Source organism: Camelus ferus, chromosome 3 (genome assembly GCF_009834535.1).
Source record: "Camelus ferus isolate YT-003-E chromosome 3, BCGSAC_Cfer_1.0, whole genome shotgun sequence".
NCBI classification, from domain to species: domain Eukaryota; kingdom Metazoa; phylum Chordata; class Mammalia; order Artiodactyla; family Camelidae; genus Camelus; species Camelus ferus.
Genome location: NC_045698.1, coordinates 32,179,645 through 32,468,002, shown reverse-complemented (window position 1 = coordinate 32,468,002; position 288,358 = coordinate 32,179,645). Strand labels below are relative to the sequence as shown.

The window sequence follows — 288,358 nt, the reverse complement described above, 5'->3', positions numbered from 1 at the left end:
GAATACTGTGACTGATCCATCTTGTATAGGTGTTCACTTTCTTCATAGAAGAATTACTTTTTTTTTCAAATGTTACATTCAGGCCTAGATAAGTCACCCAGCTCAACCAAGCATTTCAAAACCACCTGGTATCCTGAAATGTTCCTGTGACCAGGCTTCCAAAATTCTGTAGGGCAAAAATCTAACAAAGAGAAGTCATGCGCAAAGGTCACCACTCCCAAGCGCATCTTTGGCAGGAGGAAGCTCTGGGCTGACGCTGAAAAGTGTTTCTAAAGTACAAGATATCGTTCTCTTTCATGCAAAATTTCCAAATCTGATTTGCCTTTCAGATTTATTGCAACCTTTCAAGGAGTGGTTTTGGCAACAGTTCGGGGGTGATAACAGTCAAAAAGCTGTGGAAATGATTTAACGGTCCAGGTCTTTGAAGTGCCTATTAAAGGTATTTAACTAACTTTATATTTTTCCCTACATTTTCCCCAAAACGTGTATGCATGGAAGTTTTCCAAATTGCTTTTCTTTAAAGCACAGTGGCCATCATTTTTATGTTAGAGGGAGGAAATTTATTACTTTACAGGTTCTTTGCTTCCATGTGTTTTACTTCAGAACTCACCAGTTACTCTTTTTCATCTTTTGCTAGCAAATTAAAAGACTTTGTTTTCTTAATTTATTTTTTGATACATTATGAAGGTGAACCTTCCCTCCCCCTATAAATCTTCTAGTTACTGCGATTCAGCAGTAGACCATAAGAGTCCAACTCAGGGAGCTGGGGAGTAAGAGAGGGAGAGAAAACTAACATTTTAATTCTTTATCTGATGCTAAGTACTGAATGAGACCCTTTATGTCATCTAGATTTGTTGATGGCAGAACAAATCTAGGAGGCAGATTGTCAGGGTTTGAATCCAAGCTCTGCCACTCCCTAGCTCTGTAATCTCGTGCAAGTTACTTCACCCGTCTACCTCGGTCCCCTCATCGGTAAAGTGGGAATTAGAAGAGTTTCTGCTTCAGGAAATTGTTGTGGAGATAAAGGGAGTTAATACACAGAAAGCGCTCATGAGAGCCTCCATACTGAGCTTACATGTCTGACAACTCAATATTTAGATTTCAAAACTCAAATGCCATCTCCTTAGTGACGATTTTCCCATCAACCCACAGGATGTCCTCAAGAGTCACTCATTCCTACCACATTCTTTGGTTCCCTATAACCCTTATCACTGTATGGAATTATTTTTATTCTTATTTTCATTTGGTTGCTTGTTTATTGCCTCCACTAAAGTGTACAAAACACCAGAGCAGAGATCACTCTGATTATATTCATTGCTGAATTTCCAGACCCAGGTACAATCTCTGACACATAATTGTTTTCTGTTAGAATTTGTGAAGTGCACTGTTGAATGTTAAGAACTCTGACAAGGGTAAGCCCGGAGCTCTCTTGAGGGGGTACATAGGAGAGGCAGTTGACTCAGTCCTTCACGGCATCGTGGACCGTTTCCAAGGGGATCTGACATCCTTAAGGGGCTGTCCATCCTCAGGGACAGAGGCAGGGGCAGGGCACTTCAGGGAAGCAAAAGTAGTACCCCAGGGAGACTATGTATTTAATCCTCACAGTAACAAAGATGAGCATTCTTACCCCCATTTTCTGAGATGAGAAAAAGAAGTGGAGAGAGAGCTGCAGAAACACGCCCGGAGTCCCAGAGTTACTAAGTGTCAGAGCCAGGATTAAATCATTCCACCGCACTTAGCTGCAAAGGATATTACTAGAAGGGCCTTGAAACCAAACATGGTATCTAATGACTGAAATTATTTTTCAGGGACCTAATTCACTCAGAAACGCTGCTGTGATGTTCTTCCTGTGCTGTAAGGAATGTAACAACTTTTTATATATCCACTCCTCCCTTCTGATAAAGGGGACCTTCCCTGGTTCCACTTCACTGTCTGCTCTGTGATCTAACTTTATGTCTGGTTGCCTTAGCACAAACACGGGTCATACATCCACACTGCATGGAAAATAGAAGAGCAGTTTTCTACACTCAGAGGATCCACACAAAGAAAAACCCCCAGCAGTCCTTCAGAGGAGAGCCACTTTGCATGAAGATGGGGTTGTTTCATTAGTGCCTGCAGCACCGCGCTGGCCAAGCTGGTGGCGACTGGGCTGGCAGCGAGCTAGGGCTGGGAACATCTTCATCTCTGCACCCTCTCTCCTGCCTAGTGGGCTACACAGCTCACCATCCTTCAGAAATACTGGAAAGGAGCTTTCTCCTAATAGACGTAACACTGTCTTTTCTCAGGATGCAGTGGGAAGGGCAAAGATGGAAAAGAAAATTAAAGCAAAGTCATTCTTGGAGAATCATGCTCCCTGTTTAGTCCCATCCTTGTTACTGGGGCTGTATTTTTAAGTGGCTGCAAATTCCTTGGGCCTCCTCCCATTGAGAGAAGGGGGTCTTCATTTCTTCCCTGTGAATCCGGATGGGCTGTGACTGCTCTTACAGGTCACTATGTGACTTGCAAGGCTAGGTCAGAAAGGGCCATGCAGCTTCTGCCTGGGTCTCATGGCACACTTGCTCTTGGGGTGTTCTCTCTAGGAATCCAGCCCCCTTGCTGAGAGAAGTGCAAGCTACCTGAGAAGGCCACGTGTAGGGCCTTCGGGTTGATACCCAGCTGAACGCAGCCTTAAGTCATCCCAGCTTGAGTCCCTGGCATGGGAGAGAAGCAGCCTTCAAATGGTTCCAGTCCCCCCATTATGAAAGTCACCCTCAGTCCTTTGCATCATCATGTCACTGTGGATGGAGCAGAGACACGCTATCTCCACTCACTATGCCCTGTCTGAATTACTGACCAACACAGTATGTGAGCATATAAAAAATTACTATTTTTGCTACTAAGTTGGGGTAGCTTGCTACACGGCTAGAGTAGCCGAAGCATTCGCTAAGTTATAAGGATCCTCCAAGGGAGGGTAGAACTTCTTAGGTAGAGCTTCTTCTTAGAAGTTTAAGGACTTCTTAATTGGGCTCAGTTAACAACCATTCCAACCCCCTTCTCTGTTGTTTTCTTCTCCAAGAGACTGGAGAGTATAATTCTCAAATTCCAAGTCCATCTTTACAGTTGGAGGTGGCCATGTGACACGGCTTTGGCCAATAAGATGTAGAAAACAATTCCTGGATAAAGTTTCCCTTCCCTTAAAAAGGCTTAATGGGGGAAAATCCCTTATTTCTCCTCTTCCTCCTACCTGGAATGTGGATGTGTAACTTGGAAGTGCAGCAGCCATCCTGAGACCATGAGGATGAAAGTCATATACTGTGGTAGAGCATAAAGAGAGAAGCAGTCTGGCTCTTTGATGACTTCCTGGAGCAGCTGCACTCACCCTGTACTGCCTTCCTCCAAAATTATTGTTACATAAGAAAATCAACTTCTTTAAAGCCATATAAGCCAGATATTATGTAACTCATTGGTGAATGTATCCTTGAATGATTCAACTATGCATAGTATTTTATGTTTCATTACATATACCTAATGTATGATATTTATATATTTAAACTAAAAAGGAAGGACATATATTTGCACCTAAAAAAAAGGAGTATTTTTTAAAATTGCATTCTAAAGCCCAGACACAAGACTTATATTGAGGGAGAATATTTGATGAACATTTAAGCTCCTTTTCCGGGACCAGCAATATTGGCACTACCAGCAAGCTCATCCCCAGCAAGGTCATTTCTAGTATGATAAAATAGAAATAACTAAATATTTTATGGACTTAAATTCCATAAAACTGATATCCCTAAATTAAATTCCATAAAATTCCATAAAATATGATTGTCTTCTTTGTGCATATCTTGATTTCCTATTACAATCATAGATAACATTTCTGTCAGTTTTGTATGTTATTTTTAAGACCTTATTTTTTAGAGCAGTTTTAGGGTCACATCAAAATTGAGAAGATACAGAGATTTTCTGTATATCCCCTGCCCCCATACATGCATAGCCTCCCCATTGTCAACATTCACCACACGAGTGATACATTTCTCATTTTTCTTTTAAACAAAGAGAAAACATCAATTTTCCTAATTCACTTTGTACTAAAATGTTCAGCTTTGTTTGAATCAGTTGTATTCCTCTTAAGCCTTCACTACAGACAATTTTTATATCAGTATTTACATTTATACACACTCATATGCACTTCTGAATTATCATTTCTTTCATCCAACATAATTATAACCACTACAACAGAGCAATGTGATGACTTACATATAGTGATTAATATTAGGAAAAATATGTCTAAAAAGAAAATCTCCAGCATCCTAAAACCTGCTAATTGCCATCTCTTTTGCTTCATAAAATAGTAAATGCATATAATCACTGGTTATTTTTGTGTGACAGTTATTAATCTTGTAATATAATAAACAAGCTGAAAAGGGAAGCATAAAACAATAATTCCAAAGACCAAAGAGAAGAATAATTACATATGAATGAGGAAAAAAAAATCAAAGAACAAAGAGCATTTTGAATCTCTTCCCTCTCCCTCGAGTGCCATTTCAGGTTGTAATTTATTTTAAAAGTACTGTGCTTCAAATGCATTCACTCTCTCAAAGGCATTTGTCTCATAATTCTCTAAAATCTGCAAGTAGATCTCGTAGTGTACTCATTCAGGCTTATATTAGGTAGCTTGAATTATATATTGTGGGACAAAGTGATCTTCACAAGTCAGGAACGCTATAAATCCTCTCTGCACTGAATATTCTTTATTATAAAACTTTTCTGGAAAAGCTGCCCCTAAAAATCTTAACAGCCTTATGGGCACCTCCTCTTCCTTGTTACATTGTGTGTTCTTCAAGACTGACACCAAACTTTGTTCATCTTTGTTCCCCCGGTATCTACTCTGCTTAGCTCATTAATTCACACATATTAGGCTTCAGGAACCTACTCTGTGTTAGGCACTGTGCTACATAATGAACAAAGTTTACCTGATCTTCGACCTTTGGAATCTGCATTTTGATCAAGGAGATATACATAAAAATATAATTACATGAGTAAGCACTTGATTACAGATTTGATGAAGGCAACACAGGAAGAATGCAAGATAGAATGAGGATGTATTAACCTACTCTGGGGTGAAAGGGGGCTGAGATAGAAAAGGTAACTTTTAATTTGAGGGCTAAGGACAAATATTTCAAGTAGAGGGAAAAGCATGTGTATAGGCTCTCAGTTGGGTAGATGATACTTATTAAATATTTGGTTATTCTGATAGTGATGGAGACTGAGAGTGCTCCTTAGCTGTGTGCCCTTCAGAATTCAATTCTAACCCATTTTAAAAATCTAACCCCAAGCTTCAACCCACTCTACACCAATCTTCCAGGCTCTTCTGGCCTACTTACAACAACACAATGCAAAGTACAGCTTTTATATCAGTATATTATTTTCAACCATTTGTGAATATCTCCATCAATCTTCAGATTTTATGTTCTTTGAGCACAGGAACCATGGCTTAAAATCTTCCATGTCCCAGTCTCAGGTCTAACACTTTGTTGAACAATGTATATTTGCAAATTGGGTCTTTGATTGATTTTGGGGGCTGCATTTGTTTATATTTGTAGTTTTCAATTATACTAGTTTGAAATTATCTCTGGAAGTTATGTAAATAGTAAAGTTTAATGTCTGAAACTGTATGTAGTTTCCAAAGATGAGTTGTGAAACTATTTCATGTATATGGGAAAACCGAAAATATCGTCATGGAACAAAAACTCAGCTTAGAAACTGGGACAAAAAGAGCTAAGTCATTTCCAACTGATCTCAGTGAACAATGGGCCACAGGTTTGTTCAGAGACCCCTGAGGGAGCGTTGGCAACCCTAATGGCAATAAAACACACATAAAGAACTCCAATTGTGTGTGTGAAGATAAAGAAGTTAATACTTCTCTGTTATTTACTATAAAAAGAGTTTGAATATTAGGGCGAAAGCAAAGATGTTTTTTGTCTCTGGCTAAAATAAGCCATGGGAATCTATAGCTACATCATTTTCACCTGATTGATTTAAACTTAGTTCTTTTCCTTGATAAAAGTCTATCACAGTGAAATCTCTCCCCAGTATGAATAACTGCATATTCTCAAGATAAGGAATAAGAATAAGATGGTCAGGAAAGAGCAGGGACCAGACAACTGAAACAACCTATGCATACACTTGATTCTTTCCTCAGAGGAGATTAAATTCACAATAATCATCATTGTCATAAGAATATGCTTCCATTAACTGAGCAACTACTACGTGCAGTATCTTTTGCTAAACCAGAGAGATACCTCAAGACACGTTGGCTCTGTTCTCACAGAATGTACAGTCCTCTCTGTTAAAGTAATAAAACTTCCGCATAGCACAGGTCCAGGAGAGGTCATTTTCCATAGACTCCAATACGAATGATGTCACCTCAAGCTTTGCGGCTCACTGGCCCTAGATGAGACATGGTCAGAAAAATGACAAATAATTGTATACCATATGCTAAGAGCCAGGGAATACTAGCCAAGTCTGTGGCATACAGTAGGAGCTCAAAAATCATCTGTGGAACGAACTGTGAAATTGGAGTTGTCAGAGAGACAGGACATCATGGGCTGGTAAGGTGAGGAGAGGCCTCAGAGACAATGCGCTTCTGTGTTGTGCAACCAGGAGCCCTCTGGGCCGCAATCATGCGGTGAGAGTTGTTTGACTAAGACTGAGGTACGGGAGCCTGTGGCCAGAAGACTGAGAAACTCTGTGCACTCTTATCCAGGAGAACTTTCTGCTATGATGTCACTTTCTTCCTGTTCCTTCTCAGAATGAAGCATTTCCACTGACTTTATTAATTTGAAGGAGTCATTGATCCTAACCCAGAGGTCAGTAAATAGACTTGGAAATCTAGATAACCTACAATCGACAGATGCTAAAAACAAAACAGTGGCCACTGGAGAATATCCATTCCTAACAGCACACTTCAGTGCTCAAGCTCTGAAATAGCTGGTATATATGTGTATTTTTTTCCCTACAAATAGTACTCGGCCTTTTGTGAAACTAGGACACCCCAGCAGTGGGTTCAGAAGGCACCACACAAGCAAAACCTTGACCTTTTCCCCCTCGCTTGCCCAGAAGAGTTTCCACAGCCACCATCAGACTTCACCTTGTGCAGCCACTTTATTTTTTTTCCTTCAATTTTCTCTCCCAGTGGGCTGCCCTTGGCTGCCCGCCAGCCTGCGCTGAGAGGCCAGCGTGCCGACTTGGTGCTACTGCACATTTGTTCCTGTGCAGAGTCGTCTACAGAAGATGCTTTTCAGTTTGCTTACATAAAGGCATTCTCTCCCACAACTAGGCTGTAGGTGTGTTTAAACCAGTGCAGACTTGCTGTAGCTGCTCCTGACTGAAATATTTCCCAAATTATATGAGCTTGGGTATCGTATATCACACGATCTCCCCGTTGATGCCTTTGCCTCCCTAACTAACTGAACTAAATAGATTTATTTCTAATAAAATCTTTACTTTGATCTAATGTGTCATGGGCCTGAAAAAAATCAGTCTCTACTCACAAATATATCATTTTTTTTACCCAATATCAATACATCAACATCCAAAATATTGGGAGTGAAGAGAAGGAGGAAACATATTTTTTGCATCAGTTTAAATGGCAGATAATCTGGTTCTTTAAAATAAGAAAATGGGGGGAGGGGATAGCTCAGTGGTAGAGCTCACTGGTTCCAACCCCCAATACCTCCATTAACAAATAACTAAATAAATAAACCTAATTGCCCACCTCTCCGAATTAAAACAAAAAATCCAAACAACTATCTCTTGTAATAGCAGACAATAATAATAATAACTATTAAAATTATAGCTATAATAACTAACCTGCCTGGTTACTTGTTGTTAGTTGCTTGGCCATATTTCCATGATCACTTAGTTATGTTGAAATGATTTTTAAAATGAATATTTAAGAGCTTATCATTGAATTAGTTAGTTTGGCTTCCTCTCTGAAGTACGCATTGGGGCATCACCTGAGGTAGCTAGTTTTGTTTGTCTATGATGATAATGTCAATAAAATAATGATCATCTACACGAAGGAAGTAGGTTTCCCCTGTCAATCAGCTGCTGCAGGCTGTGACAGCCCATTGAGTGCTAAGGCTACTCAAGTCCACCCCAGGTGCCACACAGCTGGAAGCAGGGGGGGTTGACATCCCAGTGAGGGGAACAGCTAAGGAGGCTCCTTCCCCGAGATGACTTGTACCTTGGCTCAGATGGAAATGAAAAGGCCTGGTTTTGAAAGAAGAAAAACTTGACTATATCTTGCTTTTTTATTCTTTTACTTCCAAGTTTATATATGATTCATTTTTGTTTATACATGTCCTTGGGTCACTGTGGATAGCTCTGACAATGTAGTGAGCAGGGGAAGTGCATAAGTTGTGTCCAGTGTAACACCTGCCCTCTCCAGTCGTGGACTTTGATATTCCTGAAAGGTACTTCCACTTGCATCCACATCTTTATCTGACCATTCCCCTGGCCCTGGAGATGGAGACGGGGACTGGGGAGGAAGCGGGAACTCTGCCCAGAATTTATACTTCTGAGAGTTGTTCCACAACCGGGGTGCATCTGGTTGTGAGGCCATACTTCACGAGGTCCCCAAATGTGGACTGTGTGAGGTCTTGGCTATCAGGGGACCTTTTCACTAATTTGGTCTAAGGGTCATTACTTGGCCCAAAGTTAACTGTGCAATGAAGAGTTCCTCTATACCTCCTCTCCTTAACCGAACCAAAGTGAAGCCCGTGGTGTTCCTGACCAAATGCCAAGACAGGAGAAAAAGCCATTGTGTCATTTCTTATGGTCTTTTTAGGCATGTGCTAGGAATGCTGCAAGTCAACTCCTCCATCGTATGTTCTAATTAAAAGTCCCCCAGTTACTTAGAGGCTGTGTTAAATTTCTCCATCAGTGAGCTCCTTGGACTTTTGCAAGCAACCTAAATGGAGGATTCCTGTAGCACGTGGCTCTCAAAATTCTATCCCAGAGCTGAGTGAATTTTCACTAGGAAACCAAATGAGATGCTCATTCTTCCATGTATAAACAACGTTTGATTTTGAATCCCAAGTGAATACATTTGAATATAAGGAAAAAAGCCAATTAGGATGAGTAGGGAAGGAAAAGCCTAGTACTTGGGGAGAGGGCTGGGGGTTGCAGAGTGGGTAAACCTGTCAGGATTGTTCTTTAAAAGGGATTTATGTGCAGCAAAAATCTGCGCTTTGGACTGATTTCAAATCTATACTTAGTCATCGTGAGATCAGGACAGTAACTCTGCTAAAAAAAAAAACAAAACAAACAAACAAAAAAAACTAATGCTCAGGTAGACACCAAATAGTCAGCTGAAGGAAGAAAGGGTGGGGCAATGAAAGTGATCTTTAAGGTCCCTTCTTTGACTCAGGAGAGGGAAGCCAAATTGTACCAGTGAAAACTTGGGATATAAAATTGGGACCAGTAAAAATTTAAAGAGCCTTCTTAGCTAAGCCAGAAAGAAAACCCACAGTTCTCTGAAACCAAGGCTAGTATCACATGGTCTAGAGGTAGCCAGCTCAGATCAACGACTCCTCTCTCAGTCCAGAGATTGAGAGGGAAAGGAGGGCCTGGAAGGAGCTAAGAGCCATAGTACAGTTCCTGCTGCCTTTAGGCCGAGACGCCACCCACCTCCTTTCTTGGTGATGCCCAGCTCAGCCTCTGCAGTTGTGCAGCTGGAAGAGGAGTGGTCCCAGTGCTAAGAGGGACCCAAAACCCTGGGGAGCAGGGGTTCCCAGGGTAGGGAACAGAACTTCCTCCATGAGATCCTGGATTATCTGGTCAAATTTGGATAGATTAAAAAAAAAATCTGATTCACATACCTAACATCCACTTTCTTAGAAATTTAGTGTGGGAAATGGGAAGAGGGTACAAGGTTTAACAGGAAGAGAGTGACACAGGTATGATATTTTAAAGTACCTCCAAATTTGAGTTCTTGCATCAGTAAGCAAATCTCACTTTAATATCTATGTTCAATCCACCATTAAACTTTAGCTATAAGGCTGAAGCTGTGAAGGAGGAAGATAAGATCCAGAGGGATGGAAAAGAAGCCTGTCCTTGCTATCTTGGGAGATAGCAGAGAGAAGGTGCTGATATCTCTTTTCTAGGTTTAACCTCAGAATTAATTTGCAGGGGGAGGTGCCTAGAGGGCTAGTAGCATCCAACAGAAGGCTGAGTCATGGGGATGCTCCACAGGAAGCTAACGAAACCAAGAGAGAGAGCAGTCAGTGCCTGAGCTGGGATTCCAGCAGGGCAAGCAGGGTACAAAAAGTCATCACCATGGAGACGAGAGAAAAGCACGAGGATATCACATGGATCTCTGGACGGTTCCTTCCCGGATGCAGTGAGGATGCAGTTAATTTCACCTGCCCTTCGTATATCTGATGCCATCTTGGAGTGCTGTGGGAGAAGGGGGGTAGGAATCTGAAAGATTATTTTTATCTAAAGAGGCCAAGCATTACCTAAAGGGAATGCTTACTTTGCAATGAACTGAAGTTACCAGGTGAGCTCTTTAGGTTCTTTTTCCGAGGGGGGAGTCATGAGGACGATCAAAACAACTTTTAAAAAGAAAAGAATATATATTTTCTCTGTATATCTGTGATGAGTGTGGGAAAACGTACAACGTTAAATTTTATAGACTGTTATAGCCTGCTGACCAATATAAGAGAGATGTAATTATCATCCTTGTTCCACACACAGGATACTAGGACCTGCGGAAATAAAGTCACTTGCCCAGAGTTACATAATCGGTAAGTGGAAGCGGCAGGATTTTAGTGCAGGTTATTCTAAGGTCAGATCTCATACTCAGGGCTACCAGCTATATTGTCTCCCTTGAAGTATACTGGGGGATACCCAGAGCTATTCCCTAGCTAAGCCATGCATTATTATTGAGTGATCTGTGAAGTAGAGGCTTTTGAAGAGAGAGTTCCCAAGTGTCCTCTGTGTTGAGTTAGGTCACTGCCTGTAAGTTGTATGGACTCTGCCTTTTGAGAGAATATTAATGGTTAAGAACACTTGCCCTGAGTAAACTAATTTTAGGGCACAGATAAATAAAGAGGAAAATCAAGAGAGTGACCTTGTAGAATGTGCTGAAGGCTTTTTTCTCTTTAACTCTAGGATTGATTTCAAATAACTTGGAAAGGCTGTTTTCGCGGGACTGTAATTGTCAAAGCCATTTCAAGAGTTCCAGAAGGACCTTTGGGTCATCACCTTCAGATGTGACTGAGAGTGATTCTGGGTTACCTGGCTGGTTAAGGATTTAGCTAAGAAACATCAAGAAGGGAACAGGGGATGCTGGAGACTCGGCCCAGCCTGGCAGTAAGAGTGGCTACTGATCAGGAGCCAAGAACAGTAAACAGGATGGGTTTAACCAGCTCCCTCTCATCAGAACTGTGGGAAGGCTCCAGGAGTCAGGGTCATTGAGTCACACTGCTGAGAGAAGTTGGCTCTGAGAGAAGACTAGTCCCCTGAGAAACCACTAAAAGCAGGGCTGCCACTGCCACAGAGATGCGTTGAGAGGCTCCTCTGGAAATTGTGGGAGGAAAAACTACTGAGAGCATAGAAGGGAGATAACCACTTCTGCGAGGAAGCACAGAGCGTGACCGAGAGGGGGCCTATCTGTCCTCTCAGTCAGCATTTCTTGGAGGGAGACCAGCAATGGGACTGAGGGAGGAGCAGAAAGCAGCTCCATTACTTAACTTGCTATTCAAAACACCAGTACAGGTTGTGATATTAAAGTATGACTCAGTCAGAAGACAGAGTAATCATTTACTTATAAGGGCCCCTGGGTGGAGCCCCAGAAATTCTAGGATTAGTTGGAACCATTCATAGAAAGAGCAGTTAAAATCCAACCACCTGACACTCCGAGGGGAATGCAGCCTGGAAAAGAAGATTATAGATAATCACATTTTAAGAAAGGCTGCACTGTTGCAGCAACTTGTCTCTGACCATCAATACACCCGCAGAACTCTGCGTGGAGATGAGTGCGGGCAGCACATTGACAGGCAGGGAAATGACAGCACAGGGCATGGTGTGAATCAGGCCGTGAATCAGCTACAGAGCTAAGAATAGACCCCAGTGTCATTTAGCAACGGACAGCAATCTCTGACAGCATCCTAAAGACCGTTAGGGTTTTCCCAGCTTTACATAAATTTACATTTCTGAGGAACTGTAGTTTAATACACTGACTAGAATTTCATAGGTCCCATTGGTTTCCCAGATTAAGGAAAGAATGAAGATGTTTGAAATCAGTCTTGAGATTATAACTCAAACATTGTGTGAATCGCCATGGAGAGGAAGGTCAGGAAGCAGCCTAGCTGAAGAAATTTTATTAAAACACAAAGAAAAGATATAAATATTTTCATTTTGACCTTTGAAAAGTTATAAATACTAAATTTTGAAAACATTCTTGAGGGGGCAGGGGAAATACCAATCTTATTATAAAATATTTAGAAATGTATTTTTCCATACAAAAAAAAAAAAAAAACAAGAATCTTACAGCTGAAAAGAACCATAGAATTTATCTCATCCAACAACTTATCTCATATATGAATCCCCTCTGCCTCTCCCCCAAGTCATGCATGGACTACGTGTCTCTAAACCCAATGAACATTACTGAGTCTTCACTTTTCAGATGCATTTGACATTGTTGACTTCTTACCACTTCTTAAAATACTCTTTTCTCTTAATTTCTGGTAAAGAATAGGTTTCCCCCTACATCTCTGACTGCTGCTGTTCAGATTTCCTAGCAAGTTTATCCTCTTCTGCTCAGATTAAATAGTGGAGCTTCTCAAGCCTTGTCCCCTTCCCTTGTCACTCCATAGATGGTATCATTTGTTCCCACTGCTAGGATTGCAGTATATATGATTTGATTCACAAATGTTATCTTTGGTCTGGATCACTCCTCTGAGTACCAGATGAGTGTATATGAATCCCTGCTTTGTATCTCTTCTTTGTTCCTTTAAAGGCACCTTGAAACCAAGGTGTCTGCATCCAAACTCATGATCTTCTTTCCCCATCCCCACCCTCAAACTTCATCTAAGAGTCTCTGCATCCAAATCACAAGCACCTCAGAGTCACCGTGTGGTGAAGTTGTGGTATATTTATACAATGGAATACTACTCGGCCATAAAAAAGAAATAATGTCATTTGCAGCAACATGGATGGACCTAAAGATTATCACACTAAGTGAAGCAAGACAGAAAGAGAAAGAAAAATTCCATATGATATCATTCATGTGTGGAATTTTTTTTAAATGACACAAAAGAACTTTTTTAGAAAACAGAATCTGACTCACAGACATAGAAAACAAACTTATGGTTACCAGGTGGGAAAAAGGGTAGGGAGGAGTAAGTTGAGAGTTTGAGATTTGCAGATTCTAACTACCATATATAAAATAGGAAAACAACAAGGTCTTACTGTTTACCACAGGGAACTATATTCAATATCTTGTAATAACCTACAATGAAAAAGATTATATATGTATAACTGAATCATTATGCTGTACACCAGAAACTAATGCAACATTGTAAATTGACAACACTTCAATTAAAAAATTAAAAAATTAAATAAATTCCACTTTTTATGCTCTAGCAATGAAATGAGAGCATTATTGAAGAGCCAAATGTTTTGGCAAAACTAAAATGTGCATATTTTGGTTTATCTGAGTTTTATATTATGAAAATGGAGGATTTCGATTCACTGCCATAGAGACTGGTGTTTAGTATAGATCAGCATATCAGTCCTCAATGAATATTTGTTAGAAGGAGGAATGCGTAATTTAAGATAGAATGGCTTCTTATCATTGGTATATCTGAGGAGTTGATCTGAGAACCTAAGGACCATCTTCTCTTGATGAGTTTCATTTATAAATAATATTTAGACAATTATTGAGAAATAGCCATAACTTAATTCATATGCAAACTGATCCTCTGTTATTACTTCCAGAGAATTTCATTTCTCAAGTTAAAAAAAGAATAACATCAAAGACATATTCAACTTCTGTCTTTAAAACTCCTTTGCACCAAAAATTATCCTAACCTCTATGGGTTTACTCCCTTACATTGTGAATTTATTCTCAACAGAGATTGGAATTTGGCCAGAACCAGAAAGTATATCTTTAGGATTAAGACATTCAGATGGGCTTTTATGGGATCAATCCTTTGCATTTCTAAAACAATTCAAAGAATCATATACTTAGAAAATATTAAAGCCCCCCCCCCCAATTTAGTTTTGCTGGCTCCACCCTCTCCTTCAGCTGACTCTCAAATTGAAACCCTTTCCTTACCTCTACTTTCCAGTGTATGAAATCTCATGCCAGGGTCTAGAATACAGCTCAAGTGGTAGAGTCCAGGCTTAGCATGCACAAGATCCTGGGTTCAATCCCCTGTACTTCCCCTACAAATAAATAAACAAACCTAATTAACCCCCCCAAAAAAATTTTTTTTAGTATTAAAAAAAAAAAAAAAAAAAGCTCATGCCAGGAAAGAATTATTAGAAAGAAATATAAGAAAATAAAGAAATACCATCTTTCTGTGTTTACTGGTTTTATTTAAATTAAAGTAAGGCTGTTGTCCATTTACAAAATGTATGATATTCCTGAATGAGAAAATTGTGTGTGTGTTTAGGGGTGGGGCTGAAAGAAAGATTTTCAAAAAGGTGCTGACCTGAGATAACACAATTTATCCTGTGTGCTGAACATTGACTTCTTCACAAAAAGATAAACTTTACTTACCTTAACTTTAAATCTATACTATTTTTGAAAATATAATTGCTGTATTATCTTTTGTTTTTTCATAACTTCCAGAAATCACATGCATTAATATTTTCATGGACAATTTTTTTTTTCTTAAATCTCATTCAACACATTTGAAATGCTAAGAATATAAGAAGTCTAGATTTAGACTGAACAAAGATTACTGCTGAGGACAGTCAAAGCCGCATCTACCATATTCACTGATGTCTGTTTTAAAAAAAAAAGCCTTTTACGCTCCAGCTTGAACTGTGGTCATCGTGGTCCTAATCATAGTGCTTATAATCAAGCCTTTTTTCCTCTCTCTAATTTTCTCTTTCCTTCAGGAAAGCGCCCTCACTTCAAGTCAGGTTCGTTCCACAATCTCATATTTCAGATGCCTTGGCTGGAGAGGACGTGTCATGTTGTGTTGGAGCTGAAGAGGCGGTGCTCCCCAGTCAGCGGTTTCCCGCGTGCTAATCCTCGCCCCAGCTACCTGATTTGGTCCTCGGGATTGTGGCCACTGCGATGGTCAGTCACACAGCTGCTCTATTCAGCCTCATCATCTCCCTATTCTTAGAGATTATTGCATCATGGCCACCAAGACATAAAGAGTGAGAAAGGGGATCAAAAATCATCAAAATCATGTACCCTGAAAGAAATATTGTGACCGGAATTTTTCATCTAATTGACATGGTGTAAAAGATGATTTCTACCAAATACCTGGCGAGCCAATGCATATAATTATCAAGAAATCAGAAGTTGAATGTTGTTGTGGTGGTGGTGGTGGTTTGCTGTTTGCTCTGGTTTTATTCATAATAAATACCAACCTCACCTTTTTATTGTGAGGCCATTTCTCTAACCCTCAATAAATCTATTATTTATTTAACCCTCATGCTAAGAAAGCAAGGGCTTCAGAAACAATCAGTGTCACTCTACTCATAATACGCCCAACACACTTTTTCACTCTGAGGCTGACATTGATTTAATCATTTTGTGAAAATTATTTAGCACCTGCCAATTGATTTCTGCAGTAATGGGAACCATCTGACATTTTGCTATGCTTATCAAATTGCAAAGAAATATAATGAGAATTCACTTATTAGAATCATCTTTATTATATTTATGAAATATTTGTTAATCACTTTAATGTTGTGACAGTGTCAGGAGTAATTACTGCAAACATCTTACTGAACTGAGCTTGTAACAATCCATTTTTATTATATAATATATGAAACAGTATTTTCTGTCAAAGAATGGTAAAGTCTTTTGAAATGAGTTTCTATAAAGAATTTGCTTTTTATCTCCTTATCTTGATGAAAAGAAATTTCAGAACTAGGTAGAAGTATTTGCTAAATCTTTCTCCTTAGTAATAAAATAATACCTATAAAGACAATTTTCAAACAAAATCAAAATTTCATCTCTGTATCTTAACTTCTCAGGTGTGCACTTAATCATAAATGCAAATGATGATAAGACTTGGAAATCCCTTTCTTATAAAGAATATTTAAATAAAATGAATCTCAATTAATATTCCCCTTGAAGTCCAGCTCCATGTTCCAAAGAAGCTGGTACAAGTAGAAAATTTATAGACATACTGAATCTGCAACTCAAATGTTTTCTTTTCTTTCTTTTCTTTTAACAGATTTAAAATAAGCGACATTCTTTTAAGTGCATGTCATTTGAGGACTTGAGGGTATGAATGGCACATAATCCCAGCTATGAACTTCTTAGGGATGTAGAGAAGGCAGAGAACTAACTAGGTCTGACCACGTTCCCAATGATGACATTCCTGTGTCTTAGTAGAAAAGAACAAATGAGATCTTCCTGAGGATAAGGTTTTAGAATTAATAAAATTGAGCAATCAAAGGCCAGTCAACACCTGTGGGGATGGCAAAGGTCCACACTGGGAGAATATGTATGTAGAATGAGGTAGCTGTGTTTAAATTTTATGTTCTTGTACAAGGTGGGCCATCCTCTATGCTTCCTAAAGTTGGCCAAATTCACATTTGAAATTTGCTAACCTCTCTTTCCATGTCTTTTCACTACTAATGATAATTCTGCTGTGGAATGCCCAGTGCTGTTGTGTTCATTTACATCATTTCCTGTGCCTTGGCATACAACAAGACATTTCCCGCTTCCCTTTTGTAGTGAGGTGGTGAGGCTGAGTTTTGACCAATGGGATGTGAGTGGAGGTGGCGCACACCATGTCCTTTGGCAGATCATGGATGCCACTTCTGAGAAGGTGAAACAGTAAGATGGAAGCAGCCTGGATCTTTCTGTCACCACATGGCCAAAAGGTGTCTCAAAGGTCACCTGATCCACACTGGTATCTTGTGAGTGAGAAGTGATCCTTGTGTAAAACCACTGAGTTTCAGGATGGATATGATACCATAGCAGATCCTGTCCTAACCTGACTAACATACTTACTTTCTTCTCTCTTTATTGGCTAAATTTGACAAGTAACATTGTGCAAATGTAAGGTGTATGTATATCGCAATTTGGTTCCCAGCTTACCTTCAGTTTTCAACTTCCTTCTCTACAAACTCATGTTTTTATTGATAAAGTCTAAGGAGTCACCTCTTCCAAGAGGTATTTGCATTTCAATAAGACATTCGGAAGACGCAAAACACCATGAAGCCCTAAAAAAGAAAAAAAAAATTGTTTCTAATAGAAAAAATTTGAGCACTATGACAGAAAGCAAGAGAAACTCATTTATGGAAAGACAGCTTCTGAGAATTTCTCTAGCTGAATCATTTACTCCAGTAGTACTGAGGCTGTCTTTTTAAAAGTCATATTCGTTCTCTATGTTTCTATAGTTGCTTTCTCTTAGTCAGTAAAGTGCTATTTTAGCAGGGAACAATACAAGAAGAAAGAATATCTTTTTTTGTTTAACCATTTTTGACAGTTGTAATTCTATCAAAAAGGATTATAAAGTGATTTATTCTAACAGGTGCATGCAGCAAATAACTTAGCTTCTTTAAATAGTTCATATCAAAATCATTTAGATAATAGGCATTGTGTGAGTTCACTATTGTGCTGAGACTCCTTTTGTGCTTCTATGACACATAAGTTCTTTTTTTCCCATTTTTCAAAATTGAAGTATAGTCAGTTTAAAATGTTGTGCCAATTTTGGGTGTACAGCATAATATTTCAGTCATGCAGATACATACATATATTTGTTTTCATATTTTTTTATTATAGGTTACAATAAGATGTTGAATATTAGTTCCCTGTGCATTACAGTGTAAAATTGTTGTTTGTCTATTTTATATGTAGTAGTTAGTAATCTGCAAATTTCAAACTCCCAGTTTATCTCTTCCCACTCCCTTTTCCCCTGGTAACCATGTTTGTTTTCTATGCCTGTGGGTCTGTTTCTGTTTTGTAGATGAGTTCATTTGTGTCTTTTTTTTAAGATTCCACATATGAGTGATATTATATTGTATTTTTCGTCCTCTTTCTGGCTTACTTCACGTAGAATGATGATCTCCAGTTCCATCCATGCTGGTGCAAATGGCATTATTTTATTCTTTTTGCATGTCTGATTAATATTCCATTGTATAAATATACCACAACTTCTTTATTTAGTTCTCTGTTGATGGAAATTTAGGTTGTTTCCATGTCTTGGCTGTTGTAAATAGTGCTGCTATGAACATTGGGGTGTGTGCACCTTTTTGAATTAGAGTTCCCTCTAGATATATGCCTAAGAATGGGGTTGCTGGATCATATGATAAGTCTATTTTTAGTTTTTTGAGGAATCTCCATAATGTTTTCCATAATGGCGGCACCAAACTACATTCCCATCAACAATATATGAGGGTACCCTTTTCTCCACACCCTCTCCATTGACAAGTAAGTTCTTACAAACAAAATTTCAGACAGCAGATCAGTTTTTGAGTTGTTTTCTCCATAGCTCCATCCACTTCAACTGCATCCACAAATTTCTGTCTGTTTATTTTGCCATTGGGGACTGTAAGAAATATTGACTCTGAAAGTGTGGCAATTTGGGAAGAGCATGGGTTTTGGCATCAGACTGTGGCTGAAATATCATTCTGTCATTTGCTAGCCATATAAGTTTCATGAAGTCAATTTAATTAAAGAGTTGCAATTTTCTTGTATGTTAAAATAAGGGAGAAAAAATTAGCCCATAAGTATTGTTAGATTTGTGTATAGATACTATTTGTAAAGCCACTAGCACGGTGCCTGATAGATAATGGAAATTCAATGTACAAGAATCCATTTGAGGATTATTTTCTATTGATATATAATTAATGTTAAAAATGCACAGATTTTAAGATTGTTATAATCTATACATCCATGACACAATCAGCCAAAACAAAATTTAGAGCATTTCTATCACACCAGGATATCCCTTCAAGCCTCTTTGCAGTCAATCTCATCCTACTACCTCCAATCTCCCTCCTGCTACTAAGGCAACCACTTTCTGATCTCTCTCATCATATATTTACCTAATTTTGGACTTCATATTAGTTGAATCACAGACTATGCACTCTTCTGTACCTGGAATCCTTTGCTTAATTTAATGCTTTTTGAAATGTAGTCATATTGTTGCATAGAGTAGGCAGTCCTTTTCGTTGCTGTATAATATTCCACTGTATGACTATATGACCTTTTTTTATCTTCTCACATGTTAACGGACATTTGAGTTTTTGTGGACTTATGTTTTCATTTCTCTTTAGTGACTACCTAGAAGTAAAACTACTGGGTCATAGGGTAGATGCATATTTAACTTTAAAATAGATTATCAAACAGCACTCTAAAATGGTTGGACCATTTTATACTCCTACTAGCAAAGTATGAGAGTTTCAGCTACCCTACAGCCTAGTCAATATTTAGTATTATCAGTCTTTTTGATTACAGCCATTCCGATGGATGTGAAATGGTATCTCAGGGCAGTTTTAGTTTGCATTTCCTTGATAACTGATAATAGTAGACACCTTCTCCTGTGCTTATTGGTCTATTGTATATTTCACTTTGTGAAGTATGTATATTGCTATCCTCTTACTGGGTTGTTCATATTTTGTTGTTGATGTCATATATTCCAGATACAAGTATTGCAAAAAATCTGTGATTTGTATATTTTCTTCATAGTGACTTTTGATGAGCACATTTAGTTTTGATGAAATCCAGCACATCTTTTTTTTCTTCCATAGTTATTGCTTTTAGTGTTCTGTTCAAGAAATCTCTACCTACCCAAAGTTTTCCTCTACATGCTTTGTGGTGCTGTGGTCCATCTTCAAGTTAACTTCCGGGTGTGGAGTAAGACAAAGATCAAGTTGTGTTGTTTTTGTTTTTTTTTTTTCCATGCAAATAAGGATGATAATGGTTTAATTCTGGGTTTACAAAGTTAGGTCTCATTTTTTGTGTTTCAATCCCAGATACAATAAGGCACACCACATTGTCTTCAGAGTCCCTAAGGTAATGCTGAAAGATTTTAACAATTTTTGAACCAAGTTTAATTGTATGAGAAAAATCTCTTCTCAGAAATGTTACAAAATAACCACATTTAAGCAAAATTGTCAAGTAAGTGATGATTTCCATGAAATTGCATCAACTTCCTCTTTCTCCCTCAATTTGGTTTTCCGTCTTCAACCTTTAGAGCCTTCCTCTCCAACAAGCACCAGGGCACTCTTGCCCTGTGTGGTCAGCTGTGTGGATTACATCTCCACAGGCAGGTCCTTATTTCAGATGTTTCACACAGTGTGTCCCTTTCTCTCCTGGCTCTTCCCTGTAGTAGACGACAGTAGATCTATCTGATAACTAACAGAAGCAAATGTGTTGGTGTTTATTAACCCACTCACCTCGCTTATCTCCAGCTAAACCAAACACTTAGAATGGGAATTTAATGGTAGAAATTTCACACACTGTCTAAGTTGATGGGAAGATAAATTTGGGGTCAGTCAGCTTTGTGATAGTCCCCCAAACCCTCTTTTTTTGTGGGGGGTACCCATTATTTCAGTTTGTCTCCACCTGGTGGTGGTGTTCTAACACAGAATAACGTCTACTTTCATCTATACATTCACTAAAAAAGTACTTACTCCACATTTGATCAGAATGATACTAGTTTGATTATGTATTAGATCATTACAGTCACTTCTCTAAAGGCCACAGCCTTACAAAATGAAATAGCTGTTCCTTTGGCTGAGTCTGTAAAGTTTAAAGTGAATGCAAGGACTGCTAATTATCTCCTGATTGCTTCTTATGTGGTGAATGTGAATACATAGAAAATCAGTCTGGATAATTTTGTACCTGGGCCAAAGGAGGAATTTCTGAGGTTAGTGAACTTCAAAAAGTCTGTGTGATGGGATGACTTTCTCTGAAATGTTCTCATTTAGTGTCTATGTAATGTTGATTCACCACATTATTCATAATCCTACATAAATTTGGTGCTGCTCAAAGTCACTAAAATCAACAATTCAATGCCAATGTTAATATTTTAGTATTTAATATACTCCTTGCTAAATTTCCAATTTCATCTTTCATTTTAGTTCACCAATGATTTTATAATTTAGTGACTTTTTTTTTTTTTTTTGCTGAGAACATTTTCTTCATAAGCCTACACTTTTCAAATTCTTTCTTTTCATGTACCTTTCCTATTGCATTTTTGTTACTCAAAAGACTAATCAGGCAACCATTTCTTATCAACAGCCTCTTTTCCCATTATGGAAGATTTGAATGAATGCATCCATTGATTTCTTTCTGAGGGAAGACACTTTCCCTTGGACATTGCCTCCTGCAGCATTCGGAGGAAATTTTTTATAAATAAAATTCTACCACTAATTCCCTGTCCAGACCTTTGTGGAGCTATGTTTGCATTAAGGGAAGAACAGGAGCAAGAAGAGCAGCCTCAGCATTTTCAGTCATTTGGATAAAACCCTGTTCTAACCTTTAAAGTAGCAAGGGTTCCTCTTCGGCAGTTGTCACATGTCCTTTCCTTGCCTGGTGTTCTGATCATGTTCTGCCTGTAGGTCTACTCCACCCCTTTGAGTATCCAGCTGCTCTGGAATTTTACCACGTTCTTGCTACCAAGAAGGAAAATGACCTGATAAATTGATCTATATTCTAATTGGATTTGGGTCTTTGTTATTACTCTTCAAATCAAGATGTTTACCTATTTCAAACTCCCTCTCACTTTAAAGGTGATCCATCAGAGTAGCGACTTCTAAACTCGGAGTCTCACAGTGAGCTTTTAGTCACAGGGAACTCTATGGGAAAGATATGTAAAAATGAGGTGGAGTGGGGTGAAGATTTTTTTTTCAAGCAAACCTAAAATCGCATAGACTACTCCACCTACACAAAGCTAGAAGCACCTAATGTCTATCAAAATGAACCGAGTTTGCATCACACTCTACTACGAGCACATTAATAAGTAATGCAGCTGATCATGTTAATACTACCAATGATGATGATGATGGAAGCTTAGAGTTATTAACCACTTACTTTCTGTCACACACTGTTCTGAGTGCTTTTAAAATATTCTTTCTTTTACTTCACAACAGATATATGAATTAGATAATATAATTATCACATTTTTTTAAAAAAATAAACTGAGGCACAGGATAGTTAAGTAAGTTGTCTAAGGTCACAGGTAATAATGAACATATTTTGTTGTCATTGTCCACTTTCTGCAGGCACTGATGTTAGTACTTTCCAAGCGTCATGTCTTTTGCTCTCACAAATCCCATCAGGGAAGCCTTAGAGAGATTAAATCATTTGTCCAGCATCACATGTAAGTAGAAAAGACTGAAACCAGACAACTGCTCAGTCTGGTACTGAAGTTTGTCTTCCTAATTACTATGCTGTTTCACAATAACGTATAAAATGATTGCAGGTGATTTTGCTGATATAGGGACAGGAAACAGCAGTTTCATCTTGAGCTCACAGAGGAATATGTTATGGGGCTGATGTAGGAAGCACAGTCTTTCCTTCCATTTCTCAACACGAATAGGCTTTGTGGAACCCATTGCAATATGTTCCCCAAACGTCAGCTGCCCCAGGGAGTGGTTTGCTTTGGGGTAAGACAGCGATAATACAAGAACAGAGGAGCTAGAGAGGAGAAGGACCAGAGTCGAGGAAAATGGTGCCTCCATGGCCACAGCTCTGTCCAGCTGCCTGACCTTTGAACTTCCCCAGCCTAACAAGACAAAGACACGCTAGGACAAGGCAGAATGAAATTCAGCTAGGGTTACGGCCGAGAACTTAGCCAGGTGAGGTCAATAAAAACAGTCTCTCGAAGAATTGGACAGTAAGGAAATTTATCCATCAAAGCTGGAGCCTGTTACATGTTATGGAACATTTTCTCTCATAATTATATCTATTTTTTCCCACTTTTTCAAAACGCAAGCCTCTGACTTTGTAACAAAAATCGCAATATTATCTTTCCTCCATGTTTTAGGGTACAATTATTTCCAGATTTTCTACTCAATAAACCTGTTAAAAAAAAAACCTCATTTTTCATTATGTTCTTGTATTCTGATTTTGACACATTTTACATTTTCTTACCTGAGGTGATACATTATTGCAAAGAACTGTCAGGTTTTTGTTTTCTTTCTTTGCTTGTTTGCGGTAGGAGCAAATTACTTTTATTCCTTTGAGCAACCTTTCTAGAAATTATGGCATCTGTTTGTTTGGTTTTTTTTAATTCTTATTTTTAGAGTCACATAGTGACTTCTTCTATGTTGGCCTCTGTTCATCCAAGCCATGCACAGTGGAGCAGTTATTTGATGGCTCTTTTGGTTGAATCTCTTTAACTTGAAATATATAAAACATGAAGCAAACGTTCTCATGTGTTAAAAACTGAAGCATTGGAAAATTACTAACACGGAAACCACATTTCATCCTGATAATTTACCTATGTGTTACTGTCTTTGTGGCTTAAAGAAGGGAAGCAGGTAACAGTCAGGAAGGGCTCAGATTTGATCAGAAGAATTTTCCTTCACTCACTATTCTAACACCTTTAAGCTTCTGACTTCCCACCTGTAAAATTCAGACAATCATGCTTACATTGCAGATGGGCTGCATTAGAGATGTGGGTAATGTAGGTAAAGTGTCATTTTGTTGATGCTTAATAATTGTATTTAACAATGTAGTAATACTACAAATTCTTTGTTTTGTATACTCATCCATGGCTGCCCCATTGCTACATTAAAAAAATTTGTTTTAGAAGGGAACCCAAACTCTAGGCAAGACTTTTAAAGTTATACTTTCTTACAGTCGTCCCCCCTTATCTGCAGAGGAGATGCTCTAAGACCCCCAGTGGATGCCTGAAACCACAGATATTATCAAATCCTAAATACAATGTGTTCTTTCCTATATATACATACCTATGAGAAAGTTTAATTTATAAATCAGGCACAGTAAGGGAATATCCAGATTACCAGCATCACTATTCTTGTGTTTTGGGACCATTAATAAGTAAAATTAGGCTTCCTCGAATGCAGACACTGCGGTACCGCAACAGTGGATCTGTTAACTGAGATGGCAGGTAAGTGACTAATGGGGGAGAATTGTCCCTGGACAAAGGGACAATACTCATGTTCTGGGCAGGACAGAGCAGAAGGGCACCAGATTTCAGCACTCTACCCAGAACAGTTGGTGATTTAAAACTTATGAATTATTTATTTCTGGAATGTTCCGTGTAATATTTTCAGACCATGGTTGACCATGGGTAACTGAACCCACAGAAAGCAAAGCCATGGATGCGGGGCCAGGACTACTGTTTTGGGGACTAGACCGTGTATTCATTTCCTAAGACTACCATAACAAAACACAAACTGGGTGCCTTCCAACAATAGAAATGTATTGTGGTCTATTGGAGAATATAGTGTTTCTCAGTTCTGGAGGCTAGAAGTCTGAGCTCAAGGCTGTGTTTCCTCTGAAACCTGTAGGGGAGACTACTTCCGTGCCTCTTCCCAGCCTCTGGTGGGTACCAGCCACCTTTGGTGCTCCTTGGCTTGCGACGGCAACACTTCCGTCTCTGCCTCTGAGGTCACATGGCTTTCTCCCCTGGGTTAAGGTCCCATCCTACTCCAGTATGACCTTATCTTAAATAATTACATCTGCAACAACCTTATTTCCAAGAAAGTTCACTTTTGAGGTACTGGAGGTTATGACTCACCATATCTTTTGAGGAAATACAATTCAACGCTTAATAGACAGTAATAGACCTATTATATAGAATATTTAAGTTTTATGATACCTGACTCTTACTTTAAGAATGCTTCTTCACAAAGAGTAAGGAGTCATAATATCCATGTCCCTTTGTCCAATTCCTTCTGGGAAAACTTTCCTCCCCTAAGTGGCCTTTTCCCCCCCAAAGTTCTGATTCCAACTTAAATCAAAATCACTTTACGACTTTGTAATCTGTTGCCACTTCCTTTCTAATACAATGGCCTCTTGCTACTTGATTTTCTTGTGAGGTGTATAGAATCACTTGACCCTTTCTGAGTACGATCAGTTCATCACAGTCAGTGCTATTTCTTTGAGCTCATAACACAACTGTAAAAATCATGCTCACTGGTCAGGTGAGCCTCTTAGGTATGAAGTCTCTTTAGTAATTGTCTTCCATTTTCCACATCCCAATCAAACTGTGACCTCTTTGAGATGCTACTTTTTATTTTTTTAAGTAACAGTTATAATATGAATTTTATGAGGTGCTATAATCAAAATTATGTAATAAGAAGTTCAAAAACATACTTTTCAAATATTACTTACAGCCATTTTTGTAGTAATATTTAACATCTTCATTTTATTTCCATCTCCAGCTATCTTCCTTTTTCTCCTTCCCTTTACAACAAAACTCCTTGGAGAGTTGTCTATACTTAATATCTGCAGCTTCTCATGCCCTCCACTCTTCTGAACCCACCTTGGGTTTATTCCCATCGAATGACCTTATCCCGTCTCATGGCCTTAAATATCTACATGCTACTTCATGAGCCTGAGTTGTTCACCATCTAGTCTGACATTGTCACTCAAATGTCCACAGGCATCTCAAACTTAACACATGCAAAACTGAATTACTGAATTTAACACCACTCTCAGGCGTGGGACTGGGGAGGGGACCCTGTCTCTGCTGTAATTTTCCCTAGTTTAGTTAAATAGAAACTCTTACTCTAACACAATCAGCTCCAAACCTTGGGGTGGTTCTTGGCCCCTAGATTTCTCACCCACTCCATATAAAGATTGTCTGACTATCTTGTTGGCTCCGACTGCAACATATATTCAGATGTTGACCACTTCACCAGCATCATAGCTGAACTCAGTCATTGGGACAGCCTCTCATCTAGTCTCCCTACTTTTCCCCTTGCACACGAAAGTATAGTTTAAAGACAACCAAGTGATCCTATTGAGACATAAGTCAAGCCGTGTCATCTTGCTGCTCAAAAAATTCCAGTTACTTTCCATTCCTTTTAGTGTAAAAGCCCAAATTCTTACAATGACCTATAAGGCCATATAAAATCAATTACAAAGGTAATTGTTTCCTCATTGCCCCTCTAATCTCATCTAGTCACTCCATCTTGTCCTCTGCACAACATCCACACTGATCTCCTCGCTATTTCTGGAACACTTCAGATACAATCCTATCTCAGGGCCTTTGCATTTTCTACTGCTTTTGCCTAGGCTTCTGTTTGTCAAGATATCAGCTATTTCCCAGGTATAGCTCTGCCTGCTTGCTTCAGGTGCTTACTAAAATGTGATGATCTTGGTTAATTTTACCCTGGCACCCTATCTAAAAATTTGCACACACTCTCCAACATTTCAGACCTCCAACTTTACTTTATTTATACTTCCTCTCAGCAATGATCACTGTGATATACTATATATTTTATTTATTTACCTTACATATGTCTGTCTTTATCAGCTAGAATATAAGCTCCAAGATAACAAGGAATGTTTTTAGTTCATTACTGTATCCCAGTTCCAAAAAGAATGGCTGGGACATAATAGTGTTAAAAAATTGTTTCGAATGATCTGTTTTATTAACCAACATATCCCCAGAATTTAGAATAGAGCCTGACACATAGTAGATGCCCAGTAAGTATTTTTGAATGAATAAATGAATGTCCTAAAATACCTATTGCATTATCTCGTACTTGGTAATGATTTGATAAATAGTCCTTGAATTATTAAAGGTTTTCAAAAATAATTTTTGATTTTATTTAATTAAATGATAATTATTTCCTTAAAAATTATCTGAATATTAAAAAAATTATTCTAGGTGGTTTTCCTCTCTATTATTTTGATTTGTCTCCAAATTTAAAATGATGGTATTTCTTTTTTCTAATGAACACATACCTTTAGAATTTAATTATCAAGGAAATTGTTATAAAAACTAGAAGTTGTATTAAAATCACTTAGAGATAGCAAAGTTGTTATGTGACACTAAAAGAAAGAAAAGCTACTTTAGCTAAAAAAAAACATTGGTGGTTTTAGGACCACCATCTAAAACAAAATAAATGAGAGTTCTATCCGAATAATGTCCTGAAATAACATCTTGATCTCTTTAGCAACATTCGCTTCATCATTTCTAGACTTTTTTTCAGTGTGATGGTATTTCAGACCCAAATATACTGCAGCTGATTTAAAGACATATAATGACAAAAACTAAGATTAAATTAATAAAATAAGTAATCATGTGTTTTCTTCCTTAATTAAAAATCCTATTTATATAGAGTAGTGAGTGTCTCAGGACACTCATATTCCATTTTATTGTACTTCTTATTATAGGAATCATAAAAAGTGAAATAAGCAATAAATGGATTTGTCGCACCCTATACAAAACATGAACGCACAATTTATCCCACTGCTGAAATGCCTATTCTGGAAATATACTGCTCTAAGCATTTACCAAAACAAATCCACTCACTCTGCTAAAATAAATTTATCTGCAGATGATATGTAGATAAAATACACATAATCAGTGATTAATAGTTGCTACTGAATGTCTATCTTGAGAATTTAGTGCCATTACTGATTTTTATTTAACCTCAGTGTTCTACTGATCTTATTTTACAAATCTTTTTCACAGGAAAAGGAGGAAAAGAACAAAAGCATTCTATAATCTAGTCAGAGAGCTATCTGTTTTAGTGTGTTTTATATGCAAAACTGTAAACAGCGATGACCTAGAAAAGGGGAAAATGCACTCTAAACGTGAAACGAAGCATGTGCAAAAGAAGCCGGATGAGTTTCTTAAGTCACAGACATTTTTTTCAATTACAGTGTTAATACCAGGTCATTGTTTAAAAACCCAAAAGAACAATACAGAATTATAAATAGAAAAAATTAAAAATTTCCTCAATCCCTGCAACCATCCCCATCTCTGCCATTCAACTTCCTTCTCTAGAGTTAACTATTGTATACAGTTTCCGTATACCCTCCTAGAACATATATATATATATAAAATATATACCCTTTTAGAAGCTTCTAGAACTTTTTCTATATATATATCTTATATATTTCTTAATAAATGATTTTGTGCTATTTTATATGAAAGCTAGTCCCAAGCAATTCTTAAGCCAAAAGAAGAAAATATTTGGACAGTTCTCAGAAGCCACGTCAGGTCAAATAATTAAGCAACTTATATGTTATATCCATCACTTTTAAAAGAAGCCTGCAGTAAATTAGGAGCAATCTTATCTACCAGAATTAAATTGTCAAAAAAATAACTTCTTTACATAAACAAAATTTATCAGAGTCTACATGCTGAAGAATTACACAGAATAAGTTAATGCCACAAGAATCCATTCTAAGTGCTCATTACTTCACTATCCACAGAGGGCATGGCTTGGCAATGCACCTTTGGAACACACTAGGAACTCTCATTGCCCTGACAGTATGGGGACATCATGAGTGAAAAAAAGACACATGTCACTTGCCAAGTGAAGTATCCACATAATGTTCTTGGATACATGTATGATGGAATAAACAAAAAGAATGTTAAGGTAGTTGGTATGGATTTTCAGAATCAGACTTGTTTTACAGACTGATAATTTGACTTAATAAGTAAGAGGATACAGGTGATCATCCCCAATTGTTAATTTTATTCAGTAGTGATAGCCTCATTCCTCTATGTCCTCTAATGCTACCTGCCCCATGTATGACATTATCTTTTAATTTGAAAAAATGGCACATAGCGGTAGGGGTGGGACTTCCCACTTTAAGGTTACATGTAGAAACTCCCTCACTAATTATGTTCTAACATCAGAGACCGTGTGAAAATAAATTCTACTTTCTTTGGACAGTACCTCACTCACCTTGTTTGGAGACCACTTTTCATGGTAACCACGAGGTTTTCCTTGCATGATCAATGCTCTGTGCATCGTTTAATGGTCACTGAACCATCTACAGTGAGACTCCCACTGGGCTTTCCTGGTATTGGCAAAGATAGTGCTTGACATGGTAGCAGTTGGGCAGTCTCCCAGAGTTGACTGGGGCCCTTTGCATTTCTTCATTGATCATTCCTCTATGATATAAAGTTCAGACTTTTGGCACGAAAATATGTAGGTTCATTTATTTCAAAGCTATAGGTTCTGATGTACTTTTCACAAGTTTATTTTGAGACTCACAGTGAGCAATTCCTCAGCAGTTTTACAATATCAACCATGCCCTGAGGGCAGGGCATATAGAAAAATCTTGGCTGATTCCTGAATGGTCATAGGAAGTCCAGGAGGAAAGTAGAAGCTTGGGAAGTAAAGATTGAAGTTATCCTATTGGAACAAAGAAAGTATGATGGCTAAGGCTGACTTCACATGTAAAGTTTGTTAATCAATGAACAATGACTGCCATAACTTTCTTACAATTATTGTGTGGCATGGATACAGCCTGAATTTAAGGATGGCGATGATGATGGAATTTGGGCTCTAGCTCTTATGTCTATCAGAAAAAAAAATATTGACTTCTTAGGACAAGAATTTAACTTTGAAAGAAGAATTTAATAATACTACAGGAAATAGAAGTTCTCCTCCAGTTTTTCCTCCCATTCGTCCTCCACAGACCTTCCAGTATTTTTCTTCATCTGCTCATCCATTAGATTTCTGAGCCCCTGGTGAGTAGTAGTCCTCTTCTAGAGCCTGAATAATTATCACAGATGCTTAGACAGTGTTCTCAGAAGACAGGGCTGCTATTAAAGGTACTGCCTTGTTAATTGAATAGCCCAGATCATAGAACAACTACAACAACGAACACAAAGCTCTGCCTGAGCTCCTGTATTTGCTTATTGAACAAACTTCCTTTGGAGTTCTTTGTAATTCAAATGTAAGCCAGGATCCTAAAGGAAGAAGTAAAAGAAAAAGACAAGTTCTAACGTCTCAGAAGACTACATATGCTGTTAAATAAAAATGTTGTTGTCACACCAAGTAATGAAAGCACAGCGGTAATGAATGACAGTGGTTCATCCTTCTCTGGATCTTTCCCTTGATATTTAAATCCTTCCTATTTTTAAGCAAACAAGCAAACCAATTTTTTTTAAAAAAAATCTCATTGATCTCTTTTCTCCTTAAGCTAGAATCCTCCTTTTTCACAGACTTTCCCGGATGCTGTCTGTATTACAATGTTTCTGTTTCCTCCCCACCCTTATTACTCTCACCGGAACAGCTCTTTGTAAAAGCTCCAGAATTCAACTGACATCTTCGGACCTCATATTAGTTGGCTTCTCAGTATTTATTTATACTGTGAACCATTCCTTCCTTTTCAAAATTCTCTTTTCAAAATATTCTTCTTTTGGCTTCCTTGACACACTGTTTTCTTCCTGTATCTCTGGTTACTAAAAGTCTTCTTTGCAATATTATCCTACAGAAGCTAAGTGTTGAAGAATCTGATACCTTAGCTTGTTTCATAGACACCCATGGCTTCATTACCTTCCACGGGTCTGGGAGTCTGTCTCCGCATAGACCTACATTTTTAGCTTCGAATCAGCACATGCAGCTCTCTGCCTGACACCTCCATGTGATTGTCGAAGGCTTTTCCTAAGTATTCCTCAAATTCGCTCACTGTTGGCCTCCACCGCTAACACTCAGCTGTGTGCTGCCCACTTCTCTCCCCAGGACTACGACACTGCATTCCTAACCGGTTTCCACATTTACAGTTGCTCCCTCTAAGCCCAGCCTCCAAATTGCAGCTTGAATAATCTTTCCAAAAAAGCAAACCTGATGGCATCAGTCATCCTCCCCACTTCTCCAACCCCGCAACACATATTAACAACCCTTTCCAAGGTCTCAGGGCTCTTAACAAAAAGCCCAAACATTTCCAGGGCCTGGTTACCTCCCCAAGCTCGTCTCAATTCATTCTCTTTCTGAATAGCTACACCCCGCCAATGGTACCCTCTCAGTTCCTCGAATGCTCCGTCTTTCTTTCCACCACCAGGCATTTGAGCAGGCTGCATCCTCTGTCGGCAATCCTCTCCCGTCGCACCATTCCCTTGGCAAACTCTGATTTCTTTACAGGCTACTTCTTCATGGAAGCACTTGACCTCTGCTGTGTAACAAATTATCATGAACCTAGAGGTTTAAAACAACACAAACTTATTATCTCATGGATCCCATGGGTCAGGAATCTCAGCTTAGGTTAGCTGAATCCTTTGCATAGGGTTTCTTCAGACTAAAATCAAGGTGTTGATATGTACAGATGCAAGATCCTATTCCAAGACTGTGTGTGTTATTGGCAGAATTAAAATTAACTTCCTTGTCGTTGTGAGGCTGAGCTGCACTTTTTCCTGCTGGCTATCATCGATAAGTGAATGGATGAGCACATCATGGTCTGTCTATACAGTTGAATGCAATTTAGCAATAAAAGCAGTGAACTATCAGTACACACAATAGTATGAGCGAAACTCAAACTAACCATTCTCAGAGGAAAAAAGCCAGACAAATAAAGAATACATGCTACATAATTTTATTTATATAGACATCTAGAAAACGTAGTCTATCATGGCAGAAAGCAGATTCATGGTTTGGGGATGGAGTGGGTAGAAATGGGAAGGGGAGTTACAGATGGACAAGAGGAAACGTTTGTAGTATTGATGGGTTCTTGATGAAACTGTAAGCTTTAAATATGTGCAGTTTATTATGTGTCAGTGATTCCTCAATAAAGCTATAAAAAAGAACCATCATCATCACCACCATCTGCAGATGTCTTTTATGCCTTAAATCACTTTGCTTTTTCTCACTTGATCTTGGTCAGGAAGCTAAGTCTTCTCGAATGTCTTTCGAGATGTGGTCTTGGGGGTACTCAAGGTTACCAGATGAACAACCTTCATATGAAATCCCAATCAGAGCACTAGCAAGTATGAACCTGAGGACAATGTGGAGAACTGATGAACATGTTTGAAACACGTCTGATAAATTTTCATCCTTAACAAAGAGATCTTTTCATACAGAGCTATCAATCAAATGACACTGTGAACCAAAAACAGAGTATGCTACAAAGCCTTGCTGAAAGTAGCAATGAAATCAAATTCAATTTCCAAAATTGATTTATTGACCAATAAATCAGTTCACACTAAGCTCAGAGCTTTCCAAGTATATACCCAAGAAATGAATTTTAATTGAAATCAAAGTTATTATGTTTTCTGAAACCACTGAGAAGAGCAGAACTAGAAATGCTAAAATGTTACCACGATACTGAACTTGAACTTGAGTTTATTTGGCTCAAGTGGGTCGACTTCCTGTCCCTAACCTTGCTCTCCCTTGTCACGGGTGAAACAACTCCCCGTGGTTTGTGGACATCTCAGCACAGTTCCCATTGGGTGATATCTAGGTAGAGAAAAATGAATATAATTCCCCAACGTGCATGAAATAATTCCCTAATAGCTACAACCGATTAAATCTGAGTTAAAGCCATACTGGGTTTCCAATAACCATAATTAGTAGAGTGTAGTTTCACCTCCCAAATCTGAAGAAAAATACCTGTGTTGAAAAAAACTCTAGTTACTGTCAACCACGTAAATGAAAGTACTTGAATACCACAGCATGTACACAATTAGCTAATAAACTTCAACTCAATAATTATCTGAAATTAGGAAGGCATAGAAGAAAGGAACGTGCTACATACCAACCCCACGTTTTCCCCTGAGAGCATTGCTCTCCAGTGGTGACAGTCACAACATGTTGGGAAAATGTTATTGGACCTTGTAGAGTTAACAACGTAGTGTAGCTTTCAGCCGAGAGGTGAGCTTTAAAGCAGAGCCATAAGAATATTGTGGTAATTGTGCTCAACACCAGGGAAAAGAAGTAAAACAGCGAGATGTTGAAAATAATACGTTTTAATGGAAAGAAACATAAAACAAACTTCACAATGGTGCCCTTTTAATGGGTTCACAATAGCTGTTAATGTTGAAAAGGTAAGTGGACTGTTTATAGCATATTCAGAGTTGAAGGTAAATGTTAAGAAGGGCTATTTGGGGCTAATAGAAAGTATGGTACTAAATCTAAAGCAGAGGCTGCTTAAAATCTTGCCATTTTCCAAATTTAGTCTATGACCTAGAAAACTCTAACAGCTCGAAGCCTGTGAGCAGCCTTAACCAGATCAAGGAATCAGCCACACATTTGGACTTTACAATCAGGATAATGCATTTTGCACAAGTTAAAGACATCAAAAGTTGGAAACAAAGAATTATTAAAACATAGAATGAACTGAATCATAAAAATCATAGAAGTTTAAAGCTGGGAAGACCTTTACAGGTAATATAATACAACTCTCTTTTCATACAAATACAGGCAACCAGGCTCAGGGGATTACACACCATGCTCAAAAGCACGCAGCAGAAAACCTTTACAATTGTGACTTTTTACAAATGATTTAAATGCCTGGAACACAGGAGACCATAAATAAATATTTGCTGAATGAATATATAAATAAGGGCTTTAGCCTTTTATTAAACATTTAATTATGCATAGCCATATAGCTGACAAGTAATGTCAGTCGGCATATTTTTTGAATGCATAATACCACTGAATTACTAATTTCATAGCACAGTATTTGTAACCATTATGACCAAGATTAGGGTCTCTGAGTCTGAGAGCAGCCACCTACTACCTGTAAGATCACCAAGGGAAATATGCCCTGAGGATAAGGGGTTCTTTGGATCCCAGCTCCATGGTAGTCTCCCTATGCAGCCTGCTGGACTGTGCCCAAGTCTCGAGCATCCTTCTGTCCTTAGTGGCCTGTCGTACGCCCTCTATTCTGGGTCTTCATCTTGGTTCCCACCAGGGAAATGAGAGAAACCAGAGCAGGATTCACAAAGCAGGGGCTACGACAAGAGCATGTCAGACAGGCAATGAAAATACAAGGAGAAAAATGTGGAAACGTTCCAGAGTGCATAGGACTGATAACTATTTGTGAGTAAATTGATAAGTCTGGTTTTTCTAAAAAGTGGTAAGTCAGAACAACACTGATATGATACTTTAAAGTTCTTAACACACTGTTGACGTGGCCTAGAAAACATGATGTGTTAGTTTGCTAGGGTTACTGCCAATGGGTGACTTAGCAGAAATTTATTGTCTCACAGCTCTGGAGGCTGGAAGTCGGAACTCAAGGTGTCGGTTTCTTCTGAGGTTTGTGTTTCAGGCCTCTCTCCAGCCTTAGATGACCATCTTCTCCTTTTGTCTCTTCATATAGTCTTCTCTCTGTGTCTATCCCTGTGACCAAATTTCCCCTTTTTATTTAAGGGCATCGGTCATTTGCATTAAGGGCCCATACAAAAAGGCCCACACGTTTTAATTTGATTACATCTGCAACAACTCTGTCTCAAAATGAGGTCATATTTGTGGTACTGGGGGTTTAGACTCCAACATATCATTTTTTAGGGACATGATTCAACCCATAACACATGGATTACACAAAAAGTAAGAGTTAGTTTTTCACTTTGTTCATTTGAAAGGTATAAATGAAACTTTCAAGTGGTCGTAGCACCTTTATTTTTGGAACTAGATATTACATTGAGTGATCGGTTTGAGTAGGGAGGTTGTGCCTCCTGAAAGCTTGCTCATCTCTAACTTGCCATTGACTTTGTGTCTGTACTCAAGACAGTGGCTTTATCTAGCCCATGAAAAATCAATCTTCAGATAGACAATGGCAAGAAAGTCTTGTGTTAATTTTCTGCCTTCACGAGACCTTTGATTTACATAATGGCTAAGAAGCATCTTCTATTGTTAACATTTTCATTTAAGAGTAAATGACAGTTTTTTTTGTAATGGTGAGTATCTTGCTCAGCAAAAAAAAAAAAAAAAAAAAAAAAAGATTTCCAACATTTTAAAGAGTGACCAGAAATTGGAGAAAGTTGTAGCACATTTATTTGCTAAAATATTTATGAAGAATTATAAACAGGGTACCACAGTGGCTAAGAGATGGCTTTGGAATCTGATGTATCCAGGTTAAAAAAATCTGTCATTTGCTAATTATCAGACCTTGAACAATTATCCAGCCTCACTATTCCTCATTTTACCGGTCATTATATTTATATTATTATGTATTTTTATTGATAATATTAACATCATATGCATACGGTGAGAATTAAATTAGAAAATGTACATAAAATGCTTATAATAAACAACAAACTCAGATTAAGCCCTTGATATACGATAGCTTTTATTATTAAATAAAGGATGAGAGCTGGGAAACTAAATTACTATATAAATATGAGCCCAACATTATACTATTAATAAAGAACTATAATATAAAACTTTAAATTTTTTTGTATTTTATTAAGTATAGTTAGTTTATAATGTGTCAGTTTCTGATGTACAGCATAATGTTTCAGCCATACATGTACATACATATATTCGTTTTCATATTCTTTTTCATTATAGGTTACCACAAGATATTGAATATAGCTCCCTGTGCTATGCAGTAGAAACTTGTTTATAGATTCAAAACTTATGGCGTCACTCAAAAGGAAAACAGTTTGGAACTTTCATTTCGCATTTCCTTCTGAATTACAGTAACTTTTTCAAACAACACATACATCCTTTTTACTTAGATTATCAATTTGAAGCCAGTCACTGTATGAACTTTTAAAGCAAAACTTCTCTGTATTCTGTTTTTATTGGTCATTTTCTGTCATAAACATAGTAATTATAAAATCATATATTGCTGGGAATTTATCTTAAAGATAATTTTGTCCAACCCTTTCAATTTACTGATGAGAAAACTGATTTGCAGAGAAGTTAAGTGGTTTTCTTAACATTACATATTTAGTTCATAACCAGCCCAGGCTTTTTGATTCCCAGTCCAAGAGCCATTGAAGGGCAGTAACTCTACAAAATAATACCAACATGTATTATATTGAGCCACATAGTATATAGTGTTGAACTCCAATTTTTTTTGTTTACTTAATTCTACCAAAGAAGAGGATTTCATTGCATTTACCTATTGAAAATTAAGTACAACACTATCACCTGGTATCATTTAATGTGTTCCCATATAGCAAGAGCTTATACATCCCTACCTTTTTGGTACATAAACAAGTATAAATAATCCTATCCAGTTAAAATTTAAAATTAAACCATCTTTTATTAATCTACCCTTGATTTATTAAACACTCCTTTATTTGTTTAAAAAGTAAAGATATTTCTAAACTGACAGTATAACACAATGAAATTAAGTTGACGGTACAGCCCTTGGCTGAATTTACAGGATTGATCAACATGACAAGCTCACTAAAAGGTAAGAGACAAGACAAGGCTGGTTTTTAAGGTAATTGGATCTGTCCACATCAACTCCTCTTGGAGACAGCAAACCCACAATTCTTTGCATTATTTGTTTGTTTTTTCACTGATAAAGAGATTAAAAAGAAACTGATGTAATTTCTATCGACAAGATTTCTAATAACTATCACATCTCTGCTTTCCCAAGGGTTTAAGAATAACAGAAGAACTAAACGAAAATTTAAGTAGCGGTGCCAGTTTTGAGAAGAACTTGTCTGTCTATTTTGCAGAGAAGGGCGTAGGTGAGAACAGTCTGGTTCTTGTCAAAGACATGCTCCTGAAGATAGGTAAAGTGTGGGCATTCCAGACACTCTTCCCAGAGCTGGAGGAATTGCAGAGAGCAGATTATAACAACGGGAGAAGTCAGCGGACACTAATAGTAGGAGCAGGAGAGAGTCAGAGAAAGGACTTTAATGGAGAGACAGTGTAAGTTTATGCCAAAGGCGCCCTGGGGTCATGTCACAGCATTAACTATGGGCTTACCATTGTGAAATGGGTATGTAGGCAAACATGGTAGGGGAAGCAAACAAACAAACAGAATCTCTATGTCGAATTGAGGAAACATCTTGTATTTGTAAAACAAGGGCTTGAATTGGATCGTAGCATCACTAACCTATTTTGTTTGTTTCCTTATGTTTAGAGTTTGCCATTTGTCATATTTTATCTGTAGATGTGTCCACAGTGAGTGGGAAGACTCAGCCTAGTTTACAAAACAATAGAAATAGAAGTTGGTTCTAGTTGTATGCATTTTACCTTTAAAGAAAATATAGCCAAATGCATATTGGTCTTTAAATTTAAGATCTTCCTAGGTAACTTTCTCATTACTTTGGTCTGGTTGCCCAGAAGGCCTGCTGGAGCTGTCCTTCTGAGACACTATTCCATGTTTCTTGGGCATGTTTTTCTCTCATTATGGTTTATTTTCTTATTTTGTTGGAGAAAATCTTCTAATAGCTACCCATGAGAAAGGGTCTTAAAATTTATTTAATTTTATACCTGACTGATAATTTAGCTGAGTTTAGAATCTTAGTTTGGAATTCATTGCATTGTCTTGCAAAATTCTAATTTTTTTTTTTTTTTGCCCCATTATATTCTAGCTTCTAGAGTTGCTGCTGAAAAGTCTGTTACCGTTTTGATTCTTTATCCTTTCTAAGGGGCATTTCTTTTTTAAGATTTTAACATTTTTTTAAAACTCCCAAATGTCATCATACCATGAGTTGGTGTGGGTCTGTTCGCACTTATGATACTGGGCTCGTTCAAACTGAAGCCTCATGCCTTTCAAATAAGAAGTATTTATCATCATCATCATCATCATTAGCATCACTATTAAATTTTCCTTATTCTTTTCTATTTTGGAACTCCTATTATTTGGGTGTTGAGTATCTCATATTGATTTATCTTGTATTGATCAAATTTTATTTTCAATCTCTGTTTTTGGTTTTACTTTTTGAAATTTATATTCAACGTTATATTCACCTTGTTTATAACAGGTATCATAATTTTATTTTTCAAAAGTTCTTTTTTATTGTTAGTTGCTTATTTTTCATAGTCCTCTATTATTCAATAGATATAATACTTTCTCTTGTCTCCAAGGAAACTGGTCAGAGTTCTGATGTTTCCTTATATTCCCATCATTTCTTCTGTTTCCTTCAAATTCCTCTTCCTCTCTGTGGTTGTTTTCATCTCTGTCTTTCAAGGAGGGGCTTTCCTAAAATTAATGAAACACTAATTTGCAATCTTTTGTGCTTCGGAAAAACTTTACAACTGGTAGACTTTGCCATACAGGGCTTGGGTAGAGATCTGGTCATTTTATCAGAGGATTCTTCCAAATATCAGTAGCATTGTATGTGTGTATACATATATATACATACATATATATTTTATATATATATATATTTTATATTTTATAAATATATATATATATATTTCCCCCTCCTTTATATTATTTGTTTTCTGCCAAGAAGAATCTCCAGTCCTCTGACTGGAATGTGCCTAGTGCACAGTATTCTTGACACTGAATGGTACAAAGCTACTGAAGTTTTATTTCAGTTCATAGAACTTCAGTTAATTCTCCTCTTTTCAGGATGGTGCCTCTTCCTTTCAATGTCTCAGGTTCCCCTGGTCCTGAGCATCCCTAGTTCCATTTTTCTGCAGAATCCCAAGAATCCTACTAAAGGGTGTTGTTTTGTTTTGTTTTTCCTTTTGTAGCAAACGGACCTGCAGAGATTTAACTGACATAAAAAACACAGGATTGTCACTAGAGTAGTTGGTTGTAACACGTGACAAAATTGACATTCTGTGTGGTTGGACTGATGCCTGGCTAGGTGGCAGGCGTGGGACCCTCACTGAGCTCAAAGCAAACTGCGCAGCGATGTCTCCGCGTTTCGCCGCGCGCCTCCCTCTGCCTTCAGCCGCACGTGCAGCAACACGTTGCGCAGCTTTTTCCTGAGTCTGTGATGGGGGCAGGCTGGCTTCTCTTTGTCATCTCCTTGCACCGTATGTTTTCCTTCACTACCTACGTGGGTTTAATACAACTGATACGGTTTAATATAGAATGTGGGTCTTTAGCAAGACAGGAGCCTAAGATCAAGATTTGAAATGATGGAATGAGGAGAGAGAGAGCATTACATGGAGAGAAATAGCACGACTAGAGTCGAGCAGCCAACAAGAATAGGGGTTCTATGTATGTGCGGAGTGTAGGAGGCAGATTCCACAGGACAACCAAAATGATGAAAAAGGAAGAGTTCCTTTGAGGGACAGTGGTTCAGTGGGAGCCAGTTAATGGGGGCCTTGAAAGCTGAGTTTCAGAATTTAAAATAGGTTCAAAGGGCAGGAGGGAGCCATTAATGTCTCTGATTTGGGGTGAACGTTTCATGTGACTGGGTAAGGAGACAGGAAGGAAGGTGTCTTTTCCATAAACCAGTGGAGAAGTGGGGAGGGCTACAGTGGAACTGGGAAATCCCAAATGAACTGGATAAGAAAGGTGAGACAATGATACTAGGAGACGTTCTTAGGAACTCCAGATCCCAGTTGTGACAGACCAGCCATCACCCTGTTCTTGTAATGTCCCTTTAAAATGAAGAGTAATATTGAAGGATCCAAGGTTTGCCTTTATGATTCTGGAATATATGCATGAAAAGTAAAGTGTTATTTAATTTTTCAAATATAACTCTGAACAAGCATCTAGGGATGATCTGAAAGATGGACAGAAAATTATACACTTATGATAATAGATTTATAAACACTCATGCCATAGGCCACCAGAAGAGAGACTGCCTCATGGATTCAGAGGAGAAACTTTTATAACTTAGGGTCATCTTTCCATATGCAAAAGAAGTTCCCAAATGCATCCTATGTGCCTGAAATAGAAGTGATACTGAAATAATTTCATTAAAAAAGTTAAGTCTGGGATGGCCAAGTTCATTTTTAAAATGCTATCGGATGTAAGAGGTTGGTTACTAGGATAGTTTGAGACATATAGCTTGACGTAGTTTGAGTTATTATTCAGTAATGTTTATTTGATTATGAATAAAATTAAATTGATAATACTCACAGACTTATACTGGTTTTACAACAACAAAACAGATTTGAGGTTAGGCATATTCAACTACAAAACAAACTGAACAATTATAGAGAAGAATTTTTCTTGGGTTTTGTGCATTTGGAGAAGTTCAGCCAAAAGTTCAGGGATAAAGATGTGTGCTTCTTAAATACATTTTTGCTCTGGCCAAACAGATGCTTTTCTCCTGAAATTAGATGGCCATTGAGACAGACACGGTGTAACCACCAAGTTATCATTTGGTGGGAACGTTCAGATCAACAACTCCATCCCCAGGGCCCATAAACGTCAGTTATTTATGGACCTGAGTGCAGGTGCTCAATATTTTCTCATCTGAAGGCAGCTACCTCAGCAATTTAGTGTCTCTGGCCCCCACAGCAGGACATTGATTAGTCTGAGCCTGAAAAATAAAATGCTGTCTACGGAATAATCAGTTCTGTTTTTTATTGGTAGCTGCTGCTCTCCTGGCTTCGTGTGGAGAAGAAAGTCATCTCACAGGCTGTACTTCCTGCTTGAGCCAGGTCATGCTCTCTTCCCTGCCCCCAGAAAGAACTAGAAAGAGTCCAGGGTAGACCCTGCTGCCTCCAGGGCAGTCTTTACTGACCTCAGCTGCAGTGTCACCAGGAGTTTCATAGACGGGAGGACCCTGGGGGTAAGCCACGATGCCAGCCAGTTCTGAGAGGACGTGTCGGGTAGAGAAGTCAGGTATCAATATGGCCCCAACTTCCTCTCCAGCCAAACTCTCCTTTGTTACATTAAAATGCATCCAGTTCACTTTTTACATCACCCTCAAAACTTTTCTTCCTGGGACTTAACAAAAAAAAAGATCAATATAATCATTTTATTTTTTAAAGCTTATCATGGGTGTCACTTTTTAGATGAAAATTCAAAATTATTATCAGGGGCTAAAAAGACCCACATGATTCAACTGCTGACCTCCCCCTGGGGCAACCTCACCCTCCATCACTCCCCAGGTTAGTCTGTCTGCTCTGGCCCGAACACAGGAGCTGCTGCTCTCTCACCGTAAGATGCCCCCACCCCAGTTTCCACCTGGCTAATTCTGACTCATTTTCATATGTCAGTCCATGCCATTTCCCAGGAGGATGTTTTTACTGCCAAGATTCTGCTAATATATCCTCTGGTACACTCTGTATTTTTCTTCCGTGGCGTTTATCAAAATTGTCGTGATACAGTGATTTGGTATATATTTCTTTGTTTACTGTTTATCTCTCCTACCTGATGTAAGCCCCATAAAAGCAGGAACAATATCTGCTCTGTCACACTGTACCCCCAAAGCTCAGCACAGTGCTTCTTACATAATCAAAGCTCACAAAGTATTTGGTGAGGGTAGGGTGCCCCCAAATCCATACATCACCTATCAGTTCCCCCCAAATAGCAATGTTGTTAACATCCAAACATCTTCTTCAGCCTAAGAACTCAGCTCCCTGGACCTTATTCCCAATGGCTATTACAAAAATAAGAAAATCTAGACTGGACACCATTTAATGGCATTCTTCCAGCGTGCAGAATTTATATGAGAAATTAAAGCAGCATTATTTTGTAATCATTTCACTGGGAAGTTGAGCCGTTGCTTTTTGTATTGTTTCATTTTTCTTTGGGCAAACATCCGGATGTGAGAACATCCCCATTTTTGGCAGATTTTTCTGTGCAATATATAATTATGAAGTTTGTCAGGTCAGCTCAGCCAACTCTGTGTTCAGCCAGAATGACAGGAACTGATTCTAACTATCTTCTGGTTGTTTATAGCCACATAACAAACCACCCAAAACTTAGTGGCTTAAAGCAATGATCATTCATTTTGGTAAAAAAAATCTGCAATCTTGGAAGGCCTGTCTGTGGACCACTCACCTTTCATCCTCACAGCATGAGCTGGGGCGGCCTGTCCAGGGTTGGCAGGTCCACCTCTGTGATGGCTCATTTGCATGGAGGCAGTTTCAGCTGGGAGCTGCGCTTTGGCTGTCAGCCAGGGGCCTGCAGTTCTCTCCTTGGGCCTCTCCGTGGGACTGCCTGGGCTTCTTCACATAAGGGGGCTCAACCTCAGGTGTGGATGCAGGAGACAGAAAGTGGAAGCTGCCGATCTCTTACAGCATCGGCCTGGGAAGTGGCACAGCGTTACTTCTGCTGTGTTCTGTTGTTCGGGTGCTGAAGGCCGAATGTCTGTGTCTCCCAACACTACATGTTGAAACTTGATCCCCAGTGTGATGGTATTTGGGCCTTTGGAGATGATTAGGTCATAAAGGCAGAGCCTTTACGAATGAGATTAATGCCCTTCTAAAAGAGACTCCGGAGAGCTCTCTTACTCTTTCTGCCATGTGAGCACACAGCCAAAAGATGGCAGCCTGTGAACCAGAAGAGGCTTTTACCAGACTTGGTCTTGAACTCTCCTGTATCCAGAATTGTGAGAAATAAAATTCTGTTGTTTAAGCCCCCAGCCTATAGCATTTTTGCTATAGCAGCCCAAGGGAACTAAGTTATCAAGGCAGCTGCAGCAGCCCCTGGATGCAGATAACCTGGTGCAGCCCCGTCCTTGGCTCTGGAAGGAAGCCGCTGAGTAAGCCACACCTGTGTTGGTCTCTTAGGCATTTAAAGAAGCAGCAGAAACACAACCATTACTTGCTGCTGGTATTGCTTTTACCTTATTTCCCACTCTCTTTACTTGTTTAGGGCTTTGAAAAGTCTTTTGAAGTAGCTGCGAAAAGAGTGTTGTCAACAATTTGAAAATAGTTCATGAATCTATTCAGTTCATCACTTCATCACCTCCAGGTCTCACTTTAAAAATTATCAATTAAGACAAACTTATTCTGCATTTTTACTCTACCCAACCTTTTGTCCCAAATAATATGTATTTCAGTTAGGCTTTAAGGAAAGGGGTCCAAAAAACTTTCTTAAATGTGAGGATTTACAAAGTTTGTAGCAGGACTAAAGTCCTTCCTTTAAAAGTCAGCTGTGACAGCATTTCAGTATCAGAAGCAGGATGCAAAGGATGAGTCATTTCTGTTGAGATTAAAAAAGGCAACTGAGTCTCCATGAGGCTGTAAGGGAGGCTTCTTAAAGCAGGTGAGGTTTTGATTAAACCTTGCAAGATGGCAAAGATTGAGGCGTTATGAAAGAGGAGGGAGGGCAGAAGTTATTCTAAGCATGGAGGATGTCTTGAGATAAAAAATAAATTTTAGCCTGAGCAAAAAGTTCCCCCTCGGAGAGGTAGGCAAGCGAGTCTGGAGTAGATTGGGGTCAGACCTTTGAGGACCTTGGATAGCAGCCCAGGACATCAGCATCATGACTGTGCCAACAGGAAGAAGCAGCAGCCCTGGTGGGCTCAGCAGCAGATGAGATGGAGGCTGGAGAAGGGAACTAATGACTGTTGGAGGCAGAGGCTACAGCAGCATGAGGTGGGCAGCTCTTCAGTGGAAGGCGGATGCGGACCAGAATTAGGAAGGGATCAGCAGCCCAGGCTGACAGCCTCATGGAAGTGGCTAACGAAATGGAGTAGAGAGGAAAAGAGGGTGAAAGACTTTTGTGTACACAGTTGAGGACCACTGAGCTGGCAGATGTTGAGTCTAAACAGTACCTATGACCTCGACCTTCAGATTACCTTTGTCAATTAGTAGAAGGTTTTTGAATAGGGAAGCAGCAACCTAAGAGTGGTCCTTTAAGATTAATCACATGGATTGGCCAGCGAGTGACATACATATTCTGAACAAGTGAGATCCATCGTCACAAACTGCATTGTGACCACCATCCAGCAAAGATGTTGAATGTACTTTTATATCTGGGTTTAGTATGGGAGATGTGGGGGTGTCTTCACAACAATTTGATGAAATGAGTGGAATCTATATTATTATTCCCTTTTGGCCAGGGAAGAAAATGTGAAATTAACAGCGTAAGTAGCTTGTCTAGAGTAATAATTCAAATTAGTGTCAGAGCAGGATTTAGTTCTCAATCTCTTTTCATTAAGCTGTGACTGTGGTTAGATATCATCTAGGGCCCATCAGTTTAAGGGGTGTCTCACAGGATGCTGGTGGAGCCACAGCCCTGGGTCAGAGGGACCCACCTTTCAGTTCTTCCATGCCGTGGAGCCCACAGTTGCCACTTTACTTGCAGAGATCTGAAACTTCCAGTAAAGACCAGAGGTTGCACCCACAGCCAAGTCCGTCCACCTGTCATAATAATTAAACTCTAAAATAAAAGCCTTTTGTGGAGAGTGGCCCCAGAAGCTCATAATTATAGCTGAAAAAAAGATCTTATAAACATGTAATTTCTCACACATGGTGGCCCCTTCATTTTATAGAAAAGAAAACTAGTCCAGAGAGGTCGAGTGACTTGTCTAAGACTACACAGCTACTCACTGGTGGATCCAGGACTAGAATCTAGGTCTTCTGTTTTAAGTTATAGTTTCAACAATGAGCCTTTAAAATTTTGGTTTATTCTGTTAAAAAGTTTGAAAAGCCAGAAAAGGAACCCAGAATCATTCTTTATTGATACCTTACATTTCCCTCAGTCTAATATCCTTCTATGTGGCTGCAAGATCTAATACAAACAAAGAAAGTTATCATTTTCTGACTGATTTGCTTGAATCGGTCCTGTAGAAGAAAAGCTAGTTGAACAGAGCAACTTCTCCCTGATCTGACCTGACCTGACCTTCCTTAGGGTACTCTTGAAAGTCCTTGAGGTCAAATCATGGCATTTTATATTTCCCTATTACTTTGATGTTGAGTTTATAGGAAATACTCAATAAACACAAACTGATTGAGGAGGAGACAACCACTCTGCATAACCCAGTGCTAGAAAGCTGTTATATAGAAGAGCCCAGCCTGGTCCAAAGGCCAGCTTCCCAAACTTCCCAAAGCTATGAGCTGCAAGCTGACAACAGAGGCGCAAACACAGGGGCAGTTAACCATCTCTCCTAATAACTGTGTGGCTGGATGAATAATCTTTTGCATGGAGAATGAAGATGTATTATGAAGACACAAAGCCTGGGAGTTTTCAAGAACTTCCAAATTTATCTTAAATCATTGTAATAGCCTGAGATAGAGCAGTAGTGATGACCCTTTCACCCTCATCACAGGATAGTGACCGGACATAAAATTCATCTCCAAGTCTGCTATGAGAGACAGCATTCACTCCCAGTTGAGTTTGAATGGTGCTGGAAGAAGAGGAGTCACTCAAGGACCACCACCAAGGAAGCAGTCCTGATATCATACTTCTGGCCCCGTGAGGACAGTCAGAGCTTGGAAGGGATGGTGAAGGGAGGAGAGAGAAGCAGGGCAGTTGGCGTGCCGTGTTCATTCTGCCTGCTTCTGCTCTGATTCTCTGGTCAAAGTTCCAGGTAAATCAAAGTGCTCTAGACTTGGAGTCATAAAACCTGGCTTTGCTGCCACTGGCCAGCTTCAACTTTTGGGAAAGAACTTAACCTTTCTGCCTGTCAGGAGCTTCATCAATAAAACGGGCATAATATCTATCTCAGACGTTAGTTGTAAGGATTAAATGACCTAATGTGTAAAGAAGGCTTATTCAGGGAGCAGCAGTATAGGAAAACGTAAACCTTTTATCTCTAATCGTCACTGCAACCCTTTGAGGATGGGCTCACTTTGGAGATAAAGTAACTGATGTTTAGAACTAGCAAGTGCAGCATCTCAGATTCAAACCCACATCTCCCGGACGCCTACATCCATGTCCTCAACCGATGTATAATATTGTCTCCTTGACATTTGATACATTGTTTAGAAACCTTCATTCTTCTCCCAAAGGAAAAATATTTATTCCCATGATTCTCAGCATTCAACATAATCTCTTTCATGGTAAAAATTAAATCACATTTATGAATATCCCACCATATACATTTGCCTAATATGCTTTGACATTCTAAGTTTTCCTTTCTTCCCCTTCTCTTTTTTTCTCTGTCTACCTCTCTTTCCTCATCCACTACTTTTATGCACTGAGCTCTTAAACTGTCATTGTATCTATGAATTTCTGCAGAATACAGGGACATTGTGGCTCCAGCAAAGAAAGTAATCCCAAAATATGGAAGAACTCTCATCCTACAGTAGGGATGGTGATTTTGCAGTTCATTTTCAAGCCACATCCATACATCCAGGATGGTGCTTTAACTCACACAAAAAATTGTATCTTGGAAAAGTCCTCTAGTTTTTAGAAAATGGAGATATTCCCCAATACTCTGTCTCCTTCGAAGTTTTCCTAAGGCTAGTCCCAAAGTATCCTTCTAATTTAATGTAAGATAACCTTTTATACTAATCCTGATTCACTTTGTTTCTCCAGTGGAAATCTTTTGTTCTGCATCCTTGTGTCTCCATTTTTTTTGACTCCCCTAACGAGCTAAGATTTATGATCGCATAACCTTGCATAGCCTATTGAAGATGGAGGTGTGTTTGGCATCCTCTCTCTCGGTGCTCCTACCCCCCTTTCGTTTCTCAGGCCTCCATGGGGGCACTTTCACCACTGGTAAGAACGTCAGGAAGGTCTCCATTCAAGGGGCTCCTGGAACACTTCAGCAAACACAAATCAGATTTTCAACAACAGCTGAATTACGTCTTCCCAATGCTCAGTCACTGACATATACCAGAGGCAAGTTTATAATAGCTTTTGGGTCCCATACCTCATAGAGGAAAGATTCATTTCAGCACACTACGTCCTTTTTGAAATCCATGGTAAAAAACCTACTGTTTTGAAATCCTATCTTAAGAAAATTGCCCATTTGCACTTCAGCTTACAAGAAAGATTGTTAACAAATGTTGATTTATAATAAAATACATACAGACAATAAATTTTAAGTATAATAAATGAATTAGCTACCAGAAAATATTTTTTGTGAATGCTTTTCAAGAGGGAAGAGAACAAATATAAGATACATATAACTTCCCAGAAATGTAAGTTTCAGACGGGGAAACCCCACATCTTGTCCAGATGCCTCACTTTACAAATGAGCAAATGAGATCCTGAGAAGGTAACTGATGTGACCAAAGCTACCTAGCCACTGAGTGACACTTCTTATTCAAGTGTGCAAGTCCGTCTGGGATGAAAAACAACCACCAGGCTTTACTCTTTGGTTACGATTTGCAAAGTGGTTACTCTGGAAATACAGCCCTTGCTTGTATGATTGCAAGTTTCCTTACACCTAACCAATCCTGGGTACCAAAGTGGTCACTTCAATGCTGTTTATCCAAAGTTCAGTGGCTCACTACTCTCCTCAGATCATGCTTGCAAATCTTACACTGTTGGAGCTTGAGGTCTCCAGGTGTTATTCATAAGTTCATCCACCAGCACCATTTTCCTTTTGTCAACTGCTGGATGACCCTCGGAGTCAATTCCAGGGGTCCTTGCCCCGCCATTGTTCTCTGTTCTCTCCATGAGAACACTGGTGTCTATGCCAAGGATGGTTCCACGTTAAGTGTGAGAATGACTTTCTCCTCTCTGAGTCACCTCAAGGGTCTGGTATATCCATCACTCTTCTGCGTTCCTTTCACATGGCAGACTATATTGCTGTGTCTATAACAATGGTTTATATGATTCAGTCCTATGGCTATCCCGGAATTTCAATTTCAAGAAAGAAAATCAGAGTGAACTATTTTGAATAGAATGCCCACCCCAGGTCCAATCGGCCATGGCTGGGATTATATAATACAAGTGTGTCTGCAGGGCATTTGCCTCTAGGGAATAGGAGTAAATCTCAGAGAAGGGGAAATGGCCAGTGAGAACAGATGTCCAGTGGGTTCACTATAAAACCCCTTGTTTGAATCAGATCCGATGATGCCCACCCCAGTTCTCTTCCTCCTTTTCTATACCAATACTTTCCACTGTGTGAATCAAAAAATGTGAGCGCATATATGTATAACACCTATATTACCAACTTATCAGACATTCTTGAATACTTCTGAGTCCCAGAAGTGAGCTGACCTTGGGCTCAAGCTTACAAAAATTAGCCTCTCAATATTTAAAATAATAGCTAAATAGTTCACCCAGAAAATCGCATCCAATATAGTAACTCGGATATAGGACTAACTGGCTGACTCAGCTCTCCTGCTTATTAGAGAAAATAGCCACCACTAATACAGATTGCTTGGAAGATAGTGAAAATTATCCTATTGCCACAGAGTGCCCCACTCTACAAAATCTAGCCTGAGATTCTTAGTCTTTGAACCATACATTTGAGCCACAGCTTCTCCTTGAATCCAAATACTTCAAAGATCCAAGGATAATTTTTAAACACCAGAGTGTAATTACCCACAAATTAATTCTGGTTTGTTTACTGGGAGAACATAATAACTTGTTTTCACAGTGCCCGAGAAGAGGAAATCTTTTCTTTTCTCTCAAAATTCAGACCTCTGTGATAACTGCATATTTCACTTGTTTATTTGAGGCAGACCGTTTCCAGTCTCCGCAGCCCAGAAGGTGTGCATGGGGCCTTGTAGTTTCAGAACAGCATTTTTGCCGGGGGTGCTGGGCTCTGGCTTTCAGCGTAGATGATGCAGGCCAGGTCGCCTCTCCAGGAGGAGAACAATTTGGAGAGAAATTCATCTCATTTATTGTAAACCATGAAAATGCAATTATGTAATTTGCAATTAAAATGAGACTCTCAGTCTTTAAATTTAAATCGCTGAATCACTTAGCTTGGGGCTTACATACTGCCTTATATATTTTGTATTTCCTGTGATTATGTCTCCTCTTCCCAGTGATGGCAGAGACCACGCATTAAACTTTTCCAATCTTGCACAGCTATTTTTGTGGCACCTTATACAGAGTAACATCTAGTGCCTATTGACTTAATCTGGGCACAAAGCTCCTACATTTTAATTGCATTTTTTAGATTAAATTGAGTCTCCCAACCAAACACGGAAGGGCATAAACACAATGCTATTTACCGTTATTTTGTGGAAGTCTATTTCGAATTTTGAAAGATCTTGATACAATGCTAAGCCTCCAGCTTTCTACTAAATTTCAAATATTTTAAGTAAAATAGAAGACAAAATTATACCAGGCCCCACGTGAAAGGTGCAGTCAGCAATCTTCAGCTGTGTCGCCAGCTTCACCTGAATCTGTCCCTTCCTCTGAAGCAATTTTCCCTAACCGGAACAATCTTCTAAGAGGGTAAGTGGAATCTCCAGCTGAGAGATACTGATCGGGATTCTTCTGGTACATTCTAGTAAGGTAAACACTTGGTAGAGACTGTGTCACTGAGAGTCATCTGCTCGGGAACATCCTTTCTTGGGTCTTTAACCATCAGAGAGCACCCTGGACCAGGCCACGGTCTAAGGAGCCGGAAGGAAGAACAAGTGCCTTCCCCCTGCTACATCGTTTACGTTCTTGGACGTTACTGAGGATGCATCTACCTACTCAACTTCTTCCTTTTTTTTTTTTTTTTCTGAGCAGGAGAATGAGAACTAGGGAAGAGTTCAGAGCTCTTCTGCTAAGCAGCGGTGGGAAGGATGAGAGGGCCATGGCTACCAGGGCATATTTTGCACTGAATGTACCCCTGATACTTGAGGTGGATGTCAGTACAGATAATTGCTCATTATTTGGGTCATCCTCCAGCCTAGGTCATTTAACAGAGACCTCTGAAATTTGCTGTGTCTTTTCATCCACTACTAATGCTTCCCCAAGATAACTATTTCTTTGTCCTTTCCTTATTATAGAATACTTTAAAAACATGTTTGTAAAGAAATCTTCTGTTCAAGCACCAGTAAGCTTCCCATCTTTTCGATGTATGTTCATTAATTAAAATAATTGAAAGAAATATGGAAACAAACTAGGTGCCAGTCTACAAATGAATGGATTTTTTTAATGTGGTATTTGTACGTGATGAAATATTAATTAGCTATGGAAAAGAAGGAATTCCTCCGTTTGCAACCACACGGATGAACCTAAAGAATGTCATGCTAAGTGAAATAAGCCAGACACAGAAAGGCAAATTCTGCTTAATGTCCCTAGGATGTAGAATCTAAAAAAGATGAACTCAGAGAAGCAGAGTAAAATGGTGGTTTCTGGGCCTGAGGGTTAGGGAAATGGGAAGATACTGGTCAAAGGGTACAAACTGTTAGATATAAGATTAATTAGTTCTGGGGAATCTAATGTACAGCATCGTGACTATAGTTAATAATCCTGAATTTTGTACTTGACATTTGCTGAGAGTAGATTTTAAGTGTTCTTATCACACTCAAAGGTAACTATATGAAAGGCTGGATGTCTTAATTAGCTTGATTGTGGTCACCATTTCACAATGTATATGTATATCAAAACATCATGCTGTATGCCTTAAATACACACAATTTTTACTTGTCAGTTAGTGTTTACTCTAGAGCTTTACCCTTAATATTTAGGAAATAAACATTTAAGTACTTATAAAATGTTAAATTAATAATGATATACACATACATGCTTGACTAAGACTAAGAAAAATTAAAACTAATAAAACACCTTCAATATTCAGAATTCAAATGCACGCTCTCTCAAAAGCCCCCTCTTACCGTCACAGCGCACCATTGCACAAGGTTCCCATCATGAGCCAAATAAAGTTTTTTTCTAGGATTTTGTACCATTTTTAATAGAGCAGAAAGTTAGAGATAAGATTTATTTTCAGAAAACTGAAATATTGCTTTGCAGCAAGCAGACACCCTGAGAACCTTGCTCCTAAGTCGTTCACATGAACATCATTGCTGGGGCTTCTATCAATAGAAAAGCCAGCATAGAATTTTTAGCACAAAGAAAGTAGTTACTCAAGAAATCACTTATGTATAATAATTACTCAGACCTTTTAAGAAGTATTAAAACAGCCATGTTCTTAGCAGGAAAAAGAAACAATGATTCAAGAAAAGTAATCTGAAGTCTCTATTTGTACTTGCAAAATTAGGGAATTTAGAGTTATTCAGGGGAAAGGGGGACCGTGCTTCCTTGTTTGTATCTTTAAATTTGTCTTCAGCTTGTAGACTGTGGAAACATTTTAAATTCCATTCTACAGATGGTGCCAGGGCCAAGGGCAAGGCGACCAGACTAGATGGAGCAGCCAGCAGAGCAGGACAGATCAAGCAGACCACCCCCACATCCCAGCCGACACGTCCGGTAGAGTGGAGGGCATCCTCCCATTCACTCACGCATTCATTCATTCATTCACTTCTTCCCAGGCATCACTGAGCACCCACCGAAACCAGAGACACTGCTAGGTCCTAGGTATACACTGAAAAGTACAAAGACCACCACCTACCCTAGTAGAGCCTGGAGTGTAGCGAGGCCAGCCAGCAATAAAGAAGTAAATTATCAACTGTATTTAAAAACCATAATCAGTTCTGACCATGAGAAAGATTCTACTTAGGAGATTAGGCAGAGGGGTTTAACTCTGGGGAGTGCAGCCAGAGAACGTTTTGCTGAGAAAGTTAGAGTTAAGCTGTTACCAGAAAACTGAAGGAGTCGGTCACGTGGTTGGTGGTGGCTGGGAGCGCTGCAGGCAGAGGGAGGCAATAAAGCCCTGAGTTGGAGAAGAGCTTGGTGTCTGTGAAGCTGAAGGAAGCCAGCGTGTTGGGGCAGGGAGTCTGAGGGCCTGACGCCGAGACGAGCTCAGAGAGGCAGAGGAGAGACAGATGATATAAGATTTAAGTCATGCAAGGAGCTTTGATTTTTTTTTTTTTCATTAAGTGAAATGAGAAGTTACTGAAGGATTTAAGCAAGAGGGAATCATGATTCCATTTATACTTTCAAAGGTAATTGAGGCTGTTTTGCTGAGAACAGAAAGAGGGCAAGAGTGGATGCAGGAAGACCTGTTGAAAGCTGTGCCACCATCAAGGTCTGTAGGAGGCGGGGAGGTGGTCTGGGCAAGGGGGTGCCAGTGAGGCTGGAGAGAGATGGATGGATGTGAGCTGTGCATGGAAGCGAGAAGCAGCAAGACTCAGTGACAGAGTCACAGTGGCGGGTAACAGAGGAAGGACTAAAGGATGCCGCTTAGGTCTCTGATTTTATGGTGACACCATTTTTGCCCAGGTGGGGTGAACTCTGTCAGGAATGGGCAGGAGATTTTGAGGGGAGCTCAAACATCGCTATGCTTTTTTAAGTTTAAATAGTCCTTTTAAAAAACTGAATAAACAGAAAACAGCCAAAATGTATGCAAAATTCCTCTCTCTCTTTTTCTCTCATTCACTTTCTTTATTTCATACACAATTACCTGTGAAAAACTACAGATTTAAAATAATTTAAAACCCGTTCTTCAGTTGGTAGCAGATACCAAATGCATCCATAATCCCCAGCATAAAGGTTTGCAAACTTTCTCAGCTCCTGGTGCCCCAGTATAATTTTTTTTCATGGCAACAACAAGGCCAAAAGAATGATCTAATAATTTTAAAGTACTTTAGTCCAAACAAATTAACAAATATTTTTGTTCCAGCAACTTAGTAGCAATTTAAATGCACACACACATACACACACATAAACTGGGAGAAAATCTTGGTTTTATTTCCATCCTTAAATGACCACAGTTACATCCTACTGGATTGGATGCATGTGCCTCTTGGGCACCGCACTTCTTCTCAAATCTTGGAGTCAGATTGGACATTGCAACCTCTATTTCCTCTTTTACACTGATTTCTGCATGCTACGTGCTTTTTACCACTACAGCTTCAGAAAACTCAGCTTCTCAGATAAGACATCATTAAGAGGCATGTAGTACAATTTAATGTTGAAACTGTGAATGTCCTTCAGTTAGTAAGTTGCCTCTGTTTGACAGATATGAAGTCTTCCTTTAAAACCTGAAATATCCTGCTGTGACCCTGTGAGTTCCCGGGGGGTACCCAGAGCCCTTCAGCAAATAGTCTGAGAAATGTGGCTTTCATGAGTGGCAAGAAATTTTATGTAAACCTTAACCTGTGTTCTCAGATCAGACCATATTCAGGGCAGGCATTAGCAACACCCAGATTTTTCCACAGATTATTATAAAATAGCCATGTAAATAAATGCATTATTTAATCAGTATTCTTTGAGTTTTATGTAAATAAAATTTTCTCAAAACTGACTTTTACTCATATGTCTGCTGGAACTTAAAAAAAAAGTGAACCAATCTATTTGGAAGCTTTCTAAAACACTGCTCTAAAGTATTTCTGAAATACTTTCTAAATACTTCTCTAAAATACTTCGTGAAATACCCTCTACTTTCTTAAAGACAGGCTACCAGTTATAAATTAAGCTAGTCTGACTCAGTGTTACCAATGCAGACAGCCACCACCTTTGTCCTGCCTGTCATTTCTCTTCCTATCCTTTCTCCCTGGAACTGCCCCTCCCCTTCAGTCACAGGGAGAAGACCTGCAGGCTATGCGGCCTCCTCTTTGGAGTCAGAGTCTCTTCACAAACACAATGTGTTATAGGAGGAGGGGATAGCCCCGTGGTAGAGCTCTGCTCAGCATGCATGTGGTCCTGGGTTCAATCCCCAGTACCTCCATTAAAAAAAAGTAAATAAGAATAAATAAACCTGAATACCTCCCCTCCCCACCCCAAAAGTGTTATGGCCTCAAAAGGCACATAATTGAGCTTACTGAAGAATAAAATAATACATTAGAACCAATGAGGCCACCACAAGGGCTGAAATAATAAAGCACTAGTTATAAAGCAGAGGATTTATGAGAGCTATGTCAGGTTAGAGAAAATTTTCTCATAGTTTGGAGTGTATTCTGAAGATGTGATATCACCAGTATGTGAACTATGGAGAAACAAGGCCTTTCCTGATATTTAAAATATGATGTTAAGTCGATGGGTTGGGGGATTGGGGGGCAGAAGTGAAGAATCCACTGGCACTCACCCATTCTTATCACTCCATTTCATTGTTCATTTGTTTTTGCTTCCAAATTTCATTTGAAGAAAGAGTTCAAGAAGCTCCCACCTCCCAAATGTGAATCACTGCCGAAAAATGATGTCAACGTAGAATCATGTCTTCAGTGATACACAGTGGATTCCAAAAGCCAAACTAATGGCAAGAGGCAATGTTGCATAGTTTTGTGCCTCCAAGAAGGCAAACATTCACAACATGTAGTGATGCTTTGGGTGGCCTTCTTACACGTATTATGTAGCTGGTGCGTGTGGAAAAGACATTATAACGCTGACCGTTTCCACAGTAACGTGGCTTTCTGACAGATCAGTTGACAACACTGCCTTTGTTGGATGCCTAAGAGTGGTTAACTTAGAGCAAGAACATCAACCATGCTCTTGAACTTAGTGTCACAATGAGTTGTTACTACTGTGTTTTAAAATCTACCCATGACAGTTAATTTTATATGTCAACTTGGCTAGGCGAAGGTACATGGTTGTTTGGCCAAACACTACTTTAGGTGTTGCTGTGAATATTTTTGGATCTGATTAACATTTAAATCAATAGATTTTGAGTAAGGAGGGTTACCCTCCATAATGTGAATGGGCCCCATCCAATCAACTGAAGGCCTTAAGAGCGAAGACTGGCCTCTTGGAAGAGAAAGTAATACTGCCTTTGGATGCAATACCACAACACCAACTCTTCCCTGGGTCACCAGCCTGCCAGCCTACCTTGCAGATTTTGGACTTGCCAGCCCCCACAATTAGATGAGCCAATTCCTTAAGATAGGTCGATGATAGATAGATAGATAGATAGATAGATAGATAGATAGATAGATAGATAGATAGATAGTAGATAGATAGATAGAGAGGTAGGTAACTATAAAGATATATTTCCTATCGGTTCTGTCTCTCTGGAGGGCCCTAACTTATACACCACCAAATTGCTGATAGCTGCTTCCAATCTAGCTTCTCCCTCTGGTTAAGTGTGGATCTTCCTTTCCAAACATAGAAGCTAGATGACAAGTCTTTAAAACTTGACCTTTAGCAGTCCTTGCTCTTGAGTTAACTTCATTGCAAAATAACACAGTATTTAAAGTAAATCAAAACAAATCAAAACAGTAACATGGCACCTACAGTGCCCTCTAGGATACATAAGGATATTAATCCATCCTAAGGCAAAGAGAAAAACTCTTCTAATTCCCAATAATAATGCCACTCATCGCATCTCAGATATGATGAGAAAACTAAAGAGCATTTTCATGATTAAGTGGATAGAAAACCAGATCATGCCAGGACAGATCTATTGTGGCTACCCAAGGAGGGTTCTATGAAAACACAGGTGTTTGGGGCTAAACTGTGTTCCTGCAAAATTCATATATTGAAACCACCCCCCCCCCTTTTTTTTTAAATGAGACTGAGTTTGGAGATAGGGCCTTTAAAGAGGTGATTAAGTTAAAAGGAGGCCATTAGAATGGGCCCTAATACAATATGACTGGTGTCCTTATAAGAAGAGGAGATTTGGACACAGAGAAGCATTAGGGGTGCATGTACCCAGAGGCAAGGCCACGCGTGACCACTGTGAAAAGCTGCTATCTGCAAGCCAAAGAGAGAGACCTCAAAAGAAACCAAACCTGCCAACATCTTGATCTCAGACTTCTAGTCTCCAGAAGAGTAAGGAAGTAGATTTCTGTTGTTGAAGCCGCCCAGGTCTGGGGTATTTCGCTACAGCAGCCGGAGCAAACTAATACAATAAAATCAAACTAAAATAAATACTATAGAACAAGAAATACTTCCCCCCCCTTTTTTTTCCCACAAAGAGTTATGATGTTTTTCTGATAGAGTCCTGACAATCTTTGCAGATGGTAGAATACTGAGTCAGATAAATCTGGCCTTTTCATTCCTTCATGACATTTCTTTAGAATAATAAGGAAGAAGAGCAGTGTGAAAAGAAGTGGATAGTATCCAGTTCCAGAAGGTCTTGAGGTCACCCACAGAAATGTTGTACATGAATAACAACAGATTGACCAAAAGGGAGATGAGGTTTATGTGGCTGAGAAGGAAAGGGGGAGAGAGAAAGTAAAAGTAAGAAATTAAGCTAAAGGTAGAACAAGGAAGCAATACTTCATAACTATTCTAAATCTAGATGTCAATAAGCATTTGGAAAACTCGAAGTCATTTTGCTTGGTTTTGTGTCAGACCAGCAGCAGGGGCCATATGTTTTCCTCCCAAATACAACCATCAGCTTTGCTGTAGATCTTCAAACCATGCAAGTAAATTGTCGGGTGAAGCTCATTTAATCATGTAAGAGTTTATGCTGAAATTTACTTCAGGCAGAAAAGTTAGAAGCACAAGGATCTGTCAAATTCTCCAGGGACTTATAATAAATTCTTAGAGTGTGAAATCACCTCTCTCTGTTGTTTGTAGATAACAACTGTTCAAAGCGGTCTGCGTATTTGAGAAATAAAGTGAATGGAAAATTTCTCTAAGTAGGGCATATTTCTGATGACTAAGATTAGTACATTATGTCTGCTCCAAACTGAGTCAATAATGGATCGTTCCCAGATAAGCACATAAAAATGGGTTATATGTAACTTAGAGCTGAAGTTGCAGACATAAATTTGCTAATTTACTTCAGTACAGAACTGGTCCAAAGAAACCAAAAAAAAACTCCCAAAAGACCCCCGAAATAACTAAGTAGGAGAGCATGACTTTCATCAAGGCAATCACAGTAAGGTCATTAATAATTGCACAACATGAGTAACTCATTCATAGTTCCTGTGGAGCAGCAAACGATGTAGTACCTGAATTGCATAATGTCGTTTATCTTTCAAGTTTTTTTTTTCATGATCCAAGTGAAAAATTGAGTACTCATTACGTGAGAAGAAAATCAAAACTCGAGCATGTCATAAATTTATAGGGAGCTACACTGGGAAACACAGCTTGAAAGTGACAGAGCTCTAACTGATGGGAAACGACTCTTACGTTGATAGCAAACAGTTGTTCATTACAGATTTTAAGCCTTGTGATTTCATTTTTAACAAAAGTGCCACTGTTTTTTTTAAAAGGTCCCAGAGAAGTTTGAATAGCAATTTCCAAAATCCAGAGAAATTGAATTCAAACACTATTTTATCTGGAATTGAAATGAGCACATTTTGCCTCCTTCCTAGGAGAACTTAAGACAGTAGGGCCGTGTTTTAAACAGTAGAGAATGATAGAGCTTTTCAAAGTACAGGTAAAACTGTAAGATGGAAGTGAAAAATCACAACCTCCCTCTCGTGAAAATGGTAATTATCATTTACTTGAAACTCTCTGACTTACAATGCATAAGAGGCCAATGATAACAGAAGGGTGCAGAGGGTGGAGGGTAGGGGGAGGTGAATTCTTGGGGTGGAAGGGGGTCCAGAGATGAAACCAGAAATGCTCTCTCTTCCCAAGAGACGTGTTCCTTCAGGAAATATTTTGTATTGTAAACATATTCCTAAGCCAATCCTAGTATTGGCATAGTTGGTTAACACAGTAGCAATTCATCCTCTGGAAGTAAAACCAAGGACTCAGGTGATGAGTCAAAATCCTCGCATCAAAGGATTTTGTCTCTTCTATTGTGCCTTTTGTTAGTAAACTCACACAGGTTGGTTCACATTTTTAGGCTCCAACATTTAAGTTGTCAATGCCAGAAAGTCTCTTGTCTAAATATTTACTAAGCTGAGGAGAAGAAAACAGAACATACAAGAAAGATTTCTTGAAGTTGAAAAAAAAAAGTCACTTCATTGAAATATTTTATTGCTCTGATTCATCTATAAAAAGTCCTCCACTTCAATAGTTATTTACATCTTGCAATTCTTCTCCTTTTTTTTTTTTTTCCCCTTACCTCAACTGCAAGGCAAATGTTCCATAAACTCTGGTGGAGTAAAGAAACTCCTCTGACAGGTTCCTGGATTTTCTAATCAATCATGTTCTATCAGATCAAGGTAAAGGTGCTTCTCTGAAGTTTGGGGCCCCATTACAGAAAGTGTAAACAAGTATTGGTTGGAGGGTTGTGTTCATATGTCCAAGCCACAAGGATCACTAGTAGAACATAGGAAAATTCTCTCCACCACCTTTTCACTTAGAATCTGCGTACAGTTTCCATCTCAAATTCATTTGAGATAATCTCCCCAACTCATAAGGTTTAGAACAAAACCTAAAATTATTATTGTCTTTGTTGAAGCAGACATATTTTCCAAATGGGATCCCTGCTTTTCTGTCAAGTTAGAGCTGGAAGGTCCTTCAGAAATCATCTAGTCCAGGGGTTTCCAAGCTTTTTAGTGTAAACTCCTTTTTATCAAACGGAAATCTTATCCCAAATTCTGATCTATAAGATGATCTGGAAGTGGTGTTGTCATGGTTGAAACAGGAGGAAATCTACCCGCCCCGGTCTCTCATTTCCAACTGGAAACATCAGCACATCTTCAGGATCTAAAGCCCTGGAGAATGAATGTGCTTTGAAAGCAACTGATCTCCTCTTTCATTTTACAGACAAAGGAGCGTTAATCTGCTCCCCTGGTGAGAGGAGCACGGCCCACATCTACTGAACACACCCATTACACACCTGTGCTCTTATTACGTGATCTCTTCTTACTTTTTCCTTTTTCTCCTGGTTTCTTGTTTCCCCACAGCAAAACTGAGTTGGTTACCTCTGTGGGTCTGTTCCACACACCTGCGGAGCCCAGGCATACGAAGAGAGTTGGGGTTTGTGGACAAAATAGAAAAATGTGAAGTGTACACCATAAATAAGATTTAGCCACCCATAGGTCAATTACAGAAAGAGGAGATTAAACAAGGGTGGAAGAAATTCAGAACAGCAATTCTCAGACGTTTGGTTTCACTTCAACATGTTCAAAGTTGTTAAGGACCCCAAAAACCTTTAGTTCACTTGGGTAAAACACCTCCTTGTTTTTTTACTGTAATAATAAATAAAACTGAGAAACAAGAGATAAATATCATTTCAAGTAAATAAACACAAGCGAGGCAAAGAGACAAAGCTTACTGCCACCACTCTACCTGCAAAATGTGAAAGGTCATTATTACATGAAGGAAAAACCAGCAGAAAGATGTCATCGTTTCGGCTCATCTTAGTTCCGTAGAACAGGCCAGCGTTTCCATAATTCCAACATGGAATACTTGTGAGCAAATGCAATAGTGCAAGAAATCTATTTTGCTTAGGGAGAAAATTAACTCTTTAAGGGCTTTTGTTATTTGTTATAATCTGTTACTATTTTTGGTTCTAGGTTCTTTCACTGTAAATTTCTTTGCTGTAGACATTTTGTCTGCAAACATTTTCACTGCATAACTAATTGCCATAAGGCAGTTTTATACTGTAAAAGATAAAGTAGCTGTTTGACAGTTTGGATTCCTTTCTTGATTGTCACAGTACTCCTGTTTTTATATTGCTTAAATCTTAGCCCTCATAATGGCCTATGCAGTGATGAGTAGACATGGTGGTCTTAAAATAGTGGGTAACCACCACATATATAAATTTGATAGGAAACACGCTGATAAAACTTGTGGGAAGTATGAAATAAGACAATGTAAAGCCAGATTGCACACCTTACAAGAAAATAATAACATCAGTTTGCAAATCCTTTGGTGGATTTGAAGGCTCAGAGTTGAACACACATTTCCCATAGGACTTTGAAATGCCCATCAACAGACATATGATAACGTGCCAAGAAAAGACAACAGGGTAGAGGTCTTCACAAAGCTTAGTTCCAAATGTGCATCCTAGCGTTTCAAAATGGGTACCTCTCTTAATGAAGGAAGAACTTTAAACAAAAAAGAAAAAGTGTGGTGCTGAACAAGGGGACGAATCAGCAAGCAAAAAAAGAAAAGTGTAAAATACTATGAATGAACAAAAAGACTTGGAAGACAAGTGCTTAGGTACAAACCACAAAATAAAATCAGTTATTTGCATAGTATTGCCATGAATCTACACACATTTGAAATATATGCAAATATTTTGCATTTTGCCATAAAGTCTTAAACGTTGTTATTCACTTTTCACGTTCCAATATGTTCTTTTTAAAGTTCCATTTTAATTTTTGTTGTTGTTGTTATTTTATCCTTTACAGCAAATATATCTACAGTAAAGATGCTTATGGAGAAAATCCTGGACCCAGTCCTTTTTAACGTGCTCCATGCCAAGCATGTTAAATTCAATAGTCATCTTCAGAGTGACTTAGGACTCTGTCCACTGTAGATGCTGACTGTGAAACCTTCTTCTATTCTTTTCCCTTTCAAAAATGGGTTGCATAGCTCATCCACTTGCCACCATTCTCTTAATGTTTCCTTTGTGTGCTCACCACCTCAAACTCTCAAAGCCATACAAAGACATGTGCCCACACAGCAACCAAGGGAGGTCTCTGCAGGGGCACAGGTTATGAACAGCTCAGCTCGGGAATGATGGGCGTACACACACACACACATTCATCCAAACCAGGCTTAGTCTCAGGAAGTTTTTGCTTTGTGAAAAGAACGCTTTCCCCGGTTTCACTCTGTTCAGGAGAACAACCATAATGCGTTTTAAAATAGGAATGTAGCCATAGTTTTTTCTAAGCTAATGGCTAAGAAAATGATAAATATAAAGAATGCCACTGTATTAGATATTCATGTAACCCTAGGTGAGAAAAAAATCAATCTTATGAAACCATACCCATTTTTCAACTTTTCTTTTTCAATGCACTGCAAATAATACATTTTCAACATACTACAAATAATACCTTGTTAGGGGAAATAAAAAGAAGAGAAGAAAGAAAGAAAAGTAGGAGTAGGAGAAGCTGCAGAGATAAAACCTTTTAAAAAATGTCATCATTTCTTTTGCTTGTATCCCCTCTCTTTGCAAGACGCAATCAGCCAATAAAAATGTGAATGCTTTTAAAACTGAAAGAAGGTTATAAGAGAAGTAAGCTCTATGATTACTTTGAAGCTTCCAGTTTCCAATATTTCTTTTTACGATTTGAATGTTCCTGTGACGGATACATTAACATTTGCAGAATCTGATAGAGCTAACAACAGTGAAATAACACAAGAGCACGCAAACAGAATGTCCCCAGAAGAGGCAAGTGTCAGGTGCATAGTGACATACACCAGGATACTGCTGGCATTTAAGGATTAGTGTAATATGGAAAACAGTGAGGCAAGCAGGGGGAAAAAACAGGTTAGGTAAATGTGTCCTGGAGAAATGCTAGTCTGGAAAATTTACATTACTCTTTTCATTTTTCTAAACTAAAAATACATAGTGTAGTTTGACTGGAAAAATATGTGTGCAGATTTTTAATAGGAGGCACTGATCTGCCATGTAAATGACCCATCAGGGAACAGAGAAGAAAGGTGCAGCTCTAGAGTTAAAATGACCTCAGCGGAGGCTGACACAGCACGGAGGTGCGAATTTGCTCTGTTCTCTCATTGGTGCCCGCTGAGTGTTCCCGGAGGACTCGCCCCCTCCCGGTTAGTGCCTGGAGCAATGGCACCTCAGTGGTCTTGGGGTGGGGGGGCCTGTGGAAGCAACTGAGAAAATGTGAGTATAAACACATTAAACAGGACTGGAGGGGAGCAAAGCGCTTGTGCTGTAATTCCAAGCTGAGTTGTCCTGGCTGTGTGGCCTTGGGCAAGTCTGTGAGCCTCTTATTTTATCTGTGATGATAATAATACAGCCCAGAGCACCAAGATCAGGCACAGGACTGAGGAGATGCAATCTCCTGACTCCCCTTCCCTCTCTAAGGGCTACCTGGTACTCTCTGATCACCAGTTCAGTGACATGTCAGTTTGCACCCCAATATTCACAACTTTTCTAGAATTTTGTTACCATCCCTAACCAACTCTTAAAACAAATAAAAGGATCTGCTGGAAAAATATAAAACTAATACACAGTCCCCACGTTTAGGATTCTCTCTAGCACATTTTCACGGGCTACTAGAAAAGTTTGAGTAGTTTAGTCGTTTTTGAGAGAAAATTGATCAATATTCTCTACCCAGAGTCATGGAGGGCATGACTAGGACCTATTATGAGGCTAATTTCTCTTTACTTTCCGTTCTGTTTTCTTTTATTCATTGTTTTTCCCTCTTCTGGCTCCAGAGGACTTTTTGTGTGTGTGCTGAGTGGGGGAAGAATCAAACAATTTTATCGAGGAGCTTCTGGGGAGAGTCGAAGGGCTGGGAGGACAATTAGATTAGTCCGGCCAGGATCTCTCTAGCTTCACACTTGCTGAAAAAGCCAGAGGGCTTTTCTCTTGTCTTTGCCAGAGTTTTTAACAGCACCCAGCCCCTGAGGGGGGTGGGTGTGTGAGTGTGTGTGTGTTTGTTTGGGCCAGCACCTGTGTTCTTTCATTTTTCACGTATTGCTTATACAGTTTCTTTTCTTTTCTTTTTTTTTTTATCATCTTGTAACTATGTGAGTTTCTGTTCTCAGCTTGCAAATAACTCTCAGGCTTTGCTCACTGCTACTGTGAAGCATGAAGCTCACTTGCCCTGAAGTCACACACACAGTCATAGATCTGCCTCAATCTGCACCCAAACCCCTCCTCGGGAGAACGGAATGCTTCTGGGGTTTTCTTCCCAAGTAATTCTTGGCATGGTTGAAGGCTCTAGCTGTCCCTAAAGAAATTCTGGGTCTGGGCTTCCTGGCAAAGGGCCTCCGTGAAAAGCACAGCCCCAAGGAAACAAACCTGTTCTGCGGGAACTGCCTGGTCCCACTGGTTTTAAACGTCCCTCTCACGGCTCAGAGAAGCAGCAGTGGGGCTACTCTGGGAGAGTAGGAGACACTGTATCTCATACTCTCCTCTATCTGGGCATTGCTTATACAAATTTATAAAATGCTGTAACATTTGAGTTATTTTTAATCTACTTTTGGGCTGCATAGCAATAAAAAATACAAGCAGTGATGAGGTGACGATCAATAATACAATTTTATGGCTGTAGAACTAGCCAACGGGAGCCTTACGGTAAAGTCACTATGTCAGTCCAGGGACCCAGCAGCAAAATGCACCCAGCAAGCTCCTGCTTTTAGATCAGTCCTCTTCCTTAATTAATCAAAATGTGATTTGGTGATATCTCATAAATATGCAACAGTACATAGGACCGAGGGGAAGAAAACACCTGAAGCTACTACTGCTATAATTTGTATTTATTCCCTAAGATGGTGAGCATCCTGTTTCTCATCTTGCTTTTTTTTTTTCACTTAGTTTATCCCCAAAATATCTTCCATGTTTCTATGCAGTCTTTGTAATTGTCATGTTTAGCAGTAATGCAACTGCTGTTCTCACCTCAGCAGCGGGATTCTTTTTTTTTTTTTTTTTTACTTCATTTCTGAGTTACCCTAATTAATATAGCATTAGGAGTTCTCTCTCAGCTGCATTAAACAGAGAAGAATTATTATTCTATTCAGTCTATGGCTTTGATTTAGACTTAGAAGCTCAGACCAAAAAACAAAACCAAACCAGAAGAAAACAACAAAGACCAGAAACTGACACGTTGTGACTGACTATACTTTAATTTAAAAAGATACAAAAAAAAAGAGTAAACAAACACACACATGCCAATGGAACAATGGCAGAGAGCACTAAAGGACGTGTTTTTAGCAGTGTGCCCTCTACCACAGAATCCCTTCCTGGTGTCTCAAGGTGGCAGCACCGTGTACTCTGGCCCCTTTGTGCCCTGGGACATGATTACAGAGTCCCCTGGCCTCCAAAACAGGGGCAAGAAATGACCTTGACTGGGGCCAAGAGCACCTAACAAAGACTAATATTTCTGAGGGAAACATTTGTGAAGGAGCCATGATACACTTGTTTGTCTTTCCAGCCTTACCTAAATTTGAGTCAAGATGCTTGAAGTGTTAACCTCATTAGTGTTTCAGCTGAGCTAATTTCTCTTGCTGAGCTTGCAATGCTGTGTTAAACGATAGAAGGCCTGGTCAGATGGTTCCACCAACATCCTCTGACAGACCAGTCCAGGAATCCTTCACCACCCACACACGCTTTTCAGCCTGGCCATCTTCCCAGGCATGACAATGCAGGCAGAGTTCCCCTCCCATCACCCTCCACATGAGCACGGTGAGTGCAGACACACCGTTAGGATGGACTGGCACTGCTCATCCATGGAGAAAATAAATGATACAGTCTGTTGTTTTTGCAGCAAGATTCTGTACTGAAATTGAGAATATTTGGGAATATTTCCAAGTCTTCAACGCAGTCAAAAATTCTTCCCCTAAAAACATAGTTTGAAGAATTTGTCCTCTAAGTTTATAGAAAAATATTAATTTGAGGTGGATAAAAGCATGAAAAGTAAAAGAAAATGACGTCATTAAAAAAACTCTAAAAGAAATTGTGTACAAATATTTATCTGATATTTGGATGGAGAAAGACTGTTTATGTCTTATGTAAGGGAAAGCCATCAATGGATTTAACTCCATAAATATTCAAACATCTACATTTCAACATTACAGGTAAAATTAAAAGTCCATCGAAAAGCTGGTAAAATACTTGCAACCAAATGACATTGCTAATAACCTCAAACTATAAATAGGTAATTAAATAAAAGTAGCAATGATAATTGAATAGTTGAATATGTAAAGATCATAAATAGAAAGTTAATGCAATAGTAAAACCAAAAAGCTCACCAAAAATGAGAAATAAATCTATTTCTATTTCCCAGAAGATGGAGTAGATACATTTTCCCTATTCCTCAACTAAGTACAGCTGAACACCCTAAACATTCTATGTGCAAAAGGTGTAAGAAGTCTATGAAAGACGGACAGAAGAAGGCAAACTCGCTAGAGTACTGAGGATCCAAGGGACAAAATAATGATGAGTTATCTGGGGGGTTTTGATTTGTTTTGTTTTGTTTTTTCCACTGATATATTTCAGACTTGGAGCTGAAGAAGCCAGCAACCCAGAAATGTCAACAGACACGGAAAAATGAAGCCCTAACAAGAGCCAAAGGACCAAGAAAGGGACAGCCTAGCAAAAAAAGAGAGTTTTTAGACAATAATGATTCTAGTTTATCTAAGCATCACAGAAAACACACACATACACACACACACACATAACCAAAAAACCAAAAAATGACTGACTCCACCCCGCCCACACCAGCAGAGGCCTGGTGGAGAGTCTAGACTTCCGTTGCCACCTGGCAGTCATGACGTGTCCCCTTCACTCCCCTGCTGGGGCGGTGTCAGAGGATACCTAGTAGTCAGGGCTTCCATCACTGGCCCCGGGAACGAGGACAACGTCCCTCTGTGGACTTGGTTGTAAGGAGCAGTTACAAGGCACTCTTACCTCTGCTAGCCAGCGGGGCACTGGTGGAAGTCAGAATTCCCACTCCTTCCGTCAGCAAGCAGAGGTCCACTTGCGCAGGGGTCTGCAGAGGCTGAGCAGGGAACCTGGCAGTAATGAGATGGCAGTCCGTTTTCATCACATCCCCAAGGACCAAGGACCTAAAGAGATTTAAACCATAGAAGTATCCTCAATGATAAAGTCACTTACATTAACCCCTTACCTTATGCTGCCTTAACATGTTCAAAAAATTTTTTCCTTATTGGAGTTAAGATGGGACTTGGTCAATAAGCTAGAATAAAAAGGCAACCATTTAAGAAGATGAAAATGTGATCATTTAAATTCCTTGTTAGGTATCCTGGTGGGGTTGATACAGAATGGCCTGGGTAGCTGAAGTGGAGCCGGTGAGGGAAGCCCAGTGACAGAGTGGCAGGGAGGACCGAAGAACTTGCTAATGCAGACGTACAAATCCTTGGTGTCGCAGTGCCACACCTGCCATGATGGGAGTGTGGAGAATGAGGGGACAGCTGAGCTCCACGTGTGAGTAGAAGCATGTATGACACGGAACCCAGCGCATGTCAGGATGCAGGAGGTGAAGGTGACCTGCTCACATGAGCTGTCCACAGAAATCTGAGTGAGGCTTTGGACAGAGGTGTTGACCTAGGCATCTAAGCCAATCATATCTAAAGTTCAAGAAGTCAGGAGGCAGTGAAATATTTGTAAAAGTCCTTTCAAAGCAGGCGGGACCCCAGAATCTTTGTGATTCATATATTCATCATGATTTGCTCTTTTTATCTGTCTTGAGGGGGGTAATTAGGTTTGTTTATTTATGTATTTTAATTTAATTTTTTTTAACAGAGGTACTGGGGAATTGAACCAGTACACGCTAAGCACACACTGTCCCACTGAGCTATGCCCTTCCCCCCACCAAGATTTGCTTCTACTGTTCCCTTTGCACGAGTTAAACGGCTCAGATGTTGCTTCCAGCAACTGAGGTACAAGTATTAGGATATTTTGCAAAGGTTCCAGATTAACCTGGTTGTAAAACCACAGCTTCCTGATTCCCTGCCGTTTCTTTACCGATTTCTACATAATTCTGTTCTGTATGTGACAGTTGTCGTGGAGTTTTAGGCAGTTGGCACATTGCAGCCATCTGGCAGGTGGTGAAGAGCACACCTCTGACATTATAAGATGACGCCTCAGTGGTTAAAAACAAAACAGAAGGCGCCTGATGTTTATTGTCACGGAGCAGCTCCGACCCTGAGGGGACTCAGCTAATCAGTATCCACAACAGCACCTCAGACTGAAGCATCCTCTGTCCCTGAAAATCGTTTCTAACTCCATGAAACATTTCAGCAGCAGTTGCTTCTTGTAACAGAAACAGACAAACAAAAGAAGGTAGAAATTAAGTAATCATAGACTGCTGGACTGGCTTCAGCTTTGGAATGGTCTGCCATGGGGAGCACATTTGTGTTGGTGTTTATGTAATTGCCTTGCTTGCACTTTTTCATTGATGCTGCAGGATAAATCTGGACTCCTGTTTGGACATGAGGCCCTTGTAGTCTAGAGCTGATCATCTTTTAATTCAATTTCCACAGTTCTCAGACAGTAATCTTATGTCCAACCCATGAAACAATATTAAGTTGATCCCTGAACACTCTTGCCTTTCTCTTTCTCATCTCCTTGTGTTTCCTGATTCTTAGAAAGCACATTCCCTACTGTCAGCCTGAGCATTTCTCCTCCAAAATTCAATTTCCCTAAACTCTCCAACACACCAAGAACTTCTCTTTCTTTTGTATTACTATAGTGCAGATCCATTTTATCATCCCTAATGTATATATTATAATCATCCATAGTATTTGTTTGTCCTCCCTCATTATTTCTTTGGTTCATTTAACATATATGAGCAATAAATATGTGTGAGGCTTGTTCAACACTTGGGGGAATACTGCATTTTTATTAGTCGAGGTCTGAAATAGAAAGCAGCTTGAGTGTTCACAACAGAGGGATTTCAGTGCAGGGTATTGGCTACTCAGGTGATTGAGGAGATGTGAATCCGAACAGTCCAGCAGTCAGTCCTGCCAGCTAGCCTGTCCTGCAGGAGCTAGCTGGAGCCATGCAGGAGAAACGGCTTCTGCTGGAGAGGCCACTGGAGGAGCAAAGGGAGGGAGAAATAGCCTGTCTTCTCCCTTCTCCTGTTCTCCAGTCTCCTCTTAGTGCTTCCCATCGGCCAAGTCCAGCTGGAAGGCAGCCTGTGCAGGAGCAGGAGAAATGCCGGAGGCGCAGCTCCCCTGCAGCGTGGAGGCGTGGAAGAATGCAGAGCAGATCTCAAGGCCAGAATGCTCAGGCCTGGCACAGAAGTGAACAAAAACAAAACCGTCCCCGGCCTCAGGAATAGATGAGCACTTCATTGCGTTTCATCTCTGTATTCCTAACTCCTTGCGTGGTAACTGCACATGAGTGGCGGCCAATATACATCTTGAATGCCTTAATGAATCAATAAAAAAACGATTCAGAAAAATCTTTGTAATCCATGGTTCCCTCCACAACTGACCAACAACTTCATGAGAAAATGCTTTGGATGGAAGTCGTACCTCTTGACAACAAATTTACTTCCTGCATGGGTATCTGAACCCTATGACACGCTGCATTTTCTGTGTTTTGCTTTGGCCCTCATAAATCTGACACCGTTCCAAGGCTTTATAGTCCTGAGGATTCTCAAGTTCATTTATTCCAGGAGATGTGAATTGTTGCGACAATTTCTGAATTTTGTTCTGATGTATTTTCAGAATATAGCCTGTCCCAACAGCTCTCCTTGGAGATGCCGCACTCAACATTCCAGTGAGAGGAGCATTATTTAGCGTCCGCAGCCCGGGCAGGTGATAGGGCGCTGGACCTGACCTCACGTGCTTCTGGAGCAGAAGTTTAACGGATTCTGCTGAACTTGTTGGCAACACTCTCGATCTAAGTCTTGTGTGTAGCATTTGTGTGAGCAGCTGTTCTGCTCGTTTTCTGTAAAGATCCTCTCACCGATGAAGGTCTTTTTCTGGGCCATTATAAATGCCAGAGTTAGTTCAAAGGGCATAGGTTTCATAAACACCGTGTACAAAGCGATTTAGTTCAGCAAACATTTTGGCATGTTGATCCTGTGCTTGGAACTGGGCTGATCAGGGGGTGAAGGAGACAAAATCACAGGGCGGTTAAGAGCCTGAGCCTGAGCTGGGTGGCCTTGGTTCCACCCTTCACTGAAAGGCGACCTTGGACAAACCCCTATGCCTTTCTGCTTCAGTGTTCCTATATGTAAAATGGGGATAATAATGCTGTCAGCCTCAAAGGTTATTGTAAGTATGAAGTGAAGTAAGAAGAGTGCCTTGCATGTTGTGTCAATAACATCACCATCGGCATCAACATCACTCTTACTGAAACTTTCCTACAGGGTACGGACTGAGGCATCTTCCCCTTTGTATCCACCTAGTGCCCGGCAGAGAACCTACAGCACAGTAGCTTCTTAGCTTTTTAAAGAGATTAAAATGCAGTGAAATGCTTCAAGTTGCTTACTACATCCCGTTAGAACAAGCCCTAATTTCAGCCCTGACTCATGGGCAAAACCTGTTCTATATACAGCATCTCAGCCTCCAGGGCATCTCCTGCCTCTCTCACTCTCTGTTGCCCTCAGTTTGCCTTTCAGGATAACTGGAGTCAGAGGGGAGAATGGAGAAGATAAAGGAGAAAACAGAGACGAGAAAGGGAAATTCAAAGTGAATGGATAGTAGCAAAAGCAAGACGCAAATCAAGGCCACTGAAGAGAATAAAATTAACAGAAACCTATGCTCTTCTCAAGCTTGCACACCCCGTGTTTCCTCTCTCATGGGGGCCCTCGGGTAGGTCCCCTTGCTTAGTAGTGGGCCTGCCCCTTCCTTCCTCCAGGCACTCAAATCTAACCATCCTTGTTGGTCCAAGGATGTGTTCCTCTGGGGCCCGTAGGAGTATTCTCAACACAGAACAAATTCCCTGAGAAGCTTGAGTAGCATTCTTACAGACCCAGATGTGATCTTGCCCTTTTCACTTATTAATTCATTCCGTACTGGGCAAGCGGCTCGTTCACTGGGGTATATTGAGTGTCTTCTCTGTAGCAGGCACTGGACTAAGCACACGAGACAGAGGAGTAATGCCAGGGCCTTAGCCTCAGAAGACACAAAGAGCCCTCAGTGTAAATGATAAAGATGCTAGTGAGATGACTTTAAACAGAAGTACACATGGGTGCCTGCCTTCCTCAAACCCCAACTTTCTCATTCTCTTCTCTGAAAGTTCAATTAAGTGGTCAAGTCAATTTGTCTATTCAATAATTTTTATTGTGTACTTGCTATATGCTGAACTTTGCAGAAATTCGAAGTATAAATAATATTTTCTTTCTCCCTGAGCCCTTACAAAATATTAGGGGGATTTAAAAAAAACCCTTGGGAAGTACCTCTTAACAATACACATTACAGTCTGCCAAAGAGATCATGGAGGAGGTGGAGCTTAGCTTGAGCCTACAGATAAGGGATTGGTGATTGGTACCTAGAAGTCAAAGGAAGAGAAACTTGTAAGCAAAAGGAGAAATTTGGGGCCCTCAGGAGAGTGGACAGGCTCCTGGTGAGTTGAAGGGACATGAGGGAAAAAAAGTAATGGCTGAATTTGGGGTGTTGGCAGGAGGAGATTGTGGGAGATAAGGTTGGATTGATGGGAGGCCAAATTATGCAAGGCTTAGAAATCCCAGAAAAAAAAGAACAGTCTAATTAATTAGAGTATCCAGGGCATACTCTACCCAGGGCCCCATTCTGGGAAAACAAAGGGCTAAGGAATGAATTACAGGCTTTCTTTGGCAGACTGGACACACTAGCTAGTTCCGTTGTGATGAGAAGTTGGTACCTTGTAGCCTGGACTGCATATTTGACTCCTTGCCTCGGCCGTCTTTATCACATGCCAATCGCTGTGGCTGCCGTTAAACCTTTTCACTTTGATCTCCCTGTGACTGTGAGGTCTATTGGTGGTTACGTAGAAAATCATGGTTACCTGGATTCCTCAACTGTGCTCACGTTGCTGCTTTTTGTCTGCACATCCTAAGATGATGACAGCTTGTCAACAATGTCACAACCCAGCATGGGCCAAACTTTCACCTTCTCACCTTCCAGATTGACGTCTTTGAAAACAGGTCAACACAGATGACTTGGAGGATGGTTGTGGAGGTGGGGTGTGGGTAAAGTGAAGTTTCTGTCATGCTGAAGAAAATGCTTATTTACATGGATAAATAATAGGAAAAACAGACGAATAGACGTAAATTTTTGACTTGAATAGCTAGACGACTTGACAGAAATAATAGCAGCCGAGGGTAGAGGAAAACCAAGTAAGTTTCTAAGCATTTAAACCAAAGCTGAATTTTCTTTATAAAAAGTAGCATGAGAAATAAGCGTGGGACAGAGTCAGGGTGAATGTGAGCCCTTCAGCTAGAGGGCTGAATAATGCATTTCTCTCCGTGGTTCAGAGGGCTCCCTTGCCTTCCCACTTTCCCTGTTGTTTTTGAGCTGGGCTCCTTTACTCTGTTGGCTCCATAAGGAATGAGAGGCCACCCGCCCACCTTCTCACCCCATGTCACTTCAAAACAAAACAAAACAATACGAAACACATGGCTAATCCTTCCAGGTTTTCTGAGGGCTTTTCCAGTTGTGTAAATGGACTTTAGCTTATTAAAAATCCTTTCCTCACCTCCCCCCCCCCCTTTTTTTTCTGGCCACAGATAAAGAAGTAGTCCTGTGGATACTGGAAGGAATGAAGTAGCTTCCTCTAATACGTCAAAGGAAATTTCTGTCCCTGTAAGTCTCCTGGGAATTTCATACTCAGGTGGAAACAGGAAGGTTATGGCTACTGAGGATGCAGAGGGGGACCAGTGGAGATGAGGCTACACAGCCTTAAGGGAAAGAGAGGCTTCAGGGTTTATGCTCCACTTTTCAGTTCCTTTCTGAAGTCAACAACCACACCAATCCTGACCAGGCCTGGCCAGGCTGTAACATGAGCCAGGAGGTGCCTTTGGTGCGCTCAGGACCTCCCCTGCTGGGGCCTTTCCCCCTCCCCTTCTTTCCCCAGCCACCCCACTGGCTGCCGGCCTTCCTTGCTCTATGATCCCTCATCAGCCCCCTCCTGCCATCTCCACTGTGCTGCTGAAATCCTCACTCTACTATTGGACCTGAGAAACAGGTTGTAAGAAAAATGTATCAAGGTAGCTGTATTTTCAAAACCAATTCGGGAACACAGCAAACAACCGAGTTGAGGTTCAGTTATTCTTCTTATTTCCAGAGGGGATTTCTAGGTCCTGTTTGCACACAGTCACCATTTTGTTATAGTGAATTTGCAAAACAAGGTTCCGATATATTATTTACGCTCAGTTTGTAGTTTAGTACCCTTGTGGTAGAAGAGCAGTCACTGAAGGGAGTGTCCATAGCATACAGTAACACTGTTTTTGACTGCAGTATTTTCACATTGTATCTCTCAATATGTTCATTCAAAAATATTTGCTGCCAACTTATTCAGGGTGGTGGAGGATAACAAAAATAAATATAAACAGTATTTTAGTTGGAGGAGAGTCCATTCTAATGGAAGAAATGAGGCAAGCCTGGTGCTGTTACCTACAGCAGAATGTGATGGAATCCACAAGAAATACTCGAGTTAATGGCTGTGAAACAGCATGGAAGAAATAGATTGCATCTGGCATTAGGCTTCGGAGAAGAGACAGGATTTCCTTTGAGATTTTTAAGAAAAGAGGATTAAGGCTAACTGATCTGACAGTGGGAATGGGTAGAATGATTTGAATCAAAGAGGAACAGTGGGAAGAAAGACATAAAATTAACAAATGTCCAAGGTTTAGTGGATTCAGGGATTAATGGGGAACCTGTTTTGACTGAAAATAAAAGTCATGTGAAGTGATTTTGTGATATGTAAATAAAGACAGAAATGGTTTAGTTTTTTTTCACAGGGGGCCTGAATGCTCTGCGAGGATGTGTGGTCCTTATGGTAATGAGAACCCATAGGCTTTTTGAGTAGATAGCACTTTGACAAAGAGGTTTTCAAGGCTCGCTGAGAGGTTTCCTTCCATGTACCCATTATTACATCATGCAGTGTCGTGGATTGTAACTGTCCCTATATGGACTCTCTTAAAGATTGTAAACTCTTTTAAGGCAGGAACCACTTGTTCAGAGTGAAAGATGAGCATCTGAAGAACACCTGTTACAGAGTCTGGTACATATCATAGGCTAAAAAGAAAAAAAGTGTTTTGAAGAGATAAATGAAAATATTAGGGCTCCCACTTAATTGTAGCAGTGCAGGGGAGCAGAGATATTTTGGATGGAGACAGGACGATTTTTGGAGACTGAGTGGATGTAATGGGGATGAGAGACGGTTTTCAACCTGGTGAGTTTGGGAATGAAGATGCCTAGAACAGAAATGAGGTGGTCAGTGAGCCCTCAGCACTGCTATTTTGATGAGAAATGTGCTGGTGCACTCTTCCAAGTACTCATCCTTGGAATTACGCAAGCTGAAATAGCATTCCCAATCCCTGTAAACAGGTGTTAATCAACATTACAGAACAGTCAATATGTTTATGAGTTAATATTTGCTTACTTGTACTTTAAAAACTTTTGTACACTAAAAAGTGAATCATGCATTTGTTGGAGGCCCTTTGAATGTCTATATGCAGCTTAGTATCTTGCCTTTTGTCTAACATGTGAACAGTCCCTTTCGCTCTCAACAAATTGTGGAAACTCCCATAAGTAGAAAGAAAATGGTGGATCTCTTATTCATTAAATTATTATATTACATATGGTAATAATTGTTGTATTATTTATGGTAATGAATGATGACTCTTCCCTGTTACTTTCCCCAAAGCACCCTGGTTGGGTAGCAGAAGTGAAGAAAGGATGAAAGAAGTGGAGAGAGACTGCGGTCACCTTCAGCCCAAAGCGGCTGGACTCACTCTTTGTTTTGTCACTTTTTTCAGTAATACTAATAAAAATTTAAATATTATTTAATTGCAAGGTTTTAAAAAATTAAACACTTAATGTTTAACAGGTTAAATTTATGAAGTTAAGCATTACATTAACAAAGAAAGATTATTGGTGGTGTAGGTAATGTTCAGGAATGCAATTTTTTTATACAAAAAGCCCCAGAAATGGTGGTAATGATAAATCAGTCCTCCAAAACTACAAAGTATTGCAGGAATTTGGAGCAAGAAGACATCACTTATGGCTGGGTGATCTAAAAAGTATTCATGTACTTGAGGGTACGCAAGATTGGCCTTGAATTATGGATAGATTTGCAAAAGGCAGAAAACTCAAGGAAAAAGATTCCAAATAATAAATTGCAGAAAGCTATACTGTTCCACGGCTGCTGCATATAAGAACTAGAAAATTGGCTATGCTGTAAGCTTACACCTATTAAGAAATATGTATCCCAGAAGTTAACCAGGAAACACATAAAGAATTGAAATGGTCCCAATTATAAAGATGCAAAAATTAAGTTAGATGTCACAGATAACTGTGCGTAATAAAATTCAGGTTCGCTGCAATTTATATCATGTTAGAAGAATGCAATTCTTTTGGAAAGAACCTTATTTCCTCACTGACTTATAATTATAGATACACTTAATTCCATCACTGATTTAGTTTTATTGGTGATGAATATTAGCACTTTAGCTTAAAGTATCTCTCTTTCTTGTATGTCAAGTAGTTAATGACCTGTAAATGAACTCTTAAATATGCTAAGGAAGCTCATTATTTAAGGTAATTATTTAGCAAAGCAATGATCCTTTGGTTATGCAAATTAGTGACATTAAATTATAAATACGTAAGTATCCAGTTTTATGTTTCATTTCAGCCCCTTAAAATGACCTTCTAATCCAGGTACTGCTTGCTCCAAAGTTAAGATGAGTAGCACAAAGATGAAAATAGATAATTCAAGGGGGACAGAATAGAAATCAGGGATTTCTCCATTTCCTGCAGGTGATGGAGCTGGAGCCCACGGTGATGATGATGATGATGTTAGCCTCGCTTGTTATATTCCCCCTGCTGGGTAGTTGTTTAGCTTTATGAATCTATGAATGCCAATTATAAGATATTTTTAGCTTGAACGTCACTATTTGAAGACCACCTTCATCGGATAGACATTTGTAATTTACTTTTCGTCCGAGCATATTAAGTGACAAACGCTTACTAGGTGATGGAAATAATCTGGCCTGGTGGCATGGAAAAGGGTGATGGGAGAAAGCAGCAGACAGGTCAATACACCTTCTCACTGTGTGCTAGATAAGGTAGGTAAGTGATGGTCAAAGACGCTGAGAAGATGTAGAAGAACCATCTGGTCCAGACTGGGAGTACAAGAGTTTGAAAGAAGTGAAAACAGACTGAGGGCCAAGAGTGAAAGTTGGAGGTGGGGAGTGGAGCTGTCTTAGGCAGAGAGAAAAAGCAAGTGAGAGGAGGTGAGTCGCACAGGCTGCTCTCTGACTGCAAATGACCCAGTGTATTTCCAACGCTGAGTGTAAGGATCGCAGGGGTGGTGGTGAAAAATGAGGCTGGAGAGGAAAGAGGGAAGCAGGAAGTTTTTATTTTATGGAGTGATAAATTGGGAGACACTGAATGATTTTAAGTAAGGGGTTTATAAAATCACATTTGCATTTTAGAAAGATCACATTAGCTTTAGCATGATGAAAGGTGGGGGGGTCAAGCCAGTGGTGATATTAAAAATATCTAGTAGTCTATTCAGTAGGGACCAAAGTGCAGACGGGTCTTCTGTGTCCTGAGTTAACCCTTTAGTTGCTGCATCTGGGCATGTGGGACTCAAGGCAGTGTCTCTTTACTAACACAGACCTAACTTCCAGAATCCTGAGAGTCATAAGGCTGTACCCATACATGCTAGCTGAATGTCTGTTCTGGGGAGAGGGCCCTGGTATTCAATAGTCAAGGAGAATCACTGGAATATAATGATATAAACCACATAAAAGTTAACAAAAGAAGTTACAGGAGAGATCAAGAAAATTGTGCAGTCAGAGAAAGAAAAATACCATATGATATCGCTTATATGTGGAATCTGAAAAAGGGGACACAAATGGATTTACCTACAAAACAGAAACAGACTCACAGGCATAGAAAACAAACTTATGGTTACCAGAGGGTGAAGGAGGTGGGAAGGGATAGATTGGGAATTCGAAAATTGCACCTCTTGGGGAGTGATGGAAATGTTAGCTATGATTGTGGTGGTGGTTTCACGGGGTGCACATCTATCAAAAGTCATCAACTTGTACACCTGAAATATGTGTAGTTTACTGCACAGGAATCACACAATAAAGGTGCTAAAGTAAATAAACACATCCTTTAACAAATTAAAAAAAAAAAAAAGAAAGAAAATTGAATGCACTCAAGACACTCAAAAAAGAGGAATAGAAATGACCTGACTATAGATTGGTGGGGACTAAGTGGCAGGGAGGGAATGGGGGTGACTTGTCTTCTGGCTTGAGTGAACAGGTGGATGGTGGGGTTCACTGGTTCTTGGAGAGGAGTGCAAGAGGAGAGTCGAATGGTGGGGGTGGGAACACTGGTTAGAGTTCATTTGAGGTATCCTAGGAACACCAAGGAACAGATGCTTGTTTGGCAGTATTTGATCACATGAATTTGAAGCTCAGGGGAGAGACAGGGACAAGATCTGCAGGTTTAGGAGTCCATCAGGCTCCACAGTGGGAAATGGAGCCATCACAGTGGACAGTGCCTTCCAAGCAGGGCGTGAAGGGTAAAGTGCTACCATCCTAGGCGGTGAGTTTTCAGTGTTCCCCAGGCTGCAGTGCATTGGACACACACACACACACAACTTGACAATCTGACAGATCTGGGAAATGGTAAGTCACATCAAAACAGACACAAGACTTGCTGAACTACTACAACCATCCTCGTACAGATCTCAGTATTTAGTACAGATCTCAGTATTTAGCAGGCCTAGTTCTGCAGGAGGAAGGTGAGGTGTGTTCACAAACATGTCCCCTTGTGGCCCAGAGCACCCCACTCCACATTTCCCCTTCATGTGGCTAAATATGTGCTTTTAGGCTTCTTGGTGTGGAGAGAGCATTGCCAGACCATAGTCTTCAGTTGGTCCTCTCTTTCCAGAATCCTAAAAGGAATAAGGGAGTTGGAATTGATCCCCAATACAGTCCAGGGGAAAATCATTCTCAATTTATATTAACTTATCCTCAACATATAAATTGCATCTCTCATTTCCTAATTTATTGCTTTTTCCTAGATCCTGTCTCTTCCACCCATTCTTTTTCTCAGTTCCTCCTCTCCAGGCCTTTGTACTTGTCAGAATTGCTAAAACTGACTTCTAACGTTTCTTGCTTTCTACCTCTCACTGAAATCCTTCTGATACAGCTGCCAGCATGCTTCCAAAACTCCACTTTTCTGATGTCACTCACCCAAGGGCTGACAATGATTTCTCCATTGCCAATTACATCAAGGGCAGACTTCTTTCCTTCCAGATTCTCCTGGTTAGAATAAAACCACCCCCAGCCTGTGCAATGGTATTTAGACTCCCTGATACAGTGTTTCAAGGCAACTGGACCTGACTCTTCACTGACTCTTCCCATTAGTCTGCTGTAATTCTCACATCTGCTCTCCATCCAGCTGGGATGTCAGCAGTAATAAACACGGTTAATTAGGAAGAGCGCAAAGATGAGCTTCAGGAACCCTGACCCTCAGTTTGGAGCCGAGTGATCCCTTTGGCAAGGTGTTTACTTCTCATCTATAAGACATAAAAATATCTCCTACCACATTTCACAGAGCTATTTTGATGGGAAAATGAGACAATCTGTGTGAAAATGCTTTCTAGACTATTAAGTACTACATAAAGCAAATCCTGTCTAATCAAAAATTTCTCTTCTCTGAAATTCAAGAATACATGATTTTTAAACTATATATTTGGTACCTTTGAAATTTTTAGTCTTCTTTGATACAAGTCACTACTATTTGAAAAAATGAAAAAGAGGGACCTAAAAGATGGGAACAGAAATAGAGGCCAAATAGCAAACTCTCATGGATTCTCAACTCTGGCTTTCAAAAAAACAAAAGAAAACAAAACAAAACAAAAAAACACCAGCCTGTGTAACTTCTAAGTTAACTTCAAACGTAGAACTACGAACTATTCTTTTCAGCTATATTCCTATGAGGAGAAATGTCATTCCCTGTCAGAGGGAATGACAGCTCCAGGCATCAGTAAGATTGGGCCATGAAGTCAAAAAGATGAAATCATCAAAATTTTGGCTGAGGAATCAAAAGCTAAAAACTCAAAACAGTAACTGCTTTCTAACATTTATATTACCTACAAAGCAAAGCAAAAGCAGATGTACAAGCCAATCACTGTAACTTTGTCGCAAAAAGATTATGAAAAGTGGTGAATAAATGGAAATTAGTAACACATTGCTCATTCACACTAATTTAAGGATTAAGCATCTTTTTAACAAAGGATTAAATAATCAAAATGTCCTTTGGATTGCAGTTTTTATTGCAATGAATGTGAAAGTATTTATGAGTTTTTGGAGGTTCACTCAAGATTCTTGCATCTGTACGCCTACTTTCCTTCCTGTACCAATTGTCCTTCCATCTTTGTTTTAAAGACCTTTGTCCACAGGTTGGAGACAGTCTGTTAAGCATCTTGCTAATGCCCATGGTCCTCCATGGTCTTTCTCCCATCGCTCTGATGTAGGTGATCTGCTCCTTCCCTGAGTGGTGCTTACACGACTGGTCTTTTCCATTCAACATCATTGGCCTTGTGCTGCTCGTGAACTATTTCAAATGTGTGTGTTTTCCTTTCCCAAGTGGATTGAAGGCTCCTGAGGCCAACACAAAATCTAATACTCCCTTATCCCTTATACTGACTGTCAAGATGCATACTAGACTTTAACAAGTATTTCTAGAGTAAAATCTAGAGTGAAAACAAGTCTAAAAAATACAAGTTTGTTATCTATGGTTTTCAGCTATAAATTTAACATGAGTAAAATGCTATTTTATTTATTATGAGGATATAAACTTAGCTTCTCATAAATATTTACCATTCATGTTTTGAGAGAACCGTACTTAGTTATAGACTACTGTCTTATTCAGTTAATGAAAGGTATTTTATAAAAAGTGGTGCTTTAAAAATCATTTTCCAATTACTAATCAAGTCAGAAATGCTTCGAAAATTCAGGACAGTTCACTTGAAATGCTCCATTTGGTATTATGCTTAGGTGTTTTATAAACAGAGCATACTTACAAAATGTACAAAAATCTTCTGCTTGAATCCTGTATTTCTTGACAGACCCTGAAATTCAAATGGTACTCACATGACCAATTAAACTGATGGCAACTGCTTGGGGAATACTGGCAAGAAGAATTATTTTCTTTTATTCCCTCTTATTTTAAAAGTATTTTTCAGTGAATAGGGCAACCTCATGTTTTAGAGTTTGCTGAAAACTTCAAATATCTAGTCCCCAGAAGCAAGATTTATCACGAGGAGTATCTAAGGCCTAAGTGAGTTTTCAAAATAGTGCCCACATATACCAGACTTGGTGAACAAATTCAGATTTATTGAAAGTAAACATTTACATTGGCTACAATGTTAGAACTATTACAAAGCTGGATAAAAGAGGCTTAAGTAGCAATAGAAAGCAAGTGCAATAAAAAGTGAATAGAGAAAATATTTGGCCTTAGTGATCTTTTGGCAGTATTTACATTATGTACAGATCGTTAAATATTTATAATAACTCGAAGGCACCGAAGGCTAAATAGCAAGTTGCAATACTATTTTGTGCACAAAAGTCAAGAAATGTAATGTAAAGAAGGCTGTATCATTAAAGGAACACAGGCATATCCTGATGTTTACATAAAGGAGTGGCTGCATTTTTTAAAATCCAACTGATACATTAAATACTGGGCAGATTGAAGAAATTATTTTTAGACCATTAAATTATGTTGACTATGTAAATAAGCACTATTTTTTACTGACTTGCTGGTAAATGTGTAATGTAATCTATTCTTCAACACAGCTTTTTCACACTCATGGATATGTTTTGTCTAAAAACTACTTGAAATTCCTTTGAACTACAAAAACTTACCCTAATATATCATAGTGTATACAAAATTACCAAGAAAAATGTACTGGGTAATAATATACATCAAATGTATATATAATCGGACAAAAATTTAGCTGACACTCAATGCCAGAATACTTGAGTATTCAATCTGCCATTCTGGCATAGCAGTTGGGCATCTCAGTTCTTTAATTGCTTACGTTGGGCAAATTCTCTGTGACTTTAAGTGAACGGACATAAAATTGGCCCATGTGGAAAACCAAACCTAAAAGAGAATGAATTAATTTCAAATTTTGCAACTTGAAGCCCCTTCATAAAACCCATTGGGTGATAATTATGTTATTCATCACTGGTGACTGGAATATTCGTATTACTGTATTGTCCAGAGGTAACTGACAATATAGATCCAGCATGGTTCTGACTGAATTATTTGATGACTTCCATTTGTAAAATTTTGTTTGTTCCTTATACTAGAAACCCAATTTATCTTAACAAACAGATGATCATTTGTCTTGAGGTAGTGTAATAATGAAGAATTCAGCAGGACAACAGAATAACATCATAATATTTTAAAAATGTGCTTCAAGTGCCACCGTGAAATCCACATATTTGGATGGTAGACATTCCAAGGTTGAAGGGCCCTTCATGACATATTAAATCACCACCTGATGAAGTCATCCAGACTTCAACAAGGATGATGAGGTTTTCCTTTGAACTTTCTGAAACCCCATGCCCTAAGGCAAGTTACGGTATTACGGTATAAAGTACTGCTTAAAACTCCTTCAGTGTAAAGATTCATAGACTTTACATATTAAGTTTCCTTTCTTTTAGGGGAAAGGGGAGAATCATTGAGGGATTTCTTTTCTAAACTCTTAAATTTTTCAATGAGAAACATTTGGAGCATTAACAATAGTTTGGCTTAGTTTCTTACATTACACAGGATTTGATAGTAAATTTAAGGATGTGGCACTCATATTTAAAATTTAAATTTGAAGACCACCTTCAAATCCAACATTTGTCTGAGATCTGCTGAGCAACAAAATAAAAATCTTTTCAACATAATGCAATCTAAGGCACCAGAAGTACCTTACATAATGTATTCCATAGCACTAGGTTGTATATATTCTACTGAATACTTTTTTCTCTTCTCGAATACTCAACCATTTTCTTCTCTTATTAAATATATGGACAACGAAAGAGGACAAATTAGTCACAGTGAAATGTTTACAAGATCAGTAATGCAGGGGAAGAGTAGAACTAACAAATTAAGGTCCTTCTTCCCCTACTTCAAGAATGAAAATAAATGACTGTCTTTGCTCAACGGGTTAATATTAAGTAGTAATGGATACACAATTAATAGAACTATGACAAAGCATTAGTGAACAGACGTGAAATGATGATATAAATGCAGTACAATATCACACGTTTAGAATCATCAGGTAAGTCAAATGATATAATCTTAACAGGGTTGACTGAATCAAGGCATGATAATATTTAAACTTATAAATTTTAAGGACCTGCTTGGATTTTGAAAGCATGACTTTTCATTTACTAAAGGTGGGTACTGAAATCAGATTCTTTAGAAATAAAGATAAGCATCAGTATGCTATAATATTCTCAATATCAAAGGCCAATTAAAAGATTGGTTTTACTTACAATATTGGCTTACGAAGGCTTTGACACAATTTTTCAAAACAAACTAAAATCTGTCATTCTGCACTGCAAGAACATTCAGTTAACTACCATGAGAAGACGTCTAATTATCATAAAAGATGTCCGTTATCTATAGTATTTAATGGGCACTAAAACTATCAACGACTTTCCTTTCTCTGATAGATGAATCTATTTTTATTATTAAGTTGGCAGTAGAAATTTGCACTATGGAGTTTTGTCTCCCCTAAACAGTCTCCCTTGAGTCCTCCAAGCTACCCTTCCCGTTAAGATTCTAATACTATATGCCTCCTTACAGATCACTCAACTGTTAAGTAAACTGAGTGGATTAGATCAGTGATTTTTAAATTACGCTTGGAGGCACTAGAGAGAGTTTTTGGAGGTGCCTCAGTGGTTCTAGTGGCCAAACAGGTTGGGTTCCAAAATTTCAGTTTCTAAATTCTGCTATTACATCCTCGTATTTATGTCATATATAAATGAATGTCCCCAAAATTAATTTGAAAAAGTAATTTTGTTGCTTAAAACTGTTTTAAAAACACAGTCAAAGGGATCTGGCAGATTTGGGGAGCCTTGGCAGAAAGAAACAAGTAGTCTTCTTGTCCCATGTAAAGTCTTCAAATATCTGGTCACAGAAACTAAATAAGATACTGTATCTTGGCCCTACCACACCTATATTATCCTTCAGTCTGGCCTTGAATTCAGAGGCACAAGTCAAAACAGATCAATGTTATAAGTGGATCCTTTCACAATGATTAATATCCCAACCACTTCAAGTCTATGTTTGCAGAAATAAGTGGCATATCAATTATTTACAATATAAGAAAACAAATGATTAGTAAATACTTCCTAAATAGCAACCCTTAACAATGTGTATGACCTTTATTCTCACCTTTTACACCAAAGGAAATAAACACAAGAATTTATAACATTATACTTGCAAATGAATATACATTTTAATTTTTTCTGTCTGAATAAATTAGAATCAGATATGAGCCTTGATTCAGGGTCTGAAGAGTGGCAGACTTGCTAATTAAACTGCTCTCATGAATGGCCTTATTCCAAAACATCATGTAGGAAAATCAACACTGTCACTTAAAACTTGCAATGACTAAGAACTTTAGGACCTAAAGAAACAGAATGGTTTTGATGAGCACATGACTCTTGAAAGGAGAATGCAGAGAGCTGGTGTTATTGTTCTCTGTAAACTTATTTGTGTTCTTTAAATATAAAAGAAACTTCAAAGTTTGTCTTCTTTCTCAATATGAAAAAAATAAGCATAAATATTAGATGAAAAAATATAAAAATGCTGGTGTGGTATAAATAAATGTAAAAAATGTTCATTATAGGAAATAAAAAATATATATATACTGTATGTTTAAATTCTGAGGCCTTTCTTTTCAACATATGATCATTCGAATACAGATTTAGTCCACCAGGGGTGTCTATGATCCCCAAGTCATAACATTATAACGAACTGAATTTTAACCAAAGGGGAAAATTATTTAAACAAATAGAACACTTGTTTGCAAATATTTTCAGTGAATGAATGGTGGTGAATTTGGCTCATATCTTGGTTTACGTCCAGATTTCCTGCTTACTGAATATTATTTTCTTTTCATTGAATGAGAAAAGAGTTGTGGAGCTGTGCCATCTCTGTTGTTAAAATACATATATGTGTACGTACACACATATATGCATAACCACACATTCTGATGCATGAATCTATAGATATGTATATTACATACTTTTGGGCAAAGCACTGCATCTAAAACCTAGTTGTTTTTGTATAAAGAAAAATAACAGAAGAGGAAACATCCCTCCCCAAAACATTCAAACATTCATACTGCTAATTATACAGCACATGAGAATGTGCAAACATTATACTTATTGCAAAGGATCTTATAGATTTAGATGCCAATATAAAATGTTCTCAATTCTATTTTGGTGCCCTAAAATGTAGGTATATAATACCAAATTTCCAATTAAAGAGTTTAATATAAAAATATCAGCACAAAACTGTTTTTTCAATCTGTTTATTGTGTGAGCAACCCAAACTTCAGTTTAAGTGCTGTTGTAATTTTATTACTAGATTCCATAACCCTACAATTGATAAATTTTGTACCATTTTAGGTATTTAATGAGATACTTAGAAATACTAAGAAAAAAATCAGTATTCAAAGGGTTAATTTTGTTTATAATAACAATAAATTATTTTTATCATCTTCTTCAGTTCAAAATCCAGCTTTGAACCCGAGGAAGGCTTTCAAATCACGTTAATTTTAAATGGTGGTCCTTTAACCAGTAGCAGTTTGATTACCAATTACTCGAAGGATCTCTTTGTGAATGCCTCCTTCTTGTGTGTTAATATTTGCGTCTCCCACTTGGCCATCCTCATAGCTAAAACACAAAACATAGAAACATAAAACATTCAGAAAGATGAAACATTCAAAAACATCCCCAAAGCATTTAAAACAGCTTAGAAATGCTACCTGATATCTGAAAAATAGTCCAAGGGAATCAAGACCCAAAGACAGTCATTTCCCAGTTGTATTTAATAACGTGCTAGCATTACTAAGCACCGGCTTCTTCTACTCTACATCATGCCCTGATTTGCCCCTTCATTTTTAACTTTAACTTTTTTAACCCTACACAAAACATCGCCTGAGAGGCAGGAAGCACCCCAGTGTCCTTGGCCTTGCAAACATGTCCCCCAGCAGTTGTTACATGAAGCCCACTGAGAAAGAAAATAAAAAGTTCAGGTTTATGTCCCTTAGGTTCTGGACTTCTTAACTCTACTCCTACTTCAATCATTTCCTTATTTGCTGATCAGTGAGACTCTAGAAAAATCACTGCACTTTCTACCATCGCTCCTTTGCCATGCCTGCCTTCTAATTATTATTCTGTTGTAATCAGTGCTGCGTATTTTTTTCTTATCACTGGTTGCTCTATTTAGTCTGACTATAACATAGTTTTATTTATGCCGGCACTTCATATAAGAATGTAAGTCTGCTAAGTTTAGCTAAGCAATAGAAGTGAAAAAATAACATTAAAGGACAGCAATTACTAAGTCCTTTAGAAAGAAATAATTACATTTTAGATGACAATTCATTCCCTCAAATAAACTTACTTGGGCAATAAGAATTTCCCAAGAATGCATTTTTAAACTTCCATGATAATATTCAGAGTAGAATAGATGATGAATTAATTTTACTTTCATAAAAATGACTTCAAGACAGAAGCTTTAGAGAAGTGACAATTACTTCAAAATAGATAACAAGGGGTACAAGCACAGTGTCTCAAAGATTAGTGTGCACCCCTGTCTTTTCCTCACCATACTTAAATTCTCCTGAAATAGCACAATACAGAAAAATGAAACAAGATGACATACAGCAATGAGAATGTAGGTCCTTGCATAATCAACTGCTTAAAAAACTAGTGATAACTGCATTTGCATTAAGTTTAAATTCCTAAGAAATGGCCCAACATTGTCTACTTGGTTAGTTCTTACCCAAACACACACACACACACACACACACAAATACACACAAATGTGTATATATAAGGCACCCAATGGTGAAACATTATTGTAAAAAAAAAAAAAAAGTATAGGATACGTGATACAAAGCCCAGTTATAAATATTTTCTCAGGAGACCAAACAGTAAGTGCCATGTTAAGAACCAGAGGACATGTAAAGTGAAATGCTTTAGAATTACGCAGATCTAATCAGATGTTTTGTGGCAAACTGTGTAAAGATATATTTTATTAAGCAAGTAAAATATGTTAGCTTGATTTCTGTGAAAATCTGGTTAGTCACTGTACCAAGGGTAAGGTAAGCCATCCAAAATCCGGAGCCAGGGCTGTGGAAGCAACCTGGCTTGAAGGCTCAGCCCAAAGGAGGTAACTGTGTTTCACCAAGTCAGCTGGGCTAACTCCGCAAGGATGTAGCTTATGGAAAACAAAACAGACCGACAAAAGGAGAATGGAGTAGACACAATAAAAGAACCAGAGTGCCTGGAGAGAAGTGGGAAGAGTGGCAGGTCTTAGAACAGTTTTGGTTCTTGGTGGCTTCCCATTTCAGATGCCGTCCACCGTGGATCTCCACCTTAAACTTCCTAACATGTTTGTTCTCTCCATGGCACTTCTGGTACAGTCAACACACTTCCTACGCCCTGTATACTTTGGACACAATGTTGAATAAGATATTCTTGCCTTAACAGACACACAGCCTACATACTATCATCTCTACTCCTTTCAATTTAAAGTTGACTTTGATTAAGAATTGCCTGTAATGTATTTTAACTTCTCATTTTTTCCTCAACCCACTGCAATCATTCTTCAGATCCTACTGCTCTACTGAAAAGTACTGACAATGGCTGCCCGTGGCCTTCCGGCTGATGAAGGCAGGAGGCTGTATCCTCTGTGTCTGCGGCACGCGGCACAGCGGATGGCTCTTTTCCTTGAAGCTGTGTCATCTCTTCACTCCGGAGTTGGCCCTTTGCTTCTTAATTCTCAGTCTCATTCATTGCACCCTCTTCCCTGGCCTCCCATTTCAATCCTGGTTTTATCCACAATTCACTTCTCGGTGAGCTCTCTTCTCACGATATGCAGACTCACTCTAGTCTCTCCCATTGTTGTAACTGTCACCCACACGCTGATTCCTAAAACTGCATCTCCACTCCTTACATCTTTCCCTAACTATGATTTTCTTACAGAAGTCACAAAAGTGATCTATTCAAAACTGCATTTAATTTACCCCAAGACTGCTCTTTTCTACTCTATCAGTACCTCAGTTTGAAATACCACCATCTACTCTCTCTACCAACAAGAAAACTTCAGTCATTCTTGGCTAGCGCATGTTTCCAAATCCAGCAAATCATCAAATTATCTTGCTTCTACTTTCCTAGTTCTCCCCATTTTTGCCTTCTCTCCATCTGATGCCCTTACCATCATTTAGGTCTTCATTATCATTCACCTAAACGAGTGATTTTCAAGTTGCAGGTGGTGTACAGTTAGCATGCTTTGAAATTAATTAGGTTGTCCAGGCTAGCACTTTTCAATGAAATTGGAAGAGAGAAGGACAGGGAGTACTGACTGTACCACACGACGTAAGCCTTGCTCTTTCCCAAGTCACTGTATCAAATGCATTTTTTGTAGTGAGAAACGCTGACCTAGACTATTGCTATGACATTATAACTGATCTATCTCTTCACTTATCCACCCCCATCCTTCCTATAAGACTGTTCTCTGCCCTGCTAGAGTGACGCAAATGCCCTTCGTTTCACTTGCAGAACAAAATCCAATGTCCCTGGAGTGGAATAGCTGGGTTCTTCATAATCCAAACCTAAACATCCTCTCCAGTCACGTCCCATCACTGCCCCCTCACTCTCTTTTCCGGTCAAATGGAAGGGTTTGCTGTCGCCAAATATTACACACTCACCAACACTTAAAAAGCGTTCAAAGCTAATGGAGAAGAGAGAAGAGAGCGCAAGAGTGAGAGACTGAGATTGAAAGTATTAAGAAAAATGCTTCTTTTTCCATTGTCCGTGAGGCCCACCAGGAAGCACGACAGCTGTGGGCTGAAGGCTAAAATCGGCCAGAGGCATTCAGCTGGCTTCAACCATGAAGACTGTACGATAATAAAGGGAAAACCAACTTCCATTTGCTTTGGTCAGTGGGCAGGGCTTGGATACATGAATGACTAGTGGCATTAGGGCATTTATTACAATATAGCATACAGACTAGAAAGCAATAAAATTAAAAAACAAAAAAAGAAATAGAGCAAGAATGATATCAGTAGGGAAATGATACATCTGACTAGAAAAATGAAGGAAAAATGAAACTATCCAATACAAAAATTACTTCTGTTTCCAGGAATACAAAAAAGATTACTAAAATTTTAATGAAAAATAAATCAATTTACTTAAAAAGCTGTGAGAGAGAAAATAAGACAATAGATGGAATTTAGCTGTCTATCTGGAACTCTCTTGGGTAGGTATATTAGGACATTTCATGGACAAAAATTTGAATCTATTGACAACCTTTATTTTGATTATAGCAGCTGATGATAGCAGCTTTGTGACAGCTTTAAGATTGGTACACATAAATCTGTTTTCTGACTCCCTACATCTGGAACCCAGAAATGATAGCACAGTTTTTCATTAGCAACAGAGGAGAAATTCACTGTGAACTGAATGACACCCAGAACTTCTCCCACGTTCTTGTAAGAAATCTAATGCAGTAAGTGTGGTGTCTACTTTATATAAATCTCTTCATTAAGTTAGAACATTCGGTCTTTTGTCATTGCTTTCATTCAATATGTATTAAGTGTTTCTGCACAAGACGTAAGATCCCCAAACACAGACAGAATTTGCATTTTACTAGGGGAGATAATAGAGTTACGCAAATAACTGTAGGACAGACAAGGCAGCTGATACAAAGAAAGGGCAAGCAAAACTCAGAGTCAAGACAGATGTCATGTCTGACCGGGACATCGGGAAAGGCCCCACAGAAAAGACCATCACACAGTTAAGTCTTGAAAAATTGGCTAAAGGCTGAGCTGGTGAAAAGGTCAAGCATTTGGACTGACTGCGCAAAGGCACAGTAGTGGGGAAAACAACTCCAAGCTGTTTTCAAGAAACAGACTGGATAATAATTTAATTCAATCAGTGGTTCGTGCATGTAACTGAAGTAAAATGGGCTCTATGTTGCAGAATGCCATCTTTTTATCTGTCAGTAACTACCAGCCTTTACAAGCAAGGAATAATCAAAACTCTGCTTTTTGAAAATTAATTTGGTATAGACAGTATGATCTTAAAATTTTATATGCACAGAAGTGCAGGCTACACACCAAAGATTAAGTGTAGTTAACTCTAAGTGGAGATATGATGGGTCATGATTGTTTCCCTTTTGGCTTACCTTTTTAAAAAAGTTTACTTTATTGTCTGTTTGTTTTAATGGAGGTACTGGGGATTCAATCCAGGACTTCTAAAAAAAAGATTTAGCTAACTAAGCATGGGCTCTACCATTTAGCTATACCCAGCCTCCTTTTTTGGCTTACTTTTGATTTCAGTCTCTGTGCACTGAACAGGTAATAATGTAGTATTAGTGCAATAATGGTAATATTTTTAAATTCTGACATTGTACAAAATAGATTATGAGCAATGAAGAAATCAGAAGCATGGAGAATACTGAGGAATCTTTTGGTGTCTTCTAGGGGGGAGAATGAAACACACAGAAACAAAGGTATTTATAGAAGAAGACTGTGAAAAGATGTACTTGGAACTGATGACTCCAGTGAGCACAGAAAAACAAACTGGAAACTACAGTTCAGGTTTCAAGTCTCTTTGAAGTGTGAAATGACTGCATAAGTTGAGGAAGCTGAGAAGTTGGTTAGCAGATTTAGCAATAATGGGTTCCATTTTGTGCATAATGATTTTTGGGTACTAGTGGACTTTTCGGGAAGAAACATCCAGCAAGCAGTTATAATATGAACATTTCATTCATTCCTACGTATCTGCCAACCTCTATGCAAACGCAAGTGACTCACATAGTCCTCGACCTCGAGAGGTATACAGAGTAATGGAGAAGACCATACATTAAAAAAAAAGAATAACCCAATAATAAAAACATGCCCAGGGTATTATATAGCAACAAAAAGGAGCAGCAAAAAGGCACCAAGAGAATTTTCTGGGAGAAGGGAAGGCATATACTAATATTTAAACGAGGCGCGGGGGTTAGATAAACAAGTATGAGGGAAGAGAATGAAAGAGACAACCCCAGCCTAGAGGAGGAAGGAACGAACAAAAGCATTAAGTGTGGAAACCCCAGCACACAGTTCAGGTCGTGAGGCGTAACTCCCCGGGGTGAGGGATGCTGGGCAGAGAAAAATGGCAGATGGGGACTGGATCTCCTCGACCTTCAACGCAGTGGTACAGAAGGAAGAACAGAGCACCAAGGAGGCAGCTGGTTCCCTTTGTAAAGGAACCTGGACTTCATCTTATAAATAGTAAGCAGCTACCAAAGAGTTTTAAGCAGGGGAATGATGTGGCAGTTTCAATCTTGGAAAGAGATCTGGGCTAGAAACAGAGAAATTGAATTTATTACAGACTGGGGATAAAGCAAAGTTCCCTGATCGTATCAGCCTGATGTCACACAGCTTATGTCACTGAGCCATGACTGAATGTTCTGTCTTCTAACCTCATAAATAAGCTGTCTTCTCGCTGTGTTCTCATTCAAACACTGTGTATCTTTTGGAAAATGACAATGCAAGACATCTCTTATTTCACATAATGGCCATTATACAGTCCTTATTTTAAACATTTTTCTTGTAGCTACCTCTTTAGATATATTTCAAACTTTGACCTGAAATAAAAAACATACATTTTCTTCTATAAATTAAAAAAAAAACCCATACATATTCCAAAATATTTTCCTTTTTGCCATTTTTTGGTTCTTCAGTAAAAATTTACTGACAAGAAACTGTGCATCGGGTACCGATGAGCTGATGCAGGGCACAAAGGACAGTAAAAAAACAAGCGTAAGGGTCCACCCTTAAGTTCACAGCCCTGTGCAAGAGTCGGATACAATGAATGAACTGAATTTTAAATGGAAGTTCTGCACTGAGCTGTAGGAAGAGATTAATTTTGATTAGGAGCTTCGCAGAATAGGTGGTATTTGAACTTTACCTGCAAAGATAAAATAGGCTTTGGATAGGAATTCCTGAAGTTTATTTAGCACTGAGATCTGCTTGACTCAAGAACCTAAAAATACCCCATGTATCTCTTCTACAAATGGTCTGTTTTATTTGGTCCTTCCTGCTCTCAAATTTCTGAACTTCTTGAAATATTTTGAGAAATAGGAGGGGGTACATATACCTTAAATCTATGTAACAGAGAAAATATGGAAATGATTGATTTGTGGATCTGCCTGCTCTAAACAAAAGAACCACTGAAGTGTTAAACATGTAGGTGGTAACATCAAATAGGTGGGATACGAAAACCTGGTAGTTCTTAACCTTTCCTTGGTCCAAAACGGTGGAGGGAGAAGACATATCCCCACTTCTACAGCAGCGGTGGGGGGGCAGTGCAGCATGGGGTGCCCATGGCACTAGACGACACCTGTTTGTTCAGCCAAATCATCTCTTACCTTCTCTTGGATTTTATTATTTAGTCCTAATTATGGAAAAAACCCATGGCAAGTTTTCCTTTCTAGCTTTAAAATCCCATGCACTGTGAAATTAACATTTCCGTTGTACGTGACTAGAGCACTATCTGTCTGTTTGGTTTTCACATCCCGTGGTTAAGCCCACCTTCTGGCCCTTTTAAAACATCTGCCTTATTTCTACATACTGACCTTAATGTCTTTGTACACACGTGTCTCGAGGTCAGCAATGAAATCAAGCTTTAGCAGTAATTCCTAGACACTCAAACTTGGCTGGGATCTGTTCTTAACATCTGAATTATGACATTTTGCCTAAAGCACTTATATTTGATTTTTAGAATTTTCCAACAAAAATTTTTAAAACTTCTTATTTTCTTTTTTCTTCTAACAAACATCTTCCTTTAAATTTTAGTTTTAATTTTTTTCTGATACTCTGTTCCCTAAAATTCCTCTCATTTTTCTCTCATTCCCTGTTATTATTTACTTGTTGGAAAGAATGTAATTAGGATATTAAATGACTATTTATTATCTCCTTCATTATGGAAATCAGATTTGCACAGAACTTATTATAATTCTTAATATTTTCACTTAGTAACAGATAAAAAAAGAGCCCTCACTAATTTATATCCTAGTCTTGAGGCAAAGCGTGTGTAACATTAGAGATCACATATTGTATAAAAATAAATAAATAAATAGATCGAGAACAGAAGTTGAGTTTCTATCTAATGATGGTATATTTGTGACAACTCACTTCTTTCTCATCAACTTATTCTTTTCCTAGATGTCACCCCCACTAGGGAGGCAAGAACTCTGTGATTGTATCTAAATAAAGAAAGAAACTGATAGTTGTAATTAGAATGTACATTAATTAGTGAATGGATTCTCCTTTTGATGTATTTTGAATCTTATCAATTGTCCTTAATTAGTTCCTTCTCTCCTGACAGAGTAGACAAAAATGATGAAGTCTCATTTGTGTTTATAAAAAAAAAGAAAATCATTCTCTTAACAAAATTTTTTTCCTTTGCATTGTTTGGAGAGCATCTGAATGTATTGAAAGTGTTTTCTTCTCTTTTCTTCAGATGGTCCTTCCTCACTTTTTTCTTATGAAATACAGAAATCCTTCTCTCCAGTCGACACACACAAACCCACACCCACACATCTATCGCTACTGATTCAGTTTGCATGTAATTTATGTAAATCTGCAAAGAAATAATACTAGAAACGTTTACTGCCTACTTCCATATCTAAAGTTGTTTATTTAGCTCAACAAATTTGAATTTTAGCGAGACGCTAAAAGGTATAGGTTAACTAATTAACGTCAGGTTAAGGAAAGGAATTTGGGGTAATTTTTTTGGTCAAAATCTCCAGGTCACTCAATGAAATAACTGTGGTTGGAAGTGGTTTTTGGAAGGCTGATCTTCTAACCATGGATAATAGTCAAGATCAGTCAAGAAAGAAGAGAAAAAATATTCAGTGAGTGCCTTTCAGTGGAGACCTGTACTGTGCTAACTTACTCCGAATCATAACCTTAAGCAGCAGCGTGAAGACAGCTTTCCTAGGAGCCCCGGGAGCTCCAATGCTCCCTCCTCTACCTTGCCTTCTGCCCCAGGAGGCTGACTCACGTGGACTCAGTCAATATGCTCCCTTGCCCTCTAGTTTATGGTAGAGTTTGGCCAATGGGGAATCCCAGCAGGGCAGTGGCAGGAGGTCAAGGTTTTGTTTGGTTCCAGCCCCCCAAGGGCACCTCGGGCTGCTTAACCCCTGAACTGAAGGCCATGACTCCTTTCAAAGCCACTGAACTAGAAACGGCTCTCCTGCCAGGTTCTGTTGGCTGCTTCCTGTTCTTATTTTTCTGGACCTTAGGATGTGCATCAGTTCTGGTGCGACCAGGCCCAAGTTACTACACTAGACCTGTGATTTCCCTATAACCACACTTCTGTAAGTTATCTAACTGCGGACGACAGAAGTTATGTTCCTCATGGGCCAGTGGCTTCCTGTTGGGATTCTGACTGACACAAGTATACTGTCCTACTGTCTCTGCGGATGATGCTATATGATCTACTGATGAAGCTTAGAGAGGCTGTGCGGCTTGGCCAATGTCACCTAATAACTGGTCAGCCTGGAAACAAATTGTCTGATCAAAAGCAGGGGGGCTCTTTCCACTATACCCATTGCTGCCTCACCATTAAGAATGAAATCTATAGATATGTATACGTCTCATACTATATATTCTATGTATTAGTATGTATCATAAACACAAAAGATACACAAATACATAACATATAAATCTGTGTTGTAAGTCAGTTTCAGACCATCCAAAAGAAAACCAGGCAGTTCATAAAATTTTCATTGTGAACAGTCTGTCACAAGCTAAGAGATCAAATGCTGCAGGTGTAGCATGCTACAGCTACGCTGTATTTTGAACTAATCATGATATAGTCATTTTGACATGGCTTATAAAACAAGCCAGTGCATTTCTCCAGCTTCTTTTCAGAAAATGATGTAAAAGTACAAAACAGATATATTCAACTCTTCCCTGAGGTCTTTTCTGTGATACAATCATGGATGAGGAAGAAACAGGTATGGGAAAAGGCTGAGAGTTAGGCAAGGAGGGGTGAAAATCACACAGGTCTACTGCACTGATTTGTTTAAGGATGAAAAATAATGTTATTGTATTTTAATGCAGCTCTTATGTTAGAGCAGTGTCAAAAAATCCACGTTAACATGCCCTGCATTGCTAGCCTACATTATATGGAATGCAGATCAACTTCTCATAGGACTAAGACTTTCTCATTATTGTTGTCCTCATTCTCAGTTCTAGTATTTTTTAAATATACAAAGAATATGTGTCTATTTATGTGTATATATCTAGCTAGATACATGTAAGACCTGTATGTATGTATATATACACTTATATACACATGTGTACATACATACACACAGACAGTGGTTAAAGACACCATGTTTTTCTTCAGTTCTTCTAAGTTAAAAGCAATTAAACATCGCTGTTTTTCATAGCTTCTTAAAATAAAACAAAAGCGTTCAGTTGATGAGAAAATACCCGTCTGTTAATATATCAGCAGCTAAGGGGACCAAATAATAATGTAGTGACTACTACCTCATTTATGGAGGAGACAGTACTGTACAAATTTAAGCCTTTATACTTACACAAAAAAGAATCGGGTGCAGACATGATCAGTATTTGGGACGACCCATATCTCTCCATGTTTGTGCAGGTCAGGTGAGGTGATCACTGTAAGTGGAAGATAAAATTACAGAACTATTTTATTTGAAGTTACTTCTCTTAAAAATCTAAAAGCAAAAATACATGCATAAATTAACATAAGAAAAATGTTTAACCTTACTATAAACTACCAAGAAATTTAAATAAAACTAGTGAAATGCCAAGCAACAGTTTGACATTTGGAACGCGATTAGCATAACAGTAGGAAGGAAGTCTCTTGCCTGTTATGACAGCAAATAGGTCCTGACTTGGGAACCATGTAGAACGCAACTTAGCTCCTCTGTAACTATCACTTTGAAAACTTAAAAGACAGTTAACAGTGGCTACTGAAACTCCGAACACAAAAAGAAAAAAAATAAATTTTTAGCCAAAGTCAAATTTTAAAGCAAGAACAAAGGAAAGTATATGATCTTGCAAATCGTCTATCAATTTTCTGTCCTACATTCAGAATAGAAGAATAACTTCAGTGTAGGAACAAGAAAGGCCTATTGGGTTATCTTCTCAGCACCTGGTTCATCTCTCAGATTTTTCATGGTATTGTATGTCCAGAAACCAATGCAAAGAAGAAGGGGGCATACTGACAAGAGAGATAAGCAATCCTTGATCAGAAAGAGATAAGTACCATTCTGAAATATCTGCCAAGAATAAAATACAGCACTGTTTGAATTCCTGCCAATTCTGCTCTTTGGTTTTAACCTTTATGATCTCTGCTGCATCCACTTTCCATTTGTGCCCTTAGAGATGGTCAAAAGGAATAAGGCTTGCACTAGTCCATCATGAAAATTCTGTAAATATACTGAAATTCTTAAATACAGATAAGATACAGAATTAGTGCCACGTGGTTTATAAAACTTTCAACTTACCTTCACATAAGGCTATGCATTTTAAATTACGGCTTTGCAGGAATTGGGATTGCTGTCCTTTTTTCTGTGACTAAATTCCAAAAGAATTTAAACATTAGAGCAAAAATGGGACAGTCACTCAAGTGAAAAAAAATGATCATCATTAAAAAATAATAGTCACCAAGATAGCTCCAGAGTTTTAAAAAAGGCCTATCTAGACTAGCAGCAATATCCTTGAATTCTCTCTTAATGCCAAGCTATATTTTTTATATCACTTAATTCTGTACATAATTATAATTAAATCACTCTCAAGAAAAGTGAATTAAAAAAATGCTAAATTAAGGCTCAACAGCGTCACCACACAGAATTAGAACTCAAATTTATTTTTACTGGAAGCCTAGCATCTTTATTTCAAGGGAAACAAAATTAAAGCTGCATGATCTTTTCAAACATTAAAATCAATTATTCCACATCATCTAACTATCCAAAACCAACCCATTTTTATAGTATCGTTAAGGTACAGAAGTTTCAGAAACATCTCATGTAGAAAATCTGGAGGTTTTGTTTTTGAATATTCGATTAACTATACTGGTTTTTAAAAAAAAATAAAGTCACATTATTTATCAAGTGGAATTTGTCCAGAATGCTTGTTTTCTCTGAAACAGCAAGGGATTTGTGTCTGCTCTTCTCTATGCCTGGAATGATCTTTCTCCCTGAGAGCCATATGGCTTGGGCACTCAGTACTGACAGGTCTTTACTCAGACAGAACCTTCCCAGAGCATGCTTTTCTGACCACCCCATTTAACATTCCTTCTAGTTCTATGTCCCATTCCACAGCATTCAATATCCCTTTTCCCTGATTTTTCCCCATAAGATTTACTAGCACCCAGCATTCTATCTAAATCTGTATTTAATGTATTTACATCCACTGAGTAGAATGTCGGCTCCAAGAGGATTTGTCTGTTTTTGATGACCACTGTAGCCCAATGCCTAGGAGATGTCTAGCATTACAGTAGGAGCTCAAGAAATACTTGAGTATTTACTGAATAAAGGCATTTGGGTTATTACATTTTAGGGTGAGTTTCATTCCTGTGTGAGTAATGACCACTTAAAATAATTCTGCAGACTTAAAAAGCCTGAGTATTTATTGAAATCCTGCTGGCTAAAGGAGCTAGAGTTCACTCATCAGAAGCAGTCACTCGAGTCACTACGACACCTGGGATGTGTTGCTGCTTTTACTGCTTGAAGCCGGCTCATCCTTGGCTGACACCTTCTGCTTCTTGTTCATCCCTAAAAACACCAGCAAAGAGTAATTTAGGAACAAAACTGTATGATGCGGCTTAAAATATAATCCATCTATACTGCAAAGTTCTACTTTAGGCAAAGGCTTGGCAGCCTCAGGCCAGTCACAGGGGGCTCCTGAAGGAGCAGCCGCTGTGCTCCCAGCCCAGGGACGGAGGAGCGGGTAGTGGGAAGTCAGTGGGTTCTGGAAGTCCTGGTCCAGCTACAAAGGAGAAAATTCAGTTTGTTGTTCTTTGCATTGAAAAGGTAGGACATTCTCTGTCATTCTAAGTGAAGTAAGTCAAAAAGAGAAAGAAAAATACCATATGAGATCGCTTATATGTGGAATCTCACATAATACAAAACAGAAACCTAATCCAAAACAGAAACAAGACTCATAGACATAGAATACAAACCTGTGGTTGCCAAGGGGGCGGGGGGTGGGAAGGGACAGACTGGGAGCTCAAAATTTGTAGATACTGACAGGCATATGCAGAATAGATAAACAAGATTATACTGTATAGCACAGGGAAATATATACAAGATCTTGCGGTAGCTCACAGCAAAAAAAAAAATGTGACAGTGAATATATGTATGTTCATGTATAACTGAAAAATTGTGCTCTACATTGGAATCTGACACAACATTGTAAAATGACTATAACTCAATAAAAACTGTTAAAAAATAAAAAAGATAGGACATTCTCTTACATAAAACTGATAATACTTAGAAAATTCTCACAACTTGATTTTAAAAGGCTTTTCAGGACCTAAATTTCTTTCTTACTGCTCGTGAGTGAAGAGAATAAGGGGTGGGAAATATGAACAATATCCGAAAAATATATTTATACTGCTATTTAACTTCATGAACCGTTGATGTATATGCAATTCCTGTAGAATTCACTATTCCTCCAAGGATGGAAAACTATGTAAGTCCTTTTGGCTATGATACTCACAAGTCTCACCTTACTCTGTTAATGCCATGATTTTTTACTGTAAATTACTACACACAAAATAGAACTAAAATTCATATCTGTTTTAGATTAGGTAGATATGTAGCTAATTTTATTTTTAATGTTCATTTACTATCCTGAAGTTGAAAAGTGTGCTTATTTCCTGCTGTTTCAATAATAGGTTTAATAGGAATGGGCAAAACCGACGGACCAAACTGCAAATGCTGTGGATGTAACCGTCCTCTAAGTCAGTCATTCCCCGGAAGGTGCCGACGTGGGTGGGGGCAAGTTGGGGAAGACCTAGGGTTCAGAGGCACAGTTCTGAGAAAAGGCTGCTGTCTGCAGGGAGGCTGTATGTTTTGCTCTCTATCTCCTAAACTTGCAGCTCTCAACACCAAGTATAACACTACTTCATCTTACTGCAGGGGTTCTTACATTTTTTTTCCCAGATCAAGGACACTTAAAAAATCGGAAGAAAGCTATAGACTCTCTTCCTAGACAAATGAACATTCACACAGGCAAATTTTACACTCTTCTGTCACCCCCACAAACGCTTCCGTGGACCCATCTGAAGAGTCTGTACACCAACCAGTACAAGAAGAAGAAAATCACATACTTGAAGACTTGCTGTGTTTTCCATCTCTCTGCTGAGGCTGTATTTATTTATTCAAACAGATTTTATGTTGGTTTTTTATTGTATTCTATTTTAATAAGATTTAGAGTCTGATTTTAATTGTCTCCTCCATTGAACTATGTTATTTTTTTCCTATACTATCTTACTCTTCTGGTATTTACTTTCTTAGTGTTATCTTGGCATATTGTATTTTTAAAGGTCGCTGCAACAGTATTTCTCAACACATAAGCTTTTCTACAATGTGACTCTGCCACTTTTACATCAGGAGATGGAGTCTAATTGCCCAGCCCTTGAATGTGGAGGGCTTGTGACTGCTTTGACCAATAATGATCATGGGAAGTGGCACCACGTGACATCCGAGGGTGGCTCAGAACAGGCATACGGGGTCCACCTAGGGCTCTTAGGACACGTGCTCTGGGGAAGACTGACACGGAACACTGGGAAACCACTTGCTGTGGCTGACAGAGCATGCACTTGGGCAGAGTAATTAAGTCAGGTGAGTCTGGTTACTGTTCCCTTAGCGATCAGCCCTAAGTACCCTCTTCTAGAATCTAAGGATCTTAAGACTCACCATCCAGGCACCATGTGAACGACATCTGCTGAAGTTGTCGAGTGGGCTCATATCACCACACACACAAGCACATGAGTAAAACCAACTACATATTCAGGTACGTGAATATAAAAGCATTTAAAAATCTGAAGGGAAATACACTAAACACCGCGGTTGTAGGAAAATTTTTCTTTTGTTATTTTATATAATTCTGTGTAGTTTCAACCTCTTTACAGTGGGCATAATAACTTTATATTTAAACAGAGTAAGTTACTTTTCTAAAAAAAATTACACTGATCATTGCGATATTCCAAACATTTTTAAAGTGCAAAGAAAAAAAACACCCAAAATTGTACTACCTAAGGATTACAAATGCTAACAATTTGGTCATCATTCTTTAAGTATTTTGTATTCCTCCTCAGTACATGCTTTCGACTTACTCCAAAATATTTTTTCAAACAATCTCACCAAAATATTAACAAGAAGTTCAATAAGTAGGACGGTTTTGAGGCTGTTTTTCTAATCCTAAGTATTGCTTAAAACTTTTTTATGGAATATATAATCATTCAAAGACAAGAAGTCAGCATGATACAGACTAACACCCAATGAGAGAAGATTAATTTGTATGTATAGTTTTCATTGCTCTACATAATGCTTTGCACATGCTATACTATCAACATTTACTGCAGACGGAATAAATGCAGAAACTACTGAAACAAAAATTAATTTTGAAACTGACAAAACATATATTCCATCTTACATATGAGGGAAAGTATTATAAATTCATCTTGACATGTAATCTTTGTTTTCACTTCTGACATTTATCAGATGAACTTAACACAGATGTATCAAATAAGCTTCATTCACTTGATAAAAGACTGTGTCTGGAATACACAACAACAACACAAGAAACTGTTAAATATGAGGTTAGAAATGAAACACAAGCTTACCTGAGTAACCAAATGATATGCTTGACATTGGACTAAGATAGATCCCACTTCCATACATCGCACCGTGGAGCTAAGATGCAAAGAGGTGGGAGAGGAAGTGGTCAGTTGATGGTTTCAAATGTTTATAATTCCACAAAAGAAGGCCATCAGTCTCATTAGCTCTTAGAAATGATAACGTCCTTATTCCATGGTCTAATTTGAAAAGAGTACTAATATCCTTCCTTGAAATTGAGAGTGCACTGATATATGGAAAATGACAGCCAGAGAAAAAATCCTTGATACAAGTTTTCCTTCCTACCGATGACAGTCACTTAATATACAGTACTGCAGTAGGCTTTTACGTTAATGACTCTAAAATACTGGAAACAAAACAGGTAGAAACACATGCGACAGAAAGCTGATCAGGACTCTCACCTGCTAGGATATCAACAAAGTATCCTTTCCAGATTTCATGATACAGCACTGTCACCCAATTCTTACCCTCCTCTAGATTTTTCAAGTTACAGAGAGTTTCATTAATTGAAACTACTCAGAACAATTAAAATTCTTATTATCTCCATGTTCCAGGGCCCTTGCACCTTATTCAGTATGAACTGAATATTAAGCCAACAAATGTGTATTTATGGGCATTTATATTTAATTGTATCACCCCAATTGTCATTAGCTTTTGGAATCTTGCACAGGTGACTGGGTTGAAGATCTCATTTCCTGACATCCTTCCATCAGCAGATGAAAATCAGCTGCATGAGGAGGAGGTGGGATGCTGGCGATGAAAGGCGTAAATAAAGACAAGGACCACACCCATGACATCCTGCCCAAGTGCCGTCCTGGGGGCTGAAAAACAGCTGGCTGAAGGCTCTTTGGAGTCCAATCTCCACTTTGCTTCTTCTTAGTCCTACCTTTTCTTCCGTTCAAGTATTCGCACTGAGGCAGTGCTCAAGTGTTAGATTAGCAGAGAATTTGTGTATGGTTTTACTTTTCGATTGATAATTTTTTTCTACTTAAGGTCAAATAGTGATTTTACTATTTTCTCATAAGACAACTCAATTTTCTTTTTCTTTTCATCTTTATATTTTGCACAGATCAATTCTGCTTCACTTATTTTGTGAAAATTACTTCTGCCTAATTTTTTAAAGCCCACATGCTTTCCTTTTTGCAAGTAAAAACATAACAACAGGACTGCTTACCGAACTCCAACACTGAAGAATAATGAGGTCTCGTTAAAGCATTCAGAAAATTTACCTGCAGTCGTGTATTAGAAGCAACAACCAGACCATTTCTCAGGATGGAGTGCCAGTTTTCAATGTGTGAGCCACTAAAACGCAGAGGAGGGGAAGGAAAAAGCAAAAAAAACAAAAACAAAAAAACAATGACCTTTTAAAAAATTTTTTTAAAATTGAAGAATAGTTGATTTACAATGCTGTGTTAGTTTCTGGTGTATAGCAAAGTGATTCAGTTATATATATATATATATACACACACACACACACATACACATACACACACACACACACATATATATATATATATATAATATTCTTTCTCAGATTCTTTTCCATTATAGGTTATTACAAGGTATAGAATATAGTTCCCTGTGTTATACAGTAGAACCTTGTTGTTTATTTATTTTATATACGGTAGTTTGTATCTGCTAATCCCAAACTCCTAATTATCCCTCCCTCTCCTTTCTCCTTTGGTAACATGAGTTTGTTTTCTATGTCTGTGAGTCTGTTTCTGTTTTGTAAATGAGTTAAAAAAAATAATCAAAGATCTTTTAATGTGGTCACAATATAACAAGTCATGGTGCCTTCTCAGAGTTCTCCTTCCCAGTGAAGTGTCATACAGTGGACTAGCCAGTGCCGACAAACTACTAAAAGGATGTCTTCTTCCTCATACATTTCCAAAACACTGAGTGGGGGACACAGTAACGGGGACCCCCCTCAACAGTAAGCCATACTCACTGAAATGCAAAAGTGCTTCCAAAGAGTTTTTTAGCAGCTCTAAAATTGGATTCTTTGGCTGGTGGACTGCTGAGAAGAAGGAACTGATGTGGAGTGTGCATAAACTTCAGTTGCTGCCATTTAAAATAACGACACAGGAAAATATGTCAAATTTAACTTATAATCAGGCTAATGATAATTTCAAATTTTACTGGTTTAGGAATTATCTAGTTTCAAACCATAATAATTCACATTAACAGGATCATTCATTTAAAAAAAAAACTTCTGCATAAATGATAAATCACATGGAATTGCTGATATGAAGGGTAATTCTTTAGGCTAATGGAAAAGGAATAGGAGACAGACAATCCAAAGTCATTTATATTTAGCTTTGGAATATGCTATTTAATCACATTCAAGCAGATCTGCCTTCCTAATTACATTTCTTTTTGAGACTTTTATTGTTGAATTCCCTAAGTATCCACTAACTATTCAGCTGGGGAAATATCTGAGAGTTTGTTAAGCAGAAAAGTTAATTCAAGATTTTAAAACTACAAAAATTATCATCATCATGCTTTATTTGCATATATTTATAAAAACTGGAAATTGCCTACATTCAAATTAGAGTTTCCTCCTTTGTTCACGGGAAAAAAGTGAAAACAGACTCCTTTGGATTAGTTGCTTGACTAAATTTTCTAATTGCTGCCCTTTCACTTAAGAATATATGTACTTTTATAGGTATCCAACATACAGGAATCTCAGAGTTTAGAGAGTCATAGGCGGGAGAGCTGAGATTTCAGATACTGCTCCTAGGTGAAGATAAGACCCGAAATCAGAGTCCATTAGCTCTTTCTTTATTTTGTAAGCGTATTAGGCTGATAAAGTAAGCTATCTGGAAGCAATATCTTCTCCGATATAGAAAAGTGAAGCTGTGCCAACACTAAACCGATGATAAAAAGCACATTACCTTTTTCTGGTCTGTCTCGAGATAGTGTTCTTTCTATCACATGTGGAATAACTAAATGATTTCGTATTGACCCGTTTACTTTAAAAGTTCAAGGTAGCAGCCTGAAATTGAATTTGATTTCCTGGGAAAACTTGGGGCTAGGGCACATGGTAATTTCAAACCGAGTAAGAATTAGGCGCATCCTGAGTTTACTTCAATTTCCTGGAAAGGCTGCCTAAAAAATCACAGGGGTCCATTCTCCCGCGTAATAAGTACTCCTCCCATTTCTGTATGTAGATGTGAAAAAACAACTTACCCTGTTAACTGGCAGTTTCACAATATGTGACCTATTACTTGAAATAACCCTGAAATTAATTAAAATAATCCATCAGTCACAAATGTATGCCAAATATATTTAAAGTTTTCTCCTCAGTTGGCAAGTGATTCAAAATTATTTCTGCTGTGACATCAACTGAGTAATAATTTTATTTAATTACATCATTTTGCTTTGCTTCCTGAAAGAATTTGAAGAGCTTATGCAATAAAAAGATAGTATTTTAATCTGAGAAAACACAGAAGTAGGTCTTTAAATCCTAAGAGATACACTTTTTAATAACCACAACCTCAGATAGCAGGAAAATGAACATTCATGAACATACTTTCAAATAATGATAATCCAAATACAAAGTTTAGAAATTGATTCATACATCTGCTTCCTTTCCAACCTCCTACACTAAGAATGGATTTTTATAAAGATCTTTTTATGTAACTATTTGAGGATCCTTGTGCATATATATACACACACAATAGTTATATACAGACTGTTATTTACCATATGTAGACAATGATGTTGAGAAAATAAAAAATTCAGGTATCTGAAAGAATTGTTTTATGCCTTCTGGTACAGAAAATAATAATTAAGGAAAGTTGTAAAACATGTTGGTAAATTTTCTTCTCTTTGAAAGAAGAATGACTAACAAGCTGAAGGAAATGATCACAAATAATCAAAAGTGAATAATCAGGCTTGACTGCAGGGAACAAAAGAGATAAGATATTTGAGAATTTTACCTTTACTTTTGAATATGACCTAATGTGAGAATTTAAAAAGCTACAATAAAAACTATGTGTTATTTCATTCAATTCGTCAGAATTTTAATAATAAATTATAAAAGATACACAGAAAGACTTCTGAAACCTAATTTTTGTCATGGTCTAATTAGACTAAATTATATGTGTTTTGTAAAATTCTGCCTAAGTCAAAGTTTAGTAATTAGAATCATGAGGTAGCCAGATTCTTTCCCCCTTGGCCCATCTTTACGTATTAAAAAAAAAAAAACAAAACTTCCTGGTTGTAGCAGGGAATACTTACGTATTCAGACCAAACTCTTATAAGCTTTACATTTGTATTACTACGTGACAATCATGGTAAATTCCAGAGTCACTGAGTTAGCTGTCAGTGATTTCAAAGAGAAGTACATAAAACCCTTTTAGGTATGGTGAGTAGATACTACTGTTTTCTTTTTGTAGATGAGAAACCAGAGGGCAAATTATCTGAAGTAAGTGTTGAACCAAGGTGAGTTCTCAGCCCACCTCTCAACTATTCTTAGTCTAACCGTCCTCCTGGGGTCTAGGACCCCTGGTGGACCAATGCTATGGCCTCACCAGGCTTGCCCTGAAACAGTGCAACATCTGCGATCATCAAGCGGACTTTACCAAACTTATACTGTCTTTGTTCAGGGAGTAAATGATATAAAACATACACTGTAGAAAGATTTTCAAAAACTCAGTTTTATCACTTGGTCTTCATTAATGAAAAAGGTAAATGAACCAAAACAGCTTCACCATGTAATCCAGCCAATCAAATGTTTTAAAAAGTATTGACAACAAACTGCTGTCAACCGCACTGTCTATCCGTGCAATGCATATGACAGCAACTTCTTCCCCGTGTGATGTACAAGTTTTAATTAAAGCGAGAGTCATTAAGGACTCTTGGGCTGTAAAATCACCAGGCCTTATAGGCTTATAGAACTGTAGCACTGCAGGTCTTGTAAAATAGGCTCCCCACCTCGCCCCCCCCCCCAAGGCAGGCAGTAGAAAATGATGCTCCTTTCATTAAGAGGAAAACTAAATTTATACCATTGCAGTAAGGGATGAGCAAGAGGGTCTTGTTTATCCATCTGCTTCTTGATTTCCAGATATGGTGCCTGGAAAAAAAAAGTCATTATACTCCGTGATTTTTCTTTAAAATTCCTTTTTTTCCTTTTTATTTTTCTTTCTCGTAAAAGGAAAATCGGATTGAACACGTATGTCTAATCCAGTTAAACCCAAATAGTTGCCGTTGTGACATGGTAACAGCAATCATTACCTTAGTTGTTTCTCCCTAAGGCGACATGAACTCTGAACTCCCGTGCAGCACAAACGACTTGCCTGAACACTTTGCTAAGGGGCTTGTTCAAACTGTAGCCTAACTTCCATGCCCTAGGCCACGTCCCCCAGACCCCTGCTGAGTCTTTCCTCAAGAAAACCCAGAGCTGCCAAAACACAAAAGGTACTAACTCACACTACCAACCTTTCAGTAATTCTCCACTTATTCCCCCCTGAAATTGTCCATTTCTCCAGAACCCCCTATTTTCACTTCTCTGTAGCCCCTTTTCGTTGATTCTCTGTTCTCACTTTAAGAACCTCAGTCCCTTCTGTCTTATTTGGAGGTGAGCTCAGCTCATACTGTGAGTCTCACTCTCCTACTGCAGCACTCCAATCAATCTGTCCTGCCACCTTCATCCAGTGTCTGGTTTCTCTTGGACATTTTCAACTTTTAACTAACGTGAACGCAAAACTTGTATTAGCTACAATTCATGCTCATATCTGAGGGTAGATCTGACTTCGGGTAGATCTTTACATGAGAAAGTTGGGCAACATTTACGTAAGAAGATGACCCCTTCTCTTAAAAGTATTAATGGAATTCACCTAGCCAATTAACCTTTTCATAGAATAAAAGGCAATCTGTCTGTGACAATTTAGGTCTATCTATAGGGCAGGACATTCTAGAAAATAGGACAGTACAATGTTATACTTATTTGGAGAGGTTTAAGGGATTTGACATGATAAAACCTGACAGCATCCGTACGAAGTGTACCCTAAAGGAAGATGCGGCATTACTACTGACCATCTTGACGGTGAAGAAACATCAAGCAATAAAGCAACTTGCCCAAGGTCACAGGCCATGTCACTGATGAGCAAATTATACCACATGGGCTTCCAACTTCTTAAGCTGACGCTCAATCATCTCCATTGCCTCCTATTAAAATAGCTTACACATGACCCAGAATAAAGGAAGCAGCTCTTAGCAAGGAATTGCTCCCAGAGTCAGAGTCTGTAGCTATTTTTAAATCCAAGAAAGATCTGGATGTAGGGTATAGTATAAATACCCTATATCAAAGTCTTTGGTGATAAAAATGTTTACTTAACTCTGCAAGATTCTGCAATAGGTTCTTTTTCCCCTCCTAAGTGGAAACGCGTTGACTGCTTTCTTTTCCTTATATAAATAATAAATACTTGTTTGAAAAGGAATTCAGATAATGTAGAAAGGGCATAGAAAAAATGCTGGAAAGGATGATGGTTTTTAGGCAAATAACATAGCTTGTGAACTAAAGGATCTCTCGTTTACCACTGTCTGACACATACTATTTGTTGAATGAATGAATGAATGAATAATCGACTTCATGAATAAATAACTATAGAAAGAATCAAGAATCAAATTTGGGAATGTAAAAATGTACTTTGGGGGCACATCTGCAAATGGAGCAGCTGTGATGTTGGGGGTGGAGGGAAGAGTGGAACAGAAACTCTGGGCCTCAAGACTGGAGGGCTCAGTTCCCTTCCAAGAAAGGCAACGACCCAGAGTAATACTTATGAACCTGCAAGGGCCTCTAGGGCAGCGCAAGCCTTGAAAACACCATATGCAAACTGAACTCATAATGTGTGTTGTTGTCAATTAAAGATGATTAATTTCTACTTATAAAGATGAGCTTTAAACCTCTCCAAGTCTTTGGCAGTGGAAAAGCCTCAATAATTCAATAGGATGTGCTTTTCCCAGTGCTGGACTATAGCCCAGTGATATATTAGATTTTTACAATAAACCCTGATCCTTTCTCATCAAACTCTTCCACCAGAATCTCCCTAATGGTCAAAAATATCAGCTCATACTCTCAAGGAGCCTGGTGTCTTCCAAAGTTGTTGTGAGATTCTTGTGTTATATCTGAAATGTTTGTGTATACTTTACATTTAATAGAATATTTGTTTTTATTTTAACATTAAAATGCTGCTTTGACATTACTACCATTAATTAAAATTGGCAGTCTAGGAAGACAGTACCACATTTAACCTTTGCCTTAAGATATTGTGAAAAATTCTTGCCCGAGTTTTGAGAGCAGAGCCTTAGGATTATAATTATGCAGTTACCCTCCGAAGTCACAGTGGTAGCATGCCAATACACAGATGTAATTTAATTAAAACATCCTAGTACAAAACAATTTTAATTTTTTATGATTTTAATTATACTCTCGTAAAACAGAAAAGCCTACACTTCACTGCATGGCCAGTACTCTCAGATATTTTAAAAATATCAGTTCACTCAAGTGAAACTGAACTGTGCAAGACCACAAGATGATATACTTACTTGTGTCATTTCTCTAATGGAAGTTATGCTATCCAATGCTTTCATCACTCGATCATAGTTCTTCTTCTATTAGAATGGGAAGAAGAAATAGTATTCGCTATAAGCCTTTGCAAGTCTGCACGTTACTAGACAAACATATTATTTCTGTACCTGAATTTTCCATTAGGATCAATTTGAAAGCAATGACTGTGTTGTGTACAGAAAAGGGAAGCCTTTAATAAGATGGCCAAGGACACAGGATTTATGACTTAGTCAGAGGGAAGGAAAAATGAAAACACTGCCAGTTCTAGCTTAAGTACGTGAAGTCATGTTCAGCCTGCAAGGGACCAACTATAAATACAACAAAGGGATTAGGCTCCTGATTCTCATGTTCAACACTAAAAAGTTAAGCCATGGTGAGTAAAATCAGCACAGAATCCTTCTGAAACACAAAAGTCCACTTTAAATCTGACAATTTCGTTTTGCTTTTATTTTCTTTTGACTGGAAGATTATTGCCAAAAAAGTATGCCTAAGACGTGTGTAAATGACTCTATACACTCAACTGATAATTCTTTTTTAAGTGCACTATTTCCACTTCTGAAGAAAAAGTTTTCCGAGGAAGCTTTACGTAGTCACTGTTTCTATAAAATGATTTCAAGATGAATAATAACAGAAACGAAGGCAATTTTGGCTCTCATGCAATTTGAAAACTGTGCTATTTCAGAAGAACTCTGCTAAGTCACCATGAATATTTATAAAACTGTTTTCTCGAGAAATGCCAGTTGACCAACAATATGAATTAAACTTTCACTAACCTTCAGATAACTGGGGAGGGAGAGAGGGAAGACAAGGAGGGGTGAAATAAAAACACAGAAGAAAAAGAAAAAGAAAAACGCCCCTCTACCCATGATCTTTAAAGTTACAGTGAGATTACAGAAGTTGGAATCTCAAAACATACATAACAAAATTAAAATAATCATACCGATCCCTTATAAATCAATTTATTAGAGCTATTTACCTACCTTCCATGCAGATGGGATGTGTCAAGATCAGAATGGGTCTAGTTTCATGAAGATGAAATTGTAAAAATGATTTTAAAGGAGAAAAGAGGAGGGGAAGAAACAGGATACATGAAAGACAAGGTGGAAGTAAATCAAGTTTGTGGAAAAACAATCATATTTACTAAACGGATACAGAGTTCATGACAGGTCATGGATATGATGACACAGCGGTTTAGGTAAGAAAGAAGAAAGCTAAGGGAGACTCAGATCTCAAGGACTAGCAAAGGGAACTTGGGATTGGTGTGCTCAGGTGGCTACTCACCCTGGGGTTGAAGGCCAGCATCTGAGGATCGTTAGGATCTACCACCGAAGGGTATGGCTCGAAAATGACAACTTTTCTAGGAGATTCCAATGCAGACCTACACATGGACACTAGTAGATCTACCACCTTGAAATACATACACAAGACAGTTACTCTCCTTCAGGTTTACCCCGTGCTTTGCCACTGTTTCTCCCTCGCGTGATCATTAATTAGGAAGGATTTCAGGGTTGTGCTCAACCTCTCGAATCTGTAACTTGTGGCTTCAGCCCAAATTTGACCAAACCTGACCCTTCATCTAAAGTAACTAGTATGTGTTGCTTCCAACTACTCCTGTATTAATGTTATCTTTACTACGTCTTGGTCATGAACACATACTACGTGCTAGCATTCTTGCAGGCTCTCTGCTAAGACAGTGAACCAGACAGGTTCTGGTTCTCGTGGACTTTACATTTCAACAGAGAAGATACACACTGAAAAAAATCAGTTAAATATAGGCTTAAAGACTGTTTCGGGTGGTGTCAAATGCTTTAAAAATCAAGCAGGCGTTAGAGATGAAGGCCAGTAGAGGGTACGGCCTTAGAGGTTTTAGAGTGGCTAGGAAAAGTTTCAACAGAGATCTGACTGAAGTGGGGAAGGGGACACGTGACTGCCAGGGGAGAAAGCACTCCAGGTGCAGGAAACTGCAAACATGAGTCTGACAGGCTCCCAGAGCAGTGCATCTCCTGACGTCATCTTACTTCTTCCCACCCTCCTCTGCCAAAGGCCATTAACTATCTCTGACTTGCTAAAAATGATGGCTTTATTCCTGTGTTCTTCTATGATTACTTTGCACAATTTTCGAAAAGGCAGTACCATGTAGCAATTAAGAGCATAGCTCCCCTCCCTAGTTTGCAAAACAATGTGCTCGACGCTGTCTAAATGGAGAGAGCTCACCACAACAGATGTATCTACAGTGTGAAGACAAGAGACCTTATGATGAAGCAGCTGACTTAATCTTTATAGTGAAAGATACTTCCAGAAAGTTCTTAAACAGGCATTTAAAAAATGCTCAGTAAGAACAGGGCGATTTTAGACCCCTGTGGTTAATGAGGGGGCACTGGGACCTCCGTGGCAGAATGCCAGTAGGGATCACTAGGCTGTGTGCATACTCACAGAACACATCCACCCAATCACAGCATCCAGAACTTCCAGTGACCTAAAATCACTAGCAATACTCAAGCCACTGGGTACAAGATCTATAAATAATACATCCCCAAGTGCACAGACATACACACCCACAGGGCTCACGCAGAAAAGAGTAGCACTGAAACAGCTCATCACTTTCCACCGCACTCGCTCGTTTATATTTGTGTGTGTGTGTAGACCTGCAATAAACTGGCTTCCAATCAACAGATATGCTAATAAGGATACAACAAATCCCTCCTGATTGTTCTCCTGTCCCACACTCGCTCTTTATATCCCAGAAGGATGCACCTTAACCCAGATACAAATTGTTTTTAGCATTATCTGGTCTCCCAATAAAAGTAAAACCCAAGAAAGAATTCCTGAAAAAGAAACATCAGTAAGATAAAATAGGCTTTTCTGAAACTTTCTAGGAAGAGAGAATTGGCACAATCTTACAAAAATCTTAAAAAAATTTAATGGTATAGTATCCACTTGAAGCTTCGTCAAAGTACACGTCCTTCACGTATGTGGTCAGATGCTCTCTGACAAGGGTGCCGAGACCACTCAATGGGGAAAAGACAGTCTCTTCTACAGATGACGGTGGGAAAACTGGATATACACATCCAGAAGAAGGAAGTTGGACCCTTATCTTACACCGTACACGAAAATTAACTTAGAATAAAAATCTAAACATAAAACCTTAAACTATAAAATTTCTACAAGAAAACAGGAAAAGCTCCATGACACTGGATCTGGCAGTGATTTTTTAGATATTACACCAAAGGCAACAAAACCAAAAATAGACAACGGTACTATATCAAACTTAAAACTGTTCATGCATCAAAGGACACAATCAAGAAAGCAAAAAAGCAACATGGAATGGGAGGAAATATTTGCAAATCATTTACCTGATGATAAGGGGTTAATATCCAGACTACGTAAAGAACTCCAATAACTCAACAACAAAAAGTCAAATAACTTGGTTTTAAAATGGGCAAAAGAACTGAACAGACATTTATTTTAAGAGGATATGCACATTGTCAAAAAGCACATGAAAAGATACTCGTATCATTAACCACAATGAGATGTTGTCTCACAACTATTAGGATGGCTATTATTAAAAGAAAACAATTGAAAATAACAAGTATTGATGAGCATATGGAGAAACTGGTATCCTTGTGCACTGCTGATGGGATTGTAAAATGGTGCATCCACTATAGAAAACAGAATGGAGTTCCCTCTAAAAGAACAGAAATTTCATATGGTCCTGCTGGAAATGACAATCCCATTTCTGGGTGTATATCCAAAAGAATTCAAAGAAGGATCTTGAAGAGATATTTGCATACCCATGTTCACAGCAGCATTATTCACAATAGCCAGGAGGTAGAAGCAACCAAAATATCCACTGATGGATGAATGGATAAACAAAATGTGGTATATACATATAATGGAATATTATTCAGCCTAAAAGAGGAAAATTCTGTCACCTGTTACAAAATGGATGAGCCTTGAGAATATTATACTAAGTGAAATAAGCCAGTCACAAAAAGTAAAATACTACACCTATGAATCAAATTCACAGAAACAAAGCAGAACGGGGGCTACCAGGGATAGAGGTTGGGGGAAGATGAGGGTATAGAGTTTCAGTTCTGCAAGATGAAGAAGTTATGGAAATCTGTTTCACAACAATCTGAATATACTTAATACTACAGAACCGCACACTTAAAAATAATTAATATAGTAAATTTTATGTTGTGTTTTTCACTGCAACAGTAAAAAAGGTACTAATGATACAATAATAACCTGAATAATGTTGCCCTTTCAATCAAATTCTTATTAAACAACTTCTTCCAAAAGCTTGAAAACAATCAAAACTACCCAAAAAATTGTATATGCCCTGTTTTGCCAATAAATTCACAGTGGACTTAGTAAGTTAAAAGGCAAATAATGGATGCAGGGGTAGAGTATTTAGTTAACAGAATATTTGTGTTAACATGTCCTAACCCAGCTTCAAAGAAACAGTGTAACTACCCTGGCAAAACTACGTGCTGTCTGCCAAAGTTTCATACTCCTTCCTTCCAGGGTGTAGCGCTACTGCCTGGAAGCAACGGTTCTGCAAGAGACACTTCCACCCCTTCCGTCTGTGTCAGGCCACAAGACTAGTTTTAACCAACGGGAAGTGAGTGGAAGGGGCTGAGCTGATGAAGAATAACAGGTACTCCTTCCTTCCTCTCTCTACCATATGCCAAGTATGGAAGACAGCACAGTCAGATGGCGGGCGGAATCCAGTTCCCTCAAACGTCACGCAAAGTTGCCCAACAAACATTCGAACCGAACAGTAGTGCTGAGTTAGAAGTCTATCTCCTTGAGCCACTTACATTTTATGGTTTATGTGTTAAAGGAGTTAGCGTCCAGAATCTCTGAACAAAGAAAGGCTTATGTTACATGATCTGCATTTGTATGCTATTTTTCCCATGGAGTAAAATGATATACCATGAATTCTGGTAAAGAGGCAAATTTAAAATTGTAGACCAGTGGCCTTTCAAACATTTTTCTTTTTTCTTTTCTTTTTTTTTTTTTTAAGAAAATTGTGTATGAGAGCCCCAATACATAAAAAAATAAAATGTAGCTGCTGTTCTGGTGAAAAAGCAGTATGTGGAGGCCTGGAATCCTAGCTGCTGAGAGGCCAGCATCCCAGCCCAGCCTCCTGCGGGCTCCGTTCCTCTAAGGAACGCCCTTGAAACCTCCAGAGCTCCTCAGAGCACCCCTTAAAATGCAGGAGTCCACTGATGCAACAAGACTACAGAGATACTGTTTCTTTCTATTCAGGAAAACAATCCATTCCCATGTAATCTCTAGGATTATAACCAGAATATTGGGTTATCTTTTTTTTTTTTAATTTTAAAAAAATTAAAAAAGGGTATCTCTTTTAAAGTGGTGAAAAGAATATTCTACTTTGAGAATTCACTATAAATTCTCTGACTTTTTGAGCATTCACCTTTAGAGCTGAATCACTAAATTGATCTGATCGAGTACTATCATTATCTAATCCAAAAGTAATTTCTCTTTAAGAACCATTATTTTTAGAGATGTATTTATAATAAAGTGGGGGGAAAAAGTACCTATTAGTCTATCAACCTAGCCTGTTAACACGGTGATTTTCCTTCTAATCAATAATCTCTTACATCTAGGCTTTACTTCCTTCCCTTTTTAAATTACATGACGGACAATTTACAAAAATGCACAAATATTAACTCTACAACTTGAAGAATTCTATATATATACATACATATCCATGTAAATATACATGTACGTGTATTCATACACACACTCGTGTAAAGTTTATTTTTACAGAGCTACAAATAGCATATATTAAAGTATCTTTTTGTTTGAGCAATATTAGTTTCAAGGGATGAGAAAAACTTACACATTTGAAAAAATAAAAGGATGAAAAAGATCACGATTCACCATGGTCAGATATATTGGAGAAACCCTCTCCATATAGGCTAGTCGTTTTCTTAAGTTTTAGCGATTCTCAGAGCTCCTAATATGCAAGTATGTGCATGTCGTGTGTAGGGACAATATTCAGCTTTATTTTTGAAATTTACTTTAATCATGGAATCATTTTTTCCCATATCATATAATCAATGTCCTACTGTCTGCATTATTTTCATTTATACCTCATTATATCACAAATACTGTCCTTACTATTTCATCAAGTGGCTGCATCTCAGTTGAGTTCATTAGTGAAATAACTTGGTTAAGGGTGTGTGAATCCGTGAGCCCTGGGCTGTCGTGGCAATGCTTGTACCTCCGTCTAGTGAGCTGCCTGTTACATAGCAGGCATTCGATACGTACTAAAAGAATGACCTTGTTTGTTGGATGATCATTTTTCCTACCCATCTTTGTCAATTTTATAAAATTCTTTTACATTTAGCTCCCTGTTGATTTTTAGTGAAGCTCAATATTTTCTCATGTTTCTTTACTAATAATAGGTCCGTATTTGTGAATTGTGCATTCATTTCCTCTATTAATCTGTTAGGGTTTCCATGTTTTTCTTCTCAGTTTTTAATACCTTTTATATGTAATTAAGCTTGTAGAAAAACATGCTTTTTCACTGTTAGCTCTTAGTGCTCACTATTTTTTCAAGTAAAAAATGCAAAGGACATACGGACTCATATCTGTTGATCTGTTTCTTTAAGATTTCTTGTACCTGCATAAATGTACGAGCCTGCTGCACCACCTGTGCTGTGCATACTTAATTTGACTAGCCTCTAGTTTTATATAGAATTTTTAAGCAGAAGTTTCCTTTAAGCCATCAGGAATCTTGTTTTGCACACAGTTTCGCACACAGAGCTAAGCTGGTTTTTCCCCCATGCTGCAGGTCATCTGTTCTCACTTCACTAAACCATTTTTATTTTACAACATGATGAGATACCTCTTTTAATATTTATTAAGTGTACTTATAACTTGACCTATTTTGGGGATAATCTACCTTTCTCCTCTCTGCCAGTACCATATTTTGTTAAAACATCATAGGATTACATAATATGGTTTCGTATGCAGTTGGCCAAGTCTCCCTTGATTAACATTCATTATTTTTTAAGCTTCTGTAATTTTTTTCTTACAGACTTATTAGTAATTCAGTCAGGTTCTATAAATGAACAAAAATTGATTGAAATTTTAATGAAATTGCATGAAGTAATAAATTCTGGCATCTTTACAATCTATTTTTTTCCTTTCCAGAAACATGGCAGGCTACTCCACTTCCAAGTTGTTTGTCTTTGTATCTTTCTTCCTATGTCATAAATACTGCTGTTGTAAAGTTGAATTCTCTCTTTTTATTATATGTTCTGCCCATTATCTTTTTATCTAAGTTTTAAAAATAAATTGGCTCCCATTTTACTGCATATAACTTTACTAACAAATTTTACATAAGGCATGTGTGCAAAGGTTTCAGTATCTCAACTTTACCACGTAAGAAAGAAACGCAATTTTTTTCAAAGAACAGAAAATTGTTTTAATTTCTCCTCTTGGGCAATTGCAAAAGGACAAAACGCACATTAGATAAAGTTGGAAAGACTTAGCTTCTATCTAAAAATATCAAATGCTGGTTTGCTTTTCTAATCTATCAACAAACTAAGAAGTTAACTAGTAAATCAGAAAACATTTTTCAAATCAAAATATGGACTAATCAGTGTCAGGTGTTACTACCTGAGCTCCAGTTGCTATTTCATCAGCAGCTTCATTCATGACTCCCAGGGTTTGAAAAGCAAATACACACAGCTCTCGTTCACACACGGTAGGCTACAAAAGAAAGGGGAATCCAGTCACCATTTTTCCTCATCTTCCAATTCCTAAATTAAATGTGTAACATTCTTTATGTGCATAGAAAATGCAGTTTTAGAATGTTAAAAAAGAAGAAATGTTATATAAATGTTATTTACAACAGCCAAGGCATGGAAGCAATCTAAGTGCCCAGTGATAGATAAATAGATAAAGAAGATGTGGTATGTATAAATACAGTGGAATATTACTCAGCCTTAAAAAAGAATGAAATATTGCCAACTGCAAGAACATGGATGGACCAAGAGAGTATTATGCTAACTGAAATAAGTCAGACAGAGAAAGACAAATACTGCATGATTTCACTTATATGTTGCACCTAAAAAAACAAAACAAATGAACAAACTTAACAAAACAGAAACAGAGTCATAGATACAGAGAACAAACAGGTCATTACCATAAGGGAGGTAGGTGGGGGGATGACAAAAATAGGTGAGGCAGACTAAGAGGTACAAACTTCCAGTTATCAAACACATGAGCCACAGGGATGAAATGTACAGTGTGAGGAATGTAGTCAGTAATAATGAGTATCTCTGTATGGTGACAGATGGTAGCTACACTTTTCGTGGTGATCATTTTGTAATGTACAGAAATATTCAATCACTATGTTGTGCACCAGGAATTAACAAAGTGTTGTATGTACGTAGGCAATTATACTTCAAAAACAAACAAGTTCATAGAAAAAGAGATCAGATTTGTTACCGCAGGCAGTGGGGTCGGGGGAGGAGAATTGGATAAAGGGAGTCAAAAGGTACAAACCTCCAGTTATAAAATAAATAACTACTAGGGATATAATGTACAACATAATTAACACTTTTGTTTGTTACATGTGCAAGTTGATGGTAAATCCTAAGAGTTCTCATTACAGGGAAAAATACTCCTTTCCCATTTTCTTTTATTTTGTATTAATATGAGATGATGAATATTCACTAAACTCACTGTGGTCATCACTTCATGATACATGTAAGCCAAATCATTATGCTGTACACCTTAAATAAACATATACAGTGCTGTATGTCAATTACATCTCAATAAAACTGGAGGAAGCAAAAGGGAAGAAATATCACTTTACTTAAAAAAATTAAATTTCTAAATGTAGGTAACAATTAGTAAATAATCATTTAATGATATAGAGTCACACTATGATAAAAAATCCATTTCAGTTAGTTTTAGGCACTTGCATTTGGAATGATTTAACAATAGATGAAAGTATCCTTAAAAATGGAAAATCCATCTCACCTGCTTAATACACATTTGCACATGAGATGTATAACAAATAAGCAGATACCTCAGCTGGTGATATACTGAAAAATGAGGTCAAACCCCAAAGCTGTGTAAACAAATTTACAAAAGAGAGTTCCATTTCTTCCTAGGTAATTTGCTCTGGAAAAGATAAGCATGACTCTGCTTACTTGCTACCCAGCTCTTGAAAGATTGGTTTTGTTGCAAAGACTTTTGACTTCAGTAACCTCCTGAAGTCAACGGCACTGAAATATACATTCTGCAATTGCTTTGGAAGAGCTCTCATCTTTCAAATCTAATACAGTGTCATCTGTTTGATTTATCTTATCTCCCGAGTTACATTGCATTAGGTAGCTGATGAAGCCGAACACGATGCAGCCCGCGGTGCCCGGCACAGCAGACAGACGCATTTGTTAGTGCCACTGCTCCTATGCTCACTCATTTCAGAGGTGGTTTCATCTACTGCTTAACTAGTAGGCAAGGATGGCCCTGTGCCGAGCATCCTTTACGTTCACAATGAGCCCACATGGTGGCTTTGTAGAAAAAACGCATGACCAATCACACAAACATTTCTGATTGACATTTCCCCAAAGAGAATTTTTGGAAAAAAATAAATTGGTATATTTCCTTTGTAAGCCTTAAATGGACAGTCTGATTCCATTTCAGAAACACCAGAAAAAACTATCTTTGGGAGGAAATTAATTAGAGAAAGTTCTTCATCCAGACTCAAGTTATATACTGCTGTGTATGTTTGGATATACTCTTCAACTTCTGCTACTTTTACTTTAGTGTTTAGCCTATTCTTAATCTTTTGTGTGTGTGTGTGTTTATCTATGTGCATATATGTTTCCACCTCAACTTCCCCCACTGACACTGGGTTTTTTGTTCACTTTCTGGGAACATGGTGTGGTCTGAAATTATAACAGCAGCCATTTTATTGCACATTTACTATAGTGTCAAATGCTGCACTGGTGTTTGAGTACAGTGAGACTGTATACAAACAAGACTCCAGGGGAAGATCAACCTTGGAAATCATAAAAGGCCATAGGAATTAATTCTTATATCGGATACCCAAAGTTCCCTGAGGAAGTAAACAGAGACATGGAAGGTACTTTGTTTTAATAACACTATTGCCAAATGAGCATACACTTTTTAAATGACTAAAATCCATCAATTTCAAAGCTGAATAACAGGATAAGGCTCATTTAGTATATATAAGTAATGCTTGGCTTTTATTTTTTAATTTGAATCTTGGACAGCTAATTATAGTTATTTCGTGATCATCCAAAAATATACACACACGTATATATATATACATACACACATATACATATATATATACACACACATATATATGCATGTGTGTTCATACTCATATTCCAGGGAATATAATGGTAGAAACTACCTTTTTGGTATCAAACTGTTGCCTTAAACAATATAAATGAAAATGAAATAAAATACTCTGCTATACTATTTGCACATGAGATGTATAAAAAGTAAGCAGATACCTAAGGTGGTGATATACTAAAAAATGGAAGATAATTTTTTGAAATTTTAATATTCCAGCAGCACACTTTGTCCCCAATCCTAGGTATTCATATGCCAGGCTGACTTTGTCTCAAGCGATATTTACCAATTCCACCCAGACCTCCTATGCTTTATCATGGGTCACAAATGAGTAATAGTTCAATGTTCCCTGCGATGCTTTCTCCCACGTTACTGTTTCATCCCCCTCCCAGACGTGTTTATATTCAAACTTCTAAATCTCCAAATCACATGGACTTACCCACTGACCCATTATTTTAAATAATAAACCTACATTCCTAATGATAAATCGATGGCTTAATTACTTTACAGACACTTTTTCTTCTTTCTCACTGTTTTTTTTTTTTTTTTTTTTTGGCTAAAAAATGGCCTTTCTTCCCATACTCAAATGTGCAAGGCTTATTTCTAGGAATATCCTGTTACTGCAGCTGTTTGAAGAAGGAAATCAGGTACCCTAGAAAACTTGCTTTGCAGGGAGAAAAGGAAATCTGGCTATCATACTGAAAAATTCAAAGTAGAACTACACATTACATTCTTATAAAAATAATTTTATCTTTCTTTCTTTTTAAAATAGCAACTTCTGAGGTAGGAATATTGCAATTAAGTTACATACTATACTAACACCATACTAAGTAAATGCCAGTGAATTTTTATAATAACAGTTTTCTACCTAGCACTCATTCTGACTAGATAGCTCAACAGCGTATTCTAGACATAAATGAGCTTAATTTTGAGATAACCATTTGCTAACTAGTTTTTGCAGATTACTACTCCTCCCACGGTTTATCTACATTTGAGAGAGGTTCACAATGTCAACACAAGGTGGCGCACTAAAAGTTCTCACCGTAATTAGTAATCAAGATTAGATGTCTCACTGCTCACAGAAAGGACATTCTACTCAAGGAAAGAAACTGATTCATTCCTTTTTAATAAAACAAGCAGTTATATTGTAATTAGTATTCTCCTACACTGAGCCGACTGCCAGCCAATCCCCTGCTCCCAACAAATTCTGCTATACCTATATTATTTGCACAGAAAACTCCAGCATCAATTTAAAATAGAACACAGTCACTGAGTAACTACTGCTGGATAAGTGAAATTGTGTTTTATTACACATACTTTTATACAAAGTATGTATGCCTAAGTATAGCCAAAAATACACACTATTTACTAATTCATTCGAGCTTACAGTAAGTCTATCAGTCTCAATTTATAAAACATTATCTATTCTTAATGTTACATTAGCATATTGCCTTCAAGTGATTAGTCCCTATAATTTAAACTGTAAAACCATGGCAAGTCCCTCATGCCATTACACTATAGAGTCTGCGACATAATATTCATTACTGCACCATTTAAAAACATGGGGAACTTTATATATCCTTAAGATTCCTTTTAGAAGTTTTTAAGCTAAGGTGAATACATTTTTAATTTTATTTGAATTAAAGAAATTTAAACGTGAGCAGTAAAAGCATGTTTCAAAAAATGGTTTGAAGCCCTAAAGAATATTTTAGAACCTAACTGCATTTTAGAAACTCTGTGTTTTCAATGGGTTTTTAATACTTCCTATGGCAAATAGAAATGACATAACTCAAGAGAATCTAGCTATGAATTTATATATAGCACAGTGTAGGTGAGTGGCTTTCAAATCTTTTTTTGCCATGGTCTTTTTGTTCAAACGAAATATTTCATATAAGCCCAAAATATAAAACAGATAAAAGTGGCTATTGTTCCAGCTGGAGCATATGTGATCTGTTCGATTTTCCTATCTATCAAACAGGGATAAAATCAGATCCAGCTCCCCAGGTTGATATGAGGACCAAGTGAGAAAGAGAACCAAGTGAGATAAGAGTTATAAAATCTCCTTGAAGTATAGGGAGCTGTTTAAATAGTGAAAGTATTAGGTAACCTGGATAAGCTGCCCCGTCTACGTGTTTTAACCCAATGTGTACCCCAAAATAAGTGTTTCAAAAGAATTTCCATTGAAGCATATTATGAGGTATTCATACTCATGATTTATCAAACCTCTTAATTTGTTGCTAGTGTATTTCTTGCTAAAAAGAAGTGAGCGATGTAAATATAACTTCATAATTTAAAAACTATGGTTGAAAAACCTATGAGAAGAATTGAGTATCTACTAGAAATACTTAACCTACCGGCCTTTAATTCTCTGTATTTCCAGTTTTAACAGCCAATACTCTGGGCTCCTTTCATGGTTTGGAAGAGAGACACATTTGGGGTAGGAAAAGATGCAGTGCCCACCAAGGAAGACAGGAATCTCTCAGGGGTGAAGGATGCATGAGACAGGATGATCAGCCTGATTTGGTCTCCACACAAGGTGATGCTTATCGTCTCGTAAAACTAAAGTTGTCGTTTGAACATCAAAATCAATTTGTGCTCAATTTGGATGTAAAAAGAATTGTATCTTTGAACTAAAAGTTTTTTGTCATAATTATTACTTAGCTTAGCCTGTTAAGTTGAAATGTTAATTTCTGTGACTTGGGAGGGAGGGGAGAAAGTAGGCTGTGCTTTTTCATCTATCCTTCAAATATTAAAGTCAGACCTAAGCACAAGAAGACCTACCTGTTTCCCTCTTAGAAGGTAAAATGGGACATACCCAGGTTTACCCACGTGCTCAGGTTCTCAAGAACAGGCATAGGAATGCCTTAAACTATGACCAAATTATAGCTGGGCATTGCTCTTTTCCCTCTGAATGTAAGAACCTGAGTTACAAACATTTGTCTAAGGTCCACAGCAAGACGAGATTACACAAAAATATTAGATTCTCAGGTTTCTTACTTGGCTTTAGGAGGATCGGGCATTGTTCCCAAGAGGTGACAACAGAATCTCAGGCCTGATGAATCCAGAGCAAGTAACCTGGGACACTTCCACGTGGCAGGAGAAGAGAATGAGATCATAATTCTCATATCATATGCTGATGTGGGAAACAGGAAAGTCGATTTGCCAGGGACACACAGATTGAGTATCAAGTCTCACCGACAAAGTTTCAGCTCTGTAGGGCTACTAAATCCACATGGCCACGTGAATGGTCTCCTCCGGGTAACCGGGAGCTGAGCAGCTCACACACAGGGTTCAGAAAGACAGACACCTGCACTGATCCAGGACTGGGATGTTTAAGGCGTGTAACAAAAAGACCAGGACACTAGGAATTCACAAGCTGATAAAAACAGTGATAGTTCTGGCAGTAAATCCTTGTTTTCCTGTTTTGCAAAAACACTTGGTGAAGACCAAAATCAACATTTTAAAGCAACTCCAAAACAGTTTGCCACATTAACACTCTAGTTGATTCCAAAAATGTACAGTGCCAGTGACTTGGTTTGGGTTTGGTTTTCTGATTACAATCCAAACGGCACTGCCGAACTGGAATTCTGGGACTCTATAAACAACCCTTCTGATAATGTGAGTTTTATGCAGATTCAAAGTATTACACGTCAGGACTCACACCTGAGAGTGTTTATAACCTTTGTAAACAAAAGAGAAAATCGGAGCATTGTGGTATTTCTAAGTAAGGAGTTTAGTTCCTCATGTTGCAGGAAGTGTGACACACTTACCCGGACCTCCGAGTAAAGTGGCAGAACAGTGAAGCAGTGGCTAAAATTTTAGGACTTTTGGGAAGTAGGGGTAAAAAAGACTTGCGTCATTTAAAAAACAATCAAGGCTTGAAGGAAAAGAGAAAAATATAAGAAACAGTCTGAATTTTGACAGAGAAAGGTGTACCAATGTAATAAACACTGGGCATAGAACTCTATGGAAACTGGGTTTTATCTAAGCTATTTAGTCACTTACGGGGCTATAATTTATCCTTCTTATACCTTGAGGATTCATTGCAGTTTTCAGTGTGTTATTTGGTCTGAGTAAGTGGTCAATGAGTCAGTTTATTAATTAATACCCCATAAGAAATTATATTTGTAATAATTTTTATAAATTATTGAAATTGTGAAATAATTCAAATTACAGCAAAACATACTGCAGTGTAAATATACAGGCATAGAAAAAAATGATATACCTGGTTTAGGTGGAATATCCATTTAACAGAACCAGAAGACAGTTCTCTTTACCTCTCTTTTCCTTTCAACATGAGATGTTTCTTTATTTTCATTTCCTGATTTGATTTCATATGTCATTTATCTTACTACTTACGAAGCCAAAGTAAGCTTTCTGATTTCCTTAGATATCAGTCTGAATCACAGCAACATAAAACCATCTGATAACCAGCTATATTTCTCTAGAAAATGTTGTTTCCTTTCCTGTTTACAAAAGCACTTCCATTTCTAGAAAGAGATAGCAAACTTCATTGGTGCAGAAAGATATAAAGTAAAACAGAATTCGGAGCAAGGCACAGAGAATACTAAAATCAACTGTGATCTTTCTATCACTTATTATTGGAATGAACTGCCAGTAATTAAACCACAAAGAGCAAACTCCCAAAACATGCATAGTAAATTCCCAGGACGTAAAAGTAGTCAATTCAAGTACACAAGTCGAGAGTAGCATCGTGATTAAAGCCCAGGACTTTGGTGCCATTCTGCCAGGGTTCAAATCCTGTCCCTATGACTTACTAGCAGTGTGACATTAAAAAAAAAAAATCACTGTTTTCTTTCTCTGTAAAGCAGGGATAGTATTAATACTGGCCTCATAAACTTATTATGAGGATTAGATAAAATAATCCATGTAAAGCACTTCAAACATGTGACATAAAAAGCACTCGAGAAACGTGTGCCATTTTAACATTACTATTCTCTCCTGTAGTGAAACGGCATTGCCATGGGTCAAGCAATAAATCAAGATCCACAGATGCACACGGACAAAATAAAAATGGGCCTCCTCATTGGGATTAACTGAGGTGACCAAAGGATTCTCCCCCCCTCTCATCATAACTATATGTTTCCGTGTATCAAATAAAAATAAGAAACTTGCTCAAATATTGAATAAAATAAATGCTGAGTTAGTTAATGTGGGTTTCAGAATAACAATATTTCTCTGATGGGGATAACTGACTGCCAAAAGAAAGCACATGGGTAGTAAGAAAAAAAACTTTTTAAAATATATGTTTCCCATAAACAAATAAAATGAAACAAATATATCATATAACCTGAGAGATGATTATGCTCATACATGGCTTTTATATATGTTCTTTAAAGTATAAATCTTGAAATACGAAAAACGTTCTAATAAAATGGTATTATATGCTTTGTAATTTATCTTTTCAAACATATACTCCTAAGGACAGGACAAATTTCTCTTTAAAAGTGCCACAGAATCTAGCATGGTGCCTTATACTTATAAAGCCTTCAATAAGTGTTTATGATACAGTTTTGAAGTCAGACAGAATCAGACTCCTTCAGAAACAGTGATTCGTCAAAATTATACAACTTTGTGTGTTAAATAATTGGCTCAAAAGAGTATTTATGTAAATGCAGTTATTTACTTACTTATTTTTATATCTTAACCCTTTTCATTTATAGTCAAAACTGACATTCCACCAATGAGAGCTTACCCTAAGCATGGGGCCATTCTGAAACACATGTGGCTCATCGCAAACCACACAGTACTCATTCAACACAGGGATCCGCTGCTCGGCAAACTCAATTGTCTGAAAGAGACAATAAAGAGAAATAATTAAGTCAAGCTCACGAACGATTTCACACTGAAGGCTAGACTATTTCTACAGTGGATGGAGGCTTGGCTCATACCTGCACTAGGAAGCCACGGTCTCGTATTGGAATGCATTTGGCACCATTTGGCTATAAAAGCAAAGTAAGAGAAAATAATTTTTTAATTAGGAGAATACATAAGTTATAACCTTTTACTTTGGTAACAGTGAATAAGGATGTAATCTTTCTGAGATCACCTGTACTGCGAAATAAACATTAATTATGACAGCAAGACTTTAGAATTTATTACAATGCTTTTTCCTCCATTGCTATTGCAACCTTTGTTTTAAACTAAGTGAACAGCATTCTGGTCTTCTAGGAAAAATGACTGGCATCTTTAAGTGATCACAAAAACTCACGTCCTCTATTACTCATCATTGAATGCTCCCACCTCCTCATTTAGACTATTTCAATCTTACTTTACAATCAGAAAGATTTATTCCTCCAAGGGCATATTAGACAGCTGCTGTAAGGGGTACGATACTAAACTATTGTATTAGGCTGAGCCATACAAGCGGACATTGACACTTTCTTTTACAGGATATCTGAAATTACCTTTCTTAGGTGAAACTACCATGGGAAACCTTCAACTATGTGACCCTTTGACATAATTACTGTAAGTCTTTAATACTCAGCTTTGAGAAGAAATGGGCTTTTAGGGATGTCCACCTAAAATTGCTAACATCCTTATATATGTTTTCTTAACACAAATATAATTTCATGGTATAATTAACAAGGTACTTTTAGAAATAAATCTATACATGAGCACGAGAACCTTTTGAAATTGTATCTTATTTTTTCCAATTTCCTCTAGTGCTAGGTGTATTCTTATTAATAGTTGACTTAAATATGCCCCTCCTTAACACACACACACACAGATTTACTAAAAGCAAACAGAACTTTTTGTCATTTTATGTAATTAATATACATAAGATAGGTCTCATTCTTTATCTGAAACTGGCTATAATGCTGATCACTCTAGAGGTAAACTTTGTGTAAGACTGATTCCCAATAAATACAACCCAAAGCTGTATTTAACACAGTCACCTCCCAGCCCCATCTCCCCCCCAAAAACAGCTTCAGGAAAAAGTGATTTCAGTTTTATGAAGTAGACACTGAGAGCAGCTTTAAGTGAGGCTTTGGAATACAGGTGCAAATGTTACTCCTCTCTACAAGTTCACGGCAAAGTTTTCCTCTTATATACACTACTTTAAGTATATGTAAGGACACTGCTCTTAACTTAATTATTAGACAAACTCGGACTTCCACTATTTATGAGAGAAAACTAGAGGTCAGATACACCTACTTAATGAAATATTAAAAGTGCTGTGTGAATTCACCTGACTTCCTTTCATTTTCAATAGCATTCATGACCATGACATGTTTATCTTTCCAGAATCCAAATGATCATTCCAGTACCAGCTGAAAATGCTGGGTGTGCAAAATAATAAAATAATAACTCACAGAAAAAACTAGTAAATTTTAAAAAACAAAGAAAAAAGTCAGTAAATTAAAAAACAAACAAACAAAAAAAAAACCTCACTTCTTTCCTCTACCAGCTCTTATAAAACCAATCAACCAAAACCTCTCCTGCAGCTTAGCTGACATGTAAGAGCTCAAGATGAAAACATGTACGCACAGCAGGCTGGCAAGATGAAGATGAAGATGGTGTTAAGATACCAATAAGCCCTGAGGTAAGAGAGAGCCTCCTGCCCTCTGCGTTAGGTTCCTTGAAAAGCTCCGTTTTGGATGACTTGGGGGCACTGGAGTACGACTTGCTGAGCAACTTGTGGTTCTTCAGTCCGCACAACTCCTCCACCCTGAGGCTGCTGGAGTAAGACCTGCTTAACAGTTTGTGAGGCTTCAGGTTGGCATTGTGCTCACAGCGCGGGTCTCCAGAACATGAGCGAGTCAACAGTTTATGCGACTTGAGAGTGAGGCAGTCCTCTTGCTTGGCAGCTGCAGGGCAGGGATGGTTCAAGAGTTTGTGCGACTTAATTGTCGTCACTGCCTGCTCAGCCCTGGGGTCGCTGGACAGGGAGCGACCAAAGGTCCTGTGTGACTTTGTGGCGCACACGTCGTCACTCTTGACTGTGCTGGAACAAGTCCTCCGCAGCAGCTTGTGCGTTTTGGAGATTCCATCTTGCTCAGATTTCAGTTTGGATTTGCTTTTACCGCAACCAGGGGGAGGATAACTTGGCGACCTTCGATATCGAACAACAATAATACAGGGTGAATCATGAGGGTAACAGACCGTGGAGAACTCTTGTCAGGCTCAGTCAACTCAACTCTGCTACAAACACCGCCTCTTTTTAATCCAGCCTATCTAGCTAAAATGGAAACCAAAAGTATGTATGGAAAGGTCACAGGGACTGAATTACATCTTTCCTGAAAAGCAAAAAAGGAATATCCAAAATATCCAAAAAAGGAATATTTTCCCTCTTTCTTAACCCAGAGCCCTATAAAGGGTTAATTTTGGTAGGGAAAACTCTATGTAATTCGAAACCAAAAAAAAAAAGGCATTTTAGTAAATTTAAGTCATATAAAGGAAACAAAACTCTAAAAATAGAAATCAGTATCTCTTGTTTTTTGATGGAATGCATGTAACTTGGTCTGTGCTTTAAAGTCATAAAGAAAATAAACAGACGCCAAGACTAGAGAGAATGCTCTTAACTACATACCCATGGAATACCTCAGGCCCGGCATTTAGCAAGATGATGGTAGGATGTCTGTTACCCACCTGCGCAAGGTAGAAAATAAGTGCAGGGGAGACTTCACCTTCTTCTCTGACAGCTTCTTATTGTGCAGGCAATTGGATTTTTCTTTGCTCTGTTTCCACTGCTGTGTAACAAATGTCTGCATGATTCTGTCAGTGCAAAGGGAAGTTTGTTATCACAGTTTCAAGGTAAGTTAATGTCATATTTCTTTATTTTTATTATGTAGAGAATGCAGTTATCAAAGAAAATAAATGCATGGTAATTAGGGAGAGTAATTTCGAACCATACAAGATGTTTTCATGTGTAGGAAAGCATCCTATAGAAAATGTCTTGATATTACAGTGCCACAATTAATAATGAATTACTGTGATATAATTAAAAGTACAAATGATAAAAAAGTTGGTAAAAGAATAAGGATATAGAGAGATTCATAAAGACAGCCTCTAGGATCAACACCTTTAGCTGAAGTGGCAAAAGAAAATTTTGAATTATTTTGTTAGTGTCAGAAACACAGGTTTAAAAATGTCTTTGTTAGTAATTATGATTTATAAACTACAATTAAAGTTCATTTCTTTTTACTTGATTTGCTTATGTATTTTTCTTCATGAAAAAGAAAACAAAATGAAACTACAAAATCCTAAGTTAAAATAAACCATGTAAAATTGATTCTACTGGAGAAAGAGGAGGTCAGCAAATTTTATCTTCAGCCAAGCCCATTCCGTTTTAAATGTGCTGGTTTAAAAAAAAAAAAAGGTGATCCTCTTAGAATTTATCATAAGGCAGGAATCTGGTGACTTCTGACCTCAATATTCTCTAAGTCAAGACCACGACATCACTGCTTGGTGGAGAGTTCTATAATGTCAACTGGATTTAAGACACAGTTTTGTTTTCTGAGAAGGGTCCCAGACTGCAGCAATAGCTTTTTTGTACCCCATCTCTCAAGTGGCAATGGAGAAGGGTCCCTTAAGGCTGATATTTAAGTAGATGCAAAATTTTATAATTACACATTGTATGTAATAAATTAAACATGTTGATTTTCTCTCAAAAGTCAGTTCAACACTGCGTGCTTTTCATGCTCTTTTCAGTATTTCTAACACAATTGCTTTTGGACCAAGAAAATGGTACCAATACCTACAATTTACAATATACTTGGGTGTACAATAGGAACTTTACATACAGATTTTTTTTTCTTTAATGCTCAGGATATCCCCAGAAAGTAGTTATAATTCCACACATTTCACAGGTAAGGTAAGGAAATGAGACCTGCCCAAGTTAGCCTGGATGGTAAGTGGCAGAGTTGCAACATCTGCATTATCCAATACGGACAGACCTATGTTAGCATGTTATTCACAAGGGGCAGGTGCGACTCAGCACTAGGCCAATTATTAACTTTTAGAGATCCTTGAAGTCTTACCAAATTAGCTCAGATCCCCAGAAACTACATCACACTCCCCAACCTTTAGTCAGCTAGCTTAGAGAACTCAGAGGAAAGTTACGTACAGCATTATCTGGGGTCTTTTTAGCCACAGAGGTAGTGAGGAAGAAGCAGGTTAAACTGCAGTCAACGATGCATGGTTCCAAATTCACAGTAAATTCTCCCTAGAGCTCAGGACAAGGGAGAGTTTTTATTTTCAACTTAATTTTTGAAGATTTTTTTCTCTCCAAGATTTCAGCAAGATTTAAATGTAACAGAAACATCAGGGTCATCATTTCCCCTGTACCTAACCTCAAATCCCCAGCGACACCATCCTCTGTACCAAACAGATTCAGATTCTTTTCCTCCCATGAAAAATCGCCATTCCTGGGTGCCCTTCCCTAAAAATCCCAGCAAGTGCTTCTCTGATTCTCCACAGGCTAACTGGAACAAAGTGACAAGTCAAAGAGCTAAAACTGTTTCCACTTTCATGCTACATGAGCATTCACAAGTGTGGCTTCCGCCTCTAAACTAGTAACTCTTGAACTTGGACACTCAGATCCCCCTACATGTTCTCGGATTCAAAAGCAGGCAGTTAGCCGTCTCCTACAAGAAATTTCGGAGTGATTCATGTGTCATTTCAGTGGTCATCGGAAATATACTTGTGAGCACATTTGGTATAATGACCACTCCCTTGTAACAGACCACCACCAAAAGGCTTCAGCACGCACACTGGTGTTTGAGTTCACCACTGTGCTGGCACCAAGAACTACTACAGTTGACACTGGCTGATGACAGAAGAAGAGAAAAAGACTTCAAGGTAAATTATACATTGAACCAGATGATGTCACAGCCAGCTATATGAACAAAGGATCCAGATCAGTTCCAAGAGAGAAAAGAGAGGACATGTGGGCAACATTATAAATTTTTACACGCTGACTTCAAAACAAATGTGCCCTACAGTAGCCAATGCTGTGTTCAAACTGTGGTGGTGAGACAGAGTAGCGAAATAACATCTTCCATCAAAATGAATTTAGTGCATTAATTTGAAATTTACGTGTTTTGATTTGCACTATAGTTATAAATTGAATTTTGTTTTATAAATTTGAACTCAACATATGAAGACTTTATACCTGATTTTATATTTGTATGTATTTAAGGCAATGCTGGAGATTTGCAGTGTTATTTTTTTTCTTTTAAAAACAACCTAAGTTTGATCAATGTAAATGAAACATAAAGTCAGTTTAAGATTATTTCCATAGTCTGTGATATGCTTAGACTTTGATTGATAGATACCCTATTCAAGGCTGATCACTTTATTACATCTGTTTTGGGTCAGTATTTTTTCCTTCAGGCTCTTTTAATGACTTCACATTTTCCCAATACACATTCAGTGCTGAAAATACATCCCATGCCTTTTTAAGGCAAAGAAGTGTCTAGGATTACATGAGAGGCAGATTAGTGGGTGGGTCAAAGATATTGATCTGGAGTCAAATTCTGGCTCTACCACTTTCTCAGTGTGTTACCTTAAGCAAGCAGCTTAATGAGTTTGGGCCTCGGTTTCATCACCTAGGAAATGTGGACAGTAATAGTACCTGCTTCATAAGGTTGTTGTGAAAATAAGGGTGGTAATACACGTCAAGCACTTAAAACAGTGCTTGACGTATAATAAGCACTGCGTAAGTATTTGCTGCTGCTATTTTGTTCAGATTCTGTCTTGTTGTCAGTAACACACAAGATAAAGAGTCACAGAAAAAATTTAATGAGTATTTCTTATTTCCTGAACAATAACAAAGGGCTTGGGGTCTAAATCCGTCTTCCCAAATTGCTGTATGTTTCTGAAAAATAACCTCTTTATATTTCAGCTTCTTCTTACGACTTAAGTGTGAGAATGAGAGCAGATTTTTAAATCTTATTACATAATTTTAGGCTAGAATTGACCTTGAAGATCACAGGCTACCACAGTTGTTTTTAATTTAGGAAAGAAACTGAAGTCAACTAAAATTTAACAAGGGTCATTAAAAAAAGTTCTACTTCATATACCAGCATTTCTACAAAAACTAAAATTTATCCATAAAAGTAAGTAACACTTTTAAAATGCTAAACGTTCAGATGGAAATATTAATAAAATGTTACATACTCTACAAGGTGATTAAATGATGAATACAGAATACAGCTTTCCTTAACTTCTCAGGGTTGGGATTATAGACATCATTTCTTTTTCTGAGCCCAAATGGTGTACTCAATGTCACTAAGGGTAAGAATCTAACTATTCCTGGATTTTTGTGCTTTTATAATTCATGTCTTGTTTGGACCAATGTCATTTCACCTTAAAAATAAACTTATTAAGCAGCTTACAAAAGTACAATAAAGTAGAAGGCTAGACTTTAGGTAATAATCATATGTCAATACAGAGTCACCAACTGTAACAAATGCACCACTCTGGTAGGAGATGTAGACATAGGGAAGCTATGCATGTGTGAGGACAGGGGGTACATGTAAAAATCTCAGTACCTCCCTCTCAATTTTGCTGTGAACCTAAAATCACTCTAAAAAAAAGAATAAAGTCATTGAATTAAAAAGAATTTTAAAAACAAGGGAGAAAACTGGGTGAGGGGAAAAAATCATACAAGGGGAAAAAAAAAGTGCCAAGGTGAAGTAGTACCCAACTTGAATGGCTTAACACAGAGGCAGGCTCCATGCCTAGCTCCAAGATCTGTAAGATACTGGCTTGAAAAACAAAAGCCAACTGGAAAACACACAACCAACTGCACTGGAAAAGCATACCTAACCCAGTACAGAAGCCTGAGAGAATTTCTCTCATGAGTACTTATAAAGAAAACACTGAATAATATAATGTGCTAAACATGCTAATGTGCTAAATAATATAATGTGAAAAGCATACCTAACCCAGTACAGAAGCCTGAGAGAATTTCTCTCATGAGTACTTATAAAGAAAACACTGAATAATATAATGTGCTAAACATGCATTGTAAACTGAATTTAGTTTCAGAGATATGGAATTCTAAACATTAAGGGTTTATTTTCTAATTTCTATATGCCCTTATTCGGACCCAACACTAGGGGGTTTGCAAGAATTTTTCCTTTCAGATGTGATCCACACATAACTCACGTCTGAGCAATGTGAAGTCATAAAAACTTAAGACCAGTGTAGAGCTTGGTGATACACACAACCCTTGCTACCACCCGTGAGCTTCCTCCTACATCTGTAACCTCAGGGAAAACGGCCACAATAATTTCCCTATTTAGTAAATAAAATGAAAAGTTTCAAAGTATTTTCTCTTAGAACATTGCTCAGTAAAGGCTAATGTATGATGTCAAATTCAAACTCATTAAAACAAAGGTGAGCATGCGGACTGAAACATTATGGAGGGCCCAAGCCATGTGTTTAAAAGTACACAATAATCTAATGATTTCTTTTGACAAATTTACATTGAAGTAACATCAGCATATTCAGAAGAATAAATAATCCTTCATGAATTCTCCATAAACACAAATTCTTAAAGCTGGTATTTTGATAAGTGTGAGATTTAGTCAGTATAGCTTCTGGCTATGGTTAATGGAGCTACATTCCTATGTTTGAAAAGTCAATTCAACTGGGGAAATTTTATGTCTATAAAATATAAATTTACTCACTGTTAGTCATGGTGCAAACAGGAAGTAAGGGTTTATTTACAAAAGGAGCATTTCCAGGGTGTAGGTCTGGGAACCATGTATAGTGCAGTAGGCTAGGGCCAGTGGCTGCTACCACCTCTAGGCCCCAGAGAACAAGCAGAGGGACCCATTAAGAGAACCCAGTAAGAGAGTCACGCTAAGGCTGCAGCCTGGAGCAGAGCAGAAAGCTTCAGTTGAAAGACTAGTCAGCTCCAGGTGACCTCGGAGGAAAGAAACCAAGGCAATAAAAACACCCATCTGTACACTGCTTCCTTGTCTGTTGGTCACGTGAGAGACACAGAGGAACAGGAACGTGGGTACCAGGGCAGCCTCCTCACATGCAAGGCAGGGTGCTGGGGGGGAGGAGGGTGGACCCAGGGGTCAGGGAAGGAAACTGGCTCAGCTCTACACGTGAGCTCTGCCAACTAAATTACGTGCAGTTCTGTGTCAGGATGAACTCCTCTCCTGAGGTGTTTCCTTCAAAAAGCTCTGCTGAATAAAAATGGGGGAAAGAGAGGTGAAGGGGGGCAGGGTGAGGGTGAGCAAAAAGAGAACTCAGTTCTCTTTAACAGAACTGTATTTTTTATTCATTGGAAAGCTTACTTTTTCAGCTGATGCCCCAATCCAAATCTCTCTTTTGTGGAAATCTGAAAGACATCAACAGTGGGCACTGCAAAGGAAAAAAAAATCAGTCTAAATGTTGAGTTGAAATGCAACCAGGAAAAACACTGAAAAGTAATATATGTATGTATACCCATACATACACATTTTAAAATTGTCTATACACAATCCTACAAATCGCTGTTTACACTTTACAGAGAGATTCTGGAGACCATGCTAGGCTAGTACGTATGTACTGATGTATAATATATGTATATGTAAATGTTTAATATGTATAATGATGACAAGAATGAGTTCCAAAAAATATACATGAAGTGTAAATAGCAATGTGAGGTCAGTTTGTGTACTACTCTTTAGGTGGAAGGGAGACACTGTATACACATACACCTATTTTTAGAATAAAACAGTGGGGAGAAAGGCATAGGAGACTCTCTTTTCACTGCACACCCTCTGGTGCGCTTTGTATTTTTACCAGGTATATGCATTTCTATAAGTTAATAACTATGATGCTTATAAAATTGATTACCTCTCGAAAAAGTCACTCACCATTCATTATTCACTGGTTTAAAGGCTATTTATCGTGCTCCCACCGTGCCAGCCACTGTAAGACGGAGTAGCAAAACACACACATAAATAACCCTGTCTCTATGAAGCCTTAGTCCGGCGGGAGAAGACAGACAAAAGACAGAAAAAGATAAGAAAATAGATAGCATGTCACATGGTGATAAAGGCACAGGGTAAAAATAAAAATGGCTGAATAGGGGCAAAGGCTTCAACATTAGACAGAGTGGCAGGAAGAGAAGGGTCCCAGGCAGAGGAAGCACAGGGCACTGCCCCCGAGGAAGAAGTGTGCTTCAGTATTCCTGGAACAGCAAGGGGAGTGGTGGAGCTGGAGAGGAGTGGACGAGGTGTCACACCAGGAGCTGAGATCAGGGAAGGACCACGGGCAGTGCAGCATCTCTGTGAAGACCAAGGGCAGAAATAGGAAAATTAGCCTGGAACTTACTATAATAATTAAGGCAAGAGTATGGTGGCTTGGGTTAGTGCAAGTGGTGAACATTTTGGACTCACACTCTCTGGGAGAGCTGACAGATTTTGCAGATGAACTGAATTTGAAGTATCAGAAAAAGAGAGGAGTCAAGGGTGAATCAAAGAATTCTGGCTTGAGCAACCGAAAGGATGCAACTTACCGACTCCCGGTATGTAAAAGACTGCAGGAGAAACAGGTTTGGTGCGGTGGGGAAGATTGGCGGCTTGACTTTGGGTATCATAAATGTGAGAAACTTGAGTGGAAAAGTTAAGTAGGCAACTGGATAGAGAAATGCAGCATTTAGCCATTCAGATGAGAGGAAGGAGCTAAAGACAAAAATTTGGGAGATCCAGTGTATGTGTGGATTCAAAGACACGGCGCTGGATGAGAAACTACGAGTGAGGAGAGATAGAGGAAGGAAGTCTAAGGATTCGGCCCGAGACCTCCAGCCTTTAGATGCTCAGCAAGTAAGGCAGAAGAGGAATGGCTGGGAGGGCAGAAGACTCCAGAATGCTGCTGATCTCGCACATATTCACAAAAGTTTTTCAAAGAGCAGGTAAACAACTGTTATCAAATGCTGCTAAGTTAATTAAGAGGAGGACTCAAAATTGATAACGGGGCCATTAAGCAATATGGTAGTCACGGTGGCATTGATGAGAGTAGCGCTTGTGAAATGATGTGTCCAAAACACGTCTAGGGCTTATTCAAGGAGGAACAAGAGGGAAGAAAATGAAGTGAGTGAGCAGAGACAATCCTAATCAAGAAATTTCACAGCCACAAGAGGCAGAGTGTTAGGCACTAAGTAGAGTGATCTGAGGTCTAAACGTGTTTAAAGATGAGAGGAATATTTTTTTGCTGATGGGACTCTTTTAGGAGAGACATGAACAGTACGAGAAGGAGAGGGAGAACTGTGGCAAGGGTGTCTTAATTTGGTGGTAGGAAATGGCGGGCAGCGCGCAAATGAAAGGGTGACACTGTAACAGGAGCATGGATAGCACATTCATACTAACAGCTGGGATAACAGATGATCAGAGCGAAGGCTGTCTTGTTAATAGGACATTCTCAGAGCACACATGCTCCACGCCGTAAACCAAGCTGGTCTTCCCAGTTGCCTCACTGCCTGTCTTGGCTATTTGTCTGGGATATAAACAGCCAACTGATCAAAGAAAACTGGGGCTGTATCACCCATTAGTTTCTTTTCTAGAAACAATTCTGATCCTTACACAGAAGAGTACATCACTGCAATCCCACGTGTCCCAATCAAGGTTATAGAAAAGTGAATAAAAAAATCCGAACACCTTGTAAAGTCAAGGGCATTATTTTTTAAAGAAAAAGATGACAAAATTAGAATACAGTGTGCTCTCTCTAAGAAGATTTAAGAAGACACAAACTCTTCACAGGCAGATGGAAAAAGTAACTGGGAACATGGAGGTAGAAAGATCCAAAATGCACTAGAAGAACTGGAATCTTCACAGAAGGAAATTGTGTAAGACTCATGGATAGACAGAGAAGAGTTATAGTAGACACAAATGTTTATCCAAAATGTATAATTTCTACAAATGAATAATACACAGACCAAAACTTATTCATATTATGAATGACTAGAAAATGAATGTCAGTGTTTTAGCAAAATGATCAATTGTCTAAGAAAAGATAAGTTACAAACTGACTTAATTAGTAGTATGAAATCTGAATGACCCCAAATTTTGGAATATACTGAAAAAGCTGACAAGATGTTACTTCCAAAAATATTCCAAAATTCAAGTGACTAAATTCATATTACTATTAAAATTAACACAATTAATTATTACAATTGTATTCATATAAGATGTTAATAGTGAAATCAGATGTAGAGTGCATGGGGACTCGGTACTGCTTTTGCAATATTTCTATAAATTTAAAAATGTTTTAGATTAATTTTTAAAAATGTTTTCAAAAGTAATAGCTTTCTGATAACCAATAATAGTCAGTTAGAAAGTAAACTGGAATACTAAAGTCCCATTAAGCAAACAAGTAGTAAACAAATATTCAGAAAGAAATTTAGCTAAAATTAGTGATCTAAGGCAAAAACAAAACCAAAAGACAGAAACACAGAACATAGAAAAGTAGAAATTACAAACAAATGTTCCTTTACAGGAAAAGTCATAAATACTATAGAAATGTCTATTCTTCCTAAATTAAACACTTGAATGTTTGCCTCTACCAAATTTCCCAACAGAATGAGAAAGATATACTAGCATAATATTTTCATGTGTTAAAAAAGGCAAAAGTTACTCAGTTTCTCCTTGTCTCTCATAATTAAGGTTCGGAAGGCAGTAAGTGAGGATCATTCAAGATATGTGGAAATTATTCCAACACTCTGATCATGTAAATGGAGGGGTACCAATAATGAGATGATTTGCACAGGCAAATATTTTTAATAATGTTAGTTGTTTATCACTTTAAACTAAAAACAGCCCTGTCCTTGAGAAACTAAACTTATATACCAGCAATTCTGGAAAAAATTATAGCATCATAAGAATCATAACCATTGTGTCTTTTTATTTAAAGTATATTTCCCCATGTACAATAGAAATAATCTTTAGATCTTTAACTTCAAAGTGGGTAAGGAAGTATATTTCTCCAATTCTTATCATTCTTGGTCACTCACAGATAGACTGTCAGATTAGCCCTATCCAGGTATGACAGTTCACATAAGTATTACTCACACATTCCCCAAACCCTAGGAATAAATGCTCTTCAGGAAGAACTGTTAACTAGATCAGTCTAAACCTTGGATTAGTCATACATTTTCTGCAAGTTCATTTTACTATAAATGCTGATATTGTCAAAGACATGCAAAACAATCTTCAAGAAATATTCTCGCCTTTTTATTTGTTTGCGATAATCCAAATCATAAACTAGGATAAAACCTAATTATTTTTTCTGGAATAATAAATTATGTGTTCCTTTTTAGTATCATTGTCTCTCGTCCGGTCATATATTATTTCGTATCAGTGCCCATTTTAAATTCTTCCTTAAATTTCTCTGAGAAAAAAAAAAATCTTCTGGGAAATTTACTAGGAAGATGGCAATGTGAGTAAATCGCCCTGAACAAGCGTCATCATAATCAGTACATTTTAGAAATTGGAGAAAACCAGCGAGAGGACCAGAAACTTGGAATAATGCCGTCCCCATGTGAGAGAAATTTCCAGCAAATTTCACTACAAATGGAACAGATGGAACTAATCTTAAGGGGCCCTAAAGGGCTGACTCAAAACTCCCCATTCTATGAAAGATGAGAAAGCCAAAGGCAGACTACCATGACACATCTCAAAATAAAGGAGCAGATGAACGGAGAAGCAGAGTTCTGCTCTGCTCCAGAGCAGTTCGGTGAAGGGATGGCCTCCTGGAGCCGATGCTCACCCGCTTCTTACCTGGACCACCAACGTATGTTATGTTCTCTTAGAAGCAGACCCTGAGTGAAGATTTGAGGCCAAATCATTCACTGCGGACTGCTCCCAGGAGATGGGAGGAAGGGAGAAAAGATTTTTAAAACAGGAAAAGCAAAGCAAGGGTTCAAATTCAGATCAAGCCCCAGCTTCAGCCTGGTCCTGTGGGTAACAGGGGAGACCCACCATCCAGCCTCGAGGCAGAGCAGCTGGACCACTGTACTCCCACATCAGTCACCCCAGGGGGTAAGGGTGGAGGAAAAAACAGCTCAATAAGCACATGTAACAAAACACAAACAAAACCATGATAGACTTTTCACAAATGAACAAAATGAAAAACTTCAGACACAAACTAGCAGAAGTTTCTAAAGCACTTCTGCCTTTTTGGGAAGAACTACTATGACTCCAAAAATAAATACTTGGTCAAGTTTGTCTTTTTCACAAAACAAAGAGTCATTCTCAGATATGAAAAATGAAGCACAACCCTCATGCTTCCTTGGTTTACAAACTATTAAATATGTAAATCAACCAACAGAGATGAAAAAAAGGATTAAATTATAGATGAGTTGTGTTACTAAAATGAATGTTATTGAACAGTAAAGTCATTTAAACATGAATTAAAATATAATTGTTGAAATATTTATAATGCCATGCAAATGTGACAAATCTTTAAAGAGATACTGTGAAGGAAAATCTCTGCCTGAAATTCAAGATTATATAAACACATGAGTAACAGTGGTACACGGCACACCATCATCTCACACAGATGGAATTGGGGTGAGTAGAGATAAAATGACCCAGTTTTCTTCCTAACCCTGTTAATTGAAAAAAAAAAGTTCATACATGAGGGCTTCTTTTTCTTCTAACCATCATCAGAATAAAATAGAACAAGTACATTTCAAATCACTAAAGAACTAAAATGAGCGATATAGAAAATTACATGGGGAAACAGCAAAAACACACACCTACAGGCTGGGATATTGTGCAGATATTACAAATCATTCCATTTTAGAAGATTTAACGACTGGAGGACAGGCTCATCACATAACATTAAGGTGTACAGCTATTTATATAATTCAATGTCAACTTTAAGACAATAAATCACATGTGCACAGAAACACCAAACTGTTACAGGTTTCTCAGTATAGAGGGATTTGGAGGAATTCTTCTTTATTACATTTCTATGTATCTGAAATAATCAAAATAAAAATATATAACATCTATTTTGGCTTTGCCTAGCATTAAGTCCAATCAGTCACTATATGCTACTATATGTTGATTATTTAAGTAGAATACATTATACAAAAATTAAAAAGTAGTGACTCAACAGAAACATTTTCAAAATGAGAATATATCTCATAAACTTGAAAGAACAGGTTATTTTTCTTATATGAAAAGCAGCATTATATACAATAGCCAAGACATGGAAGCAACTTAAATGTCCATTGACAGACAATTGGATAAAGAAGTTGTGGTATCTTTATATGATGGAATACTACTCAGCCATAAAAAGGAATAAAATAATGCCATTTGCAGGAACATGGATAGACCTAGAGATTATCATCCTAAGTGAAGTAAGCCAGAAACACAAAGAAAAATACCACATGATATCACTCATAAGTGGAATCTAAGAAAAGAAAAAAAAGAAGACACTAATGAACTCATCTACGAACAGAAACATATTGGCAGACAGTAAACAATCTTACGGTTACCAGGGGAAAGGGGATGTGAAGGAATAAATATGGGAGTTTAAGATTTGCAAATGTTAGCCACTATACATAAAAATAGATTTAAAAATTTTTCTTCTGTGGAGCATGGGGAACTACATTCAATACCTTGTAATAACCTTTAATGAAAAAGGATATGAAAATGAATATATGTATGTATATGCATAACTAGGACACTGTGCTGTATACTAGAAATTGACACATTGTAACTGATTATACTTCAATAAAAAATAAATTAAAAAAAAAAACTCAAGTAAAAGGTGATCTTAAAAAAAAAAAAAAAAAACCTAACAGTAGATGTAAGTCCCTTAATATTCCTAAAGAAAAACACACAGAGACCATGGTGAAGTGTGCATAGCAGATTAAAAATGGCCACAATTTCAAGCGGTGCCATCCATGTCCCCATCCCTTGATTCTGGGTGGGTTCTTTGACTATTTTGATCAACAGAATACAGTGGAAGATTCTTTGAGCCTTTCACCATACCCTGTCTCTTGGAATACTGGCTTTTGGATCCCAGTCATCATGCTACAAGAAACCCAAATCTCACGAAGAAGCCCAGTGGCCATGTGTAAGGAGACACTCTAGTCAATAGTCCTAGCTGAGCTCTGAAATGACACCTGCATCAGAGGCTAGCCATTTGAAGCCCAACCATCTTGAGCATCCAGCCTAGCAGAGCCTTGAATGACATAAACCTCACCCACCATCTGCTTGCAAAAGCATGAAACTTCAAGCAAGAGCTACCCAGTTGAGCCCAAATAATGATGAGAAATAAGCTGTTTTAAGCCACTTCATTTTGGAGTGGTTTGCTCTGCAGCAGTAGAAAACTGCAACAACATGAGTAGATAGTGTGTGTGTGTGTGTGTGTGTGTGTGTGTGTGTGTGTGTTAGCAGAGAGAGAAAACATTAAAATCCAGTAAGTGTTGGCAATATTTATGATAGCGACCTTTGTTATAAACAGCTATCCTTTGAGATACAGAAGAATCAGCCCTTCAGGTATTGGAAAACAAAAATACTATTACGATCTCCACTTTCAAAAACATATTTCTGTTACATTTAGGCTAAATCCAACAGCAAGAAAAGGTGAGATAAATAAACATTAAAATTAAATATCAAACACTGGAAATTGACACAACATTGTAAACTGACTATAACTCAATTAAAAATGTTAAAATAAATAAATAAATAATTTTGGTTGGATCATCAAAAAAAATTAAATCTCAGAATCAGAGACACAAATAATTAAACTTAAGAGCAATCGCAAGTATACTTACTGAGCTTCTACTATATGTGGAATTCTTTTTTAGGTCTTACTGTGTTTATTTCACAGCAGTTTGTCAACTTCTGAAACCTATACAACTAAATATTATAAGTTTCTGTTTCTATAAGTTACACTGGCGATAAAGTATCTCTGTTAGGATGCAAGTATATTTAAACATCAATATCAAGATAGCTACAATTAGGTTTAGAATTACCAAATGAAGAGTCACTTTGCTTAATGCACAGTGCACAACTAATTAATATTCAAAACAACAGAGAAATAAAACTAACCTGGGCCATTTAAATACTGTGTAAGTGAACAGTGTAGTCGGACAATTATAGGTTCTGTTCGAATCACTTCCCATGCCACAGCAATCTCCTCCTGTGCAAATATTTAAAGCATGAATTAGTCATCTTTTAGAGTTCTTGATTTTTTCCAAGATTAAAAAAAAATTTTAAACTTATTTTGAAGAAATTCATAAATCAATAAGGCCTACAAATTATCTCACAACCTACTGATTTGTGGGGAAAAAAAGCTAAAGTACTTTTATTTTTTGCCTTTTACATCTGAAAATTAAAGTGAAACTTAAAAGAAATAATAACATACTATACTTCCAGCCCATGAGTTTCAGAATATACTAAAAGATCCAAGGCAGAAATATATATACATTTATATAATCTTTGCTTCTTCACCCAGCATAGTATTCTTCATAAATCACTTTAACAAAGTCATTACGTTACTAATGGTATAGTAAGAGAAACTTAGTATATAAAGCATATAACAGAAACCAAAGCTAAATTTCTTCCAAGGATAAGAGTGTGTTTTTAAAATGCACCAATCACCCTGTGTAAGTTGATACTTACATCAAGAAAGCTAACATCAATATGCAGATCAATATCTACATCATCAATGGCTCCATATTCCCTGAAAGCAAAGATTAACATTAATCTTTTCATTTTCCTTAGAACAGAGTGTGACCTAGGTTATTTTAAACTGGAATTTAACCATGATTTCTCATCCCTGATTTCCACGCATAGCTCAGAAGTGACTGTGGACATGAATTAACTAACTCAATTTAGTTGGATTATGGTCTTGTGTGACCTATTCATACCATATAGACATCTTTCCATTTTACATACACTCATATGCATGCGTAAACTCAAGAGTTATTTGGTTCATAGTTTCAAACAAACATCACCAGTTCTCTGTGACAAATTAAATAATCTTCAGGCAACCACTCTGTTTTCACTGTTCTCTCTGAAGATGAAGAGCTGCTCCTAAGGGTAAGAGGTGCTTCTGACACAAGGCGGGGGTGGAGGATGAGTGACTGCCACAGTATCGGGCCCGTAAATACTCCCGTCATGTCAGACATCAGCGGTTCTGAACCTGATCCAGGCGCTCTGCCACTTAAATGTCACTATGTTTTGACAGGCAGCTCTAAAAGTCTGATCTATCAAAATTAAAACAAATAACAACAGCATTTTCCACACAAAGGCATCACGAAGGCCGACTTTCTTCCAGCCAACGTTGTACCAAAACCCAGCATATTTAAAGTTAATCAAAGAGCGTAAAAACAGTAGTTTTGATATTCTCCACATACATAGGTCTCTATTTTGGACATTTTACAAAATTCTGAAGTTACCAATGTTAAACAAAGTGAAGGAGAAAACTATGGAGATCATAGAAATTATGTAGGTTAATGGTCAATATTCACCGAGCACTTATTGAGCCAGCAATCACTCTAAGGATTTTGTATGTGTGGGCTCATCGTGCACTAGGTACCACTACCACTTCCAGTTCACATCCCCATTAACCAAGGCTTGGAGTAATAGGGTAACTCATCCTCATCACTCTGTGGCAGAGCTGGGATCTGAATACACGGATCCTATTTATTTATGCAAGTGCTTAGTCAATTCAATATTCAATAAATGATCACTTTGTGTTGGAAACCAGGTCAAACATTCATGGGTGATCTCATTAGGTCCTCATCAGAGCCTTATGACAGGGACACAATAACTACCCTCATTTGTAAATGAGAAAACTGAGGGTCAGGGAAAGTGAAACAGGTTGCCAAAGAGCAGGTAGGTCAGTAGGGAAGCCAGGCATTGAATTCATGTCCAACTTCAAAACCGTTAAGTGCAGTATTAGGCACATGGTAAGTACTCAGGAAAATTTCTGTGTGTTATATATTCAAGTAAAGCTAAGGTAGTACAAAACTGGCACTTTTATAGGGTTCAGAGAAAGCATTTTTAATGAATAAATGGCTTCCTGTAATTTGATGAATAAAGGAATCCAGGGAGTCTTTTTGCTTTTTGATTTCTATGACCAAAAAATGCATCACATTAGGAAATAATAACTTGTATAACTCAGGGAAATATATACAAGATCCTGTGGTAGCTCACAGCGAAAAAGAATGCGACAATGAATATATCTATGTTCACGTATAAGTGAAAAATTGTGCTCTACACTGGAAATTGACACAACATTGTAAACTGACTGTAACTTCATAAAAAAAAGTTAAAAAAAAAAGAAAATTATAACTTGGACTCTATGCCTTTTCCATTCTCTCCTTAAAAATATATCAAAACACTGAGCACATTTTCATTATTTACAAATTATACTTTTTATTTTTGCATGGTCATATTTTCAAAGGTTACATAGAGAAAAAAGGGATAAAATTATTCACAAAGGAATTCTTTTAATTGCATGTGTTGAAACATCTGTGTTATTCATAAAGGATAAAAACTTTTATAACTTTATACAAATTTAGACATGATATGCAAATTTGGATACAAAAATATGCCAACTTAGTCATGAAATTATATAGAGCCTAAGACAGGAATAAGGATCAAACACATGAACCATTTCTTTTATGCCTCTAGTTCAGAGTTCAGAAAACTTTCTGTAAAGGTCAAAATAGTACATATTTTTAGTTTTTCAGGCCACTTAGAATCTCTGTCACATATTCCTCTTTGTTCTGTTTTTGTTTTTTTTTTAATAGCCCTCTGAAAAAGCAAACACCATTTGTAGCTCACAGGCTTTTCAAAACAGGCCCCAGAGTCCAATGGTCATAATTTGCTAACCCTGAACATCAGCAAATTATCTGTAATATTATAAAAAGTCAAAATCTAGAGTCAGGCATATTAAGAGAGAGCTATTAAAGGTAATGATGAGGACAGATCACTAATGATGTTCAAAAGATATTTCCATGGTGCAAAGAGGACTTGACTACAACCGTTCCCAAGAAAATTATAACAAATACGTGAAAACTTTTACCTAGAAGAATGTATATGAGTAGAAGTTAGAAAAAAATTGAATAATAAGGAAATACTTAAACTATGGCTTGTTGATATGATTGTTTTTAAATTACACATTACTAAAAATGTTGATAAAAAAATATTTAGTAACCTGAGGGAAAACTTCCAAAAATACTATTTACTAAGCAAGCAGATTACCAAAAAAACTATGGGAAATAAAATACTTTTTAAAAATCAGCTAGAAATAGGAAAATCGAAAAAGTAGACCAAGTACTTATATATTAACAATAGTTTGTGGATAAAATTTACTTTATAAAAAATGCTATGTTAGTTTTTTTTTAAATCGCTACTTTTCCGGGTATGGTAATATAGACTCATTATATAAAACATGAGAAAGAGAAAATTGGACAATGAGCAATCGTAATACCACCACCCAGAGACCATTCCTTCTGTTTACCTCTCACTCCAGTCTCTTTCATACATTAATATATCGTGTAACACGTACGATTATCATTAAGGGTAACATGGTATGTAAAGACTTTTGTTCTGCTCTTTCTCTTCCATAATGAGTATTCTTTATACGTGCAATATTCTTCAAAAACCATACATTTAAATGTCTGTATTTACATAAGTAAAATTATATAATACAACATTAGGTTGCTTTTGATTTTTTTTTACACTACAAATACTGATAAATAGCCCATTGCATAAAAATGTATGCACAGGTATCTTCTCAGAGTATAATTTCTAGAATTACTGAGTGAAATAAATAGTGTAACTATATTTGGGAGTCTTGAAATATACTGTTTAGCTACTATTTTAGAAGGTTAAAACAACTTATAATCACACCAGCCAGGTCTCACAGTGACCATTTCCCAATCTTCATTATCACCAAGCATTTTTTTCTCCCATCTTCGCCAATTTTATAGGGGAGAACAACTCTGGATTTATTTCTGTTGGCAAGACTTTGGTATGTTGAGAGGCAGGGAAAAAGGAATCAGAGATAACAAAAATCAGTATGAACCTTACCCACAGCTCCTTCTTTATAAACAGATTTCCAGACCACTTCGACAGAATTTATCATAAAATTATGTTCAGAATGTGACATATGTTCTTTATAAAACCTTTCATATGTGAATTTTAAAGTATTCTTTATATGATTTCTTTGACACTGTTTTGGTTAAAAGTTCCCTATTTCTCACACTATCAATTTCTTTCCAAAAAAAAAAGGAACTAAAGGGTTACAAGTGTTCTTCACCAGAGCAGAGCACCAATACAGAATTTTAAGGTGGCAGAGGCATTAAAGGTTTGCAATTAACTGGATTCTGCAGGTGTAGATCAGTAAATAGGTACACTTTTTGTTTCCATGCCACACTCCAGAGAACTCACAACACTGTGTATATGCAAACCAATTTCTGTTGTGATGCCCTTTTTATATAATGCCAGTAATTTCACGTTTCCCACTGCGGGATCACAAAGCGTGATTACAGCTTGTCCAGATGCAGCGACCCAGTCATCAGGATCGCTTCTGTATCTGAATACCTTTCAGTAGCCTTGGATCTCATGAATAGCAAATGCAGAATCAAGGCGAATGCCTAAAATATGAATGCAACTTGAATTGTGAAGCTCGTTATCTGATTGTGTACTGAGTGCTGTATTGGGTTTATAATAACCCAAAATAATTCCGTGCCCTGCCTCTATTTATTCACCATGAAAAGATCACATCAAATTGAACTTGAATACTTTTTTAAGATAAAAGAAACAACACAGAAATGATCTGATGCAGTTATTTCACTCTGAAACTGAAGGTTGGAGAACTGCTCCACAAATTTTTTTCCAGACATCTGAGTCAGTCTTTGAATCAATATATCTTGAAATTGAGCCATTTGATCTTGCATATTTACATGTAGTCTAGTTCATTTAAGAACATATGTATGAAATATAATTTTCTATGAACATGTATTTTTGAGGGCACTATGTGTTAGAATTCTCAGTGATTCATTTTCCTATTTTTTTTTTATTGGTGTATAGTTAAGAATGTTGTGTTAGTTTTTGTATACAGCAAAGTAATTCAGTTACATATATATATATATATCATTCTGTTTTTCAATGGAACAAATCGATAGAACATCCTCATTAATGAGACACCACATACTCCCAATACATTAAATGTTAGAACACCTATGTTGGTCCTCCTTTCTCTATGAGACTACAGTTTATTCGTTATACAGTTGTGTTTTATAATACCATCTGCTGAGAATTAGCAGTGATTGTGCTGGTTACAAAAAGTGTATTTTATATACATAGCCTTCCTTTATTAGCTGTCAAGGAAATTATATGTATACACATACATACATGAAATGCTACCATGAGTTCTTGGGAAATAAACCTCTACTGCTTTTTGGTTATTTCTGCCTTCAACAACTGGTCAGTTATACTTTGAGAAGAAGTATATTTTGGGAAGAAACATACACCTTCCTATGACATCCAAAACCCAACAGCTTGCACGTCTGTCTCTGCAGGCTACTCAATGTGCGTTTTATGCTCAGGGTGGGAGGGATGCTTGTGAATAGGCCAAGAAATATGCAAACTCAGTAGTCAGGAAGAAATCTTGGCAGATTAAAGCATTTGCAAGACTGTATTCACAGTAGCTATAAATTTCTCTAAGGGATAACAGAGCTGAGAGGAACTTAAAAATTAGATCCAGATAAGAAAGGAAACCCACATAAAGTAAGTGTATAATAGGTACAGTGTAAACAGTTGCTACAATTCTGCCCTCAGTTTAAAAATCCTTGGGTTTTGCTTGAAGAAAGCACAGGCATTGGAAGTAGAGGTCACTGTCTGGGACCTGACATGCTGAAGCTAACACCTGGATCTTGTGCCAATGTTTTTGAAAAATAGTCTCCCCTTTGTTTCTTTCATCTGTGTGCCTCCTGTCATCACTTTCCCGTGGTTTTCAGAGTCAGACTTTTTTGTCTAGGCTCCAGAGGCAGAAGCAGGAGAATCAATTTGCTAGAAGGGACATGACAAACATCCAACTCCAAGATCTTCTTTTGACAAATGACATACTTCAATGAAGGTTAAGTTATGCTGTGGTAATAGACATCCTCAAACTCTCACTGGTTTAATACACAAGAAAGATTTATATCTCACTCACATTACCTGGTTACTATGGAATCCTGGCAGGAGACAGAAGGCTACTCATTGGAGTTGCTAAGGGGCCCAGAGTGATGAAGTCCAGGGGATGGGGGAACTCACACACTAGCACTTATGCCAACACTAGTTGTGTTGTCCACATTATAAGAGTTAGGGAAATACAATCCATACGCCAGAAGAGAACTGGAATATCTATCATGTGGTCCTACGGGCCCACAACTAAAGGAAATTCAGAAATCCAGAGAAATTAAAGTGGTCCACCCTGGTATATGTGGCTTTTTCTTCCCTTTTCTTTCTTTCTTTCTCTCTCAATCTCTCTCATTCTCTCTCTCTCTTTTTTGGGAGATACATGCTTGGCTGATGGGCCTGGATATAGTAGCAGAGCTTCCTCAGATCTTAAAAAATCTTCAGCATGCCCTGTCCTCCAAATCATCAACTCCAAATACAATCATCCAACCACAAAGAGTGATCAAAATGCAGAACAGTCACAATCTGGCAATCTTCCAAGCTACTTTAAGCACTACTCACAATAAAAAGGTTAGAATATTATTAATTTGCCTTGAACTTTTAAAACAATGGATGATGGTATGATCATAAAGCAAAGGATACTGTTTTATATGGGGTAAAAGATTGAAACATCATAAGCAAACTATCAGAACCATTTCATTCCTGACCAAATGAGAATTTTGTGATTTGGAATTCCTTACCTTTCTAAAACTATCCACCTCAAGTTGTTTTCGATGACACTGATCAATTTTTTTTTTATAAATACATGAGTATAGGAGTCAAATTATAATGAAAAACATAAAATATCCTCATTTTGTTGCATGATTCAAGGTGAGCCATATTCAGACTGATCATAGGGTTACTCATGGTCTCCCACAGACCTACCTCCCTTCCTGCACAAGAGCCCATGAATCAGAATTGTCATCACTGTTTACAAGTGTGGTTCAACACAGCCAGAATGCTGCTTGTGAACGACTTGGCCAGGGAGAGCTAAAATTCTCTATGTAAGTAATAAACATATCACCAGTCACTCTTTCCATGGTCTCCTTCAGCTCACTTTCAGAGGGTTTTGCCTATCTCTGCTACTTTCATCTCTTACAGAGAACTTAGATGTGGTTAGCTGCCTTTCTCATTAGATGTCACATAAAAAAAAAATGACACCAAATAGCCTATTATGCATATTGAGGTACTTTTGCTCTTCAAACTCCATTAAGTTCGTATAAACCTCAATTAAGTAAAAGAACAGCTAATTAGAACAGTCTGTTTTCAATAGACTTACACGTCTGCAAGGAAGATGACTCTGAGACCTTCTGTCCAACTACTCCTTCTCCCATGTGTCCAAGCCACAGTATTTGAGACCAGACAGTAAATTCATTCTTATTTATTTTAAGTAAATCAAACTAGTCCTGCTATGATTCACCTTTACATCATGAGGCCTCTGGGAAATTATTTATTCTGGAAACATCCTCTGTAGTTAGAGAAAATCTAGAGCAGGCAAGAACATGGCTTGCATTCATTAAGATTTAAGTTGGATCAAAATTTATAAGTGGAAGAGGCAAGAGGGAAAAAAATAAAAACCATTTATGACTTTAGATACCTCACTCAAATGAAATTCCAAATATTTCTGTGATTTCAACAGTTCATAATTATCAATAATTTTATTAATAATGGAGAATACTAATAGGGATGATTATAAGTACTTAATAAATGCTTGCTGAAGAAACAAAAATATTCATATCTATATAATGGTTCGATTCAGGCCTAGATAGCATGGAAATATGTGTAAAAACATCTTTAAAAGCAATCAGCTTTTGTGTGCTAAGGTGATCCTCTAAAGAAAAACACGTATTTCCAATGAAAATCAGTTGAATTCTATGTTGTGTTGAATGATTAACAATGTCCCACAGACTTTTTTCTTTGGGGGGGGGGTGCAGTTAAATTACTGCAATTCAAGTTTTAAGTTTTCAAGCAAAGTTCGACTAAAGTTAAAGAATTAGTCACTGTTTGGGACTATTTACTGATAGTCCCTATTGCCTTCTTCATTTATTCATTCTATACTACTTACTGAATCTCCATAGTCCTGTCCTGGAGTCATAGTACAGATCAACTGTGAAATGATCACAGCTAATTTGCAAGAACTTTGAAACAAAGATACGCTTTTCCAAGTATAATCCCAATCATTCTCACTCAACTGCAGCCTAATCCACCTGCATGAGTAGGAGAGAGAGGGTCCAGATACACAACCCCAGCTTATTTCGGCTGCAGGTGGCTGTGAGTTTCTCTTTCTAAGGGAAAATAAAACACCTAGCAATTGTAAATTACAGCCGTATCATACTTCCTGACAAAAGTATTTGTGCGCTCTCTCAAAATCTGGACACCTCCACTGAAAAGAATGTAACCAGTTCCTATGAACATTTTTCATGGATGTTGGCCACTGAAAACAATCAAGATCCCCCCAGCCTGTATTTTATACATGCCATGTGCTATGCGAAATACCGGAGTACAAGCATGACTGGAAACCAAAACAGAACAAAAGGAAGGCAAACAACAAAAAAGTGTGCTCCCCCAGCCTTCAGAGAACTCAGGGTCTACAGGGAGAGAAGTGAACCAATAACGACAAGACATGAAGAGAATAAGAAACGAGGTACGAGCCAAATGCGATGGGGAGTGCCGGCGACAGAACAGCTAAATCTGCAGAAAGATTCAAAGCAGGCCCAGAGAAAAGCTGACCTTTGGACGGGGCTTGAATAAAGACAGCAACCGGGTTTGAGAGGGAAGCACTGCCTGATAAGAGACCAGCTCGGGCAAATGGCCAAAGTCAAGAGGAAATACAATGTACGTGGAGAAGGGAACAGTCCTGGTTTCGGTGGGTGAGGCTGGAACCCAGGTGAGGCTGGGAGAGGGGTCTGGAACTCCATGGGGACCTGGAGACCATCCTTAAGGCAAATAACGAAAATCTGAACTAATGAGATCTGACTCATGGAAGGAAACTAGTATGATGGCAGAAAAGGATTTTTCTTAAATTAAGGAGAGGAAACAAAAAGGTGAATAAGGATGGTGGGGATTTCTGAATGATTAAAGTGATAAAAAAAAATGGTCTGGAAATGTATCACCAAGTAAAACATTAAGTAAGTGCAGCATAAAATACATTATCACTCAAACACACATTGTGCAAATTTATGTCTTTTTTTTTCCTTTTTTTTAGGGGCCAGATCACATATCACAATGAGATTTGGATACCAGTGGTTACGCATTATTTACTTTTATTGTCTACACGAATGTTCCCTTGATTTATGAGAACAGCAGGGGCCCAGCTGGCCAAATCTGTAGGAACTGATTACGATGCTACTTAAGACTGATATTTTATCAGACTAGCTCTCCAAAGTAACTAATTTCTTTAATGCAATGTCATCTTAAATCACATGTACAACAAAACAAAACAAAACAAAACCACCAGCCGTAAATATGCCATTCTGTGTAAGTAGAAACGTTATAGATTCTTTCCTATACTTTCAAATATAATTAAGCCCAAGAAAATTTCTAAATAACTCCAAAAGAAAATCCCAGTGACTCTCCAAATAATTTTAATTTGTACTCACCAGAGTACTTACTTACCTGAGAGAAACTGCGTGTGGCCCGTATATCTCTCTCACTGCCGACAGGTCCGCTTCCAGCTGGGGGTGCTTGTGCAGCTCCCCGTCATAGTTCACCTGACGGAAGAGGATTCATGAGAAGTGGCTTAGGGTGAAGACAATCAAGAGAACCAACTACAGACAATCTCCTGACAGGTTCCCCTCTCGGTTCTGCCACGGGCATTCTCCCTGTCGTCTTTATTAAAGAGTGCAGATAGTTCAGCGGTGTATAAACTAAAGTTCTTAGGTTCACATCCATCTACTGTAATTTATTATAGTAAAATTAGACTACTTTGTAGAGTAAAATTAGACTACTCTGATACGAAGATAATGCCATTGTTAAAGGCAGGAAGCAAGTGTCTGGCAGATAATATGGAAAACTTCTAGGCTGAAAAACAGCATTTACTTCCCCTTTGTAAGAATTAGCTGTGTAAGCAAAAACAGGAAGAATTACTTTACAAAATGTTAAAGTGCTATATTGGTTAAAGAATCATTAGGAAAAGTACCCCATTCTTAGTAAGGCATTTCTGGAGGGAAAAACCTAGTTTTATTTATGTCCATATCTATACTTCTTTGCCTATGCCTGATTGACAAATTACTGATTTTTTATTCTGAAAGCATAAATTGCTTGTATTCTTTTATGTAATAACAACTTTGGCTTTAAAGCATCTCTTTAACATATTACCTTTCCATTATACTATCCAAGTTACAAAAGATATTTGATCAAGAAGTTTACAGAAACAGAACAAGACAACTTACGTAGCCATATCCTAAAATGAATTGTTCAGTTTTAAACTATAACATTATCCTGGAAAAATATAATTAATCCTTGTGTATCTATGCATATATAGCTATGCTACTTTCATGTACATAAATTATGATGTTTCTTCGTAACAACTTTTCAACAGACACTTTATATCAGGATAAGAGGGAAGGAAAACGATGAATACAAATAATAAGGATGCTCAATAATTAGGGCCCATCAATTTTAATAAAGGTTAATTATCTTCTATCTAAAACAATCCATGCTTTTATTAGAAGTGTCGCCATTTCAAAGTAAATGTAAAAGTTAAAAGCACAATAAAATGCTGTCTGCAAAATCTCTGTAATGAAGTAAGACAACTTCTATAAATAAATGACTATAGTTAAAAAAAATTGTAAAAGAAACCTTAATTTCTGGAAATATGTAGAAAATGAGAAACAAACTACATGAATTTCCTAGTTAGTTACAGAGCCCTCAGCAACACACAGGTCTCACAGATCACAAGCACAGGTTTCCACTGGAACATGTCTGGCTGTTGCTACCTTTGAGACTGGACACTTGGGAGGACCTGGTGTGCTTACCTGTCCTCCATAATAAAATTCTTCAGAATCATTATCACCTTCAGAATCTTCTTCCACTGTACTATTTTGTCTTGATTCCTTAAAATAATAAAGAAAGTAATTTTAACGGACGAACCAGTGTGCCTCCTTTTGAAAAGAAAGTAGCAAGTGGCCGGAATAGGTGGGTCTTGTGCATATCATGTGTAGCATATAGATTTTAAATAAAAATATTCGTGATGCAGAACAAGCCAGAAACAAAAGGTAGTAAGGGACAGTTTTGTGGGTGCTTTAAGCTCTTTGTACGTCCTTTTTAGAAGTTCTACTTTGCTGATCTTGAGTTGTACAATTTAGTATTTGATGTGTATAAAAAGAACTACGTATAATCAATCACAACTTTGGTTTTGTTCTGATAAAACACGTGACAACCTCATGTTAATACACTTTTTATTAAAAAGTTCCTCAGCATTAGTTACCCCAGACTGTTCTCACTTCCACTGCCAACTCTACACAATGGTATGAAGGAAAGGACACTTTGAATCTAATAATATAAAAATCAAATTATGGAAATAAGTATGAATCACATTATAAAGAGAACTTTCGGTATGTAGAAACTGTTTGTTTTAGATTTCAGATTTCAAAAGGATATTTAATTAAATATGCCTGAACTTCAAGCTTCAGTTTCGAATTAACTGAACCACATCCATTATGCGTCTAAAGTGCAAACAATGAAAATTCATCTAAAGTAGCTAATGGTGGCGTTTCTATCCCTGGCTCTGTTAAAATGAAAGAAAAGAAAGGTAGCTTCCTTTAGACACAGGCAGGAATCTATCAGTCCAATATTCTGTAACCATCCCTAAATTTCTAAACCAAACTTCAAATTCAAAAGGGAAAAAAAAACTAGAAAAGGGTATTCGGATTTTACAAAATACTAACAGTTTTTGGTTTTAGCAGACGACTGCTCAATCAGTGACTCTCTGGGTAGCTTAAGAAGAGCAGGAAGGTGACTTGGAGAGGAAAGGAGGGTTGTTATCAAGTGCATGGTTTTAAAATGAAGAGTTGTCCATCCTGCCAGTGTTTATTTCCAGATTCAAGTGAATTTGTAAAGGTGAAGAAAGGGGATGAATCTGTTGCTGTTGTTTTAACACTAGTCAAAAAAAAGAAGACCATACCCAGTCTCTGTGCTCCTTTCGCTAGAAAGACCATCTTTTACAGAAGAAATGTTAAGGGTCCCACCAAAACTATGTCTGGACACATACAGTTATAACCATATTACATAAGTGCACCTCAATCACCTACATTATTGGATGAAAATACAGAGAAAAAGTTAGGCTTTGCATGCATTTTATTTAGATTTAAACCAGATGTTCTTCCTATGACTTTAAAGATAGTTAATTTTAGGTTAATTTTACGCCACCACCTTCCCCACACACAAGTCGCTAAGCCACAAGCTTGCACCTCATTCACTATATTCAGTCTTAACCTAGATAATAATGATATGAACTACGAATACATAGGAAATTTAGAATATATCTATACTGTTTTAAAGAAATATAATAAAATATAAAATGTAATTTACATACCTCCCCATTTTCCTTCTGTAATTTGGATTTTATGGATAAGCAACAGTTAATGTCATTTGTCTTTCTTAATTCTGAAAGTTATAATTAAAAAGTCATTTTAGTTTTCAGTATATTATTTACCAAACATTCGTAAGTTTCAGTACAAAAACACCCCAAAGGTGACTCTCTCCTTTGCAAGAGAGTTAAGGGAAATTTTGAAATTTTATTACGTTGGAGAATTACTTTAAATATAAGCTATTCTGATTTTTCCTTGCCCACAAAAATGGTCAAACTATTCAAAATTGTACAATAGATAAACAAGATTATACTGTATAGCACAGGGAAATATACACAAGATCTTATGGTAGCTCACAGAGAAAAAAAATGTGACAATGAATATATATATGTTTACGTATAACTGAAAAATTGTGCTCTACACTGGAATTTGACACAACATTGTAAAATGATTATAAATCAATAAAAAATGTTAAAAAAAAATAGACAAGAAAAAAAAAAGGTCAAACTAAAGTGCCACCATACAGATTCCTTCAGCTCTCATTATATATATTTCATGGAATCTACACTGCCTTCAGTACATTTTTTAAATATTCAATTTGTCTAGCAGTATCATTATGTATGAAAATATTTTCACAAGAGCAAATATCAACAGTGTTTTTAAACAAGATTTTTTGAAAGTACTAATTTATGCATTCAAAAAAAGTGTTGAAAAACAAACTAACGCACTTTACATAGAAAATTTGTGTGGAGAACCGGATTCACAGGTGCCAGAGATAAATATCTGTTACACGGGTTAAAGGGAACCAAAATACAAAGCTACCTGCAATTAAGAAAATATTAACCTAGAATTTTAAAAAATAGTGTATTCCTATTACCTGTTGCTATTCGATGAAAAATTACTGGAATTGGCTCTGTAGTAACTAATACATCTTCATCGTTTTCTGAACTTGACACATAGGTATTATCTGAAAAGAAATATGGACAATTAATGGCATTGTTACTTGAAAAAATACAACCTTTATTAAAAAAAAATTAAGGTTGACTTCCAACACTGATGAAGCATGCACTACTGATTAATCTCAGAAAAAATAAATTGCAGATTCATGTGTGAATGAATTGTAAATGGCTTCTTTAAAGACGTGTGCATCTCCTAGAAAAATACAGACTTGGGATAGAGACTATCCAAACACGCCTCTAATATCCAACATGGCAATAGATCATCTGAATGCAACTGGTTGCAGTTGCCCCAACTCACTGAAGAGGGTCCTTCTCAATACCAATGTCAACATGTACTACAGGAAGCAGGGTCAGTGAGTGGAGGGACACAGCTCAACAAGATCACTTGGTGCAACAAAAAAGATTCAACACCAAGTCATTAAGGAATTTAAGCTAAAGACTTGTTGTAAGTCATACTCCACATATTATTCTAATATATATTTTTGAATTGATATAAAGTCTCACTTTTTTCTTCCACAAATTTTATGTGAATAATACAAGTTGAATGTACAAAATATTAAATTATTCCATTGATTCTTTAAGTTTCTTATTCATTATTTGTTTCCTCTGGGGGGGGGGAGAAAATAGTATTTTTATAAATTAAGGATTCTTCCCTGATAAATACTGATCTTCAAGCATATGGTAACATAACACACACAGCTGTTTATTCTACTTTGCTCTTTGATGATTATAGGGCATCTGTGATACAGATAATCACCAAACATTTCACCAGTTTTTAAAATAATGGTCCTATAATATGCTCATCAGTGATGTATAAAAAATACAAAAATATATATAAAAAATAAAAGTATAAAATACACCCAACAAATAATAGAAGCCTATATTGATTTCTGCTAGGGAAATGAGTGTTCAGATGACTTGTGAATATATGATAAAGGATCTTGAGCCAAGTTTTCATAATATTGTGTCAGTACAGCAAGAACATGACTTTTAATTGACAGATAGCTAAGTCATTATTTCCAAAGAAACATCTGTACTGTTTTTAGACCTTGAGTAGTGAGTAAATCATAGTGCTATGTATTCACAGAAAAGCCACAGAGACTCTCAATAAACATAAGGCTTTAAGTTATTCAGGAAGGTGATAAGAGATGGGGGTGGATTCGATTTGAAACAAAGCAGGTACGCCTCATTACTCTGATTTGTCTTAATCACAAATTTTGCCTTATTTCCTCTTCAAGTAGCATCTTGAAGAGGGGAGGGTGTGAGATTTTTTTGTCTATCAGGTGAGACCCCTGAATAAGAAACAGATTTACTATAACTTTAATTACTGTCTCATCACACTAGTTGAGCTTTTGACCACTTATCTAGAGTTCTTCTGTCAGTAACTTCATACTTTAATTTCAGGTGAGGAGAAAAAAAAAACCCTCTCTTTTAAAGCCAGTTTTTAAATTTCTTAAGCCATCATTCAAAGTCTTACTGAGTTAGTTATTTGCTACTGAACCTCCTGAAGAAAAAGAGCATTAAAGCAACAGAAGCAATAGCTGACAGCCAACTGGACGGGAAGATCCGGAAAAATCCGCACAGCGGACACGGTATCATAGAGCATCTCAGCGTCATGGAATGAGGAAGATTTTACTAAAGCATCAAATAAATTAGGACTTCCTGTTTAAGAAAACAGGGAAGTGAATGACTCAGTTTAAAGGATCAGATGGCTTACATAAAGTGTTGACACTGGAAGGCAGTGAGATTTGATTCAAAAGAATAGAATTTGGTAAATCTATGCTGCATAATGTTGAAAGACAGGATTATGCCTTCAAACATATCATTTTCTAAAAGATTTTCTACCAGTTTGTATTTTGATTAGTATTTAGGCATCAGAACACTTTAAATTTCTGCTTTTGGCTTAATATAAACCAAATCAAACTGTTTTTAGTTTTCATGACAGTATCTATTAAATCATCATTATGATACAAGAGGCCAGATCACAGAGGTACACCCAAGTCAAGAACAGAAATGTAAGGGAGTAGACAAAGCACTTCAGATCTGGACTCTGCTACCAACTAGCTGTTGATCCCTTTTAATCTAAACCACCCTCTGCTTAGTTATAAGATGAAGAGGTTTGCGGATGATCTTTGAGGAGCATCCCAGCTGTATGAACTGATTCTGCTTTCTGTTGCTGTTGTTCTTTAACTTATTTCTAAATCTTCCTGAAACTATTCTGACATCTGTAATATTAACATCACATTTGTTTAGACATAGGGAAGTAGGACACAAAAGGGTAACGAATGCATTTAAGGTAATTAGTCAAAAACAGAACAGAATGCTTTCAAACTCAAATTCCTTAGCTGGAAGTCTCCCCTAGAGCTGCCAATATTTTTTCTTAAAACTTTTGAGGACATTTAGGTTCTTTAAAGTGTATGTTCTGTAGAGGACCTATAGATCTTTGTTAAAGGCTGTTAACAGTATGAATATTTTCTCTTCCTTTCCCTACAAGACTATGCAAGCTTTACTAGAACTTCCGTGGACAACTGGGGAGAGATGAGTAGAGAGCTATGGAAACGCATCTCTTAAATTACTGCTTTTAATCTATTTCAAATGCAACATAATTTAACCCATCATTCCATTATTCATTACTATGTAACTTAATAGAAATAATTATAAATTATAATTATATTGGTTTTATAATACAATCTGGATATTTTCCCTATATATGATATTCATGTCAACCCCAAGTCATTCAATTATTATCCCTACTTTAAAGGTGAGGAAACCAAGGCTCAGAGAAATTAATTAATTTGCCCAAATTATTTAAGTCATTAAGTAATTACACATAGCTAGTAAGTGGCGAAACTGTCTGAATCCAAAAATCAATGCTTTGCCATGTTTTTTAAATATCAAAGACTGTCACTCAACAATCGCAAAATCTTGTAAAACATATAAAAAGGATGAGAGAACTCACACCTACCAGTAGGTAAGCCACATAATTAAAGGTGGGAACTAATGAGGAAGAATTCTGCTGATCATAGTAGAGCCAATAACCTGTTATTTGTAATATACTGATCTTTAAAAAACAAACCCAAAAAATTGTGTACAGTATAAACTCCATGAAGAAGCACAGGTAAATCAGAAAGCTACTCTACTTCATTTTATTCTGAAGAGCCAATGCATCTTTAGTATTTCATTTATATTCATGTTATTATGTCTATCTAAAACTCAATTAAAGACCCTCTAAATTTTCATTTTCACAAAAACAAACTATGAAGTGAGTTCCAATAGATGACACAGGCAGCTTAATAAATTAAAGTTATACAATGAGGGTGACGTAATCCTGAATTTGAAGGATTATGCTGATACAGTTTCATAGGGCAAAGAAAATTCCAACTTTCAAATGATAATGAGATAATCATTGAACCATACAATCCAGCAGGAGTAGGGAAAAGAGCCTGAGGAACACTGGCAGAAGGAATTAATACAAGTACTACCAAGATTGCTACATTTAGAAATTCAAAGCAACATAAAAGAGAGCTATTTGTTTGAGATAGTTTTTATAATAGGCAAACTTTTTGGAAGAAAAATCAAAGGGGGTAAAAAAGACAAGAACAAATATAAAATAACAGAAATGAGAAAGCAGAAATAACCACAGAGATAAAGAAGACGTTTAGAGTTACAGACTATTAAAAAAAAAAAACTTTCTGCTAAAAAATTTGGACATTTCACGAACATAGTGGGCTTTCAAGAAAAATACATGTTAAAAAATGACTAAGAAATAGAAAAACAAAAATCACTAATCATGGCAGAAAAATGACAGTTGCCCTAGAACCATCCCTAAAAAGATACCAGTCTCAGATAGATTTGCTTGCAAATTCTATCAAATGCCAAAGAATAGTTTAATTCCTTCAGTAATCTGAAGTCTGTAATAACACAGAACATGACAAAATACACATATTTCTTACAGATCAGCAGTGAGCTATCTGCTAATATAACTTGTCACCTTGTTGTTCAAAGGAGAAAACATTAGATGCCAAACAAAACCTTGATAAAGATTTAATACTCACTATTTAAAAAAATAGAAAAAAAAAAAAGCTTGGTAAATGAGAAAAGGAATGATACTTTCTTTTCTGAAAGCAACTGGAAGAATGCTCACTAATTTTGAGAGAAGGGACAAAGCTGCCAACTTCCACATCTACTATTAAAAATCATTCTGGAAGTTCCAGCCAGTGCAAGAGGAGAAAAAAATACAGGTATGAAAACTGGAAAGGACAAGCAAACATATTTTTCCTACAGTATTACCGAGATGAGAAATCAAGTATATTAACTGAACTCCTGGTACAAATAATTACACATTAAAATTTAATAATGGGGAAAATATTACCATAGTAATTAACATTCACTTTGAAGAAAGCACCATAAAAATACCACTACTTCTTCTTCAGAAGTGACAGCAATCAGAACCGAATTACAGACTTGGGTACCACCAAACTACACATCCTTGGGAAGTATTTCACCTCTCAGAGCACATTTCTTCACATATAAAATGTCATGATAGCACTTGCTCTGTCTATACACAGACTGGCATTTACAATCAGTTCAGTACTGTGAATGAAAATACTTTGTGTACGGTGAACTGGCTGTATCAATCAGTTCAAAATTCTACCCCCAAATGCACTCTGTCTTTGTGTTTTACTTACTTACATTCCTTTTCTTTTTATAAATGAAATTGTATTGGAAATTCACTACAGACTTGCTCCAAGAAGGGAATTCAATTTTAAAAAGCACAAATAATAAAAAAAAAACCCACTAATTTATTTAATTTCAATTTCTATACATTGTAGTTCCAGTGAGGCTCTTTTATGGCAAGAAAAACCGGAGTTAAAACCCCTTGGCCACAAGAGGGAGCTAAACATTTGGTTCACTTGGTTTGTTAAAGGCATCATCTACCATACTTCCTGTGCTACAGAATAATTCCCTTACTGTCTTCAAATTGGGCTTTGATTAATGGCATTTTTTTCTATCACCTTGAATTAAAAGTCCTGCACCCCTCAACCATGGCTGACATTTCTAGGAAGTGCCTCAGATGAGAAGCACAGTAATTAGAATATTTACAAAAAATAGTGGGGCTTTTATTTTCCTAACATCCTTAAGCAAACATTCAGTGTCAAAAAGACTGCATCATAATAAGGGAGAGGGCTGACTGCAAAGTCACCTACACAAAATTTTTTTCTTTATAAATATTTCATGTCTTGGTTAATAAAATCTGCCTAGAACACTTTTTATTAAAAGTATACTTTATTAAAAAATAGGCATATCTTTAATAATGAATGACTCCTTGTTAAACTGTACAATAACTTTATAGAACAGTATGTTAAAAACATATGGAGATCATAGCAAAATAACTGTAAGGGAGTTTATGATTTATGAAATCATTTTTAAAATGTAACATTTGGTCTTACAAAAAGGTTAAATGCATAATGCAAGTTGCCACAGGAAATACCTGGCTTAAATGCTAAAGAAATAAGTTTTACAATATCCTCATAATATATTATTTAAAAAAAAATACTCAAAGTATGTATAATCAAAGTTATTTATAGCAATCCGGTCATTTTATACATAAAATTATGATCCCAGTTTCAACCAAGAAAGTGAATAGGAATTGGAACTATGATTCCAATTTGTGACCCTGACAGATCATAACAGTTTAGCTTGGTAACTATCAGACTTTATTAAGTAAGAATATCAGAGTAAAAAAAAATATGTATATATACATGAAATATAGGTAGTTAAAATTTGCTATTCTTGGCCACAGAATATGATAAACAATAGATTCTTGTATTATACTCTTTAGGGTAAACTATCAAGGCATGTTTGGTCTACACTACGTCTACAGAGATTATGCTCTTACTCAAGATAAAATTATAGATATAATTTGTGAGCAAAATACTAAGGAGAAACACATCTTATTTATATCTTCAAATTATCGTGACTTCAATGCTGGCACACACACCCTGTAATCTTTGATGAGATTATAGTGAGTCTGGAATACAAGACTGATCATGGCCTAGAAGAAGGACTCTTGTTTGATTCAGAAAGAAATGGATCTGGAATGATCTTACATTCTGTTTTCTATGGACAAAGTATCTGTGGACCTAGTGGTCTATTTCAGGACACACAGTGAGGACAGCTGTGTACATGCAAGAAGCCTAGTCAGTCTAGCAGTAGGGTCCACGGGCTCTGGACTTTTGGGTTCAAATCCCCGCTCTTCCTCTTACTAGCAGTGTCATCATTCATCTGTAAAATGCGGATATCATGGTGACAATCGCGGAGGGTTGCTGTGAGAATTGTTTAATTATTTATACACTTAAGAGAAATTAAGAAAGGCCTATTATTTTCAACTATTATTATTTTTAGTTATTATTCTGGTTGTTACTCTTACCTATTATTTTTAGATTACAAAAAGCCAAATGATGTTCCAAAACCAACAACTAAACCAGGTTAGTAAATCTTTAATTGTAATGAGGTAAGTAAATAGGCTGAAGCTATCATATGGGCTCAAGGAAAGTACTTTTCATCGGGAACTATTTTGATTCTGGACTGCATCTTGGGGTAAGACATGTGCCTCACAGTCAACAGAATTCTTTTTTGTTTAAACCTTCCCCTGCTAAAGCTTCACCCCTAGATATATTCATATACATTTTACATCTTCAGAAGAAAAAAAATATTCAAAGGAATCATGACATGAATATTTGTAACGAAAATATTAAGAAGAAAAACATACCTGGGTAATCTTCAGATACATGTACTGAATAGGATACACTGTTAAAACAGGAAAAAAAAGAGAGAAAAGAAAGAAGTTACTGCTAAGGTAGATATGCTTTTACACAAAAACCAACCCCATGTTACCCATTCATTTATACAGATATAAGTATAAACAGATATCAAAACAGATTAGAAAGCCTCTTTGATATCTGACAAAGAAACTTAGACTTTTAAGATATATAACATAGTAATATGTATCTTTTGTGATACTTGTTTTAGCAGAACTAGGTCTTTTTAGCTCAGCAGTGCCTAACATTCAGAAATTTATGATCATGTACGTCATTTGCTCAGATTGTATCAAATTATCTTTTCTTACAAAAAAAGGAAGTATTCTTCCTGTTTAGTATGGCAGTCAAGAATTTAAACATTAATGAATTTAAGCATTTTATTTTTAACATCGCTTCCCCACAATATGCCGTGCTTTTGAAACATGTCCTTTCCTTCAAAGAATTAGCAAAATAGTGACAGTGTAACTAATAGCTATTTATCAGCCAATCTTTCACCATCACTATGTATAATGAATGAATAAACTACCTCTTATTCTCAGAAGGATTGGGGTGTTTCAAAAACAATTTTTAACAATTCCTTGCTCAATAACCCCACTGTCTCCATGTATTGATCACGTATGACACATGGGAATGTGTCATAGTTTGTTTTCTCTCCTATCTCTACCAACTAGATTGCAAGTCTTGTGAGGTTAAGGTCCATGTCTATTTGGATTTTTAGCATAGTTACTTATGTGAAACACATACACATAGCATACATTAAATATTAGCTTTTTGGATGGGTCAGTGGAGCTGCCACCTGTCACAGAAAACTCAAAATTTAGTTCAAGTTCAGCCAAATTAACTGCCTGTTAAGAACCCCCACCCCTCCTCAAAAAACCAATTCTCTTTGAAGGAACATACAGAATACAGAGTCTATGCAAATGTATCATTCACAAAGTGAATCCAATACAATCCAAATTACTTGACATATGAACAAATAGGAAAATCGAACCTATATTCAAGAGAAAATTTGATCCAAGTGTTGGGATTAGCCTTCAATCATTTAAAAACTATTATAAAGTGCTTAAAGGCATAAAGGAAAATCCAATCTGAAGAAGAAACAAACAAAAACATCATCAGCGTCCTGTGGTACACTAGCAAAAGAGCAAATATTTTGTATCATTAGAGTTTTAGAAGGTGAAAAGAGAGAGAATAATGCAGGGGAAAAAAAAAAAGAGCTAAAATATCTCCCAATTTGGGTGAAAGACATAGATGTACAGATTGAAGAAGCTCAGAAAACCCCAAACAGGATGCCTGCAAAGACAGCTCCACCCAGGTACACACAAAAACCAAAAGGAAAATGACAAAGAAAACATTTTTAAAGATGAGAAAAAAATTACACATATAGGGAAACAGAAATCAATGTTGAGTTTTCACAGGAAACTATGGAGGACACAAGATAGCAGAGCAGCAAAGGACACAGCGCAGGGGTGGGGTGGGGGGGACAGGACAAAGGAACGACTACGAATCCAGAATGCTACATCCAGGCCACACAGCTGTCAAAAGTGAAGGCAACTAAACAAGCTTTCAGAGAAGAAAATTGTAGAACTATGTCCCAGCAGACCCAAAGTACAAGAAATCCCAAACAAGGTTCTTCAGGCTGAAATGACATCAGAAAGTCAAATATCCAGAAGGAATGAAGAGCACCAGAAACTGTAAATACAAAAGACTATTTTTCTCTTAATGCTTTTAAAATACACATGACTGTTTAAGCATTCTAACACTTCATCGTGGGATTTACGACCTACATAAATGCAGTCCATGTGACAGTTATGGAACAGTGTTAAGGAGGGTTAAATGGGCGTATACAGTCAAAAGGTCCTTCATCTTATGGAAATGGTACAATGTCAACCCTGAATAATAAGTGTAGGAAAACTTAAGAATATATACTGTAATTCCTAGAGCAAGCACAAAAAAGCTTAAAAGACAAGATTAAAGTGGAATTTTACAATCATTTTGAACATATAATCCAAAAGAAGGCAGGGACAGAGGAACAAAAAACAGAAGGGATATTTGTTTACAGGAAACAAATAATAAATGGTGCCTGGATCCTACCATAGCAAGAATTGCCTTAAATGCTAATGCACTAAACACACTGAATAAAAGGCAAAGATGGACAGTTGGATAAAAAAGAACTAGATCCAATTCTACGCTGCCTTTAAGAGATCTACAGTAAATAAAAAGACAGATAGATTGAAAATTTAAAAATGGAAAAGACATACCATACAAACAGTAAGCATAAGAAGACTGAAGTGTTTAAATTAATAACAAAGAAAAACCTCAAGACAGATACAAAGGGATCATTCATAATGACACAAGGGTCAATTCATCAGGATGAAGGCACAACAATCATTAGTGTGCGTGTACCTATAACAGAGTTTCAAAATTCACAAGGCAAAACCTCACAGAACAAAAGGGAGACACAGAGAGCACCACCATCAGTTTGAGAAACTGACAGAACCAAACCCCTCACCTCCAAAAAAATCATTAAAGACACAGATGATCTGAACTAGATTTTCATAGAAAACTACAACCACAAAAAAGATATACAGAATATTACCTTTTTCTTCTCAGGCACAGGTGGATAGAATGTTCACCAAGATAAATCATATACTGGGCTACAAAGCTAGTCTTAATAAATTTGAATGGATTGACGATTATGATTCACTAGTTCATATCCTGGGTCTCCTGGCTCAACTTGCCCTATGACATTGAGTCTTGAGCCTTCAAAAAGCCACTGCCCTTTAGAATTTGTGACTGGACATTGGGTTCTGTGACTGTGGCCACAGGCAATGCAACCCTCGCAGGCAAGCCCACGTCTCCAGGACTCCACCAGTCAAATCCCTGACATACTGCTGAGTCCTTGGAAAGAGATTAGGCAGAGACAAGAAAGACTAAATAAGGAAGTGGGTAGGAAACAAAGATGGCTAGTAATGAGACCAAATATTAATATACTGTTCTTTCATAAACCACATTTAATTGTTTAATTAATTCAAGAAGCATTTCTTGGTAACCTGGTGAACATTGTGTTAATGCCAAATAAGATTTAGGTAGGAAAAAAAAATCAGAAGATGAATAAAAGATTAATTTTGAAAGAAAAAAAGCATATAGAACATAATGAATATGAGAAAAAGGAACTTAAATATTTTAAAGCACAACAGTGTTTTGTTTTGTTTTGTTTGCCTTTTATTTTTAAATAATTATAGACTCACATGAAGTTACACAGATAGTACAGAGAGGTCTCATGTCTCCTTCACCCAGTTTCCCCTACTGATTACACCTTACGCACGTATAGTGTAACATCAAAAGCAGGAAATTGACATTAGTGTAAAGTTTGGATATATTTCTATGCCATCTGCTTGCATTTGCATAATGTACCTACTATCGCAAACTGAGATACCGAACTATGTGATCACCTAAAGGTTTCCCTCTTTAGAGTCATACCTGTCTCCCTGCATCCCAACATCCCCAACCTCAGGCAGCCACTAATCAATTCTCCATGTCTATAATTTTGTCATTTCAATATTACTGTATAAATGAAATCAGAGAATGAAGCATAAAAGTATTCTAAGGCAAAATTAGTATTTTGAAAGAATTACTATGATTGGAAACATTTAGGATAGACTGAAGAAGAGAGAGATCGAATTGAATAATAAAACGTGAGCAAACATGCGTGGAGGGGTATGGAACGGGAAGGACAAGTAGGAACAAATGGCAGATATTGGACCTCAGCCAACAGCCCAGCTTTGGGAATCATGGCCCTGAATTAAATGCCAAAAATCAGAAGCTAAAATAACCAAGCCATTGGTGCCTCATACAAGCTGGGGGAAATACACACTATGACCTTAGGTGAATTTATTTTCCCACAATTCATTCCCTTATACAATGGAACTATATTATGTAGAAATGAAATTATTGATGATCAAGGCAACCCTTCATCTGGCAGTACTATGTGACAGAAGCCTGGGACCTTGCCAGAGATTACACTCAGTACTAAGCCGAATTAATTCCCAACAGTTTACCATCTCAACCAACAGCATTTGGCTTCATCTTCCATCCGAATCAATGTCTAAGTCCAAAATGAAGCCTTAACACATTCCCATGTCTATCTCCAATTAGGGAGACTGCTGCGGTTAGGGTCAAACAAACGAGTCCAGTTCCAGCTTTGAGCCGTCCTAGCTGGCTGGCATAAGCAAAGTCATTTCTATATGCTCAGCTTCCACCTCTTTTCAGCAAAATGGGGGAATCCAGATCTGCCTCGCAAGCCTGCTGTGATGATTTAATGGCTTAACAGGCGTAAAGCCCCCAGGACAACGCCAGACACACGGCAGCAGGGGCCGAGCGATTTTAGTCAGCTTCCAGTACAAGCAAGGAAAATTTACAGAAGTGAAATTTTACATGAATGAATGTCCTCTGGGGAATTCAATTTGCTCAAAATCACAATATATTACATTTATCAGAGGCCAAAGCTAGCGCAGATGATTTTATTTTACGGTTGTATTATTACCCTCATGATACTAGGAGATATGCCCATGTCCATGATCATACCTAAATTTTCAAATACAAAATAGAAAACAAAAGCCCTACAAAATGACTCATCAGATATATGGCATCTTCTTAGCTGTACTCCAGAAGGAAAATCACCAGGGCTGTAAAATCCGAATCAGTTTCACTTACAGAGTTCTTAGGGAAGCAATCTAGTAGAAGCAGACATGGCTGATTAAAGCTAAAGGACCTAATAGGTAGGGCCAAAAAAAGAGTAAAGAACCAAGCTTGAATAGATGTAAGAGTAAGGGTAGCAAATGCTATATATAATAAATAATACAGTGGGCTAAACTACTGAGAAGCAGCGGAAGTGAAAGACGGTGAGCGTGAGAAGGAAGAAAAACCTGGAGCAAGCTCTGAATTCTGATTCAGGAAAGAAATGCCTTCAGATTTTCAGAATAAGCTAAACGACAGTTACACTGAGGTGCTGGTCAGTCAATACGTGTTTGGCAGAAACTGTATGCACCGCACAGTGCTAGGTTCTCAACATCACAAGGTTTAAACTAGAATCTGTAAGTTAGTTCTACAATCTCAACAATTGTTTAGATAAAATGGTTGCTTCTACCTCTTACTGCTCTGAAAGTATCTACCCCAGCCCAAGACACCTCCCAGCTGCCAAGAGCCTCTGGAGCAGTTCCTGGGAGAGCCCTCAGAGTTCACGACCTACTAATCTTGTGTTTGGTTTGTATATTTGTTTACTCCTATAGTTCAAATCATTGGTAAGGTCATTCTGGTATCACTTCACCGCTTGCTCCATTTCCACCCTCTTCCTTCTGAAATGTCTGCAGGGAATGGAGACTAGATCGAGTTTACATCTAGTTCTTAAGCTCACAGATTAAAGAAACTTCTTTAAGAACAGTAAGGAGCTAATGGAAGAGAGCAGTTTAACATGAGAGAGGGGAACTCCAACTTGAAGATAAAAGAGGTTTAGACTGAGAAGACCTTTCAGAGGTACTGAATTCAATAATAAGTGGGTCCCCAAATGCTGTTATGATCTGCCATCTCTAACTCAATACACCTGGATCCAACACAAACATTTTCAATTACACCTGGGAGTTTTGACAGAGCAAGCAAAAACTAATATTTTATTGAGCAATACTCTTTTTACCTTACTCTTTAAAGTCTAAAGCAATTTCTCTGATAAACCAAATCTTTACAAATCTTTTCTCTCCTCCCTAGACCACTTTTAGAATGTATATGAGAAAAAGCAAAATACAGAAAATAACACAAAACTGCAGCTAACGGCAAGCAGTCCTCCAACCTCACTACGATGCTTATGAGTACATGTGTCTACTCTGTACGTTTGCTTGCAAGAGGACAGCTCATTCCTGAGGACGAATGTACCCCACTCACTCCCAGACCCACTGGGAGTTACTAGAAGGAAACTCCCTCCGGCACCCGTAAGTCTCTTCCGGCCTCCTCAGGGCTACAAGGTGAAGGAGACGCTGTCCCGCCACCCATCTCCACAACCAGCTCGTACATCTCAGGCTAGAAGGAGATCTGGGGCATGCTAGCAGCTCACATTTGCTTTTTTGATGCCATTTACTTCCCCAAGCATTCATCATCACCTTCATTATCATTTTTATCTCCCAAAAACTTTTTCTAAACATCCAGGTCAAACAGCTGTCGCATTCTCACTCATTACCATCATTAGCTGCCAATCGTGTGTCGTTTTTCTAGAATTAGGGCTTTCGAGGGCACTCTCTTCCTCATTACTAAAACTCCTTACATCACTCACATCCACATGAGGAACAGTAGGCTGCATACAGTTCCATGGCCTCATCTTCCCTTAATTTTCACTCACCAAATCCATGGCTACACCTTGGACCTCGACTTGGACTATAACAGCTCTCCTTCTAAAATCTCAACCCCCAAATCCCATTTTCTGGCCACAATTTTATCACTTTCATCCCTCACTACTTTATTCCTCCTCTCTGATCCTTAAATCTCCATGAGTTCACTCACTGTGTTCCTTATCGGTCCCTCTGGGCTTCTTACGTGAGCGTAGGTACCTAACTGGTCTTTACAAACCACCTTCAGCTGCCCCACATGCACCCACATCCTGCCCATGCAGGCTACCTGCCTGGCCAACAACCACCAGATGAATTCATGTCTGCATTCTGGATTCCTAGCACTGGGCTCTGAATGCTGTTGGAAAGGACAATGGGATTAAGAGATCTGGTCCCACAACCTCCACGTGGTGCACGACACCAGCTATACACAGCTTTGCTCAGCAGCCCCAGAACCCACCCCTCATATGCTCCTTTGTTTTTTCTTCTCAGCAGTTTTCCAAACCTTTACAACTTTCCAACACCGCAGAACAACCTGCCGTTTCACTATGCACACAAAGATAAAATAGATTATCTAACAGTTACTTCCCCAAGGCATTCTCTCATTCTTTCTCCCACCAACCACCTACAAGCTCATACTTCTCTCCTTGCATCCAGAAAGAAGGAAACACTGTCCTTTTATCTAAGACTAAAAACCTATTTGATTTATGGATCTCATAAACCAACAGTCTATGCAGGGCTTTGTTCTATTAATTTAACTTAACAATTCCACAATTTGAAATTAATCCAAACTTGGTAATTATGGAAGTGAGAAAAGATTTATCCACGAACATATTAATGGTAGCACTATTTATGAAGAAGTATCCCCAAAAACCAAGAGTGTCAATTATAGGATTATACAAACTATTATATACACACCCCGTGACGGTAGTAACTATGAAAAAGGAATGGTGTAAAATAACATTTAATGAAAGATGTGTTTCCGATACATTAAGGTACACACAAAAGTTTGGACTGTATATTTTCATTAAAAATGTGTAAATACATATCTACTACAAATATATCCTGATAGAAACATGGTTTGAAAAATACCAAGTTCTAATAATAGTTGCTATCTCTTGGTTATTGGATGAAAGGGAACTACATTCTTTCTGTGTATCTGTATCGTTCAATCTTTATAAGTGTGTACTGTATAAAAAGAAAAAATTCTAGTAACGTTTAAGATCTCCCTGTACCCTGTAGCCTTTTCTAATTATCACCCTCCTTTTCTTCTTAAAGTTAGGTTTTTTTACAAAGAGTAATCTAAGCTGTTCTCACTGACCACCACTTCTCATGTACATTACAATCTGGCTTCCACTTCAAAACACCAAGTTTCTGCTTCTTCAGGTCACCATCAGCCTTTTTATTATTTTTTTTCTCTCGTCCTTTTCTTACACGAATTCTCAGATGCATTTAATAAAAACAAAGACATCATAAAAACTTCCTTCCCTGCTTGCTGAACTCCACCTCTCCCTGGGTCCCCTCTTGCTTTTGAAGATGTCTTCTTAATCCCTTTTGATGTCTAACATTTCATGTTATTTTCATATTTCAATGCTTTCCAGCCATGCTGACTGCTCTATTTTTTCACATGAGTAATCTCAACTATAGCCCTACCAGCCATAGGTAGAAGACTCAAAAATTCCCTACCTCCACATCAAGCAGGCAGCTTCTCTTTTTTTTTCCCCCTCACATTTTCAATAGGATAGTCTGCAAGCAAATTAAACCCAACACACACATAACGGAACTCTTGGCCTTCTTTACGTCAATTTTCAAGTCAGTAAATCAAATATCAAGGTATTTGGTGCAAATAAGAGCAGAGCTGCTACTGGGAACTGGAATCTACTCAGCACTAGACTGTATCAGGGTACAAGCCCCTTGGTCACTTTCTGCAACAAGGAAATTCTGATTCAGTAGATATGAACCTGGGAGTGCACATCCCTAAAAAGCACCCCAAGTGATTCTGGTAAAGGTAAGATCTGGATCTGATTTTCAAAAAACATAGACATTGATCCTACAGAATAAAATTCTAACTCCTTAACAAGTCTTCCAAGGCTTTTCCTGGTCTGACCCGTAAGTGCCTGACCAGCCAAAACCCTGACAAATACCCACAGACCGTAACTTCCAACCATTTCAGGTCCTACCATTCCCCAAGCAGGTCATCTTTTTCCACACAAAGGAAAGTGGACGCAGACTGTTGGGCTGTGAGTCTGGCTCTGCCATTATGAACCAGGTGATGGAGGGCTGGATAACTAACCACTCTTTGCCTCAGTTTCCTCGTCTGTAGTACCTCTTAGGGCTGTTGTGAGGGGTAAATATGCACACGCTATGCACAAAGCGCTGGGAAAAAAAAGACACCAAAGTATTCAATAAACATCAGCTGCTTCATTAATAAAATTATTATAATTATTATCATTCTTACACATAGACTTACTTTCCTAGAGCACACTCCCCTCTCCCCTCAAGATTCAATCTCAAGGACAACTTCCCATGGAACTTCTCCAACAAGCCGGGCAGACTTGGGTGTTCCTTCCCCCATGTCCCACTTCACCTTGACATCGGCTGTCTTCTAGACTGAAGATACAGACCAGACAGGTTCATCCTCAAATTCCCAGGGCTTTGACACAGCAACTTATCCATCAACAAATTATTTCTGAGTACACGAACTAATCATATCTTTTTCCAAAATTACTTGAGGATATATCACGACAGTCCTGGACAGAGTACATACCAAGTAGTAGGCAAGTGCTTAAATATTTGATAAAAATCAGCAAATGCTGGTGCACAGCAGTTGTCCCTGTGGGTACAAACCACCATGCACAAGAGCATCAGACCCTTTCATCACATTCTGTTAACAGGCTTTTTGTGACGTAAAGAAGTAGAATGCGTTCTGAATGCCCACGCCATATGTATTCTCTGTCTTTTTCATTTTCAAATGTGCATAATGAAGGAGATACTCGCAATCTTACCAGTCCCGACAGCATTAGCTGAAATTCAATAATACGTATGGTATTGGGGAAGATCTCTGAGATGTTTCAAAAAAAAAAAAAAATGGAAGCACCAGTTATTTATACAAAGGAGTAGACAGGTTAGCATGTCAAACCAATTAGTAGTTTGACTAGTTTAGTTGTCAGAAGAGCACTACATATAAAACCTACTCCTATCTTGAACCTACAGGAGAAAGAATGTCAGTTCACCTAGACAGAAGAGGCAGTGGTATGGAAATGTCTGAGCAGGAATTTGTTGCAACATCATATATTCCATGCATGCTTTATTCAAGGTCTCCTGTGGAAACCCTGTGCCGGTATCTGCCCTCCCCTTCTTTTGTATCACTCAGCACAAAGACAAGAGCACAAAGTTCTCACACCACAACAGAAGACTCATCTTTCCCACCAAGGAAATAAATTGTCAATATAGGGCAATTCATACCACCCTTTACAAAGGTAAAAGGATGAAGATGCTTGCCCAATAAACATTAAGTTTCTCAATAATATGCATGTTCCTATTTTCAAAGCATACTTTGATAATTTTTAAAGTTATGCTTTAAAGTGAAGTAACAGGATCAAAAGTAATGGTGTTTTGTTTGATTTTAGCGAAGTGGGTGAGTCAGCAACTTTCTATGCTTAAATATTACACTACAGGTCAAATGTTTAGACTTCTAAGTGGACCAGCTTCTCAACAGGGATGAACTTGAAAGGCCTAAGTCCACTTTGATTAGTAACCTAGATGCGTGCTTCATTTATGGTATTACTACACCATATGGTATGAGCAAAATTGCTCTTTTAAACTGCTGTAGTCAAATGCAAAATCCAACAGTATATTTAAATATAGTTCTGCTTCTCTCTCTTTCTTTAATCATAACCAAAAATAAGAGGAGGTCACAAATGCAATTCCATCAAGACATGAATGGTGGATAGGGCATGCCAAGTCACTACTATTTAATTATGTATAAATAGTACCTGAAATCTACATTAAATTCATATGTGTGTGTGTGTGTGTGTATAATTTCCGTGTTTCTTTCCCTAAAGTTTAATGTCTGGACTCTTCTTCTCTGCACAGTTTGCAACTATAACTAATGCAATACTCTTTTTGATAAATATTCACTAAAATGTAGGTGCCTTTACCTTCACCAATCTACATCTAAATTCAAGTCGTAAGTGGTTATAAAAAGTTTAAAGCTGCTACAAACAATTTGAGTAGCATGTCAAGGCTGAAAGGCCAAATATGATGGAATAATTCTGTAACTGAAGTAAGGCTTTGTAGAGGCAAGAAAACATGTTTTAAGAAAACATTATAAATATTTAGAGAGATAACTGCACTACATACTAAGATACTACCTCACCAACTTTCTCCAATAGTAAAGGTACATAAAATTAGTCTTTTCCAAGACACAATTCTTAATACCATCTGAAGATCCTGCAGGATCCAGCCCGTCTACGTGTCTCATTCTCCTGGGTCACTCCTCGTGTTCCGACAAAAAGGACTCTCTCAGTCCTTAGCCGCGCCATGTTCCCTCTGCCTGGAATTCTCTCTCTCCCTTCCCCCAGCTCCTTTTTGTCTTGTTTACTCATTCTCATCCTTCCAATCTCAACTCAAATGCCACCTCCTAGGAAAAAGCTCTTTGATGAACCTTCCCGACTTGGACAGATCTTAGGACAGAGCAGTCACACAGTTTGTAACTATACGCTTCTTTGCATGATATTAACATGTGCTTCCCCCCGCGAAACCTGTAAGATTAGAGGGCACCCGTTTTCTTGACCACAGTATCCCAGCATCTACCATACACCTAGCACATAGTAAGAATACTGTCATTATTTGTGGAATGAATGTTTATTTAAAACATATACATCCTTTGTTCTTCTAACTAGGAATAACCCTCTTCACAAAATTACTTATCAAATATGATTTAGTTTACAACCTGAAGAGCACAGGAGAAAGAGAATGGACTTCAGAATATGCCTTTACGAGCCACGTGAACCTGAGACAACTTAACTGGAGAACCTCCTGCTGATTTGTTAGGTGAGAGAACATCTACTTCCTCCTCTTGCCGGGCATACACGGAAGATGACATGTGGAAGAAACCAGCTTGTGTAATGAGAGGAGACGATCAGTGAAAATGACGGCTCAACTCTCTCCCTTCCTCCAAAATTCAAGAATGCAAAGATGTAAAATAATCCTGTAATGAATGTCCACAAGGCCTCCCCACTATCCGCCTGCCTCCTTCCCCTCCCTGCTGCGTGCGGAAGCCCATGAATTTGCAGGAGGAGAATCCCTTCTCTCAGGCAGAGAGGAGGGCTGAGCAGTGGATAAACCAACCAGAATCGCCCCCCCACACACAGCAGGGAAGAGAAGTCGCTGAGCCTACACGTTGGCATCAGCGGTTGGTCCCCGGTGACTCGTTCAGACTAAAGCTTGTATCTTTTATTTAACGGTTCTAGGAAGTAACACTTGCTCCTCCTGGGTGAGAATGAGGAAGCACATGGCCATTGTTTCTGCCGGCCGCCTTCTAACACCCATGGTGAACAGAAAGGTGGGGCTTAGAAAATTTCAGAGATGGAGACAGAGGCAGAGCCCTGATCAAAATAAACCTAAATCTCATTATCAATGCACTTTTTTTCATTGCAGTAATAAATAACTCTGCTTTTACAGTTCAAGTAAGCATAAAATATTTTTGTTTCTTGCAAGTAAAATCATCCTAATTTGTAGTCAGACCTATTAAATTGAGTTATTTTAATGTAAACAGCTACTAGCTATTAAATTAAAAACTGAGGCATATAGCCTTGACTTAATTTTATGATTTTTTTGCCTAATTATTTGAAAGTAGAGAATACACCAATGATTTACTTAGGGTTTTAAGTAATATTCATAACTTTTATGGAACTTAAGACCTGAAAATGATTATAATATATTATTAGACATTACACAATAAAACTCACAAGTTATTTATTATTTTGTTTGCCAAAGGTATGGTCATTTTCTTTAGGGTGTAACAAACATTGTTTTTTCCTTGTGGTTATATAATTTTTTATTCCTTCTTGGGCATTTGATTTATTATTTTGTTTCAATACTATATGTATGTGAAATTGGATTTGGAGAGCCATAGTCCTATCCCTTGCTTTTTTTTCTTTCTGGACTACAGCCTTTGAGAGGTCAGCAAAAAAACAGGAGAGATACTTTCAGACTGCAGAATAGTATTTCCAAGTGCTTACTAAACTCAATTAGCCTTTCACTCTTCATTAAGCTTTTGAAATATGATTTGTTCTCACAAGGTTAATGTAGAAAGTATAATTATTTGAAAACAAGGGTAATGTACTTAAATCTGACATATTTTGACCGCAAAGTTAATTGATTATTAGATATTCAATCAAATGCAATTCCTTCTTAAGCCAGTAAATATGTAACTAAAAGACAGCCTCAAAGCAACAAATATTTAACACAAAGAAAGCCATGTGGATGGTTCTACCAAGGAAAGGGGGCAGTTTAACCAGTTACAATTAGAATACCTATCCCTTGAATGTATATCCAAACTCAACACTAATACGTGGATTTCTACAGTGGAAGCAGAAGGCCACATCAAGGCAGACCCTGCTGACAGCCAAGACAATGAAATAAGAATTGCATATGATTGACTTAACTGATGAGGAATGTTTAATGGCAGCCATTTGTTCAGATATCGTTCCTGTCTTAATATTCTATTTTCTAACTGTTAGACGAAGAAAACTTCCATCTTTCTTTTTCTTTCTTTTGGAGGTATATCTAACTTCCAATTTTGTAGACACCGCTTCCATAAAATAAAATGAAACATTTTAAAAGAGCATCTGATCCTCACTGATCCCTCTAGAATTCAGGAACTCCTAATGAGTCTCTTCACTTTTCATGGCCATATGGTTATTTTCACAGGCTCAATAAGAATCTGCTCGCTCTCTTTTTTTTTAACCAGGATATTACTAGACAAATCAACGTGTAACCAAAGTTATTCCTAGAATATCATATTTTAAAATGATTTTCATTTAATCAGGAATGACAAGCAACTACTGTAGGGCAAGGAAAGTGACTTTTATGTGGAATTTATGCCTACAATTCTCTGCCAGAAAAATGGCCAGGCCAAAAGAGGGGTGAGAGAGGTCACTTTCTGGCGGATCGGTGGGAACCTTAGCAAATGTTGGGAGCCTCAACCAAACAGCTACTTGTCCAATTATGTAGATACTGAAGGTGAAATCTGTTGTAGATTGTGTCTTGGTTTTGCTTTTCTAGCCTCAGAGAAGCAAATAATAGAGGCTTTTACAATCCCAATTAAAGATTTCTTATGAAAATTTCTGAAGAGAAGTTCAATTCTATCACCTTGAGAGTTCAAGATTCTAGATTTGCAAACTCAAGGAGGCCTCTACGGCCAGTTAACACTCTCGTTGTAGTTTTTTCTTTTTTTTTTTTTTTGATGAAGAATTACCTTTGGAAATTACTTACGATCACAGGAAGAAGACTATAAAGAAACACAGTCAAAAATATTAAAATGGGCAAGAAAGATTCCGAGTAGTTTCCACTGGAATAGTGGGCATTGTTCAGTGGCCCCTGCAGTGATTATCTGATTCCAAAGAAATTTCTGATTGCCTCAGCTATTATTCTACTCTATGGGATAAAAGCTAAGTAGTAAGACAAAATAAAATAAAATGATCATAATGCAAATGATTCCTGGGCATGGCATGACAAATGAGCTTTTACTTAGTAAACAATATGTATCTCAGTAAGTAAAATGTCTGTACCTCCAATTCTCATTTGAATCATGTAAACATAAACAAAGAAGCTTTGGAATTTGTAAGTGAATGCCTCCTTATTTCAGATTAATTTAAGTGCTAAAATAATAAAGTCAGCTTTACAAATACAGTAGACTTTGCTTAAAATACTTTGGGGTTATTGAAAAGTTAGAGGTAACTAAAAGGTCCATGAATAGGGTCTGGTCATATAAATAATAAATAGTATATCCATTACAAGGATGCTGCAGCACTAAAAGGAACGTAAAACTGTAATCTCATGTGGTGACTCCATTTTTGTTGAAACTCTGGATTTATACAAGTTTATCAAAATATGGATTTATGGTTGTATAGGGTTTTTTTTGGTGGGGGAGAAGGGTCTGAGTGTATCTTTTATGGTGGGAACGTTGCTTGGATCACTGACTGTTGTTATTGCTAATGATGTCTGCTTTTCTTTTCTTCCTAACTTTTCTGGAATAAATGTTATAATAGTAATCAAGTACATTTATAGGGGAAAACTATTAGAATTAATTTTAAAATTATATTCCACAACTCAAATAAGAATATATTAATAAAATGGGGGAAACTCCTCTCTACCTCCTGGCTAGAACCTATATATCTTTCAGGAATTGGTTTACATTTTTAATTTCTCAGGTCCTGCCTCTCAGGTTCTACCTTGCTCTGTCCCAGCTGCCCCGGACAGGATTCAGTCCCCCTACTAAACACTTTCACAGGACCCTGTACTAACCCCTCCTAAAACTTTTCACGGTTATAATTTAGGTAAGTATCAGATCAATATCTCTTTCCCCCACTAGATCTAAAGTATCTGATTGTACTAGATCATGTATCTCATTCACAGTTGTGTCCCAGAAGTTCAATATTATGCATATTGAATCAAAATATATGTATAGCTCAAAATATATGTATAGCTCCCTTGCCGTGTACACTGAATGACTCTTAAAACATGGTAGAATAAGAAGTATTTTATGTCTTATCAAAGATAACCTAAATAACTTAAGTCTGTTTATAAGTCTGATTTTAGGAGAAATGCATAATACTTGTCTTCCACTCATGGAACAGATTGTTTTTATATGTGTGTTATTTTAAGGGACATAATTTGGCCTATAATGTGTCTGCATGAAACACGTGATTGTAATGGAATTCTGTTGTACTGTATAATGCCGGAAATGAGAACACAGGAGTCACATTGTGTTTATACACTATGTACAGAGGGTTCAGTACATTCATCTATAATTTTATAGGCTCAGTCAAAATCATAAGAATATTACACTTGATATTTGCAACATTGATTATAAAATCTGAAAAAAAAAACAGCAAAAGGCACTTGAAGGCCTTGAAATTTCAAAATTTGCAGGCCATGCAAATAGTTTTAAATAAATTACAGAAAACATTCTGTTCACATAGCTCCCCAGGAGCCGTACAAATGTACACTGGAACCCTACTATAGCACTACGAAATCAGAGAAGCAACCATCAATTCAACTTATAAAAATGTTCCTCCCATCACCACAAACCCTTGTGTTCATGATGAATTTCTATACAGAATACATTATAGTGATACTGAGGCTCTAGAATATAGGTTTGTCTAACACTTGATTCTGCGTATATAATCTTGTTAGGGTTTGAATTGAGGGTGGGCATAAATGTCCCACTCTCTCCGCTTCCCTTGCTGGCAATGACTGTTAAGGAATAAACATGTGTCTTGGCATCGTTGATTCTGGCACTGTGAATTTACTGAAGAAAATGGGAAAACTCCAGCACCCATGGAAAGTCACTTCTCTATTTCTAAAAATAGATAAACCTCTTAGCCGTAGATAAGTCAATGAAGAAGTTTCTCAGGGCACGGAATGCCGAGAAAGGCAAAGCAGGGGCTGGGGGAAAGAACGAGAGAAAGCATTAACTGTCTTTGTTCAGTCGATCTGAGATGGAAAATGTATACTAGCCATCCTGGGGACATTTGCAATTTAGTTGAGGATTATACAGCTGTAAGGATGTGAAAGACGAAGGGGAATCAATGTTGTGTAACAGTAAATATGTTACTGACCAGTTGACTGGTTTGAAATGATTATGTGATTCTTCTGCAAACAATTCACCTACACGCCTCCCTCTGTAATCACGGAGAACTGAGTATGTGTGATTAGCATCACTTTATGCATCCGTGACGGCCCAAAGCCAATGAAGAACTGGGTATCCCTCCGCAACACCATCACAAAGGTCTCTTCTCATTTTCACCCTCCTCTTCTTAAGAGGGCCACTGAGAAAGAACATGATGAAATTTCCTCCAAGAGAATTCCCAACCTCCAACTCTATCCTCAAGAGATCCTTCATGAATTATTATGAATTTCACATATACCAACTGAAAAGAGGATAAGTATCTATACGGGTTCTGAAATAAAACCTCCATAAAAAAAGAAAGATAAAATTCATTGTTAAAAGGTTTTGTATCACTCTTATCCATAATTTTGCATTTAATATCATTAGATCATGGACTCCCACAGGATTTTCCCAATGCTTCCAACATTATTTTCCATAACAAAGCAGGTCACTGAAGTTCGTCTTTCTCATGAGTAGAGTCATCAGTTACTGCACAGAGTAACTGAGCAAGGTAAGGAAACGCTCTACAGGGGACAAGGTCACTTAAGGAAGGCTTTTGGAGGTAACTGTAACACTTGAGAACACAACAGAAATTGACTGAAGGAAAAATGAACGAGTGTGAGAATCAGATCTATGTGAACTGTAGGCAATCTGACTTAGTAGGAAAATAAGTTATATTGAAAATAAAACAAAGCCTCACATGATTAAGAGGTTGAAAAAGATCATAAAGATATTAGATTTTACCACAGACAAAACCCCCTTATATGTATAACAAATTGTGAGGTAGTGAGTCAATAATTGATGTCACTTTCTAAATTATTTAACAACTATACCCTGAGTATAGTTTTAACTGAAATCTAAACATATATATTACTATTGCAGCTTAATATACTTTTTCAAAAACTGTCCTATAAAATAAGAATATTAAGTTAAAGTCAATCAATCAGGGAAGCATTTTAAAGCTTTTTGAAAACTATTTCATTAAGTATTTAAAATTATAAAACTTTTTAAGCAGAAAAAAGATTTTCAGAAAGTATTGGTACCACAATAAACTAGTGAATGTAACAATAAATAAACAGACTCACAGATATAGAGAACAAACTAATGGTTACCTGTGGGGAGAGGGAAGGGGGGAGGAGCGATCTAGGGGTAAGGCGTTAAGAGGTATAAACTATTACGTATAAAATAAGCTACTGGGATATATTGTACAACATGGCGAATATTTTATAATTGCATATGGAGCATAACTTTTAACAACTGTGAATCACAACATTATATACCTGTAACCTATAATATTGTACATCAACTATACTACAATGTAAAAAGAAAGTATTGGTACTAGCAATTGAATTTGAATTTTCAGTTATTTTAAAAAGTCAAGTTGCCCACCAGACAGTCCAATAGACACCATCTGTTATGTTAGGAGCAAGTTTTGCACCAATTTTGAATCTGTCATCTATGAGTATAGATCAGAAATTTAAAAGCACTATTATGTGAAAATTACTCAGTTTCATTCCTATAGTTAACTAAAAAAAAAAAAAAGATACAACCTGCTGAGTCAAAATTATTGCATGTCATTAGCATTTGTCATTAAAAAAATTTTTACTACTTTGTTTTCAAAGCCAAATTTACTCAATGAAATACTGAATGTTTCCAAAGCAGTCCATTAATTAGTTTTTATGTAAATATTAGTTGGCATATCAACTATTTCTATTCAGAATTTCTGTCAACCATGTTGAGCAAATCTGTACAAAACACTATTTGCATTTATAGCAAAAAGAACCCTGGCTTTAAAAATTACAAGTACTATGCACTAATTTCAATACAGAAATTCTACCATAGGTTTTGTGTTTGTTAAGATTATCTCCCACATGGTATGTACTTAATTCTTCCAGATTCTAAATCCAACCTTTCTTAGGGGCAAGCACTAAATTATTGTCTATTTATTGCATTGTATTTCCACTGCCAACAACAATTCTTATGCTCACATGCTAATCCTCTGGGAAAATTAATGATGATAAAGATCTCAGTCTCTTATCTGAATCCCCAGTGGCAAGATGTTTTGAAATTCATAGTTTTTCATATTTTAGAAAGGTAACAGAGTACACATTTTACATCCAACCATGAAAAAAAAAAAATACGTATAGAGGGAGATGCATAAGTGTTCCCACTATAAATACTTCATGTCGGTTCAGATCAGTTTACCACCAAATGTGAGCCAAATTTACAAAATAATTGTTTCAATTTTCAAAGCATTTTAGATTTAGAAATTCTGGCTAATGAACTGTACACAATCTATATATTTCAACTTTTAATATTTAAAAGGATGACTCACGGGGCCACATTCTGTAAATAAGCAAACACATAACATTATAATAACAAATTTACACATAAATACCCAAGCATTGAGTCCTATACCTTATGCTTTCCCAATAACTGTAGCCCAAAAAAAAAAAAAAAAAAAAAAATCTGAAGGGAATAATGAACACTTCCCATCATAATAAGATCAGGATGACTATATCTTCACAATGGAAAGAATAAAAAGCTGTCTAGTGATCTTTCATTCAGGGTTCAACAAGCAAATAAATACACTGAAGATGTCTACCAGACTTATGAGATTTACATAAGTCAGATCTCTACAAGCAAATGCACAATTCTATGAATTCCCCATCTCACATTTTCATTTGACTCAAGTCCAACAGAAAAATATGCACATTCTTTTGGACAGAAGAGTGAAAGAGAAAGCAATTGAACAAAGAAATTCAAAATGGAGAGTTTTGTTTCGATTTCACTCTATAAAGGCCAAACCAAAGATAAAAGATTTTGGAAATGAAAAAAAAAAAAGTTCATAATATGATCTTGATTTCAGAGTGTCTGAGTGGAATAGATGACAATAATCACCTCCTGCACACCCTCATTTTACAGATGAAGAAACATAAAAACATAAAACATAAATTCAATTCCATGTGTAACCAGAAGCAGGGCTAGGTTTCCTGACATTCTCCTCTAAGTCTTTTTTGATCTCTTATGATTTTGCACACTGAGCCTTTTGCTATGGCAAGAAACTTCTCATTATTTTGCCACAATATCTTATCTTTTTCTTCCTCAAAATATTTCTGAACATTTAGTCAACAGAACAAAGTTACTGTCCCAAAGTTAGCCAAACCCCTCCAGGTACCCTTTCCTTCACCAGTCACATTCCTGGCATCTAATTAATATACTTATGTTTCTGCAGTTATTTCTTCATCTGTTACAAGTCACCTTTGATCATCGTTAACAAAAGAACTCATTAGTACTCTAAAAGCATAAAGTTATTTTCAAAGGAAATCATTTAAAATAAAACAAAAATATCTCAGTGATTTTTGGCATTGAATAAATATTTCATCAGCTAAAGTACTAGTTAATAATCCTCACAGACTCAGTTCTGTCACATTGGCTTTTTTCAAGACATAAAATAGATTTGACATTTATAAAATTACAGGGACTGACAAAGGAAAAATTGATAAAACTAAGACCAAACAAAATCCAGTTAAAATCCATCTACAATTTGTGATGATGACTCTAAGTTTTATGTTTTTAAAAAAATCTATTTCAATTTTAAAGAGGAAATATACCCAGGTGCTTGCCCTAATTCGTAGTAGACAAGTTAAAATACTTTTTCATACCTTAGTTAATATATTTCCATAAGTGTTCGCTTTAAGAAAGCATTTGAAATGTTTGACTAGAACTGCATTCTCAGATGCATCTAGCTCCTTTTTCTCCCATTTTACATTCTAAAATAAATTCTGTTCAGGTAATGGATATTTTTAAAAGTAAGAAATATTTCAAGGCCAGGCTTCATAGTCCTAATGCATACATTTTTTTTTTTTTTCCTTTTAAAACCAATGAGGATTTTTGTTTAAAGTCTGCAAGGTGGCAAGAAGGATACTGAAGTTGTCATTGGTGTCAAGAAGGAGTCCAAATTTATCGGTAAGAAAAGGAAAAACATTTGAGATTCCTAATCTGGAAGAGATGGATGGGCGATGCCTGCAGGAGCTATTCATACCCAACTGAAAGAAATAATTTAAAAAGAGTTGACTTTCTGAACTGCAAAGAGAAATAAAATTTACTCCCATAACATTCATAGAATTATAGTCATAAAAATGGACCTCCCTCTAGGTCTCTCCTTTTTTTAGGTGATAGAATTAAGGCCCAGAGAGGTCGATCAGTGTGCCCTTGGTCACACAGCACTTGGTCCAGAACTTAGGTCTTCTTTGGTCCCAAATGCCTTTCAATAAATTTTATCATTTTTATGATTATTTAATTGAACCTACACAGCATATTTATTAGCATTTATATGTTGCAGAATACCAGTTCTTGCTCCAAGTCAGAAATTTTTCAATTTAACCCAATCATCAAATGTATTTAACAGCTAAATGTGAAGCAAAGTTATTTTTCCTCTGTAAATTGTTTCCTTAACACAGCAGTTTTTGTAAATGGAGACATGTCTAACTCTATTTGGTGTCAATTTTGCAAATCTGTATTAGTTATCAAAGGAAAGTTCCCATAAGGATGAAGTGACTCTGTTCATGTTTCCTCAGTTTATAGTTGCCAAAGCAATGAGAGCAAAAATTTGTCTCTTTTTTTTAACATGAATGAAATTTCACTTTAGAAAAGAAGCAATTTTTAACAACTGCACATTTATATGTGTACCACAAGACTGAACCATAAAACTGCCACACAAATAAGTACATTTATGAGAAAAAGAAATGCTTAAATCTTCAGTCAATTTGAATTAAAAATGAGCTACTGGTTACTTTTTTTTACATTAGTGAAGATCTCTGCTTTGTCTCATCGCAGTAATAAATCTTTTTCCAAGTCAACATATAGGTGTCTCCGACACAAAAGGATATGGAAAAACTCTAAAATACTTCATATAAAATTTCATTTTGAGTGACATGAAAATCACATCTTATAAATTACGCAACATTTTAAACTTTGCTAGAGAAGCCATCAACTCAAAAATATGTAAATTCCTCAATGTCAAAGTATTTAAAATATTAAAATATTAGTTCTAGTGCTCTTTCAGACGTGTTTCTGTATTAGGTGTTCGCAGAAAAGAAAAGACAAGTAATGATGGAAGGGATGTAACCGGAAGTCCCATATGGGTGCCAAAAAAAAAAAAAAAAAGAAAATGGAAAAGAAAACACAAATCTGTGTAGTTCTTTTAAGATCTGAGGAAACTGGAGGATCTTAACTTTGAACGTGTGATTCCTAAGAAAACAAGGGCCTGACATAAAAACAAATAGTTTGACAGATAGGAAAAGTGAAGCTGTGATAACCATCAATTAACCATCAGCACTCCCTGAGTAGTAGTAGAGAGAAAAAAGAATACGAGGGTGAGCTCAGTTTTAAAAGACTGTATGAAAATATCAAAATGACAGAAGTTTCTTAGAACTCAAAATGTTAAGATCAACAGCCTCATTTTTACCATTTTTAATGAGTTGGTTCATAGATAATTCAAAATTCAGATCATTCTTTCAAGTCAGTCTAATTCAATAGCATCCATTCATCCCCTACACCCACTCTGTTATCTAAAATTGCAAGTATCAATGAAGTGTCTTCACTGGATGTTGTCATTTAACAAAGGAGACAAGATAATGGCTTAGAAATACTTACTAGAATGTAAAGGAAAATACTTAAGGCTTAATTTATTTCCACCTAGAAAAATGGCACAGGACTAATGAATGCAGGCAGTGGCCATGTCCGCTCAGCTCCAGTCCCAGGATTTTTCTTCTCAAGTATGCACTCACTTAAATAATGCACTCAAACATCTCACCCCACTCCAATAATCCCAAACATGACTTTGAGGAAAATTCAGCATAATTATCCCATTATGACTATATTATGACTAAAAATACTACAAAACAAAGGAGTACTTTTAAAAGCACACAAGAGACTTCACAAATATGACAAATATTAAGTCCTTGAGAGAAATGACATTCACATTCAGAGTGAAAAGAAGGCATAACTGAATTCAATAATTAGTTTTCACCAGTTATTCACAGTCGAAACTCAACATTCATTCAACCAAGTATAGAGTAAATGATTATTGAAGACCTAGTCTGTGTCCATTGAAGGAAAACACAATGAAAATATCACCCAAGTAAATGAAAATTACAGTGATGACAAATGCCCCAAAGGAAGGACTACATCTTAAACTGGAGCACAAAATGAGGGCACGTGACTTGCCCACAGTGCAGGGGGAGGAAAGTTTCCCGGCCAAAGTGATAACTGGGCAGAAATTTGTGGATGAGCAAACGAAAAGGACTGGGAGAGTTTAAATGCACAATCCTCATTCTTCAAAATTTTCATTTCCTAGTCTTTCGATTTCAAATGAAGTGTAAAATGTAGACCTATTCATGGGCAGAAATTGCATTTTATTCCCCTGTGTACCTGTAGTACCCGTAGCCCCGGGCACAACAGAAGGTGCAAATCACAATCGACTTTAAAACATGTTGTTGAAAAGAACTGAACGCAAGGCAACAAGGAATGCACACTGCCTGAAGTATTTCACTTTTTAAACATACTGTCCACATCTACCAGTGACAAGAGTTTGATCAAAGTCTACACACAGTATCTATGCAAAGAACACCACCACAAAAAGAGGGATACAGCTTGAGTGGATCAGTGTCCACCTTTTCCAGAGGAAGCCAAGCCCGGTGGGAAGCGGGGCAGTAGGCACAGGCACAGGGCTAACTCCAACAGAAGGGACTATTTGGCACACTAGAGGGCTGACTCACTACATGTCGAAATGGGCCTCCGGCTCTTTATATGAGGAAGTAGCTCAAATGTTCATTACAAAAGGCAGAGATGGTCATAAAAATTCTATAGCCCTGCTGACAGGGAGCTCAGGATAAAATGATTACCAAAACCGCTATCAGGGCGATGCCCCGTCACTCACCAAACACGACTACAGAGAAAGTGCCTGTGTTTCTCTTACAAACTTGAAAGACCCTGAGAAATCTCAAATAGTTTTGATTTATGACTATAAACATCATCTTTACCATAGCATGGGATTACCTTGTCCTTAAATGGGGGAGTAGTTGCCAATGGCACACTCTTCTGGTTATTTCCACAAAAAGAGATAATAAAGGAAACGGGGATGTATTATTTCAAGGTGTGAATTTCCTCCCGAAGGAACCTCCCCCAACCCCCTCCAAATAAAAGAATCCTGCCTTTTGGGCAAGCAGAGTGGCCAAGAACAGAAATGATCCAGAGTCCAAGCACTGATCAATGCCTCCTGTACTCGCACGTGTCCCGCCTGAACAACCCTGGGTGGTACTGCCCTTCTCGGAGAATACTCAGGAGCTAGCAAGTCTACGTGAGGCCAGCGTGCACAGAGCTCTTTGTGGGTTTTCCTGCACTGGGCAAAGGGAACTGTCTCAACCACCGCTGTGCCCAAGCCAGATTTGTTAAATGGAGCTTTGTTCTCAGGGGATTTTTTTTAATTGAGACATCATTGGCAATATACAATATGCTTTATCGTGGTGAGTGACATTAATCAATGTGGTTAAATGAGGGGAAAAAAAAACAGCCTCCCCTCTCAGATTCTGAAATCAAATCTGAGGTACTCCTATCAGTAAAAACATCTCTATAAAATGGGAACAGAAATAAAGCTCAGAAGGCAGCTAATGAAACAGTTTACACATTCTTCTTTCAATCAGTATACTTTCACTGAACACCTTTTATGAACCAAGCACTTAATTAGGTCATTTAATAAAACACCCTAAATTCACTGTTATCGTGCAGTTGAGACTCCCAAGTTTAAAAACATTCCCGAAGTCACAGCCTAAGGGAAAAAGCGAAGCTTCGAAGTTTCAAACTCAGATCTGTCACACAGCTAAGTAAAAGAATTTTTAAAAAAAAAGGTTGAGAGGGGGACAATTGGAATCAACAAGTCATAGCTGTGGAATAAGCACATATAAAGCAACCAAATCCTCGGCCTACTGACAGTGGCGTGGAAATACCACAGGAGGAGCTGGCACAGCCATGAACAGCCTAGACTCTCAGGGTGGCTTCTACAGTCACAATTTGAAGGAAATCTCACATGTAGGCAACAGAATTGGGAAAACTAAGCAGCTCTGCTTGCACCCTGCTAAGGCCAACACTAGCACTGCCATACTGCAGTACAAACACCAACAGAAAAGGACGTACGGATTATATTTTACAACAACTGGCAGAAGACCTAACAGATCCACCTCTATTGCAACGTAACTTGACTGTAAACACTGGTTTCAGCACCAGTGTGGTAAACCGTAGAAACAACTGAAAACGTCTGCCATGGAGAAAACAATTAGTAAATTGATGCATTACCCTTTAATTTCTGTTATTTTGCCCACTCATTTGGCTTTAGTTAACCAGCCATTATTAGCAGTAAGCTCACAAAGTACGTCTGAGTTTCACAGACATGCCCTGATTAATGTGTGCTCATGTTAGGGAGCAAGAGTTAGTCAACGCCTTCTCAGATTAACAGTGAAGACTCAAATATAAGGTTTTCATTTGAACCTTTGTGTAAGTATTTTATTAAAAGTGCAAATAGGTAAATGATTCACTAATTGTTTTTCTTACTTAAGACATTAGTCAGCATTCACCTCTAGCTAATACACACATACACAGATATTATGTAAAATGCTTTATGAAAAACAACTAAATTCATTTAACTGGTATTAAACTACCACGCCAACCAAAAAAGTTCAGACATTTTAACTACAATTATAACAATGAAAATATAAAAGAGTATCATATATAGCCAAAACTGTATTATATATTGCTTTCACAAAATAATTTTAAAACAAATAACATAATTACATTATTTTTCCCTAATAAACTGTAGACAGGTGGGTAGAAGAGGGAAGAATCATCTAACATGTCACAATATATTCATGAGCAATCATGTCTCTTGGACACAGTGGTGATTTCTATGCATCTACGCATCAATTTATAAATGTCAATTCAAGTAGCTGCAAATTCATTTCTGAACCAATCAACTTTTGCCTCTTTAGTAAAGGATAACCAAACTGATTCCTTTCCTTTGCCATGCTGGCACATACACTGTGTCACTTAAAAGGAAACAAAATGACACTTTTGATTAGCTATAATTTATTTTAAACGTGTCTACTGAAAAGTAAGCAATTTGCATGCTTAATAAGGTAGGTAAAAGTAAAGAATCAATTTTCACACATACAGTATAGTTTCACTAAGCTATATATTTGTTCATTCCAAAAGCAGAAAGGAAAGGCATGTAATCTGAATAGACAATCAGATTTTTAAGAATTTCTACAGTTGGTCCTGAAGAATATTTATAAGCACGTCACTGCACAGATGGATGTGGACTCAAAGACAGTGATTTCTCCTGGAGGATTTCAAACCCTCCACTTAAACTTTAAAACAAAACTGAATTTCTCATAATTTAAGAAAAATTTCGATGCTTCTAAGACTTAACACTTCGAGAATTTTTAAAAATATCCTTCCCCTCTTCCTAAAAGAAGGTTTCAGTTCTGTTTTGTTTTTTGTTTTATCTAATAAGGAACAGAAATAAACCTCTTTGGGGAAACCTGAAATATTCCTCACTGATGTATTTTTTTTTTTAATTTTTCTGATTCAGTTTTCTCTTTGTTATTTTCCTTCTTCAAGAACTTACCCTTCAGTCCCTCCATTAATACATAAATACAAAAATAAACCTAATCACCTCCCATGAACCCCACCGCCCAAAAAAAAAATAGAACTTATTCTTACCTCTAGGGTTACAATCACCAAGGGTAAAGGTACTACCTGCCATGAGTAAATCATAAATTCAGTGGAGCACACTGTCTCAGAAACTTAAAGAGCTTCCTAACTATTTACGTTACAGGTATGAAGAAACGAGAAAGAGAGATTAAGGGATTTATTTGATACCATATAGCAAGAAAGTGATAGAATTAGCCCCAGAATCTAGTTTTCAAGCAAATCCAAACCACCTAAATGAAATAAAATGTGTATCAGCCAAAAGCAACAACTTCTTTTAGAAAAGACAGGCTTTCTGGCCTTTGATATCCAAATACTTGATCATATTATCATCATCATCACCAAAGACTTAGGAGCGCAAACTGTTCGATCTAGGAACTGAGAAAGAACCATCTATTCTTAGTAGAAAATGTACTGAATTAATAAACATTTGGGCAAGAGTGCAAGAAGGAGAAATTTAATGTCTTTCCATTGCTTCCTAAGACAAGAAAGACAGGACTTTACTCCAGGACTCTGAAGTGAGTGTTTTTAAAACAAATCTAACTCTAAAGCAAGCATCTGAGAACCAAATGATAAAAGTTTAAAATTTTATATATGTGTGTGTGTGTGTGTGTGTGTGTGTGTGTGTGTGTATCTCACCCATAAAAGGCATCTGAAAGTTGATTCTCAAGGTAAAGGAATTTTTATTTTACTACAATTATTTGCATGTAAAGGAAAAGCAATGACCATATTAAAGAGGCTAAAATCCCCATTAGCATTCAGCAAGTAGAAAAGCTGAGCATGAATTAATAACTTATCTCTAATCAGTAAATTATTTCAAATGGCTTCTGATAGCTGCTGACAGTTGCCAAGCTGCATTACAGACCATTCCAGTATGCTGGCTATAAAACAGTGCAATTACCAATGTTAATTATCTACTGCGGAAATATTCATGATTCAGATTTAGAGTGAACTGAAATGCCTTTTTGAGGCTGGACTGTCCCAAACATCCCTAGTATCCAACTCACATCACTTTGCAGGGTTAAGAAAGATCTGGGATAACATGAGATGCATAGAATTTTTATTTTAAGCACATAAAACATCCATGCCTGAAAATTTTGGCAAGTTGTTTCTGGCAGAGATAATGTCTTATCTCCACTAAATCCTATTTCCTGCAGAAAACAGGTTCTAAGAGGGCTGAGAAGCATATACTTTTTGGTAACAATTTTCATATGAGTCTTCAGAGTTTAATACTTCAGATGTTGACTTCTCATCCATATCACAGTATGTGGAGAAGACGGGTAATTTGGGTGATTCGGCTCCACACAGTCATTCGGGGCCCCAGGCTACTGTCTGTCGTGTCCAACCATCTGCTAAGGCATCACTCTCCTCTGCATTCAACTACATGTGCAGGAAACAGAACATGCAAATCATGGGGAAGAGTTTCATGGGCAAAGCCTTGAAATGACATATACATCATTTTCATCCACACTCCGTTCCCTGGCACTAAAGGGCATGGTCTTGTCTAACTGCCAGGGAGGCTGGAAAACGTAGTCCAGCTGTGTGCTTAAGAAGAAAGGGAGTTGGTGAACACACAGACATTTGTACCACAGCATCTTTTAACATCATTAATACATTTGGCTTATTGTAAAATTTAATAACTTTGAAACTCTTCCGTTAACTATAGAACTTTGGTTTTCCAGCGCCCGTTGTTAGAAATTAAAGGCAGAGAAGAAAAGAGGTAACTTTAAAATAGATTTCAGTAATCCTAAAAACTTTCACAAAAAACAACTGTTCAGTCAGCTGTCCCTCATCCTTCAAATGTTACACTGAAACACTCACTAGGAAAACTGTAACATACTTTAATTGGACACACTGAAAAAGGAAACAGCTTGCGCATGAAAAATAAAATCTGATTCATCTACTCAGTCATGTTCCTTAATACTATTACAAAGCTACCACATTTTTAGAACATGATATAGATACACAGAAAACATAAAATACATAAAAAAGAAAAGATTATAGAAACTATCTGAAAAAAGGAAAACTCAGAATACAGCTCTAGTAGTCTCTTTAAATCATTACACATTGTAAACAAAGGCATGATTTCTTACCAACCAATAAGAACTTTTCGTTTTTCACTAAGGAGAAAACATTTCTATGAACTCACTCACACTTTCATGCTAAAGAAGACACTATTGTGTTCAAAAAACATCTAAAAGTTACAGGAAAAGACAGGTTCAGCCACACAATATTACCGAACTCACTCCCATATGAGTACCGACCATTTCAGTGATACTCCACCCACTGAACTCATCAGCCACAGTCAATGGAAGGCACAGAACAATAGGACTGGTTATTTAAGAAGTCGCAAGTACCTGACTTTTAGAATTGACTTTTGGGAAATGAGAGGAGAGATTCAGCGAACTAAATAGCCTCTCTCAAGAATGTCAGTTCTGTACTCTTGAGATAACTTGCTGAATGCGTGGACTACAACACAGGCCAAAATTAGCTTAATGCTTCTTAATCAACTGACTTCTTAATCAACAGTCTAATAAATCATCTATCAGGGTATGACTGCATTACAAAAGCCAATGCTACCTCTAGAAAACAAACTAGCAAACTAACTTAGAAGCGCCTGCACCCACTGGAGTTTAAATGGTATGCTTTCTGAAACAGAGGCGGTACTCACTGCTGCAATACTCCTAACAAAACTGTACTGAGACAGACCTCCCATAGGAACAGGGAGACAGCTATCGGAAAGTTACACACACAGGGATAATAAAAGACTGAAAGGGTTTCATCCCAACTCAAAAACATTTCATACATAACCCCTGTGGAAGGAAAAAACAAACATTTTTACCTCACGTGAATCATTTTAATTAGATCAGATTTTCCACACAAGTAGCAGAGATCATAGGAGAGGCAATATTAGAGCACGGAAACAGGGCTGCTATGTACAGCTGCACAAATTGTGCACTGCACAAGGGCTCCAGGCTGAGAGCTCCCAGGAGAACTCTGCACTCTGCTCAGTAAGACTTGTACCCTAGCACAACTCGGCTGGGAGGAAGGGTTGCCATTGTCTCATTCTCAAAGACTCACGTTAAACAGCTCTGGTGAGTGAAGGAAAGAAGAAAAGTGATCAAGAGTATGGTATATTTCAAGGAAGTACAGATGTCTGTGGGGTCAGGGGTTGGATGGAATGACAGAGCTTCTTGACCCCAATATTTATCCATGCCTTTTTCTATGGAAACCAGAGTTTAGCTTGGAATATGGCTGTCCCAAATAAAGTCTATATTCCCCAGCCTCCCCTGCACCCAGGAATTATGATAAATCCAGTGGTCACTTCTTTCTCCCTATCAGAGCCAACTCTCATTAGCACTGGACAGTTAATCACGTTCTCTTTCTTGCAACACTTCCTTTTCTTAGTTTCCATGACACCATCCTTTCTCTTAGCAACTTGTCTATTGTCCCTCCTTAGTTTCAACTGCTGAACCCATCTTCTCACTTGACCTCCTAAATTATGGAATGTTCCAGGGCTCAGACCTACAACCCCTTCTTTCTCCTCTATCTGCATAGATGTCACACCGTCTAGGCCTGGATCTTAAATACCACCTCCACTGAAGTATCAGTCAACTCCAAATTCATCCTTCCTACCTTGAGCTCACACTTCAAACTCGAAACTAGAAATCTAACTTCCCATTTGACTTAACTGTTGATTCCTTACCTGACCCACAAATCTGTTCTTCCCCAGACTTCTCTACCTTTACCATGTAAACAACTGCTCAAGCCAAAAACTATGAAATCATGACTAATTCCTTTGCTTCTCTCACCCACCCCCACACATCTGCCTGTTGCATCATGTCTCACTGACACCTGTCCACGGCTCTGCATCTCCTCTTGTTCAATCCCAAGGAAAGTCACCACCATCCTTCCCCTAAACTACTTTAATGCCTCCACCCAGTCTTCCAACTCCCTCTTTGTTTCTCCAAATAATCCACTATATGCAGAGAAGCCAGAGTGATCTATTTATATACTATATAATTTATTTACGTATTTACAAATTATGTAATTTTCCTGTTTAAAATCCTCCAATAGCCTCACTTGTAGTTAAAATAAAACTCAAATTTCTTAAAATGCCCTACATGCTCTTCCCCTGCCTGCTCTGCCTTGTTCACCATTGTTAACACAGCACCAAGAGCAGTGGCTGATACACAGTAGGTCTGCAATTGCTATTTGTTGCATGAATTAATGAATGGAATAAATATAAAAAACATGGTAAACTTATAGTACTTTTAGTCAAACATTCAAACACAATTTACATTCACTAGTAGTGAGAAAAATTTACCAAATTCCTCTAATCTGAGGAATTAATATTATCCAGGCATTAAGCTCATTTAACCGTCAAACTCTTTGATGAGCAAGTAAAAAAATGTGATATTCACTGTACTGACACAACTATTAAATCCGAACTATCCTGTATCATATAATTATTGTCTCATTTGGAAAGCTCTGTGCCACAACATCAAGTCATCTTCTTTTATAATTTAACAGAATTTTAATGTAAGAGATAACAGCTTCTTCCTTTTGTCACAGAAGGCTCCAAGTTAGCAATTCTCAGCCTCCATGTGGAAACACAAGAGTCTTAACATGATCATTCTGAAGCACAGCAAAGTTTTGGAAAGAATTACTCATTTCGATAAAGCATAATAAATTCGAGATTCTTGCTACAACGTCAGATTCATCCATTCAGATGCACACTTGCAAGTGAGCGTTCAAGAGGAATGGAATCACACTTAGAAAGCTGGGAACTGAAAAACTGAAAATAAAGATCTAATACCGTGTTCATCTTTAAAGAACAAATGAAACAGTCTGAATTATTCTTTTAAATTACATGAGAATGAGAAAGCAGCTCTGTACATGTATGTTCTATAAAGCCCTAATAGTCAACAATTTCCAATTATATACAGACATAAGAATTTGCTAATATAAGTTATAAGGTAAACGGACCATGTAGTATAATTTAAACACTAGCTTTTTAAAAACAACTATTTTCATTAATAGTTACCTATTCCCCCTGTTACTACTGCCCCTGATGTGGTGGTTCTGAATAATTGTTTTAAAATAAACATTTTAAAATTTAAATATATTGTTTTTTCCTTATTAACTGACCAATTGTAATCTCTATTTGCAGTACTCCGTTTTTCTAAAAGGTCTTTATGAATACTGGGACACTCTGACCCACACACAAACCCAAGAAAGTATGCCTTGCGATTCCCTTTCCTCCCCCAGTGTGGGGAAGGAGTTCATGCAAGTATGAGTAAATTCCTAGAAAATTCATAAAAATGTAAGTGAATTCATGGAAATTTGTCCTCAAAGATGAAAGGTACCCATTGTGAATATTTTGGCAGGCTGTGTAACAGCACTGCCTTCTGCCTACTACTTTGCCATTAAGACTGTACAGAAAGATTACTAACTAAAGACTGCAAAACACGTGGGTGCTTTCCAAAAGACCACGTGAGATGCTTTCTCACTGTGATCAGTTGGTTGAATTTATGCCACCGTCTGCAATCTTTCGAAGGTACTGAAGTCAGAGGAGGCGCTGCCATTGGTCAAAAATTAATATGCTGCTTGGGTTGAGCACGGCTGGCTGACCACTGATTGCTGTTTTCTGATGAATTCTTACTAAAATAAGGATAAAAACAGAGGAAAGGGGGTATAAATTCACAAGGACAGGAAGCATGTGAGAGCCATCAGTGGAAAAGAGACTGTTAACACTTTTGAAAAAAGAGAAGAGACTGGAAAAGTGTCAGGTGATTTAACAGCGCGGAAAGGCCAGCAGTGGGTTACCTGCAAGAATGGATCTCAAGGAGGAGAGAGGCCATTTGCCCCCTTAAGAGCTGAGGGGTTCAGGACGGGCAGGCAGGGTAAGCTGGGGGGCCGACTGCCAGCAGCGCAGAGTTGTAGGTCCTGGGTCCCTCCCCGGTGACTGTCCCCTCACAGGCCCAGCAGCCTAGAGCCCTGCTCACACCTCACAGCCTCCCGCGACCTTGCCAGTTACCTGACCTCCCAGACCTCATCCCCTCACTTGAAGAAGAGGAGTGGCGCCCATCTGTATTTGTTCCTGATTGCTGCTCTAACAAGCCACTACCAACTCGGCGACTTAAACTTACACAAATTTATTATCTTACAGTTCTGGGGTCACAATTCCAAAACGGGTTTGACTAGGCCAAAATCAAGTTGTCAACAGGGATCTCTCCCCCCATCCCCCACCACACACACACACACACACACACACACACACACACACACACACACACACACACACACACACCACACACACGAGGCCAGAGAGGGAAATCTGTTTCGGGCATTTCTAGCTTCTGGAGGATACCTACTACAGTCCTGGGCTCCTGATGCTTTTTTCCCTCCATCTTCATAGCCAACAGCATAGCATCTTCAAATCCCTTGACTATGACCCTTTGCTGCCTTCATTACCTCTCCTGCTCAGCCTCTCTTGCCTCTTGTCAGGATCCTTGTAATTAAGCAGGGCTCACTGTGAGATAATCCAGGAGAATCTCCCCATCTCAAAATCTTAACTTAATCACATCTGCAGATTCCTTTACGTCACGAAAAGGAACACAGTCACAGGTTCTGGGATTAGAATGTGGACATTGTGGTGCCCTTACTCTGTATACCACATTACCTTGTCAGACTACTAAAAAGATTATGTGATATTATCCAAGTAATAACAATAGTAGCTAATGTTTACTGAGCTCACGCCATATGCCAAGCACTCTTCTAAATCCCTTAGAGATTTAAAACCTCACTGAAACCTCACAACAGCCCTATGACATGCAGACTACTATCAACTCCATTTTACAGATGAGGAAAATACAGCACAATTACTACGCCTGAAATTAAAAATCCCATCCCCACCCTGGTAAACACTGAGTAAATTCTAGTTGTTATTATTACGGTATCTCTGCATTGAGTTTATTATATAAATTTCATGCCATGAACATAAAAACATGATAAAGATCAAGCCCAATATTAGCACTAGAACTTAAAAAAAAAATTTTGTGCCTCCCACTTTCCTATTTTAAATATTCCTTATACCAAAGAATCTTTCTTCTTCTCCTCCCTGCCAGAACTATATTTGGTTCCCATCCTATATGCTCCCAAAGCTTCCTGCATTTGTCTGTGCCATCACTTACAACATCAGAATACACTATACTGTCTGCCTCTTTACCTACCCCTGACCTGTGTCGTGAGGACAGGGATTCTTCCATATTCAGGGTGGTCTGTAGAGCCTGGTCCCCAGTGCTTACTGAATGAACGAATGCAGAAATAATAAACTGCAGTAACTTAAATGCCCGGTAGACTGTTTTACTAAGAATCTTTAACAATCACTACCATATTGTACATCTCTTAGAATAAAACATCTGCTTATATTAAGATAAAATAAATATGAAGCTGAATAGGTTGCAAAGTGTTCCTGTCTATTTTGTTTCTGCAATCAACAATACAGTGATGAAAGCATGAAAAATATGAACATTCTGTGGGTTTATAGATGTTTCACAAAACAGCATATATTCACTGTGGAGAAACAGAACACCTTTTCCAGAAGCTTTTTTTTTTTTTTTAACAAAACGCCAAATATCTATTTCTAAATATACAGCTCTGGGATAAGTCTACAAAATGGTACTCAATAACCAAAGGTCAAGATACAGTTTGCTCTTGTTATTTTGGACATAAGATAATTTAGTTTCTGCTATTCTATTCTGTAATCTATTTCAACCCATCTTACTATTCACTATTAAGTGAAGATTAATAAAACTTTAAATTGATAAAGAAGAAAATCATATTGTACCATAAATATTTGTCAGAGATGGAAGAAGGAATGAGATCCTTCAGGAAGCAGGTAAATCAATTTTGCAGAAAAATCCTTTAGATTGCAGTTTCTCTGAAAGCTTATCATTATTGCAATAATGCTAGACAAACAACCTGGCCTGTCATTAAAAAAACAAAAAGAGGGTTAACAGGTGAATTAATAACCACCATGGAAAATGGAAATAAAAGATAAAGCAGTAATGTGTTTCACCGATGGTATTTTTGCCTCAAACAGAATTGACTTTACAAATAAGACCTTGATTAAATAAGAAAAGCACAGAAAGATATGTTGGAGTATTGGGGGTGGGGGGTGGGAGGAGAGGTACTCTCTGATTATTTAATTCAGCAACTCAACAATGTCACCAAGGACGCAAGCTTCTCCCGTTTCTCCTTTTGGTCTGTGTACACCCTTTCACCTTTGGGTTAACTTCCCGAGGGGCTGCTGTAGCACCAAGACCATGTCCAGACATGAGAATGTGTAAAGTGGAAGAGGCTTCCGGTGTGTTTCCTTCCTCAGGACGACTCCCACGGGAGACAGTCCCAGGAGCCTCAGAGCAGGGAACTGCTCCCATCCATCTGAGAGGCCATCTCTGAATCAGCCAGGGTGGGGAGGTGGGCAAGAGGGGCCCGGCGCATGACTGGATGAAACTAACTCCCTTTTACCCCTGATGGGAGAGATCGTCACTCATTTCCACTCGGGGATTTCCTGAACAAAGCTGGCTTTCTCTTTGCATGCAAAAAGGTAGGAACTGATATCTGATAGACAGTGTTTGAGACATGGGAAGCTAATGGTGTCAGAAGAGTTAGCTCTACAACAGGCCAAATTCCCAAGCTCTGAGGAGGCAGGATGAGGGAGGTAGGTTGTGTTTAGTGGAGGAGGAGTCAAGATGCCATTTTACAGGTGGCCAGTTAACAAGAAATCATTCACTTCCTAAAAAATAGTTAAATACACTAATAAGTGCTGCGGCTAGGAAAGCATGCAAATTCATATATTTTAGTGCACACACACATGTGTATGTATGCACACTCATCTTCCATACCTGCTCAGTCTATCACTTAAAATGAAGATCAAATCAAGATATTTAGACATGCCTATGTTGCAGCGTGAACACATGATACACAGAGAGACAGGGATAGGGACAGAGATGGATACATCGAGGCTAGGTTAAGTCATTCAAATGAGAACCTCTTAGATATAATCATTTTTCATCAAATATGTAGGTTGCAGACATGGAAAAAATTACGTTCTTTTTCAAATGTCAATAGCAGAGCTACATTGTTAAATCTGTTACATTTAAATAATGACACTTCGAAAAAGGAGAATGAAATTCAAGAGAATTCACGCCATGATGGAACACACACACACACACATACACACAAACTGTTCCTTATCTTTCTTTTAAACGGTTCCTACCAGAACAAAGGAGTGGTACCGAAGTGAGAATTAGCAGGACTCAGTGAGACTGAGTACCACTGGGTGTTGAACCCATTCTAATCTCTGACTCTTCTAAATAGAGATTTCCTTTTTCAAAGGATATGGCTAAGAAGCATGCGAGTACTTCCTCTGTTACTATTGCTGACAAAGTTCTAAGGCAACAGCAGCCACTGTCTCATAAATCATCCCAAAATAGTGATAAAAATCAGTAAAAGAGAGAATCTAAGCAAAGATCAATGAAATTACCAAAAAAATTTTCAATTTATGCTTCAGGTTGAGCCAGACATACAAAGAGTCTCCCTTTGATAACACTAGAAGAAATGTGAGTATAAGTAATGAGCTGATGAAAAGTGCTCATTTTATCACCTTTAGATACCTGGAAAAGGACTATTTCAGGAGTAATGGTGTAATAAAATAAAAACATAATAATTAACACCAGAAAACTATTAATGTGAATTTCCCTCATTGTCATTTTTTTCTGGCCAAAATCAACACAAAATTTCTCTCTATTAAAGTGTCATTAAGCTCACTTCACAAACACCCTTGTTATTTATTCTCTGTCTTTCTGCTGTCCCCCTTCCTCCTGCATACACTCATACACACACCCTTATCAATCCATGCACCCCTGTTTAACTCTTTGTCTACATCACTTTCTCGGTCTCTTGATCTTTCTGTCTCTTTTATTTTCCCCTTTCTTTCATATTTTGCAACAGCAGCAGGTTTTAATGACACCATATATTTTTTGTGGGAGGATGAGTCCTGAAATGAAACAGTCCTCTACACTTTGTGGCTACTGTACTCTAAAGTTTCATTTATTACTGCCTCCTACTATAATGCTTCCATATATTATCATTATATTTTACCCACTGTCTTACTATTAAACATAAACAGGCAGTGAAAGATCACTAGACATTTGAGAAAAAGCCTCCAACATGAATGTGGGAGACCAAACAGAAGAGGAAACCTGGAGAAACAGAAACAACGAAGAAAGCAGAAGAAACTTAAGTTGATATAGAGAGATACAGATAGCCAGAAGATATTAAACATGAAACGAAACTAAATGTTTTAAGAAATTACTTTCAAAAGGAAAAAAAAATTAGGAAAAAAATTAAAAGCAAGCCCTGGAAATAAAACATATACTGACAATTAAAATTTCAACAAAAGGATTGGAAGATAAAATTGAGAAAATCTTGAAAAAGTGAAATAAAGAGATGAAGACATGGAAAATATGAAAATAAAGGTAAGAAACATAGAGGATCATTTTAGGAAGTTCAACAATAGAGTCAACCAAAAAAAAAAAAAAGAGCTGAAGGAGGTAAAGAAATACTATCAGAGATGTAATACAAGAAAATTCCCTAGTAGGACAAGAGCCTTTATCTCAGAAGGCCTTGCTATGAATGCCAAGTTTAACAGACTTTTTAAAAAAAAGTCTCCTCCAAACCACATCATTGTGAAATTTCAGAACTTCAAGGATAAAGAAAGTTCTAAAATCAAGCTTCCAGAGAGATACAAAGACAAGTTATATATAAAATGGAGTCAGAATCAGCAAAGTAACTGGATTACTCAATAGCACTGGAAAATAAAGGCTATTCAAGCAGCCTTCAAAATTATAAGGGACAATGAGTTCTAACCCAGATTTCTATACTTTCCCAATCGGTCACTTAAAATGAGGATCAACTCAAAATATTTTAGACATGTCAAGACTCAAAAAACAAAAACAAAACCTCCAACACAACTCTTCTTTGGCAGCTAAAAGAGTGTATGTTTCAACAAAAAAAGGTAAGTATGGCATCCAGTAAACAGAGGCTACAATACAAGGGTATGCTGAACGATAACACATGCACATCAGACCTAGAGAGAAAATGGGTCAGACTCAAGGGGGCAAAAAGGATGCACGGACGGTTGCCAGGATGGGTAAGGAGTAGAGAGAGATGAGTCACTGATGATTTATTTGATGTGCTCGACCATTTGGGAAAATTATTGAGAGCTGTGGTAAGTATTTTGAAATACTTGAAAAAAATTGATATACAGTCAAATAAAAACTACTGAAAAAATTCACAGGCAATTTTTAACTCTAGGAAGAAATAAAAAGTTGTATATGAAAAATACATATAGTTATAATACAATGGAATAGTCACTGTAAATGTAGTGTTGATTTACTGATGCAACCAAAAATTGTGAAGTGGCTATACTGAGAGATTACGGGGGGAAGGAGATATAACAGAGAGAAATACTAATACAACAGGCATTTGACAGAAACTGTCTAAAATTGACAAGTCAGTAAAAAGCAGTTTAAGCATATTATTGTAAAATATGATAAATAGAGTTGATATAAGCCCACACTGTCTGATTTTGTACTTACATGTGTGTTTATATCAATATAGAATTTTTTAAGCTCTCCAGTGATAACAAGAGAAGATCAGAGCAAGTAGAAGCAGAATAATTATCAGCATTCATTCAAATCCAAAAGAAGCAGTCACTATGAGTCAGCATTCAAGAGACAATCTTAGCAGGCAGTATGGTCTCTACACTCGAGTACTGTTCCCTGAAGTGTAGAACATGTCTCCTATTGAATGAATTGATCAATCTTCCTCTTTCTGGAATATCTCTTTGGAATATCTTCCAAAGATTCAGCCTTCAAATCATTCAAATACTATATTCAGACATTAAGAGGTTAGTTTTAACAACTTAAGGATTTTTTTTTTAAAAAACCTTTAGAATTTGCCATATTGTCTTTAAGAAAAAGATTATTCATTCTATAGCTGTCAAGTCTATTTAATTATTACTGTGAAATAGTACTAAAAAATTCTAAATTTAAGACATCTGCAAAGTACAAAACACCCTAGCAGAATCATCAAACGAGAAACAATTGTAACGTCCATGTATCAGAGAAAGTTCCTTTCATGCAGGATTTGGGCCACGGGAGGTACTGACTGATCATATATTTATGTTAATTGGATGATGCATTATGTACTCTGTCTAAAGAACTATGCTTGTACAACAACAATTTACACTGATGCACGGTTCACCAGTGCCTGACTTATTAAATCAATAAATGCTCTTATAAATGCGAATAAAAAGATTTTATATCAGTTTACAAAGAACATATTGATTTAGTGAGCTACATAAGTACATGCAAATCTAACACTTAGGCAAGACTACCGAGTAAAAAAGTAGCTATATAGATTTTTGTGTAAATTATGAAGCCCTTGAATAGTGATTTCATAAGCAAGATACATGTGTACCAGTACATGAAAACTGCAGAAATCAATCATTCTGTGCTACTAGCATCACAATGGACTATTAAAATACGAATTAGGAAATCCTCAGATAAACAAGTTTATTTAAGTAAAAGCATTCTGAAAGCATAATCTATTTGATGAAATAAAAATTGTTGGTGCTGTTCTTTTTCTTACTACTACTAATAATATTCCTTCCATTCACTGTGGGTACAGTTCTGAGCTCCAACTTAAATATTTGTGTTTGTGTGGGAGTTTATTACAGCAATTTCTATGTAGAAATTAGAGAGATTAAGTAACTATCCAAGATATGAAGAGCCTGGATTCAAACTAAAATTTCTGGACTCAAAACCCTGGTCTTAAGCATTAAAATTATTAAGTAGATTTGTTTCTGACATTAACCATCACAAGAAGTTTACAATCAAAAGGCTCCAGATAGTCAAATGGGACAAGAAGAAGATTATATGATTTTTCAGATAAAAGAAAATTGACACCAGATATTAATTAAAAGTTTTGCATCCCATAAACCAACTACTCAGAACGTATAAAGAATTTCTAAAAGTAACCAAGAAAAATATTTAAGACCCAATAAAATATATGCAAAATATAAAACTTCATAGAAATAAAGGTCCAAACTTCCAATAAACCCCCAAAATGCTCCAATTCACTAATAGTTTGTAGATGCAAATTAAAACAACAATGGGATATGATTTAACATCCCAATATTAATACAAATTTTAAAATGTAACATCAATTACTGGCAAGAAAGAATGGGGGGGAAATGGTGATTTTCATTCATTTCTGCCTGGTGTATAAATTGATACAATCAATTTAGAAAGCAGTTTTTCAGCATAAGCCTATCTTAATCCAACAATTCTGCTTTTAAGATATACCTAAGAGAAAATCTAGTTCAGGTATATAAAGAGATATAAAAGGATGCTTAATAAAATGAGTACCTACATTACCTTGAAACAACCACATAATTGTGAAATATGTTCATTCTACTACAATGAAATTGATATAAGGTAATTCAATGGTTTAAAAGTAGATACATATACCATGCTTTGTGAAAAAGATATTATTTCCACACTCTACTTAAAGTATGCATTTAAATTGAATAATGCAGGGTCTTCATTTTGAATATAAAATAATTCTTTAAGAATTCTAAATCTAAACTAAAAATCAAGAAGTTAAAGGTTAAAAATACTTCTCTGGTCCAAAAACCACCTTCCTTCCAAACTTTTTAAAGCACTTGACTTATATTATTCAAACACATAAGCTCTTCAGTTCCCAGAGCCTTTGTAAATGTTCTTCATTTTTCTTGAAATGTTTTTATCCGACACTCCTGATGCGATCTATCCATTACACCTGTCAGAATGTCTGTCTTCTGAAAATGTTCCCAGACTTCCACCATTTCCCAACAATCTGATGACCTCTCCTCTTTATGCCAGCTTCTTCGTTCTTCTATTTGAGTACTTATTTCTCTATATTACAGCTATGTGTTTATCTGTTTGCTTTCCCTAACTGAAACATGAATTTCTTTAAAGCAAAGATGTTTGTATTTATCCTTGAATCGCCCTCACCTAAAGAGTTGTACTTACAAGCTACACCAGTATTGGCTGAATAAATGGATGTGATACTTAATAAACATTGAGGGGGGTGGGAATGAATGCATGGTTTTAGGCAATTTAAAATAGGCATCTTACTAGATACTGCTGAAACCTTAAATATAAGTTCACCCAAACAGGTTTATAATTGGAATGTAGGTTAATTTGTTTTATATCATCATCACCTCAGTTTTAATAATCACTCTAATTCAACATGAAATTAATTTAACATATATATGAGAATCCGCCATGACCATCAGTAACCTAAAGAGTTGTAACAATAACCTTGATACACGAACACAGCAATTCTCATCCCTAAGACCATACTCAAGCTGACCAACATCGCCGAGCACTTACTGTGTCAGACCTACTGCAGCCGGTGGGAGAGAGTTCACTCTGGAGCCACACTGACAGTCAAATCCCCACCTGCCACTTCCTACTTATGTTACCTCGGACAAATCACTATGTCCCAGTTTCCTATTCCATGAAATAGAGATAACAATAGCACTTAATTTAGCAAACTGCTCTGAGTATTAAATGAGTTACTACATAAAAAACTATTTAGAATGCTGCCCAACATATAGTAAGTGCTCATCAAGTGTTACATATCATCATCATATTTACATTTTGTCTGCGTAGAAAGTTTTCATTATTTACTGTACAAGCCACCAGTAATACTTGTCATGAAATATACTAAAATGTCTTCATAATAAAAACTGTTAGTTACCTATAGGGTCCCTTCTTTCTTTTCAGAAAAAAAAATCCTGATTTTTTTTAAGTATCCACTTTTCTCTCTTCTAAGACTTACATTAAGATGGCCCCATCCCTAGCTCCAGTTTGGCTCAATTAGAATGAAGGAAAGGATTTTTGAATTCCTGGTTTGGATGATGGATTTCCCCTCACTCTTTTCTGTTTAATCTGAAGAAGGAAGCAAGCAAAATGCTGATTGTTAATGGCAGCCCTCTTGAAAACAGGAGGAAAACCAGCCTTAGGATGCAACCTTATAACGACTACCTTGATGACATCACTTACTCCCTGATATGTGTCCTCACTGTAGGTCTGGTCTTTCAGTCATTTGAGATAATAGATTTCCTTCATATTTAAGCCAGTTTGAGCCCAGGCATTTGGTTATTTGTTGTCATCATATCATAACCATAATGGAAGTAGTGTTCATGGTGTTTCTTTGTAACATGGGTAAGCTGACCGAGACAAGGATATCACCCTGATGTAATCACAACAGATCACTATCCCACTAAAAAGCATACCTTCTTTAGGGTTAATTTTCTATGTGCTGCCCACAATATTTTAATTATAAAATCCCAAGAAAGACTTATTAAGAATTAGAAAGTAAGAGCACTGACATCTTACCACAGATACAGGCATTATTGGTCCCCAGGCACCACCACTGAAAAGTACTTTGTAAATCCCAATATTATGCTCTTCAGGGCTGCCAAGAGTTGTATATTATACCAATCCTAATAAATGTATAGTGCACATTCCTTCTAGCTATTGCTGAGATACTTTACATGTCATGAAAATCTTTATCAATTATACTCTGACACCTTACAGAGGTTCTCACACTTTAATGTACTCGAGATTCCATGGGCTATATATACACATATATACACACACCACACATACACACACATGTGTGCATGCACAATGAAACATTACTCAACCACAAGAATAAAATATTGCCATTTGCAGCAAACTGGATGGAACTAGACAATATCATGCTTAGTGAAATAAATCAGACAGAGAAAGACAAGTACTGTATGATATCCCTTATATGTGGGATCTAAGAAATAATACAAATGAATGTATATGCAAAACAGAAACAGACCCACAGATGGAGAAAACAAACTTGTGGTTACCAGAGGGAAGAGGGAAAGGGGGAGGGACAAATTAGGGGTATGGGATTAACAGATACAAACTACTAAATATAACATAGACAAGCAACAAGGATATACTGTATAGCACAGGAATTATACTCATTATCTTATAATAACCTATAATGGAGTATAATCTGCAAAAACACTGAATCACTATGCTGTATACCTGAAACTAACACAATTTTATAAACCAACTATACTTCAGTTAATAAATATATAAAAAATATTCCGCTGGGATTCAAGTTAAAACACAGATTTCCAAGCATAACATCCAGAAAAACTGGCTCAATTATTCTGCAATGGGACTTAGGAATCTGCATTTCAATGCACTTCAATAATTCTGATGCAGTTAAACCGTGAACCACATTTTAAGGAATACTGCCTGAGACAAAATTTAAAATATATATTAAGGAAATGCAGACAAATGTCAACAAAATTAAACGGCACATGCAGGTAGCTTATTATGAAAATCAAGTCCCAACTCTACTCCACTAACTCCTTTTAAACATCTGTATTTCTAAGTCCCAGGCTGGCTATCTCTGTAACACTTTATCTTATTTTACCAACTTTAAAATGTTCACATTGTATCCATAAGAACCCTGCTATTATTTTTATTTTTTCAATTGGCTTGCAACTTAGTGTCTTGAAATAATGTACCTAGGCCTTTATTTCTTATTTCACCAACTTTTGTCAGTAGCCTGACTCCCCTCTACCCTTTAGAACTAATCCAGACATTACAGAAAATGTCCCTAGATGTCTGACCAAAAGGCATCACCAGTGTTCTTCTCATCTTTGACCTCTGAAATCACACATTCTCCTGAGCCATGTTGCCTGAGACAGAGCAACTGTCTGAATCAGTGAACTATTTCTGAAAGTAATAAAAGTACTTTTTTTAAAAACTTCGTGTTCAATAATTAATCTCATGCAACTCATGACGTTTCCAATTTTTATATCCTTCATTGCAGCCTTCTGATTTTAAAAAGAAAATGAGCCCAGCTAACTAAAAATAAGTCAGACATCTTTAACAAATTAATATTTTTCTTTCCTCACTTGTGTGACACGTTAGGAAGTGGCAATTAAAAAAGAAACAAGCTAATTAGCTACTGTGGTTGTTCTCCTATAATCAAGTGAGGCACATAGAACTCACACGTAGAAAAGCCTTTGATTTATTCTGGTGTGTGGAAACTCATCAAAGTGGAACATAAACCAAAGTAAATCTCCGATACAGTACTAGTCAAGTCAATAATCACAATTTTAAACTAATACATTTTTTAAATTTGAAACAAAAATTTCCACCAAAACATTTTTCCTTGTGTACATTAGTCTCAATCTGTCTTGAGAAGATAATGAAGATGACGACAATTTGCAGTTTGCAGCCTGCCTATCTGTAAATGTCATATTCGTCCCGTACACAACATTAAAGCTTTCACTTGTTTTATAAGGAAGCAAATTATTGATCGTGAAGTAGTTCTAAATTTAAAAATCATACTGCTCTAGTCTTACAACTCTGCAAATAGATCAATGAACCCAGGCTTCCAAAACCATTCTGAAACATTCTTCATGTGTTTCTATTTTAAAGTAGGACTGGCAAAAGCAAATATATTGCAAGCCACATACATAATTTTAAACCATCACATTAAAAAGGTAAAAAGAAATAGATGAAATTAATTTTTAAAATATATTTTATTTAGTCCAATATATTTAGAACAGTGTCATTCCAATATGTGATCAATATAATAGTTATTGAGATATTTTACATTCTTGTCATTGTACTCAACCTTTGATACCCAGTGTGTAGTTTACACTTACAGCACATCTCAGTTCAGCTATATTTCAAGTGCTCGACAGTCACTTTTGGCCAGTGGCTACCATACTGGGGAGGACAGATTTAAAGGAATAAGTTCAGAAATGAAATGTTGACATTAGTACTGCAAGTCTTCAGAGGAGTAAAGTATTTAGCATTTAGGGAGTAAAGACTCCAATAAAATAAATGACCACGCGCTTACCCAGGTAATTAATTACACACTGGTCAGAGTCGTTCTTCAAAGATGGTAGAAAAATAGGCAACATTTCTGATCACAACCTGAAAGAAGATGAGTGAAATGGCCTTTCTGATGGTCAGTTGGTGATCAGGATCCATATGTGCCAAGGAGAATTATCAGGATATCCAGAATGATAAGGACTTTGAGGCACCTCAAGTCTCAGGGGCTAAAAGTAGGCCAGACTCTTCAGCCCGAGGCAGACTTGGCACCTTCTCTACAGGAGGCACACGGCAGACAACTTCTAACTACAGGAAATGATGTAACAGGAGTTACAAGGGCAAGTTCAACCAATGTTAAATACAGCTCAAAAATAACAGCAACAACGCAAAATCAATGTTTTCAATATGCAATCAATTAAATAAATCTCAAATCTCGCTTTAAACAGCAGATACTTTCCTCTATAATTCACGTCTAAATATGGAAAATAAACAATCAAAGATTTATAAACATTCAGCTGGCGACCTGGAGGAGCCCTAAGCGTCTAATACAGAAACTTCCATACAAGAAAATAATAAGCTGTGAGATATTGAGTCGTTAACGAAATGGACATCAACAAACCTACTGCAAATGTGTTCTTTACTGTAAATTTATTGTAAACGTAGAGCAAATTTACTCTTACCATGACTGGATTCTTCTTTCTCACAAAGCTACATTCCTGGCACTGTGGCAGGGGCTGAAAAGCTTAAGTGATTTCACCACGGCCACTGCCAGGTATATATTATCATGACAAGCACTGTAATGTACCTGGTGGCACCCACCTAACCAACAAGCCGGGTACCTAAAAGTTAACATGTCCCCTGCTGGAGAGCACAGCAAATGTGACCCTTTTTATCTGAATATCAGCGGACAGCATGCCTTCTTTCCTCTACATCACCATCTCATTTCACTCAAAAACTAAACAAATGCAAATGGTTTGATCTAGATTTTTCTCAGATTTTAGTATTTTAATAGGTCTGAATAAGATGTGGAGAAAAAAAAGAAAAAATTATAACAAAACAACTAACTCTTCTTTTTTAATTAGGGAGTATGTGTGCAGGCAGAATCAAAACAATGCTATTAACAAGGTCAAACTCTCTAGATAGACAAGTAGCGCTGAAAAAACAGAATTCCAAAGACGATGTCAAAGGTAACAGTGTGTGTGACCGGGAGGGCCACAGAAAAGAAGCTATAAATACAAGGCTTGGGCAGTTCACGGGCTTTGAACTTCAAGTAAAGTCTGTGGAAGCTAAAACCAAACACAGTATTAACTGGGAAGGAATTTTCTGAGCCGAAATGCAAAGCCAAGTATAAGCTTTTCTTTATTCTACTTTTCAAGTGGTCTTTTGCCATTGGCAATAAAGCCCAGCCTAAGCCCTTTGCGCAATCTTGCCACAGCTGTAGTTTTACCTTCACCAAGTGCACCAATGTGAGAAAGCAGACTGTGATTTTAGTTGACTCCCACCTTGTAATGGTTTCCAAGGTGCAAGGTTAATTATGAGACCTCAGTCCATTGATTCGGAGTTGTTTTTTTACCATAAGCAAACAGCTTGGTTTCTAAACCATAAAAGAGGGGAGAGGAGGGCTCGTTATTTTAGATTTACTTTCTCCACCAAGAAAAGTCATGTGTTGTGAAGAAAGACCTGAAGTGAGAAAGCAAGTGTGGCTAGGGAGCCACGCGGGGTCCACGCGGGCTGTGTGACCTGGGCGTAGACCTTACCCCGCTGACTCTCAGGTTCCTCACTCATCTAACACAGAAGGTTGTTCCAGCTCCAGTGCTGACTCTAGGATCTTTCTGCCTTCTCCCTAAGAACAAACACCAGAATAGAAAAGGCAACAAATGCCTCACTTCCTCAGCACTGCAAACTCTCAACAAGAAATGAAAAGTCGAAGCAGCACTTGGAACAATTAGCAATTTAGGGGTTAGCTAACATGAAAAGCCAACACTTGTAAAATATCTACCAAAAAGTATTTTAAAAGTTCATTCTTTTAAAGTCATTTTCTCTTCACTAATTGCCATTAAATTAGAACGCTCTTGTACTACACTAATTCCACAGAAAGTTCCCACACAAGGCTTTGTCATCTTTGTGTCATGTATTTTCCTACTATCTCATTTTCATTACATTTCTGATATGATTAAGGTGATAAGATAATGGAAGGAAATATTCCCTACAAATATTTTAGTACTTAAATGATAAGAATTTTTTTAAAGAAATTAAAAGCTCGAAAACTGAAAATGTCAACTCAAAGTATATGAGAGATTGTGTGTGTGGAAATGTCTGGAACATGTAAGTACCCAATAAATGGTACCATTCTTAATGTCACTGTTATCTTCCTTGACACTTCTCTGAGTTATACTCCTATTTAAGAACCCAGCGCCTCACCCAAGGCAATGCACTTTCTTCTTTCTTTGAACTACTACCCTGTATGTTGTCAGTATCACACAACACTCATTTTACTTTAATAAAATTTCTCCACTAAATTAAATTTTATGAACTCTGCCCCATTACAGTCATCCTGAAAACAGGGATCTTGCTAAACAAGTATTATAGCATATTTTCCACAGCAGTACTGGAGATATTTCATTGAGTGTTTTTTGCCTGACTGCATAATAAAATCAAGCACATTCATTGTGCTTGTCCTCATATTCCCAGCAGCCAGTAAAGTGCCTGCCACATACTAGATACTAATAAAAACTTACAGAATCAATAAATTTTGCAGTCCATTATTCTTTTCTAGTAAGCTCCTGCAAATGACACTTTTCAACCAAAGAAGTAAATGAAAAACAGACTTCAATCCCTACATTTCAAAAATATTTTGAAAGCTTAAAGCCTTAAGGCAAAAAATAAATAAAACTATTTTTTAAAGAAACAAACAAAAAACAGCCTCAAGGCAAATATAAACTAGGCAAATGTAAAATCAGAAATTTATTAATGGCCTGCCGTATTTGACATAAAACCTTCAGAAGAAAATTTCCTAAGGTCTCTGGATGAGTCTCACTTTAATGAGAATGGCATTCCATTAGCTGAAAAAGGGTCTGTTGTTCAAACACTAGTGTCTTGCACATGGATAAAGGCCCTCAAAAGTCTGCAGCACGTACGCTGCTAGATCAGTGGTCTCAACACACAGGTCGTCAGTCATTCACATTCACCAGCACATCCCCTGTGAAGAGCACTGTGTGAGGTGCTACCAGCACCACTAAAAGGAAAGAGATTAGACAGGCATGACTCATTCCAAAGCCTAACCCTCTGACCACGTCTCTGTTTCACTTTCCCGAGCCTGATGGAGGGTACAAATGGGCAGATGAGTTCCCTGCTAAGTCTTCCCCTTGAGGCTTTCTTCCGAGGGGGAAGAAATTTCCAGACAGTTGTTCCCAAGGTGGGTTTTATCAAAGGAGGAGAGAACAAATGGCAAGCTCACTGAGATCAGAGAATTTGACAGTTTGTTCTCCGCAGCCAGAACAGAGCCTGGAATACAGCAGGCACTCAATCAGTACTGGTGGTGAAATGAATAAGCAGTGGCAGTGAAAAATACCATGACTCCTTCAAGGGCCACATCAACTCCCCAAATAAACCTCCAAGCAATGAACTGACTTAGTTGGACAGTTCAAATACATTCCTTGTCTCTATACAGAATAATGTGAAAAAAAAGAAATCTTAATCAGAAATAGCATTTCTCAGTGATTATCACATTATCCTGTTAATCTGCTTTTGAAAAGTGTCCTATCATCTGTAATTATCTGGTTTATTTATATGTATAATTGTCTGCACAGAATGGCAGGTCCCAGACAGACCTGTCACTACTGCACCCACCATGCCTGGCACGGAGAGACCAAGCACTCATGGGACAGTGACATTGAGGAAGGCATATGTTGTCCTTACTGTTTCCTTTTCCATGGAATTGATGGGTTCACCCAGTCCTTGTCTCTGCACGTAGCATTTGTGGGTGCCTCAATTACCTCTCTAGGAGGATTAAAGATGTCTGATACTACATAAATAAGAGAAACACTTCCCACTAGTTTTGGTGAACAGAGTGGACACAGAAACTGGGTGGAGAAGGCAGTGCTGCCACCATGGGATGTGGAATCGGATTCATTCTTGAGATAAGGGTGAGACGTCAAAAGCAAGGGTGTCGTTTAACTAGATTATTAATTTGGAATGAACCAGGGTTTTCTGACTTAGCATGAATTTATAACACTTCTTAGAAAATAAAAATGTGTTAGAAAGTCATATATCAAAATGAGAAGCCTTGAAAATTGTCGTTTCAGAGTACTTTCACTTCGACAGGCAGGTGTGAATTTTAAAGGTGGCATGGTTCTAGAGGCTATCAATAAAGTAGAAATTTATTCCTTTAGTTAAAAGATTAAAGAATATGAAAACAAATATATGTATGTATATGCATGACTAGGACATTGTGATGTACACAAGAAATTGACACATAACTGACTGTACTTCAATTTTAAAAAATAAATATATAAAAGTCAAAAAAGATTATTTTACTTTACTGCTTTATCAGTGATCATAAGTCAAGTTTTTTATTATCACACAAGACTAAATCTAATTATGGCAACTGTACGATTAAGGGTAGTATAATGTCTATCTTTAACAAAAAAATGTTCTTGCTTGGGGACATTAAATAAGTTTTAATTAGAAGTTCAGGGAAGATGCTCCTTCTATTTCTAAAAGGACCAAATTCAAGAACACTTAAATTATACAACTAAAGATGAACACATTTCCAGTAAGTTTCAAACTATATATTCTGCAAATTAGTCCACAAAAGTAGGAAAACTGAATGCTGTTTTATTTAAAAGGTCAGTTGTCAAAACAAGAAAAACGTATTAGTTTATGTTTACGAGCTGTAATAGTCACAACTCCACAATTACGTCCATTATTTTCATGAGTCAGAGCTGGAAGAGCAAGGTCAAATTCTTGAATTTTTAAAAAATGAAAATATGACATAAAACAAGTTTCTAAATAGAAAAGGAAAAAGTTCTAAATGCTGTGTATCACTGTGTTGCTGAACAAAAACAAAATTTCTCAAACTGTACCCTCTCTGTAGCCCCTTGAGCAAGGTAAGATCTTCCTTGGATGTGGTTATTATCTATGAAAAAGAAAAAAATTTATTTTGGAATCGTTAATCAACATGTGCTTTAATGATCTTTTTAAGCAAATTTTCTCTTTAACAACTTAAAATTTTCCAGATTTCAAAAGAGCCAATCTTATTAAACAAAGTCACTTCAAAAATGATTATTCAAATTGGAAATGTAATTACTTAATTAGGATGTCATATAATATGCTACTTATGAAAACTATGCCAAGGAGAGCAAATTAATATTTATAAAAAAGGTTTCAGGTAAAAAGCACATTTTTCGTTAGAAAAATTAAATAAAGGCTTTATCCCTTGGTAACCAAATTCACTATGCTTTGAACTTTGTTTTGATGACTTCCCCCAGTCCATACCCCACCATATACAATCAACACACTCAACCCTACACATCCAGTCAACGCCAAATCCTGCCATTTAATATCTCTTCAGTTCACCCACTTATCCTCATCCTTATAGCCACTACTGTAACAGTCTCCTGTTATTAAAGAGATGACTTAGGCTGTCAAATCTTTCATCTGTGTTAGGTTAACCAAACTCCAAAAATTAAAATCTGTAACTTGAATTCATGTCAGTCATTAAAAATAAATCACGTTTAAAATCAGAATGTGGGTACTCAAACAATGTAAGATTTAAATATAAATCCTAATATAAAAAATTCTCCATGGCATAACCTGGGGAATTCCCATTGTCTCAGAGATACAGAAATTCAGAAACTCTAATACCATTAAAAAGTGTTTTAATGAGTATGCAGACAGATCTGGAGTACTACTTGGAGGATTATCTAGTAACTACCTCAAGTGCGAGAGTGAGCATTATTACTAAGGATAATGATTATCTTGAGAGAAGGCTTTAGCTAGATAAAAAAAAAAAATAAGACATGGGAGTTTATGGAACAGCAGCTGAATTAACCTTACCACGTTAATTTAATATTGCATTCATAGGGGGAAAATACAATTTTGAGAAATGATGCCTAACACAAGTATTCAGTTATTAAGTGTAAGTAACAGTCAAGAGACTAAAATAAGCCTAAAGAGACTAAAATAAAATAGTTAAGAGGAAAACCAAACATATATTCCAGTTCTTGCACATTTGAATACTTGCCTTAAAGCACTGTTTAGTCAATTTAGGTCACATTATGTTTATTTCCTTGCAGTTGACCAAATTAAGTCTCCAACTTCACTGTGTTACAGAAAAGCAAAACAAAAATTTATATTTGGACACTACAAGCTACTCAAGGAAAGAAGTTTTTATGTGCAAAGTTATTTTCTTGTCTCCCAACTGTGAATGAAATTATCTACAGAATAATCAATAGTTAGTTGGAACTTGGTTTTCTCCACAGAGAAGCTTTATCCTCTCACTTAGAGAATTTTAGAGGAAAATCATATAGAGGTAAGTTCTTTTTTTGAGCATAATGGCAACATATTAAAAACACCAGCTTTTTTCACCTCTAAATCAGTGCAACTCTTTCTTCTGGAAACTGATCCTGGCACATCTGGCCCTTGCCCTAGCAGGAAGAGGACAAATGTGGATGATCTAAGACTTAAGTCCAGTATTTTCTTTAACTTATACCAGTAACACCATCTGAAAGTCTCATTTTTCTAACCAAAATGCCTACAGTTGGACTCTTAGAAATGGGTATGTATTTACTCTGGCTTAAATAATCCACTCATTTTCAGTGAAGACAGGTTCCATGAGCCATGCTGTCTGTCCTTTTGCGTGTTAATGGAACTTTTATTTATCCAATGGGTGACATTATCCTATCAAGAATGTATCTGCCAGAGAAAAACAATGGGAGACCTCAGCTACAAGCAAAGACCTCTAATGTCCTAGCAACTTACTACTACTCAGAATATGGTCCACAGTCCAGCAGCATCAACTCATCTACAGCTTATTAGAGATATTACATCTTGACCCATCTCAGACCTACTGAATCTACATCTGCATTTCAAACAGATGCTCAAGTGATCCCTACAACATTCAACTTTGACATTTAGCATACTGGTTTTTCCATCATATTGAATAATGGAGATGGCACTATAAATAATTTGGCTGACCCACAAGACTCTTTCTCAGATCATTTTGGGACGAACCTGAAGCAGGTGATGATGCCTTACTGAAGATGGCTGAGTAAATACATACTTCCTCTGATCTGACTACCTCTTCACATTGATGTGCTCTTAAGCCAACCGAGGCACTGAGGCAGCTCTAGAAATGAGATTACATGGAAAATGTACATACACACTTTGTAAATGGTGAGGTCTTAAATAGCTGTTGGTGCTGTGATTTTCTTCTGCAGATCCCAATTCTGCCAAAGATCCAAGTTCTTTAGGTCATGGACTTGGCAAAGAGGAATCTAAAGGGTCAACAAACCCAGCAATCCTTTCCATGGTCCAGTGAGGGAGGCCTTTCTCAATCTTTCATTCACTTGGTCAGTCATTTAACACAAACTTACTCAACACTACCTGTGTCCTGCCACATTAAGGATTAAGAATTACAGTCAGTGAAGAATAAAACAGACACAACTCTGTCCTATGGGACTGACATTATCACGGATCTAGGACAGGTATCATCCTGTTCCAACAAGACACACAAGACCCAATGACACCACAAGTCCTCATTTCCTGAACGGAGGGATGTGGAAAAGTATTTTTCCACTATAGTTCCAAGGAGGCAAGGTTGGAACTTTTCCCAAAGGAAAAAAAATTTTTTTCCTGTGAAACTAAGTAAAATCCTGTTCTAAGTCTTCCCAGCGGGGGATGTCTTGAATAGATTTACTTGGTACATTTTTAACTTACCAGTTAGAAGCCACAGATCATCTTGGCTAGAACATCTTATACAACACCTAGTCCTCTAATCCTTTTCCTTCCCTGAACCTTTTTCAAGGAACCTCTGGCCCCATAGATTCTTCTCAGATATTTATTTTGTTTCCCTTTTATTTTCTCCAATGGCTTTTCCTTCTGTTGAGAAAGGGAGTAAAGCGAAAATCTCATCAGGACAAGAGACTGATTATTCTTTGAGTAATGGTCTCTTGCTTTTTTCCTGCTCTTCAATGTGCTAGAGGCGAGTGGGGGGTTAGAAATTCCATTTTCATTGAGATTCTGCTGCATGTCAAACTCTCAGGTATAACTTCCCACTTCATACAAGGCAAAGGGTCATTGGACAAAGTAATAAGAAGTGAAAAGATGCTAAGGAATGAGAGGGGGATATGAAGAACCTGCAAGGAGGTAACTGATTTGAGAGTATTACACTTTTAACATTCATAGATGTCCTAGGAGTCTCAAGAAGCCCTGAAAATAGGGAAAGCTTTAGATCACTACGCACACCTTACCATGCAAGGGGTCACGCTGAATTCATCTGTTTCCCTGGTGCATGCCTATCTGTCGGAATGGTGGGTGAGTAAACCAACCAGTAAATACTTAACACATTTTGTTCTCAGAGGCTTTCTTATCTAAACCTCCAATTTAATCATGAAGCACCAACTCACTCATTTGTTTACTGATGCGCTCCACTGAGAAATAGTCATTGAGCACCAAGCGTGTCCCATGCTAGGCCCTGGACAACATGACACCTAAAGCCCTTGTGGAGTTTACAGTCCAGAGGAAAAGTAAACTCTGATCAAGGCATCATATAGAGATGTGTGAAATTTCAGGTACAATGCTGTGAGAAATGTCCAATGGGAGGCTCTAACCTAATGAGACAGAGGAGGCTCTCCTGTGACACTTAAGCAGTGAAGGTTACAAAGGAGACATAAAAGGGAAGTGGTGCCACGGATCCGACACTGATTACTTTCAATATTAGTGAAATGAATTATAGTAAATAATAGTTTATAAGCCTCATGCTAAATTACATTATAAATGACAAATGAGAATATTATTTACTTAAAAAGACATGGCTTTACCAATCTATCACCACCAACACAGCTGTCAAGAAAATGATGCAAATTATTTTGGTTCCTTATGGAATCATTAAGCCTCTTTAACATCTTGATTTAAGTACCAATTTTCTTCTTTCAAACACAATCCAAATAAAAGAGACAGGATTTCCAGATAAGATGCCGGCAGCCTGTCCAGTAACTTTCCAAAATCCTAGAGTTTTTGACTCAGAAGGATAGAGGCCTATTTTCAGACCCAGTCTTTTTCATGTCCTGAGTGACAGTTGTGGCAGCAAGCCTGGGTCTCACTATCTTAAGTGAGAATAAGAACACCCAAGGCAAGAGCAGTAAGTCCAGAGGCAGAGAGAGAGATAAGAGGGTTGAGTCCTCAAGGTCTGATAGCCAGAGTTAAGTTTGCAAAAGCATAAGAAATTCCAAGAGCTACAGACAGTCAATTAAGGACAGGGCAATGAGCTCAAGGGGCAAGCAAACAGACAAAAAACTACAAACGTGGAAAGGTCAAAGCCTGAGAAGTGACTGGAAAAAGGAAAAGAAACAAACAAACAAAAATAAAACAAACAAACAAAACTAGGAGTGATGTTAGTCAAGTCAAGGGGGGAAAGACTTTACAGAAGACACCAGGTAGAAGGTGATGGATCAGAGCAGCGAGGGCAGAGGGCAGGTATCCGTGGGTAGCATGTAAATGGGAAATAAAGAGCACAGAACATTAGTGAAGGGGGAAGGAGAAAGGAGGCAGTTGATGGGTAAAACAGGATTGCTACTTTGTTTTTAGATCATATAATCCTGGCTGCATTACAGTCTTCATCCTTTCGTATTGAAGATCATGGGTTAATCATTCAAGAAATTTAACAGATGTTTTTCACATACATTAAAATGTGGTGCCTCAGATGCTCAAATATAAAACTTGAGACAATTTTTCAGTTGCCCAACTTTAAACTAATCTTAGAACAAAACTTTCAGTTTTCACCCAGGTAAAGTTTAAAAGAAATCTAATTTTTTAAAAAATTATTTGAGGCAGCCCAGACAATCTACAAAGTGACTATACACTAATAAAAGACAGACTAACCCACAGAAGAGGCTAAGGCACAGTTTGATTCTCCTCAATCCTTTGCTACATTATCTATTTGAAATTAATTTGAAGTAACTGTTTTTCTTTCCCTCATTTAAGACAAAATCTTTTATCTCTCCTGTATAACCATTAAACTGATGTACAGGTTTAATTGATAAGATTCATATAATTCCTAACAATAAATAGCATATATTTCTTTCATCTGGATCGTCTTTGTTCAAAAATAAACAGTAAATCCATTGAAATATATCAAATAATGCCATAGTGGAGAATGACTTTTGAATTCACTCAAGTGAAAATTTTTGAAATTTATAAATCCCACAGCAACTCTTAATCACAAAAACATTGCTCAAGTACACTAAAGCTTAAATTTTCAAAAGTAAATCAACTTCTTCAAAAGTAAATCAACTTGCAGTGCTTCTGGAAATAATAATTCCTTATCTGCTGAGTATTTTTAAATCAAAATAATGTATTACTGGGGGGGAGGGAGCATTTAGAAATAATCCATTACTGTCCTAAACAGTGAAGCCAGCATTTAAAAATTGAAAAGAAAATTGAGCACTAACTAAAGGAAAAAAAGTAATCACACTTATTTTTAAAAAGAATCATAAAAAAGAAAGACCGATGCCTATGCACAGTCTTGGAAGTCCTAGCCACAGCAATCAGGCAAGAGAGAGAAATAAAAGGGATTCAAATTGGAAAAGAAGAGCTAAAAGTGTCACTATATGCAGAAGACATGATACTATATACAGAAAACCCTAAACGGTCGACACAAAAACTACTAGAACTAATCGAAGAATTCAGCAAGGTAGCAGGTTACAAGATTAACGTTCAAAAATCAGTTGCATTTATTTACACTAATGATGAATCAACAGAAAAAGAAAGTAAACGATCCCCTTTAAAATAGCATCCAAAGTAATAAAATATCTAGGAATAAATCAAACCAAGGAGGTGATAGACTTATACACAGAAAACTATAAACCACTGATGAAGGAAATTAAAGAAGACTTTTAAAAAATGGAAAGATACTCCATGCTCCTGGATTGGAAGAATCAATATTGTTAAAATGGTCATACTGCCCAAGGCAATCTACAGATTTAATGCAATCCCTATCAAATTACCCAGGACATATTTCACAGAACTAGAACAAATCATAATAAAATTTATATGGAACCACAGAAGACCTAGAATTGCCAAAACATTACTGAAGAAAAAGAAAGACGCTGGAGGAATAACTCTCCCAGACTTCAGACAATACTAGAGAGCTACAGTCGTCAAGACAGCATGGTATTGGTACAAAAACAGACATATGGACCAATGGAACAGAATAGAGAGCCCAGAAATGAACCCACAAACTTTTGGTCAACTAATCTTCGACAAAGGAGGCAAGAATATACAATGGAATAAAGACAGTCTCTTCAGCAAATGGTGTTGGGAAAACTGGACAGCAGCATGTAAATCAATGAAGCTAGAACACTCCCTTACACCATACACAAACATAAACTCAAAATGGATCAAAGACTTAAACATAAGACAAGATACAATAAACCTCCTAGAAGAAAACATAGGCAAAACATTATCTCACATACATCTCAAAAATGTTCTCCTAGGGCAGTCTACCCAAGTAATAGAAATAAAAGGAAGAATAAACAAATGCGACCTAATGAAACTTACAAGCTTCTGCACAGCAAAGGAAATCATAAGTAAAACAAAATGACAACTTACAGAATGGGAGAAAATTTTTGCAAACGATGAAACCAACAAAGCTTGATCTCCACAATGTATACGCAGCTCATACACATAATAAGAAAAAGACAAACAACCCAATCCAAACATGCACAGAAGACCTAAACAAGCAATTCTCCAAGGAAGACATACAAATGATCAATAGGCACATGAAAAAATGCTCAATATCACTAATTATCAGAGAAATGCAAATCAAAACTATGATGAGGTATCACTTCACACCAGTCAGAATGGCCGTCATTCAAAAGTCCACAAATGACAAATGCTGGAGAGGCTGCGGAGAAAAGGGAACCCTCCTACACTGCTGGTGGGAATGCAGTTTGGTGCGGCCACTGTGGAAAACAGTATGGAGATTCCTCAAAGGACTAGGAATAGACTTACCATATGACCCAGGAATCCTGCTCCTGGGCATATATCCAGAAGGAACCCTACTTCAGAATGACACCTGCACCCCAATGTTCACAGCAGCACTATTTACAATAGCCAAGACATGGAAATAGCCTAAATGTCCATTGACAGATGACTGGATAAAGAAGATGTGGTATATTTATACAATGGAATACTATTCAGCCATAAAAACTGACAACGTAACGCCATTTGCAGCAACATGGATGTCCCTGGAGAATGTCATTCTAAGTGAAGTAAGCCAGAAAGAGAAAGACAAATACCATATGAGATTGCTCATATGTGGAATCTAAAATAAATAAATAAATAAACAAACAAACAAATAAATAAATAAATAAATACAAAACAGAAACAGACTCATAGACATAAAATACAAACTTGTGTTTGCCAAGGGGGTGGGGGGTGGGAAGGGACAGACTGGAAGTTCAAAATTTGTATATATTGATGGGCATATGCAGAATAGATAAACAAGATTATACTGTATAGCACAGGGAAATATATACAAGATCTTGTGGTAGGTCACAGCAAAAAGAAAATGTAACAATGAATATATGTATGTTCATGTATAACTGAAAAATTGTGCTCTACACTGGAATTTGACACAACATTGTAAAATGACTATCACTCAATAAAAAATGTAAAAAAAAAAAAGACCTATGAAAATATTTTGCTCTTCTACTGACAATACCAATCATTAATTAATGAGCACCCATTATTAGTCAAGGTTACAGAAACTACCCATTTGCTTTTGTGAAGTGTGTCTAACGAATATTCAATTAGCTAAACTGGTCAGACTCCAAGAATCATTTACAACCTAGTTCACTGCTTTAGAAGGTCTGGATGACTAAGCAGGAACCTGGACCAGATTGTTACCTTTTTCATTTTCTAAGCACCCAGGGCACTGCATCAGGTAATGGTCCTACTTAAAGCTCAGGCCTCCTTGAGCATTGACAATTCAGCATGTTTGTCAAGACACTGGCCACTTGTATTATTCCCCCTCCATTTTTATACTTGGGAGCGGATTATTCCATACAGAATATACAGTCAGGTACAGATGGCCCCAGTTTCAAGAAGCTGGACTGAAAGCTTATAGTTAAAACCAAGGTTCTCGAAGCCACCCTAAAAAAATGCCTCCAGGACACCAAATTTTATAAGCAGAGCTGAATCCTCCTCCAACGAGATAGGTTGGTCTGAGACTCTCTAAGGAGATTTTGATCAAATCCAGGAGAATAAACATGAAAACATATTCAAATTGACTACCAATTAAATAAATGCAAATTAAAACTATAATGAGATTCAACTTGGTGTGTATGGAGCTGGCAAAAATTAAAAAGAATTCTCACATCCTTCAAGAGCTAAGTCATAAGAGTGCTGGCAGGAGTGTAAATTGGTGTCACTTTCTAAGGGCAATTTCGCAACATGTGTCAAAAGACTCAGAATTTTCACTCTAGAAATATATTATGAGTTAACAGACAAGCGCCAGAAAATGTAAGTACAAGGATCCTTGTTCACCGCAGGATACTGAAAGCAACAAAAATGTTCACAAATGGTAGCTTCAAGCATAAAATATGTTACAGGAAGGGGTTATAGATAATTATTTATTGCTATTGCTAGGTGGAGAAAAAAGGCTATTTAACAAAACATTATTTAGGAATTTAGGATAATCCTTCTTTATACATAATAAATAAGAGTGAGAGAAAGAGAGAGCAAATGCAGGTGTGTGTGTGTGTGTCTGTGTGTACAGAAAAATACACTGAAGATATCAGACCATTAATCCATGATCTGTGGGTGCTGAAACTAAAAGCAATTTTACTTTCTTCTTCATAGCCTTCTGCATTGTCAGGGCTATGAGAACAAGTATGCATAAAGATATGGGCAATGTAGATATGAATATAACAAACGAAAAAAGTTTAGAAATTTCTATAACATTATCCAAGACTTCTATAAACATTATTATGTTCTACCTTGAAGAAGGTTCTGACCTCCTAAGAAAATCAACACAATCAGCAACACCTGGACAGAATTAATTTCCTAATGGCTTCAGAACATGGCTTCGATTCAAAATGCTGGCTGCATGTAATCCATCCTGTGCCTGGGGATGCTTTCGACTGCAGTGTTAGACGAATGAATAAAGGGGAAGAAAACACGGGGCCATAATAGCGACTGCCCACGCTAATTCAAGTTTTATTTGAGAGAGGCCATTTACAAACCAGTGGGGGAAATCACTGGTCAGTTGTAATAAATCCTTAAAAGGAAAGGAAGAGAGCATTTAAAATAGTCCTTTCATTTATTGTCAATTGACAATTTAGCTTAAAAATCTATCAATTGCATTTTAGTTTGGTGATCATCTTGACAAATGCTATGTTTCATTTATATAAAGGATTCCTAAGGGCAGTCCTCAATATCCTTATAATAAAAATTTTAAGAGCTCTTCTTTTCCTGGGCCAGTCATTTAGAGACACAGATAAGAACAATATACATTCTTGCCTCAAAGAATATAAAGTCAAGAAGTAAATTCAGGCAGGCAAGCCAAAAATTATAAATCACTGTTTAAACTGGTGTAACAAAGAAGCATGGGGTGCCCTGGGAGTGCAGAGCAAGTGCCTCCAAGACCCAGTGTGACTACTTAAGCAGAATTTTTAAATTGTTAGTAAGATTTCGTCAAATGGATGAGAGGTAAAGGGTGTTAATTTTTACCATCCTGTGGAAGAAAAAGCAATCATGGGGACAAAGGAGTTTCCCATCAATAGGACTGTCTAATTAGGTCCCAAGAGCATTCACTCCTTCATTCAAACGTCGTGATCATCTACTTTAACTCGGGCACTGTGCTAAGTGAAAAAGAAACTGTTTTTTGCATTTAAGGAGTATAAAAACAGAGTCACAAGTAGGGAATTTTAATTATGAGGTCACTATACATATGGTTAAGTATTAGGGACTACAGTAGCACCTGGGAGAGACACATACTCCAATCTTGAGAGTTTCTGGGAAAACTTGGGGGAAATGACATGAAATTGAAATCAAAACAAACAGGAGTGAATTATGCAATATAAAAATAAATATCAAAAGTAAATAAAGTGGTGAGGATTAATGAGTTACAGCTAGGAAAATCAAGAGATGCCTGATCACAAAGGAGCTTTTGAATGACATGATGACGAATTTAGGTTCACTCTGTGGTCACCAGAAAGGGCTTTAAGAGGAGGAAATAATATAATATAATATATTATATATAGAATATAATCAGATTTATACTTAAGATTATTTTGCTGTGGGTGGAATGGAATGGAATGGAATGAAGCAAGACTGAAAGGAGAGTCACTCGGAAAAGGCTTTTAGAATAATCAAAGAAAGGAATAATCTGGTGGTCAGAACTAAGGTAGAGGGGGTTGGGATGGAAAGTTGCCACCACTCAGTATCAAACATTTCACTGACATTAAGGAAGTAAAAAATTTGATAAGAACGTGGTGATTGATTATACGTACGGAGTGTGGGCAACAAATGCATTTCGGATGCCACCCAAGGTTTTCACATGGGTAAACATGTGAGTAGTGAGTAGTAGAGTCATTCTATGGCACAGGAACTTGGGACAGGGTAGAAGATGAGTTTCGTCTTTGACATATTTAGTTTGAAGATTCTTAAAATGTCCAAGTTGGGGTGCCTAGTAGACACGCAGATATAAAGAACATCGATCTGGGCTGAAAAAAAAAGCAGCAGGAATTCGGGAGATCTGAGACATGACAATAATGAGATTAACTCAACACAAGGACATTGATGGAGATTTCCTGGGATGGTTGGAGTAAGCACAAATGAGGGAACAGAAGGGAATGTTAAGTTACACTGACATTTAAGGGACTGGAATAGGAAATGGAGCCCATAAAAGGAGGCAGCAGTCAGAGATGTGGGGTAGAACCAGGAGTCCATCACGGAGGCCAAGGGGGAAGAGCATTTCTAAAGGGAAGGCGTGATTAACCCTGTCAAAGGCTACATTTGAGCAAGTCAAGCAAAATAGGAGCTGGGTCAATGGAGCACAGGAGGCAACACGAGATTGCTGTGCAGCTGAAGGGAAAAGCCAAGGACGGCAGGAAAAGAACACAGACACTTCTATCGGAGAATTTGGCTCTGGAGAGGAGGAAAGCAGGAGCAAAAGGAGAATAAAGAAACAAGAGAGGGTTTTTTGCAGGCTTGTTTGCTTTTTTTTTCTTCTTCTTCTTCTTTTCTTGAGACAGAAAGGAACTGGTGAGGAGAAGGTGGATGAAAGATGTGTTCCAGAGCGCACAGGGGGATGTCAGCACGTGGGCCACATGCTCCTTTTCCAGTGACATCGAATGACTGAAGATGGGATGATCAAAAACAGATTAGACTGGGGGTACCTGGCAAAAAGTAAAAAGAGCTACTACCTTTTGGTTACTGACTTTTATGTGAATTTTGATGGCATGTCATTTGGAAGAAGGTGAGGGAATAAGAGGTTTGAGAAGGGAGGTAGAGAAAGAGTAACTACTATGGAAAACAGGAGAGAGAGCTGAACAGGGAGACAGATGGTACTTGTGTCTCACTATGCAATATCCTTTCAACAATTTATGTAGTACCTGGCATGTGAGGACCCAGCTGAGGTTGGAGATCATATGTTTAGGAACATTAATTGTCACTCCTGGGTTTCTATCTGCAGAAATGCAGATCAGCCTAGGGAGAGGAGTGGAGTGGGGAGGTAGATAGATCTTAGATGGGGTTTAACTAGATGGGTCCAACAGAAAGCTAAAAGGACACAGGAGTTGAGAGGATATTGCCCAATGGGTCTTTGAAATGACAGAACAAGGCTAAAAGGGGAAGGAGTAAAATTAGGGAGAAGTTAATAAAGAAAGTAAACAGGCCACGAGATCCAGGTCTCGATGAAGTGGTAGTAACACTGTGAGAGCTGGACAGACGGCACACTGACAGTGTCAGAGAGTGAGGCATGTGGGTTAAATATGTCAGAGTTTAAGCAGTTCTAGGAGACAGCAGGTTTCAGGGTGTAACAATGAGGTGAGTGGCTAAAATGGTTAGGATGTGAAAACACTAGTGTTGAGAGAGCCAAGAAATTAAGAGGCCTCTGCATATCAAGAGGTCATCAATGTTTTGAAGTCACTGGTGTGCTGCCTGGATGTACGGTTGACTGGAAAACTGCAAACTGGGTGTCAAAGTCCTCAATAAATGAGGGAGAATGACCAGGAGTTTGGTACAGACCAGCAAGAGGGAAGGGAAGGAGGTGTAGCAAAAGCATCTGAGCTTTACAACAGCAGAGGATTCTGCACAGAATGGAAAAGAAAGCACTGGGGGACAGGTTGGGGGGGTGTCTCTTTTCCTCTCTCCACATCTTTTCTCAGTGGCTATTCCAGCTTTTTTAATCTCTCTATTCCTCTAACTTCCTTAAGAAAGAAACGGAGGATGTCAATTGGGAATCCTTTTCTCTTCTTGTCATCTTACCTAATTCACAGGTCCTAGCTCCCAACTGTAAAGCCAAAGGGTCTGAGCCTAAGAGCAGCTCTCCTGAGAGGGCTTCAGGGAGAAGACAACTTCAAGGAGGGCCCAGTCTCCACCTAGGGCTAGAAACTGACAAGCTTTAGTGTGTTAGCAGCTAGAATGATAGATTGTTTCCAAAATAATCTTTCATCAGAAAACACCTGCAATCCAGGTGCATGGCAGGGTGATATACCTCACTGAGGAATGATCTCAATCCATGAATTCCAAGAAACCATTCTACCAAGTAAGTTGGGTGAGGGCATGAGTTAGTCCCCAGGAACCTCACCAAGAGTTCAGAAATCACAACATTTTCCAAGTCATAGAACAATATAGCAGGTGTAGTAACGCTCACCCATTTCCCTTTGCTCCCCTTCCCTGTTACCCTTAGAGCTGGGCAGGTCTACATGACGGCCTGAGCCTGAGAGGAAGACGTGTGTCAGTTCTGGGCTGAGGTTATCAAAGGCCCCTGATGAATTCTCCAGCTTCCTCCTTTCCCTGAAATAGAGACTAAGCAGGGTGTGTTTCCAGATAACGTGCATAGATGATAGAGGCTCTTCAATCTGACTCCCCAAGTGATTATATTGAGCCACCCCAGCAAAGGGTATATCCATCTTTAAAGAGTAAGAGAGAAAAACCTTAGGTTGGATTTGAGTTACTTGGTTACTGCAGCGTAACTAACCTACACTCACTAAACACAGAAAATGTCCATGTTGGCCAAGGAACTCTAGAGCTGTGACTGCTAACAAGAGTAGATGGGGTGGGAAAAAGGACAGAGCAGCCAGTTTCAAGTTTCAGGCAGCCGAGCCTCCTGGAAATTCACATATCAGATAACTGGTGGACTAAAGAGTCTCTTCCCTGAAAGGCCAGAGGGTCAAACAGCAGCTTAAGAACCCCCAGGAACAAGATAGCATCCATTGGAAAACTCAGCAAGAAAAATTATTCATACTTAAACATCTTCCCACACACACCCCATTCCTTTGACACAAACAAGTAAGTAGTTCTGCATCATATCTGCTCAAGATCAAGTGCACCAAACCAATCAGATCATTTTCTTATTTGAGTGCCTTGGGCCACAGCTCAGCCAATAATCTATCAAGATGTTCTTAATTTTCTTAATTGACAAGGCTATATAATAAAAGGAATAAAATATATGTAACAACTCATCACATATAAATGGTTTTCTTTCAGTAAAGAATTTAAATGCTACTTGAAGAATACTTGATGAGTCAAGCTAGAATTAACTTCTAGGCATTATATAAATATTAATTCAAAATGTTCATAATTACATTGTATACAGAGATGAGAATTATCTGATTTTTAATTCCCATCATTATTGGTTTAAAGTATTAATATGCTACATTTGTGAGTTTGAAACCACATCAATAATGTAAGTTCAAATGAACTGCAAAATATTTCCAAAAGAATAAAATATTTACAAATCATTATCTCCACCATCTGCACTGGAAGGGCGTGGTTCATTTTGACATAATCTGTTCTATTTCCCAGTGAATCTCTCCTTCCTGTAAAGTCTCTTCTTATGCAACGCCTGCTCACCAGGGATCTTTGAGGTTCCTGGCAAAAATACTGACAGCAGTTCCAGAAGTGCCCTGGGCACACGCAAATCAAGGACTGTATTTTGCTTGTTAGAGGTGTGTGTCAGAGTGAACTATTCTCACACAGCATACAGCACATTTACTTGCTTAAGATAAGTCAAACTATTTCCTAGGTTTTCCAAGGCCAAAAACAAACAAACAAACAAACAAACAACTATGAAATGGAATGGAAAAACTCTCTCTGGTGGACTTCGTGGTTGTCATACCAACAACATCTATTCTCTTTTTCTTACAAATGTCCCTACTATTCATTATTATTATGTCTTATCTTCCTCAGGATGGTTAATTTGGGGACACCTAATTTTACCCCTGAATCTAGCAATGGGACATGATTTAGGCTTAAAATAATCAGCTTCTGAAAGCATCTCCCTTGTCTGGATATGGAAGACGAAAAAACCACTGGAGTTGCCTGCAGTATCTTGCAACCCCTGGAGTAAGTGATGTGTACTAGATGTGGAAGGCAAGAGCCGACATTTGGAAAGAAACTAAGTAGTTGAAGACTTTGTTAAGCCCTGAACCAATCAACCTGGAAACTCAATTTACGACCGAATCTAGAGTTAGGTAACCAAGAAAAGTCTCCTTTATTTAAGCCAACTGAGTTGGGTATTCTGTTATTAGCAAATGAGGGCATCCTGACATACACAAATGTCAAGACACACAGTTCTCATGTGGTTTTCCATGCTCTGAGAGAGTGATCTATAAGTTCCAGAAAATTTGGCTTATTTAATCCCATTCTCTATTCAACTACATATAACATTTTAAACTAAATGAAAAAAAACAAAGTAGAAATACTTTAAAATTTGCAATTTTGAAAAAGGAGCTTACAGTCTAGAGCAACTGTTTTAAGTGGGATAGAGATGTTAAATGATTCGATCTTCTTGGGGATGGAACTGCAGCGGAACCACAAGTCCCCTGCTTGCCTAGCAAGAGCACCATTTACAAAGAGACTTCATCCCACTCCTGCTTCTGGGAAAGGAACAGGAGGCAGGAATAAAATATGTACCATTTATGACACTTACTAAGCTCCTGGCTTTCAAAGTAGCCAAACTGAAAAAACCATTTTTAAAAATCCATACTATAAATATGGAAGTCAAGTGAGTCCTGGAAACCACTCCTGACACTAGTTCACAAATAACATTAGGTTAGCGCCAAAATATCACCGTAAGATTTCTGATGGGCTCATGTGATTTAAGCAGAAGGTGGATGCTCGTACTCTGTCAAGGCTACATTTAGGCATTTCATCATTTTTATAACATTACATAAGATGAAGAGAAACAGAATATATGAATATATATATATATAAAACTTCAGTTGTCACTTACCGTTATTCATAATCCAGTATTTTTTCAGCCCAGCCCAGTACATCGACATATCTGAAGTATTTGGCAGTGACACAGGCTCCTGATTTCAGCACTATTATTTTCCTTCTCCAAACACAAGAACCCAAATTGAGAAATAATCAAGGAGATATATTCTCCTCTTTTCTATACGAATTTAGGAAGGAGAGTATTTCTTTCCAAACCCAAAGGAGAGAACCAGGCACATTACAAATTTATCTTCTTTTACTTGCTCAGACTGAAAGGAAAGATTAATATTTTCAGCTAGTGGTCAAAACACTCACTCATTAGTTAACTAAAAAGAACCAATCAACTAAAAAGAACCAATCAACTAAAAAGTCACCTAAGCTAGGAAAGTTTCACCAGCCTCTTTGGAAAATAGTGCGCATTTTTCTACAAAAATAGACTATAAATGCTTATTGGAAATGTCTAAGTTTAAGTTTTTGATAATTAATGTATATTTTAACTCAAATTGTGGATTAAAGTTTGTTTCTTTATTGCTAATTAAATTATATGAATATTATTCTTTCTAATTTTAAACTTTCTTTTTTAAATTTCTCCTTAGTAATATTTTCACAAATAAGTATATGAGATTAAAATTACTCTCAGTGTGCCATCTAAAATAAGACCTACATATTGCAATGGAAGAAGTAATGTGTAAGGAGTTCAGTTTGGTTTACTATTATAATTTTTTTTGAGTAAGAAAAAATAGTGCATATAGCACTGATTATAATATAGAAAAAAATAAAGTCATGTTGTGTCTCACTTACAGTAGAAGGTAGAACAGTTCTAAATTTAGAAAAGAAAAATGAATTTACAAAGTAAAAATATGTGTCCGTGATGTTAGTCAAAGGTGAACTACTGCTGAGATTGGCAATGTTATACCTCTGCACACTCATATTATAATGGAAATTTTTAAAATAAAATATGAGCACAATACATAATGAGGGCAGAAGTCACCCAAATCATTCATCTTTGTATTCCCAGTTAGGGCACCTGGTATAATGTCTTCACTGTAATTGATATTCAACAAATATTTGTAAAATGAATGAATAAGGAATGAATGATGAAAAAATAACAAATAGCTCCTCTGTCTCCTGGGAGTTCAATGCACTACTTTCTTTTAAATTTAATTAATCCTCAACGTCCTTGTAAAATAGCCAAAGGGAAAATGTATTTGCATAACATCTGAAATTGATGAAATCCATGAGAAGGGTCAAAGAGCTTCCTCCAAGTAAATAAAGCACTCGCACTCCAGACAGGACCGTGGTACTTAAATCATTTCCTAGGTGGCAGGCTTTCAATCTGATCCCCTGCTGCATTAGCCACAGGACCGCTCCTCCGTCTCTTCAGGATAAATCCTGGATCCCCGAGTTTTGCTGCTAATCCATTCTCTCCACCATTCACTCCATTGCCTTTAAGTTCCTTTCACTCCCTCCCCCTCCTAAACCACACATTTCCAGGTCAGCCCTAATTTGAAGCATTCTATCTTGCCTTCCCCAAATGTACTCACACTTATCAGACCATATGTTCCAACATTAGTTCAGGAAAAGGGGGAAAAAAATCACACTTGTATATAAGAGATCAAGAAAAACAGTTCACCAACATTTGAAAACACCATAACTGCACTACGTGCCCCTCTGCTGATACACAGCTAAGCAAGGAGTAGGCTACAAACACATCCTATCTTCACTATTCTTGAGGATACCACTTTTGAATTAGAAGTCTGATACAACATTTATGTGACCTAATTTTGAAAATTTAAAGTAGTATAAGACCTCTAGGCTTATAATTTTGTAACAAAGATTAACGGGACCCAGGCAAGCATAGATTATCTCTGCTGTGGGAAACTGGCAATTTTTTTTTTACTTAAAACACCTGATACTAAAAATGCCAGATTCCTCCACTTCTGCAGTAACAAGGTGGTTATCACACTGAATATCATTCCTGTACTTTCTCTCCAGCAAGTAGAATTAATATTAACACATGAACTGAAAATGTTAAGTGACTATAAATAAACCCAAATGATTTCATTAAAATTTAGCTTAGCAAAACATTACTTTCATATTTTTGGTAGAAAATCTTTTTATTCGTATTAAAATGCAATCAACAACATACAAGCAAAGGAAGTGGCATCAAATGTTAGTCGCCACTCCCCACCCCCACCCCCGGCTTGGTATGTACTCAATTATGCTTAGTTCAGATCTTGGTTTCTCCACTCCGTAGAAGTAGAGAATGTACTGATACTTGGGAAAACAAGCTTCTAATGGCATAGTCTCACTCAAACAGCAAAATTCCAACCATCTATCTAAATACCCACCATCTGCCAATATGACAAATGGTACTATGTGTGACATTTATACTGCTTTGTAACCAAAGCTCTAAGTCAGAGGATATGAAATAATAATAACCATAAAATTAAGCACAGAAGAAAATAAAACATACAAAATGATTTTAAACCATCAATAAACATGTCACAAGGCCATGTCCTTATGCTCCCTCAGGTCCCTGAACAAAGTCTGTGACATTTTAGACATGATTCTAACAGGTGTGGTTATTTGGTTTCCAATCACATCAAATTACAAGTAAACTGGAAAAGAAGACTGGGGTGTGAGGAGACAGGAGAGAAACTGGAGGATTCAGGACTGGAATGTTCCTTAACCAGGTCACAGCAACTACTGGAATAGTTCCCCCTTAACAATCACACCACATAGTTTGCTTTTTCAGTTAATCCTGAACTCACAGACTTTCAACTTCAGGTTGAAAGAAATTCTGTTCTGATCTTGAGGCTCCCCTACAACTTCGAAACAAGGACTTTAATTTTATTTTGGATCAACTGCTTCACAACTAGTTGAAATCAGAATTAAATTTTATCTGAAGCTCTTAGACAATTTGAGCTATAAGAATAATGAATCTGTAAATCTGCTGATAGATACCAAAGAGGAATATTCACTCTCCTTTTCAGCTACCCAGTGCTAATCCCTCTCATTTAAGTAAACATGATCTAAAAGATGCTTAAAAGTTAACTATCTACAACCAGGATAATTAAATGACTTTTGCCTCACAGACCAGTGACCCAATAGCCCTTCAAGAATGAATGGACTGGATTCAAAGCCAAACTCACTCAATTTTAAGGAAAAAAAATTCAGATATTGGGAAAACAAATCTCAATAGCCCAACTGAAACAAGAGGTGACTTAAATGTGTCATTAAATTCTTGTAACTTAAAATTTCAAGAAAAAGCAGTATTTTCTAATGGGATCAGATATATTTTGATTCTTCTGTTCTTATAGCTATGGTAACACATATTCTTTTTAGTTGGAACTAAGACTCACTCATGTCCTATTTTAGGAAGATTATCTATGTAAATTAATTTTTAAGAAAACAAGGGTTTATCTTTTTGAATTCATGAAAAAAAGAAGATAACTCAGCATTCCATAAAATTTCAACCATTTGCAAAATTTCTAATACACTTCAAGATATTCATGTACTTTTCCAAGTAGGGGGTATCAAAAATAATTTTTGCTTGTTTATTTGAATGAAAATGCATGGCTTTTATGAAAATCAGGCAGGCCCCCATGTCCTAACAAAAGGATACAGGACTAATGGATCTGTGTCAATATATCAAGATTTCACTTTTTTATTTAAATTTGATTTTGTAATTCTGTTCTCTTACCACATACATGGCTTCCAACGTCACTCAGAAACCAACCCTTAGAAAGAGGAAGGCTGAGTTACTGCAATATGGAAGGCATGTGAAAATGAAACACACTTCATGATACAGTGATGTTTTTCTTCATTGGGCGTATATGATCAACACACTTAAGCAAGTTTCAGGGGGGAAAAATTCAACTGATTTATTTGCCAATTGGTATTTCCCTTGAAAAAATTGATTTCCCCAGGTTTTAATTGTGATAATAGTTGCTCTTTAAGAATTGTAGATGTATGCAAGTAAAATACACACTGTAAAAGACATGCACACAGAGAGATAGACAGACAGATGAATGAATGGAGGAGCAGTAAGAACACAGACGGTTTACAAATGACCTTTATGCTCATTTACCCTTCCCGTTTCCCACCTCGCCTGTTGTAGCAGCTCCAACAGCCGTGAGAGTCATCGTGAAACAAGAAAGCACATAGGGTGTGAGAAGCAGAAGGGAGGGCACTGTGAAACATAAGAACAGCGGGCACTGATCCAGGGTAATGGAGGAGGCAGAAGGTGTGAGCCTAGCGATAAATATGTGGTCCTTAAATATCCTCTCCCACAACATCTGAAGAGCTTTCCCTTTTATTACTTGCTTAAAATTAATTTAAATTACAAACAAGTACTTTAATTAAACATGCAAATGTTGAGGCAATCCGGGCTATCAGAATGTATCAAGTTATTCCAGCCACCCAATTCCTTCCAATGGCTTCTCTAGCTTTCCTTTACATGGACGAAATGAGAAATCTCCTCGGGACCAAAATGTGAGGGGTAATTTAGAGGTAGAAACTAGGAATGATTTGTCTATTCCATATTACTTGCTTAGTAGGACTTTGTTTTGTTACTGAATTTTCTTGATTGTAAGATTCATGTTTTTAACTTATATCTCTAAAACTTATACCAAAAGAAACTTCCTAACCTCTATGCAGGAAGAAGTTGGGACAATGTATCCGCCAGGGTCAGCAAAAGTGAGAACCTGGCCCTCAACAGAGCATTCACCTCATTTGATTGTCACCCCTGTGTCACCTGCACTGGAATCACCACTTGCCTGGTGGGTAAAGCTGTGATACAGCCCGGAAATGAGTTGTTTTTTTTTTTTTTTTCCTATGGAGGAGGAGGGCCCTTACATGTCAGACAATGCAAGAAAAGTCAGGAGGAACTGCCAAATGTATCAGAATATATGAGGACTTTCCAAAGATGGGAGAGGCTGGTAAAATATGAGGGACCTGGCAAGACAAGGGCTCTCGTGGTGGCGCTAAAACACATTTTAGCTGATCTTCCAGTGAAACTACTTAATTTTTACTATTATGCAATTCAATGAAAGAAAAGGAAAAAATACAAGGTTAAGCAAATAAGAAATGCAGACAAAAACCTATAATTTTTCAAATTAAAAAAGGAGGGGGGCCAACTATTCTAAAGTATTTTGAAGATCAGGAACCTAGAACTTGGGGAAGGAAAACCAGTATCACTGGAATGCTCTGGTGATCTGATAATGGCCAAAAGTGAGTCTGGAGAATCTTTAGACTCAAAAAATAATGAAGGTTTAGACTTGGACTTTGACACACTGGGAGAAAAAAAAAAGAACAGCATGTAGTTATATAAATGAACATATGCTACTGCTATCTTTTTAATTTTTGTGTATACTCAGTAAAGTTTTTATTAGAAATTATTATTCAATGATAGTGCATCTTGCAAATTAATGCCTTTTTAAATCGAGGAAACTTTGCATTTCTTAATCAATTAGGGCAACTGTCCTACCAAAAAAAGTGGAGCATTTTTCTTTTCCTTATTCTGTTTGTTCATGGGGTCTGGACTGCAGGAATTAAAACTGGGCTACTGCTGCGAATGATTGTATCAAGTACTGCCTTCTCTGTCCGGTCCTGTGCTGGACACTGCAGGGAAGCCTTAACTCAGGCCCTGGATGGTCAAACCCTGCACATTCCCAAGAAAGGTCTGTCTTTAAGACTGGCCCTTGGCCAGTTCCTAGGAAATGAGCTCTGAGCCCTTGGAATATTCTGCTTGAAGAGTGTTTCTGTATGCCTACAGTCTTGGGTTTGTTCAGACAGTTATGCTAACAAATATGATTTATTGTAAACACCTGTTTTTGCTCTTTGGCTGGGGTCTGCGTAGTTGAGGTCAGTCACAAAGGTGCAGCCTGCCTATGTGACTAACTCCTAATAAAAACCCTGGACACAAAGGCTCAGGAGGGCTTCCTTGGTTGGCAACGCTTTGCATGTGTTGCCATACATCATCGCTGGGAGAAGTGTGTGTCCATGTGACTCTACTGACAAAACACTTGGAAACTTGTGCTGGTTTCTCCTGGACTCTGCCCAACAAGCTTTTGCCCTTTGCTAATTTTAGTCTGTATCCTTTCATTTTTTTTTTTAATTGAAGTGTAGTTGACTTACAGTGTGTGTTAGTTTTTGGTGTACAGCATAGAGATTCAGTTACACATATACATGTATTCTTTTTCATATTCATTTTCATTATAGGTTATTACAAGGTATTGAATAGAGTTCCCTGTGCTATACAGTAGGAACTTGTTGTTTATTTTATGTATAGTAGTTTTTATCTGCATATCCCAAACTCCTAATTCACCTTTGGTAACCGTAAGTTTGTTTTCTATTTCTGTTAGTCTATTTCTGTTTTGTAAATAAGTTCATTTGTATTATTTTTTAGATTCCACATATAAGTAATATATTTGTTCTGCTCTGACTTACTTCACTTAGTATGATAATCTCTAGGTCACTCAATGTTGCCACAAATGGCATTATTTCATTCTTTTTATGGCTGAGTAGTGTTCCATTGTGTGTGTATATATACACACACCACAACTTCTTTATCCAATCATTCCTTGATAAACACTTAGGTCCAGATTTTGGCAATTTTGAGTAAAACTGCTATAAACATCAGTGCAGATTTTTATGTGGACATTCAATTTTCAACTTCACTGAGGGTAACTACCAAGGAGCAAGACTGCTGGATCACATGGTAAGAGTAGGTTTAGTTTTCTAAGAAACTGCCTATACTGTCTTCCAAAGTGGCTGTACCTACACTTTGCATTTCTATCAGCAATGAATGATAGTTCCTGTTGCTCCACATGCTGGCCAGCATTTGGTGTCTTCAGTGTTCTGGATTTTGGTCATTCTGATAACTGCGTAGTGTGAAGCACCTGCATTTTGATTTGAAAGTACATTTGAATTTAACATTTTGCAGAATATACCCAAAGGCTGGATGTCAACATTTCTCTGTTTTAAAAAATCCTTTTATGAAACTACCACCCTAAGCAGATTTTCTCCCGCCAATTAACTACAGTTGGAAAGAATTCTGTACACATTGGCCATCAAGAATTTAGGATACTGGAAATTTTAAATTAATGACATAGGAAGTCAATACAGAAAGCTCATACTAAATCACACTAGTATGATTTCAAAGAAATTAAGTTTAAAATCTTTCTTAGCCCAAGTTTCATCAATTGGGGGCCAAATTCAGCCGAGAATATGCATCGCTGATTGAAATCTACTGAAATCACTATTTTAGGCTGGTTTTCCCATTAGGATGGACTGATTGAGAAAGAACCAAGAAAGAATGTGGCTCACAGTGAATTATTCAAATTTCTTTAGCTTAAAGTGAATATGACCAATCATTAGAGGAAACATACCAAATTCTGTGGTGATAATAAAGTAATGTCTGCTTTTCAGCTGGAGGGCCTAACTTTTTTTTTTTTTCCTGCTGCACATCTAGCTGTGGTGCATTTTAATGAGAAAGGATGACTGCATCATCTTTTATCTATGAAGCAGATTTTAGCATCCTGCTTAGGTCTCCCTCATGCCAATATCTAAGACCTTGCTCTTAAGATCAATAACATGAATGCATGTAGACAGACAAATATATGAGCACAATCACAAACTCAGTCTGAAGATTCTGCACAATGACCTCCAAATGAGAGACCTAAAATTTACTAGATTCTTAGCATGTGTTCCACTGGTTTCCCTGGAATCACAAAAGCTCTGGAATATTCGTATAGAAAAGACGTCACGTGAATCACTCTGAATACAGACCTGGCCTTGTGTCCCCACCAGCAGCGCACTCTAAAGCCGAGGATTCCTTCTCCATTCACATGTTACCAAAAGTAACCCGTGGCTGCCCAAAGGTTAACGACTGACACTGTCTAAAGAAAAGGGAGTTTGCTTCCTGACTAAAGCTGACAAAATTCTGAAAGATGTGTTAAAACCCCTTCAGTAATCGTCTCACATGGTCACTGGAAGGAAAATGAACTTACAAAATAGATACCCTCATTGATCTTTTAAATGTAATTTGTCAAAGAGAGACAACATTTAGGTAAATTCCAGATTTCCCTTGCCATGAACTTCTTCAAAATGTACACTCCATCAAGGATGGCTCCCAAGAAGCTGTACTGCAGTCAAAGTGACAGAATTTAAGAGGACATAATCAGTCCTTCTGCCGCACAGAATCATTATCTGCCTCTAACCCTTCCTTATGAAGCTGACTTCTAATCATGTGCCAAAGAGGGCCCTGCGAGCTTCAGTGCTTTGATCTGAAGAGTTGAGAGCCCTTATCATAAATGGATTCAACACAACTGAGAGAGACCCAGAGAAATAAACCCTCGTATAGAAATGCCAAGTGCCTTTAACTGAAGCTTCCCTTGTCATAAAGCAAGTTCTATAAAAATGACTGAAAATAAATTCTTCGGGGCTCAGTGTGAATCGGCAATTTTCATTTATACTGTACTGTTGTTTACTTGAAAACTATTTTTAATGAATAAGACTCAGAGTTTGCCAGAGTGTTTTCCACAAAACAACTCTCTTGAGATGGTCCAGATCTGTAATCAAGTAAGTCTGAAAAACCCTGAATGCTTCATTCACCTCGTGGGTATGCATAATGCACACTAATCTATAAAAGGCCCTAAAAAGACAACCATTAAAATTGTTTAATATTGTGTAACTAAACATTTCCCAGACATATTTGGCCACATACCTAACATCTAATTAATCAGTTTGGGAAATGCTATCACATAATAGAGGAAAAATATTACTGTCATTTAAGAAATACTAGGAAAAACTATATTCTGGGCATTCTGCTGGGAACTGGAGTTCCAGTCTTTAAACAGAATATTGATTTTTTTCGTGACTTACTTTATTTGACTTCTTCGTTCTTTTAGACAGCTCTGTCCTTAACAGTATTTTTGTTTGTTGTTTTCCAATTTTGTATGAACTTTTTTCTTCATAGATGTGAAAGTCTAACAAATGTAAAGTAGTTATATTAGTCTCTGGCTCAATTCTATACTTCAAATACAGTGAATATTCTACAAATGATTCTTGGATAATAACCTGTATCTGCTTTCTAAACAAAACAGTGATAAAAATCCAAATAACTACAGCACTTCTGAGCTGGTTGACAAATCCTAATACTTTCAGGCCATTGGGAAGGTCTTTTCAATCTGTATTTCAAAGTGTGAAGACCATCCTGGGGAAAGTCAGTTAGCAGCTAACTTTCTGCTCATTTCTGCATAGGGAAAAGTGATCTGACTGCACAAAGGTTTAAGTGGATGTCTCTTTCAAATTTAACATTGACTGAAGTGGTATCCTCCATTTAATACCAAGAAGGTGTCAGCCACAAACCGGATGCCATCAATATGCAAATAAACTACAATCAAGACTTGTTGTTTCTCTATAACAGATTGGGGATAATCTGTTCGTACTCTCGTCCCATCCTCCTCAGATTCCATTTTGTCTTCTCATTTCCACCTTGTTCTACTCAAAGTCTCACCAAGTCCTCTTCATGTGCATACATACATCATACATTTTCACAGAGATGCCACTTGTGGCCAAAGAAAAGATTAAATGAACTGGTCTTTATGATAATAAAAGCCATAATCTTGATAGCCAAACCAAGAATACTATGCAACACATGTTACCAATCAATAAAACCTGAACAGCTGTATATGTTTAATGCACTAAATTAATGTAAACTGCTGTTGAGTGGAGAGATTAGGTCAATAAACAAACAGCAGTAAGTCAGTGTTTGAAAGGCTGAGAAACAGATGAACGGATGGGGAAGATGGCTCTTGAAAGCCAGGAATGGGGTTTAAATTTGATATGAAGAAAACTCTGGCTGCATTTGAAAGCTTCTGAGCAGGTAAATGCTCTATGATTAAATTCATGCTCAAAGAGTGCAGGTATAAGTGAACTGAATGGGTGAGAAGCTCTTAAGTATTTTAAGACACTTGGTTAAAGTGACCTAAATTAAGGAGATCAGGGCCTCAACGAGTGTCGACATGGGGTGAGGTGAGATGCCACAATGATAACTTCAAAGTAAAAGTCAGGGGAGCTTCAAAAGAGGTAAAGAGGAAGATGGGATACCTGAAACCTGAGACTGTGATTCCCCACACTAGGCTCAAGTGATGTGATACTGACCAGGGAGAGGCTGGGAAGAGAAGCTTCTTTTAAAAAGGATGGCTTGTTTTGATGCCTTGAGTTGAAGTGGCCAGCAATTCAGTGAGATGACTGAACAGAAAGCCCAAGTTACATCACAACAAAATAGGAATGACAAGCCTCATTCATACAAGCATATTTCTGATTAGTCTTTCCTGGGGGCACGTGAAACACAAGATTTCAGAAATTTAGAGAATGAAAAAGAAAATGACATGTCAATAACTTGATCGAAATTCGATTCTGGCAACTGTCTTAAAGCGAGGCTTATCTACTATAGCACAATCTATCCAAAAGCAAATGTGTGCAGAGGATTACAAAATATTTTCAGGACGGGTGAAATTTCACTTATATGTATTTTTTTTTAATGCTTCAGAGAGAAACGATGGGGAATTTAAATGGATTGGTCCAATATTTGCATAAGGATTCCTCAGCCAATGTACATAAGTTCACCACTATTAATGCTCAGCAGTGGGCTCGGGCACTTCCCCTGCCAACCAGTAGATCTGCAACACTGCCCCTGGCAGACATCCCACTAGCAACAGCAACCCTCCCCACGCCCAAACATTCCCAGCCACTCTAGTCATGCCAGTGCAACCCATGTGCCTTAAAACCTTATATAAACACTGACTTCCACTGGAATATACCTACTCTGCTTCTTACTAACTGTAAATAAGCTGAACTACCCAAGCCTCAGTTTCTTTGGCTATAAAATGTAAAGCAGCTAACAAAATACCTACTGGTCTTCTTTGCTGCGAGCACAGGATGTAAGGTAGGCAAAACGCATAGCAGGGACTATGCCCAATAAATATGATTAGTAGTAGTATTTTAATCCATGAAATAAATGGAGTTCAAATATTTTTTTAATATATAACCTTCAATAAAGTTAAACTTGTGTTAAATTGGTGGTTATTTTAGGTCAGTGGTTTTGAAACTCATTTAATAATGAGATCTTTTTCAAAGAAAATGTTACACGGAACAGCAAAGAGCTAGAGCAGCTATAATTCACAAAGGGATACGGAAGCCCGACTCTCACTCAGTCTTTCAGCTTCCTTCACACTCCCTTCCACTGGTCACCCCAAGATTTCCAGGTAGGTTCCCAGGGCTCCAAGGAACATACTTTTTTTTAAAAAAAATCATCATTTTGGATAATAACTGATAATAACCAAAAATTATGCAGACAATAATTGCCAAGAAGAGTATTCTAAATTTTTTATTTAAAAAAAAATCATTCTTTTTATTCTGACACCTTCAGGAGCACCTGATGGTTTCAAAATAATTACACATTTCAAGATTTTAGAATGAGAATGTACTTCTTTCATAACGAAAATTGATGAATCTTTCTGAGATGACGGAATTACTTCTCCATCCTCCCAACACCCCCACTCCTGCAGGCAGATACACACCTCCTTTCTAAGACAGTCGAAAGAAAAAAAAATGTACTTTAGCATTCAAGTAGATCGTCTCTTCCCATAGCATCCCATGAGTAAGGAATTATATACTGGGAGCCCAGGTGGATTAGGGTCCCTGGAAGATGTGCTTGATCACCAGACTGCTGTTGACTTTTTTAACTTTTTACTTTTAGAATCCAAACTCTCCAGTGTACCACAGTGCCCAGAACTCTCTATAATCCTAAGCCTCTGTGTTTGTCTGTCTCCTGAAAACATCTGAACAAGGCTTATAACTTGGGTAAGCAACTTCTGGATTCATAAGAAATTCCATTCCAAGTGGTATCACCAGACTGGGAGCTTTTTGAACTATCTGAGTCTTTCTACAGCTGGTCATCTGAGTTAGGGAACTGCTTCTCACCTGCCAGAAGGTGTTCTGGCAATTGTTTAGTAATTCACTGTATATGTACTTACTGAGAAAATATATTGTAGTGGGCAGCAAGCCAGGGACTAGGGAAACAGCAATGAACAGAACAGACCCTCCTCTGGTGGTCAGACAGATGATTAAGTAAACAGGTGCTAACAAATACAATGTGACAACATGATTTTAGAAACACCTCACAAAACCAAACAGGGTAGGGCATGCCAGGGAAGGCTTCTCAGAGGGGAATTTGGCTTAGCAAAGCCAAATCCTCATTATTGAGAATAATGAAATAATGAAAGCTGACTAGGGTTGAGAGGTGGGAGGGTAGGATGTGGATGGACCTGCAAAGGCCCAGGAGGAAGAGAAGGTAGCTTGTGATCTGAGGGACATGCTAGAGTACCATTGTTAGTGTCACACACGATGGTCCAAAACAGTTATGGGGACAGAAACTCCTAAGAAGGAACGGTGCATTTCAAAAGATGTCAAACTATCCATGACTACATGAAAAAGTGTCTATTCATACAACACAGGGTGTACATTTACAGATGTCTCTGAACATCTATCTCATTATAATCCAATTTCTAATTTATTAATAACTTCTAATATAAATATTAGATTCCTTATCATGCACACCCTTGATTGGAAAACTCCTAACTCATTAAGCATTTCTTTATTTTCATATCCTTTCTAAAGCCAAGACATTAAAGTTATATCCTTGGGTGAAAAACAGGGAGGTCTCAAGAATATAATACAATCTTTGGATACATACATTTTACATGCATACAGACATAAAAATTCTAAAAGAATAAATTCTAGTATGTTAATATAAGATGGAGAAATCATATTTTGTAAATTTTCTTCTTTTTGGCTTATCTCTTTTTCTAATTTTTTTTTTTTTTTTTTTTTACAATCAACACTTAAAGCCTCAGTTGTAACTTCACAATATTTTCCTTGCTAAAAGCTCACAATCAAGGAATTCCATGGGATCTGTGACCAGGCTTATGGGGCTCCCCCTGCTCTCTCCTCTTGACTCTGCTGAGCTCTGGCCCCAGGCACTCAGCTGCTTCCCCACCCCCTCAGTAGCTGTCATCACTCACTTTCCCCCTTCCGTTTCTTCTATCACTAACTGCACAACTGACTGCAAGCGAGATGAAGGACCAGAACCCCAAACCTTTATGGTCTTAAGGAGTCTACCGCCAACCAAAACGGGAGAAAGAAAGAGGCAGGAGATCACAGCATGACAAAGTACAGGGAAAGAATGACTTTTGCACAAACTCACAAATTGTATACAAGTTGAGGCGTCTGGTTTACAGTTCTTAGCACACCCCTGAAATTGGGAGGGAACGTTTGAAAGGAGTCTATGGCAGACCCTGGACCACTGACAACTGTGGAGTTATTCCAAGGAGTCCAGAAATCAGAGATGTTTTAAGGAATGAATTAATCGTGCCCTATATACCACAAGTTTTCAAGCATATGTAGATGATATTAATAACCAATTCTCAACATTTAACATGTTGCATTATTTCTCAATCAAAAGACACTAAAACTACAACTCTCAAGTAAACATCTGCATAATTTTTTCGATGTTCAAGTGTCTCAAAGACGCTAGGAACACAAGTGCAGAGGAAGGAGCACAGGTCTCAGAAGTGTGACAGAACAGGGTTTTTACAGCAGCTTCACAATTTCACTGAGTAGATTTGAGCATGTTTTCTAAACTCTCTGAGCCTCAGTTTGCAAATCCAAAACTGAGGATAATAATAATTCCATGAACCTTCCCATTAGGGAGAACTAAGTGAACCCAGTCTTCCAGCAGACCATCTGCTCCCCCTCAGTTCTGACCTAAAGTCCACCCAGGCAGAAGAGCAAATGTTAACAGGCCCTCTGCCCCTCTGACAACCTCCAAATGAAAGGCCAATTTACTAGGCCAGTGGCCAGCCCTGACATGACTGCCTCCTGCCTCTCCTTTTATTCATAGAAGCATAAAAGAGGTACATGGAAAAAGAAAAATGTCTCAATGTTATTTCTTTTTTCTGGAGAGTAACATGTAAGATCAACTCTTGTCTTAAGACAAAGTGTAATTATTCTTGGGAAGAGTCAGAGAGGAAATAGCATATTAAGTTTTATCTACAGCTTTAACTGAAAATTATTCTTGAAATCATCTCTTGAAAATAAATGTTCTCAATGGTTTAGATGAAATGACACTACAATATAATTCAAGATAAACATGTACTATCTCCCCATAAGATCCCTACCTTCCTTTAATCAGGAAATAAGTCTAGTTTACCTGAAATGAACATTATAATTATTAACTGAACATTACAGGTTGACAAGTACATTAAATCAAAACAGACCATTATTATTTGAATTTTAAATGCCTGATTGGCACATAGCAATGAGAAATATACAATAAATACCAGATTCTAATGTAGTTAATGAAGTTCATGAAAACAATATTTTTTCTTTCAGAAAATTTATCTTCTGCCATTAGCTACAAATCTGTAGTTAATGTAGTTCATGAAAACAACACTTTTCTTTCAGAAAATTTATCTTCTGCCATTAGCTACAAATCCATTAAAGGTATTATAATTACTATACTAAAGCAATCTTTTATACATAATTTTATGGAACAAGCTTTTGAGAAGACAAAGCAATCACATCGACAGTGGTACCAGCTATCTTTCTTCTTTAAAAACAGGTTATCCACATTAGCTGTGCAAATCCTCTCGGGTATCGAAATCAGGGGAAAAGTATCTCTTAGGTGGGTTAACAAAGGAAATATCTCTTACTTTAAGAGCAACCATGATGTTTGTTCCTACAGTGAAAACTGATGTTATCTCTATTAGTTAATGATTCATCCCTACCTCCTGGCCTTGCTCCTGGAGGCATTCATACCTTCTGCACCTCTTGCTGTGTTAACACTAGTTCAGTTATCTGCAGGTAAAGAATCTTAGTGCAGTATCTAACAGATCTTAAGAGTATGGTTCACTCCCTCCTTGTACAGATAACTAAATCGTGGCCAAAACATTCAAGCACCTCATTGAAAATAATAAAGCTAGTTAGTTGAAAAGCCTACCCCAGGGCTTTCCCAGTCTACACCTCTCATGAGACAAACCACCACTGTGAAACAGACAACTCAAGCAGGTATGAACCTGATTGTATGCAGAAATGTTTTCAGTTTTAACTATTAAAGCAATCCAAGAGCTCATTAGTCATATACCTACATCTTCTGGATAGTAAGTGTAGGAGCAGCATTAATTTAGTTGAATCTCCTCTAATTTAATTATTCTTTTCATTCATAAAAAAATGATGGTGCTACAGGAAATTTAGAAATAATATAATTTTATTCTCCCCCAATAAGTATATATTATATGTTATATTTTCAACTAATAAATGAAATCAATATACTAATCTTGAGGCTTACAAATACTATGCATGTGGGAAACGTGATAACTGTTTCAATGAAAGCTTTTTTTGAGATGTACATTGCAACACAGATCCTAAGCATTTTTTAGATTCGTATCAATCCCAAGCTTTTTAAAAATCTATTTACAGAAAAAAGCTTCTTTTGCAATATGTAAGTTCATAAATGTTTCCATTAGCTAAGAGATATTTTGGAATGTGATCAAATGGTACTGAATGTCAAGCCCTAACAGCAAGGCTAAATCTCTGACAGTTCTCATATGTGGCCACTGCTCTTTTAAACCACTGTATCCCCAAAGGGCTAACAGGGAGAAAATTCTACCTTAACAAGTGAAGACAGGAAGGCATATTTTAATGGTTACTTTTCACTTTAACTCTACCTCTTAAACACACAATTGGATTTGGGCTTCTTTCACACTGTTAACATAATATATGCATCTTTCATTCTTCTCTCTCAAGAAAGAAGTTAAACACTCCAGCTACATGTAACTCCCAAATTCTTTGCAACTAACTATGAAAAGCAAAATAAGACTCCTTAAAAAAAAAAAAGTATGGAGAACTGGCAGACTGCATGTTTATGTTAACCTTCAGAAAACATGCAAACCTGCAGCCCCTACTCACCAGAAAAAGCATCACATGTGATCAAGCTATTCTGTGACATCTTTTGTCTTTTATGCCCAATATTACGGTTTGGCACTCGCCTATGTCAGCCCCTAAAGCCTCAAGAACAACCTGCTACCGTAGAGCAGCTTTAACCTGAAGAGTGTGAGAGTTCCACTCACGGCCTGTGGCATGATCTTAGAAACATTTTAATCAAACGTATTTATTGCCCCACTGCTCTTTAAAACCGAGGGACCTCAGGCCTGGGATGTAGCTAAAGGACAGCAACAAGAAAAGAAGAAGAAAATACACGAACACGGAACATGCTAAGAACAAAGGAAACACAAGCTTGTGAACAGGAAATGAAGCAACTCTATACACATAAATACCTTTTGGGGCCGCCAACGTAGGTGAAAGTAAAGGTGGAGTCTGAGTATCTGAAATCTGAAACGAAAGTCTTGTTAAAAGCTACCCCTTAAGTGGATTTTTAACCCTGGTTAAGCCTTGGGCCCCCTTATCTGACGGAGCCAAGTGGAGGCCTGGCGGGGCGGGAGGCAAGGGCTGTAGAGTCCCAAGGTCCGCTCTCCGCGCGGCGCGGGAGGGGATGCTGCGCACCCCAAGCCGGGTGCCGCTGGAAGCCGCCCCCCGCAACAAGTGCCGGGTGCCATAGCAACGGCGGGAATTTCCCGGTCCCGGCGGCCGGAAGCGGCCCCTGCCGAGCTCGCGGCTGTGAAAGCAAAATCCAGTCCCTCTCCCGGGGGAGCAAAATGGACGAAAGGCGACCCCCAGGCAGGGGCGCCAGGCGCCTCGAAAACCCCTGGAATCCGTTCTCTTTCCGGAGCAACGCACTGCCAGTCAGAGGGGACTGGAGGGAGCTGAAGGGGCCAGAGATCGGCCCAGCGCTGCTCTCCGGGGGGGGCCTCGGCGCCCGGCGCAGCCGGCCAGCGCAACGCAGCGCAGCGGGCTCCATTCCCGGTCGCCGCCGCCGCCGCCGCTCAGCCCATTGCGCAAACCCGGCGGGTCCTACCCGCCGCCTGGGTCGCTGCTGCTGAAACCCGGGAGGCGGGCTCGGACGCTCCGGGTGTCCACTGGGGACTAAAATACAACGCACGGCCCCTCCGCCAAGACCCCCGCTCGGGCCACCAGGGTTCTGCCCCCAAAAGTGGGGCTGCCCCAGAAGGGGGGAGGGGGGAAGGGGAGAGGCTGGCGCCCCCTCCCCCTTTTGGCTCCCGCTCTCGCTGCAGCAGCTGTTGCCAAATGAACCCCGGAATGGGGACGTGCAACCCACCCTCCGTCCCCAGCCACACACGTCGCGGCCAGAAAGCTGGAAAAGGGGGTAATGGGCAGGCAGAGGAAGCTGATGCTGGGTCCGAGGCTCTGGAAAGGCGAAAACTCACCTGCAAACAGGCAGTCCTTCTCGGCTCTGGACTTCTGGATCACGACGTCGATATCCTTCTGAATTCGCTCTTGCCTTGAACACATCCCCATTAAATAAATCCCTGGAAAAGAAGCAGCCGCTATTTCCACCCTACCCCACCCCCCTCTCACGCTTCCAGCTTTCGTAAATATTCAGTTAAAAATGAAACCTCTGGCCGAGGCAGGGGCTGAAGGCGAAGTGGTTTCGGAAGTGATCCCGGGTGAGAGAGGAGGAGGTGGTGGAGGAGGAGGGGGAGGTCGGCTTTGCATTCCCAGATGTGACCGCCCAGCTGCTGCTCGCCGCTGCTGGATTCCAATTTCCTCCCCTCCTGACAATGGATGGTGATGACACCGAGTCTCACTTTCTCCCTCCCCCGCCCGGACCAACGGCCGTGGGGGGCCGAGGGTGCTGGAGACAGCCGGAGAGCGATCACCGGCGGGACGGCGGGCGCCGACCAGGGGCGAGCCCCGCTCCGCCTCACGCGCGCACACCCCTCGCGGCCCGCACGCCGGCCTTCCACACCCGCGCACACTCGCGCCCGCGGGCGGCGGCGGCCGTGCCGGGGCTGCTGCGGCGCCGCCCGCCGCAGACCCTCCCGCGCCCGCCGCGCCCGCTGCCCAGTCACCCGGTCCCGGCCGCCGGGGCTTTAATAGTATCCGCCATCCAGGCGCAGGGTGGATTCCCCAGCCCGACCGCCACTCGCGCCGGGGGCTGAGTGGGAATGTCGGTAGTGAAGACTCCCTGGGGCTCCCAGCCTGCCGCCACCCCCCCCACCACCACCTCCACCACTTTTATGAATTCGACTCCACTTTCGGAAGGAATTATGAGTCATATGGAGAACCCAAACCCGAGTGGCTGGGAGGGGGAAAAGGAGGAAAAGAAAAATCGTTAAAGATGGAAAATAAATAAATAAAACGAACAAGTCTTTCCTTGTTGCCACATCAGGCAAGATGGAAAAAGCCTTGAAATGACTCCAGACGTACACCCTCCCGTACCCTGACTGCCAGAGTCTTTTTCTCCCGGTTGGAAGTAGTTCAGCCCCTTTGGAGCGCCCTTTAGGAAACACAGCCCCCTTTGAGGGACTTTAACTTGCAGAGATTCAGCAGTTCTTACCTCCTCGGTATTTCCGTCCATGAAAAATTGGCAGAATCAACTGCCACGTGCCAGGGATCCCCTAAAGGATGGATATCTGTTTGGTTTGTTTTAAAAAGCCACCTTTTTTGCCAGTGAGTCAACGGAGAGCTCCTACAAGCCGGTTCTCTTTAGAAATGAGGTACTGCTCTGATCCTGTTCTACCTAAGGACACCTTGGTAGGTGCCCTGCCTCTGTGCTGCCATCTGCCCTAGCACAGGCATCCAGTGGCACTTTGCTTCTTGATCTTTTCTCCACTGAGAGGGCTTCCCTGAGCAGACCACATGGCTCTTTTGGTTCTGTGTCCCGAGTGCCTGGTGCAGTGCCTGGATTGTAAGTGGGAGGCTGAAATGTTGCATGAATGGTCGTGATTTGCACCCTCTTTTCTCTATGGATACTCCAATTTCAGTCTGCTTCCTTATCAGCGTAAGTACCCAAGAGTTGTCAAACTGGCTCAGACCCTTAACCAGTCCAGTTCAGATACTGACAGAGACAACACGTTGTTTAGGGAAATTAGGAATGACTGTGTTCCCTGATGGATTCTTAAGATTCTAGAGAGACAAAACAATGAAAGATCATATGCTCCAACTCCTTTATCTTGCAGAAAGAAAAAACGAACTGATTTGTTGCACAGCCTCAAACACACCAGCTTCTATGTGAATTACAAGAGGGAACATTCCTCTGCATAACCTGGACCACTGCAGCCTTACATGAAGTGGAGGAACGGCCACAGTACATCTGCTCATACCTCCTCTGAAATGCTTCCTGACCAGGGCAGGCCAGGTTCAAATCCTTCTTGGGCATGCTGCTTTGTTGTAGGCCTGTTGGCCACCAAAAGCACTTTCTTCCACATACCACTGGGTTTCATGCATACTTCCTCCTTCCACTCTGTGCTCTAACTTCTCTAAAAATCTTAAAATCTATTAATGCACACGAATTTATTTTATATTTGTCTACTCACCAACACTGCATTCCCAAAGCAGTGCTCACAGCACACATAAATTTGAAATAGTTTCAAAGCTACCAAGTGTTTTTTGTGTCTGTCACCTCATGGTTTACTACTCACTCCATAAAATAGGCCTTCTTGTGATCTGTCCCATATTTGATTTTTGTTTCAGGCTTCACAGGCTGCCCTGTTTTTGTTAAACAAAGCTAACCTCACTTTGTTCATGCCCTTAAGGTGTGATATACTTAAATATTTTTAAATTTTAAGGGATAAGATAAAAAATTAAAAAACTAATCTTTTCACCTAGTGTGCATTTCTACAAGATAAGTTTCTCTAATAAAAATTACCAAGGCATCAGTGTTCCTGTTCTAGATCTTTATGGCTTGAATCTTTCAAACTCTGCTCACAGCCAGTATCCCGTTTACCCTGCCTCATCTCAGACTCTTATTTAAACATGTAGATTATTCGTGGTCTTATTAAAAGCTATATGCACTGTGAAATGAGGTCATATCCCTGCCTTAAACACTTGTGCACACACAAATACACACAATCACGTGCATTTAGGAACATAGCACATAGTTGGCTTTTAATCACTTTGTTAAAAAAATAAAAATCATTATTCATGATGAGAGAGAACGTCTGCGGTATGCCATAGTAATTGGAAATAACAATCTATGTGTTGGATGACAGAGTCTAACCAAAAAAGTCCCACTGGTTTAGAAAAAATGATCCCAAGCCAACAGATAGAATTTATTAGAAAAAGAAAATGTGAACTCCTCATCTATGCTAGAAGACTCAACTGCAGAAGTGTAAGATAATGGAGATGTGGCATTAAGTTCCATGGTGTGATGTGGGTAGTAATGAACCACGCTTACCCAGAACTTATGAGCGCAGCCTGATAACTGCTCACAATGCTTTTAGTTCACAATAATAACCCTATAAGGAAGCTATTATTATTATTCTTCACATTTTAGAAAAGAGGAGACTGAGGCTTTTAAAGGGGTCAATTACGTGGTCCAAGGTGGCACACAAACGCCAGTGAACCTTTTCCTCTCTCCAAATCTTTCAGCAGTTGAATTGAACTTTCAGGAAAATAAATGTTCAGAAGTCTCACTAAGTAAACTGGCCCCACTAATGGCAGCAGGCCAGGAGTTAAGCCAACAAGAAGCCCTATAATGGATTCCGAGGGAGGCCCGGAGCCTACGGGGTCTCAAAATAGCCTCTTTTAGTGGCAGTTATATTTCCCTTTCATTTGGGAACTTCCTTTCCCAAATGAATCCCAGCCCTCAGTAAAATCTTAAGAAAGTTAACCAGCCTGACCTCTGCTATTCCATGGAGATTAAGGGAGGCAGGACTAGCGAAGAGAATAGCCCCCTTTCCCAAAAGCACAATGGTGTTATCAGTAGCAAATGCCCAAGGGAATACCCAGCTGACTTGGTCAGCTAAGGAAACAGTACTGTGTCAATTTGCCTTCGTGGTAGCATCAGAATGAGAATGGGAAGAGGATGAGTCTGTGGGAAGAGGTCACCCAGAGCCTTTAAATCAGAGTGAGGAAGTAGGATTTTATTTGAGAGGATTTAGTTTATTTGAGAAACCACTGGAAAGAAGGTGAGCTCAAATTTCTTTCCAAATATTAGATTTATGTAACTTCTTGCAATTGTTCTGTAATGGAAAGAAATCCATAAAATTCAAAATCTCTGCTATGCCCAACTGGCCTCTTCTTAAAAAGTGGACTCGGGCAATTTTTTCTTTATAAAGCTGCTAGTAATTTTGCTTTGAGAGAAAACGAATCCTGCTGTCTTGACCTCATCTGACTGGTCTAGCAGTCAAAGTAGGAACAAACCAAAGTCAACTCTGAAAAACTTGGAAAATGGAGAATTTAAGTGGTTCATTGTGAAATTCATCTGAATTGGATCCCTACCACACCCCCTAACTAAGGTCAAATGGGGCAGCACAGTGGTTATGTTGAGGTTTTCTGGGTCTTTCTAGCAACCTTAATGAACTTAACTAATACTAAAGCTATAGCATGAAACCTGAACTGCGCTTTCCCAAGATTCGCTTTAATTTGGTCCCATTCGACTCTCTTTAAACTTTAATTCCCATTTCTACCACAGCCGCATCCTCAGCCCTAGTTCACTTAGATGCCTCACCATCCCAAGCAAATGCATCCTTCCCAGCTTATACTCAATTGTATTAATTCTACTTTATTTTGAATACCTCTCCTTTGTTGATTTCTAAACATGTATAAATACTGCATGAGTATATTCTCAGTGCAAACCATTTAAGACATGCATTAGTCCAGAGAGTAAAATTTGAAAATCCCCACCCATCATAACCCCCTAACTCTGCTCCTCATTCCAAAGATAACTGGTATTAATAGTTATGATAACCTCCCATTCTTGCATTCATATATCCACACACAGAGGTACATATATTCATAGATTTATATTTCAATGTAAAAGGAATCACAGAATACATGTTGTTTCCCAACTTGATTTTTCCACTGTCTTGGAGAACTTTCTCAGCCACTGCAGACATCTAGCTCATTTCTTTTAGCTACTGCAGAGAATTTTATTGAGTAGATGCGTCATAATACATTTTAACCGTGCCTCTGCAGTCATGATGGGCTTTTCAAAATGTTTTGTGATTAAAACAATTTGCAATAAATGCACATCTTTATGCAAACTTTCAGCAGTTTCCTTTGGATAGATTGTTGGAAGTGGATTGACTGAATTACAGGAACTGGCAATTTAAAAATTTGATAGCTACAAGCAAATTGCTCTCAAAATTATCTTATTTTATACTCCACCAACTGTTTTTGAGAATACTTAATTCTCTGCAATATTTCCAGCAATAGGTAATATTAATTTTTAAATCAGTTTCTAATTGGTAGGACAAAAAATATTCATCTTGTTTTTATTTATTTGTATTTCCTTGATTATTAGTGAGGTTGGACTTTTTTTTTTAAAGCATTTACTGACAATCTGTAGTCTTTTGAGTATAAAAATATAATTGAATATGACTGACTGCCTGTCATATCCTTTCTCTATTTTCCAATTTGTTTTTCTGACTTTTTTATTATTTTTTCCTAGGAGATCTTTATATATTCTGGATAGCAAGACCTTTCTCTTTTATAGATACTCTAGTCAGATAGAAGTTTTAAGTTTTTATTTATTAAAAATAAAAAATAAAAAATTTAAAGCTAACTCCTTCAGACTGCATACTATTTTCTTCAAAAAGTCTTTCCTGATTTCTCCAACTCTTTCCTAGTCTCCCCATTTCTAGACTGTAAGTTCCCTGAAGGCAGGAATTAGTTTTACTCAACTCAGTAACCACTGCAAAGCTTAAGATAGAGACTGTCTTAACATAATGCACAGTGGTTTAAAGGATAATTGTTGGACGGATTTGAAGTCTTAATTATTGTCTTTTATTGCTTTGTTTTAAATTCCTTGAAATATAGATCACCCCATTACTTATTCTGTTTCCACTGCCCATAAATGGCCCCTGCATAGTGCTGAGTATATTAGATGTATTCAGTACATATGCATTGATTAATTGATTTCACTTTGTTATGACCTTCAACATTTCATGCTTTCTTCACGGAAGAGAAGCATTTCCCCAAGAGTATCCCATGGGATATTAATTTTATATGATATAATGAGATCTCCCCCCAAAATGGTTCCATATTCAAGCAAATATGGGGGAAGGAGGAGCAAATAAAGTTGAGTAGGTTTCTCTCTAACTGATGTTGAGTCTGTAATACACCTAAGAGGGATATGTGGTGTTTCCAAACAGCTTTAGATGACTGAACACTTGGGGTTTGTGTTTGTATTTTAGCAGTGAATTGTGCTCCATGTAATTACAATAATACATTTTTTAAATTCCAGTAAAAACTTCCATTATATGATCTTTTCCGTCTTTGTGATATCTACTGTGAAACAATTTTAACACTCAGCTCACTGGGCTTTGGAGTAAAACAGTTAGCATCAAACTCTGACTCTCCAACTTCCTAGAAAGGAAACTAGGGCAAAGTATACCATCTCAGTTGGTTGTTATGTAAAATCTCAGTTTTCTCATCTGAAAATGTAGAGAACAATGGCTTCCTAACCCTTAACAGCTGCAGAGGTTTACATGAGATAAGCATATGCAAAGAGAAATACAGAAATTGCTTAGTGAGAATTAATTATTATTAAAGAATTGCTTTTCAAAGTTCTCTCCATCACCACTATCCACAGTTGACTAATTAATTCCTCCTCAGTTCCTCCAATTTTTCTGGGAGTTTTCTGACATACTGTCTGTTGTCTCGATGGATTTGTTTTAAGTAAGTGGTAAGTCCCTCCACAGGCACTTCCTCTTACTCATACGTGTAAGCAACGATGTGCTCGGTGCCTTCTGGGAACCCATACAATTTGAGGCTGAGGAAGGAGCTGGAGGAACAGGGAACAAGTCCCTCCCTAAGGTTGGAGGGAGGGAGTGCATTTCTTATAATCCAGTCTTGCCTCCTTGAGGTCACATCCAGGGTCACTGTATGTATCAGGAATCATTTGGTTGTATCACAGAACTCTAATGCAAATCAGGAAAAGCAAGATTTGACTTGTTGGCTCAGACAATGGGAAGGATGTTTGGGTGACTTAGCCAACCCTGAAGGATGTTTGGGTGACTTAGCCAACCCAAGCGAGAGCTGGCAGACCTAGGGGCTCAGGGAATTGACCTGGGGATTCAGCACAACCCATCTTCTTCTCTCTCTTCCCATTTCCATTTCTGCTCAGTATTTTCATCCTTTCAAGCAACAGGGAAAATGGCCCTCTGGTAACCCCAAACCTATAACATTCCAGCTTAGCAAACTCAGGCAGAGGATGGATTCTTTTCCCCCAGAAACTCTGTATGAATCTCAGCATAAAAATCTCATAATTAGCTGTCTACCTTGGGTCAGGGTTCTTTAGACTGAGTCTGAGGTGTTCATCCATCTTTTAGGGAGTGAAATATCTCAAAAAATATATTATATTATTCCTTGCGGTTTGGATTTCTTCTCATTTTCTTCTCAAAGTATAATAGAATACTTGTAAGCTATGTTCTGTGTTGGTGCCCCTCCTCTGTGCTTACCCTCCCCTGGCCAGAAAACAAAAACAAAACCAAAACCACACATTCTGTTTGTCTTCCTTTCTTATGATGCTGAGCAAATGTGCTCAGAGCCTGAGTAATTTGCTCTGTTCCACAGTATTTCTCTTATACTTAGGCTAAAGTGTGAAACACAGAAAACATTCAGTAAATACTTGTTACAGGAAAGAAGGAGAGGACCCTTCTGCAGTGCGAAATAAAAACAGACATGGGGCATATAACTCAGATTGAGCTGAGGGGGAAGTAAGTACCAGTGGTGAGTATTGAAGGCAGAGTAGGAGTCAAGAAAGTGAAGAAGAACATTCCGGGCAGTGGGGAGGCCTGGAGTCAGTCAGTGGTGTGCCTGAGCTGGCTCCTGTAAACTGGCAGGACCAATTGTACACATCTCTTCCCACTCCATATTCAGTGATTTCACATTGGTAGCTTGAAATCAGCTATCATGGGAATATTTACAACAGAAATCAGAATCACCCCAAAGCAAGGCTTCAACTTTCTTCTCCAGAGAGGGAAACGTGTACCACATCACTGCATGAAGCATGAGGAGGACAGAATATTCCTGGAGGTGAAGCTAGAAAGCTACTCAAAAATCAAATCGTGAAGGAACTTACGTGTGAAGCACAGACATCTGAATTTCTCAGCCACTGAACGATTGTGAAGGGGAAAGCACATGACATGACTTGCTCAGTATCCGCTGGCTTGAGTTCTTCAACAGTAGCTTTGTATGGCAAACTTGGCAGAAGGTGACAAAAATAGTCACCCTGTATTAAATGCTTTCAGTTCTATGGAAGTTATTGCCTGTCCAAGCAAATCAATCTTAGCCAACAGCTTAGCCTTGAGCTGTGCCAGGCACAACCTAAGCTTGATTCCATCAAGACCAAGTGTGGCCACAATAGCAGTGCCGCTTTAAATCAGTGCCAGTAGCTCATATATCCCATACAATACAACTCTATTTCCTCCTGCCACCTGGCACACCAGCCTCCTGAAATGTTGACACTAGCAAACTTCCAACTAAAAGTTGCCAACTCTTGCCATATTTTTTTTTCTGTCTAAGGTTATTTTAGGTGTGGTCCCCTCTAATAGCAGAGGCATAAACTGAATGGTTTTTCACATTGTTTTCAAATATATGAATATATATAGGGAAAGGTGAGAGAGAGAAAGAAGGCAGAAAGGAGGGAGGGGAGGGAGGAAGGAAAGGAGGAGGGAAAGAAGGAAGGAAGGAAAAAGGAATAGATAGTGTTCTTTCCAGGGCTGTTGAAGTGGAAATTTATAGCAAAAGCATCAGCAGCACCTTGGCAGAAGGTGACATAAATAGTCACCCTGTAGTAAACACTTGCAGTTCTAGGGAAGTTGAATTGGATGAAACAAGGCGCTACATTGGAGCACTCTTTTCAGAGTCGCATTGTTGGTTTTCATTTAGGGTTTTGCTTTCATAAAAGCATGAGGTGTTATCAGCAGACAGGCTCTCAGAAACTTTCTACTTGACTTCACAGCAAAGAGCCTTCTTCCCTTTCCCCTAGTTTCTGATCCCTAAAAGCAGTTTACAGGGTCTTAGTTCCTGAATCTGACTCTCTCTTCTCTTAGGGTCTTTGGCATTTCTACTGCCCCGTGTAGGGAATACTTGGTGTTTAAAATGATTGTTCTACGTGTTTAAACTTCTTATAGTTTACAAAGAAAATTTATAATAGAATCAAGAATTAGAATTAATAATGCTATCACTAGTTACTGTCATGGAAAAGTGGTTACAAAACTACTTAGTGAGGATAAACTCATTAAAAATGTATGTCTCTTCTCCAATCTTATGAAAAAGAGTCATCTATGAAAAATTGCCATAGGGCAAATTTTTGTATATTAAAATACAAGTACCATTAACCTTAATAGTATACAATCACTTCAAGAATCAACAGAGCAAACTTATGATACTTGATGTTTGTATTGAAATTTAATGGAATAGATTCCATTATTACTCAAAAATCCTCCTACCCTCCAATCTGCATGAGACAAGTCTACTTCTTATTGTTGCTGGATGTGTGACTGTCTTTGGCATTCTGCCAGGTACAGTGTACACTGCTGCCCTTTCCTTTGGGATGGTCCATTGACTTGCTTTGGCCAGTAGGTTGTTCACAGGTGTGAAACAAGCAGAAGCTTGAAATGTACTAGTGTGGTTAGACGTGCTCTCTTGCACTTGTACCACCACCATGAGAAGAGCATAACCTAGGTAATCTGTTGGTTCGCAGAAGGATGAGAGACATATAGGGCAGATCTGGCTTCAGCTTGCAACTTGGAGCCAAGCCCAGTCTCCTCCAGCCTAGACCAGGCACAGACACATAAATGAGAACAAATGATTGCTGTTCTAAGCCACAGAGGTTTGAGTGGATTTGTTACTCAGTGTTATTGTGGTAATTATTGACTGACACAAACAGTAAAGACAAAACAAATCAATAAAAACCATGCAAACAGTCCACCAGATCATTGCTGGTATAAACCAGAAAACGGAGTTTTTTGAAAAGAAAACTTAGCAAAACAATCACCAACTTTATACTTACAAAGATGCCATCATGCCCTCATGGGAGCTCCCATTTGGTCATGCTCAACCCATGCCTTGTAAGCTGAAAAGACAGTCTGAAATCAAGCTTCTATAGAGTAAAATTCTTTACATCCGAACAGTTATGTCTCACAGTGTGCTTGGAAATCACACCAAAATGTTTCAAGTATTTATCTGTGAATGATGGTATTATGAATGTTTTCAATTCTTTCTCTTTATTTTTAAATTTTCAATGATTATGTGCATATTGGCATGATTTTCAAACTTTTTAGTTAATTTTAAATAAATTTAGCTTGGTTTTCAAAGTGATCACTTGTTTCCCCTTGGAAAGTTCAGAACTAACAAAAATATGAAGTGTGAACATTGCTCCACTTCTGTAAGTGAGGTATTTATTTTTCTTTTATTCTATTTTTCTCAATTCTAAAAGAAAATATTTCTTTTAAACATGAACTTCTGCAGTAAAATCTTACTTCGAGGGGCCATTTAGATAGTGTTTAGCTGACATCAGTGGGAGGCGTAAGGGTATGTCTTACTGAAACCAAGCAGGACCCTGCAAGGCTTTCCCAGGGACAGACTTCCCATATCCCTTGTCTCTTATTTATTAAAAAGCTTTAGCCTCCTAGGCCTTACCTGTGTTCTAAAAAGGAAATATAATTAGAAAAGTGAGAAAATACAGAAACAAAGGAAAGCAGTCAAGAAAGATAAAATAATAATAATTTAGCCATAAAACAAAGTCAAGGACCTTTAGTTCCTCCTCAGGGACTAAAGGTAATATCCTGAGCCATATCTCTGAGTTATTTTGCAGATACTAAAACTCATCAGGTGGAAGAAGGTTACTGCTGACCACCTGCATGCAGACTCCAAACTGGTTGGAACCCAAGGTTGATGATGTTGACTCCCCAAATACCACCCGGTTACCTCACCACCAACTGTCATAAGAATGTCCATGAGCTGATCGGGCACACTGTGACCCTCTTCCTCATCTTGTCTTTAAAAACCCTTCCCTGAATGCCATCAGACAGTTCAGGTCTTCTGAGTATGCGCTGTCTATTCTCCTTGCTTGGCCCTGCAATAAACAAACACTGTACTTTCCTTCACCACAACCCATTGTCAATAAATTGGCTTTTGCATGTCAGGCAGATGGACCCAAGTTTGGTTCTGTAACATTACCAGGGTTCATGAGCAGGGACTTTCTCTTTCATATAAACCTCTCCCACCCTCTTTCATCCAGTGACATTTTAGGAATGTCATTACCCACCCCTGTGGGCACTGACCGGGGTCACTGGTGATCTGGAGGCACAACGCTGCAGAGGAATAATCTGTGCGAGGTCACAGAGGGGAAGTTCACCTAGCATCACCCCTGTGGTTAGGCAACATAGTCTGCTTATGTGAGTGCAGGCTGAGTCAGCTCACTCAGCTCCAGGTTCCTGGACCCCCAACAATTCCTGTGGCTGCAGGTCTTTGTTGCAACATCCCTCATTCCTGTCTGGATGACTTTGAAGGGTGGCTCTCTCTCTAGATCTAACTTCTTTCCATGTTCATTATCTTCCCTTCTCTCTCTTCTGATTTGAACCTAAAGTATTTCGGATTTTGTTTTGTTTTGGTTTTGGTTTTGGGTTTAGTTCAATGAGAAGGTGGTAGAAAATTCTGCTTTGCCTTTAAATATCTTGATGCGTCTAGAATCTTCTCTATTTCCCTAAGGCATAGAACTTTAGAAACCAAAGCCTGAAAAACATTTTTCTCTGCTTTATCTTTTCACATCCCTCCCTAGAGGCAATGGGCACCACAGTGGTCTTAAAAGTACTTGAAAGGGTTGGGTGAGAAGAGAGGGAAAAAAGTAAAATAAATTAATGGTGCTATAGACATTGACATAGATATAGAGAACTCTCTCTACATACTGAATAAGTTAATGGACATATTATACCCTCATAATTCCTTCATAATTATTATTTTTATGTACTAGTTTTTAAAAGACAGCATTTAGCTTTCTTCTTCTAGAAAGGTCTAAGCTTCACCCAGTGCTATTCCCTCTGATGGGGAGGGCCAGGGGGCTCCTGGAATTAACTATTTTGGAAAATGTGCAGCCAACACGTTCCATTCAGCCTCACACCCTTGCCCTTTGCTGCAGCCTTAACTGATTGAAGCATCCACACTTCTGTGTACTATCATTTTTTCTTGACTAACAGATTTTCTTTTTTTTAAATTGAACTATAGTCAGTTTACAATATTGTGTCAATTTCTGGTGTACAGCATAATGTTTCAGTCATGTATATAGATACATATATTCATTTTCATATTCTTTTTCATTATAGGTTACTCAAGATATTGAACATAGGTCCCTGTGCTATACAGAAGACACTTTTTGTTTACCTATTTTATATATAGTAGTTAGTATCTATAAATCTTGAGCTCCCAGTTTATCCCTTCCCACTCCCTTTTCCCCCTGGTAACCATAAGTTTGTTCTCTATGTCTGTGAGTGTTTCCATTTTGTAAATAAGTTCATTTGTGTCTTTTTTTTTTTTCAGATTCCACATATAAATGATATCTTATGGTATTTTTCTTTCTCTTTCTGGCTTACTTCACTTAGAATGATGATCTCCAGGGCCACCCATGTTGCTGCAGATGGCATTATTTTGTTCTTTTTTATGGCTGAGTAGTATTCCATTGTATAAATATACCACAACTTCTTTATCCAGTCCTCTGTTGATGGACCAGATTTTCTTTCCAGATCCTTCCTCTCACAGCTCTCCTCCCTCTCCCCTTTCCATGATGTAGATATCCCCTTCTACTTTCAGTTTCTTCTCTGAAGAAGGACTTATCTCTCCATTGAGATTGTTTTATCTTATCTTAACTAAAATCCAACTTTCCTGGAAAGACACTACAAGCCTTTCTGCCCCAACTAAAATCTCCTCACACTCCAAGCCCAAATCCTTTTCCTTTTTACTTTCAGATCCACATTGATTAACACTCATCTAAAAAGTCCAGTTTCTTTGACTTGTTTTGTCTTTTCATATAATGTAATTTTTATTTTTATTTAATAAAGTATTGCAATTGTGTCAGACACTCTCAGGAAAAGAGTACCTTATGATGTCCTACCCACTATCCATCCAGGAATTTTAATAAAAGATGTATCTATGCTCAAGCTTTTCTTACATACTTCCTTACACTTCATACATTTCTCTTTCTCAACATCATTTGTAAAGAAATAACTGGGTTTTTTTCCTGGATATTATTTGTCTTTCATGGGCTACTTCATATACCATCTGAAAGCATGATCAAAATCATTATATTTATGAAAATTTTTATTTGGGCTTGTTGGTTTGCTGAAGGAGGAATTAACATTACATCTCTAAAGGTCCAGAAACTGCCAAGGATAATATTCCCCCAGTTGAATTTATCTAGAGTTCTCTATCCAAGCACACTATATTTTATAAAGAAATGTACCAACCAAATACTAGCCATGCAGTCAAATACAGTTAACCAAGTTCACTTAGCACAACTTTATATGGTTGGGGTGAATATAATGAATTTTGAAAGAAGTGGTTGTTGTGGGACACAACGAGGCAGCTGGTCTGTGGCATGGTGACGTGCGGGGTGGTAAAAATATTTACCAGAGATAAACTATGGGAATAGGAAAGAGTTTTATTAGGGTATGCTGTCACAGACAACAGCAGGACACACAGGCAAGAGGTGCCTGCATGAACACTGAGGGCCAGTTATTGAGGTCTTTTATAAGGTCGAGTCACAAGGTACCTGATTGGCTTGTGCAATAGTCTGATTGGTTGTAGGTGAGGTAAGAGGTTTAGGGTCCGTGAAGGGTGGTGGAGTTTGACTCTGATAAGGTAGGCATTACCTGGGGCTATTAGTTTGTTAGGGAAAACACACACAGTAAAGAATGTCAGACACCTGAGAGCCCAGAAATGGAGGTCGTTGGACTTTGAAGGACATCAGTTGGCCCAACATTGGTCTCTGGAATTAAACAACTAAAAGAGAAGTACTTGTGTCATATAAATATGCATATCCATTAGCAGGGACTAAAGACCAAGAATCAAACCGAAGAGAGGTTCTCACGCTTGGGATAGTGAAATTGCAGCAACTTCTTTGAAGTGGAAGCAAGAGGATCTTCTACATCAAGTGCAAAGCTCCATGTGCTCAATGAGGTTGCATGCCCTAAGCTTTGAAGAGCTTTTAATTAATTCTCAATAAGCTTGTCAGATGTCTATCTACCACATATCAACAAGCAAATTTACAGTGACATTTGTGAGTTCAATCTCTCCGTAAACATTTGACAATATCTTTAATCCCTGTCCATCAAATGATGGTGTATTTAGTTGTAGAATTCTAATTTGATGGTTATCAACTCTTGGAAGATGTTATTTCTCTGTTGCCAGTTCTCACTGCAGATGCAGAAAAGTCTGCAATAATCTAATGCCCTTCTTTGTAGGTTATCTGCTCTCCTCTCTGGTGGACTACAAGATATTCCTTTTGTCTTTAGCACCTTGCAGTTTCACTGTGGTGTATCTAGGTATGGGTTTATTCTTATTGAGTTTGCTCAGAGCTTGGAGTACTTCCTGGATCCAAAAGGCCTAGGCATGAAAATGTTACCCCAAAATATCTTCCTGTTGTTTAACTTAAATTTTTTATTTTATTTGAAATTAAGAAAATGAAAAAAAAAAAACCAGTAGCACACATAATACCCACATACCCTTTACCCTACTTGTTAATATTGTTATTATTTTTATCAAATTTGCATTATCATTTTTTCTCTTTTTCTCTCAGTATTTATCCCAACTTTCAGTCTTTAGACCTAGGTCTTACAGCAACCTGCAACGTGACACTTGGCTTTGTGCCTGGTGGGCGCAGGGAATTATTTTCTACTATACTAATTCAGCTAAAAAGAATTCTCTATCATTTTTCATCCTATTATCTCTGTATGTTTGAAACAGGAGTGAATTCTTCCATGTTAATCAAACTTCAAGCACCAACTTCTCAATGTAAATAAAAAGCTACACTGCAGCAATTTTAGGAAACTTTACACAGGGGTCAAAAATAGTCTTATTTTCCTTTCTGTTTACTTTGTTATATTATTATTTTTTGTATTCATGATAGAAGAGTCTGCCATCCAGAAAGAGTAGAAAGGAAGAGAGAGTTGAGATTTTTTTCCCTTTTGCTCTCCACATACCAAGAAAGGATGTCTCTCTCTCTGTCTCACACACACACACACACACACACACACACACACACACACACAACACACACATATCCTGTATTCGTTTGCTAGGTTTGCTACAACATATATCACAGACTGGGTCGCTTACACAACAGAATTTGTTTTCTCACAGTTCTGGAGGCTAGAAGTCCGAGGACAAGGTGTCAGCAGGGTTGATTTCATTCTGAGGCCTCTCTCCTCAGCTTGTAGATGGCCACCTTTTTTCTCCCTGTGTCCTCATAGGGTCTTTTCTCCCTGTGCATGCAAGTCTGTGCCCAACTTTCCTCTTGTAATACAGACATCAGTCCTATAGGTTTAGGTACCATCTATATGACCTCATTTTCCTTAATTACATCTTTTAGGTCCCTATCTCCAAATGCAGTCACATTCTGAGGTACTAGGGGTTAGGATTTCCACACATGAATTGGGGAAAGGCATAATTCAGCCTGTAACCTAGCCTACATATCCTACAATATATCCATATTATACTAATCATATCCTATCACATATTATATATATAATGTGTATATATATAATATACACACACATATATTTAATCCCTTGATGAACTTTCTCACTCTAATGATAACTGAAGGAAAAGCTTCATGTGACTATCCCTTTTGTATGAGTAAGAATTCTGTCTGCCCTTAAAATAAGAATGAAGTAGAAAGAAATCCATTTAGGGAGCAGTAAGAAAAAATTCTAAGTCAGGATTTCAGTGTGATATCATCATTTTTTTCCAGGGGTCAAATATCAGAGTGTGGGGCATGCCATAATGACAGAATTTTTCAGAGCCATATTTCAAAGCCAGTTATACTGGCTCACCTTCTCATAGCTCCAGCACTCAGTTGAAGAACTGAGCTAAAAATCAGTCTTTTCTGTATCAGCATAGTTGCACAGAATCTGACCCTAATCCTGAATTTCTTCTCTGTAATAACTTGTTTCCAAATCTGGGCCTCAATTTTTTCCTGTTAGAAAGCCAATTTGATACTTAAAAAAATAATAAGACATGAATAGAAATTTGGAAAAAAATAACTGGCAAGGCAAAGCGAAACCATTCATTCATTCATTCATTCACTTGTTTGCTTCATTATTAATACAGCCTCTTGGGGATTAATTGGATATTCTTTTATAAATATCTTTCAGTTTTTCATAAGTATATATAGTTTACATTTTCGAGTAAGCTACAAATTCTCTAAGGAAAGGTCTGTAATTTCCATTTCTTTTGACCCCTTATATTAATTGGTAAGCACACACAGTTAGTTGAATGTTTATAATAACTATCACAGATTAATAATTCTTCCAGTAAATATTTTGCATCATTTCCTAATTTCCTGGCTTGATGCTATGTTCTGGTGAGTGCAGAGATTAATACACTCCCTACCGTCCAGCAAATTTCTTGGAGACAGACATGAAAAAACAAGTGCTATAAATGTTCCAGGTATTGTAATAGAACTCTCAAAAGGAAATGGCTATTGTAGAGGCAGAGTGCTCAAGTTCAGATTCGCGTTGTCTAGATTTGAATTCCAGCCTCAGTACTTTTCTTTTTTTTAATGATTTTAAGAAAATTTCTTAAGTTCTTTAAACTCCGGTTTCCTCATCATTAAGATAGTGATGATAAATAGTACTTATAGGATTATTATAAGGGTCAAAAGCAATTATTCACAAATGAAATTTCCTCAGGGCCTCACACTGACAATGTTTTTGTTTGCTCAATAATCAAACGGGAAAAAGACAATTTATTTCTGAAGAAAACTTCCTGTAGGTGCTCTGAAGGGGGGTCTGGAAGATTCCAAACTTAGCAATATTAATGGCAAAGAATAAAAATTAGTTTACATAAAATATTTTTAAAAATCTTTATAAACAGCAAGAAATTCCATAATTATTGGTAAAAAGATAAATTGAGAAAAATTATTAGACTTATATATAGCAGATAAAAAGGTCATTTAAAAATTATTATTCTTTTAAAGTTTTTTTGAGGGAGGAGGTTTATTTATTTACTTATTTTAGAGGAGGTACCGGGAATTGAACACAGGACCTCGTGCATACTAAGCATGTGCTCTTATCTCTTGAGCTATACCCTCCCCTCAAAAAGGTCATTTTTTTAAACTTAGAAATTATTAAGAAAACAGTGAAGAACCCAATATACAAAAGGGGTAGATGATATCGATAAGTACCTGTATCCCCCACTTTTCCAAAGTTCTCTTTATGCCACTTTGCTTTTTACAAAAGACCTAATTAGTACCTGTTTTTTCACTAACTGAAAGAAATTCAAAGATTTTTGCTTTTATGCAAAAAGGTAAAAAGCAAAAATAGCATTCAGTGTTTGTTTTGCAGAAAGCCGTTACAGAGGCATTCCGCAACCCTAGCAGTAAGAGTGGCACCACCAAGCTCCTACCTGGGAACTACACTCAGTGTCTCAGCACCAATCCACTGCTAGCTTCAAACTGTCTGTGAGCATCTGTGTTTTATCTCAGTTTATTTTGTGTGTCCATTAGCAAGATATGTCCTAGGTGATTGCTTTACTTTACGCCATTTTGGCTTAGGAAAGTTTTCACAGGAACAATTTGCCTTTGAATAGCAGGGGAAACTTGTATTATATAGAAAAAGAGAAACAATGAGAAAGAGAAGAAAATTACCAATGAATATGTGAAAATATGCTCAACCTCACTGATAATTCTAAGTATGCAAATCAAATAGCATTGGACTGTCATTTTTCAACTAATAATTTGGCAAAACTTGTATTTGATAATATCTAGGGTCATTGACTACTTGGTTGAGAACCAGGTTATACTCACACATACACTTAGAAAGTGTGTATACTGATTAAATCTTTTGGTATACAATTTAATGGCATCTATCAAAATTAACAGCATATATTCTCTTTGACAGCATCCTATGATATATGTGCAAAAATATATGTGTAAGAATTGCTCATTGCAGTGTTGTTTGCAAGGGCAAACTGGAAACAATCTAAATAACCATTGATAAGAAACTGGGTAGTAGTAACCTATAATAAAAAGCATACAAAAACGAACATATGTACGTATACGTATGACTGAAACATTATGCTGTACACCAGAAATTGACACAACATTGTAAACTGACTATAGTTCAATGATTGAAAAAAAAAAGAATGGGAAAAGAACACTAAAAGGAAATTCACAAAAGAAGAGATATAAATGATTACCATATAAGTTGAAATGTTCAACCTCACTAAGAAGACATACAAAATAAAACAAGATCCCTATATTACCCTCCTGCCCCCCAAAAAGAGACAGGGTAAATAAATAATGGTATATCCGAATGATCACTATGCAGTAACTAAAAGCATGGGTAGAGATATATGCTGTTATGAAAAGAACTCTAAGACATGTTATTAAATGATAAAATCAAGGTTCATGAATGCATAGTATGTATACTAGTATAATACACTACTTTTTAAAGAAGGAAATGTAACATACAAGGATGACCAAGGAATTATTAACAGCACCCACCTCTGGGTAAAATTGTAGTTAGGGGAGAGGGAGACATTTATTTTTCAGTTTAAACCAAATGAGTTATTTAAATTTAATGCCACAGCATTTGTTATTTTCATGATAAAATAAATCATGAAACAATTTTTAGGTACAGGGGATATAAATTAAACATTAATATAATACAACCCTAAAAAGTTAGAAATCACTGACTTAAGATTAGACTAAAGGAAAGTCATGTGTCATGACTTTCAACTGAACTATATCTTTCAGGATCCCAGTTCTTCTTGAGAACATCTAAAGCTTCATCTTCTAGACTTCAAGTAATACTCTGGCATTTTATTTCGATCTTTTCCTGCCCAAACTGCTAGCTCTTCTCTGGCAGGTAAACCTTTTTTCTTAAAAAATTAAATTATTTTTTTCTTGGTGCATTTCACAGGGCTTTTGTCCTATATCTGGTTCTTCTTTGATTAGTTTTTATCCTTTTGGAAAGATTAGTCATGATAGACCTCTTCAAAATTTGTCTCGGTTCTTTGGCTTTTTGTCCTTTGGCTTATAATCAGAGATCAGCTTCCGATTTGTTTTGTCCTGGAGAAGCTTAATGGAATTTATAGCAAGCTAAATAAGATATTAATTAAAAGTTTAAACCTTGTAAAACTCTTAATATAGAGGCTCTAACCCAAAGACACTTGTGGCCATTCATTGTTTAAAACCAACCGTTTTTCTTTTGAATTACATTACCTTTAATTCTGCAAATTGAATGTTATATAGCACCAGGCAAACTGCTGTGAGTAATTATAATACTCATTGCTGAGTGATGTGACTTCTTCCTCGAAGCTGGGCTTCTTAGGGAAATTGCATGATTAGGTCCCTAGGTGTCTTGGCTTGTTCAGAGAATCATGTTGGCCCTCCAGGGAGCTAATGCGTCTTTGATTATTTACAGGTTCACACCAGACCCCTTATAAATATAAGCACATTAGCTCAGTAGCTAAATAACAGTAACATGAAACACGGCAGACACAGAGGAAAGAACTAGCAGAAACGAACGCAAACCCACGAGCTGCCATCTCTCTGTCGCACTCTGTAGCTTTCTCTGTTAGTGTCTGGTTGACAGTTATAGACCTTGGTGCATGTGTGCAATTACTTATGTCAGGCCCCTCTGAAAGTAGGGGCCTTTTAAATTTCTATAGAGGAGACTGAGAATCAAATCACATCCCTCATATACTTTGGTTTCTTTTAGGTGGGAGCCAAATTTATTTAAGAATCATCTGCTGTTTTAAAGTAATATTTAAAATTATGGGAGATTACCATGTGAAGACACAGACAAACAAAGGGAGAAGTCTATGTAAGGATTGGAGCGGTGCACCTATGAGCCAAGAAACTTAAAACACCGGCAAAACAGAACTACAAAACAGAAAAAGCAAGGAGGGAGGTTTCAGAGGGAGCGTGGCCCAGGTAATACCTTGATTTCAGACTCCTATCCTCCAAAACTGTGAGGAAAATACATTTCTGTTGTTTTAAGAAATAATTAAAAATAAAATTATGATGATATTAATACATCTATAATGTAAAATGTTTAGATGCACATACTACAAATGTACATAAAGTAAAAGTTTTTCTTCTCTACTTCTGCACCCATTTGTTTTCTTCACACTTTATGGAGAACAGTTTAATGTGAAGGCCTCCAAACTATACATAGGAATGTGTGTGGGGAGGGGCGTGTGTGTGTATAGATTTCAAATATTTATACATATAATCTATATATCATATACAATACACAATGGACACATGCATACACAAACACATGAAATATCCTATACATATGGGTCTAAAAACTGTTTAATAAATTTGAACTAGGACGTATGGGCATAGGTAAGATTCAGAACTATCCAGTTGAAAGCAACCTCATTTTGTCAGATCAACAAAGTTGGGGGCTCCAGGCTCTACTCCTCTAATTGCTGTTCTAGCAGTATCTTAATGGCAAAGTTTGCTGAAATGAAAAACACATAGTGACCCATTGTTGGCGATACATGTAGTGGCCTCCTAAGCATTCAATATCCCTTGCCCATGCACACCCCTAACCAGTGAATTTCCCAGCCGTGACAACCTCTGAGGGGGTTGATCCCCATGCCAAGAACACTTGGTCATGATAATTGGGGCAGGAAGGAGCATCTGTTTTCAGCTAATCAAATCAGAAGGCAACACAACTCTTTTATTCACGGACTGAGAGGAAAATAGCTCTCTCTGATCATGGCAGAGGAAGCATGAGGGAGTTATTTTGCGATGACGTGGAGTTTCAAGCCATAGAATAAAATGGAGACCTAAAAAGGTAAAGTGGAGATACAGAGAGGACATGAAGCATTTATTTTGTGTCACTGTTAAACCTCTGCATTAAACTATGCTTAAGTCTTTACTGTTATCTCAAATTTTCTTTATCATAAGAGCCAGTTTGAATTATGCTTTTTGTTACTTGCAACCAAAATTATTCAAATATATTAGCACTGAAATGTTAGATCATAATTGATCTATACTAGTTTTTGCAAGAGTGTATAGGGGAATACTTACTTGCTAACTTATTAAGTAAAATAGTCCATATTCAAATACACTTGGTAAATATCGAGCTGTATTTTTCACCCTTTTAGAGATCCACAAAGCACAGGGCATATTAAACATTTTAAGAAATAAAAAACAAAAAAATTCTAATTATGATTATACCTACAGTTTTCATATTTATTAACCAAATATTTCAACTTCTGTGTAATACCTATTGAAAAATCTATTTAAAAAGTTGTTTCCTAGAATTGAAAAATACTGATTCAGATTATCAGTATATTTTCATATCCCTTTTTTCTCACAAGATTAGAATCAACATTTTTAGCCAGAACATTTGGACTCAAACACTCTAGACCTTTTAAAGTGTTAGTTTATGATTATATATAACTTACATATATATAAGATCTACCCAGTTACATTTTTAAGACCAGCTAGACTTAAAATATCTTCAGTCTTTACCTCAGTTCAGTTTGTTGAATTTTGTTCATGTTACCTGATGTGACATAGAATATATCTTAAATTTAAAAAGACACGTTTGCTGAGCATTTCTTACATTTGTATATCTTGGATTTTTTAAAATATAAATCACAGAAGCCTAACATGCGTGATGTTAACAGTAAATAAATTAATCACAGAAATATTGGGGAGCTTGTGAAACTGTTGAAAAGGCTGGAAAGCCAGACTTAAAGTTAAGCAATCAGGAAACATGCCCCAAAGCACGCTGTGGAACTGGTCCAGAGAGGAAACCGCCGCCAGCACCGCTAAGAACCAGCGCTGCAGCTCGCAGAACGCAGAATGCAGCAACCTTGTGGCTGTTGTGCAATCCGAGGCCAACTGTTAAACCACCATCACCACGCCCACCCGGCGCCTCACAATACACAGCTGCTTCATTACCTCCTCTAGAAACAGAGAAACCTTAACTGAATCTGTTTCTTTTTTAGTTAATTTCTAAGTCAAAATTCAGCACAGGCAAACATACTGGCAGAACCTAAATCATAGGCGGGCACCCTAGCTGCAAAGGAGGCGGAGAAGGCACAATTTTGGCGTTTCAGCTTCTAAAACAAGAGATAGTTTCTTGCAACCGTTAAGACTGATATGCTGGGGATTTCCTCAAACACAGGAACAGACTTCAAATAATAAAAAAATCATTATTTGCTTTGATTTGTTCAATATCAACATACATTTTTTACCAATTAAACACAAAAGGCCCATGCTTCTTCCTGACAGAATGCAACAATTTCTTTGATAAGTGAACACTAACCTACACTCTCTTCAACAAGGGAACAGTCTGAAAATCTCATCAGTCTACTGCTTTGAAAATCTCAAAGCATCCACTTTACATGCAAGAATTCTGTGTGATGTCTATTCCTCTTCCAAGTCCATCACTATACTATCTTGATATTTTGTCATGTATGGTTCAAAATTATTAACCACCCCCTACCATACCCTATATAAAAAGAGAGGGAGAAAAGAGAGGAAAGAAGAGGTAAACATTGTGAAGACAGTACAAGAAAGACAGTGTGGCTGGAAGTTAAGACCCTTGCTTCTGTGGATAGTCACCAGTCACTATTGGCATCTATGACCATGTGCCCTCAACTAATGTCTCTGCTAGTCAGGATTTTACATTGCAAGGTGGCCAAATCTTTATTCCTGACAGAAACGTCCTTCAAAATCTACTTTCATGAGTATGCTGTCGTCATTCTTAACTTATTTTATTTTAAACAATTAATACATTTTATTTTTTAGAGTGGTTATAAGTTTATTAAAAAGTTGAGTAGAAAGTACAGAGAGTTCCAAGAAGGTTTAGAATCTTGCTTTGGTGAGGTACATTTGCTTAAATTGAGAAACCAATATTGATACATTAGTATCAACTAAACCCCAGTTTACATTAAGGTTCACTCTTTGTGTTGTACAGATCTATGGATTTTGCCAAACATATAATATCATGTATCAACCATTACAGTGTCATTCAGAATCTTTCAGTGTCCTAAAAATTCCACACTCTGTGTATTCATCCCCCTCTCCCCAATTCCTGGCACTCACTGTTAATTTTACTGTCTCTGGATGGTTTCCAGAGCATCATATAGTTGGAATACTACAGTATAAAGCCTTTTCAGACTGCTGTTTTTCACTTGACAAAATGCATTTGTTTCCTCCATGTCTTTTTTGTGGTTTGATAGCTCATTTTAAAAAATCACTGAATAATATTCCATTGTGTGGATGTACCACTGCTTATTTATCCATCCACCTATTGAAGGATATCTTGGTTGCTTCCACATTTTGGCAATTAGCCTTCATTAATTTTTTTACCACAGGACTTGGCAGAATTAGGAGCCAGCCAAGGGGAATCTCCTGGGTTCTTTTTATTTTTTTCTCAGAAATTGCAATTTTAATTCCTCTCTCGAGTCAAGGTTTATTATGCCAGCCAACAATAGAACCACCTCTTAAGTTTTTGATTGTATGTCCAGAGGCATGAGAAGCCTTAGAAGGTCACATAGCAGTCTCTCACCCTTAAAGTCAATGGAATATTGCTGTGGATCTTCCCTTGGGTACCAATTAGGCAAAGTCTAGAATCTCAGGGATAGAAGACATAAATTTGAAAAGGATCAGTAGTTGTAACAGTGAAGGATGCCACTCTGACATCCATAATCCAGATCAAAGTTCCTTGTATTTGCTCTATGAGAGACATAACACATGCCCATACCTGGTTACTAGTTCAGAACACACACCACATCCTCCAGTATCAGCCCAACCTTACAAGCCATTGTCTCTCAGCTGGCATTGGAATTGAGTCTTTAATAGAATACCCACCATTCTATAATTAGTTATTTTGGGGTGATAGGGTCAAAGGTGAGACAGGCAAGTCCAGTGAATATTTACTCTCCTCTTACAAATCAAGTTCCTTACATACAAGCAATGTAGAATTGGATATCATGGTGGCATATAAGACATTCAATACCCTCTTGGAGAGTGGTAATCAGAGAAGCATAATATGCAGATAGTGACAATGTAATCCTAGAATAAACATCTAGTTTAGTAATGAAATTCCCTGCTGCCACTGTGATAGAGTAGTTCCAAGATTATCACTGAGCATGCCAAAAAGCTAGTGGTTTGTTCACTGAAGACATTATTATTGGGTGTTTACGCTTTGTCCTGCTGCTTGCATGTTGGACACCTAATACTCCTCCAGATAAATCGGCTTTTGTGAGCAATGAGCATATTCTCTACTGCCACCATCATACCTGCTTTGTTCATTAGCCTTCTGAACAAGTCATGTAGTACCTAGGGAAAGAGGTTGTGTCACACCTGCCTATCTGATTGATAATCTTCTCGGCGATAGTTTAGTGAGCATTTATATTAAGTACAAATGTTCTCATACTCTGGTTCATTCTCAGTGGTTCATCCACATATTTCTTCCCCCAAACTCATTGCTACCAATTCTCTAATCTTGTTCCTTCAAAGTCCTTAATCATTTAGCTCAATTATTAGACACCACGCATAAATCAGTATTATCTCGCCTTACAAGAGTAGTGAACAACCAAATGTACAGCCTAAAGTTCTCTTAAATTACACCCAAGTGGGCTATAATGCCTAAGCAATGTACTTTCGTCTGGCGCTGACATATTGTGCAGCGACTTCTGTAAATCAGGCTCAGTTTCCCCCTCATTGATCAGCTGGCCATAGGGAATTTCCCGTGAAGACATAGGTGAAGAATAAGGAGGGGCAGCGGTGCAGAGAGTAAGCTCATGCAGCTTACTGTGTCCTCAGAATCTGTTTTGGCTTAAGTCCACATATATATTCCCACCTGCTGATGGAGAAACTAGTTAATTGGATAGCACTCATTTCATGATAGCAGTTCATGTTGTCATGTTGGTTCCATTGATAGGACTTCAGCTCTCTACAATGCCCTGGAATCAAATCAAGGGCTGTTTCTTTAAAGAACAAAAATGGTATTCTGCCCCCCAAAAGGAAGTATTTTGCTCTAAACTCTGTGAACTTCTGAGGGGTACCCTAGACCATTAGTGTAAAGGAAATACTTTATTTATATTTCTATGGTCAACTAATCTTTGACAAAGGAGGCAAGAATATACAATGGAATAAAGACAGTCTCTTCAGCAAATGGTGTTGGGAAAACTGGACAGCAGCATGGAAAACAGTGAAGCTAGAACACTCCCTTACACCATACACAAAAATCAACTCAAAATGGATCAAAGACTTAAACATAAGACAAGATACAATAAACCTCCTAGAGGAAAATATAGGCAAAACATTATCTGACATACATTTCAAAAATTTTCTCCTAGAAGAAATAAAAGCAAGAATAAAAAAATGGGACCTAATGAAACTTACAAGCTTCTGCACAGCAAAGGAAACCATAAGTAAAACAAAAAGACAACCTACGGAATGGGAAAAAATTTTTGCAAATGAAACTGACAAAGGCTTGATCTCCAGAATATCTATATCTAGTAATATATGTTTGAGGTTTACTTATACATGCAAAAGCAACCATAGAGTATTACATTAATGGGAATATCAACAGAAAACATCATAAGAGAAATTAACCTAATGCAATTATGTATAATGCAAGAGAAGATAGGCTACTCAGTATGAAACTGCCATAATCAGAAACAACTGAAAAATAAACATAGCTTCATACATTTTAATACATAATTCATCATGTTAGATTATCCCAGTTTAGTTGTGCTTGGTTGAAAGCAATAGAAAACCTAATTAACATAGCAACATTTGATTTTTACTTAACAAGAAGTCTTAAGGTACTTGGTCCCAGGGTTGGTTTGGTGGCTCAGTGGTATCTAAAAACCTAGTTTCTCTCCACCGTTTAACTCTGCCTTCCTCAGGGCACTGAATGTCATCATCAGGCTTATCACCTCGTGGTTGTAAACAGCTTTGCAGCTCCACTTATTTGAAAGTTTCCAAAGTAGGAAAATAGAGAAAGGGGCAAAAAAAGGCCTTCTCTTTTTTTTATTAGAGGTAAAATCTTTCTCGGAAATCCTCAGCATATTTCTTCTTACAGCTCAGAGGTCAGAAATAGATCACAGACCTGCCTCTGAAACAATCACAAGCAAAGAGGAAATGACATTACCTTGTTGACTCAGACTCCTTCATGATTCATCGAGACCAGGTTAGAGGGATCTGTTACCAAGGAGGAACCGGAAATTGCTGTTGAATATGCAGCCAGAGATTCTGTCTCCATTATTTTCTTTGTGGATACAGTTTTCCTTATAACCAACTGAGAATGGAGAGGGTCAACTCTATTTTCCAGCTCTATAACCCATACAATGATTTTGAAGCTATAATCTGAAATAATTTCACTAGTCTCTTTTCTAAAAATTGGACTGATTGAAGATAAATTCATCTTTAATATAGCCACCATGAGCTAATCTATTACTTATCCCCAAATCTTGCAGAGATGGACAAAAGGATAGCATGAACTGGTCAGGAAATTGAATATGTTAGAAAAAGTTACGAGGTCATGACAAATACCTCCGCTAGCCTCTGATCTTATAACCATGTATACAAATGAGAACACCAGATGCAGAGGAAATAGTAGGATATTAAGGAATACTGTAAGAAGTACATTTTCATTATTATTTCTTAGTCAAAATTTTGAAGTTATGTGAGGGACCTTGTATTAGGGTTCCCTAAAGAAACAGAACTAATAGGATACATATAGAGGATATATATATAGGATATATGTATCCTCTCTCTCTCTCTCTTTCTGGCTCCTGTGATTATGAAGAATGGCAAGTCCCAAGATTTGCAAGATGAGCGCACAGGCTGGACACCCAGGAGACCAATGGTGTCGTTTCAGTTCAAAGGCTGGCAGACTCAAGAACTAGGAAGGGCTGATGTTTCAGGAAGGCAGAGAAAAGCTGATGGCCCCATTCAAAAGCAGTCAGGCAGGAAGAAGCCCCTCTTACTCAAGGGAGGGTGGCTTTTTTTATTCCATTTAGGCCTTCAGCTGATTAGATGAGACCCACTCACATTAGGGAGGGCAATCTGCTTCATTTCGTCTACCAGTTTAAACAGCAATCCCACCCCAAAACACCCTCACAGATACACCCAGAGCAATGATTGACCAAATATTTGGGCACCCTGTGGTCCAGTCAAGTTGACACACAAAATTAATCATCACAGACCAAGTGAATCTTCAACAAATGTTGATTCCTGCAAACTTTGGAATAACCAGTGTAGTTGCATGGAAAGCTACTGAACATGTACACATTTCATATTTTTTCCTGTGTTATGATGTCTAGTCTGTGAATGAAGTTAAACACAGTTCTTTGACAAGTTTTCCACCTCCCATTCTATTTATTTATACATGTGTTATGAATGTTTACTATAAAATAGAAATAAGATTCAGAGGTGAAAAAATCAAAATAGGTCAGATTAGGATAAAACCAGAGAACAGGTATTCACCGAACAATGTGCACTAGAAAGGTAGAGACTGTCAAGCCCTCTGATTACAAGTAAATTCAAACACAAGTGGAAGTGGTTCAAAAGCTAAGGGAATCTTTGACATTTAGAAATAGCAAAAGCTTGCTCATGGAGGTAGCAGATGAAATTCTATCAATGTGTTGTTCTTTTCATATGCTATTGATATCTGTCAATTCCTCAAAAGTCCTAAGAGGAGTCACTTTTTTGTTGGGGAGGGGGTAGGTAATTAGGTTTATTTATTTATTTTAATGGAGGTACTGGGGATTGAACCCAGAACCTCATGTATGCTGAGAACACCCTCTACCACTGAGCTATATATACCCTCCCCCAGAGCAGTCACTTTTTAACTCTAAACTATATCACATTGTTACTGCGTTGTAATAATCCTGACTCAGCAAGAAAGGTATTCATTATGGTCAGTGTACTCTGCTTATTTATCACTGAAGTTTAAGACAAAACTTGTTGAAGTAGAAATGCATATTGCTTAAAGTACTCAGCTGGCTATTCAGGTAATGTGGGTTTCTAGATCTAGCCATTCTTTTGTTACTATGTATACACACTATTTATTTATTCATCATTTTATTTCTAAGTAAAAGAGAAGCCCCAGAATTCACATATATAATAGAATATGTGTGTTCCTAATTTGTGCAATATTGAGGCAGTAATATTGGATAGAACTGTTGTCTTTTTCCATTTCATTTAATTTGGTATGGAAAACACATGGTTTGTATAACAATTGGCTTCAGTCACTAAGTACATTTCATCCAACAACAATTAAATATAATCTAAACCATCTTAAGTACTTTTTTGTGATGCAACAGGATAGTAACTTCAATTTGGAAATATAAAATCTTAGGATCACAAAGTTTAAGTATACTTCCCAGAATCTCATTTTCTAAAGTTAATAGAAAAAAACAGTAATAATGCTGATCAGAAGAGAGGCTACTGATTGATAATAAAGTGGAAGTTTTTACATACTGCTAATCAAATTTTAATGAAGCAAGAAGGAAAGAATCGTAAATAGTATTTTATAAAACGCCTGAAGTGAAATTAGTGTGAAATGACTTAATTTTTTTAGAATTAGGAGAGTTGACTTTTTGAATGCCAACTGTCTCTGTACTAAGTTATCAAGAAAGCAATATGGTGAAATGGAGTAGGTTGGATAGCATGTTTTTGCTAGACGGCTTCTAGCTCCTTGATTTCTATAAGCCTCATGTTTCCTTCCTTTGCCTCAAAGACAAGAAAGAAGAAACCTGCATCGAATAGTTTAAGCAGTTTCATTCAGCAAATATAACTGCATCATAGGCATATCTTAAATTAAAAATCCTGGTCTGGGTCTCTGTCATCTCTGTTTCTAATTGGGACTGAATAAACCACATTGACAATCAAAATGCAGCCAGTGCCTATTCCTTCTCATTTAGGAATGTGATCTTTTTCTTGATTAACTAATTATGCCTCCTGCAACTGATGAGTCAGATAGAAGAGTCTTCCAGTCTGCCAGAGCAGTGCTTCTGAACTGAACGGCACATACAAATTACCTGGGGATCTTGACATATTGCAGATTTTGACTCAATGGCTCTGGGAGGGGCCTGAAATTCTGCCTTCTTAAAAAGCCCCCAAGTGAAGCTCGTCCCAGGACCCCTTTGTGAGCAGCAAGGTCTAGAGAATTAGAAATAGGACAAGTGTAAACATGGACAAATGTAGAGAAATATTTGAGAACTGTAGAAAAACTTTTAATAAGTGATATGTTTAGCCTGTTCAAATAAAACCCAGGAGGGTCCAAGGGATTCCTGACTCTGCTCCACTTGTGAGGAACATGACCTTAAGGTTCTCGTTGGTTTATCAGTACATCAATTTTCTTGTTTTCAAATTGGTATGATAGTTTGCCTCCAAGAAGCTTAGTGCATTTTATTTTTTTGCTGAATGAGGGCAAGTGAGGGTTACAGTTGCTATTTAGAGAAATGCATTAGATAATAAAAAGCTTGAAGAACTTAACATTACTAAAAAAAAAAAAAAGAGTTGAATGAGAATAAGGAAGATCAAATTGAAATAAAGAGTGAGTCAGTAGGGTACGGACTGTTAAACGCTTGATGAGATTTCCCAGGTATTGACACACTGGTAACTTGAAATAAGAAGAATGGAAGAAAAGGTCAATTTGAATCCGTAAAATGTTGTGGGAGGTTGGGAGTAAGAAATAATATATCATAGAGTCTGGTACTAAAAGTTTTATTTATCTTACAGAAGGAAAGAGAGCAACCAAATAGAAGCAATAGGAAATGGATGAAAAGAGCTTTATCTACAATTATTAAAACCAGAAGAAATTCTATAAAGCTTTTTAAAGGAAGATTTATGAAATTTAGGTTTACAGAAAAGTATTTCTAATGAAGGCATATGTATGATCAACTGTTCATAATTAATATATAATGCTGACAAACCTCACAGGATATAAATATAAGAGAATAATCTAATATAAAACGCATAAATAGAGCCACATAAATTTTTGCTTAGGAAATGATTTTGGATGTAGAAAGTAGTGATTAAGGGCTTATATTAACATAAAAAACAATACAAAAATGGTTTATGTTGTGTTTGAAAATAGATAATAAAGTACTGAGTAATTTAGTACTCCAGTATCGAAGTGAAATAATAAGCAGCCTTCCAGGTCTTTGCCAGATTTATAGATGTGAAAACACGGAGACTTGTGTTGGTAGGAAGGCAGTGAAATGGGTACTTTCATATGCAGTTGATCAAAGTATAAAATGGTACCATTATTCCTGGCATGAAATTTGAAAATACATATGTCAACCTTCAAAAATCTTTATCTACCATAATTCACTAATTTCTTTCTAAGAAATAATCATTAGTATATGTATAGATTGGTATTTATTACAACATGCTTAAAATAGAGTTGAGTATAAACTTCACTTCCAAAACACAGAGAGGAGGGTGCAGATTAGTTAAATATATGACAACAAAGAGACATAAAAATGCTGTGGAGTTGTTTAAAGGCACACTTATGAAAAATATAAATGGCAATAAGATGACTGATGTAGTATTTTCAAAAAGCTGGAGGTATTTTTCTACCAGAAATATGGTAGACTAAATTTGTTGAACCTCCACCCTACTATGTAACATGTACAAATACCAGATAAAATGCACATTTCAATTTTATTTATTAATTAATTATTAAAATGTTATATTTAATTTATTTTGGGGGGGTAATTAGGTTTGTTTATTTTTAATAAAAGTACTGGGGATTGAACCCAGAATCTCGTACATGCTGAGCATATACTCTACCACTGAGCTATACCCTCCCCCAATGTCAATTTAAATGTGTATTGCTAACTTGCAAAGGAATTTAGGCAAATCCCATAGGCTAAACATGAGAAGAATATATGAATCCAGAGAGATCTGCAACCACCACAACCAGAGACTTTCATAAGACAGTGCTGTCCCTGAAACCCTGAGACTCATTTTTTATCACCACCTGGGATATGAGAGAGTGGGAGACAAAGCTTAGTGCCTCCTCAGTGTAGCAGTTTTATAGAGAAAACTGCTAAAGCCAGAACTCCAAAGGACTATAATTTCAGTGAAGTGGCAGATTAGGAAAAAACCTGCCTCTCAGAGGGGGCCAACTAGGAAATCTTCCTGCCCCAAACTTAGTGCTAGTTTGAGGGAGAAAAATCACAAGTCCATCCTCACAGGAATTTGAAGTTTAAAATTTCACTATCTAAACAACTTTTTAAAAAACTCAATTGGAAATTTACTTTATAGTTGTCCCTTGTTGATGTTATCTCTAAGAATCTAGCCAAAACAAAAGCAAAGAATCTTTGGAGAAATCTATATGTATCTCAAGTCTCAAAGAATTACCACAGACAAAATTATATGAAACAAACATGGCATTAAAAATAAGACTGTCACAAAACTCAGAAGGAAATAGGCATCATGAGCGGAAACGTAAAATAGAATTATAAAGATTTCAGATATTGGAACTACTATGTAACCATAAAGATGATATTAAATATGCTTAGAAATCAATGAAGTATGTCAGGCATATAAATTAGAAAAAATATATAATATCGAGCAGATTAGGGACTATGCTGAATTCAGCACAGGGAGGAAAGGAAAAATGGACATGTGAAAGAGAGATTGAGAAATATATCTAATAAGATTTATCAAAGAAAAAGAGAATTAGGGAAAAGTTATATTCATGGAAAGAATATATGAGAACTTCTCAAAATTCAAATTTATCAATGTTCAAGATGAAATAAAACACTTGAAAAATTTCCTAACCCTTTAAAGATATTTAATTAGAACTTAAAAATTCTTCCCTCCGAAAGAAAACCAACACAACCAGACATTTTTAGTGGTAAATTCCAACAAATGTTTTCAAGAAATGTATAATTTTTGTCATACAAAAAGTACTTCAGAATGGAAAAAGAAGGAACATGTGTTAGTTCACTTTATGAGGCCACTGCAATCTTGATACCAATATTATAAAAGTAATGTACAATAAAGGAAAATTATAACCAATTTCCCTCATGAACCTAATGGCAAAAATTCCAAATTAGAAATTAGCCCATGAAGTCCAGCAATTTATGAAACAAGATAACATAGTATAAAAACTAGGTTTATTCCATGAATGCAAGGATTTTTAACAATAGAAAAAATGTATGAATCTGGTTCATCACATTAGCAAGTTAAAGGAGGAAAAGCAAATAATCGTTTTGGGAGATGCAGAAAGTACATTCAATAAAATTAAATAATTATGCTTGATGAATCTTTTTTAGCAAACTAGAAATAGAATAGCTTTTAGTGTCCACTTATAAATCAGAAATTATTCTTGGTCTTTCAAGTAGAGCTGATTTTTGCAGATAATTGCTTACACAGATGATGGAAGCCAAACCAGGCATGGTGAGTTAGCTACTTGAGAGCAGGAAACCAGTAATGCCCCCAGGGCCAGAACGGTAGTGTTAGGAGCCGTGTTATCAGAGACAGGAGCCCAGAATCTCAGGCAGGTGCTAGAGTGAAGATCAGCATTTTCTAGTGTAATTGGCTTAATGGAAGTAGGAGACATCTGTCAGGAGTTGGGCCCTCAGAAAGAGACATGCTTTACTGGAGATACCATAGGAGACAGAGCTGACACCCTGGCTTCTCCCACTGCCTTCCACTGGCTAGCCTAGTGAGAAATTGGAGGCCAAAGATGCCTGGAAATGTATTTTCCTGAAATACAAAACAGAGTAGCAGAGTAGACAGGAAGTGATCTGAGAACAAACTAATTTGGGATCCAATAAATGACTGAGTAGAGCAAGGAAGAGAGGGGCTAGTCAAAGCAAGTGAGCTTCAAAGGTATTTCTATGCCCTAGTTTTAAAACTTGAGGGTGGATACATTATTGCTTTATTATGAATGTGCATATCTTATATATATTTTATGAATATTATTTCATATGTATTCAGTATTTAATCACTTTTCAAAAGAGCAGTATACAATTTTGTATGTACAGTACAATCCCATTATTGTTTTGCACACTTTGACATACAGTATTCAAATACATAAATATGAAAATATACACAAACTTTGAAAGAGAGAAAGAATATGAATATGAGCCAAAAGGTACCCTGTATTATAGTTATATTACAAGCAGTGAATTTAAAAAGGGAGAAACAAATTGCAGAAGAAAATAGCCACCATCTTTAGAAACCATCCAAGATATGTTCTGTGGTCATTCAAAATTCAACTACCACAAACTTAGAGAAGTATAACTGAATTATAGTTTAACTCAGAAAGCTAATATATTAGCAACCGTATTTATTCTGTCTCAGGAAATGATGTCTCAACAGAAGAGGGTTAATACGCATGGAGTCTGTAAAAGAGAAGCTTGGATAATTAAGCTACATATTTGTCCAGGATGGTCCAGAGGCAAAGGACAGAATGAAATCTCTGATTTTTTTTCTTTTGATATTAATAGGTGTAATATAAATCAGAGAAAGAATATTGAAAGGAAATATGTTAAGATTTTAATAGTGACTATTTCTGTCAAGGATTTTTGTTTTATTCACTATTTTATATACATTTCCAATGCTTCATAATGGGTATGTATTGTTTTAAAAATGCAAAAACAGCAATGAGTAATGCACTCGATACAATTTTTGAAAAAAATTGTGACCTTTGCCATTGTCTCAGTCTGTTTGGGCTGCTATAACAAATTATCGCAGACTGGGCTTATAAACAACAGAAATTTATTTCTCACAGTTCTGGAGGCTAGAGATCCAAGATCAAGGCCCCCATAAATTTGGTATCTGCTGAGAGTCCACTTTCTGGTACATAGACAGCTGTCTTTTCACGTGTCCTTACATGGCAGAAAGGGCAAGGGATCTCCCTGGGGTCTTTTTCATAAGGGCACTGATTCCACTCCTGAGGGCTCTGTCCTCATGAACTAATCATCTCCCAAAGCCCCACCTCCCTACACCATCACTTTAACATATACATTTTGGAAGATACAAACATTCAGACCATAGCTAATATCAACATAGTACTGGACACACCAGGAATTCACTTTTAATTGTGCATTTCTGTCCTTGTCTAGAGACCTGACTGTTCTGATGAATAGAGTGAGAAGATGTAATATCCCTGGAAAGAGAACTGAAATTTTCCCATAGCCTGCCCTATTAAACACTAATACTCTCCGTCCTTGTAAGAAAATATCTTATGCCTTTGAAAGCTAATGTCTTGGCTAATCAGCTGAGAGCCAAGCTCTCAGACATTGCCATATAAGAGAGGTTCCGGGGTAGAGAAAAAAGGGACGTTGATAAAAGAAATTGACAGGTGGCCATGGAAAATTTTTTCTAATCCCATTATTTTTCCTAGGACTGGCCCTGTATTGCAGAATGAACATATATTTTCTATCAAAGTTCTAGTAATGAACTGCGATACAGGAATTTTTAAATGAAGTTTCAAAGAACAGAGTATGTGTACACATAGTGGTTATGCTTTGTTTCCCTTTGTGTGTTATTATCCTGTGGTTGGATTATACTTGCGGTTTCTTTGGGAAAGAGGGACACTGTCTTTGACAAGACAGGACTTGGATTTTCTTAAGCATCTTGGTCCTATAGGGTGGTTCTCAACCTTGGCTGCACATTAGTATCACTTTAGACTTTGGGAGTGGGACAAGCATCGTTCTTTTTTTAGAGCTAAGAACCATCAGACCTAAGAACCATCAGTCTTAAAACACTGCAATTCCTATGAGGAACACAGATGTTTTAAGTAGATTTGTTACAGCCACATCATCACTAGTCCAGATCAGTCTACAGGAATCTATCAGTGGTAAGAAAGATGACCACTGAATTAAATTTAAGAGAGTAAGTAAGTATCATTAATGTAGAATGATGTTTGGTCATGTTTGAGGTCCAGGATCTAGGTATGGGCACAGCAGAATCATCTTTGGAGCTTTAAAAAAGTTCCCTGGCCCCACTTTGTCCCAATTAAATCCAGATCTCTACCTGATTGTGTCTAGAAATAGTGATTCTGATGCACAGCCAGGGTAAAGAGCCAGCATTCAAAAGAACCGTTATGTGAAACAGCTGTTTCAGAAGAGACAGTCTCCAGACTTTGAATTCAGAAGAGACAAGGCAAAGCCATAAAACAATCAAGCCAAATGTCTCAAAAAGCTGGTAGATAACAAGGTGTCAATTTAAATTAATTGGTTATTTGGTTAGAATTGGCTGGAGTAAAATTTCACTTAAATTCCAGCTAGCCAAATAGAATGAAAATATTGAGTGTCCTCTTATAGAAACAATACTGTGGGTTTTGTTTTTTTTTTTTTTTGAGTGCTTTGAAAGAGGCTGGAAGAGTTAGATATGAATGAAGTGCATCATTTGTTCAATGGGCAAAGGTTTTGTTTTATTTTATTTATGTAATTTGAAATGTCCGGCCACTTGGAATAGTGACTGAAAGTGAATGGAAAATGGAAAATGTAGTCATTGAGACTGATTAATAATCATGGGCAGAAAAATAGGCCAAGTGGAAAAACTTATTCATGTAATTGCTTCATTTTGCTGACTACAAAAGGACTTATTTTGGAAGTGATTTCAGGTATTTAACTTTGTAGATTGATAGATCAGAGAGAAGCCTGAAAAAATGACATTACACAATTTTGTTCACAATGTGAATTTATGTATGTATGTATACAAAAGGTGTATGCTACTTTCTGTATCTACCTTATAAGAACTTTGTCTTGAAAAAAATGATTTCTGTACAAAACAAATAGTCTTTGTGAAAGGAAATAGGAAGATAGAGTAGTTTCCTAAAAGTGATAAACAAATTATCAAGTTTAAAAAAGACAAGACTTATTTTTCTTTATTTACACACAAAAATAGATGGGAGAAAATAGAAACTGCCCATTATTTCATTTACCTGATAACTCATGCTGACATAAAAAATATAATTCATGCACCTGGTAAGAAAATCCAGGAATTCAATTAGGGTAGAAATAAAATATAAAATTCTCCCCTTCTAGTCTCCTGCCAATGGACATCCAGAACTTCCCTTGAAGGTAGTAACTGTTGACAACTTCTTGAGTGCCTTTCTAAACCCGATTTTAACACATAGCCCCAGTAAAGAATGTATATATTAAACAAGTTATAGAAAATATAACTTTACTTTTTAGAATCACACAAAAGGATGTTCAGAACCTAGGCTTTGTGCTTTCCCCTCCAGCTTTACTGAAACATAATTGACATTATGTAGGTTTAAGGTGTACAGTCTGATGATTTATGTATACATTACAAAATGATTACCAAGGCTTTGTGTTTTTGTTCAATGATTTATCTTCAAGATATTCTTACTTTTAACAACTGCATTGTATGACTATTTCATTTAAACAATCTGCTACCAATAATATTAATAACACATCTTGGTTTGTGTACTTTTGCAAGATTATCTGTGCAATAAATTCCTGTCAGTGAAATTGCTGTAGAATGTATGAATTTAACGTTTTATGTTGCTGTAACCAAATATACTCCCAAAACATGGCCCCAGTTTATATTCCTACTAACATCTTAGGAGAATGTCTAATACACATACCCTTGCTAACATTGAATATTATTGAATTTTTTAAAGTTTCACTAATCTGATTCACTGACATTGAACATCTCTTACTACTTCTGGCCATTTGTGTTTCCTTTTCTACCTATTCATCTCCCTTGTAAATTATTATATTGGATTTTTGTCTTTTTCACTTCAGAAATTAGCAAAGAGTGAAATAATTGGCTGTAGTGAAAATGGAGAAAAAGAAACAAATATACAGTACAACTCAGCACAATATTTTGAAGGTCAACTAGGCCCAGTATCTTTAAATTATTATAAATTTTTGATGTAGCAAATTCTTTCTAGTAATTTTCCTGCACAAATAATACAGGAGAAAACTATCTTTACAAATATTATTTTTATTTTTATAATATTTGTAATACAATGTGATCAGGAAAATTATGAGCAACTTAAATTCCCATCCATAGGCCTCCATAAATATCTTCTGGTATATTGTATTATGTATATTACACAATGAAATGTATTTTGTTGTTTAAAAGAATGGATTGGTTTATACTGTCATGTGAAGACATTTATTTTGTGGTATACACAATTAGAAAAACATAGGTTATTCAAAATAACATGTCTAATATGTTCTTTCTTGCAAAAATAATTTTATCCATAGGAAAACTGTTTGGATATTTTACATCTAAATGTTAGCAGTGATTATCTCGGGATGTAGTACTGCTGGTAATTTTCCCCTTAAAATTTTTTTAAAGTTTTATTTTTTGTTGTTTGTTTTGTTTTGGGGGGAGATAATCAGGTTTATTTATTTATTTTTATTTATTTATTTTTTAAAATGGAGGTACTGGAGATTGAACCCAGGACCTCATGAATGCTAGGGATGAGCTTTACCACTGGGCTATACCCTCCCCCCCAAAACTTTTTAAAAGGCATTTTGTACTTATTGTTTATGATAAGAACATATTACTTTTGTAACAAAAAATAACAGTGAAATTATTTCCCTCTGGAAAAATTAATTCCAACTGAAAAATGTTGTATCATTGTATCTGACACAACAGGGCTTTCTCATCCTTAGTGCTTGTGTAAAGTAATGGTGAAACCACACGTTATCAGATGTGTGGTTTTCTGCCTTATGGTGAAGATGAGTTTGGAGAGTTATGAGCTTTTAGTCTGAAGCGTGGTGTTCAAAAAAGCATCATATCAGCTTTCAGAAGATTCTGACTCCTTGGCCTGTACTCTACTTTTCATCGTATTATTTATTAGCACGAGCATGTTATGACTATTTCCCAGAGAATAAGAGAGAGAAAGATAAGGAAACTGAGAAGTAATGAAACTAGATTCAGTGAATACTCTGGCTTGTTAGCAGCTTTCATGAATGATTTGTTTTTGAAGAAGCTAAACCCATTAGCTTAAGCACGGTTTAACCCTATTAGTTCTAACAGAGCATGGACAATTAAAAGTTTATTGGAAATAATGCAGCATAGTGAGATGGGAGGAAGATGATTTAAAGGAAATTATATGAAGTGCTTTGAACCAGCCAAGGAAAAACAAATGGAAACTACCATTTGATAAACTGATTCAAAGTATAAGAATAGACAATTGGGAAGCATGAGTGAATTTACAGAGACAAATGGTAAAGATGTACAAATACTGGAAAGAGGAACTGTGAGTGGATGCAGGAGCTGATGATATACTTTCACAGAGGACACCTATTCATTCATGAAGAAATTTCAGTCTTCAAAACATTACCATCTCTCCAGTAAGAATTCCAGGAACTCACTATTAAAGAATAAAAATTTTACTGTTTCAATATATTATGTCTTCTTAGGAGAAAAGGGAGAAATTATAAATTTTTAGAATTCTTGAATAGCAAAAACAGAGAAAACAAAACAAAACACCAGTGCAACCAGCAGGGCCTGGAGCTCATGGACTGGACTACAGATCACCCATGTGATACCACTTCTGCCTGCATAATCCAGACGTTCTCATTTTGGGCCTCTGTGTCCAAGACTCTTGGAAATTTGTTGTCAGGCTACAGCTTTTTGATTTTGTGTAATGTCAGGGAGACATTCTCGTTTGGGTGAAAGTGTTGAGAAATCTAGCAAATAACATTTTACACTTTTTTGGGGAGTCTGTGTGTACTGAAGATTTTGATACTTTCTAGCATCCTCTGTGTTATTTTCCTTTTTGCACAACATGAGCTCAAAATTTTTGCACTCATTGGAACCTTTTGAGATGTGGGTCAGTGAATTGTCATGTTCTATGCTTCCTTTTGACAGATGAATGAAATCGTAAAGCTTTTTGTGGGTTTGAAATGAAAGTTTTTCCCTATTCTTATGAAAAAAGGTTAATTAGCCTTTACAGTCTGTTTTTAAGTGTTACTACCCTTTCTACCCCTCCCCTCCAGGTCAGGAAACTTTGGACAGTTAATGTGACACAAAAGTTGGTCATTTTGTGAACACTCTAGGACAGTGGTTCTCAAAGTAGTCCCCAGTCCAGTGTTATCAGCATTACCTGGGAACTTGTTAGAAATGCAAATTCTCAGGCCTTACCTACTGAAGTACTTATTACCAGGTGAGTATCAAGGAATTTGTATTTCTATAAGCCTTCTTTCCAGGTGATTCTCATGCACACTGAAGTTGAATCACTGCTGTAGCAATAGCTAATGAAGACAGTTTTACATAGCTTGTAAAATGGAGAGTTCTAACTTTTGAGAGGTTTTGCTTGGTTTGCCTAAACCAAGCATTTGATGAGCCTGAATACGTTTTGTAGTGGGAATTGTTGCTTTTGACTTGTCTGGAGTTGCATCCCCTTCCGCAAACTCTGAAGCATTTCAAGTGTATAGCTTTCTCTGTCCTCTCAAAAGAAAACAGGAAAATCTCACAGAAATATAAAAATGAATCAAAATAAGATGCAAAGAATATTCTGTATGCCAACAGTAGGTATTACTAAATCTCAACAATTATGTCCCTAAGTTGACTCACCATCTGACTGGATGAGGACTATAAATAAACAGCACATAAAGGTACATAATAAAATAGGGAGAAAATCATCACTGGCCCAGAATTTGATAATGACCTTCTGTTATTTGATATAAATATCTTTCAGACAAATTCTTATATATTTTACTATCTCTGAAGAAAATTAATAAATTAGGTTAAACAATCTCTTAAATTTAATGAAGCTCCTATTTTCATTGGCTTACCTATATATACACAGGTGACTTCCTGAACTTTGTGTAGCTAAGAGGAAAAAATATAGAGGTTTATTTCTGAGTTGAATTAATGGACTTCATTGCTATGTGAGACAAAGGAAGGCAGGTGAGTGAAAGGAATCAAATAATGCTAAGGACTTTGGTACTTTAAAACCAAATTTGAAGGGTTTTTCTATTTAATTAAAATGAAGCTTACTAATATTTCTAATCTTGGGAAATTCTTGAATAAATGCATATGGTTTGATAGTTTTGGTCTAAAGTAAAAAAAATTATAAGTCAGAAAATCATGTCCTAAGTTCTGAAAGACACCAACAAAGGATAGCTTTAAGCCTAATTAAGATCATTGATTTGGAAATTAACTTCTTAAAACTCTGAGATTTCATATACCAAGGCTATGAGAATTCTATCTGATACTTCCGCAGTGTAACTTACTACATACTGAAAATTCATTCTCCATAAAAACTTGTTTCTATAACCTTCTTGTCTTCCTGCTCCCAGCAAGCATCTTCATTTTTTGGTTACGTTAAAGAATTCAGGTCTATCGTAATTCTTACATGCAGTATAAAGAACACCCAGAATTACAAGTCCTACGACTAATCCTTGAGTAACAACTCTCATGGGACTAAAATGAACGAACATTTTCCGACTTCTGTACTTTAACTTATAAAGGTCATGGGACACTACAGTCATAAAGCCGGTAACCCTCTGGGGACAGAGGGGAGGCTCTAGATTTCCCCGTCAGTTGGGATAATTGGCTTTCCTCTTCATTTGTAGAGCAACTGTTATCTGATGCCTTTTTTCTCTTTGAAGTGCTCCATCACCTTCTGTCTGTTTTCTGATGTTCCTTGAGGAGGAGAACCACATGTCAGTACAGTCTAAGGTAGGGACACATTTACATGACTTTTCCCACTAACTGATAATGGGAAAGCCCAGACCCATAAACCCCCTGGGCGAGTGGCCGGCTGCTCTGGGCCAAGGTTTCCACTACCTCTGCTGGAAACTCATTGGTAGTGGCACCTGGGCCGCAAACATTTCATAGCAGAGCTCTCAACTTAAGCCCCAGCACCTGATCCCTAGACAGAGGGATTCGTGGGGAAAGTGGGCACAGGAGTATAATAGGCTGGGGTGGAGTTGTAGGAGGCTGGGCAAGATTCTTGTTCCTTTAGAAGATGTGCTTTCCAGAGTAGTGCCAACACAGCTGGGATGCTGAATTGAGTTGGGAGCCCACCTGGGGTTATCTAATGGCAGGGTCCTTGAACCTGCAACTTCTATTGTTGGAATAGGGAGTCTCAGCCCTGGAGATGGGAAAGAATGTCACTTTTTGGCAGGGTAGAGACACTGAGAAATTTGGGTATCTTTTACAAAAATGACACCCTTAAAATTACAAGTACTGCAGAAGAAATCATGTGGAGAGAATTGGATAGGCTAATCTGCTCTCAATGGAGCTAGTAAATGCATTAAAATAAATTAAAACCATAGGGCTTTACCCTATAGACAGAAGTAAACTCGAATCTTAGTATCATATTGTCCCATCAAAAAAACATATAAAGAGGTAATTATATATTAATCAACATTTCTTGTTATATCCTTGCAAATTAGATGAGTCAGAGTAAAATGTAAAATCAATCATACTAATCTAGAAAATTGTTAAGCAAATGTAGGTAGACAAATGTGTCCTAGAGGGGAGGAAGCATGACCACAAGAAGGATGTAAAAGCAGAAGTGACACCTGGCACTGCCACCATTGTAAACACATACATCATAACCTACGACTGAAGGAAGAAGAAAAAAACCTCACATTTCACACTCTGAGACAAAAAAAAAAAAAAAAAAAAAAAAAAAAAGAACCTATCTCTCTAGCTCTAGTCCTCCAAGTAAATAAAACCTTGAGTACTTCCTTTCAGTTGCTAACTCCTTAATGAGAATGACTTTATTGTCAACTTTTGCAATATTATTGTCTAAAGAAATGTCATGAAGTTTGTGAATATGGTAACTACGATAAAATTGCTGTTTTCCACCATGAACACACTATGTAAACTTGATAGTCTTCATAATAATGTTTGCTTGCTTTAAAAAAAAACTTGTCCTGTTTTTAAATTCGTTGGGGTGGATCTTCTGAAGTCTGACTTCCTTACATTTCTTTGCAAGTAAATGCTGATTTCTACTTTTTTCCCATTTGCTTTTGTTTTGGAGACTTCCCTTTCATGCTCCACACACACAAATCAGTAGGTGATGGAACCTGCAGCTACATTTGGGATTTTATGCTCCACTGTTCATTTTCAGTGGAAGAGAATATTTTTGTTCTAGCCTTCTTAACAAAAGAACTGAAATTCACCCAGAACCAATAAATGTCCTTTATATTTATTTACCTTTGGCAAGAAGGATTTAAGTATTTCTAGCTCATTATTTCAGAACTCAATATTGTTTCACCCTTGCTGCTAATCCTGACCTAATCTATGTTCTTATGTTGTCTTATACCCCATAAATGACTTAGTAACTCAGTAACAGGCTTAATTACTTAACAACTTAGGCCATGTCATTCTTGTTATCTCTTAGCTATCTTCCTCAATAGTTTTATATCACACCCCTGCCAGCCTGCCTTCTATTTACTAAAACAATTTCCCAAGTTGATTCACCCATGCTTTGAAATACCTGATTTTAGACCCTGCACTGACAGCTTGCCTGGGTTAATACTGATTTTTGGTTGTTACCATCTTCAAACTCTGAAAACAGCATCTAGACTCCATCACCTCCAGCCAGGCCTGTTCCCCCAGAGCCTGCCTTAAGAGAGCAGGTTTCAAGTTCCATCTCCCCACTTATTCCGTTTCATGACAGTTAGAGAAGCCTATACTAATGCATGGCAAACGGTAATTCAGCAGATAACAAAGTTATTTCAGGATGAGTTCAGGGAAAGTATTTTGGTGGAGAGTCAGCAAAGATCAGCTCTGATGAGATAATCTGTAGAGCACGTAGATGATAGAATGATGAAGAGGAAAATGAAGTAGATACATATGAACATTCCAGATAGAAACAGGGTAAGCAAAAGTGTAAAACACAGGAAGTGAGATGGCTTTGACAAAGGCAGGGAAATGATTCAGATCGTTTGGATCGTTAGTGTTGGGGGCAGCTGGGCTTATGGAAATCAGTGGTTAACGTATCAGAGCACGAGCAGTGTTGGGAGATGAGACACAGACTGGGTGACTCACGTACAAGGTGACCATTCAGCAGGGGGAGTGGCGTCTCAGCTATAAACATGGCTGCAGGTCACTGAATGTTAAGACCATTCTTCAGTTAAAACCTTATTGAAATCATATTGACCTCTGATGACCTTCAGAGAGCACCTGCTGGAAGGATTAATGGTAAGAGAAATTTGAGAGGGCAATAGAGCAAATCTGTGCATGAATCCTTACTATGTCATTTATCTATGGCTTCAGCTTGATCCAGTGATTTGGTTTGTTCTGACTGTGGTCAAAACTCCAGGTACAACCTTATTGGAACAATAAATCCAATCATAATAAATGACAAAGGGCATTCAAGCAGAGGCAAGAAGCAAAATATTTTACAAGTGTAAAGATCATCTATATGAGGTCTTGCCCTCCCAACAAGCTTCTCCAATATTTTCAGGCTGCAGCCCTGCCTGCCTTCCCTCCAGCGGGGTGGGCACCTCCTACTTGCTAATTTCTCTGATAGTGATTCCCTGATGCCCCAAGTTGATTCATTCTGTTCACTGAGAGGCAGCATTTTTAGCTTACTATTAATACGTGTATTCAGAAGAAGCTGAGGTTTTATCAAATAAAAGATTAAAATCAGGGAATAATAAATAATACAGAAATCAGATAGAGTTTCCTTACCTAGGGATTAAATTACTATTTTACAGAAGCCTGAAGAAATAACGACTGTATTACAAAAGAATATAAAAATAGCTGGAGACTAGAAATCACAGTCTATCAACCAATTCAGTGATTTGGCTGTTTTTTTTTTTTTTTTCCTCACCTGAATGGTAATAGTCTTTTTAAAAAATAATTTACATCATAGAGGGAAAAAGCTGAGTACACATTAGAGAAGGCTGATGGCAATCATTTCAAGTTTCGGTTTCTATTTTCTGTAAATTAACTGTCGTTTTTGTAAACAACTTTTTAATGTCTTTGTAAAAGTGTTTTCAATCCTACTGGTTTAGCTATTGTATCAAATAAATAGCCAATTCCAAGGGGGAAGGACTAGGGTCTCATAAGTGAGAATCAATATTTCATTTGAATAACATCTAAAAAAATCCCAAACGTCAAAATAAAGGAGCGATTAAAGCCATGATAATAACTTAGAAGACAGAGTGAGGCAGACGTGTGAACTAAGGGAAATGACTCAACACATTCAGCACCATAAACCTGTGGCCTCAGTTCATCCTGACGGTTGTTGTGCTACCTGCCTGCTACTCAAGTAAAATGTATAAACAGAAGACATGAGGGGGACCAGGATGACGCGTGGTCAAATGTCTTCTGTGCAGTGGGTCTGTTTCCATATAATCTTCCTAGTCAGACTGCACTACAGGGATTTCTATTATTCCTGCAGGTCTACTTTCACGAAGCAGTGTGGTTTAAACGGAAAGAGCAATGAACTCTCAGCCAGAGACTTGAGTTCTGTCCAGCTCAGGATTTGTCACCAACTTGTTATGTCTGAATAAATGGCTTAATTTCTCTCTTTCTCAACCACTTCTTTTGTGAAGTTGCCTGCTTTCCTTCGGGGGCTGTTTTAAGGATCGATGCTTGCTGAGATGAAGGCAAGACAGTCTAAACAGTAAGTATGTCTACAAGCAACTAGTAAATGACTTAAACGGGTAGAACAGCACGTTTTAGAGGAAGGTGGGCTGCAGAAGAGGGTGTGGAGAGTGGGCATGCCATGGAAATCCCACCACAGTCTTTTGTTTTCATTGATCTACACAATCCTAACACCTGCATGTGGCAGAAACAGTGCACGATGCTAAGAATATCCAGGTGAAAAACACCGTTTCTGCTCCTACTGACTCTGCAGGCTTAAGACCCGAAGAGGTTTATTCTTCCTCCGGTCCCTCTTGACACAAGCTGTCAGAGAGAAAAACAACAACAAAGCAGAAAGTGCTGCGTGTCTGGAAAAGGACATAACTAATTTCCAGGAAAAAAAAAGAACTATATGTAGACTAGAATGTGATACCCCAGAGAAGTAAAAAAGAGAGAGTGTGTGAAAAGATTTAGAAAATGCTGAAGCACCACAGAGATGTAATGTGAGGTTACATTGAGTATCTGGTAGTGATGCTTCGGTTGTTGAAGTGAACCTTTCATTCAGACTGCTTCATAGTTCTTTTCAGGAGGAAGTTTACCCTTTCTTTACTCATCACCTCCCCTCCACCCCAAGTGATGTTTATTAAGATAATATTTTTTAAGGATATGTAATTATGCACATTTTTAATGCTTCTACTTAGGGTTGGAGGCAAATATTACCATGATAATGAAGCACGTAACAAAATCTGTTCTCCAGAGAGTAAGAAAGCATTAGAGAAAACAATTTAGGACTCGGTGTTGTTACCCGAGGGCCCAGAACAAGGAGGTACAGTCACAGGGCAGAAATACTGCAGGGTTGTGGCTGATATGATTAGAAGGTAGTGGTTAAGAGTAGCTTTTAAACTATATTCAATGAGAAGTTAGATGTGAAAGCCCACTGCAAAGGTAATAGTATTACGTAAATATAAACTAAGTTTATTAAAGTATATGATGAACTGAGGTATCATGAAGAGTTCCAGGACTGGGCCAGAAATCAGGAAACATGGGCTTCTGGTTTCTCATCATTAGATTGAAGGAGTTGGATTACAATCCCCCAGGATCCCTTGTGGGCTCCATGGGTTTGGAGTAACCGGTCATAACAAAATAAGAGGGACACAATCGGGTCACTTTCAAACCAAAAAATAAAATGAGAAATTAGAGAAATAAATTGGCTACTTCTGCCTAAATGACTGTTTTTTTTTTTTTAAAAATAAGCCACATGAGACTGTCCAGTGCAGTGAGTAGAGGCTCCAGAAATGAGACTGAAAACAGAGAAGATAGATTTCTGGTGATAGAGGTGGCAATAAGGAAGACAGATAACATGGCTGCAAATGAGACAGTATGCATGAAGCAAAGAGCACCTCAATGATCTTCTCTTTTAGGAAAGAGGTTTTATCTAAGTCCAGCAGTGGAAAGGCCAAAAGAGGAAAAGAAGGTATGGATAAATCAATAGAGGAAAGGGGTCAAAGACATAAGGTTAACAGGCCCAGTGCAGCACAAGTAAGGTCTGGAAGAAGCAGGCGCACAGCCGCAGGGCAGTAACAGGAGGACCTCAGCCCAAGGGAAGAAGCTGAAAGAGAGAACTGAAGGGAGGGGAAGGGAAAATAAATTATTATTGTTGTTGTTGTTGTTGTTATGATTATTCAGTATTTTCTATGCACCAAGATATTTTACATTTACCTCTTGAGAGTATGGTGCTGTCTTTTAAGAGGAGAGTATGAGAATTTCTAATGGGCATACCCTTAAGAAAAATATGAAAAGTTATCTGAGGATAATTTCCCTGCATCTAGAAGTTATTTAAAGGAGATTTTAGTTGCATCTCAGGGAAAAGAGAACAGAATAGCAGTCAGTAAAACCACTTCTGAAGCCAAATCATAGCAATCAATACGATAGAGTGTAAGACGAAAGTCCATGTATTTGTATATATGTGCTAACAGTTTGGATTGTGATGAGAAAAGATTAAGAAGGAAAAAGAGAAAAGCAAGAAGCAAGTCAATAACAAATAACAATACACTTGAATAATACTGGGATGGCTACATTGGATTTACAGAAATGTGGTCTCAGTTGAACTTCAAAGCTGCCTTGTGATGGAAGATGGCACCTTTCCTGATAATGTCAAAATCCATTTCTCAAAAGTTGAAAAACTGGTAGTGGCACATAAAGGATGAGCAAATTCCATTAGCAATGGGGATACATTTAAAATATAGGACATGCCTTTAAAATATTAAAAAATTTTCTTGTTGTACAACTTACACATTATAGTAAAAAATTAGAAAATACTGAAAAGGGTAAATTCACCACTCTTACTATGGGAATTTCCAAAAATGTATAAAAGCAGAAAGTGAGTATAATGAATCCCCTTGGACCCATCACCCATGTTTAACAACTGTCAGCCTTCTGTCAATTTGTCATCTCTTGTCCCACCCCATCCGGACATACACAGTTTGACAGGTGGTACTGGAATATTTTAAATCGAATTTTACCTATCACAACACTTCACCAGAAAATACCTCAGTGTGCATTTCTAACAGACAGGCTTTAAAAACCTATAACCATGATGCCATTACACACATGTATAAAATTAACTATTCCTTAATATAATTTCCCTCACTTTCTCAAAAATTGTGTTTTAACAGTTGTCTACTTGTTTGTTTTTTGCATATGAGGATACTGAGGAGG

At 37.6% G+C, this 288,358-nt stretch overlaps 1 protein-coding gene and 2 long non-coding RNA genes across 5 annotated transcripts; all 3 read right to left on the bottom strand.

The window, feature by feature from the left end:
- Positions 1-57,275: 57,275 nt before the first annotated feature.
- On the bottom strand, positions 57,276-75,534 carry LOC116660980. Its single transcript, XR_004316721.1, has 3 exons — positions 75,408-75,534; positions 60,171-60,176; positions 57,276-57,285 (listed from the first exon to the last, which is right to left on the bottom strand). It is a non-coding gene; the product is annotated as an uncharacterized LOC116660980 (long non-coding RNA).
- Positions 75,535-78,777: 3,243 nt separating this feature from the next.
- Positions 78,778-241,894, bottom strand: PARP8 (poly(ADP-ribose) polymerase family member 8). Of its 3 annotated transcripts, XM_032471889.1 has the most exons (27): positions 241,362-241,894; positions 241,173-241,274; positions 240,165-240,219; positions 158,980-159,017; positions 152,126-152,215; positions 151,254-151,324; positions 149,695-149,772; positions 148,334-148,428; positions 139,163-139,223; positions 138,590-138,680; positions 130,835-130,901; positions 125,166-125,291; positions 124,065-124,629; positions 122,465-122,515; positions 122,269-122,364; positions 113,832-113,924; positions 107,454-107,579; positions 106,151-106,216; positions 103,609-103,676; positions 101,789-101,837; positions 100,548-100,660; positions 99,829-99,901; positions 98,587-98,656; positions 95,436-95,509; positions 94,241-94,310; positions 93,302-93,386; positions 78,778-83,370 (listed from the first exon to the last, which is right to left on the bottom strand). In XM_032471889.1, the coding sequence occupies exons 1-27, from the start codon at positions 241,459-241,461 to the stop codon at positions 83,268-83,270; spliced, it is 2,676 nt and encodes an 891-aa protein (XP_032327780.1). In that variant the 5' UTR covers positions 241,462-241,894; the 3' UTR covers positions 78,778-83,267. The 3 variants fall into 3 exon arrangements, with proteins under 3 accessions (XP_032327780.1, XP_032327788.1, XP_032327794.1); XM_032471897.1 differs by lacking the exons at positions 106,151-106,216; positions 107,454-107,579 and having other exon boundaries at positions 241,362-241,674; XM_032471903.1 differs by lacking the exons at positions 240,165-240,219; positions 241,173-241,274; positions 241,362-241,894 and adding an exon at positions 238,617-239,055.
- On the bottom strand, positions 163,579-170,368 carry LOC116660979. Its single transcript, XR_004316720.1, has 3 exons — positions 170,357-170,368; positions 164,759-164,763; positions 163,579-163,661 (listed from the first exon to the last, which is right to left on the bottom strand). It is a non-coding gene; the product is annotated as an uncharacterized LOC116660979 (long non-coding RNA).
- Positions 241,895-288,358: the final 46,464 nt, after the last annotated feature.

What these genes read in the sequence shown, in the direction of transcription:
- PARP8 (XM_032471889.1), bottom strand. Translation starts at nt 241,461, where the DNA reads ATGCAAAGCCGACCTCCCCCTCCTCCTCCACCACCTCCTCCTCTCTCA. An exon ending in GCTCATCCCTTACTGCAATG is followed by an intron (nt 101,838 to 103,608) that starts GTATAAATTTAG and finishes AATTAATTTCAG; the next exon opens with GGTTATTTCAAGTAATAGGT. An exon ending in TGCACCCGATTCTTTTTTGT is followed by an intron (nt 83,371 to 93,301) that starts GTAAGTATAAAG and finishes TTTGTGTTTTAG; the next exon opens with CTATGAGGATGGCCAAGTGG.